At 39.8% G+C, this 288358-nt stretch overlaps 6 protein-coding genes, 1 long non-coding RNA gene and 1 pseudogene across 19 annotated transcripts in view; 3 read left to right on the top strand and 5 right to left on the bottom strand.

Annotated features, from left to right (window-relative positions):
* Positions 1–329, bottom strand: part of LOC139822424 (uncharacterized) — a 733-nt gene extending 404 nt beyond the window's left edge. Inside the window, exon 1 of the long non-coding RNA XR_011734518.1 lies at positions 1–329. This exon is cut by the window's left edge and continues 171 nt beyond it. This is a non-coding gene — a long non-coding RNA (uncharacterized lncRNA).
* A 6401-nt stretch (positions 330–6730) lies between these two features.
* On the top strand, positions 6731–9216 carry Fs(2)ltopp43 (female sterile (2) ltoPP43). Its single transcript, XM_071792947.1, has 3 exons — positions 6731–7016; positions 7792–8076; positions 8644–9216. Exons 1-3 carry the CDS (start codon positions 6864–6866, stop codon positions 9076–9078), a joined length of 873 nt encoding a protein of 290 aa, XP_071649048.1. The 5' UTR covers positions 6731–6863; the 3' UTR covers positions 9079–9216.
* Positions 9217–11673: 2457 nt separating this feature from the next.
* Ush (Zinc finger protein ush) lies at positions 11674–184239 on the bottom strand. Of its 2 annotated transcripts, none has more exons than XM_071792946.1 (9): positions 183796–184239; positions 17925–18172; positions 17105–17465; positions 15881–16409; positions 15141–15400; positions 14655–15051; positions 14138–14396; positions 13618–13851; positions 11674–13379 (listed from the first exon to the last, which is right to left on the bottom strand). In XM_071792946.1, exons 1-9 carry the CDS (start codon positions 183833–183835, stop codon positions 12936–12938), a joined length of 2772 nt encoding a protein of 923 aa, XP_071649047.1. In that variant the 5' UTR covers positions 183836–184239; the 3' UTR covers positions 11674–12935. The 2 variants fall into 2 exon arrangements, with proteins under 2 accessions (XP_071649047.1, XP_071649046.1); XM_071792945.1 differs by lacking the exon at positions 183796–184239 and adding an exon at positions 75051–75368.
* A 5398-nt stretch (positions 184240–189637) lies between these two features.
* On the bottom strand, positions 189638–202405 carry LOC139821415 (uncharacterized; annotated as a pseudogene).
* A 3644-nt stretch (positions 202406–206049) lies between these two features.
* Positions 206050–208636, top strand: LOC139821800 (glucose dehydrogenase [FAD, quinone]-like). The gene is made up of 2 exons (XM_071793134.1): positions 206050–207921; positions 208072–208636. The coding sequence occupies exons 1-2, from the start codon at positions 206095–206097 to the stop codon at positions 208222–208224; spliced, it is 1980 nt and encodes a 659-aa protein (XP_071649235.1). The 5' UTR covers positions 206050–206094; the 3' UTR covers positions 208225–208636.
* A 6385-nt stretch (positions 208637–215021) lies between these two features.
* L(2)k09022 (HEAT repeat containing 1 homolog l(2)k09022) lies at positions 215022–223754 on the top strand. Its single transcript, XM_071792202.1, has 10 exons — positions 215022–215190; positions 215277–215425; positions 215657–215951; positions 216452–216815; positions 217009–220320; positions 220487–221158; positions 221315–221632; positions 221752–222200; positions 222607–223057; positions 223365–223754. Exons 2-10 carry the CDS (start codon positions 215284–215286, stop codon positions 223533–223535), a joined length of 6174 nt encoding a protein of 2057 aa, XP_071648303.1. The 5' UTR covers positions 215022–215190; positions 215277–215283; the 3' UTR covers positions 223536–223754.
* Positions 223755–224755: 1001 nt separating this feature from the next.
* On the bottom strand, positions 224756–264226 carry LOC139821282 (uncharacterized). Its single transcript, XM_071792203.1, has 10 exons — positions 262685–264226; positions 261241–261774; positions 260245–260466; positions 257761–257864; positions 254789–254962; positions 254062–254244; positions 253089–253271; positions 232673–232858; positions 230290–230374; positions 224756–225560 (listed from the first exon to the last, which is right to left on the bottom strand). Exons 2-10 carry the CDS (start codon positions 261441–261443, stop codon positions 225491–225493), a joined length of 1410 nt encoding a protein of 469 aa, XP_071648304.1. The 5' UTR covers positions 261444–261774; positions 262685–264226; the 3' UTR covers positions 224756–225490.
* A 6839-nt stretch (positions 264227–271065) lies between these two features.
* The window catches only part of Dysc (whirlin protein dyschronic), an 81746-nt gene continuing 64453 nt past the window's right edge, over positions 271066–288358 (bottom strand). For 7 of the 12 annotated variants that reach the window (XM_071794367.1, XM_071794373.1, XM_071794370.1 and 4 more), the window contains 4 exons: positions 286709–286936; positions 278440–278760; positions 277577–277655; positions 271066–277233 (listed from right to left, as the gene is read on the bottom strand). In XM_071794367.1, the coding sequence (XP_071650468.1) occupies positions 277091–277233; positions 277577–277655; positions 278440–278760; positions 286709–286936 (771 nt within the window). In that variant the 3' untranslated portion in view covers positions 271066–277090. Of the gene's footprint in view, positions 277234–277576; positions 277656–278439; positions 278761–285594; positions 285930–286708; positions 286937–288358 lie in introns of those variants that run through there. The other 5 variants (XM_071794368.1, XM_071794376.1, XM_071794375.1 and 2 more) reach the window with 3 other exon arrangements.

Below are 288358 nucleotides of genomic sequence, written 5' to 3' on the forward strand. Positions count from 1 at the left end.
CCATTAATGGCGGACGACCAATCTGCATCCTGCACCTTCGGTGTCTTATCCCTCATTAAAGGATCCCTATGCGTCCCCACGAAAAAGGCCAGGAAGCCTTTGGCCTCTCTCAGGTTTCTCTCTAGTGCGGCACTGACCACAGGGGTGAAAGTAGTAGAAAAAGGGGAGAAACGTCATGGCGGCAGGGCCAGGCAGGAATGGGAAGCCGAAGCAAGTCGAAGACTGTCGATCGGGCACGTCCAGTCAAAATACGATTAGACCTAGAAAAAATTGCAACACAAGGTTTTATTACGTCATTGTGTTCAGAAAAATATACTGAACAACATATTCAAATTCCGCCATTTTCCGTTATCCCTAAGTATGTTTTTTATTAACAACTTATAAACAAATTCATTTTTCTCCACAAATACGATGAATTTTGAAATTTTTGTAGAGATCAAAGTTGTAGAACAGACAAATATCTACAAAAAATGTGCTTATGAATTTTTTGAAATATCTCATATTATTTGAGATATTTGCAACAAGAACTACTAGGCTACGCGCGGAGCGGAGTGGAGAGTTCTAAGCACACGGCAGTCTCTACCGGTCGCTGCTAGTTCTCTAGGTTCTACAAGGAACTTGAGTTGGTTCTCGATACTAGTATATGTGTCTATGTACACCCACACACACACACACACACACACACACACACACACACACACACACACACACACACACACACACACACACACACACACACACACACATATACATATATGGGACAATCCACGTCACTTTTACCCCCCTCTGTCCAAAATTGGTATGGACGGATTTTAATGACTAAGGGCGGAAAATGTTCGTCTTGAAAAGAACTTTCGAAAGGCGTGTGGCATATATGCGCAATTCAACATGGCGTCATCTGGCTATAACTCGGAAACGGCTCATTTCCGGACCTATGTTTGTATGAACTTTTTTGCTTGTTTTTGGGTCCCGAATCACCTCCCGAAATGGAGTAGGCGATTTTTCGGACACCCTGTATACATATATATATGTGTGTGTGTGTGTGTGTGTGTGTGTGTGTGTGTGTGTGTGTGTGTGTGTGTGTGTGTGTGTGTGTGTGTGTGTGTGTGTGTGTGTGTGTGTGTGTGTGTGTGTGTGTGTGTGTACATAGACACATAGGCCGGTATTCATAGTTATTTAAGACCGTCTTAAGTTCAATCTTAAGATGTCATGAACCAATCACAGAGCCGTATTAGCGTCTTAAGACATTACTTAAGACGATCTTGAAGACTATGAATACCGGACATATACTAGTATCGAGAACCAACTTAAGTTCCTTGTAGAACCTAGAGAACTAGCAGCGACCGGTAGAGACTGCCGTGTGCTTGTTAGAACTCTCCGCTCCGCTCCGCGCGTAGCCTATAGTAGCTCTTGTTGCAAATATCTCAAATAATATGAGATATTTCAAAAAATTCATAAAAACATTTTTTGTAGATATTGGTCTGTTCTACAACTTTAATCTCTACAAAAATTTCAAAATTCATCGTATTTGTGGAAAAAAACGAATTTGTTTATAAATTGTTAATAAAAAACTTAGGGATAGCGGAAAATGACGGAATTTGAATATGTTGTTCAGTATATTTTTCTGCACACAATGACGTAATAAAACCTTGTGTTGCAATTTTTTCTAGGTACCCCCCCTTTTTTCCGTATTTTGACTGGACTAGAAGTCGAAAAGGAAAAGTGAAACTGAAGTGCCGTTGTTGTAATGTTCGGTGTGAATTGTGAAAAACACGGATCCCGAGTGACGACGTTCCTAATATTCCTCCGAGATAATCTCGCGTTCGCTGCTGTTGCACGTGTTCTGAGTTCGCCCTCGTACGAGAGATATCCTGTCGAAGGACAGATTTCTTGAGATATAATCGCTGCTGCACATATTCGGAGATTCGCTCTCGTAGAGAGATTCCCTGGCGAAGGACAGATTTTGTGAGACCGCTGCTGCACGTGTTCTGAGATTCGCCATCAAATCACCCTATATTTGTAAGCACAAATATATATATATATATATATATATATATATATATATATATATATATAATAATATATATATATATATATATATATATAACCATGTACTGATTTGTTTACTGTTCACATTTGTTTTATATACAATCTGAAACTGTATCAATTAATGAAATGCATATATTTCAGATGAACGAAAAGGTGAATGTACCAAACTGTTACAGGAAGGGAGGACACTTTTGCCTCATTCGTACAGTGGCACAACAGTGTGATGTCGAAGGTAAATTTCCTTTGTTAAATTTGCCTAATTTTTTACTTTTTTACTTCAATTTATAATTTTTTAAATTGGCAATATTTAACGTGTGAATGTAATTGTATCATTACAGACTGCTGCTGGTACTAAGGCGATACATTTTCCCGGAGAAATTTGAGGAACAAGAGAAAATATTTACTTTACACTTTCTTTTGGGGTTAATATCATTTGATAACTTGTTGTATACGATGCCTTCGCAAAAAAAATTTTCTTGCAAATTTCCCAATTGTGCCAACAGCTATTATTGGTCGAAAGGTAAAGCTAATACAGTCATAAATAAACGCTTTTATAGATTTCCACAAAATTCTGACATTTCTACGAAATGGAAATTGATTTGTGGCATCGATATCACTATTAATTGCCGGAATATGTACCTTTGCGAAGATCATTTTCAGAAAAAAGATTTTGTTAACTGTACAAAACATCTGTTGAACCCAAATGTCATACCGAAACACATTGATATGTCAAACAATTTAGTCATAGAAGTTGCTGCTTTTGACTGCCAGTCAATAATGACTGAAACATCTTCTGTCGCTTGTATCGATTTAAATAACGATTTGAATAACGATTTAAATCCCAATTTAAATAAAGATTTAAATAAAGATTTAAATATCGATTTAAATAAAGATTTGAATAACGATTTAAATCACAATGAGGTTAAATCACCACGAGAAAGAATCATGTACTCGATTTATCGGAAAACTTCGGTAGAACTGTGTAAAATAAAAAAGAAATTAAGTGACGAAAAGAATGCTTTAAAACAATTAAAAAATTTATACAATAACATAAATATGTGTGATACTTTTGTGAATAGTGATACTGTTTCTGATGAAACTCCTGCTAATTTTTATGACAATAGCAAATTTCAAAATGTTCATGATAGTAACGACAGTCAATTTGGAAATAATTTAGAATCAAATTTAGGTAATACAGACAATAGCGAAAACAGGCCTATTTGCATCTGTGACAAGAAAGATTGTACACATAGACAAAGCATTTCTTCAAATGAGTTGCAATCACCTAGTGTTTCTACAAAACCTACAAAAAAAAGAAGATGCGGATTTTTAACGCAAGCAGGAGTTACGTCAAAGACGATGACACCACGAGAAAGAATCATGTACTCGATTTATCGAAAAACTTTGGTAGAACTGTGTAAAATAAAAAAGAAATTAAGTGACGAAAGGAATGCTTTAAAACAATTAAAAAATCTGTACAATAAACGGCAGAGTTCACTCAACTTATAGATGATCTCTTTGATTCTTTAAATGGTTCAACAATAAATCCAGATAATGGCAAGAGGTATAGATGTTGTTTGCAAGACGGCTCGTTTTTAAGTAATACTTGTGACAGCGAGGGCGAAAGTGAACCATTAGAGAACACTAGTGACTGTACTTTTTCATGGGTCGATTTTGAAAATTTAAACACTGAGGCCTCTCAAGCTCTTTCTTACGTGTCAAGTTATCTTTTAAAAAGGTTACAACTTCCTGATGAAAATTGTTCAAAATGTAAAATTGATTTGTTTTGTACACAACAAGAACAACATCATCTGTACACGGTTTTTAAGGAATATTCAGAAAAAGATTCGTTAACGTATCCAAGTAATCAAGTGATTACGTTAATACAAAACGTACACAATAAATTATTTCACTTTTGCGATGAAAATGGACATAAGTCAAACTTAGAATCAGCTTTTAAAAAAATATTTTTCAATAACTACAGCAGTGATTTCTGTAGCAATCATCGATGTGATAATATAATCGTCGAAAATAGTTTAGCGTTTTTAATACATAAGTATGTTAAAGATAAGAAAAAACCGGTACAGGGGTAACTTCAGGCCATTACGAAAAAATTAAGCAATTTAAATCATTGTGATTTAGTTGCATTTTCTGTTTATTTGCATTTTTAGTTTCTCTTTGATGTATTTGGCTTTCGAACTCTTTAATTCTACAGTTTTTTATTTTTTCCACTTATTATAGAATTGTATATTCTGTTTTGTGTTCTATTATTACAGACTTTATTTCGAAATCAAAATGTATTTTATGTTACACACACTTTGAAATAAAAATGTATTTCATGTTCAACTTTGAAATTAAAATGTATTTGATGTTACACACTTTGAAATAAAAATGTATTTCATGTTAGAAATAAAATAAAAATGTATTTTATTTTATATACAATTAATTTGTTCTTTATTGCGCATTCCCTCATTTATTGACAAAAATAACATATTTATTAACATATATTATTCTATATTATTTACAGCTTATATTAGTAGGAGAGCCGGCTGCACAAAACCCTCCCTCATCGAACATCCGGCTGAATTTTATTCGAATAGATAGCTTTTTTAGTGGTTAACCCTGTGCCGGGTTTTATATGCCCTGAAACTTGACCGAAGTGTTAAAAAAAGGTCACTTCCGGTATGATTTTTTGAGATGAAACCCCCTTAAAGAACATCCGGCTGAAACTTGTGCCAATCGATTCAGGATGTCAAGCACTTTGATAAAAAAATATGCTGCCACCCCCCACCTTGACAGGAACCATGGCAGCAACCCTTAAACGTGACATATTTCCGTACCGTACCTCCCTCACAAAACATCCAATTTTTTCTTTTTGGAAATGTAGCTCAAACATTCCTGAACATAAAAAAACAATGCTGCCATCGCTGGCCTTGACCAAAAATTTTTGTGCCACCTGTAAGTCGCGCGACTTTTAGCTGCCAATTTGTAACGGGTCAATACTTCCTTCACAGAACATACGATTTTTTTTTTTTTTTTTTTTTTAGAAATGTAGCTCGAACATTTCTAAACATAAAAAAACAATGCTGCCATCGCTGGCCTTGACCAAAAATTTTTGTGCCACCCTCATTGGAGAATAGTATAATATGGCCAATCCTAACCGATAGGGTATAGATGCGCCAATATAAGATGAAGAAGAAGAAGAAGAAGACAGGTGTAACAGTTTCGAGGATGCGCAGTCGTCATTTTTTTTTACCAATCAGAACTTTATCCAAGATGCCAAAAGCAATATGGCTCCTCCCATATTATTGAAAAGTACAGTTAAAGGTTATATTGTATGATATTAGATTATATTGTGTGATATTAGATATTCTATTTTTGCGGAGAAACTATGCCAACGTGCTGTATAAAAAATTGTAAGAATCGTAAGAATCATAATGAGACGAAAGGAATTAAGTATTTTATTTTTCCTAAAGAAACATCTATTTGTCAGCAATGGCTTAATGCCTGCCAAAGAAAAGAAACGGAAATGAAAGTTGATTCGAGTAAGTTAATGTAAAGAAAATGATAATTAAGTTAATGTTTTAACTTCCAACTCGATACAATGTTATTATTACAAGTGTTATACTATGATATAATATGCTTGCAGCAAGGATATGCGCAATCCATTTTGATGAAAATTGTTTGGTGCTTGAGAAGACAAAACCACGATTACAAAATAAACCAGCTAAAGAAGTATTAGGGTTAAAAGAGGGGATCTGTTCCAACATTAAATCTAGAAACAAAGCGAAAAGATATAATGTCGCAGAGCAAAGAAGACAACAAAAAAATTAAAGTACCGTGAGTATTTTAACATGTGTGTATCTATATATATAAATGTAGAAATAAATTAAGCAATAAGGAAAATGTACAAAATGTAAAATAAAAACATGTTCTGGAAGAATTGCATTCCTTTATTTATAATTGTTTTAATATAATATTACTCCTACACTTTCTTTTATATTACAATCAATTACACGTCTCTACAACTTAGAATGGTGCTCATAGTTCAATCTTAGATTTCAGATTACAGAAAAGCTTATCTTAAGATGCTGCAAAGACTATTTTATTATAGCATTTTATAATAAACTTAAGACGATTTTAAATATAACATTGTGTCAGGAATATTGTTCTTACAGTTTGCAATACGAGTAATCATTTCTATATACTTCCTTATTAATAACGTTTTCTAATTCCTTATTTGCAATATTTATTCTTCATTTACTTATTAATGTAGAAATTGTTTTTTTATCATTAGTATATTATGTATTATATTCTTTTTATTAATTTGTGAGGTTTCGTATTATATTTACAAATGTTTTATTTTTCTTTGCATTTTTGTCACAAACTGTGACTAAGGCTGCATTTAAATGTGGCGCCACATTTTGGATAAACATTGATTGGCTGTCGTATTCTCCGGCCGCCATTATGCGCAATGTTGGTTACACCTGTCTTCTGATGAAAAGATGGGCGCGTTCAGTAGAACAAACCGATCAGTAGCGATCGAACGTGATTGGCTTTTACTTTTAGACCGAGCAAATCAGCGTAGCGTGTTGATAAGACGATACTCAACAGTTTTGTCTACTGAACGCGGCCGATCAGGCCGATGATCTTCTCTTATATGTTCTGTGCACTGACCTCGCGTCCTCGCCAGACTGCCAGACTTTGTCGCAGTTTGTCGTGGTTTGTCGCTTGGTATTAATACATTAAACTGCGTCGCACCTTGATTAACGTATCTGGATTACTGTGGCTTGATATTATATTTTGCGTTGAAAATGGCCGCAATTTTACGTGTAAAACGTAAAAATACCGACGTTCCATTGGACACGCTGGTCATCGCGTGCAAACGTCCGAAAACTGAGGTCTCGCGTTCGGATACCCCAACTTTGGAGACTGTCGCTCAGTTTGCCGGCACACTCACAGATCCGGTGAGAATCTAATGATTTTTATCCTCATTAACACAATTAACCGCGACCCAACGATCGCAAATTTTCTCCTGTAGACGTATGTACTCCACTGGGAAAGAATAGGTTATCTTTTAGGTTAGGATAGTTGTAAGTTAATTGTGAGCAGGTAAAAAAAAAATAGAAATAAGGTCTATATTCAAGGTTTAATAGGTTTAATAAATTAAAAATTGAAGGAAATAAAATGGACTAATGAACTGAGCTAGTTATTGGTGTCAGTTATGTATTTTAATTTAAATAAAAATGAACAAAGGGTCTGTTTTCTATTGCTAAACTGGCTGCACTAGTTCAGAGTTTATCTCTTTTACTCCACATTGTAGGGAATTCAGCAGCAAAAAACAGACCCTAGGTTATCTTCAGTGATTCGACAATCAAGAACAATAGTTATCATAACAATAAGACGTTAGAATCATAAAGTCATAAAGTATGAGCGCAAGTTGGCATTTGTTGCAAAGGTTACAAATTCCAAGTTACAAATTATTGAAATAGTACAGCAGTTTGTGTACTTAACCATTGCAGCAAGTTCCAACTTGTGTTCATACTTTATAATTCTAACAACTTATTGTTATAATATATAGTTAAATTGTGAAGTAAAGAATTAGTAAAATAAGGATAAATTCTTAATCATATTATATGTTATATATGTTTAATCATATTTAATATGTTATATATGTTAATATTATTATAAACCGTATGAATAAGAAACTAATAAAAATTGAATGTTGAATATATTTTTCAGACTGAGGACGTCACGAAGCATGTGGCCAAAATTCTACCTAAAATAAAAGCAGAAAATTACCAAGCCGGTGTCAAAAGGCCATTCGACTATGACTATCCTGCAAATGTTTCTGGAAAGATACCCAAATGGACAGACGAGGACTCAACGACAGAAAGATACAAAGTTATCGATTGCCAGCATTCTCTGGATACGTCAAACGAGGAAGAGCTTAAGGATAAGTGGGTGACGCTCGTAGAAGTGGAGGATTGCTGGAGTATTTCCCGTCTAACAAGTCACACTGAAGCAGTAAGTTATGTAACAATCAATTTTTTGCATAAAAGAAACTCGCTCTCTGACGTGTAGGGGGAGTCCGGAAGACTTGACCATAGAGGAGAGTTGAACCACTTCAAATATCTCGTTCAAATTTTGAACAAAGAGCTCAATCCGAGCACGTTAAAACACGTTTGTCTCAATCACAGTCGAAACGCACTACCAAGCGTCATGTTGTCACGTGCTCGGATTGAGCTCTTTGTTCAAAATTTGAACGAGATATTTGGTTCAACTCTCCTCTATGGTCAAGTCTCCCAGACTCCCCCTACAATATATATGCTGTAGTAAAAAATTAGTTTCATATATTAAAAATAAATCGAGTATGGCGGACATAAATAAGGAATTATGCAAAAATGAAGTAGCCTTTCAAACAGAGAGGTAGAAAATAAAAGTAGACAATTTTTTACAATGTATGCACATGTACGAAATAAATTAAAAGTAGGAATACATGAAGTAAAATGTGAAATATTTGAAATATTTGAAGTGAAATGTGTGTATGTAGGTATATAAAACATATAAACAAATCTAAACGGTATGTTTCAGGATATTGCAGATTATGTGTATGATATATATTATGCGCAAACCTCTGACAACGTATTTGACATGTTTGACAGCAATAATATACTTGTGAAGCGGCCAGAATACGACTCAGATGTGGGTGTTGAAGACGAAGATGATTCCTCAGATTCCAATGCAGAATCACATTGGAAAAATGATTATCCTGATACAGATCCAGATCGTTCATCTCGCGATGATGATTCTGACGATAATTTCGACATATATAACGACGCTCACAAGTTATACTATTCTACACAGCATGAATTCAGCTATGGAAGAAGACAGGAATTGGAGAGTAACTCCGACAGTGATTTGTCAAATACTGAAAGTAACTCTTCAGATAAGGAAGAAAGATCGTCGAATGAAAAAATATCAGATATTGAAGAAATATCAGACAATGAAGGGGTGAAAGATATATAAATACATTGTCAATAAATTATAAAAACGCGTGATTATAAAACACTTATATGTTGAATAGCATATTTTAGTTTCTTTAATCTTCGCGTTTCTCTTTGTAAAAAAAAAGTGAATTATAAATGGCATAAAGTTTTATTTGTATATATTTGTCTATATATATTTATTACAGACTTCTCGCATGTAAAATCCGTCTATCAAAATAAAAATGGCAAAAGAAGTAAGCCTAGAGACGAGAGGATCGATCACGTAAAATCAAATGAAAAAAATCCAATCTCCGATGGTTTTACGGACCGAAAAGTTGAGTAGAGAAATGATTGTGAATGCAACTATAAAAGTTAAAAAAAAAGACCACGAGAACGATTTCGACTAGTTTCGCGAAAAGATCCGCGTGCGTTTGCTTCCATGAGAAGATTAAGCGATCGATCCCCCGGAAGGATGGTGCGGGATGTGCCTGTGTTGTTGAAGAAAGAATTTACTTGTCGTCGTGGATATGGCATGTAATGATATACACCAGATTTATAGCGTATTATAACAAGTTGTTGGAAGTACCAGTTGCGTGGATTTATAAATTTTCTTCGTCGTACATACAAGCACGCACACACGTACATACACACGCACACACAAGTTCGGTCCGCGATTAACAACGTAACGTTTAACAAAAGGTGTTTTCGCGGATCGAAGAAAATTACCTCGAAATCGTCTATAATTATCGGGAACGAGGGGGGGGGGGAAGAGGGCGGAGGGAATAAATCCGGTCGATGTGACGAGATTACTTGTCTCTTGCAGGAGATTCTTCTCGCGATTTCACGCCTCGAAGTCTCTCTCACGCCGTGGAATTCGCCGCGCGGACAACGGGGGGTCGGCATGTTTCTTATGTTTTTTATTCTTTTTAATTAATTAACGAGCTCGTCGTATGATATGAGTAGTACATTGCGTATACACGTAACACTGGCCTTAATTCTAATTTATATTACATTCACACGCGCCCTGCGACGAGGGGGGGATGCTCGCTCCGCTTCGCGAGCACGTACGATGATTTTGATTTAGAGTGCACGGAGTGCCGAGTGCGCCGATAAAAATCCAAATATTAACGCCGATAAGCGAAGGCGTTTGGAGATCGTCGGCCTTTCTGTCGCAAAATTGTATTTGTTGCAACATATATATACGAGACATCCCAATAGGAGTTTCCTAAATATTTCTACGAAATTTTAAGTCTTCGATGAATTTAAGGAGTCGAGCTTTCCTTAATCATTTATTTAAATAAAAACATTACATTTATGAATATTAAATTATCTTTGTCATTAAAAATATATTTTTTCCGACTGAGCAGCTTAAAAAATTAACAAAATCTTGCACGACTCCTGATTCGATCTATAAAGTTTAATTTGTGTTATCGAAGTATTTAATATTAAAAGTATAAAGAATATTAAATTTAATATATTAAATTTTTCCGTCTTTTTCTCTTAGCTCTTTTCTTTTTTTTAAACGCTGTGATAAATAAATACAATAGCTAGCAAGGAAATTTTTTTGCCATTAATTCTTTCGTTTTTATGATATGACTCTGATAAATGCACTTTAAATTCTCTCAATGGATATTTATCGACGCATTCACGTTATTATTCGCAAACGCGGGCGCAATTTTCGCGGACATGCGTAACCATTTTTTATTTATATATATAATATATATATTAAATGTCATACATTGCGCAACGTAACTTAGCAGATTCACAAGCTGAGATTGGTATCATTCATCAGGATCGTTTACTACCGCTCCGTAATACTCTACTCGCCTACTGTACAACATTTTACACTCATCGTATTCGTTCGTTAAGGTAATGTCGATTATTAACGCTACGAGATTATTGGAGAGTCATGAGATTGCACAGCAACGCCCGAATCGATCGATCGTGTTGGCGTCGAGCCCAGTCGTTTTTTTTCTTTCTCCACTTTATTCTTCGCCAATTATTATATGTACAGGACGACGGCGGCGTCTCGCCGATTCTTTCCGGCACTCTCAAAAATTGTCCCTCAAGAATATCGAAACGACGCGACGATCGCCAAAAAAGATCGCTTGCAATCAGAGCCATGTATATGTATAAAATATGCTGGGTATAATTTAGATATAACTTAATTTATGTCGAAAGGCCTTTTTATTTGTGAAACATTCTCGAACTGATTCTTGAATTTTCAATTAAGAGACAAAATGAAGAATAAACGATAAAGAAAAAAGAAGTAGTACGTAATATAGAAAACAGATATGTAAATATATTATACTACAAATTAATTTAGGTAATGAGAAATAAACAATACTAACTTATCGCGAAAGAATTAAGCTTCTTTCTTAAAATAATTTAGATTTTATTTTGTTATCATGTTATATGTAGATTTAATAATATGTCTAACTGTGTGTCATGACTCTGTTTGCAACCCTTTCCTGCAAGCTCGTCCATTCACACACGCGTAAAATGATTCCTAATTATACAATGTTTTATATATACATATTTTATATATTACAATTATATATTATATTTCGGAAAACACTTGGAAATATTTGAAAATATTTTATAGTGCAATTCGAAATATAATACAATTATAATAAATATATATGTATGTATATATGAGTGTGTCATATATTTACACATAGATACCTTCGGCTTATAAGTACAAACGATTCCCTGGGTCAACAAAAATCACACAACGTAATTAAAATATTCAACTAAGAAGTCCGATAATCGCTTATTATATTATGTATAAACTGGCAACAATAAACAGTCCCCGCTTTTAGAGTCGGTCATCGCGTCTCCAACACGTCTCGTCCTTTTCTTTCTCTTCCAAAGGAACCTCCCTAACAAAATGTGACGTTCACGGAAGTGGGGTGCTAAATAGTTAGTCAATGTTAGAGCACTTGTCGAGCAAAAGATCCAGGTTCGATTCCTGCTTACCATCTTGTATTATGCGATACTAAAGATTTGGGCAGGAAAATATTCCACAAATATTCGGTGCAGCGATATTTCGACTATTTTCATCTATATTTGTTAATGGTGCTCGACCATTAGCAAATATGTAATTCATGTGAGGAATTCTTTTTGGAATTGCGTACATAATCTGGGGCTAGCTTTACTAACATCGCAGCTCGCATACGGATCGATTTTGTAATTCGCTTAATTGCTAATTATCCCGTAATAAAATGAACGAGTATTGTATTGTAAGATAAATCATCGATCACAAAATTCTAATATAATAAATTATTTCTCGGAAATGAGCAAAGATTGTAGTTTGTTCTCAATTTCACTTAGTCAGCTGATTTAATGCAAATTAAAAAATTTACTGACAAAACATTTTAAAATATTGGATATAACTCGATATAACTTATAAAATTTAAAATAGAGTACAACCCTCTCTCTATCTATGCCTTCCTTCGATCGGTCTGTAATTGTACATTTGTATATTTTCTCTCATCAAACTTAACAAATTTGTTGGAACTTTACGCAGCAACGGACCTCAGGTCTAATTAAAAAAAAAGGACTATAAATATTTCCAGGATATTAAATTAATTTGATCAAATAATAAGAATGTAATGTATTCTACATCACTAGCAAAACTGCTTCTTTCGAAAAAATATTATTCGTATTTTTTGAAAAAAATTTGCGATAATTATTCAAAATGCAGGGGGGGGGGTCTCTCCTTCTTCATTTAGTCAAATTAATTCTCGAAGCACGAATATATAGACAAATCTCAGAAATTATTGCCGAATTATCACTCCCGCTTATTTCGAAGTAAATCCTAAAAAAGAAACTAGAAGGTCCTCCGAGAAGGGGGACGAACAGCGGAGAAGTCATTGTCCGCAGAACTTCGGAGATTTAAAGCACCGACGCCTCGGTCCTGCCGGTCGGCGGCGTCGTCGGATGGCCGCTGGCGTTGTTGTTGTTATTGTTGTTATTATTGTTATTGTTATTGCTCGCCTCGCCGGCGTGACTCGAGCAATAGAACTTCTTGTGGGCGATGAAGGTGCTTAGGTAATTGAAACTGATGTCACAGGAACGGCAGTAGCGCGGCCCGCTCTTGCTGGGGTCCAGGCTCTCGTCCGGCGGCGGCGTGTCCTCGCGTTCTTGCTTTACCTTGCCAGCGACCACCGGCGTCAACGGCGGTGGCGGCGGTGGTGGCGGCTGCGGGCTCTTCCTTATCTCCGTCTTGCCGTTCACCTGGATCTCAACAGGGATCTCTTCTGGCGTCGTGGTAGCCACGGGTTCTGGTGTCGACAGCGTCGCCTCGTCGTCCAGCACGCACGTTATATAATTCTCCTCCTGTGACAAAGAACGTTTCATAAGATTCTCTCAGTTAAAGGTGCGTCCTAAATATTTCCTAAAAGAAAGAAAGATTTAATTCTGATTTACTTTTTTCGAAGACATATATTTAGTATATTTATCCAATATTTTACAAAAAAGCAATATTAAAATTTAGTTTGTATTTAGACTTAGAAAGAGTTAAGCAGTTAACAAAGAATGCGATATAAGGCTGAAACACAGGAAGAGAGAGACCAACCTGTAGATCAGTGCCGCGCTTGTCGAAGTGCATCCTAATGTGGGTCCTCATGCCGCGCAGAGTGTTGCCCTTGTAACGACAGATCGTGCAACGGAAGGCCTTGACGCCCTGATGGGAGTCCATGTGACGCTGAGCGGCGCCGGCCGTGGGACTGACGGCACCGCAGACCGGGCATCGCCAGCCACCAGTCGTACCGCTGGTGCAGGTATGACTGCTTCCAGGTTCTATCATCGCCTGCGACAAGCCATTATATCTCATTAAATCCTTCTCGTCATTGCCTTCGGGCAATCGGGATCATCGATCTTAACAAAGATGAAACGGGGTTTGTTTAAAAAAAGTCGAGACCTCTAAAGAGATATTTTAGGCTTCAACGTTGCGCTTGTGTCTAATGATATTTCTAAATTTCGACATTCTTCTTTCATAGCGCCTTTTAAACATCCTAAAAAAATTTCAGATATTCTTCAAGCATCTTGTAATATTTAGTTTCTTTCTTCTCACTGTTTTATTTATTAGACTTTACCTTGCACTTAGAACACCGCGTGTGATGCTCCTGGGGTTCGGGCCTCTTGGGACAGTAGAACGCCTGATGGGCGACCAGATTGTCTATGGAAGCGAACTTGATGCCGCACGCGGCGCAGATGAGCTGGACCAGGGGCGGCGAGGGCGTGCCGGGAGGCGGCGGACTGTTGCTCACCGTTGTCTCCCTCGCCTGGCAGTAGTGCTTCTTATGAGCGACGAAGTTCTCATGTCGGCAGAATACGATGTTGCATTCCTTGCACCTTGAAAGGACAAACGATATATATTCTATAATTCCAAGAAAAGCTAATCTCATAAGATCTCAAAAATCAAGGAAAATTCTTTAAAGTTCGTGATTGACGAACAAATAAAAAGGGTTCTGAAGATCCAAAGTGAAGAGTTTAAAGACTCACAAGTTTCAAGGATCAAAAATTTATACATGTAGAAAGCATATAGAGATTTAAAAGATTCAGACTTCCAGAGACTCAATCTGATTCTTCGGAAGAAAACCGGTTGCTTACCTGGAGACGCCCTGCTTGACGAGCACCCCGGGGACGGGGGGCGGCGGCAGTTCAGCGAGTCTCAGGGCGAGTTCCGTGGGCGGGGGTGGCGCGACGGCGGCGGTCTGGGCCGGACCGATGGACCTCGTTCTGGGGCTACCGCTGCCTCTGGACCTGGGACTGCCCGGAGGCGGCGGCAGGGACGACGGTGTCGGCGACATTCGGTTCTCCTTTTCGTCCTGGTGCACTGGCGACCTGCGTACGCTGAGATCGAGGGGCGCCGAGGCGGACGGCGACGTGGACGCCGCCGCGACCACCGGCGTCGAGGGCTTGTTCGCCGCCCTCAGGACGGCCGGCGGCTCCACCACGGCGTTTTGGGCCGTGGAGGCGAGGCCCCTCGTCATTGGCTGAAGGGAACCTGAAAACGCAACAATCGTGTTCCAGAGAGAATGTCATTTATTAACATCTAACATCTATTCTGAAGAAAGGGTTGAAAAATACTGATACCGTTTGGCAAAAGGAAGCATGCTGTGTCAGGGGCCGGAAGTGCCGGCGCGGCGAGGACGCTCGCACCGCGAAACAACGAATACGGCACGATGAGAATGGGGTTAGTAGGCAGCGCCAGGCACGGCTGCGGCGGTGGCGAGTCACCAGGACTCGAGCTGGTCGGCGGTGACGCCTTCACCGAGGATGCCGGCGTCGGCGTCGGCGTCGGCAACGTATCCTTCACCACGTGCCTCGTGCTGCAATAATGCGTTTTGTGTGCCCTGAAATAGATTAAATTGCAATTGAGGAAACGTCTGTAATCTTTATACATACGAACGTAAATTATTAATAATTAATAATATTATAAATTGCTATAGTTTTTACAACAGTTAAAAAAGTTTACACAACTTATTTTGCATTAAATTAGATTGACTTTTTCAGATTAATATTTGTTTTTAAGAGAATCTACAGCTTCGAAGATTTTTAGGATCCAAAAATTCTGAATTATTACGCGAATCTAAGTTTCGATAATTCGAGAATCTCAAAAATTCATAAATTCCTAAAATTTCAAAGATCAGAAAAAGTCTCCACTTTATTTTAAAAATTATTCTCGCAATTTTTAATCTATAGTTGTAGTAAATTTTTTAAATAATGGCAGACTATTCTTTTAAATTTATACATTATTTTATTTTTGCGTCTATGATTTCAAATAGAATTCTTCTCATTATAGTTTTCTTCATTCTATTCTTCCGTCCACCCACCGATACGTCTTCAAGGAGCTGAATCGAATGTCGCAGTTCCTGCAGTATCTCTCGGCCTCCTCGTTCAAGGAACCGTTGGATGCGGTGGTCTGACCGGCCGCGGCCGGGTTGCTCGTCGAGGAGTTCGGGTTCGCCACGTTCGCCACCATCGCCACCGCCGCCGCCACCGACGACGACGACGGTATCGTCGGCGGCGCCGGCGAGGCCGCGTGCATCCGCATGTGACGATTCAGGGACACCTTCTTGTCGGCGCTGTAGGAGCAGTGCGGGCACGCGTATGCCTTCCGCACTTCGAACTTGCCGCCGGGCTTGCTGCCGCCGTCGTCGTCCTCGTCGTTCGCCGCGTCCTCGTCCGCGCGAGGCCGATGGGCGCAGTAGAAGGTGCGATGGGCCTCGAGGGTGCTCGCCGAGCTGAACCGAATGCCGCACGGCGGGCAGATCAGGGCGGTCGGCGGCGGCCTGGCCGGCTCCACCGTGATTGTCTCCTTGCCGTCGGTCGGCAGGACGAACAGGCGACCTGATGCGATCGCTGAAGAAATCAATTCAATCAGGACCCTGGTGATAAGTTCATGTGAGCTTGTACTTATTTATTATTTCTTATTCCATATAATTAATTCTCTCGTAAATCTTTAAAGGTTCCGGTTTCTCCAGATCCCGATGGAGGAGTCTATCCATCTACTATTACATCAGTTTCAAAAGTTCTAATTCAAATTCCCCAAAAAATTCCCTTTTAATAAAATTTTTAAAATACATTTGTCAATATTTATATTTAGTAATTTGTAATTATCCCGTAAATCACATTATCGTTGCAGTTACCACAAGTTCACTATTATTTTTCGTTATTTTCGGTGTGAATTATATAGCTCTCACTATTATTATAGCTCTAACATGCATTCATAAACCACATACATGTTTTATCACTATAATCTGTGATTTGTGTACATATAGAAAAAAATATAGTAAGATATCGTACTATAAATATGATGAAAATGACTATAATTGAAAGATCTTGGTATAAAGTTATTTTTACTAATGTTATAGCAGTAATAATTATAAAAACAAGAACCCCAAGCATAATTATTTTACTATGCAATTATAGTCGCAAATACCAAACACTTTACTTTCAGTGTGCGGGACTCGAGCTGAAAATTCCTTTCGTCTACAGCTTTCTAACTGTTTCACGCGTTTCTGAATGAAAGCGTCGTCGTACTAGGTCCTACTTACCGTTCTGTAGTCCAGCCGGAAGCGGTGGCGTTGGATTCGGCGGCGACGTGTTCTCCGGCTTCACGGTAAGGGCGGCGACGGCGGCGGGTCGCAGGGCGGGATCCGTCGCCAGACTAGTATTGAGTCTCAGTCTTGGTGCTACCTCGTCGTCGAGTCGTATCCTCTTGGTCTCTCCCGAGTCCTCCGAGTCCCTGCGGCAGACGGAGTCCCGTCTCTTGACGACGGTGGACGACAACGAGGACGACGACCTCGGCTGGCAGTCGTCCTCCTTGGCCTGTGGCTCCTCATCGACATCCTTGGGACTCGACTCCCGCGTCCGCACGCTCCTGGACGGCGCATGGCGGTCTCTTATGCCTCTAGCCTGCATGTATTTTTTAAATAAAAAATTGAATTCTAAATGTAAAATCTCGAAGTTGCGTTTAAAAAATATTATTGGAAAAATTCCAGAATGAGTTTAAAAAGATTGGTAATTGGAAAATCGACGGGTTAATCGGAGAATTACGTATTTGAAATTATTAATGCTATATACCAGCCCGGCCCTTAAATGGCAATTTCTCTAATTATAATTAATTGTACATTGCAGCGTGTCTTGTTTCACTTAATTATTAAAATATAACTAGTTTTACATTAAAGAAATCTTCAATTAATCAAATGACTTGAGCTTTTCTTAGCATTGATATCAATTTTCTTTCGAATACTTCTTCCTAACGGTGTTGTATAATTAATTTAATACAATTTTCCTCAATGTTGACGTTAACTGTTTAAATACTATTTTAAAAGCGTAATTTCTAATTAATTCTCAAATACAAAGTCAACGCACCTCGATGTCCTCGGCGAAGCTGGCCAGACGCTTTCTCGCGTCCTCTGAGAGCACGCTGAGGCGCAGCTTGATGTCCTCACTGGCGGAGGAGCTGGTCGAAGATAACGCGGGGTTGAGTCTTGGAGGGGGTGGTAAACTCGAGTCCTCCTCGACGACTGCGACCGGACTCGATACCGCCGATCCGCCACCGTCCACACCGCTGCTCACCGACGGGGTCTTCTCCGAGTCGCTCCACTCCTCATCCTCCCCTGGAACCGAAACAGAAGCACTCATCAATCGGTATTCTCAATCCGCAATGAAATAATAGAGAAATAACAGACGCTATAAAAATGTTCACCCTTATCAGTTAAATTACCTCGCTATTTTATTTTAACACGCACGCTTTAAAGTGATAACAACAAATTATTATAATTCTGAAAATATAAAAATGTTTTTCTATATTCTTTTGTGAGAATATAGACAAACACGGAGAATGTTAAAAGAAATATTATAGAAAAATCTGAAAGATTGTGATAAAATAATAATTTCGAATTGTTTTGAATCGAACTTTAATCGTTCGAAGATTTGAGATTTCTTGAGAAGTTACAACGTTGCAAATTCAAGATCTGAAGACAAGTCGAAGACAGAGACAAACTACGTCCATAATTTATAAAGTCCATCTTGCAAGACTGCCTGGTCGTTCAAAAAGCGAATCCTACAAATTATGAATTTATCTCACTGTCATCCCAAGTCTTTCATTCGACTTCCGCTCGAATTCGGCTCTACCAGGATTAAGAGATATAAGTGATATAACACAGACGAGCGTACATTTCTTCAGAAATCGCCAGTGCCGGTCGGAGGTAGCCCGTGAGACGACCATAACGACGTCGCTGGAGCGGAGGGAAGCTGGGCGAGGTGTCGCGATGAGAGAAACCGTTCTCCGGATCTGTCCGGGTGCCTAATGGGCTCTCGGTACAGCGGCCCTTCGCGTACCCTACGTTCCCTACTCTCTCGCCGGCTCGGTCTACCCCCGTCCGGCACAACCACCAATTGCACCCTTCGCACGCCACCTCTCATCCCCCACCTCGGGGTCGCGCGCTCGGCTTGCTCGACAAGCGCAGCCTGTCGAATAGTTTAGTGTCTAAGGGCTGGTCCCGGCGAGCGTGTGTGATGGATGCATTGATAGGAGATTTAACTCTGAGGATTGCGCCAGGAAGCTAGGGGTATCACTGACGATCGAAGGAATCTCTGAGAAAATTCATTCTCGTCGCGGAATTTGGGAATTAATTAGAAATTACGCTTTCAATATAGTATTTGAATAGTTAACTGTTAGGAAGAAATATTCAAAAGAAAATTGATATCAATGCTGAAAAACTTTAAAGATTGCGTTCCTTTAATGTAAATATTTTAATTATTAAATAATTACGACCAGAACATTGATCATTCGGCCCTTCTGATCATAACGATAAGATATTTTTCGATCAAGGTTTTAATATAAGAAATCATATTTAAATATACACGATTCTCAAGACATTTTTTCCATTGATCATCAAGAACTTCGAGGAGAGCTCGAACGATCCACCAGGTGGTTCGTCGTCGCGAGAGATCGAGACTCGAGAATTACGCGGATGCTTTAATTGCCTCCTCAGGCGAGGAGAAGAAGGAGCGGACACGGGGAGAGTGACAGAGGGGGCCGCGACGCGAGGGAGTACTTGGAGAGAGAGAGAGATGCATGGGGAGATTGGACAAAGGGTTGCGGAGCGCGCCTCGTGGGCTATCCCGCGCTAGTATCTACACTCGGGTCGTGTTCCTTCCTCTCTGCTTCTCTGTAAATAAGCGGTCATCGATGGATCGGCCGTGGCGTGGCGTGGCGTGGCATGGGCAGGGCACGGCGCGGCAGAGCCTCCCTTTTTCTCTCCTACGGATCTATTTCCGTCCCTCTCGGGAACGAGCACGATCGCGGGCCTTAATTGCACAGCCATGCATATGTTCGCCAGCGACGACGTCTCTGCGAGTTCATACGCGACCCTTGTCCGCTTCTTCTTCTTATTCCTCTTCTTCCTCCTGCTCCATCTCGTGATCTGAGATGTACGATTGGAGAGAGGAGAGGTGTACGGTGAAGAGAAGGCCGCGAATAGATCTCTCTATCGTATGATTGAAGCGAGAGGTGTGAATGATAGAAGTTGCAGATAAGCTCTCTTATCTCGCACGGTTGGTTTCCTTCCCCCCCCCCCTCCGAGGTTCTATTATCGAGCCGGGAGATTTCAAGATGATCTCTTCGAGCGTGGATTGGACTCGCGATCGGATCGGAGATCTGAGGATCCGGGCATTCGAATAATCCTACCACGTCCGAAAATTCAAGAATACAATGGTCGTACCGTGGATTTAAAAGGCTTTGAAACAGCCCGAATTTCAGGATCCGAAGAATCTCCTCCAACCTTCCGAAATTCACGGCTCCAAATATGCTAAATTTCAAAGAACCTGACAAAAATTTTGAGACTTAAGCTTCAAGTTCCAAAAAAAAATTTTTAGTCATAAAATTACAAACTAGAAACGCAACATTTTGAATATCTTAAAATAAAATTTAAATGTAAAAAAACAAAAAAAAATTTCTTTCTCGTTTATTAATTATTGGCGAAACAAATACATATAATTTTCTGTAAAAAAAAATTATTAAGATCTATCCCGCAACTCGGGTATTCTCAAGTTTAGAAATGAAATTTCTGAGCTTCTGAAGGTTCTGACGAAGGGATGGAAGAAAACGTCTTCAAAGAATACGAGGTGAATCCTAAGAAAATACGAAATAATCTGCAATACCTATATAGTCCTGTTCTAATATTTTGACGATCAATTGAAAACTTAATCTTCAAGACTCCCTTGAAACTCGGAACAGTCTTAATTGCGTGTGCATGCACATTGCATACATCGCCGATCGTGAAAGGGGGCTGCGCACCTACGACCACCACTTTTACGAGCGTCCAACCACCTCCGTCGTGCAACGACGGTTGGGGTGCAATATATCTCGAAGAGGCGGCGGGGTAGGAGGGGTCCGCGGGGAGGCAACACGGCCGCCATTAACATATCCGCGGCCTGATAAGCCTTTCTCGGAACCGATACCGCCGCGCCCGTGTACACCTTCGGCCCCCGCTTTATGCAAGAAGCGAGCAATCGCGGCGACTCCGGGCGTCGCGCTGAAGAACGGAGCCGGAAGCTCGTACTTTCGATCCCGCCACTCCACCACGTCCTTCCGATATACTCCGTCCCCGCTAATGAGCCTCAAATTCCGGCCGATTTACCGGTGCCTCCGACCGGCGCGATTGATGCGTCACGCAACGATAAGTTCGTTCGATATCTTATTACCTCAGACCCTTAGTTTGTAGTTTTGTAGTTTCGAACTGTGGAAGTTACTTGAAATCTTGCAGTTCTGATGAATCGGAGGAATTCTGGGATCTTTGGAATCTCGGGAGCTCTGAATTTTTCAAGTTATGAATCTTTGAAGGACGTTAATTTTGAGGAAGCTTTGCGCGTCTTGTTGGAAAAAACAAAGAATTAATTAAGTAGACTTTGGGTAAGTTTGCCTCAGAAATTTTCACCTTTTTACTCGCAGGAAAAGTTGCACCTATTGTTCTCTGGCAAGCAAATTCAACATATAATAGAATTATATTCGATTTATTAATTCCCCAAAGAACAAGTGCGATTAAGGATAGGACCCTCGCGACGCCGCGTACATCTTCGAGACGCGCTCGCGTCCAGGGGCCCTATTCTCTAACGAGAAACGTATACGCAAACTCTGCTCTAACAGAAAGGCTGCAAATTGATTGGCTATCGCACAGTACGAATTTTAGCCAATAAGCTTGCAGCTTTTCTGTTAGAGCAGAGTTTGCGCATACGTTTGTCGTTAGAGAATCGGGCCCCAGTCGCAAAGAGACGGCGAGATTAAATTGCATCTACGGACCGGGGCGAGAGCCCCGGTTCCCGTTGATTTAACGAAGCGAAGATCGATAAAACAATCAGAGACGCGTAGACCAGACGTACTCTTGAGGAGTCGCGCGAGCGCACGTGATGTGCCGGTAAATCATCGCGCGTTCCGTGACCGAGGGCACACGCGTGCCGCGAGAGCCGCGCGATGCAAAAGCGTCCGCTCGTTAAAGTAATAAGTAGGTATTCGGGGCATTTATTATCCCGAGCTCCAAACCCTTCCTTCCTTCCTCGCCGCTTCAGTCACGGTCGACGTTGCTCGGTTCAAACGTTAATAAACGGAAATTTCGAGATACGCCACGCGCCGCTCTTCCGATTGATCGTCGAATGCATCCGGATGACGAATTTCATCCCTTAACCCTTAAAGGCTACATGGTCCATATATGGACCTCGCTTATGGACCTTTGATCGTGTATAATGCTGGGTCTAATCAATCAAACTTTTGAGAGTTATATATGAAATTGGGGTAGAAAAGACTGAAGAATATAATAAAATTAGTAAAATTGCCAATAATTAATATTAAATTATCCAAAAACATCAATTTTTGAAGAGTCTTAAGTGGTTCAGACTCGAAGTGTAGCCTTGAAGGCTCTCGGGCAAGTTAACGATTCGCAGAAAGATTCCATTCGCAATCGCTCCCTTCGTCCCACGTAAAGATATATTCGGAGACGCACATTCTTATTGTAATCATCGTGGCTCCTAAAAATTCGTACATTTGGTCATGGAAGAGAGAGCCCACGACTTGCACGACACCCTGTGCACACCCACGTACACCGCCGACGCGCGTCCTCCGAGAGGACTCGCAGACGGCGCAGAACGGTAGCAGCTTCATCGGCGCTATGCAAATAGGATCCTGATCGTGACGCGGGTAGGCAAACACGCGACGTACAGGTAACAGGCATTACAGGCAGCGGGACGGGGCCTCGGCCTGAGTGAGTCTTCTGTCCCCTCCGCCCTTTCCTCGTCTCCTCCTCCTTCTCTACGTTCTGCCCCCGAGAACCCCCTCCCCTCCCCACCTATTCGCATTGCGGATCGTGCGCCTTTTCACGACCCACGAGGTCGATCGCTCTCGCCACTCGTATAACGCCGTTCCGCGACCATTCGCTTTGTCTCTCTTCCTCCTCCGCCCGCCGTCCTCCCGCACCCCCCGCCATTCGCACCCCTTACACGTTGCATCGTGGAGATATGCTAATGCGGCCGGTCCCGATCGTGACACCGCGGCCGCTAAGTGAGAGCTCAACTCGCGAGCCTTCGGAAAGACGGCGAACAGAGGGGAGAGAGGGGTGCTCCCCGTGTCGGACTTCCGGACGAGGGGCACCGAGGAGGGAGGCCTCCGCTCCTCGGCCGATCGAGCGATCGACGTGTCCGTCCTTCGTGGAATATCGGATCAAACGCGCGGTGCAAGTCGCGGACTTTAATTACGAATGGAATGGCAATCGATCGTGTATCGTTGTGCGAGGTATTTTTAACCGAACGGCGTAAATGAGAAACGCCGAGGACTTGAGAAACAGAACAGAGTTTGATTATCTCGGTGTCGTACTATTCCTTCCCGCGGCTTCAAGTACACGCGTAAAGGAACGACTCGAGCAACAAAAAAATTGCGATATGAAAACGATATGAAAACTGGGCAAACATTTTTCTACTCAGTATTTCAGGATTTACTCCACTCTGAATTTTACCACACAGTACGGATATTCCGTAAGATTTGCATAATTCAATACTTACAAAATCGGAATAATTTTTGGATGATATTTCACAGCTCTATCGTATACTTTGAAAATTCTAGTTCAAAACTCTGATAAACTAGAATTCTGATAATTCCAAGCTTTGAGAATCGCGGCTTTCGCAATTCCAGCGTCAGAAATTGGGAATTCAAGGATTATATCACTTCAGAATCCTGATAGTTTAGAACTGTCTTATTTTGTTCTTTTCGTACAAATATTGCGCAATGTGTCAGAAATCTCGTCAGATACGAATTAAAATTCTAATATTTCGCAGTTCTCTGCCGGAATGTGTCTATAAATAGTTTGTGAAGGCGGACGCTGTAAACTCTCAAGCACAACCAACGGTCGCCGAGTCGCAGTCTCCCGCGAGTCAGATACGTAACAGCTTTATTGTGTCGATCGATACTTCGGATCGGTACTCGAGGTACCCGAGGTGTATCCGTCCACCGACGGTCGCCAGCCGTCTCTTCTGGGAAGCTCGGATCACGTCGTGGAGCGCATTATTCATGCGGGACGAGCCTGCTTCGTCGCCACCTCCGCCTTCGTATGCTTGGCGTTTACGCCTCCTCCTCTTCCTCCCCCTCCCCCACGTCTACTCGGCCGTAGGGACAACGATCATAGTAATTATCCTAAAGGACGACGATAAGTCCGATATCCCGCGCTGATAACGTCGCCGTTTCGACTTTCCACATTTATCACTTAATCACGATCAGCCTGTTGCGATACACGAGGTAAATCGCGTATTGGTGGTATTTGTTATTAACCTTTAATAAATAAAGGTATTTGGGAGAGCGACGACTTTTCTCCTGATGCCAGGTACGCGATTAGAAAATCGAGATAATTGCTTCTAAGAGAGCTTGAATAATTAAACCGCAATTATGTATACTTAAATTAAAATTGTTCACCTATAAAAGCCAAAGTTTATTTAAATTCCAATATTTTTAATTTCAAGAAACGGAGAATATATTTTAATAAGAGTATATTTTAATGTAAAGGATATCAATATAAACATTGATATATCAATATTAATTCGGAATTTTCTAATACACAGAGTATATCCATTTTCTATCTTATTTCCTATCCAGATAACAAATTTAAGATAACAGATTTCATGATAATGGATTGACCCTGTTGATCATAATGTACATATATATTTATATCCTCTTTATCTTCTTCGATTAGTTTTATCTTAAAACAAACATTAGTAGTTTCTAAAAGAGTTTGAATAATTAAACTAAAATTCGACTGTTGAATCTAAAATTCATTCAAATGCCGATATTTTAAATTTCATAAAAAGAACGAAATGTTTTTTTTTAAGTATATATATATATATGTATATATATATATATTTTAACATTAGAAGAATATTAATATAAACATTAATACATCATTATCAATTTGAAATTCTCTATCTTATCCAATTTACTTTCCCGTTAAAGATAACAGTTCCCATGATTTGATTTATATATAATCACAATGTATATTTAGATCTTCTTTGTCTTCCTCGATAAAGTTCTACTTTAAGACAAACAATTATCTCCTGCTCTCCTAGTCATCAATTCCGAAGACTTCCGTTTGACGAAGACAACTTTGAAGCATCGTCGATATGCTAATCATACGACTACATCGACACAACGCGGACATTGTCTTTATCCGAAATTACCAGCACTACAATATCTCCAGTCCGTTGATCGAACACTCCTCCCTCTCTTCTCCCCCGCCGCCCTCTCTATCTCTCTAATTTGTTTGCCCATCATGAACATCATCCATCGGACGATCTCCCTTTCTCTTCCTGCGCTCCTCTTTCTCTCTCGTCGGATTTTTTTGTTATTTTCTCTTACCCTGTATACGACCGGTCTTATAATATCGGGATTGCTCGGGCTAATCTCCTGGCACCCGATCGCAGAGCGGTGATTAGACTCTGTATATTAGGATTAGAGCCGGTGGAGATCCTCTCCCTCCACCGATTCCAAGGTGCCTTCCATCACTCAGACCACGGCCAAGAATGCGATTTCACTCAGAACCGAGTCGTCTGTCGATACTCTCGATATAAATTCCCTTCGGTTGTCTACTCACCGCACGTGATCGTTTCATCCACGTCCGTGAATCCTAGAACGTTTGAATTCGCAGATTTTCTTGACTTCTTGATTTCTGAATACCGAACTTGACGTCGTATTCCTTAGTTTCTCGAACTCAAATATTGAATCTAAAGTTTAGAGGATTTGTTGAGATTCGAAGCTTCACAAAAAGTGAAAAAATCGGAGAGAAAGTCCAAAAATACATTCAGAAACTATCAGTTCGATCCGAAAGACCGACGGTTGCTGGATGAACGAAGCCGCGCTTTCTGAACACCCCGGCACGTGTTATAATTCCGAATTGATATTCCGTGCTGATGTTCCTCGATGTTCAAATACCCAGAAACTCTTCTTGAAATTGTATTCAGATTCAAACGAATCTCGGATTTTAATTGAACGATTTGAAATGAATAGAGTTATATCCCCTCGTGACTCTCGCTATCCGAATGAGATCATTGGGAGTCGGAGCGCAGAAGGCCGTGTTCGCGTTCACGTGTCGTTATCACGCACGTTGTGCATTTCCCCTCATTTATTTCCGCGCGCGCGATCGCGCGCCCGGACGTCGAAAGCGCCCTGAGGGCAGAGCCCGGTGAGAAAGAGGAGGAGGAGGAGGAGGAGAGATCTTTGATCGGCGCCGAGACGCAGCTGTTTCGTTTATCTCGCGACAGGAACAGGATCCGCGCAGGTCGTTTCGCCCGCGAACAGGACCTTCGAGAGACGTTATCGTCGCGCTCCATCTGTCACCGTCTCGGTTTCCTCCGCCGCGCTGCCGGGCCGGCGATTTTTTTCCGTTCCACGTTAAAACCCGGTAACGAAGGAGGAGGAGAAGATGGGAAAGAGAGGGAGAAGAGAGAAAGCATGGGGGAACGGCTGATTGTCGATAGGGGTGGCGAAGAGTAACGTCGCCGCGCCACCTCGCAAATTGGTAGCGGAGAAAGCTTCGGCGATTTACAAGCCGCCGCTTTTATTTCGCTCGTATAATCTTGGACTTGGACGAATAAAAAGATTCTTCTTCAAGGGATACGTCTGGAAAAGGCGTATCTTAGCAGCCTAATAGATAAATAGTCACGGTGAATTAAAGAAGCAATTTCTCGAAGAATTAAGAGAATTTCATTTCTCTATGTCGCCTAAAATAATAAAATTATTTAAAAAATTAACTAATTCGCGAATATATATGTAAATAATTAGCACATTTGATAGAGTAAAATTTAGGGCAACTATATGAAAATAATCAAACTACGTCGAAAACGATCGGATCTGTAATAAATATTGTACTTTGCTACTTAAATGAGTAAATAAGTGAAGTAGCGATAAACGTTATTAATCAGAAAAAAACGTTGTGCAAAAAAGGGGAAAACATTGAAATAATTAGACCTGTCACTTTCAGGATGTAAATAGTACGTCGCTGGTCAGACTCGCGGAGCGCGAGAACCGCCCAACGATCTTTCTCCTTCCGGTTTTCCGGAAAATCGATCGGGGCTCGTCGCTTTCGCGCGTGCCAGATATGACGGTTCTCCCGTACGGCGCATCCCCGTGTCCGTTTGTCATCCCTCGAAATGTCGAAAGTGTCGATCCGGTGACCATCGGCCGGTCGCGCGGGAACGAGGTGGAACGAGGAGCGTAGAGCCGAAAGGTAACGAGACCGGGTAGATCGACCGGATCAGATAAGGTCGGGCAGGACCGGCCGGTCCCGATCTCACGAGATAGGAGAATTTAATAACCTGCTACGCGGTGCGCGCGGGGGGAATGGCGGAGGAGGAGGCGAAGCGGGAGGGGGAAACGTGTGGGAAGGGGGTGGCAATAATATCGGGGAGATATCGATCTTTAATTAGGCACGCAGCGCGCGGGAACGCGAGATTAGATCTAAGCTAGACGAGAAGCGAGTTCTGGTCATCTCCCTCTCTCTCCCTCCCCCTCGTCCACTTCCTGTCGTCCTTCCCCTCGGTCCGTCCGTGGATTTGGCGGCGGATCGAGCGGCCTGATCCAGATCCGCTCTCTCGGTCGCCATTCAAATTGCCCACGAAAGAATAAAGGGACACACGATGCTATCGGGGGACCGTCGGGAGGAGGGGAGGAAGAGAAAGAGACGGAGGTTACCTCGCACGAATATTCCGTAAGACTAATTGAAATTTTGAAGGATGCTGATCTCTGCGCAGATATTACCTACATTTTAATGGTTCGCGTGGGTGGCTGATAGAATTGTCTCGTCGGAACGTGTCTATCCGGGGGATCGAGATTGGCGTCGAGGTCTAGAGCGAGAGGAGGGGGTCTCGAGGTTGCACGAAGATTGCTGCGATCTGGCGAGCTCGGAGATGACGAAGCGATATCGCTCACGAGGACGAGTATTGTAATTTTCATTATTACACAGAAATAAAACGGAATACATTTAAAAGGAAACAAAGACTACTGTTAAAAACAAGCGCGATTTATCGTAGTTTAAAACGACGCTCCCCTCAGACACGCCATGTTGAGCGTAAACCAGAAACGGAAATAAATTGAACCACAGCGATCAAACAGCGTAAGATGTAGAAAATAAAGAAATTTAAAAGAATTGAAAAGAATTTCTAGAAAAAATTAGAATGTTATCGCTTCCATTGAAACGTTATCAGAGATCGCTTTTGATAAATTTCCACGGCAAAAATTATATATTCTCGTACAAATAAAACTGGAAAAGTCTTTCGATACAAAAACGTTGTCTTAAATTAATATTAAGTAATTAATATTAAAAAGCGGGACTTTTAATGTGGTAGAATAAGAGAACAATCTCCAAGAATAATTTGTATTTTCTTTTTTTTAAGATTGCTTACTTGGATCGCTCTTGACTTCGTTGTTACTTTTACTCAAAACTCCCCGTATTATCGAAACGACTTGATTCCCGATACTTGTACATCGTCGTGGCAGAAATCGTGAGGTCGCGCAAAAAGGAGCGAGTCGACCGGATCTGAATTTCGATGCTCGCAGCACGAGCGCGTGTTCACGCTCCACGCACGTTGAATATGCAGACGCGGGATATGGTTTATACGTGTCGACGATTAAGCCCGAAGACATTCGGACCTTCATTAAGAGGTAAGCGGCACATCGACATCGCGAGGCAGACACGTCTGTCGATAAGCCGCCACATTTTTCGTTTCTCCAAACTTTGTCGCGTACTACTTCAAAAAATCACGTTATATGATATTATCATTTAATTATCCTCGAATTATTCTTAAATAGATTGAGCCATTTCAATTTAAGTATAGTGCGTCCAATTATTTTCGTACAAGCTATTCCGATAAGCATCTTTCGCGGATAAAATAATAAGAATTCGATTGAAATTGAAACGGCATCGACGAGAGCGGATTATTGACACGATAACAGTCGAACGGCGAACAACCTCGCGAGGACCGATAGGACGGAGAAAAAGCCGATGGCGAACGGTGTGTCCAGCGGGAGCGGGGGAGGGGTCGGGGGGAAGGACGAGGCACCGCGGCCCCGCCGTCCATTGATAATTATTCATTCAGGCGAGTCGCGCGGCGCGGTCAGATACCGATCTTAAAACGTCGGGCCGGAGAGAGGAGGCCAGGCGAGAAGTGTCCCGTCCCGAAGAGATACGAAATCTCGGGTGTCGTTTCGCCGTTCGTTGTCGTCCCTCGGCCACTCCGTCCGTCGGCGCGCTCAGGAAGGGCGGAGGGCGGTAGGAGGGGGGGGGGCAGAGCAGGGGCCTTAATGTATGCGCGTCGGGAGCTCCCGCCGAGCGATAATTGCCCGATGTGGCATTGCCTCCTCCTCGTGGCAACGAGCACTGGTCACGTCTCAATGTTTTTAAACCACGTTCACAGAACGCGAAACGCCGAACGGAAACGCTTGTCGATCTTCGCGCGATGGCTCCTTGTATCTCGCATTCACGTTTCAACGAATTGTAGGATTATCCGTTGGTGTACGGGGTGTTTTAGGTAAAAGAGGAAAAGAAAGACTTTTCCAGTCCTGATCAAGATCCCCTTGGTGTCGTTAATTAAAGTCAAATTGAAGAAAAAAGGGAAATTATGATGTGTCAAAATCGAATTGAACAAACTAATGATGATTAAAACTGAACTGAAAAGCTGACGGTTAAAATGAATCGAAGAAACGCGATTATGATCGGGGAAATTTACTCGAGCAGTAAACATCATGGAATCTCAATGTAGCATTAATGGAACTGACATATTGTGAAAGATTAAAAGAATAATAATAATACTTTTAAAAAAATTGTATAACAATTATATGCATTATTATGTTATTTTAAACAATTGTATTCCAATTAAATTTTTAATAGTAAACCTTCAATAAAAATTATTTAAAAATAATTAAAGAATAATATTACGAAATAACAGGTAAAGTTAATTGAAGAATATCTTAAAAGTAAATTGTTGATATAAAAAAGAAAAGGTGTTTTTAATATATTTAAAGGATAAGCTTTTAGCACCTGTTTATCCTTCTAAAACAATACGTCGGCATGTTTTACCCTTCCATCCCCCCCCCCCCCGTGGCTCAAGACCTATCGATGCTTCGGGAGAACACCGGTTCCCCCTCTTCGGAGTGTCGTCTCTCAGCCACAAATGGCGTAATGGGGTGTTAAAGGCCCATAGAGGGCCGGCGGGGTGCCGGAGGGCGGTTATTTACGAGCGTGTCCAGCGCGGCAATCTTGCGCGCGTCGCAACGATGCACGTCGTCGCCGTTGTTGGCCCGACGTTAGGATCGCGGTTAAGCGCCGCTGTTATATCTCAGTGTAACCAGGCGCCCCGCGAGAGCGCATTTACGCGCGTGACCCTTCCGTCCCCTTGTCCCTCGCGGAGAGATCACAATGTCGTAAGTACATGAAGCACGGACCCGGCCGGGGCATAAACCAGCTGGACACGTGGAACGAACGGGCTGGAGGGATTCGGAGCGGGGAGAAAGATGGGATGAGGCTCCTCTCGACGGAGTACAAAAGAGGATATAAAAAAAATATCAATTTATTGTCATGGAGACTTAAAGATATAATACGATGCGTAGTAGATCTATTGTTAAAAGGATTATAGAATTCTTCAGGAATAATAGATAAAGACACAGAGGGAAACCTCCTGTTGGTAAAGGAGGAAGAAAACTTTGATTAAAAATTATTTGTTGGATATAAATATAATAGAAATATATATTAATATTATATTGTTAGAAAATTATAAAGTTTCACAGCAAAGTAGCGCAATGAATAGGAAACTCAGGGCTCGAACAATGTAAGAGATTTGTAGACAATAACAAAATTAGAAAAGTATTTATAGAAAAAATGGGAATAATGTTGATTATTATCATGGATCAGTTTCGTGATCAAGCATTTGTCTCGTTGATAAACTTCCGCGGTAAAAATGACACTTTCGTACAGATCGAGGGAACGACGGGGAAGAAGAGGATGTTATATCGAGTGGACGTGGCTGGACGCGTGTACACGGGCTTCCCAGGGTTAGAACCGCTTCTCAGCAGGATCCTCGTTCTTGCGCGTCCACGAACGTGGACACGGACGACCCTGTCCGCCATTTCGCCAATTCCTTCGTTATGTTCGCGCCTGCCGCGATTATGCGAGCGGGCGTATTATATATAAAAGTCATTCTGTTTATGAAGCGCGGCTTCACCACACGTGGCATTATTAATTTTATATCCGAATTATAATACAAAGTGTCCTGAAATTTCATTTCAGCAAAGATATCTGCATCACGTGGTACTCTTATTTTTCGAATTAATTAAATCAACCTTCTGGTACTCATCTCTTCTCGGCGTTAAACGCTGTATTCTATATTATAAAAAAAAATTGGAAAATTATAGGATCGATTATATTTAACATAAAATTGCAAAGTAAATTAAGCGATGGCGCGGATAACAATCAGAATTAAGAGTCAGAAATCGCGCTTCCGTCATCCTCAAACGTTTCTTCTCACAATCAGATTACCCCAAAGTTTAAAGAGAGGTTGATAAAGGGTTAACAAAGAAGGATTCCATCCCGTCCCGCCATTACAAGACTTCTTTTTTATGATCGAGACCCTCGGGCAGGAAGCGTACCGAGATCGCGGACGCGAAAGGCCGAGTGTTAACAAGGGTGCTCGCCAAGAGGGTGGTCCCGCACCTTTCCGATCCACGAGGTCGCCGTCCTATCCGCGTGAAAGCCACCACCGACGGCTCCAGCGGCCGTTACATAAATCCTGTCGGGACGTTATTCAATTTACAGTCGCTTATAGGGCGCATTGCACGGTCTCGGGGATATGAAAGGGGGAGGGAAGGGTGGCTGCTATCGCTGTGTCGTAAAAATTATATCTCCGGAGCACCTTGCATTATGTATGCGGATGCGGCGACCGGCACGTACGTTCGTTTGCATCCGCGACCGTAACTGCAAGGAAATAGGGACGGGGGAGGGGGGGTAAGTCGACAGTTACCCTTCGGTGTCGCTCGATGCAAACGAAAGCAGAATCGCTCAATTCTGAAGAGATACGAGAGAAAATTTTATTCGCCATGGTTCTTAATAAATTCCATGCTCTTCAAGGAAACGAAAAATTTTGTACTCCATCCCTTTTGGCTCTTGGATTAAAGATTTTATTATCGTAAGTTCACGTATTTTGTAATATATTTATGACATTTTTTTTCTCATGTGTATATTCCGTAAAATTTTATTTATATCAAACAGTAAAATAATAATTTTATTTTCTTCATACCTCGGTCGAAAGTACGTACTTTCGTCCCTAATAGCAGGGACGAAAGTTTAACATTTACTCCCTGTGAGAAGTACACGCGCGCTCTCTATAACTTTAAACCTTAACGCCCTTTAACCTTAAAAATAGTCATCAATATTGTTCTGTCAATATGTCATCTGATGAATCCGTAGACGAGGAAGAAGTTATACGAAATTTCGATGCTTCCCGACGATCCGCGTCTCGTTCCCCGGCCGGAAGACGCGATCCCGACGACGGACGGCTTATCGATCGTCCTGGCGTGCGAATCCGCGCGACACACGTGCACACACATACCAACGGTCACCCCGTTGGCACGCACGTGAATTTATTTTTACAAAATATGACAAGACTTGACTCTTCGAATGTATTTGATGCCTGCCCCCCCGACCAGCAGCACTCGCTTCGCTCGTGCCGCAAATGTCGGGGGCAGGCATCAAAAACATGCTTATTAACATTTAAAGTTAAAAAAAGTAAAATTAATAACGTACTTTCGACCGGCTATGAAGAAAAATCGTATACACTACGCGGGCCAAAAGTTGAAATCTCGGTCCTGCTCGTCATGATGCCCTCGGCTTCGCCTCGGGGCATCATGACGCGCAGGACCGAAAATTCAACTTTCGGCCCTTGTAGTGTAATATACTATTTTTCTATTAAGATAAATTTTCAAAGAGTGTAGATTAGTTTATCTCTTACAAAACGCTCCAAAACAAAATGCGCTCTGTGAAACAATATCTAATATTTGCCCATCTTTCACGCGTATTATAACGTTCCAGATTGTAGAATTAATTTAATATAAATCACAAATTAAATTATATATTTCTCAAATTGCGTGTTCTTGACACTCCTAATTGTTTTGACAAACTCATCGTCTTGTTAAGTGCATGCAAGAAGCACAATTGCAAAAAGGAGCATTATTTAATTTAATAAAACGATTCCGTCGATGATTCCGCATAGTCATATCGCGGTTACAGCGACGGTCGGGCTCGAAGGGCCTTATTAAGAAAAATGGCGCGCTTCGTGACACAAGAGCGAGCGACGGGCGGAGATGAAGGGAGATGGTGGGCGACTCACCTTTATCTCGCGCAACCCATTCGTGCGGGCTTATCTACCGTAAAAACTTCGACTTTAACCACCGGGGATCATAATCGAGCTTATCTGCGCCTCTCTCAAGCTCGCGCGCTCTCTTCTTCTCTCCTTCCATTCGTTGCTGCACCAAAGGCTATCTCCCCTTTTGCTCATCTATCGCCCCCTGACGCGCTATCGCGGATTTTATCGCGAAACTTTGAACCGACCCGGAGGAACGAAGATCGCACGAAAGAAAGAGCTTCGTGCGCAGAAAGAGAGAGAAAAAGAGAGAGTGAGAGAGAGGGGGAAGGATGGGAGATGCAGTTTATTTAACAAAGAGATGGAGCGAGAGGATATGTGGCAAGAATAGAAAGCAAAAAAAGATACAGGAATGAGCAAAAAAGGAAAGATTTATCCAACCTTCCGGAATTGAATTTTCTGTGGATAACGAATAATATGTACAGTCCCCATACTCTCAGGAATTAATAGAGAACAGAATGAAAATGAAAAATTAATTCAACATAGAAAATAAGCATGCAAAGATGAAGGAAGCTGATGAAGATAATATCACATTGCGATCGAGCAGAAAATTATCAACGGAACTTAGTCTTAAAAATTATAGAGACACGCAGAGTATCACGATTAGTTCAAATCTAAAAAGTAATACAAGAGGAAACACAGGTAAACACACGAAAAATATTAGATTCTTACAGAAGAAACAAAAAAAAATACATAAAGGCATATTTTTCCTCTTTCATGTCTATTTCAATCAGTCTTAAAAATTATGTGAGCCTAACAAGAATAATAATGTACTGAAGATAGACAGCTTCGTGTCGCCTTCAGATTCGTCCGCAGACAATTCAGAGATTGCAGCGAAGTGTTACAGTTTACAGCTTAATAGCACGGCGGCAAGCAGTGCAGTTTTGATAGATTTAAAAGGGAGAGCAGGAGGAGGAAGAGAGATCGTCGTCGGCTATGTAAGCACGAAATATCGCGACGCGGAAGAGAGAGCGCGCGCTGTAAAAATATTTTAAGCGGCTCTCGAAGGTGCCAGGTGGAGTTTAGTGGCGGCGCCTGAAAAAGCACGATTACGTTTACGACTTCCCCCCGCTGCGTGTTCGACGTCGTTGCTCTTCCGACCGCGCCATTACCGTCGGGAAATTCGACAAATACTCGATCGATCTACCCCCGTTTACCCTATAGATCCCTTATTTTCTTCTTCCTCCTCGGGACAACTTAAATGTTCCAATTAAATGTAATAGGCATTTAAATTTCTGAACACTTGTTACTTCTCGGATCTGTTGATAATAACTTTTATAATTGCAATTAGTATTTAGACTTTATGTAAATCTATGAAAAAAAGAGATAAGGGATAACTTATCGAATCCATTTTTATTTTTATATGATATATTAATATTAAAAAATTGAGATTTTCAGTAGTTTCTAACAATAAGTAAAACTTTTAAAGGAATCGTATCTTTTATATATTCTTTCAGTGTCTACTAAATTTCTAAATACTTGTTACTTCTCGGATCTGTTGAAATAATTTTGCGTAATGTGCAATTAGTATTAAGAAAAGCAGATAAATTACCGAATCAATTCTGATTTTTATGATAGTTAGATATTAAAAAATTAAAATTTTTTGTAGTTTCTAAGTAAAACTCTTAAGAGACTCGTACATTTTATGTATTCTTTCAGTGTCTCTACTACAAACAGAGATATTTGAGAGGACTCGTCGATTTTTCACTCGGCGTTATTTTAAATCGCGGCTGACTTTCAGACTGCGAAAAATCACGGAGAGCCTTTTAAGAGACTTTACGATCTCCAGGACCGAGGTGTCCGCGCGAGATGTATCTCTCTCTCTCGGGAGAGAGACCGAGGAGCAGAGAGACGGAGGGGGGATGGGGGTGTGCGAGGAGTTCGCCGGGAGATACGGAACTGTCGTCATATTGAAAACCATAATTCGTGTGCGAGTGGAGGGCAGGCCCCAGGTATCCCAGGGGCGTACCGTGACCGCTATCTCGATCGCGTCACAATAAATACTGATCCCTGGAAGGTGGCCCTGGGCATTATCAGGGGACCGCGTGGCGAAGTCACTTATACTTACTTATACCCCCCCGGTCCCCTCCCACCTCCACCCGGTCTTTCGTCTTCTTCCCGTCGAAGCGATACAGCGAAAGTAATTATTTCCGATATCCGAAAGATACCCCGGCGCTCGTTATTGCTTATGCGTTATAATCGCGAAGCGGTCCTTCGTCCTCCTGCATCCTCCGAGAAAATCTTTGTTCTCACCGCTACCGATTGCAAATTGTAAGGACGAATACGTGAGGGAATGTAAAAGAAGAAAATGTTAAATGTGTTGAAAGAGAAATGTAAAAAGAATCAAAATATTCTCAAAAAAGTATATGTATTTGTTTCGTCAATATAATTAATAAACGAGAAAGACTCTATTTTTATATTCGACAACGTTTGGCTAATGCCGTGACAATTCGACCATTGGTTTTGGTTAGATTAATCGTCAAGACTTTTTCGACCATGGGTTTTGGTCGTTTCTAAATTGATAATCTTTGATACTTACATATAAGCATCTCATTTTTATTAAATTAAATTATTAAATTTATTGCGAAAAATATTACCTCAGCCAGAGTTCGAACCTGAAACCTCCCTCATTCCGTGTAGGGCGTCGTACCAATTCGACATATTCGTAATATTTTTCGCAATAAATTTAATAATTTAATTTAATAAAAATGAGATGCTTATATGTAAGTATCAAAGATCAAATCAATTTAGAAACGACCAAAACCCATGGTCGAAAAAGTCTTGACGATTAATCTGACCAAAACCAATGGTCGAATTGTCACGACATTAGCCAAACGTCGTCGAATATAAAGATAGAGTCTTTCTCAAAATATTCTCGTTTATTAATACTTCAACTATTAATGGCGTTGAATATTAATATACTCTCGACGAATCAGCGATAAATCATATCGCGATTTCCTAGTCGCACGGAAGTTTCGTAAGATTTCGTTCAAATTGCACGAGTATCAAGAGGAACATGCGACGTGGCGCGATTTACGATTCGCGGGACTATAATAAACATTTCCTCTCGATGGGTCTTTATACCCGCTGCTCTATCGCCCCTCCTTTTTCTCCGCCCGAGCTCCGTGGCGCTTTTTTAGCTTTTCGTGGCCGGTGCTCGTTCGTTATCCGTGAAAGCCTAATCGGGGACCATCCGTCAGTCTAATGGAGAACCGAAGGCGGCGGGCTGAGGGCTGACCCCTTGGACGGAGGTGTCATTCAACTTTTCATGCACAAGGAAAGATCCTCGTCCATGTAAGAAGCGCACCGACGCCGACGCGACGCGCGTCAAATACTCTTTGTTGACGTCAATCGAGGATTACAATTGTTAGCAAACAACTTCAAAGTTTCAAGAATCAAGGAAATTCACTAGACTGTCGAATCGACAAATTGATAAACCTAATGAACCTAATGTAGATTAAAAGACGGAAAGATTAATTACAGACGCATGTATACAAATCATAATGCGTGTAGCGCATAACGATGCGCAATGACGTCGGTAGATTTAGGACAGACTTTGGACTTACCCCCAAAACAGAAGAAGAGTGACCTAAGACGACAAGGAATAACTCGACAAAAAATCGGCGCGCTAGTTTAGTACATTGGAAATTTGTGTACTTGGAAAATTTATTATTTTATATCTCTCGCTTTAATAACGGCGTGTTGCTTTTCTTTGCCTTATATAAAAATATTGATTATAGTAGTAACATTTTTTCGGTTTCTAAGACTGACATTTCCGAAGGTAAAATCCGAGAAAGCTTCTCGAAACTGCGACATACCAAGCAACTATAAATTTAAAGAATACTTCGGAATTATACGTAGACTTAAATTACCGAACTGTCGTGCAAGGGTTTAAATATGAAAAAAAAACTCTCGCGACTTGTCGGCGCTCGAAGCTCCGATTACTCCCGGCATCCGAAGGCTTCGCGGGATCGGGAGTAACTTAACGAAGTCCATTCAGAATGTATCCCGCGTCTGTTTTAACGACACGCAATCGGAATCTCCGGAACGTGGACGTGGCGTGTCGGATCTCGGCGTTTATGCATCTCGGTCGCGCCTTCACCAAGGCTGTCCGGCGCTTTTCTTTTTCTTTTCCGTCTCTTCCCCACGTGCGCGCACTCGCGCAATCACATTTATTCTCGCGCTGAAACGAGGTTGCGAGGCAGATACGCGCGACTCGATTACGACGCATCGGCGCGACGCGACGCGACGGGCGGAGCGCAACGCGGAAAAGCGATGATGGTCCAAGGCTGCCGCGCGCAAAAATAGATCGATAAATCGGCCGATATCCTCGGCCGAAGTGCCGGGGTTAAAAGAAGGATTCTAATTAGTCTCGACCGAGAGCGAGAGATCTCAAATGTATAGCGCGCGAGCGGCTGAGAAATAGCCGAGCGATGATTCATCGCGCGGAGCTCCTTCATCGGTTCTCAACGATAATACGAGAACGCATCTGCAAAGGAAAAGTCTTGTTTCCCCGGGATCATATATTGCATCGAAAAAGTCTAAATTACGAGAAGAGAGAGAGAAGTAACGTTCAACTTCAAATGCAACGAAACGTTGAAGTGTAAACGTTTATTATCAAATCACCGCGTTCATATTGCAGCTGATGATGATTGGCAGATTTGCTTGCCTCGGGAAGAGAGATAAGTAGTATCAATAAAATGTTGTCCACTCTTAAATTTTTGCAACACATTGAAACACAATCGAATTGCTTAAATTATTTTAAAAGGAATAAAATATTCAAGCAATGACTAACGATAAGACGAGTAATCAATGTTTTTTTTATTAATGGAGGCACGTTGAGATTTTATTTTTATTTATTTTAAAGCTTCACAATGAAATCACACTGTCGTCTGTCCACTGAAAACAGCTGTCGAATTAGTGAATCAATAGTCCATTGAGTCAATAGTCAGCAAAATTGGATTAAATTTGCGCGAGTTTTGCGCGCTAAAATTACTTCAGAATCGTTGCGACACTTATCAGTAGATTTAATCAATCTTTTATTGAACATCTGAATTTTATATTACAGATTTATCTTAATCACGCATCTATATGCTGACAGTAATAATCGTCGCGCTTTCAAGAAACGCACGTGATCTTCTCTTAAGACGTCGACGATTGAGTTTTCTCTTTAATAAATTAATTCCTTTTTTCGATTTTCAATCATCAAAATTCGCTTTCACTTCGTTTGTGCTCCTGGTGCGGTGCGGACATACGCTTTTATATCAAACGCTTTTGTATCTTTCGAACTTGTCATTTCTCTCTCTCTTTCTCTCCCTCTGTGTCATTATAATATTATATCGAGAGTCTCGGAGCTGAACCGCGAGGGCCGCCGAAGAATCCCGGTCGGAGAACCTCCGTTCCCCGGCCAGACCGGCGCGTTCGCGGAAAGCATTTCCGTATCGGCCGCATCTCGCGACTCGCTCATTCGAAATCTCTCTCGCTCACGAGGTGGACGCACAACGGACGCATTGTAACGCATCGCCGGGATCCAGATATCTTTCGTGGCGCGTCTCTTATCGACGACGGCGACCGGCGTCGACGGCGGCGGCGGCGGCGGCGACGGCCAACTCGCAGGCGTCCAGACACTCTCGAGAGCGATCCCCCTTTCTCCCGCTCTTCCGAGGGAGAGGATGGAATCTCTGCCGCAACGATAAGCTTGACGGCCGATTAGGCGCGCGGGAAAAAAGCTTTTCGGAGGATCGAGCGGAATGCGTTCTCGAGAAAGAAGCATCTGCGACGAAACGATAAATCGATAAATTCTAACCCTTCGTAATTCCAGAGTTTTCAAAACTTAAACAAATAAATTAATATTAAGTATTTCTATTCCTATTTTTCATTCAATTCTATATCGATATGATCCAATAGTCAAATTTTTATTATAGGTATCTAATGCGGAAATATATTTGAGTTCTTTTGTTATCAGGAAAGTTTTGTGAAAATTTCAAGAATATAATTTATCAATTATAATTAAATGCGCTTAAATTTGACTACTTGGAGGATTAGGTGAATTTGCAAACATCTGCGAAGAGTTAAAACAATCTCTGAGATACATTTTATCATTCGTAACAATATTTGTAGTAAAACAGTCGAAACGTGCTGAGAGATTCAAATTTCACGTCAGCCTTCATAGATTAAAAATTCCAAGATTCTCTAAAAAAGGGTAATAAATCGTATACATTAGAATACTCAATTTCACACGCATGCTTAATATAAAATAAAATAGTAACAATGTGAAGAGATAGAGATAGAGAGAAAAGATAATAAGAGAGGAAAAAAATAAATTCTGGCAGAGTAAGACCTTCCTCAGGACTGCTATTGCAATTATTATCACGAATTCGTCACGCTAATTTCCGCCGGAAACTCTCGCAGGGGATTCCAAGGTATAAGAGCAACCGCCGCGCGGCGAGGTCGCGGGGGAGCGGCGCGCGGGACGGGGGTGGGTTGTACGGTAGGACGAGAGCCTGGCCGGCTCGTTATCAGTCCAGGAGGTGTTATCAGCTGGATGCAGCTCCCTTCCAGCGCCCCAACCCCTTCTTCGGCAACTCGCTGGAACGAGAGAGCGAACGTTGAAGGGGGTGGGTGGGCAGGCGGGGGAAAGGACAGGGTTCGAAGGTGCGCGCTATCTTCCACCCCTGGAGAGATGGCTATAGAGTGCATCTCGCGATAACGAGGCAAGTTAAACAATATCGAGCTACATGAGCACCACCACCGCCGCCGCCCGCCGCCGTCGCCGTCGCTGAAGATTAACCGCGTCTCTCCCGCCAAGAAGATACTTCATTATCGCGCGAGCATCGACTCGCTCGGGACGGCGAAACCGATGATAATTCCAGACGCGATAATTTCCGTGCAACATTATCGTCGAGAGTGCGCGAGGTGCCTTTTTGCGCCTCCGAAACCGCTCGTTGGAATTTCACGAACATTATCGCGGCGAGGGAGCCTCTTTATTGAAAACGTTACGTCGATATTTATTTTGTATTTTTATGATTATCTTCACTCACGTGTCTTCATTTGTACATCTTCGTTCATGTGTATCTTCATTTATAAAAATCTATATATATAAATTAATTATTTTCTTTTCGTATCTCATTCACATTAACCTTGTTATTATACTTTGTTATATTTATAGTAATTTATAGTAATTATTTTTCTGCAATGGAGAGCTGGTTCCCCTTTCTTCAACTTTTACCTTTACCTTTACCGTTCTTATTGTTAGGTGAAAATAAAGTCGCAGCTTCGAATTCGCGAAGTACGTTACTGGTGCTTACGAAACACCTCGTATGCGCGAGTCCTTTCACGAGAGGATATCTCGATCGATCTTCCGATGGAGCGAGCAGAGACCCTGGCCCAAGAGGCCCGAGTATGAGTCCCGGTTGTCGGTCGGATCTCAGAGTAGGGACAGGTTGCCGCGATCGGCGGTCCAAATATTGGGACATTGGAACTCTTTCACCGCACTCCTCCTTCGATGCCTCCGAAGAAGAAGAAGGAAAAAAAAGAGCGAGAATCAAGATGGAGAAAGGAGAGAACTCCAGCTTGCCGCGCGACACACATACATAAAATTCTCCCTCTCCTTCTCTGATCTACAAAACAGTGCCCTTCTGATTATCCTCCGGTTTTATTTCGAATACTAGTAGCTCGAACAAATGCAAATGATACAAAAGCGATTTTATTTCATCGGCACGCGGCTCGCGCGAAATTAGCATCACGTCAAATCCCCGTTCCTTTCCCCGACGCCTCTTCTGTCTTCATCAACTTTACTCCTGGAGGATTGCTCGAATCCTAAAGCATAAATAAACGCGTTCGCTCACCCCCTTCGTCTCTCCTCGCTTCGTGGACCATCGGCGGTCTCGAGATAGCCCTCGAGGGTACCCCTGCGGGCCAGGTTGCGGCTGTGATATGGGGTCCGAGAGCGAGAGAGCGAGAGAGCGAGAGAGAGAGAGAGAGAGAGAGAGAGAGAGAGAGAGAGAAGGAGAGACTTTGCGAGACGGTGGGTCGTGGACGAGTGATTGATGAGCGGTCGAGCTAATGAGGAGCTGAGCTGCAGAACGGGGATCACGATAAAGAGGTCCCACCATCGTACAGTCCCTCTCTCGCGAGAGGTGCACACAGAACCCCTCTCCTCTCCCTCCTCCCCCAACACCTCCCTCGCTCCTCTCCGCGGTTCCATCCCCCACCCCGGAGCTCCTACTCTCTCCGGGAGTGATTCTTTCTATCTGATCACCTTCCCCGTTCCGCGGTTTCCTCCTCATCTGCCTCTTCACGAACTTCTCGCGACGTGATGATTTTTGATTGAATCCGTTGAATTTAATGACTGATCTAATTGCAGCGAGGATGATGCGTTGCGAGAACCACAAAAGTGATAATAGAATTCATTGATTTTATCATGGTAGGTTTTTTTACTTATGTTTTAAAATTATTATGTAAATCTCGGAATTTTCGGATTTCATAATCAATGAAATTATATTCTTGGAAATATTTTAAGCGTCTCTTTAAATTATTTCACTCTTTTAAAAAATAAACATAATTATCTAGTTTTTCTGTTAAATAAGAAAATTAATGTTTCTTTAATATTTCAAATAAATTGTTACAATTTATAGAAACTTAGATTTCAACAAAATTCTGAACTTGCAACTAAAGAAATTGCATCTCTGAAATTCCCTCAAGCTTCTCTGGAACAATCGACGATTCTCATGGATTTTAGGATTGTCAACAATTTAAATATTTGCAAATAATAAATCTGTACTAGAAGTTCCAATTTTTTCAAAATGCATATAATTTCTAAATTTTCGTTTGCGTTATCTTTGGCGCTTCGAATCTACTCATCGTTAAAATCCTGACCTACGCGACAGCGTCCTTAACATTCATGAGCGCGCGAGATATTCTTCGGAAGCGGCCATAACTCTCGCGGTATATTTCTATCAACGGGATTAAGCCGGTATTTCGTGTTGGCACGATTCATAGGAAAAAGCAGCAGCGGCGTCAGTAGTCTCGCTGCCGCGGAGCGAAGAAGGCGGAAAGGCGGAAGGGGATGCGGGTGGGATGGCATCGGAGGGTCGGGGGTTTATAATAAAGCCTGCAGGCTCCAAGATACGCGGCCGGCCGGCCGTTATCAAGCGGGTCCAGCAGCGTTCGGTTGCCTCGCCGCAAAACCCTCGCTCCGGAAAGCCGGAGCGCCACTCTCTGCGGCGACGGCCCGGGTTAAACATTCCGTCGCGTCGCGTCTCGCCCCCGTTGAAACGCCCGCGACATCCCGGGGGCCGTCCGCAGTCGACGACCGCCGTTTTCGTGGCGAGATCTGCGACGGACGAAAGCCGCCATTTCGTCTCGGCCCACGATGCATAGGCGGGTGCAACGACACGTCCGTCGCCGGAAAGCGAGGGATAATTGCGAGCTCGCGCGAGCCGAAAGTCCACGAAGGATGTTCCGTATAAATCATGCACTTAATCCTATGCGAAAACCGAGGCTGGACAAAGTTGTTGCCGAGACGCATCGCGAAATTCTGCTCTAATATTTCGAAGATTCAAGGAAAAATTTTTGAAGCCTAGAAATTCCAAAATATTTGCAAGTTTTCATCCAAGTTTTGCAAAATTCGCAAGTTTTCAAGCTCATAGATCTACAAAAATTACAGAATTTGCGAGTGTCCAAGTCGTCAAACATTCGATCAGCAACCCTTTAGAAAGAAAGCTCTAAAGTTGCTAATAAAAGTGGAAGTGCAGCACCAAGAAAATATTTATCGATGAGATAAGTCGACCTGGATACTTTTTAATCGCCCTGTACCCAACGCAAACACAAACAGGGCCCCGTCCACGTTTCTCTCTCTCTCTCTCTCTCTCTCTCTCTCTCTCTCTCTCTCTCTCTCTCTTTCTCTGCCATCGCTACCATCGCCATCAGTAACAACAGCAACGTCGGGTACGTTCGTTCGAGGCGCTGTGTATTATAATGTAGAGTGTGAGTTATCACGACATCGGGCCATTATCACGGTCTGGGATCGGCCTGGGCTCGCTGCTGAGCCCCCCTGCCCCGCCCGCGTTCCCTCCTCCCGGCCGGTTCGCTCTATTCAACCTCCCGCCGCCCCCCGCAACAGGACCCGATAACGAAAGGGTTATCACGCCACGCTGGTCGACTGCCGTTTTACTCGGGCGAGAGCCGCCTTTCCAAGAGGAGATTATTATTCTTTTTACTCGCTCGCTCGCGCGCGCGAGCGCGGCCGCTTTTTCGCGCCGGCCCTGATTACGATCCCTTTGACTCGGCCACTTTACTGCCCTCCACCCTCACCCCCGTGTGAGCTCGGCGCTGCGGCGCGATGTGCGTTGCATATACAAAGACCGCATTGTTTCCTTCCGCCCTCCTACTCCTTCCTCCTCCCTTCGAACCTTCCTTCCACGCCGTTTCACTTTCTCCGCTTTTCTATGGGGTCTAAGTATTTATGAACTTTCTTCTACATGGGTATATTTATGAATTAGGCGAAAGATATTAGTTTCAATGCGTTGATTGTGAGTCCAATATTGTAACACGCGGTGCCTTTCATTCGCGGTCATTATACAACTTGTTTCTCTTTGTCGTACAACGATACAATTGATGTTATTTTTAATTTGTTTTATGTTTATGTATAATTTATGTGGTTATTCAAGCTCTCGACAATAACTCATTATTTTTATTATTACTTAGTTACTTATTATTTTTCATTTACCTATATATTTATCCTTATTTCTCCTAAAAGTTGCAAATTTGTTGTAATATGAAAAAAAAAAGGATTATTATGATCGACAAATTTAATTTGAAAATTAATAAACTTCTGATAAAATTCAATTCCAGAAAAAGAAACACGCAATCACTTCTTTCCGATGTCTAATTTTCATTTAATACTTTTCGTGACTCGAGCGAGTGAATGTGTCGATCGAACGATTTCTCGTCGCGGCGGATTTCGCGGTGCGGGACGAGGGATCGCGTTCGATCGGGCAGGCAGGACGAAATGTCAAGGACCGTGCGATCGCGAAGGACCGCGTGACAGAACCGTGTCAACGAGAGACTCGGAGGGATCCGAGCCGCGAGCGCGCGCGGATCGCGGGATCGGTGTCGAGACGAGCGAACGATTAGCGCGGAAACGGGTTCGCGAATCCGAACGCTGCTCGTATGCGGACTCGATAAATCCACCGAAGGGAAAACGTCTCGTTAGTCGCCGATGCGCGCCGAGGTCGACGCGGGAGAGAGAGAAATCTTTCGGCGATCGCGAGCGCGATCCGAGGCCAGCCGCGGCGGCGCGGACCCGCCGCTCTCGCGTATCCTTCGTCCTGCGACGCGCGTCCGTCAGCTCACCGATCACCGGTGAGCTAGTGTTGCCGTATGGGCTATCTACCTAGGCAGTCCGGTGCCAGTTTTTTTTATCGAAATAAATAAAAGAACTATCGTGTATTTTAAATTCGAAAGATTTGAAAATCTGATCTTTCGTATTATAGATGCAAAATACTCTGAATGCGAATTTTAAAAATTCTGAAAACTCAAGTTTCTGTTTCAGAATTCTGAAATTCTCTTCAAAATTTAGAATCTTTCAAGTTATATTTTTTCGCGAAATAACGCCAACAGCTGTTGCAAAAATTTGAAGAATCCTCTACCTTAATTAGATCTTTAAACTGATGAACGTAAAAATCGTTCCAGGATCCCCAGCCTCGACATGAAATTGACTATATTAATTAAGCGGGGTGGAAGGGCTGGAAGGAGCGAAGTAAAATTTTGCTACACGTTGCCGAAGGCGGTCCTGACAGCGCAGGACGAGGAAGAAGCCGACGGCGGCGATTCGCCGCTAATTTAATATCTCCCTCGTCCTTTATTTTCGCGCGGCTAATGGCAGCAAATTTACTCACAACCTCGTTATCGTTGGCTCTCGCTTTCTTCGACCGGGCGAGGGAAAGAGAGAAGAATCTCCACTCGACAGGCACTCATGACTTCATCGGAAAGAAAGAACAGAGAGAGAGAGAGAGAGAGAGAGAGAGAGAGAAACAGAGAGAGACAGAGAAAATGATGCGGGCCTTGCACGCGAGAAAGTCTCAGCTTCGCGAAGAAACCTTCCCGATTTAAAAAATGCAGAAAAAAATTCGAATCGCGGTACATTTTAAAGAAAGTTAAATTTGAATCCATTAACTTTCTCTTATAACTTCTTCTCACATTAATTCTTGTTTAACATTTTCAAAATGTGATACTACAAAAATCGAAGAACTTACAAATAAAAAGTTCTGAAATTGCAAAGTCCTAAAGATTAAAATTCACAAACTTTACAGCTTGAAACAATGAAAATTGACAAAAACAAAAATCTCGAGGATTCAAAATCATCCCGAGTTCTTTAATTCGAAAGAGACTAATAATATGCCTTGAAAACACAACAAATTTTCAAACGTATAAAGTTACAAGAAAGCTCAGAATTTCAAAGTTCTGAATTCTTTAACTTCTAAATTCTAAAAAAATTTCAAAATTTCCAGAAATTTTTTTCACGAGGTCGAAGTTGCTAATCAATCCTCTTTGACGACGGCTGAAGAAACACGCGCAAAATTGGCGAGAGCACGAGCGATATCGAGATGGAATTCTCGCCGCGTTCCAGCTCGAAGAGAACAAATTGCGTACAAGGGAAGAACGAGAAGGTGCGTAGTGCGTACGCGCGAGCAGGCACGCAGAAGAAAAGGCGGAGGATCGGTATAGAGGCAAGAAAGGCTCGCGGAACGAACAAAAATGATCGGAGCGAGGAGGAAGGAAGAAGGGATCGGGGAGGGTTGAAGCGTATATCGGCAACGATCGCGACCGCCGCGGATTTCCAAACAATACGGCAAGCGAGCGGAGCGATCGCGTTTCATGAGGAGAACTCGTCCAGGAAGCTCGACATATCGAGGCAAGAGAAAGAAGATGAGAAAATACGTTGAGAGAATAAAACAGAGAAGAATAAAACGATTAAGAGTGCGGAATTTCGAATTTTTTTACTAATTTAATTTTAACTCGATTCTAGTATTTTTACGTAATTCCAATATATAATTTTAATTTCTATGTACGATTCTAATTTCAAAATCTTATATAATTTTAAATTTATGTAAATTTTGAATAGTCTTTTCATTCACCTGAATAGCCAATTTGAATTTAATTTTGCTCTTACTTATAGAGAGTACTGGTTAATCCATTTGTTAAGCATTAATTATAGAGATTTTATAATAAAGATAGCGTTAATCTCAGAAGAGAAGAAGAAATCACGACGACAACAACACCTGCCCAATTTGCCTGCAATAATCACGAGACAATCGTCGACGCATAATTGACGAGAGGTAGATTCCGAGTAGAACACAAGCAACGAGGGTCAGAGCGTCTTCAGCAACAAGGACAAGTGAACGAAAAAAAAAAGAAGAAATTGAAGAAAGAGGAGGAGGAAGAAAAGGAGGAGGAGGAGAAGAAGGGAAGGTGGTGCGGTATCGAGATAGGAAGCTGTGCGAGGAGAAGAAAGGGGAAAGAGAAAGAAAGGGCGAACAGTAGAACGAGACGGGATGAGAGAGGAGAAACCGACCAACAACGATTGGTCGAACCGGGTACCAGAGTGGTACCGGGCTCGGCCAATCGGCACCGTTGACCACCTCTGGGGTCTGGTCCCATTCATAGATCAGGTCCCGGGCCTTCGCGGGCCCGCTCACGAGAGGATCGGGAGATCCTTGTCGATACACCCTTTCTCTGCTCTCCCCTCCTGCCGCCCCCCTTCTTGCGAAACGTCGTATGCAAACGGTCCACGGTCCATGGCGGACGCGCAACGATCGGCCAATTATCCACGCGCCACCTGGAATCGGGAACCAGCACGCTCTTCTCACGCAGGAAGGGAGAGAGAAAGAGAGAGAGATCGTTGGTCCCGCGGAACACTCGCTGGGGGACCGTGTTTCTGGAAGGAGATGGTCGACGGACGGAAGAATTGATCAGATCGGGATTTTCTTATACAACGAATAAGAATAAATTGAAATTGAATACGCAAGGATATATAGAAAAAGATTTTTACAAGTACATGTATAAAATATTTTCTCCATCCCTCACACATTTAATAAAAATAATTAGGAATTAAATAATATTGAAATACAATAGACGAAAATAATGATGATAATATAATAGAGAATAATGAATAATAATTTCATTATTTCAATAAAGCTATTATTATTATTAAGGAAGTCCGTACTTTCATTATTTTATTAAAAATAATTAAGGTGTGCGTGAGGACTGGAGATAATGTTTTATATGGATTTTTTAATATGGATTTTCTATCACTTTATGCGAATTCTCAAACTCCTGCAGCAATTTGAGATTAGAAAACAAGGAGACAAGTTAGGAGCTAATTAAATCGAATAAAATTAAATTAACTGACATACGACTCTCTGAATTTAATCGCCATTGAATACCAGCCGGATCTCCTTATAAATCGAAATTGCAACCTGTAGAGAATCTCTAAATCTTATACCTATTTCATTTTAGACCGTCAAGTCAACAAGATCCTCAATATACCTCGCCGATATCGGAAGAATTAAATAAATAACTCCTTAGGGAACTTCTCGACGCACGTTGCGCGCATAAAGTGGACGATCGGCGAGCGATTCGATCGGCAATTCAACTCGATCGACGAATCGGACAACGTCTCGTTCTCAGAAATCAGTCCGTCGTCGTCGATCGGCGCGCGCGATCGACTCGATCGACTATTTATGAGGGGGGCGACCCCCCTCCTGGTATGTAACGCGGCCTGATGTGTACGCGTCGATGCGCACGTACCCACGCACGCATGCACGCACGCACGCATCGTATACGTGGCGCGCGTTTATCAAGAAGAATGAGAAGAAGAAGGAGGAGAGCGAGTCTCTCGCCATGTTTGGAAGTGGAAGATCGCCCCGTCCGCGTTTCGTTTTCCCTCGATCTCGCGCGCGAGGCAGAGGCAAGGATACTCCACCGGCATTTCTCTCCTTCCTCGGCAGGATCTCACCCCGCTCGCTCGGCCACGCCGGCCATTACTTATCGACGAGTTATTACAGCACGCGCACACCGCCCTTACCTCTCTCCTTCCCTCCCTCGCTCCTTCGGATCTGTCGACACGATCGAAATGACCGTGCGCGCGGCTCGGGAAATTGAATATCTTCCTCGGCAGGATGCACAGAGCAAGGATACATAGCGCGATCGCCGCGAGGCCGTCGTGCCGTCGCGATTTTTCAGAGTAATCCCGTTACGCGGCGCGAGCTACCGTGCGAGAATTATTGCACCGCTCTTTTTCTTTCGCGCGCCCTTTTATTAATCGACGAAGATGGGGTGTATTAGTAGTGTGAGCCGATGATGGTCAGACCGAGTCGGGCAAAGTACACAAAGTGCGATGTATATAGTGATTTAGTGATATATATCGCGCGATAAAAATAAAATGCCAATTTTTTTCACCTTCAAACACGTGATTGTCTCGTTTCTCTTTACATACATAATCGCGCTTTCATCTATAATTTTTCTTTATATTTTTATAATTGTAAGTTTCCTTTAGGCTTTCGTAACGTAGTTTCTATTTTTGATCCATCAAATAATTTTTATGTCTTCCTCATCTCTCTTATTTCTCTCCTACGTGTGGTCTTTCCTGTCTAAATCGTTACATTTCTCACCGATAAATCCGAGTGATTGATCGTGATAACAAGCTAATCGTCGCTATTAAGAGCTTCCCGTCTCGAGGCGGCGGCCTCGAGCGAATCGGCGCGGCGCGGCAGGTGCGGATCGATCGTCGCCTTTCGTCTTTCATAAATCTCAATGAGGCCCACTACCGTATTACACGACCAGACGGCGTGTCGGTCCCGCGGTTATATACCCGATGGTCTTCTAATAACACAGCGCTACGCGCCCCGAGGGAGTTGTCGGTGGTGGCAGGAGCCATTGCTACTGCCGCCGCCGCCGCCGCCGCCGCTCGATTACAGGATATGCCACAGATGACGTGATATTAGCGTAATAAATACCGATCGCGCCGGCCGTGTGCGATAATACCAGAGCGACCGGCAATAAGACGAGAGTCGCATTCAGAGATTGCCAACTAGTTCAGTGTCACCCGATCTGACGGCGATCGACGATAGATCTGATGATAATTGGTTTAAAATAATTAAATAATATCAAGTAACCCGTTAATCTTTATTGGGCGAGTAGATTTACCTGTAATATTATTGAAATTATTATCTAGCTAAAAAGAAACGTAATAAATATTAAATTCCAAATTAAATTCTATTACTAATTATGTTTCTTAAATAAATGAGCGAAAAATATGCAACAAAATATACTTATAAATTAAAAATATATTTTTTATATACAGTATAATAATTATAATTAATCGCCCAATTTTATGAGAGTATATATGCTCTTTTGAATTGTTTAAGTTAATTTTGTAGAAGTATTCATCAGGTTTTATTTTGGCTATTCTTCGCACGATTGATAATGCGATCAATCGACGTTTCATGTATATTAATCGTAATTAATAATCGTCGTATAGAATTTGTTCTTAATCGCGCGAGTCAACGTTTACAAGGACGACTTTGGCGGGAGAGCGCAATTTAATTATCAATTTCGGAAGGCCGACGATGTAAATGCAAAACCACGTCATGCATGCATGCATGAGCAAATTATAGGAGATAGCAATTAAATTCGATCTCGTTCGATAATCGCGCGTTCCGCCGTTTGATTCGCCACGAAAGCACGTTACATCGATTTATTAACATGTTTGTGAAATTAAAACGTATCAATTAGCCTGATAGTTATACAAGAGAAATTCCACAATTTCATGCCTATTTATTCCTTGAATGTGACTAACTTATGCTTTATTTTAGCTTAATTCTTTCGAGGTGGCCGTGACAGTTTTTTTCTTATAAGCAAGAATTTCATGGAAAGATTCAACAGATTATATTAATATTAATAATGCTTCGCGCGCAAAAATAAAAATTTTAAATTACACGATGCCTCATTCATCTTACTTCGAAATCTGCAGCATGCCTATAAAATTTCGCGCGTCCATCCCGTTTAACTCTTAATATCCCTTATTCGCGTTCGTCAAATGTGTTTCCAGGAATTTTTCTCTCAGAAAGAAATTTCGCGTTTATTACAGCTCCGGCGGTAATTACAATGTCGCTGAATTCCGGACGAAGATGGGCGCGAGATATCGCCGGCAGCTACGACGGCCGAGTGGCCCCCAACCGTACGTCTCCCGGGAACGGGCGTTGATTGTGGGACCACTGAAATTGACATGGAGACGCGTAGGATCGTCTAGGCCTTGTTGATGGAGGTCTCGGAGTTCCCGCCGCAGCAGGTGGAAGTCGTCGCGACGTCATCACGTAGAATATAATGACTCGGCGATCGCTATCGCGTCATCGTCACGCATCGATGAAGAGTCACGGGAATTTCTTCCGCCTCTTTTCCACGGAACACGACGGAGGAGATTCTAGCGAATCTAGCTTCGAAAACGCACGTTGAGGCTCGATCTAGGGTACGTGTATCGAATTCCTGCAATACAAATTTTTGCGATGGCAAAGAAAGTATTTGATATAGAAATCGTTAGCTATAAAAATTAACTTTGCAATCGTTATTCTGCTAGATTTTTACTATTAGATACTGGAGTATACTTAAATTTTCGATTTTTTTCTTCCAAATGTCATTAAAGGCGACTGCTTAAAATGGCGAATACACCGGCGTGGGCATTGATGTCTCCGAATAATGTCGGTCACTTTCGCATACTCCAAGTACTCGATCTCGAATGCCGTTAAACGGTGTCGTTCGACAAATCGGGATCAATTAAAATTCTCGCCTTGACGGATGAGCAAGCACGGGTATCAAAATCCTAGAATCCTGCTTCCGATCGTAATCTTGTAATATCCCTCCAGGGTCCCGAAAGACCAGTTTGGTCCAATTAAGTAGCCTGCTCGCGAAGTAACCCGCGTGATCCCATTCGAATTTCAAATGAATGTGTTATAATTGTCGGTTTTAACGCTTTCACGAATAATAAGTAAATAAATCACATGGGTAAGAAATAATTTAGAGAAAAGCAGCTTCTTTAAAAAAAGTTGAGGTATTGCTCTGAACGTAACGTTACAGACACATAATATTAATTGTGCATATAGGCGTGTAGTAATTTAATATTACAATACAAAATTTTATAAGTAATTTGATTTTTTACAATCAATATTTTACAATCAATATTCTTAAAAAAAAATCTTACTTTTATATGCAATAATATTAAAAAAGAGTTGAATAAAATAAAGGATATATAGGTAGAACACCTAACTTAACTATTCATAGAGAATTTTTAAAAATAATATTAAAGCTTTAGAAGCAATCTTCCAAAAACCGTAAAATATATTCTGTTTAATGTAAAAGATATAACAATATTCCGTCAAGAATACCATCCCTTAATAATACATCGACAATTTATTAAATGCAATTGTATTAGTTTAATTATTCCTTCTCGAATCGCTCAATACGCCCACGAAGAAATCCGAGCGAGTTTATCAAGCGTTCGTTTACGGATGCATCGAATTCTCATATCAGCGTGGGCCCGAAGGACTCGCGGAGGAGCGAGATGCAGGACTTGCAGGACAATCAACGACGTGGGGGAAGGAAGGAAGGAAGGAAGGAAGGAAGGCGAGGCGATATCGGCGAGGCGGCGGTAATCCGGCGGGTTTTAATCATCGGTCGACTCGTCGCCGTGGTTCCCCTTCGGCACTCTCTACCCCCTTCGCGCCCCCTCCCCCTCGTTCGGAAGAGGTTTCGAAGCTTCTCTCCTCCACGGGGTTGCCGCGGGACGCGCGAAGGGGCGGGAGGGGCCTCGGGGGTCGGCGAGGGGTGCGAGCGACAGGCGGCGCTATGCGGATCGGGCTTATCTCGAACTCGCAGACGCGTCGCAATCGATATATCTCGCGAAGACTCCTCTCGATAGGTGCCCCCAGCCCAACTCCCCCGCGATATCTATCCCCGGCAACGGGGGAGCGGAAAGGGATGAGATCGTATGTAGACGAGCGAGCGCGCGCGCGCACACGAGGACACCTCGTCCTCGAACCGCTGCAGAAAAGATCAATTTTAGATTCGCAGCGATTTATAACTTCCTCTAATATGGCACCGATACCATCGCCCTCTTCCTGTCCTCCCGGCGCTCCCGAGACCCCTTTCTCTCGCCCACCTCACTCGCCTGCCCCCCTCCCCCCCTATCGCCGAACCACCCTTCCGCGCTTCCTGACGCGATCTCGCAGATACGCGAGCCCTTAAAAGACTGGTCGACTCGTGGATCCTCGATTTATGAAAGAAATTGGCTGCTGAGCGAGATAAAACTCGCTAATCTCGCGCTTTCGGCGGAAGATCGTAAACGTGTTATCTCTCAAACGCGAGATATCTTGCCCGTCAATCAATTTCAAAAGGAAACTTCAAATCCTGCCAAAATCCTGCTATTCCTGCTTAAGAAAAATACTTGTACCCCTCTATTCTGTAACTCTTAACGACAGTTTCGTTATCGTTATATTGTCGTTGAACAGATATAATATATAGCAAAAAAGCTGCGCAACGACAATATAACGATAACGAAACTGTCGTGAAAAGTTACAGAATCAGCCCCCTGATCTGAATGTTATTTTTCAAAGGCGGGATGTCTCGTATTTCAATCAATTTCAAACAACCGACAATTTCCACTAAAATCCTGATTAAGGCCAAATCATTAAAATACCTCAAGAAGTCTTGAGAAGAAAAAATATATACCAAAGTTTCATTAAGATCGTTTTCCTCTTTATTAGGCAATACGTTGTACAGTCCGGGATTTTACGAAACGTCTCTCTTCGTTCGGTCCGTGATTCAGAAATCAACACGTACGCGCACACACATATGCATCCTGGGGACGGTGATACATCGAAGGGAGGGTTCAGGTCTTATCCGATTACCGATGACGCGATCGCGGCGGCGCAGCCGCATTCTTGCGACAGTCCCGAGTGGATAACCGGACACGCGGAGTCGACGGAGTGCCCCTATGGGGGACGCACACCCACACGCGGGGCCCCGAACACGACCGGGGCACGCGTTTAACGAGGAGAGCGAGACCGCGGGTCCCGCTCGGCCAGATATGTTAATCGGCGCGCGGAGGAGAGCGATCCTCTCAAAGCGGGCGGATCGACACACGGATGGTCGTTGCGTGTCCGGAATCCGACGCGTATCCACCACAATTATAAATCAGCGTTCCCCGGCTAATAATATGCTAATGCCCACCGTTCAAGATCCCTTCGGCACGTGCAGCGCGGTCCTCAATTAACCCTTAATAGCGCACGCGAACGGTGAAAAAGGAATCGGCTCACCGTCCGGATCCCCGACGAGTTCCCGTGGAATTATATGATAATATACGTATAATCGTGCACACCGCGTACACACGCTTATCCGACTCGCGTCGTCGCTTTTAAGATTAACACCTCACGCGGGATTATCGATTCGCGCGAGGGCGACGAGAGAAACCGATCATCTCGTCACGCGAGGATTATATCTTCTCCGAAAGAAGAAAATTGAAATTCGCAGAAATTAAAGTATCGACGAGTTCAACGGATATAATTAATCCCCCGGATAAAAAAAAAGAAACCCGAGGAATGTCTCTTTAATTGTTTTATTTGCGTAATATAGGGGGAATTAGTATTAATTTTAAAATTTTTTTTTTTTGCAATTCGAGGGATTGGATTTCTTTCCGTTTTGAATCGCGGATGCGCTTCCGGGGTTTCGCGTGCGTCACGCTGCGTCGCCAGCTCGTATCCTCGCGTAAGTAAATGGGGCGTAGCGAAAATTTACTTGCGCCTAGGGTAGATAAGTACACAGTCGTATATACGGCGACACTTAACAACCGTTTGAACTCTAAACGGACCATTAAAATGGCTATCAGGGCGAGAGCCATTACCCGGGCACGGGTGTGGCCTTTCTTCTCTCGTGTCCTTCCTAATCTACCTCCATTTTCTCTTTTTCATCAAATGCCACGCGAGCGGGTGGTATGTGTGTAACTTTCGGCCTTACTTTCCGCATTCCGTCGAGTTATCGCCTCGCAGCTTAATCCCTCGTCGTCATTCTGTATCGCTCCTCGCGGAATCTCTTCCTAACAAGCGGACTTTCCGGGACTTGTAAAAAAATTAAAAAAAAAATTAATTCATCTATCTAGAAGTTGACTACAAAGTTACAAACGTCTGTTTTTTATAAGTTATGTTGTTGTGGAAATAATTACAGCATTCGCATGACTATATATATTACTTACAAATAAATAAATTAAATAAATCTTTAACTAACGTCGTTAGTTTATAAATGATAAATTAACAATGTTAATTAAGGTATATTAGTTGAAAGTAAGTTGACATTGCTAATAATGTTACAATAGTTAAAGATATATTTAACTAATATATATAATACGTAGGTATTTATAATTTATAACATATAGATACTTCGCAGTTTAAAAATAATTGCATCATCAAGGAGCTTCTTAACGCGAAAGATTTTCGATTTCTCTGGATCATTAGATCCCTCTGTTAACGACTTTCCCGCGGAAGCTATCAGTGGGGCGCAAATCGCGCGTATATCGAAATTTTATTTCAGCTCAGTGAGAAATTCGCGAAAATATAGCGGGCGTCAATGTAACAGAGAATACCGGAATATCGCGCCGCCGGGAATCGTATCGCTATCGATGGCCAATAATCGCACACATACACGCGCGCACACACACACACACACACACACACACACACACATACACACACCGACACACACAACGGCATGTAAGACGGTGCACCTTACAGCAGACTCCGGCTCCGGAGAAGGGGTGTACGTAAACAACGAGTGAGAGCGAGTTCCGTTATCAGCGACGCGCAGCGTCGCGCTCCCGACGTCGGGGGCATCGTCGTCTTTATCGCGGCCGCCGCGCGCGCGCCTCGCGTCGCGCGTCCCGTTATCAGCGCGGCCATTAGAATATCTAAATACCACCCCCGCGTCCGAGTTACAAGCCCTCTTCTTCTTACACGACGAAGTTATCAAGGGTTTCGCCGCAGTGGAAATACGTGCGTAAACGTCAATTCGGCGATCGATACACTTAACAATAAAGAAAGATGCTCTCACATCCTGATATATAGAATCCTGCTCGCGCTTTTTTTAATCGCAACAATATATATTATTACTGCAATATAAAATACAAAGCTCTCTAAAAAAAGTATCGCAATCAGTATGATTGAAAAAACATACTCTTCATACTTTTTTCTATTGTGATCATACACAGTAATAGTAACATAATTTTATAAGAGAGAAATGTACAATGTGTAATATTAAATAAAAGATTATCTGAAAAGTTAAGATCCTTAAATATTTTTTCTTTAATTTAAATATTTGTTGATTGTATCATTATTTGGTGAGACGCTATCGTCTTTAGCATTTCTAGATTTCAAGATCGTCTATCTTAGCAATTAAGTTATCTACATAATTAAGTTATCAGCACAAAGATTCATTATGATTAGAATTATTATCAACATTATCAAACCTTGTGTGTATTATTCACAATCGCACAAAAAAATCATCACATTATTATAATTATCTTACGCGCATGTGCGTAAGTATTATTATATTACATTATTACGTCTATCAAAATATAAAGCTTCATCTTTTGACAATGATTTTACCGCAGATAAGCGTCGGGCGAGCACGTTTTCACGACGTTTCGCAGGGCTGGCGCGCGCGTACGCTAAAATCCACAGGAAGGAGGGGTCCGTCGAGATGCTGAAGGGTAGCGGTGGGAGGGAGAGGGGGGGGCAGAAGTGGTGCAAAGGTAATCTCTGTACCGAGCGTGCTGCCTTGGAAGGGTTAAGTTGTAGAACGTCGGGGCTGGCCGCCAAAGATAAGGACCGCTCTCCTCTCGTCGAGCCGCAGAATCCGCAGGACCCTTCAGCCGCGAAGGATCCCCCGGGGGAGGATCCGCGGAGGAGATTTCGGAAAGCGCGGGCGTGCACGCGCGCGCGCAAGGACACGATTTCTCTCTCCCGTCGCGAGACAGACTGATAAAATTACGACGAGACAGGGACGAGAGATTACGAAGGATCCGGCCGATCCAAGCGAACGAGCGAACGAACGGCTGATCCTCGAACGATTAATTCTGTGAAGGCGACGTCGCTACTGTGCAACGTCATTTTTTCGAGTATCGATTGCGCGAAGCGAATATAGGAAAGATAGTATACGTATTGCGTTGTAGAAGCGCGATTTTTGTAATTGTAATTCAATCTGAAATCTTAAAATTAATCTTTGTTCAGCAGAGATGAAAATATAAGAGGAGTTTTTGGAAACTAAGCTTGGTGGTTGTTCAGAAAATTTTTAATTGCCATAAAGATTTTTTATGTTAAATATTAATCCCAATCCTTACCAAAGAGTTTGTTATTAAAATAAAACTTGAGGTTTTTTGGATACCGCGCCTGATTTTAATATTCAATTTATATAACTTTCTCAAAAAAGTTTACATGGCGCAAGACACTACCGTTTTTTTTTATTAATAATACAAATAAATAAAGAACTGGAAACTACAGAATTTGAATCTAGAAAATTAAAAATTGCAAACGACTATATTAATTATAACAAAATTCACTGAATATTCAATAAGCACAAGTTGGTTAAACATTATTTAACCATCTATCTAAAATGTAAGTTTGACTTTCATTCTTATCTTGAGATTCTACGATCCTGTATTTAATCTCTAATCATCGCAAACCGCAGCTTTCGTTTTCACATCCGAGATTTCGCAACAATGCGCACGCTATTATGACCGTTTCGTGGCCGCCAATTCATCTGTTTGAGACGGAATTTATACCGGGTGTGCCTTAACTTACGATAATCTACGAGCGCGCGCGAGTCGATATTAGACTCGCTTGGATTCGCATTCAGCGCCTCTCTTCTCCTCCTCCCCCGCCCTTCCCTCGCTCTATCAGGCGGCATAAATCAGCCCCGCGATCTTAATAAATGCGAGAGAGAAACGACGACGACGACGACGACGACGGCGACGAGGAGAAGAGAGGGCTCGAGGTGAGGGCGCGAGAGAGCGGAACGGGGATGCGAGAGAAAGAAAGAGAGAGAGAGAGAGAGAGAGAGAGAGAGAGAGAAAAAGAGAGAGCGGACGGTATGAAACGTCGGGGCGGTTGGTAGGCAGCTAATATCCTCCTGGCCGCTATCCCTAGGCTCATCTCAATAAATTCAATATACTTGTGTAAATCGGAACCCCTTCCACCCCTTCCCGGCGACCGTCCCCGCGTCCGCCGTCCCCGCCGCTTCTTCCTCTACCCTCTTTCCGCGGGACGGAGATGAGCTGCGGCCCTCTCGCATCCCCATCGGGCGCATCCCTTTCCAATCCCGCCGCCGCCCTCCCACCCCCTTCCTCGCGCCACCGCCACCGATAATGTATCGGTTATTGATTACCCGTAATGAGCTGCTCACTTCAATTTTTCCACCCGGTATACTCGACCCGGTGCCGCGAATGTGTGTATACGTGTACGGGCGCGAATGTAAGGACGCTTAATGGCGCGGCGGCGTTTCCTCGCGATTTATGTGGGAATATCGTCATGGGGGGTGGCGGGAGAGTTATCGGGGGTTGTCGTCATATAGAAATTTCGGCAAGGCGCGTTGAACCGGTGCAGCGCGCGTTCGTATAATTATATAGCAAATAAATAAAAGGTCGAAAGAGAGCGCAAAATGCCAAAAGATGAAAATATAACATGATTATTATATTAACCCTTATTTGCCACACTGGGATCAAATCAACCCCACGACTATATTCTCTTAATTTTAAGTACCGAAACCTATGGAAAGCGGGTCTATAGCGACATCTGTCAATAGTTTGAGCATGCAATGAATTTTTTTGTAAAAACAGCCATTTTTTAAATTTTTCTTTTGCTATTTTAATTTTTGTATCATACATAACTTTAATTTTTGGCTATATAACCTACATAACTTTTAAAAGTAAGCTTTTAAGAAGTTCTAAAAAAATTGGCAAGTTAAAATATTGAATAGCTTATTTGTTATAACAATTTTTGTCGCTGGGGTAGATTCCACCACAATGTGGCAAGTACGTGACGTCTACAGAAGTGTGGCAAGTATAATTATAATTAATTAATCTTGTCAGAGTTTTTTCGCGTTAATCATATTTTTGTATCACTTTACTGTCGACCTTCCATCTTTCAAGTTTGATCTAAAAAAAAACAAAGATTATTGTACGCTCCGTTATATGTGTACTACTCATGCTCACATCACTCTCTATAAAAAATAGACAAATAAAACAAATAAAATTACAGGAATATATTCTAATTTTTTTAATTTTAGAGATATGTTTCTCTAAAAGTTCTATTATTTTTATTATTAAATATATTATTAATTACATAATTAATTATTATTATAATTAAATACATTATGAATAATACTCAATATATACAAAGACACTACAAAGAGTGTATATACATTAATGCGATTTATATCATAAATATCATAATTATAATATAAGAGACATCTCCGAATGTTTATGGCTCAAGAATCAAGCCGCTGAAAATCCTAATAAAATGAGCTCGTTGCACCGTTCGCGACCGTCCGTAGTGCATACGTAACGAGTTAGCGTTATCGATCTAACTAACGGGGGAGCGGCGTGTCGTCGTCCATCGTTTTCCGGCCCGGCTCGGCCTAGCAAAGTTACCGCCGTCGTTTCGCCTCCTTCGGCACTATTTCGCGCCCTCCCCCTTCTCCCCCCCCCCCGCGCTAATGGGCCACCGCCGGGTCGGAGGTTCTACTTCCTAACTGCCGAGTAACAGGCGTTACTGTCGATGGATGCACCGCGGGGTAGGTAGTTATTTAGTCTGTTTCTTTCGCGCGCGCGGCTGCGTCTTTTTACGGTTACTTATACTCCATTTAGGACAAAACAAGTTTATGGACACGCTAAGTGTAGAAACTATAATTAAGAGGTACGCGAACTTGGAACGAGATATGCACATGATGCTAATTATTGCCAAATTAGTGGATTCTTCTTATTGCATAGATTATGTTAATTAACCAATTACCAATTTTATTATCTGTCTCTTTTTATATTTCCTATTTTTTATAATAAAAATACATGATTATAAAATAAATAAAAATAATTATTGCCACATTATTTTCTATTTGCTATTTTGAGAAATAATGGAGAAAAATAAATTTTTCAATTTTATAGACTTTTATAAACTCACACTTGCTTGCTTATTTTTAAACATTATAAAAAAAAAGAAAGTGGAACTACTTAGATGAAATACAAAAGAGAACGTAATAATAAAGAAATGCTAAAAGAGAGAATTTAAAAAACTGTGATATTATGATAAAAAATAGAAATATTACCCTATCACATTCATTTATAATACATCAATTTATCCTTTCTTTATTTAATTAATTTTCTCTCGTTTTTCTGCATAAATTATGTAACGTTCTATTTCGCGAAAATCGCGATCGCAGGAGCTCGTTAATCGCGTAGGAGGGAAAAAGACGAAATATTTCCGAATTCTATCTATGTTGGCAAGCCCGATAATAGTAGTCAGGGGATGATAATAGCGAGAAGAACGCCTTGCTCCTCTCGCAGCTCGTATATTTCCAAGTAATTTCTTAGCGATCAGGCGGAGAATTTAGCGGCGGGCCCTACACGTAGGGGTGAGCTCTCCCCGTCCCTAATATCTGTCCCTATCTCGGGCACGACGAGCTTTTCATCGAGTCGTTAGTTAACGGCTGCGCGCGAGGCTGCTTCCTTTTAAAAGCCGCCCTTCCGAGGAGAGTGAGAGAGTTATCAATGAGTTATCGTCTCGAGTTGTCCTCCTAACGTCGGCCTAATGTCGACGTACGATTGTGCTTAAGCGTTATCCACGATTTTAATCGATTTAGACAATCCCGCGACTCGTAAGTCGGCTTAGGATTTTCGCGATTCGTTTTGCGTTTTTCTCCGACGATCGGATGTTTTACGCAAGTGAAAAACGAATCAATCTGCGTATTTTGTTATCAAAGTAAATAGAAAGAGATTTAGTGAGAGAAGTTGTTAAATTCAATGCTAAATGGAAATACAAATATGAATTTGGATACAATTCTATCTCCATGATAAATAAAACTAAAAAGAAAATTAATATTGTATAAAATATCATAGAAAATCTATGGCTACTGAATTGAAAGTTATATTGTATAACTTCGATAAAAAAAAATTAAATTCTATTTAGCAATACGCGATCAAGTTTGATTTAACGACGATAGTTGGAATAAATACGTCATTCAACATTACTTAAATTTATAATTTAATTTTCTTTTAAGCATATAAGAATTAATTACATATACTTTGCTTTTTGGACAATCGATGATAGATATATTTATTTAAACACACAGTTTTAAGATAAATTTTTAATATCAAACTTTATCATTTGCATATGGCAAATAAATTTTAATATCCGCAAAAAAATCAGCATTCTGTTATTTGGCCGAAAATCGGTCAGGTCGGACGACATATACTTTCTGCGACGGTTACAAATGCAGGTACGAGCGCAGTTTTACAATTTTCCTGCAATTTGGCATAAATTGTGCCGGCAGGACTCTCTCTCCTCCCGCCTCGCCATTCCGGCAACGAGCTTTTCATCGAGTCATAAGTTAACGAGCAAGACTCTCTTTTCGCGCAGACAACCGTGCGGGCCATTCCTTTCCCGAGTTATCGACAACTTATCGCCTCCACTTCGTGTTCTAATGCGAAGATCGTATTTAACGGCCGTCGCCGCTACCGCGCCGCTTATTACAGTCGAAAACTTCTCTCTGTCTCTCCTTCTTATTGCGATTGTAAGGAAACCTCTTCTCGGCGATCGTCGAGAAGAATTTGCCGGGACACTTTATGTATACCCACGTTCACGGCATGTTATCCCTTTTACTTTGATACTCAAATTGTGAATGTATTTTTTTCCTTATTAAAGCGTTAATGCGAATATCCACACGGAAAGAGACATTCAGTAAGAAAATTATATAACTGTGCTTTATAGTGCTTTATGGTGTTAATAAAATCACGAAAAATATCTTATCGATTATTATAAACATTTTTTATTAAATATAAAAAATACAACATTCTTTCATTATTGTAGTTTTTTCGCCAATGGTGGTATATACCGATTTCAATCACTTATTGAATTATATAGTCTACTACTTTCATTCTTTATATATTTTTTGGTTCTATTCTATTCTCATTTCCTTGTGTGTCTATATTTTCGTTTTATTTTATCAAAGGCTCTTTCTTTGCTCATTTTATTTCGATTTGTTTATTATTATTAGTGTTTTGATTATCAGTTGTCGTTCGTGGTTCCTGGAACGAGTTCCGGGAACAGATCGATGGTAACAGTTTCACGAAAACGCGGGTTCCTCGTTGACGACGACGACGAATGTCGATGACACGACGACAACACGGCGACACAGCATTGAGGAAAAGCGCAATCAGGGTGGCAACACGGAGTCTATCTGCTGCCGGTTGATCTACAGCCACGAAGAGGGATGCTCACTCGGGGGAAGATTTTCACTCCGTGCCGGTTGATAAGCCAGCCCCTACCTCCAGCTGGAGGGCTGGAAAATATCAAGCCGCGCGAGAAACTCGACGCGACGCTAAATGCATTTCCAACAATTTTCGTTACGAAAGTGTCCGGCAGCCGTCAAATTACTGGTGGGATGATCGACGGCCGCGAGCGATCTCGTCCCGCGATTATTAAAAACGAGAGCTGCCTCATCAGAGACGCGAGCGCTACTCCGGATTCTTTTTTTTTTCATACGTATATCTATTCTTTTTTTCTATCAAATTTTGACGGGGAGTTCAAGGAGAAATACACTGGCGTGTTGCGTCGGAAATCACTTTATATCTGACTTGAAAAACTCGCGGTTTTTTCTTCGTGTTAATGAATTAAGCGACGGAGTTTTATTCGATCGAAAATCTGGTTATTAATATAAAAGCCGCTGTCTCGCGCGCATAAAGAGCGTCTAGTTTAAGCGATAGCAAGGGAAAAACGCTTTGTTATTGACACCATCGGAAATTATGTTTAAAATTATGTCCAAATAACGTGCAAAAACGTTACATCCAAATCACACGCTATAAATCCTACTTTAATTAATCTCTTGGTTCCTTCAGTCTCTTCTTTGTGTTAATAAATTATGCGATAGATTTTAATTCTATTAAAAATCTGGTAATTAATATATAAAAGTGAGAATTATACCTTGTGCATTATATAAGTAAAGTGTGTCGATTATTGCTTAAGCAAAGGAACCATCGGAAATTATTATTAAAATTAGGTTTAAATAATGCATAAAACAATTGCGCTCAAGCATACGCATCTTTTTTTAATTAAAAATCGTATAATTGCTGATTAAGAACCACTATTTGATTCTAGTTTAGTTCCTTTCTCTTATTTTTTTCCTTTCTTTAACGTTCAAAGATGAAAAATACGGTTATCGACATCATCAAAAATTATCTCCCACGTAGAGAGGACACAATTGTCTTCTCCTTAGACAAAAGCAAATCCGCGCCGAAATTATGCATCGGAGCGGCGGGGGAGAACTTTATCCGAATCTATGCTCGATTTGCGCTTCCACGTGCAATTTCCACGGCGCGGGCGAGACACGAGATTTATCGGGCCGCGGGCGGGCGCGGGCGTACGATATTAAGGCCGCGCATCCTGTACCTGGTGTCAAAAAATGAGGAGGCGACGCGACGTGAGAGAGGAGCGCGCCGATGCGCGGCGGCGTTTATCTGCGAACTCCGGCTCATCGCTTTCTCCGCCTTCATGCATCGATGTCCCTTATCATCCCGTGTCCCGCATCGTGCATTACGCGAGCACTCTCTCCCCTACCTCTCCCCTTCTCCTTTCTCTCTTTCTCTTTCTCTCTCTCTCGCTTGATTGATACGCAAAGTTGACAAAGTACGAGAGGCGGAGGCGCGGCGCGCTTGCCTAACGTCACGCGGCGTGCCGCGTAGTAAAGGGGTAATGGCCCGGCAACGGCGGTATCTCCGCGCCGTTGTGTACCTTCGACACGTCGCGTCGGCGTCGGCATCGCCGCTTCCGTATCTTTTTCCGAAGCACCGGCGAATAGATGAATAGATAGCCCGGTATATTTCACATCCTTGAGCCCCCCTCCCCCCTCTCTTCCTCCAGGAGTCTGGGTTTCTCCTTGCGAGTCCGCGATATCTATTCGTGCTCCACGTTCAGCGCCCCGGATGTGAACCGCTTGGTTCGTCAATCCTGCTTAGACACACGACACGTACATATCGCTGCGACGAGTCAGTTATTACGTCAATCCACCGTGAGGATAACTTCGCGACACCCTGTAGCGACAGCCCCGGAATCTCGATTATTCAAGTATCCGCGGACGTTGTACTCGTTCATCTAGATAGACGAGTACAACCTCGACGATCCTGCACCGCGCGAAGGGAACGAAGGGGAGTTGCCACCGTACTTGATACACTTGATATACCCTTCCCTTCTCTCTCTCTCTCCCCCTCCTTCCCGCCCGTATCCGAAAGTTTCTGGGCCTCCACGATGACGAGGTATATTCGTGGGGAGGTTGGTTGTCTGGTTGTCGGCTGGTGCACGGGGGGCGGTGTGTTGGTAGGGCTTATCGCGAAGCGCACGCGGTCGCCACCGCCAGTCACCAGCCGCGGAATTCCGAGGAATTCCGTGGGGGAGGGACGGAGAGAGGAGGATATGCCGCGGCGGGAGGGGGATGTATATCGTCGTTCGGTGGTGCCAGTTTTCTGATCGCGATGGATTTCTTTCCCGGTGGGAACCGAGCATCGCACCGGCCTCGATAGCGCCGAGGGGGGATGAAATGAATTTTGCTCCACCCCCTCTCCCTGACGTAACCCCGCGACGACCGCGACTGTCCCGTTCGTTGCTGCAACGCGTCGGGTAATTCGAGCTTCCGGCAAACGTCGGTCTTGCGATAGAATTTTCGCGCAATATTTCCCCTCCTTATTAAATTCCCGTTTTAATTAACATCCAATTCCTGCATTTAATTAAATAAACATGGAGAAAAATATGTGAATTTTGTATAACGATTGAAGCAAAATTAGATAAAATTGCGCGCAAAAAATTTTGCTGAAATCCTTATATACAAGTTTATGTAACTATCAAAATTTAAAAAAATATATGGATATATTAAATTATATTTCTATATACCTACTATACATATAACATAAAAAATATAGAGCTAAAAATAATCATACTGGATTAATATTATCCTCGCAGAAAAGATTTCTGATAACGAGACAAAAAAATTCTTGATATACTTAATCTCATCACAACCTGAAGCAGTATAAAAATAAAATACAACAATAGGTATTAAGATTAAATCAATAATTCCTATTCTCCTCTGTCGAATGAAATAAGATTCACTAAATATCTTGAGACAAGAGTAACATATATTTTAAGCTTATATATATATTCTTGCGTTTAGATTAAATTTTCACGCGATGTTAGCGCCACAATATTTGGCGCGATGTGAGCTACCGTCTTTTGTCGACGCCAATAATGATGTGATATAGGTACTATTAACGAGAACAAAGCGTAAGTGTTTACATCGTAGTCGTGGACATAAAGTAAAGCAGAGTAAGGGCCTTGGCACATAGAAAAACTTAAGCAGTAAAACTTAAGCAGTAAGAAATCAACGGTTTGGATTCGCTGCCGCTTAGGGCCGTGCCTTAAGTTCTTGACTGTGATTGGCTGATTTGCTTACTGCTTGAGTTTTACTGCTTAAGTTTTTCTATGTGCCACGGCATTAAAACAAAAGTCATGAAAGGCTACTGTACAATAACCTTTCACGCCTTACATTTTTTTTGCCTTGATTAATATCTATACGCTACGACAGACGTCTCGTTCTGTCATCAGCCATACGCGATGACAGAGATTTCCTTCAAATCCGTCTATTGTTGAATCAAAAATGTTATGAGATTGTCATAAATCGCTATCTAAAGCTTCCTGATAAAATTAGGAGGAAAGCATAGATTATTTTATTCTAGATTTAAAAATTCAAAATTAAAATATTCTTTTTTCAATACTAAATATGATTATCGCTATATCGACCCTATTTTATGATAGATTGAAGAATAATAGTATTGTACCCAGAAATCGTTTCTGTGGGTACGATGTTACGATATCTAGAAATAATCTACATCGCTTCGCCTGATTATAAGTCGTTATCGATGGAGACAAAGATGTCAAGAAGCTAATCATCACGGGTGTATTTGTAATCGGGACACGTAATTGAATGATTTTCTCGACTCGACGATTCTTTCGAAAAACACAACGCCGATTTCGCGGTTCACAGGAATGTTGGCTGTAAATGGGCCGGCATTTGCCAATAATCAGTATATATCGCGATGTTACGATGACTAAAGCTTCATGGCATATGGACCAGCAAGGACCTCGTGCACAGGGTGTCCCGGAATTCGCTCCAAGACCGTGGTGAAATTCGCGTTCCGATAAAAATGTAGAGATAAAGAATGTCCATGAAACATAAATAATATAATCGAAGATGCATTCGATTCGATCGAGGCTTCCGGGATTCGGATAGATAAGATAAATTTGTTTTTCAGGCACACGTTTGAACGAAAAACAATCTAATCCTCGGCGATTCTTAATTTAAACGTCGAGTATCGAGACTTTTCATTTTTATGTTGACTGTACAAATACTCTGTATAACAAAATAATTCGATGTAATTTCATCTAATTATACAATAATTTAATTAAGATCATCTAAATTGTTCGCCTGATATTATCGCCAAAAGCTCGAAGATATGATTCCCCAAAAACCAATCGAAATCGATCTTCGAACAAAGAAACCAACAATAATTCTGGCATATCTCGTACGCACACACATACACACGTGGTCCCGCGATCGCGCGTCCCGGATCGATCTCGTGCGGTGGTTTGCAGTGAATTTTCAGGGCGTTTCAACTCGTCCCGCCCGACGCAGAGGTCGAGGGACGGCGGGGAGGAAAAGAGGAGAAGGCGGCCTGGGGCTGCATCGAGATCGGGACGCGATGTACACCAGGTGTATCGGGAGGGCCCGGACCGCGAAGAAGAGTGCTCGGCAGTGCTCGGTGCGGTTCGCCGCGATGCAATGCAGATACGAGGCTGCATCCACAGTTCGCCCCCCTCCCCCATCTCTACCCATCACCCCTGGTGTCACCCTCGCTCTCCTCTCGCAATACGATGAGACATGCGTCTGTCGTGTTCAAAGTTATTGTCTTAGTAAATATAAGTGCCACAGCGCGCAAGAGGCTAATTTTCTGATCGATCGATCGTTGATTTTTGCGTTTGCAAAAATGTAAGCGTAACACAAGTAAAAACGTAACAATTATAAAAGATATTATGAATAAAATGTCTGTGTTTTTAACAAATAATATTTCTTTCTATATTCTCTGTTATTTAACTAAAAATGAAAATCTCTGTAAATTTAATGAAAGAATAAAATCACTTTTCGTCATTCCTAAGCAAAAACTTGAACTTTAGTTCAGAAACTTGAAATCTTACAAAGAAATAGTTATTTTTATTTATAAATTTTCATAAATAAAATATGGTTACAATTCCATAAACTATCAGTTCTAAATTCGTCAAAAATATGTTTCAAAATTTTACACAATTATACATCAAACAAAAGAAATAAAGAAACATTGCAGAATATTATCACTTATTGGTTACTTAAAATATCTTTTACTTTATATTTTATGCATTTTTCCTAAATAATGACGTCTTTCTCGTTCGCATTGGCATACGTTACATTATCTACCCGAGTAAATCCCCTCTCTGTATCTTCTGGTCCCCTTTCAAGCACAGTCCGTTCCCTCATCGCTCTCTCTCTCCTTTATCTCTCTCGATCCTTTCGCCTTTCTCATACGATTCACTCCGTCTTGCCCCGGCCATTTTACCTTCTCCTGCCCTTCTTGCTGCCGCGGCCCTAACCCCCTCCCGGGCCTCCATCGCCGGTACGCGGCGGATGGGAACCCGAGATGCCCTCTTACAGATACAAATGGGTACCTATGCCAACGGCGTAACCTGTTATTATACATTCCCCTATACAAACAACGTGTTAATCGGGCCCCACACCCTACGTGCGCCGCGTACGGGGGGCCGGGCCCCCCCGTTTCTCCCTCCAGCTCTGCGCGGCAAGTGCGGAGAGGATATCCGATACGCGCGCCCCGTGGAAACCCGATTTATCGATCGTTTATTTGCCGCGAGCCTTCCTCCGGATCGTAGCGCTAAATTGGAATGCGCCCACCCCCGGATGGGGCCCCATTTTCGTGCAAATCGACCTTTTCAAGCGTCATTTTTTTATAAGGGATCGTGTGAGAGATATCGCTCGGCGAATCGACAAGTCAATTTGTTTCGACCCTCGCAGTTTTCATTTTATTTTATTATTTTTGGCATATTTTTTATTTCATCTCATTGTATTATTATTGTTATTTTGAATTTAGTTTATGTAAAATTGTAAAAGATTGTGTTTCTATCTTTCTCACTTTTTTCCAATAAAGATGAGAATAAATTAGGTATAGATTTCATATTTCATTTATTTCCTAAATTTTATAAAAAAGTATGTAAATTTTTAATGTATATTCATATCAAGTGTAAAATATTTATATTCCTGAGTGGAGAGATCACAAGACCCAACTTTGGCGATGAAATATGCATGCATATGTTATATGTAATATGTTATATTATGCATATATAATATGAGTGCAATACACTCCACAATAAAATTTATATAATGACGCATAATAATATTACATAATAAGAATAGATAATATAATTTTACGTAATACAAACAATAATATAATAAATAATGTAACGATCTATTATTACAGCCTCAAAAATGAACGATGGGACCAATTCGATAGCGCGGCCTCAAAAAATCCATCGGATGGTTTCTCTCCTGCTCCCTCCTTATCGGTGCTGTCCGGGGGACGCGGCCGATCGGAAGGATCGTAACCGGCGGGACCTCGCGAGAAGAGGAGATCGCGCGCGTTCCGTTCCGTTCCCGAGGAGGCCTGCGATGATTTGTTTAACTCGGATCGCCCTCGATGCGATGCGCGCGCGAACCCGCCCATGCGATGCGATACAGCGTACCCGGGGTCAGCAACGAACCCTGACCCCCTGGCTAATTGTTGTTGGCTCTAGATCACTGATACGCGGGCCCGCGAGAGATCCTCTAGTTCTCTCTCTCTCTCTCTCTCTCTCTCTCTCTCTCTCTCTCTCTCTCTCTCTCTCTCTCTCTCTCTCTCTCTCTCTCGCGGGTATCGGTGGGACAGGGTTGTTGCCTCGCAGGAATTTAATGTGAAATATCAATTACGTCATAGCGAGTCTTCGACCGTTCCCTTCAGTTCGATTATATTTCTATATTTCTAATACTCTTTCCTCCTCTTTATGTGTCTGATTATAGACTCGTTATATTATTGCGCATTTATTACGTATTATTATTACTAGAAATAATTTATTAATTAAATGCGATTCGCGATTGTGGCGCTGCTCAAGAATTGTTTTTATTACGAATCTTCTCGAACAGATTTTTATGTCACTTAAGCTCGCTCTTAATTGATTATTTATGCTACATTTAATCGACCATTTTCTTTCATCTCTTGTCGTCCGCAGTTGAGGGAGTTCAATTTCCCGATAAGATTCTTAATTGAAGATAATTCTTCCCTTTAATTATTGAATTAAATTGATTAATACTAGATAAAGGAAACTCTTTAATGAAAATTGAATATTCTCAGTTTCAGATGTTACTACTCACAAAGAGACTTTTTATAGGTAGAAAAAGTGGTTGTTTCACACACACAATACCGGCAGCAAAACATTTAACATCAAAAGTTTTTAATTGTTATTTGTGAAAATAATTCTTCATTCAATGTACTGCGTTTATTGTAAAAATTATAGATATAATCCGATATAATTATGCCTATTAAAATCAGCAGCCTCTTATCTTGCAAAAAATTATAAAATTCAACAAGAGATTAAATTATTTTTCGAGCCCTTAACCACAATAATTAATAATAATTAATAAAGTAATTAAATTAATTGATAAAGAAATCATAAATAATTTATTTTTCCATATTAAAGTGTAAATGTCTAATCACTTAACATTAAAATATAAATATTTAACCATTAATTAATCAATATTCTATTTTTGGCAAATTACAAATTCCAATTTATGACCAGAAATAAACATCTTTTTCTCTCTTTCTCTCGACAATACCATATTACAATGTTATTTCATTTTAGCGGATGATTGTGCTCTCTCGAAATCCCTTTCTCCCTCTTTTTGATCCAATGCGATTTCTCGATCTATATATCATTACCAACGAAGCACTCTCTGTACTGACATACGAGATCGAGGCGCGAACCACGAATCGCGAGTAGATCACGATCGCGCGATCCGACAAGGGGGACCCGCGAAAGGAAGCCTTAGGAGAGAGAAAGAGAGCGCGAGACGGAGAGGGAGAGGAGGAAACACGCGGACGGATAAAAATGGATGGAAAGGAGACAACCATGGCGGCAGCCATGGATCCGCCGGGGTATCTCGCGCGAACGGAGAGGGACTTATCTGCGGCGGGCCCCCACCGGGCCCCCCCGGGCCCGCTGCCGCGCGGTCATTTCTGATATTAAAAATCCACCACCGGTAGATAGTCGCGCGCTCTCGGCTATCGGATAGCCGCGCGCACAGCGTTCTCGAAGGAATTCTCATTAAAAATAGCTATCTCTATCTGCGAGAGGGGCCCGTGCGCTCGCAACGGCGCAGCGCGCGGGGCCCGGACTCCGTCTTCGTCGGGTCCGCGCGCGCAGGCAATAAGTCCATCTCGCTTGTCCGACCAACGACGACAAGGAGAACGAACGAGAGAACGAACGAGAGAACGAGAGAGAAAAAGAGAAAGAGAGAGAAAGAGAGAAAGAGAGAGAGAGAGAGAGAGAGAGAGAGAGAGAGCTGGTCGAGAGCATAAAAAGCACGGTTTCTCAGGCAGATACGGGATCTTATCTGCAGCGGAGCCGCGGCGAATGTTTGGCTCCATTCGTTCTATCGACTGGCCTTATCGGTCCCTTCCCTCCCTTCCCCGTCGTTTTTTTCTCGTTTTTTCCCCGGACCCGACCTTTTTTTCTCTTGTCCTTCTTTTACCTCGTAGTCGGCCGAGCGAACGAGACGCAGTTTCTTCTTCCTGCCGGATTAACGCGCGTAACAAGATACCCAATGCGATTTGCCTTTACGAAACATCGCAATGATTTTCGTAACGGGAGTTCCAATAACACTCGTCGCAGTCCAAGATGTCAGGGAAAAACGGGATTCCCCGAATCCATGTTTCGGATTGATCAGTTAACGATTATATCTCATACGTGATTTTCTCCTTACAGATTTAATATTTATTTTAATATCATAATTAACATTTTAATTAATATTTTAATATAAGTCGTCTTCGTTTTAGTATTACTTTATACTGATTATGTGCGAGATAAAATAGCTCTACACATGCTGATAGCGAATATTAATGAGAATAATTTTTTTGGCTATGTATAATATGTAAATATATTATTTTGTATTAACATAATAATATATTTTTTGTATTAATAATGTAATAATGTATCACACATACATACATACAATTTACATATGTCAATATTGGCGAGTATTGGCTCATACATGTGCGAAAAGATGTCCGAAAGATTTAATTGGATTGTAAAAGACCCAAATATGGTCGGCAAGTGTTCGACTTGATGAAAACGGACATGCACACACACACACACGCACGCGTGTTTCTTCTACCCAGCGTGCGAAAGATAATTGGTCTGTTTTTATATCGATCGACATTCGCGCTCGTCGATCAGTGACGGTCGAATTCATTTTGGAGCGATCGGCGGCGCGATTCCGTCCGAGCGGAACGGAAGGAAAGAGAGCGGAAGAGAAGAGGAAGCAAACTTTCCGAGAGAGAGAGAGAGAGAGAAAAAGAATAAAAAGAAAAGAGCAGGGAGGAGGAAGAAGCACAGGGGGTTCCACGAAAGTCGAGAGAGCGAAATAACCGATAAGGGATGAAGGGTGGGAGGAAACGGGCGGGTTAACCAACAAGCAAATTAACACGTGGGAGGGTCCGATCGGCAAATGAGATAATTGTGCAACGAGGGGCTCCTCGGGGGCTCTTCTTCCTCTCTTCCTCCCTCCCTCCCTCCTTCTCTCTCTGCTTCCTTCGTCCTTCGAGCCCTTATACGAGGCTCACGAGAAGGTGAGATCGGCAGAGGCGTGTTACCGATGGATACGTATGTATCCATCGATGGATCGATCGGACGAGAGATCTTCACCTCACCGTATCCCATACCTCCTCGCGCGCCACCCCGCGCTGTGCACACGGCCCTTCCTCCTCGTTCTCTGTGCCTCGCCATCGAGATTACACGGGGGACAGGGGTACCAAGAGATCGCCGAGAGCTCTCGCTCCCCCCTCTCTCTCTCTCTCTCTCTTTCTTTCTTTCTCTCGCGATAGGCTTACTCGTATAGCCTCTCGTTTGTATCTTTATTTATGAAATCGCGGGAGGGAGCGATGCGGAGAGAACGGGACGGACGGAGATTGAGAGCCCCCGCGATCCCTGTCGAGCCTGTGGAATTAATTAAGACGTCCGGGATCATGCGAGAGTGAGCTCCTCGCTCGCGCGATTTCGCAGGCAGGATAGTCTCCCGCGATACCTGCTTCGCGATAATGGAAGGGTCATTGGTAGCAATCTGACAATAAGAAGATAAACATTGAGAATAAGCAGCTAGTACGAATAACTGGTACCAAAAATTTCCCATTAGATCTTTCAATACTTAAAAAGATATCGGAAAAGGCAATTTTCAAACATAATCTTAGAGATTTAATATGTGAAGCATATAATTGGAAAGTCTCTGCTGTTGTAACTTTCATAAAATGAGATTACTCAAAGACTTAATCGTTCGTATCTTGTCTCTAAGTTTTTTCAAAAGATAATTAAAATTAACAAGCAGATATACGGAAAAAAGTGATAATAACAGCATTAGATATAATTGGAAATAATCTTGTTAATTCCATAACAATATATAAATCAAATAAATACATTTTATTAAAAAAAAAACGTGGTGTATTGAATTAACAAGTTTACTTTTAGATTAATGCTGTTAATATTTCATTATTTAGATTAATGCTGTTAATGATTAATGCTGTTAATGAATGCGTAAAGAACGGACAACGAAAAATCGAGAAATCAGGAATATCTTCGACAATAAGACATCGTAATAATAAGACCAACCGTTGCTGTCAAGAATGCCTTCATTGTTAGAGGTTCTAGACGTTTCTCTCCGCCTTATTAATCCGTTTGCATCGAGTTTGCCTTGCAGGCGATCGATAATCGCGAGCGAAAGCAAAGTCCATCCAGAAAGAAAAAGAGAGAGAGAGAGAGAGAGAGAGAGAGAGAGAGAGAGAGAGAGAGAGAGAAAGAAAGAGAGAGAGAGAGAGAGAGAGAGAGAGAGAGAGAGAGAGAGAGAGAAAGAGAGAGAGAGAGAGAGAGAGAGAGAGAGAGAGAGAGAGAGAGAAAAGGGAAGGGTGAAGAAGGGAAAGAAAGAACAGGGTATCGATCATTGCGATCGGCGATCTTTCGATCGATGATCGATCGATGTGCGATCGCGATCTACGACCGTATCTACTCTTCCCGCTAATCATCGTCTGGACAATTTATCGCCGCTCTATCGGCCGGCCAAACCGACAACGGAAACGTTCTGGCGATGCTATCGCTGTACCCGATAAGGTCGCTAATCGCATCGCGTTCGATTACGATCTGTAGATCTGTGTTATAGATTGCGTCGCACTTTTTCACGAACGAATACAACTCGAGAGAGACGCGTGTTTTTGCCTCTTAATCGACTAATCGCATTAAGACCGATGACTCATGCAAAGTTTCAATATCAAGGTAAGATGCTGAGTTCAAGTAAGATGATCTTTAATAAGATATCTTAATAGAAGCGATTTAATTAAAGAAAGGAATGTAATACCTATTAACAGAAATTAAAACAAATTAACAGGGTTAATAGGACTCAATTAATAGGATTCGAAGATGTAACAAGAAAAAAATACGCCGCTTAGCAAATGATCATATCAAAAGAAATAATTACAAAAAGAGATCATGCTAAAAATTTTCATAATATCCAACCTTCGCCGATTCAATATAAAAGTTTTTAACACGAGATTTTAGCAGATTATTTTAGCTCATAATTTATCAAAAAATAATTGTAATATAAAATTATTGCTAATTTAAATTATCTCATACAGAATTTAATTTTAGTCCGTAATTTATTTATATAATACGAAACATTCATTAATATTTAATACAGAATTACAAATTTTTAATCTATGATTAATTAATTATAAAATTCTCACCAAGAAAAAATTGTGTGCCCATAAAATCGAATTTATCCTTCATTAAGATTTCGCGCGTCGACCACGAGACATCCTGTACGAGATAGCCCGTCTAAGAATTTATTCCCCTATATCCTAATACGATACGAAAATTTCCTCGCCCGCGGTCGACTCATCGGGGAAAGGATCGTCGGGCGAAATTCGGAGAACAAAGCACGCGGTAAAAAAAAGCTGAAGAGAGGCGACAGAGGTGGTGAGGGGCGGTCCGGAGGGACGGGAGAGAGAGAGGAAGTGACGTCACGCGAAAGTAACGAGCCTCGGTTAGCCGCGATAAGGCGTTCTAATCGCGCGATCTTAATGAACTCCTCCCATTAGCGCTCTGCGAGACCGCGACGAGCCGCGACTCGCACTCATCAAAACTCTTTCTCTTCTATATACTTCTCTCCTAGGAGACAAAGAGAGAGAAAGAGAGAGGGGAGGGGGGAGAAGAAAAAAGGAGAAGGAAATTTCAACAAAATTTTGAAAATATAAAAATATTATGTATTCCACATATACCTATCTTTCACATAATTTATTTCGACGAGCCAATTTTTTTTGTTATGTGGTATGATTCGAGATACACCTTTCTATTTAACAGAATTAATACTGATATTTTCAGAGCCTGATATTTAACAGTGAGATTTTCTATAGTACCATCCTCACTCGGAGATATAGAAAAAGTATAATGTATAATTAATCTCTGATTATATCATTGCATTTGGTAATATTATTATTATTACTTATTAATAATTGAAGATTATTATGTCGACACATACACACATAATTTATGATATGTAAATTACATACAATATTAATTATATGTAATATGTATAATTTACATTATATTTTACGAATATTATAATAAAATAGTCCTTCCTTCAAAAGAAAATTACGCTACAATAATATAATTAGCGCTGTAGTTTATACAATAATCACGTCAGAGCTTGATCATACGTCAGTATAATTTCAAGGCACAATAACTTTCATCCGGAATTATATATAAGGGCCAAAGAATTATATAAGAATATTTCAAGAAAGCTACTTACTCGACAAGGAGAGAGCAGTTTCGGCCCGCAGCTGACTCGCCCTACGTTGACGCCACAACTGTATAATGCTCATGATCTGCGCGGCAGGGAACGAATTCTCAAACTGGGAAGACACTTAGCGTTCCCGCACTCGTCACGTTTCTCAACATAATCCGTAAATCATTCCTCATCAAGGCACAAATAGTAAAGCGAGTTCTTTCACAGAGATTCAATCACGGTGCAAAAGCAGCATGTGTGTAAACACGAGTATACGCGCATCAAAGTATCTCGAGCAAAAGTTTCGGGCACCCACACATAATTCTCACCGCAAATGTTTCGAGGAGTTCTCGCTCTTTTAAACGTAATATATATACAGTTATTAGTTCCTCTATTACCAAAGTTTTCCATAATTTTAATAATAAAATACAATCTTTCTTGAAAAACATAATTCACAAATAAGCTCATAAAATAATCCGCATCGAAATAAACTTCTGTAGATTTTCAAATAAACTTGCTGCAAAAAAACTTAAATTAGAAATTTTGTTTCTGTCCGAAAGTTCCCGATCTACGGTCCCTTAATTTTAATTCGTAGACGCGGGAATCGCTCGCGCGAGTCGCAAACTCGCAAATCGATCGCGAATCTCTACATAAAACGTTTTTGCAGGCTGGTCGAATCACAGACGAGATCCACCAAATTGCCGGTCGCGGAAATCGATCGTGGAACGAGCGACGGAATGTTCGCGCTCTCGGGACACGACACGCACGTCACGAATCTCACCGATCGATATATCGTTAAACGTTTGACGCGTATCACGACTCGTGAACAATCAGCTCGAAGAAGAAAACCTCCGAGTCCCGCGCGCGCGCCTCACGTTCCATTAAAATATATTCCGTATATCGCGGGGTCACGAGCGCAGCGCGAGGATACCAGGCGGATTATCCGCTCCTCCCCCTCGCTCTTCATACACGAGAGAGCAGAGATTTTATCGCACGCACGTTGCCCGATAAGGCGCGCCGGCGTACCCTTATCGATCGTCATCTTATCGATCGCACACACGCACGTTTACGCGCCGCATCTACGAGACGTGAAACTGCATCGATTCTACGCGACTACAATTAAGAAATTTATCCCGCGCGCGCGTATAATCTCGAGATTGAAAAATCTGACACGTTAAAAAAAAATCTTCAAGTGCGAACAAAAGTATGAATATAAAATTATTATAAAAGAGAGAAGTATAAAGAACAGAATTTCTTCCAAAAAAATAACGAATTTTAAGAGGCAAACAGAAGTATAAATATAAAAATACAGAACAAACGTAAAGGTATGGAAACATAAGAAATATAATAGAGAGAGACAGACAGAGAAATAAAATAAGAAAAATATATAATAGCAATATACAAAAGTGTATAAATCTAAACACGTGAAAATGTAACTGTTTTAAAAACCGGCTCTGCGTCAGAATGAAACTGGAAGTTGAAAGTAACGAATGTAAGAAACTTTCCGATTAATATATCTCGTAAATGTTTCTTTTTCACGAGGAATGGCAAATAGTTTTGTTGTTTCCGCTTCGCCGTGCGTTTTTTGACGGATTAATTATAACTTGCTTACAAGTGCAAGAGAACCCTCCTACATGCGCAAGTTTTAATTGACACGTGCGGTTCAAGCGGTTTCGCCGCTCTTAATTATGCGATTTTACGTATACGGGCATGAGTTGTTAATATACTTTATTTCATTTCAGAATTCCCTCCTCTATCTCACGAGTCCCTCATTCCGCGACGCAATTCGAATATGTGTGTGTATATACTCCTCGTAAAAATTATCTTACAGGCATCACGAATAATATAATAACAAAAACATTGTCAAGTTATAAAATAAAATGTAATGTCATCTGTTAACATTATATCAGCGTCAACCCTTGCAACACGTTATTTACATTAAAGTAACATTATCTATGTTAGATTTTCAACTTATTAAAAGTCTTTCATTAAATAAAGATATTTGATATATTTAATATGATAGATTAATATCTTTATAGATTATAGATTAATATCTTAGATTAAAGTTCAAGTTATTGGAGATTGTGATATTTGACGCACTTAACGTATTGAAAATCTTTAAAGATTTTAAAATCAGCACATTTAAATGTTCTGCAATATTTTGAATCTATTACTTTTATAATTGAAAATGCATTCGTCACTCAAACAAGATCATGCTTATTAAAATACCTGAAAGTTTTGTGTAAATTTTATTTTTCAAGCTGTAGAACGATAAAAATACTTTCTTCTCCAATCGTCACCTTTATCGCACAAACAAAATTATATCTTTCCTCATCCACAATGCAATTTCACAAAATTTTACGGCTTTTAACTCTCGGATATCATCATTCCGGAGTTTATCGTACTGACAGCTTTTCACTATCGGAACGATCACATGTGAAATAATAAACACATATAAAATACAGAAACAAAATATTTAGCACTCAAAAAATCCACACAGATTTCACGTCGTCATTTCGCTCTTCGTTCAACTCTTGTTTCCATATCGCGCACTTTCATCTTTGTTAATTTTTCTGCTTTACTTTTCACATCGTAATTTCGTGGCTTTTCTACCGGTTTTCTACCGAAACATTTAGAGACCACGACGAGATGCTCGCTCTTGCGGTGCAAGCACTATCACTGGTTTCCCCGCGGCCTAGGGACCCATGGCTACCTGTTATCATTCTCCTCCTCCTCTTCGCACTCTCGCTCACTCTCTGTCCCTGTCTCTCTTTCTCTCGCTTCACCTTTCCCTCCATCTTTCCCTTCTGCCATCGCTTTTCTCGCTCCGTGTCACTGCCGATCCTTCTTTCCGTCTTTTGCATTCTGTTACCGCACGATAAGTACCAAGTAAACATTCGACAGTCGTTCTTGTCTCTTTCTCTCGCTCTCTCGCGCCCTCGCTCTATTTTCTTCTCCTCGCTTCACTTCGTCTTCTTCTTCATTGTTGACCCACCGGGTACACACACCGGAAGACGGCAATTCCGGGGCTCGCGCTCTCATGAAGGAGGAGAAACTCGGTGATTCATCAATTATTCCCGAGAATAATCGCTGACATCAGTATCAAGTCATTTCACGACTCGCGCGAATCGCACGCGATCGCTTTCTTCGAAAGATTAAAAATGGAATAATGAGAATTTTATCAATTTGTTTCCTCGCAATGTTATTTTTTTCTTTCCGAGCTAAAATCCTGATAACACGCTTTAACTATACAAAATATCAATACACTCTCTTAGATGCAATAAAAACAATTAAAGAATGTAAGGCTTTGGTTACTGACCGAGTAAAATAACTTTCGCCTTTTTTATCATCTCGAGTTAGACGCAGCAAAAACTAAGAATAATTCTTGTAATATAAGTCAATTCTGTTCTTCATGAATATTCTGAAAGATTGACTCGGCTGAATTCGGCTCCTCGGACCTTGGCGAGACCGCGATATCACGTTAGTTTTCCGGCGGTGGAAGCGGCACCCCTGTCGCCGCGCGCTCCCCTCTCGGTGCCAGGCTCGAACTTCGCTGATAACGCGCGACGATAACGGATAACGATAACCGCCGCGCAGCTCGCGATACTCCCGTAGCAATGCGCGCGCGCGCACTCCGGCTCTCCATGAGTAACGGAGCGATAACGATAAGGCCAGGGCGTGAGACACGTAGGGAACCGTTTATATCTAGTAAGCGTGCTCTTTGTCTCCGCACGTCGATGCGGTATCGCGCGCCGCGAACGTTTTCTGTTCTTTTTTTTCCTTTCTTTCTTTCGTTTCTCCTTGTCTCTCTCTTTCCTGCCTCCGTTCATGTCGAGACGATACCGTTTCCGCGCTTAACTCAGGCTTTGATCTGCGATCTCGGAACTTGGAAGAACCAATATACGCGTTCGAGAGATATAAAATAAGTATATACACATAGAGCACATAAGGATTTCTGCAACAATAATGTATTTATCACGCGCACGTCCTATTTCGATTTTTCTTTCGTCAGCTGGTGTTTGTGCTAATTCTCAACTACCTCACGTAACGCGATCTCAATCCTGATAGTCTACGCGGTAAGATTATATTGTTCTACGTACAGAGCGCGGAGAGTTTCTTTGGATGCTGATTAATTGTACCGCGCGTATTTTATCGCGTTTACCGCTTCGCGCGTCGCGCGCTCGTTATTTTAAGTCCGCCTATTATTCCGTAACGCATTATTGTTTATGTTCCTGCCGGCGGAAAATGCGCGAGGTGCAACGGCCGACGCCGCGCCGGCACACAACGGGACGCAGCAGCGTACAACGCAACGTACAACAACGCGGCTTGACTTTATTCGCACCGGGTAGAGACGAGAGAGCGAGTTCAGTTGGTTCGATAAAAGCAGCGACGCGGCGCGTCGGCGGCGCGCTCGAATCGAGGTACGATGACGGAAACGAGTGCTGACAGTGCCATAAATATTCACACGTCGTTAACTACTGAACTCCGGCGACGTTGCGTGCGTTACGAATGCAAAAGTAACACGTGCATTTGTATAATCCACTCGAACATTAATGCATCCATTCTTGCGGACGGCTTTTCTTTCCGAGGGAAAGGCACAACCGCGGACAGCTTGCAGGACACCTGTGTAGTCTTAAGAAATGTGGCGTGGAAATAGCCATTTACGAGTTTCCGAGATCGACAAGAAAAATTTGACTTTTATATGCATCAACTGAGGTGTGAAAATGAATAATAATTGTATACTAATAATATTTCCAAAATAATATAAATCTGTCAAATCGCATGAGCGTATCTGTATTAACGAAATTTATTAATATTATTTATATCCATATTACACATTTATTTATAATTATATTATATTACGTTGAATATGTATATTCAACGTAATACTATAATATAATTATGAAAATTAATATTAACGGTATAAATTAATAAATTAAATTACATTAACTGTAATAACAACGATAATGACGCTGGTTGATTAATAATAATTGTTAACGTATATTTCTTTCCTTTCGAGATTCGCTCTGATACCCAAACATATAAATTAAAGTAAAAACTGAAGTTATGCATCTACGCGCAGTAGTTTATTCTACATTAATTCAATATGCAATCTTAAGTATGACCTTGATGATAATCGACGATGGTAATTTGCGATAAAAATAAATTTTTTTTCTAGGTTCAGCGTGCAGTAGCCCGGGCAGTCTTAATTAAGCTTCGACTAATATACCTGTACGCTTTTACGCGCACATCCTAATTCCATAATTACATATCTAGAAGGACGTTTACTCTTCCTCTTCTACAATTCGTCGTCATAAACTTGCACCAAACTGTATATTACGTAAAAGCTCTCCGCAAAAATATATTTCTGATTTTTCCGCGAGGAACTTCGTTACTTGCATTTTCACGGATGGTTCTCTCAGGGCAGATATTAGTTATACGGCTTATTGCACGCGCGCGTTTATCAGTCCGCGGTGCGCGGATTTTTCGCGAGGTTTCGCAAGCCGCGGCTACCGCCGCCGATTCACGCACGTTTCAGTATACGTACAACGTTATTCGGCTGCGTGATGTCGGTTGCGTCACGCGTCTCTAAGGAACCGTTGCGAAACAACGTGCCCCGCCGTTATCGACGTCGAAATCGGTAATTACCTGCTAATAAATTATTCGCGTCAGCTTTACGCGATATTCGACGAGAGGGAGAAAGAGAGAACCAGTCGAACTTGTATTTTCTGCGTCGCCTATCAGATCCATCTATCCGTTATTCGATATCGATGTTGGGCGCGTATTAATACGCGCAGATTAACATCGGGATTCGCGCAAACGAGTTTTCGCGCGACAAGTCGCAAAGCGACCAGAAAGTCCGGTCCACCGACGTCCCGCCTCGAAGACGGGGAGCGAGGAGAAAGAAAGGACGGCGGGACACATGTCGTGACTCGAAGAAGAGCCGCGTTCAAATTAAAAAAAAAATAAAGAAAGATTTGAATTAAGCAGTGCAATTACGTCGCATAACTATTGGTAATTAATTCGTCGAGTGTCGCTGAAACGAGCGGCTGTTCGAATTAAGTCGTCCGTGAGACTACACAAAAAATATCGTAGCTGCGCCATTTAAATCATTGATGGCATTCTATTAAAGCAGATACAGGCTCACTCGATCGGAGGCGTTCGCGAGGAGAAAAACTCGATTTGACTGGGACTCGGAAGGCAAGGAAATTTCTTCCGCCGAATTTCTTCGCCCTCTCGCTCTCCCTTTCGCCCTCTCGCGCGGACTGTCAGCGGGTTGTTCTCGTTCGCGGGGTATATCGGAGTCGTTTATCCGGTCGAGGAGCGACCGACGCCGGGACGCCGATTACGTGGAATCCCCCGGAGACGCCGGGCGAGGAGAACGATCCCGTTGATACGCGCAGAAGATCAATAACCCTAAGTATGAACGGTTTCAATTAGGCTACACGCTACGAAATCATTGCGAGAAATCATCTCAATTGAAGCTGTTCCTTTGCAACTTAACTCTCTGTCAATTTAATTTAAGGATGCCTCCCGCAATTACGAAACAAGGAAATTCCATTTTAATTCTATATATATTTAATTCAGTTTTTTAATCACATTAAAGATCAAGGGATCTCCTTCCCACTTACGTAAATTAATAAGAAGAGAGAATTCTTTTCCTCCATTTGAAATATTCAATTCTTTCGATCGAGGAACCTTTTTCGCGACTGCAGATCGTTCCGCTTGTTTTCCGCGAATAACGTCAGACGACTAATTTAAATATCCCACTTTTCTTTACTTCGCGCAGCGATCAATTTCCTCGTAAAACGGAGTCGGTCGATCGGAGAGAGGACGCGTGCGATCTCTCGACGGGGCGACAGACAGGGCATGAAAAAGCGCGCGGGCGGAAACGACGACGGCGAGATTCCACGTAATCGCGAGGAGAGAACGTCGAGAGGACAGCCAGGATAGATCATCGCTGTAGTGTCGGTGACCGTTGGCCTCTTCGAGTACCTAATAGAGGGAAAGGAGAAGAGAGGCGAGTACGAGGTACGGCGAGGGGAGAGACAGAGACGGAGAGAAGAAGAAGAGAGGAACTCCCTGGCGCCGTGTTATCTTATTCGTTAAGATCCTCCGGCAACGGCGGGGGAGGGGAAACGGATTCAACACACAGTGGTCTCACTGTCTCGTCCATTCTCTCCCTTTCTCTCTCTCTCTCGGGCGGCCTCTCTCCCTTTCGCTCCCTCGCTCGGGAACGCGAAGGTCCCGAGGGAGAAAATCCAGGAACGGCTCTTCGAGTCTAGACGACGCGAGAGATAGCTCGGTCCCTTCTCCCTCTCTTCCTCCCCCCCCCACTCCCCGTTCTTTATCGGCCTCGTTCTCTCATCTGCCCGGGAAGATGGACGGATACCCGATTGATGCTCGGAAGCCCTACGCAGTGACCAGCACTGATTTTTTTAGAAACTGGAGGGAGGGCACGCACTGGTCGGTCCACAGCGGATGCTGCGGTATCCCACGTGAAGGCGATTGCAGATACAGTAACTATACTATACTCGATATATTTAGCGCTAAACGCTAAACGCAGTCATCCGACCTTGAATTTCATACGTTCTCAATAAAGTCTATTATCGCAGCTACGTTACACGATTTCAGCGAGTCTCTTGTCGCCGCGGGTTATAGATACCGACAAAATTAAATTAACCGAGATACGAAAATGTTTATATTTACACATGTCAGATATCAAATGGATTGAGAACCGAGTGGCGTAACGCACGGAGACCGGAGACCTTCGGCTCCCCAGGCCGCGCAGGAAAGTCGTGATGCGCGCCGTCTCGGGGAGGTTCGACGCGGACCTTACGACGAGACGCTGCTCAACCCCGGCGTATACGTTATCGGGAAAATAAATTATACGCACCGCGGCGGCAGTGGCGGCGATGGCGGCGCTACCGCGAGCAAGATACCGCCGCAATCGGCGGCGTATCTAAAAAGCTCGCGCCGCCGGAAGCTCTACTCTTCCTCCTGTCCTCTTTTTCTCTCGCTCTCTCCCACAACTCTCCGTGCCGCTCTCCGACGCCGACGTCCGACGTCGGTGTGGGTGCTGCGTGTATATCTGTGTGTACGTGTGTGTGCGCGCACGTGTATATATCCACGTCGCGCGCAGATGCCGCAAAACCCCGAGCAGGAGTAGCGACGGCACCGAAGTCCTCCACCGATAGCCTGATGGTCATTTCTCATTTGTGTAATCTGCGCCACCCCTCGAGCCGAGCTTTCTCTATCTCCAACCTCCCCCCTCCCGCCTCCCGCCTTCCTCCCCCCTTTCAAGCCTTCTCTCGTCCGCGAGAGCCGCCGCTCTTGAGGGGGATATGCACCAGCCGGAGGTGGGAGGATAAGCGACCATTTGTTCCGCGGGGCGGTTTTTGACGAGGCGCCCTAATCGCGCCAACCCCCCCCCCTCGTCCCCCTTCGTCGTTTCCTCCCTCCCCCGGCATCACCGGCTACCACCCCTGGCGAGCTAATCGTAATTGCGAGCGACGATAAAAAGTGTCCGCCGCTTTTTCACCGCCCGGGGAACGGGGCGAGTTGCCCCCCTCCCCGTCCTCCCCCTCGCGAAAGGACAACGACGAAGTGTAACGCGAGTGCATCGCGCGAGAGCCACCCGTCGCTCGGAAACAGTCGCGTAATTGTGGGCCGTGGGAAGGACGCGGAGGGGGAGTGATATTGCCGCGGGACCTTCAGGCTCTTCAACGTCAGAATGACCTGTTTTCGGGGGGTGTTTGCCCGGGAACAAATCTCGCTCGCGTTTATTAATGAGGATTTATGAGCGTTGGAGATTTTTATTAAAGGATTTAATCATTCTCACTAAAGAAATTTCACAATGTTGTTGTAGAATATGAATGAAGATTTCTTAGATGCGATATACCATCATCGAAAAATTCTCGCGTCAATTTTTAATACTTAAAATGTGTAGAAATTTATTATTTAGTAAAATAGTAAAATAATTATTAAATTTATTATTTTTAAATAGAATTATTAAGATCAATCGTCAAGATTTATTGGAATGTGCAAAATTGTCAACAATTAAAATAAAACACGTCGATATTACGTTCTGTTTTCGTGGTAAAAACTATTACCCTATCCAAATCATATAGACAGTTGTTATCAATCGTCGTTTTATCTCACGTTATGTCAACCGAGAGCGCGGTTTACGCGAATTTAAAAGGCGGAGGACCTGGACGAGTTCACTGTAGAATCGGGCAAAAAGCGGCACGCTAGATAATTCGTAAGAACATTTCCGGAAGTATTTATTACCCGTGGCGGAGGACGTGTCGGTTTTTGCGGGTCTGCGAGGGTCCTTGGACACGAAGACGGTGTAGCGTCACTTTAGAGGAGGACTTTGACAAATCGTCGATCACCCCTTGAGGGTTGCCGCTTCCTATCTCCGGGGCTTTTCATCCCTGACGGGCCGGACAATGGTCTCCGACAAAACTCAGCCCTCCTTCCTCCCGCCCACGAACTGCAGTTTTTTTTTCACTGCCCTTCGCCGATCTAACGATTTCGCCGTCATGTCGTCAAACCGGCGCCGCGGCGCTGCAAATTCGACTCGAGCAATCAATCCGCACGAAGATCGAACGCGTATCTTCAGATAAATCACTTTTCATCTTGAATCGCGCTTTTCTTAAATTTATTTTAATAACCTTTAATTCTGGCATTTTTGTCTCACGTCTCTATACGTATATCCATCTTTTATAAATCTTTCAGCCTCGAAAAAAAATAATGAGGTGCCGAGTTTGACGCGATTTCCGCCAATCGTTTAATAGATTCGGCCTTGGCATTCGCGAGTAAACAGACGCACTGTTCATCCGTTTGCAGACAGATCCTGTGGACGAAGACGAAGAAGGAAAAGAAACGAAGAAGAAGAAGAAGACAATGTACGAGAGAGAGGAAGAGAGCAAAGGGAACGTTTTCGCGTGATAAGATAAGGCTCCCTTATCGGCGCCATTTCGCGATACTAGTCTGGGGGCTAGTCGAGGGACTGTGTAATCGGCGTATTTGCGACGCACAACACGACCGGTATTTGACCCGAACATCGATTCGCCATTAAGCCATTAACGTGGACAAGCGCGTCGCTCGGTCGTTTCCTCGTTACAGCTTCCTTCAAAAGTCGCGCGTAGGACCAGAAGATAAAAATCCGAGAAATACTTAGGAAGTGACATCACTACGGAGGATGAATGACCGCGGTTTATCTTGTCAATTTAAATAAAAATATTGATATGTGAATATAATATTAGATGTTATGATTAATACTATATATGTATATTACGTATGAGCCATTATGTTTGATATTATAATTTATATTTTAATATTAATATTGCTGCTATAATATTGCCAATAATAAAATAATTATGCATCATAACAATCATTACAATATCAAAATAGTATGAATTATTAAACCGTTATAATTATTCTGTGAAGTATTTGTGTATTCCATGAAGTAATTGTTCTATTAATCGTAAAAAGAATAGAATAGAAAAGAATTGGTTTCTAATCTTTCTCCAAGAAAATTAATTAATCAATCTTAAAACAAACTTAAATAGTATAAATTATGTAATAAATTCATTGTTCCATTAATAATAACTGCATATATATATGTATGTTCTAATTCTAATAATATTGTGGTTATTTCTGCCATAATTCTGAAAGTACAATTATGCTTTTAATAATTTAATTCTTGAGAAACCGTGGCTACAAAATTGCTTCGTAAAATTGTAGAGTTAAGGGCTCAGTTCTGAAATCGAGACAATAGCCGGAAGTGCAAGGGCGAGCGACGGAAGATGCCGGTCGATCGATCGCGCATCCCGCGCGTTAAATGCGGGCTGCACCCTCCCGCGGACACGTGTCCGGCGGTGATGACGACAGGTGCGAAGCCTGTCTGTCGAGGTAACGCGCGAACGCGTTTCCCATTTACCCGGGTTTCGGGCCACACGTGTGCCGCCGTGTGTTCCGGTCGTTTATCCATCCCCGAAAGGATATAGCGAAGGCGGGCTCGAACACGTGGCAGGACGTCTTGAGAACGTGAACGAGAAGTGGGCCTTGAAAGAGGGAGACCCGCAAGACCCCGAGCGCTGCTGGCCGCCTTGACACCAAGGATATATCGATATACCGCTGCTCGAGATGACACGGGGCACGCACGTGGATCTGATTACGCGCTGGCGAACGCTATCGCGGGCATATTCTCGAGGACTCTTTTAGCACACGTTGCGTCGCTGTTGCGATGATTAGCGATTTGAAGAGCGAATATATATTCGAAATTATTTTTCTCGTTTTGTCAAAGAATTAAACCTTAATGGAGAACAGAATAATTAGATTGTTGTTATTAGAGAGAATTATTATTATTATTATTATTATGTTATTGTAATCCAATATTAAACTTCCGTCATTTTATTATATGCGTCATACATAATGCCATATGTTTACCAAATAAATTATTATCAAGCTACTACTGAATAATTTGCTCAGCCCTCGTAATTATCACGGTGAAATATACTTAACGTAATTAACGTTGCGCTTTATGAATAATTCGTGGCGCTTGCGTTTCACACACGTGCAACTTTCATTCTTCTCAATTGCAGTCTTTAATCGACGCTAACGCGATTTAAAAAAGTGCTATTGTGCAAAGTTACTCCCTTGCGCTGCATTCATTATTATATCAGCCGTCATAAATCGGGACGAGGATTTTTATTTTTATCCCAAGTGCGCGCCACGTGCGGCGCTTGTGCGTCAAAATCGAACGATTGACTTTCGAACGGAGAGAGAGAAATAAAGAGAAAGACAGAGACATCTCTCTTTTGAGTTAGACGCTGATAAATTCGTGATCAATTACGGGGCCGGTAAGCTCGATCTCTCGCAGCGAGCCTCGCCTCGTCGAGTCGACTCAATCCGCGAGATATCGATCGGCCAATTGGCGGAAGGAGTCGCCGGTGCGTGGAAATAAAATCCCATTTCCATTCCTGACTGACAGTAGACTAATTTTTTTTCAAACTTATTGAAGGACCGTCTCGCGCGACGTAGACACCGAGCCATCGACAGACGCCGTCGAGATTTCTCCCGTTAGGACATTTCGCGTTTAAAGCCAATTCATACGCCGTCAGCGATCGGCGATCCCGAATGAGTCGGTTGAAAGAATACGGCCGAGACAGGCCGAGCGCTGCATGGCGACAAAAAATCAGATTAAAATGAGATCGTCACGAATTTCCTTCGTCGTTTAACTGCTTATTAATTAAAATAAATATTGGGCTTTCAATTGTATCGTATATTTCAAGTCCAATTTAACAGAACGCAAAATAAAAGGAATATGTATTTCATATCTTTTTCAGAGGTATTACTAACGATTTTGAGCGGTTAATAATTAATAATTGTTCTCAAATTTTTAATTTCTTGACAGCAAACGTAATAATGTAATCATAGTTCTTTCTTTTACAGTTTTCTTACTTAAATTAAATTGTTTATATAAAATGACATACTATAAAATAAAATTTAACTTAATTCGCTTATAGAAGATTTATCGTAGAGATCAACAGAATAGATTTGCGCACTAAATGCGCATTCGATGCGCTCGATTTCACTTCGAGAGGATCATCGTCATCTCGGACAATTTATCAAGGAGACAATCGTCGAAACCGCGATCGCGCAAATTCGCCGCCTTCAGCCCGGTCGGAAGTGACGCGATCGTGAGTCTTCTCGCGAGAAAACTCTTGTCTGGGGGACTCGGCACCGGAAGCGTTTCAGGAAAGCGGGAGTTTGACGACGACGGCGCATCAGTGAGAGAGAATCGCTTTTAAATGAACTGTCGAACTGCCGATCAGGGAAGAAGCGAGAACGGGCGCGAGGCTGCGATCGCACAAATTGACTCGTCGGTCGCCAATAAAAATTCAATAACCCTCCGGTTATTGTCGAAAAGTTCGGGCGCGGACCTTTTAGCGGCCGGCCTCCTCGCCCTCTCTCGATTGTCGTTTTCTATTTTTTTCTTTTTTATTTGTCCGCCAACGTTCACTGGAAAAAATGCTCGACGATGTTATCACGGCACCGCGAATTGGCTGCTGACGTTGGTTGCCCGATTTCCCTCTCTTTCCCACCCTCTCTCTCTCTCTCTCTCTCTCTGTTTCACCCTCTAGGGGCAACCGGTCCACCAACACCTCTCTGCCCCCCCCAACCCCCGTCCTACGTTTGCGGTCGAACACCGCGTGCTGCACATTTATATTCCCGCCCGTCCGTTCACACATCTGTGTTTTTGTGTACAAATTAATCTCCGCCGCGTGAAAAATGGGAAGGGACAGTCGTTTGGGAGTTGATAGCGATTGTTTCATCGCGTTTCAGGTGGATACGTCATCGAGTTTTGATAAGGGATCGAATTGGGCTCTCGATCTTTTCTTACGATATCAACCCGTAATGACATTATTTGTTTTATTGTTCTCTTATTTAAAAAATTAATAGAAGTAGAGCTCATTTTGATAAATACTTATCAATCAAAGCAATTCGCAAGTTACTTATATACTTACAGATAATAATAGTACCTTCTGTCTCTTACTTGCATTATTATTATCCTCATTGCTTCACTAACTTTAATATTATTGCGAAAGAAAGTGATTCGAATTTCATCATCTATATATTTTATGATTACTACGACCGCCAACCAAATGTATGGTGTAACGGAATAATCTCGAATTATATCGCCACGTTGGCGAGATATGACAGACAAAAACCAGATCCGCTTGTTTCCATTTCCTTTTTAATCGGAACGAAAGCATCTGGTGGCCCCGGCCAGATAAGGGTTAATCCGTCTTAGACCGGCGAGCTTCACGATCCCTAATGAGATACTGGGTGTCAAAACTCCGACACGGGGCACAAAAACATACGGGCGCGTACACACACGTATACACACCGTGGCCACCGAATAACGGATCGGCCCGATTAGATCGCGCCGATAAGGTCGTCCAAGAGGCCCAGGTATACTTTGCTCCTCCGTGCCCCCGCAGCTCCTTCTCGCTCGTTCCAAGTATCCTCCGGAACGAGGATCGGGGGAGGGCGGGAGAGAGAGCAAGAGGATATTCTTCGAGAAAGACAGGGCGGGAGAAAAGATGAGTGAGGGGAGGGAAGGGAGACGGGAAGACAAGAGGAGACGCGGGCAGAAAAGATAAAGGGAGGACTAAAGAGCGGAGATTAGCGCTAATGCACCATCGGGGAACGAGATGACGGTGGGGAACGGCGGAGGGGGAAAGGGAGACGAGGTTCATCGTATCTCTCATATTTCAGAGCCCCGTGACGTCGTGGAGATACCGAATCATTCCCACCTAGAAGTCGATGTTATTTTTAGTCCACCCGGTCGCCCGCCCCCCGCCCGCCCGCCTCGTCCTGTTGCCCTGCGATCAGCTTGGGGGGGGGGGGAAGGTTACGTCTCTCGGATGTCTTTTCCGCGCGCGGAAAATTGCCGGAAGTGTCTAAACTTTTTATTTCTCGGGGAAACTGCGGATATTTGTCACTCGTAACAAGATGTACCTCTCGGGATTTGCGCGATCAATGTTATACTTGTTAAATATTCTTACTTGACTGAATATTTAAATGCTCGATTTTCGCGTGAGACTGCTTCGCGCAAAAAGTACGGATATTTATATAACTGTTTATTAATACGTTGTACGAGTATGCGAACGAAGGCTAATGCTATCAGCTCGAAGTACGATAAGAGCTCGTAAATAACGTTCAAGTAGGAGAAATAAGACGATAAAAGTAGAAGAAACAAAAATCTGATCGATGCTCGCACACATTTCGACATCCCCGAAGGTTAATCGATAATATCAGATGTTTTCACAATAAAGCCAGATATCGTGTAGAAAGTGGTATAAAAATCGTCTCCATAATGTAAAAGACGATACTCGAATCTCTTTCGTAACATTTGTAAATCACATTAAATAATATGAGAAGACGGAAAATTTAACTTGATTAAGGATTAATCTTCAATATTAAACTTTATGATTAAATTAGATATGATAAGTAAACTAGATAACTATCTTCTCCTAAAATCTCACTAAACGGCATTTTCTTTACGGGTCGAAGAGAAAGGGAAAATAAAAGAACACCTTTTTACACGAGTTAAGGGTGAGTTTTTGATACTAAATAGCTGCTCAATTAAGCTGGATACGTATCTCCCCTTGAAATCTCCCTGAAAAAGATCGTCTTCAGATCAAAGAGAAATACTCGCGTCCTACGAGAGGTGGTGGCCCTTTTCTCTCGAACGTATCCGAGAAACGCCGCGGGAGAAGAGAGAGAGACGGAGGAACAGAATCACGGAGGAGTGCGGGAGGGTGAGGGATAGAAAATACAGCAGGAGCACCGTACTACCAAGCCGGGGACCACCGACACCGCCGCCCACTCGTGTGGAAAAATGATAGCAGCGCACTGACTGAGTGCCCGGGTTCCATCCCCTCTCCCCACAGAACAGGGGGACGGAGGAGGGTCGAGGGTGGACGACGGGGTGTACTACGAGCGGGCTGCTGGAGAGACAGGGGGCGAGAGGAGGGGCGGCGGCGGGGCGGGAAGGGAGGGGAGGGGGTGGATGGCGAGATGCCTGCTCCCGATTCCCTTATCGCCGCGGCACAGTTGTGTGTGCCTTTATGAAGATCTGTCAAACTCACCCTCGACCCCCTTCCCACCCCCTTCTACCTCACGGATCCTTCGTCGTCCGCCTGTCCCTCCCCCCGCCCGCCCTGTCACTCTCCCTCCTATCCGCCCCTCCGTTCCGTCGCCGTGGACCTCGTGTAATGATCGTATTCGTGCATCTGAAGGAACGAAGTCTCGCAATTGTTGTCTTTCCTCGTTTCTATTCCCGATGCGACCGATGCATCATCGCAAAACGCGCTATCTCGACTTGCAGTGCAGTGAGAGAAGAGGAAAGGGGGGAGGAAGAGAAAGATAGAAAAAGAGCTGGACAGATAGAGAGACACACGTCTTCGCGTCTTGGATCTTCGCTGTATGTCTCTGCGTTCAATCCCGAGCGGACTTTAATTTGGTGTTCTACCTCGAAGATCGACCGCAAAAATTTTTAGAGGAATGTTGAAAAGCTCTAAAGGCAAGTTCTAAATAAAAATATAAAAAATCTATTATCTTTATAATCTTTTTATTATTCTTGCAATATTACTTGTATATTTATTTCATTGTAACATTTAAGATTATTATTATCGTTATGATTGTTATTATTCCGTGAAAATATAATTATAAATTCTCATAGACTCTATTAGCGAGAAACAGAACTCGTAATTCACTCCTAAACATCCCCAAATCGCAAGAATCAATGGGTAGCCCGGGACGTATCGTATATCCACCCTTCCACTGTCGAGGAGCCGATTAGTCGTCGACGACCCCGGCTGCTCTCGCCGGCAGAAGTTCGCATTATCATGTTCGAATTCATTGATTCCGGAGCACCCCGAAGAAGGTGTGGGAAGAGGCGAGGGAAAGAGAGCGGGTACACGCGAGGGGCCGCCGGAGGCGTAGAACTTGGCATTATCAGGGCGTTTTGTATGAAAGTGTCTACGAGGTGTGATATCGGCGAGCACCGCTCGCCTTTTCGTCCGCCGGAAGTCGTCGCGCGATGCGAGAGACCAACCCCGCCGCGATTGTGGAACGGGCGGGGTGACGATCGCGGCACCGGGCCCGTCGAGAAATAAAAGCCGCAAACGCCTCGTTCTTATCGTCGCTCTTCGAATTTCTGCGCGGAGAAATTTTTAGGACTTTCAAATACATAGAATTTCTCGTAATTTTGGTATCTGCTTCTCAAGTGTCTCCAATTATTTCTCTGTCAAGCATTTTGGTCAAAAATCATCAATTCTCTCTGTGTGTATTTTTTTTCTTTCTTTTATAAACTCTCTTTAATTTTTAATATTTTTAATTTAGTTAATTTAATAACTGATATATATAAGATATGTTTTTGCGTGAATGTATCTTCATAAGTATTTATCTACTCTTTGATATCTGTACGTTCGTAACGTGTCTTAATATATTCGGGCGAATCCGAGAAGCGATTAAGTATCTTCGCGCGACTTCGGTTGCAGCTGCACGAATACGGGATCGCAGCGATGAGAAATGCATCACGAGTACGCGATGGATTCGTCGAGATATACCCAGCGCTTTATATAGATAATGCGCTTTCGCGAGAGAACGATCCTCCGGATCGAAACTCGGCCGCGCGTCTCGTCGCGAAGCGGCGCGGCGCGCGAGTTCTGCCTTTCCGCTTGAAAAGCCGCGATACGGACATACGTGAGCACGAGCGCGAGCGCGAATAACCTACTTATTAAAATAGATCAGCCTGGAATCCGAAGTCTGATCGCATCGATATAGTCGTGGAACGAGACAACAATGCTAGCGAAAAAGATGCGAATAGCCGTTTAAGACAATAGGACGAAATAATTCAATTTTTTTGAATAAAGAAATTCCTTTGTGCCGCAGATACATAAATTTTTGAAATAAATTAAAACTTTAATTTTTTCGAATATTACTAATCTATGGAAAAAATGTGATTGATGCAGCGAAAGAAACATCAACACGCTCTGTACTCCATTATGTATGACAAGAGGTGACAAGTAAATTATCGAGCGTTTCAAAATATTATATTAATGTTGTCTGTACTCCATTATGTATGACGATATACTCGAAACTTTACACTCGGAATCAAGAAATTTTTTTTAGTTTAATACATCGAGTTACTTTCGGTCTGATCATTGATGGCTTTTCCCACTGGAGACCGGGTCTCGTTGGCACAAGAGGCAAGTTGGTAATGCATTCCGTTTATGTATTTATAGCAAAAAAACAATGGAAAAGTTATCACAAAAGTTATCACAAAATATCTCTTTTATGACATAAGTACTTTTCCTAAAGTTTTATTTAAATCAAACAAGTATTACAATAGAAAAAGAGAAAACTCTGATTCAAGAGGTGACAAGTAAATTATCGAGCGTTTCAAAATATTATATTAATGTTCTTCAGCTTGAGAACTAAATCAAAGTGACGTATCATTAGTTAAAAGAAACGTTTCTGTTACTATACGACATGTTATTTTGAGGAACAACAGTAATTTATTGTAATAAAATGACTGAAATCAAACGTATATAGGGATGGGGTATGTTGGCTCATATCAAGGCACGCTTAGCTTGACTTGTTGCCGCGCGCGTGAGACTTGTGTGAGTATGTGATTTGCTACCTACAACGCTGATAGAAGCTAGATATATATTTATATTAATATTTTTATGTTGAAGAGAGCTACATCTAAAATAGTTTACAATTGTTTTTCTGCAACAGCATTTTGCTATTCAATCATTACAAAATAACTTTAAAAGATACAATCTTCATCAAAAAGTACATATCTGTTACCCGTTTTATGTTTCTATTACGTTTTCATTAATTTAACATGAACTTTTGTCGTATAGCCAACTTACCCTACTATCGGGGCAAGTTGGCTACAATGCAACATGTTCGTATTTCACTTATTACTATAGTAGTATTTCACTTATTACTATACAGTATACAGGAGCATTCCTGGCATGAAAATGTAGAGAAAGGTTCTCTCTATCATATTAATACTGTTTAAACATGATAATTAGTTGTTTAAAAATTCAAATGCCGAAATTGTGAAAACAGTGCCAACGAGCCCCGGTCTCCCCTACTTCCATTCCACGCCGTGTTTGCGCGACTGTTCATTCAAACCACGTGTATTACCGATAATAGCATACAACTATTCTAAATAACTAATTTCTATTTAAAATATTAGACACAGTCTGAATGGAAAATTCCAGCGTGTATATACCATTGGTGGCTCGCGCTGAACTTTCCATTCAGACTAATATTACAACACATGGCCTAATATTATTACATGGTGTACTATCGGCTATACACGCGGCTTAAAAGTACATTGCAAGCACAAAAACGGCACGGAACGTATTAAAAGCGGTGTCATCGATTCGCAGTGGAAAAAACTATCAAAGATCAGACCGAAGATAACTCAATGTACCGGAGTAAAAAATTTTTCAAGTAAAAAAAGTGTCAAAAGTGTCAAGATCTGTATATTGTTACGTGTGTCGTTATTCCGACTTTTCGCGATTAAGATTATTAATATTTAAAAATTAATGAAAAGAGCAATCTTTGTACAATAAAAATCAAAATGTATTAAAACTGACAATATCCCAAGTGCTTGAGCGATCTCTATCTATCTCTCATAAAGAGCTCCGTTATTTCCGGGAAATCAGATATCGCGTTTCAATCTCTCTCCAGCACACGTGCCGGAATCTGCGATATCGTCGATCATAGAGACGAGAGGGTGAGAGAAGGGGAAAGGAGGTAGTTTCGCAGCGCGGGAGAATCCGTCTTAAGGAATCGCTCGGTTCTTATCAACGTGGAACAGGGAATCTCGGCGGTGCAGACGCGTTCGATCATCGGTGGTGAGAACAGGCGGCGGACAGCTCGGGCGATCTGTTACGAGAGCGAGGGAAGAAGCGCGAAACCGCATGAATGGCGGCGAACCGACGCCATAAATTCATCCGTCAGTCTCTATCACGAGCCCCGCCTCGTCTTGATAAAAAAAAGAACAGGGCGAGAGAGAGAGAGAGAGAGAGAGGCATCGATGAGTCGTCGCAAGAGAGAACAACAAGAGATCTTGGATATATGTATATCGCTCATATCGCTATATAATATAATAATATAGACAGCCTTCAATTGCTATAGATTTCATCTACATGTGAAAAATTTAACTCTTTTACACATAACTATTAATTAATTATATATAAGTAACTATGTACGTATATTAATAAGTAATAATTTATACATTATATACTTACTATATTCACATAGATGAATTTAATATAACTATTTTATGTAATAATATTAATTAATTATTACGTAATGTAAGTTGTTGTATATACAATGAAATAATAGTTTATGCATTATATTATATTCATAAGTAACATTTATTTTAATATTTTACAAACTTTTCAAATATTATAGTCTCTCTCTCTCTCTCTCTCTCTCTCTCTCTCTCTCTCTCTCTCGAATAATTATAAATTCCAGCGCAATTAACTTTTTACTTTGAAAAGTAAAAATAATTAATAACAAAATTAAAAAAATATAATCACTAATATAATTAAGCAGTGTATGAAAATAGGAGAATGTAATAATATTAATAAAGAGATATTATTACTAAATACAAAATTACTAAACACAACTCTTCTCCTACTATCGCAAAAATACTCACGAGAACAACATAATAACATAATTGCGTAATGAGACCGTCTTCGACTTACCTGCAACAAAAAAGAATTATCATCATTAGTATAAATACAAAACAATTAAAATCAATTATGTACAATATATTCACTGAAGTACAAATAAACTGTATAGTACATTCGAGAGATTCTCATAATTTGTAAATTAAATAACGATTCTTTTGTAACAAAAATATTATAATGTTAATTAAACTCTGTGTATATTATATATATACAATTTAATTTACAAACTGTTATACTTCAATTAATGTATAATTAATGTAAAATATAATAACCAATATTAAATAATATAATTAATTAACAGCTACATAAAAATATTACATTTTCTACACATCTCTACGGACAAAATACATGATAATTAAAAACTATAAACGTATTAGCTGTATATCATTTCACTTCACTTCTCTCGTCGCTCTTCTTCTTTTAATCACTTTAAGTTCAGATGTGTATAGCTGATTGGCCCACCAATACGTAGCTCTAAATATGAGATATATTTTATATAGCGCGTCATTCGTAATCTAATATTTTACAACTAGATATTACTGAAGTAATATCTGTAGAGTCGATAGGTCGTTTTCGAGAGGAAGGATCGACGAGACAGCGAAACAGATCGTATAACAGCGCGAAGGAAAGGAGCCATACTCGACGAGGATAGGAACACTCATTCGCCACCCCGTAACTTTAGAACCGCGCGTGCAAGGGGTGTAGCCGGTAGAGCTCTAATTTCCGATAGAGCGCGTGACTCGAATTCGCATCGCTTTAAGGACGTCGTCTTGCCTTTCCTCTACCTTTCCCCTCCTCATTCCGCCCTCCCTTGTAGAGTCTAACTCGAATGACATCGAGGATTCGATAGGGTTCTTCAAAGAGGCACTCTTTTAACTAGAAGACAATAGCCTCGACAATAGCCAGCACGTGCATTTAGCCCCGCATGATTTTGAAAGCCTCAAGTCTTTCTATTTTTATTTGAGAATGTTCTCATTCTTTTGTAAGTATTTAAAATTTATTTGCGAGGAAAAAAAAGAGAAAGAGAAAATGTATAAAAAAGATATTATCTACTATTTAATAATGTTATAACCCTTTAGAAAATATTTGAATATAAATAATCTAACAGTCTTTATACAGAAAAAATATTTTTGTATTTATCTTTAAATTTTGGAATGTTGCTACAAATAATTTGTTTCTAATGACCAATAATTTAATATCATCTAAAAGGCTATTAAAAAAATTAATTTACAATCAAATAATTTTACGAATCACATTTATATCGCACTAAGCTTTATTTCATTTTTTTAATTTAATTTAATTTTTATTTTTACGTTATTTGATATTTATTCTCTCTCTTTTACTCTTTTCTTTCTTTCCGTTGTGCGTGCTCTAATATAAAAAATTTTTCTACTTTAAAATAAACCGCGAGTCAAACGACGCGACGCGTCCAAGGATCAATTATACCTCACGTAAAAAGACGCCCCTTAGCCTCCACCCCTCTCAGTTTATTCTCTGGATACAGCGACGGCACGATCGAGTCCGGCACTATCGAGCCTCTCCGACTCTAAAAATGGCGGGACGACGACGAGGAGGGCCCGACGACGATAGGGCGGCGCGAGAAAGACACGACCGGCCGGGGGTGTTCTCATGGAGAACTAAGAGCGGGAGGGGTGGGTGGGTGAAAAGAGAGAAATCGAGTCGTCGGCTCGACTGCACAGGCTCAACAGAAAAAGCTGCTGGCGTCGGCTGGATGGATTTCCCAGCCGCGAATCGACAATAATTGTCTGAATCAGGCGCTTGTCGAGGCCGCCCTCCCGCCTCGCCGTCGCGCCCGGACGCGGACGCGAGGAAGGTAGAGAGAGAGGGTGGGCTTGAAAACGAAGCGAAAGACAAAGGAGCATCCCGTTCGTCGAATCGCGCCGAGCATGGCGTATCTACATCCCCTCGGTGGCGTTGCGCGACCACCTCTATTCAGGGACGACTCCCTTAATACGGCGCGCCGCACTCACCCCCCTCCTCCCCCTTTGCTCTTTCTCTCTCTCGCTCTCTCGACGTTGCGCGGCTCGATTATTACCGATACATCCACTCGGCATGCCTCCTTTTCATCCCGTTACTTCAGGAACGGCGCCCGAGATTAGCCGCGCCAGCCTTTGCTCGTGTGCGCGCGCTACGCGATTGTGCGATCGCGTTATGTATACACAAGGGAGAACCGGCGTGTGTGAAGACGAGCCACACGCTCCGAAACGGATCGCCGCTTTCCCCGGTGCGATTTCTCACGCTTTGTCTCGAGGCGCGAAGGCGGCGCTCGAACAAATATGACGGGGGAGAATGCGACGGCCGCCGAATGCGCGCGGTTTTCCGCATCGGTCGGTTTGCACTGCTCATATTCATCGGTCTTCTTTCCTATGCCGACGGTGCGGCGGATGAAAAAGCGAGTGAAGAAACCAATAAATTTTTAAAACAGCCCCTGATGTCGAGGACTAATCGTATTTTTGAGTTGATATCCTTCTTTTTTTATTAATCTTAACTTTTTCAAGATCATCAATTTATTCATTTATAATCTCGTTTTAAGGAGTCTCTATACTTTTTGCTATTTCTTTATATTATAATTTTAAAAACAAAAATCACAAATTTCACGCAACAATTTCAACTTGTAATATGTAAGATGTATATGTATGTAATATGTAATATGAAAAATTTATTTTCGAAGTGATAACAATGCGGATATCGGAAAAAGAAATTTATAAATTAAATTATCTTTGATTTAATTAAATAAATAAAATAAATAATATTATGTTATTAAATTACATAAATTAAATTATCACGAAGAAAGAAATGTGTAAATTAAATTCTTCTATTTCGCACTCATTCTTTCTTTTCATCTACAATAAAATTTATTATGCTTCTTATCTTTTCCTACGCTTATTCAAGTAATTTAGTCTTTAACACAAATTGTTAGACAGATTTACACAATACTGTGTTAATCGGCATCAACATTAACGCTACGAAGCCGCGGATTCCGAAAGTTGTGCGGATATTCACGCCTAATAGGGCACAATGCCAAGAAAGAACGGCTCGAAATGGATCTGCCTCGGTTCCCTACCTCTTTGCAGCGGGCGTGTAAAAAGAATGCATATCCCCCGTGAAAATCTCTCGGCTACGCCCAATGGACACGTAAGAAATACGGGAAACGCGCGCGCGTATGTGTATATGCATGCGTGCGGGCGCGCGCGAGCGTACGCATCTCGCGTTGCACGCACGTAAGTATCCGCGTTATGGCCGTAATAATGACCGCGATGCAACGCCGGATAAGCGCGCGCAGCGTACACACGCGAGAATGCTTTTTTCCGCGTCGGCCGCGACGTTTATGGAGACAGGTGGGATCTCTGACGAGCGCACGGCGCGCGGCGGTGCAGTGCCGCGGTGTGTCGTTTCTTACGCCGCGAATCAGCCTTAATGCAAACATTCGCGTCGGATCGATCCGGTTGAGGATGCGTTACAAGTCTCGATGACGTCGGTGCACCGGTAAATAACTCATTAAAAACACTATCAAACGTTTAGATATGCAGACAGATGCGTATATAAAAATGCGCGGATGTACTTAATCAGATATCTAAACTTGTGGTTGTACGATGCAAGAGAAGCTTGAGATTACGTGAATAACGAGTGTAAAGATCGCGCGATTTATGACGGAAATGTATAAATTAATTCCTCCCCCTCCGCTTCCCTCTCTCCGACGCGTAAATTTACATGTCTTTTTCGCAGTGTGGGAGGACATCCCAAAGTTGTTGATAACCGGTCGCGAGAATGTATGGCGAGTCATCGCGATTGTTCTATTATAAAGCCTCTATTATAAAAATTTTGCAGCTTGCGACGCGACGTCGATCGAGGATACACTCGCATTCGCCAATTATCCGCGTGCAACCGCTCGAACACTCGCGATGGCTCTCGCCGTCCGCCGATCGCCAGCTTTCTCCCGCTCGCCAATATCGCGGGCCCGGCACCTTCCTCATCCGTTATCACCACGAAACAGCTACGATGAATCATAATCGCGCATCCCTTTCTTCCTTCGAGTCGTCTCCTCCTCCTCCTCCTCCTCCCACGCGAACCAAAGCGAGTTCTAATCGCGAGATCTTGCGCATGACTCGCGCGAGAGCGCTCTCTCCATCATCGGTCGCTAGCTAATTTTATTATCAACACCGATAAAGCCGAAGAATGTACAGGACGTTTCAGAATCGCGACGTCAACAAAAAAGAAGTGTGTAAATGACCTTGGATATCAAAATATAAATAAAATTAATAATATTGTATAATTAAATTATAATATTAAATTATCTATTACTTACATCAAAAAAGAAATGTAGAAATAAAAATTATCTTCTTATATTGCACTTATGCTTTCTCTTTTATTTATACACAATTTATTTTGCTTCTTATCTTTTCCACGTTTCTTCAATTAATTTTTTTAATAAAAATCTGAAATTTAATGCAATTGTCGTTCGCCAGTACGAAATAATAAAATTAAGACGTATGAATCGGCCTAACTGGCATATAATCATCGTGACGATTCGACCATTGGTTTTGGTCCGATTAATCGTCAAAAATCTGAAACTTTACAGAAATAAAGTACATACAATCATATAGCAATTTTTATTTTACTTTAAATAATTAATCTGATCAATACAAATGAAGTAAAACAAACTTGCATTTGTTTTAGTTAACGATGATTTATTTCAAACGAGTTGTTGGTCTATCAAATTTTATTTCACCACACCGTTTCTACTGGAGATCTACAACTTCGTAACTGTTATCGATTATCATATTACTTACGTGACAACTCTCTACGTCGACAAAAGAGGACACAGGGTCGACCGATGAAACTAAGAATACGATTCGCTTCGTTTCATCCTTATCAGCGGGGGCGAATCGAGGGGCAAAAAAAATAGGGAGTCCATGGTAGCTAATGCGGACAAGAGGGCGACTCGAATTAATCGGTATAAAAGAAGAGAGGCGCGGTGTGTGGGAGGGGGAGAGATACCTTACCAAAGTTCCGTCCAATTTGTCATCCCGCCGAGGGACTTCGAAAGTATTTAAAAAGTTCGCCGGTCCCCCCGGGCCACGCTCTCCACTTAATCGTCCCTTCTTCCCTCGTCACCGTAACGCTTCTTAACGCCAGCAACATTGTCTTCTTCAACGTGAGAGGAGGAGACAGAGAGAGAGAAAGACGGACAAGAGAACGCGGCAAGAAGAAAAGAGAAAGTGAGAGGCAGATATCGTCCTACGAACGAGCAACGCGATTTATAATTGGAAGGGATTAAGCTCCGGCGATAACATCGTACAAATGTCTCAACCGACGTGATTCATACGGGGTGGTATTTCATGCCACATCGGGACCACAGACAGTCGTGAGAATAATTCACGAAAAACCGCGCGAATCTCATCTGTGACAATGAGTATTGACGCTCGATCGAGGTCTTCGCTTATTGCACTTCGATCAGCAAGAGAAACATTCGAATTTCATTAAAACCGGTTTCCAAAGGGTGCTCCAAAATGATCGTCGCTATCAGGAATCATAGATGGATCATGGGTATTGAAAGGAACTGAGAAAATGTCAATTTTAGCATTACAAACATACAAATATATTTTACTAAGAAAATGCAAAAGATTTGGAAAATTTAGCTGTACTTTTGCCTAGTATTTTATCATTATATTTTCAATTATTATGCAATATTTTATAATACAAATAAAATCAGAGCATTAAAGAATGTTAGAAAATAAAAATGGAATTGTAAGTCAATTTTGCCGCAACTAGAAAATTTACGTTTTCTATTTATAATGCCGACCGCCTTGCAAATCGTTGCTGTACTCCCTACGAGACTCTTCCTTTCCCCCTCGCTTCTGTTCAGCCGTTCGGCTTTCTAGCCCAAGTACCTACAGATGTCTCGGTGGGATATCAGATGCAAGAGTAACCGGCGGAGGGACGGTATTCCATTTCCACGAGAACTGGCACAATGCGCTCGCGGAAGGCGGCTGAGGCCGCGAAGAAGGGGCGGCGAGGGAGCAATGAGAGGGAGAGGGGGAGGGAAAGGATGTTCGGAACTTGGCACAGAAATCCATTACGAGCGACGAGAAGCGGGAAAGTGAGATTCATTAGGCGCGATAATAACGAAATGAACGTCGCCGACGCGCCGCCTCGAGCTCTCGATTAAGGTTTCGGCGAATCCCAGGCGAATCCTGGCCGGAAGTCGCGGCACAAAAGCCGCCGTTCTTCTTTCGCCATTGGCGCGGTTCCGCGACGGGAAGTCCCGCGGCCGGAAGTCGCCCGCGTCGGCCGCGGAAATTGAGTCGAGTGTCGCCCCGAATAGAGATGGATCATTTGCATTCTTTTTTTTGCATTCCGCGGACCCACGTCGCCGTTCCGCGTGCTTTATTTCCAAGGTGGGTAACGCACCGCGAGATATTGGGAAAAAAAGTGCGGTCGAATTTTCCGCGGCGTTTCGAGGCGGCCGAGAACGAGAGAACATTTCCGCCCCCTTCCCAATTCATCCCCATATTTTCGTGAACGAAATCTTTTTGTACAAATTAACAAATGCACGAATTAGTTTGTGCATGAATTATGGTAAACCTGATCTGAAAAAAAAAATAGAAAACATGATAATCTAATAAACTTTCATCTGCAAATCCAAGTGGGTTATTTTAGCATGAAGCTGTTCTTGCACATTTCTTACACTTTTAATCACGTCATTTAACGATTAAATGTATTAACTTCTAATTTAATACAATTTAACGTGTTAATTGACGTAATTTACATAAAGAAACAAAAAAGAGCTTTAGTCTAATGTGTCATTTTTACACGTTTACGCGTGTAAAAATAACACATTTTGATTTGCAGTGTGGTTTTCTCAAATTTTTCCGGTTTTAAATGTAATAACATATCGTTTTCCGTGTAAAACGCAAGAATAAAATCTGTAGATTTTTTAAATAAATGCAATACTTTGTAATTTATTTTTTGTCACGAAGCAACCCTTAATCTCGTTCTTTCATATTTTCCCGACTTCTGCAGCTGATTCATTAAAGTAATAAAACTGTCTAACGTTTTTATATTCTTCCTGTAACGTACATTTTGTACTCTATCGCATTCTCTATACAATGCAGAAACCGCAATAAAAATAGTTAATTGAATATGGCAACTCCCCTTATCTCATTTTTTCACATATTTTACTGATATTTTCAGCTGCCTCATTATAAACAGTAGCGCGTATTATCTTTCGCGTGAAATACGCTATGCAGGATTATGCATCTCCTTTTATTTTCTCGTATAAACGTAACGCTTTGTACTTGATATTACGTCTCGTATACTGGTGGAAGCTGCGATAAATATGGTCAATCGAACAAAGCGACCGCTTATCTCCAGTCCTCCGCGTTTTTCTGATTTTTTTTTATGCAGCTTCGTATCGATCCTGACCTCCGCGTTTACGCGTCAATCTTTCGCGATCTCGGCGGCGCGGCGGCGAGTCGTTCGCGAAGGAAGGTGTCGGCGCGGAAGGAGGATTGTTCGCGCGCGGCGTGACGCGTCCCCATCCCTCTTTTTTCCGCCCCTAGACAAGCCGGCAGACAATATAAATGTCGGGCGGGAGGGTGTTGGAGCGGACGCTTGGAAACGAAGGCCGGTACCGGAGGTGGATATCTGTGCTAGCGAGTTAATTCCGCCCCCGTGTGCGTGTATGGTTGCACACACGAAAGCACAATATACGTACGCGCGCGAGAGACGAAGGAACGGGGACGGCGAAGGGATGAGGGCGAAAGTGGATGGAGAAGGGAGGGGGGCGGGGGCGGGGATGACCGGAGTCTCGAGCCGCGCGGGCGAGATAACACATTTTGACGGTATAAAAATGAGTGTTTTTCCCACCCCTATCTGCGGGGAGATAGCGCGAAACCGCGCGCTGCGAAGGCGAGAAAGCAGGAGGAAGAGAGAGGGGAAAGAGAGAAGGAAGGAGAGAGGGAGAATTCCCTCTTTTCTCGCGGGCCACCCTTACAACGAGGAGGGGGGGAGGGGTGGCTTTTCTACGCCGAGAGGAAAAAGAGGAGAGAAAGTGTCTCGCTCTCGATCGAGTGCTTTTTTGGACCTCGTCCAGAACGTGATTCTTTTATGTATTTCTGAAAGAAGTTGAGAGAAGTGGGGAGGAGAGTGTCTTTCGACGAGAAGTGTTATTTCGCGTCGATCCTTCGTGAGCTATTGCGTTAGGAATTTACGGCGCGGACACAAGTGACGAATGGCGTGGCGCTCCTTCATTTCAACACCCGTTGTATTCATTTCATTACGTATTTTATAGAACGCGCTAATTAATTAATTGATAAATAAAATAATTAATTGAAGGTTATTATATAAGCTTACATTGCGTTAAATTTGGTTATTATGTTCCTGCGAAAAACAGTATTATTAATTAATCGTACATTACTAATTTGTAAAAAAAAGTATTAATTATAAATTGATTCGTGCAGAGAAATATTTGTTAATTAATTTTGCAAAGCCTACAAGTTATTGTATTGTAAAATGTCCTGCAACTGATATTATAGTAAGCGTATCAAATATTTAAAAGCGCATTATTCATGCATAATTTTTAAAGAACCCGTAATTACGGAAAGTAAGCTAGTCACGGTAATTAAATAATCGCACAACGAAAAGCTGATATCAATGTAATTTAAATTGGCATTGTTTTTTGCGGCAAGTTTGTTTCCAAATACTATTATTCACATTTTTGTATTGCCGATTTATATTTTAAAATATCGCTTACTTCAATATTCGATGCATGGCATTTTAATGTCAACATCCATCGCTTATTTTATATAAACTATATGTGAAATATAGCTCTACGTAAAGATTCGGGCACATAAATCATCTCGGAAAGCACTTTCGGAGAACTTACACACGCCAACAAAACGTATCGATCGGACAGAGAGAAATTCGCAGGTACGAAGGAAACGGAGGGCAGGCGCGGCAACCTGCCTCCACGATCGACGCTCTCTCGCACGATGTAGATGTCCGGATATCGATTGCCACCGCGTATACGCGCGAGATATCTCGATCCTCGCCTCCTCCACCTCGTCCTCCTCCTCCTCCTCCTCTTCTGGTGTACACTCGGACGAACGCTGTAACTCGCACTCACACGTGCGTCTCCTCCACGTGTGCATTACTCGCGAACGCTCATATTTACGATGCACTTTCTCTCTCTCTCGTCCCCTCTCAACCCTTCTTTCTCTCGCTCCATCTCTCCCTCTCCCTCTCTCGCGAATGCATACACGTGTGACCCTCCGTGTGCATTGGTGCAGCCAGAGCTGCAACGGTGAGTATTATTATTGCGATAGCAGAAACAATGCACCCAGCTCAGGCGCGGAGAGGGGGAGGTGGAGGGGGAGATGCAGCATCCGCTATCGCGCACCGCATCTCGATATCTCGCCCGGCTCGCCTTCGCGATGCACGCTCTTATCTCGCGAACCAATTTCGGATGGCATCCGTGTGCGATCCGAAAACCGATCTCCGCTTCTCTCTCTCCCTTTCTCTGTCTCTCTCGCTTACACGCTTTTAGCAGACTCTCCTTCCCTCGAGAAGAGAATTATCGGCCAGAGGGATCGATAGATCGACATGCATCCAGCGTGCGCACGATAAGGACGCGATCGATGACTTAACGGTGTATACGTATAAACAAGGAACGACGCCGCGTAAACACGCCCGAGATGTTACCGATGCACATAACCGATGTTTGGGGAAGTGTAATTACGTTCGCGGTGTGATTACGCTGTTACGGAGATAGAGCCACGTCTCGTACAAATGTATTGAGAAATTGTACAATATGCAACGTACCCGCAATTATTTTAATATACTTATATGGACATAATTACGCGCGAGGATAAAGTCACATACATTCGCGGAAATATAATTACCGCCACATAAATACATAATTACGTCCGCGATGTAATTACGCGCGTATCAAGATGTATCTTCGCGAAGGTGTGAACGTAATCACATTTACCGTTCATCGATTTAGATATTTGCGAGATCGCACGCGCGCGCGTGCATGTCGCATTCTTAAGGGCTAAGGCGGACCGACCTGACCGGCATTTTCAATCCGACGACCGATGTAAAAAAAAAAAAAAAAAGAAACGACGCCGAGTTCTCGTAGTAATTACGAAAGAACGTCCGGCGAGTCGCGCGTGGGTAGACGCGTCCACGCATAAATGCTAATGCGTGAAACGGGCGGAGGCGGGCAGGAGGAACGGGACGATGAGGAATGCGCATCTCCTTCGACGAGTCGACGAGTCGTCCGCGCCTGTCGCGAGTGCGTTGATCAACGAACGCGTTGATCGCGATGCGTTAACGGCTTAATTGATCGCGAGGTAGGTTCGTGATTTATCTAGCGACTCCTCTGCCAACTTCGGAACAAGTTGTGAGGTATGCACGAGTGTGTGCTTCTAATACGTTCCGCAAATTCCTCGATAAACTCGGGAAAATCTTTTCTTAAGTGCGTAAAAATTTTCTTGAATTAGTGAGCATTTTGTGAGGATAGAAAAAGATTTCTTCCTTTGAGTGGATTTTCATTTCGTTGAAATATTGATTGAAGAGTGGAATGCTGAATTTTGATTGATATTAAATTTTTGATCAGAAAAAAGTGCACAAAATTGTATAGTTATTTAAAATAAAAATTATATGGACATTAATAGGAAAATTATATGGACATATTTAAAATAGAATTTTTAAAAATACTGTCTTCCTTATAACGAAGTCTTTAGCTAGAAATATTCAATATTCCTAAAAAATGCCTAATATTTCCATTTGTGAATAAAAATGTAATGTAGCGCCATATCTCATCCCGGTAAATTTAAGAATAATTTCCTAAATATCTTTTAAATATAATTTAATATCCTCATACTGGAATAAACAAAAATCATATCGTAACGACAAGAGTAGGCACGGAACTCTTCGTAAGAAGTGACATAGGTCAAATGAAAAAAAAGAGAGATAAAAACGAGGTGCATATCGACTGCGATATCGGCGGTACGTCCAATCTATTTACGAAATTTCTGAAACAAGCGCACGTTTCATAGCGCAACATGAATCATCGATCTGCTCTAATCGTCGAATGAAGCGGTAAACCTACGGGGCGCCTCGGGGCATCCTCGAGCCTCCTCGGCGATCGCGTTTCCGCTCCGAGGAAGGATGAAGACGTTGTCCCGGTTGGGGCACCGGGGATTTCGCACGACGTCCCTGGGTCTGGCTGGCTGGCGCGGCCCCGCTGGGTGGGTACGCGAGAGATAGAATCAGTAGCTGGAGCTAGTTAGACGATAGCATCGGCGAGCCGCGAAGCGAGGATATACGAACGATGGGCGGAGGGTGCGATGGGGGCCAGAAAGAGAGAGAGAAGGGTGAGGGAGGGGGAGGGGGAAGGACGCGGGACGTGAGGGGCGACGCGCGAGAGCGCGATCGCTGATAAGAGCCGCCGCGGCGCGCGGCCGATAACGCTCCCTTATCTCTATCCAGTGGCGCCGCAACTCCCAAGGCTCTCCGCAAGACTCGCACATATTCCGCGGTCTCGTCTCTCCTCGAGATCTCTCGCGATTTCCCATCTTCTCCCCCCCCCCCCCCCGGTCCCATCCTTTTTCTCCTAATATTGCGTCTTTTTCATGTATACAGTTTCGATTTTTAACTCCGTGCCCCCCCCCCCCCGCCTCGAAAAAGATCATTCGAAAAATATGAAAATCACGCAAGGTCCGGGATTTATAACGTTCGCCTTGAATGCAACTCCGCGTTTTCTTCGCGACGAATCTTCGACTTCGATCGAAGATGAGAATGATTTTAACGAAGCCTCGCGCGCGTTAAAATAGCTCGATGCCTTTTGTCGAAGAATTCTATGAAAGATGTATCAGAAATTTATTGTTGTGAATTATGTTGTTAAATATGTTACTCCTGATAAAATCAATTCATTGTCAAAATCATTAAGAAATATATCTTTTTGATACTCATTGGAGAGAGATTAGATCAATATATATATAGATAAAATGAGATTTCACTCGGTGGCTCCGTCATTTTCGCGCTCAAGTGGTAGATACCCCATTTTGGTCAAACAGACGAATTTAAACACGAAATAAATGTTATACTAAAATTTTTATAAAATTATATAAAAATGATCTGAACATATCTACCTAAAAATTGTCCCAAAAAAGTCTAACTCTTCGGAACGACAGAATTCCGACGAATCGAGACCGGGTGCGATTGCCCGATAAATTCCTTATCAGACCGACTGATATTTTCGATCGATACGCCTCCGCGTGTTTATCTCCTCCTCCGGTGGACGCATCACAGCGGGTCCACCAGTTTCGAGAAGCTATCGAATCGCTCGTGAGATCGTGGACGTTAACACTATGGCGAACCATAAAGAAGGAAATAAAGAAGAACATGATGGAAAGAAGGTAAGAGTGGAAGGAGGGGCGGGATGGGGGAAGAAAGGCCGCTACTTCACGTGTTATCGCGAGGATATCGAAGTGTGTGTATAAACTAGGACACCGTCGCGTCTGCTCGCTGATACGGCACAGCGACGCGGAGAAACGGGAGGAGGAGAGGCAGGAGGAAAATATGGTGGTGGTACGGGTGAGGCAGGAGGGAGGCAGAGATTCACTGGGCGATAAGGGGATAGGATGCTAGATTCCCGCGGGAGATTAGATCGCAGCCGTTAGATAGAGAGGCTACCTCGACTGCGTACAACTCATCCGGTTTGCTTTTTCCTTCTCCCCCCTCGCTCCCGCCCTCCCCTCCGCGCGCCCCTTTTGTTCACCTCTCTCTCTCTCTCTCTCTCTCTCTCTCTCTCTCTCTCTCTCTGTCTCGTCGTTTCTCTTCCTTCCCCGTCGCGCAAACAAATTGCCGAACGTCTCGCGAGCGAACGTTACTGTCTCCTCTCTTTCCCTCTTTTTCTCTCTCTGTCCGTCGGAGAGCGAAAAGAAGGGGGAGGGGAAAGGGAGGACACAGAGATAGATGAAGGGATAAAATTATCGCGGACGACGGGAGCGAAACGGAAATGGAGAACGCTGCGTGATAAGCCCAGCAGCGAGATAAATCTCTTATCGATATCGCCTGATTAGGAGACGGCGATCCTGCAGCGATAACGCCCGGTTAATCTCGGGGCAATGCGGAGGGATGATTTCCGGGGTAGCTGGTTATCGCCCCTGACTTCCCAGCGGGATATTTGCAGGCTCCGGGGTATTTACGTACAGTTGCGCTTCGTATGTCGGCTCGCATTACAATACACGGAAGAAACAATCGTTTAAATACCTAATCAATATCTGAAAACGGCGTCGCAAAAGTCGGCGTCACGCAAAATGTCCGAGACATGTTTTTATAGTTATTATAATTTTCTTGTATACGTTTATTATTCGAAATAAAAAATAATTATTGCGTTATTAAATTATTATTTTAAATAATTGTTATTTTAAATGCATTACGTACATTTGAAAATATACTGCATCTGTCAAAACCCGAGTATTACCTTCACCATACCTTATGATGTCTTCAGTATAGTTTTAATTTCTCATTAGTTTTGGTGAGTTGACTTCACTTCTTTTTGTCGGTTAAGCCCAACTCCCTTTCTGTTCCGATCATTTTGCAAATTATGAACATTAGCAAAATTTTACTAGTATTTCCTCGTAAAAATTACACTGTTTTTATTCACGAACATTCAATTTTGAAGTGTTCGTCTAATGCTCGGAGAGCGTATAATTATTTATAATTCACTTGTTAACGCTTCGCTGAAGATGACTAAAAGTAGAGCCAAACGTGCGCCATGATTTATAACTTTGTGCTGAATTATTAATTAAATGTTACATAACGTTAACACACGCACAGCTAATCGTGTTTGACTCTCGAAGTCCACATTTTCCTTGTTACTCGTTTATCACATTAATATTTCAATAGTTATTGCTATTGTTATCTTCTATTCGCGTAGAAATAAGTCTGTGAAGAGATGATTCGCGAAGTATGACGTAAAGAACGTCTCAATGATTATCGTAAACCAAACGCGCAATTAGTAACCGGTTGTGGATCTGCATCTTTGAATTCAAATTATGTTTAAAATTAAACCGACCGATCTCGCTTGTAACAATTTCCACTATAGATACTCATTCCTAGAGGGACATACGAATTTATAGACCGAGCATACAATCAGCGGCCGAGAGCTATCTATTACAGATCCATATCGTGGAAATTCTAATCCGCGCTAATTTCCATCAAGAGATATATCCCTGCGACCATATGAGTTCACGGGGACCGAGAGTGCATATGCGTCTCGGTGTTTAGTTATACATTACAGATCTCTATCTCCGAATTCTCGTCGTCTCTAGAATTGGGCCAGCTGGTCCCATCTGGTCCTGGTCCCGCGCTGCTTAATTTCCACCACAACGCGTATATAAGGGAAAGGTACCAATACCCGAACATGTACCTATATCCGAACACCTTTATTATTTATAAGTAAACGCGAATTGAAATCAAAGATAAAAGTATTTTTTCTTGTAGTTTGAAACTTCAGTTATAATATCCAAACGTTTATTTTCATAAATTTATATATTTTTTAAAGGTATCCAGACGGCAGACACAGATAGATGTTCAGGTATTATTGGTACATTTCCTATACTTAAGTGTTCGGGTATTGGTACCTTTCCCTTACTTACGCGTCGCTTTTTTTTAAATCGACTTAATCATTTGATGCAAATTTTCTTTATGAATATACATATTCAGAGTCAGACTGACATTATACAAATTTCCGGACAGAGTAAATCTGCAGTGTTAAATGATGTTCTACGGATTTACATCTCGAAATATTGAATTGGATGTAATTATACCGTTATAGTCGGATGCGACTGATTACACATTATGCGTAATAATTTATTATTTCCTCCGTATAAAAACACGGTTCTGCACCTCTCTTTCCATGCCTGTTTTCCGTAAATCAACACCTTGAAAATTCTAATCGCTCCCAAAACTGCGCCCGCTGTAGCGCAACCTTGCCCGGCGCGAGTTTTAATCGGCCTAAAATTGGTCCGACCTGGTTCCCGGCGCGAATTTCCGGTTAGGGGCGGGTGGATGCTTTCGATTTTCGAGAGCGGCAGAAAGCAAAGAGAGAGAGAGAGAGAGAGAGAGAGAGAGAGAGAGAGAAAAGTGGCGGGAAGGGATGAGGGGGCGGCGGCGGAAGTGGGACACGGCGCGGCGCTCTGGTGTCACCGTTGGCGGGCGCGGGCTAGTGACACAATGAGGATGACGAGGATACGAGAGCAGCGAGCGAGACGGAGAGGGAGCGAGGTGACTTTATCTGGCGCACTGACGCATCATGACGAGCCATGACGTTCAGCGACGGCGGCAGCGCGAGATAGTATGTGACTCACACGCCGAACGAGAGTACGCGAGCAACGACGATAGAGCAAACGCGGAGAAGAGAGAGAGAGAGAACGAGCGAGAGAGAGGGGTTGGTAGAGCGCGGGGGTGGAGGCGAAGGAGAAGGAGGAGACGAGAAGATCGTTATCAACACTTTCCTGTGTCCTGCCACGTTCTGAGAAGAGCCACGTTCGAGCTGTATGAGGAAACGCCGGCCATGAATTATTCATGGCCGTCGCCGAACCTCGCCGAAGCCGCCGCGTCTCGTCTTGCAGTCGGCCATTTTGCGCTATCCAGCGGCGCGCTAAGTTCCGGACGGAGTTACTGTTCTAAACAGGAAAGAAAAGGAGAAAAACGCGTGGAGGGAAGAGGAGGACTGAGGAGACGTAATCACGACACAGACAATTGTATCAGTTCGTCGCGGCAGTGAGGTCAAGTACACGCGAGATTATCGGCGCGTTTTTTTCGATTCGCAGCCGTAAATTTCGAAAGTGAACTCGCAGACGCTACAGAGGCTTGTTTGGTACCGCAACGTCCTCATATCGCGATTACAGAGAGTGATATCAGAGTGTAACTTTAGGAATATACACTTGTACGTTTAAAAAAAATTACCTGAGCTTGTTGGATTGAAGAGTTGATATCCTTATGAAATTAAAAAAATATTTTTTTGCTAAAGAACAAACGCGATATGCTAATAAATGGAATGCTACTAAAAATAGTTAGTATAACTGCTAATAAACCACACACATATATAGGATATATTAAACCAAAACTATTTTTAAACCTGCACCAAGTTTTTTTTTTAATCTGACCTGCGTTGCCCGGAAGAACCTAAAACCCCCTCAATTAAAATCTCTCCTCGAGATATCTAAGGAGCAAGACGCATATAGCAGTGTCGCCTTACACCCTGCAAGGCAATTTTGGTTCACGCTACAGAAAAGGTGGGAGGGAGAGGAGCGAGTAAGAGATAGGGAAGGACGAGTACGTTAGTTATCTTCCGGCCGTCAAAACGGCGCAAAGTTGTGCTGGTCGACAGAAAGACGGAGAGAGAGAGAGAGAGAGAGAGAGAGGGGGGGGATGGCGGGCGGGGGGAGGCGGGGGCGGACAGAGACGTATCTCGGTCGCAGCAGCAGGTTGCTGAGGAGACTCGCTGGCACAGATACCGCGACTCCTCAATGTCACAAGATAGCGGAGCACCAGCTCCGCATCCGTCGCAATGCTAGAAGAACGCTCGTGCGCGCGCGCGATGCACCTTGCACGACCGCGTGACAATGTTACCGGGGGTCGTCACCCACGTGACGTCTTTCGGGGGCGTCCTACCATTAAGACCTTTAACTTAAGTGCGCGCTCCCCCGACGCTACTCCTCCGACGATGGACGAAGATCGAGGCTTTAATCGCGTTCGCGTCAGATGGGATTAGAAATGCAAATTAAATTTGAATAATTTATAAACGATATGCAAATAAAACTCGATACATAACTTAACAAGAAGAGGTTTATGAGAGCGGCCAACTTTGACATTCTAAGGCCAACATCTTAACTCAATTTCATTTCGAGAAACGTACTCTCCCCGGGAGTGCTTAGCTTCAATCATGTCACGTGATTGGGTTAGAAATTAGAAATGTAAATTAAACTCTCGAGAAACTTATAGATAGCAAAATGATGAGTAAAAATGACAAGATAAAGGGATCTACACACTTACTGCAACATTTTAACGCCACCAATTTCAAATTTAATCTTAGATTGCGTATCTTTTTCCTTAAAGTGGATTTTCGCGTTTCATGTTTCGAGAGGAATGTCCCGAATCTGCCACATTCTCCTGATACGCTCGTCTCCCCATTTCCGACAACGCGAAGGCTGAATACGTCGAAGAATTAATGGTGCATCCCGACAACGGCAATGGCGCGCGGACGAACGGAGCGGAGGAGTGAACTGCCAGTTTCGGCGAATTTCGGCGCGCCGCCGTTGCAAAGCGCGCGAGATTACGAGCTGCGTGCGTGACGCATGTCGGCGGGTACGAAGGTCGATTTGGAAATAATTTTATCACGCGGCGTAATCTGCGCGAGAGAGGCGATTGAGCAAGAGAGCACGAGCGGCACGAATTGCACGACCGATTAAAAATGACAGGTCGACACTTGTTGTGTAAACAGTCGCGCGCGTCAATTTTTCACGATATTTTGCGGCATCGTTTATAGACGCGCGGATAACGTTCGAAAAATGATGAATAACGATTGTCCAAGAAAACGAGATGTTTGCGAGTCCTTCCGCGAAAGATCGAAAACGGACAAATATACATACAATTACGGGAATAATTATTATTGACCGTAATGACCGCGTTGCGTAAAACATCATTTTTATTTATCAATTATCAATTTTTCAAATAAAATTAAAAAAAAAAAGTTGATGAGGGAAAAACAGACAATTCTGTGCCATATCTTGTATAAGTTTTTTATTAATTAATTTATGGATTAATAGCGAATTAATATATTTCAAAAGGTCATAGGAATATTTGATCAAATCATCTGTAAATGTTTCTTTATGATTTTCTGACGTCACATTATAATTTCGATTTTCTGATTAATTATAACCGACTATGTTGATTTTTTTAACTCTTTCACAATAACAATTAATTACGCTGAAAGGATAAAAATGAGGACGGCGATTAATTCATTTGTACGGGCCAATCGATGCGGCATCCGATAAAATCTGATTGCGAATTCGGATCTTTTGAGGGACGGGATCGATTATACATTTCCGTTCCTCTCGCAGTCGTTGCCAGAGATTTCGAGCCTCGTCGTCTCCTCCCCTTTTCCCTCTCGTGTCCTCCTCCTCTCACCGGCGGGAGGAGAAGGCATAAATATTGACGATCGATAAGCGATTAGCATAATGTCTGGCGATGCGCTGGCGATAAGCGCGTGAATGCGCTTAACCAGAAACAGCGGTGACGTTTCGATCGCGCCGCTGATATCGCAGCCGTCGCTATACCGTCGAAGCTAAAAACCTTCAACCCTTTCGTACCCCATTCTTTCTCTTTCTTTCTCGCAGACCTGATACATATATATATATATATATATATATATATATATATATATATATATATTCCGCCTCTACCACTGAATTAACCCTTTGCCGAATACAAAGGATGGGCGAGAAATATACACTGAAATATAAAAGCGCCGATCACTTCGATATCATTCGATATAATCAGCCTTTCATATACATGTAACAACATTGATCACTGCGTATATTAATTCCTGTTATTGATAATTTACAGATACAAATAAAACAATTGAAACAAGACTTAAGAAATTTTATAGGAAATAGGTTTTCTTCAATAAAAATTTTAATTAATATCATAAGTGAAAAAAAGTTGAAACAATAAAAAATAAAATAATTTTGTTAACAATGAGAAAACCGAGTGTCTGGAGGTCGACGCACGCGACTCGCGAGACACCCAGTACAATCCGACCTAGGCGTCGAGACGAGTAAAATCATGAATGAAAAGTGGTCACGAAAAATTTCGACCCATGTGAAACGAGAGGCACATTTCTCGCTCGACGATCGCACAATCGAGCCCCGGAGATTCGACACATCCGTATCTCGCGGGACACCCGGTACAATCCGGAGGGCGGGCTCAATGTAACATTAAAAACGAGCGGCGGCCGCGCCGCTCTTTATCAGTCATTTCCATTTCTTGATAACTGTTTCTGTTTATCGGGGAGACCCGCTCGCCCGCCGCGTTCCTCACCGCTTCCTCCCGCCACCCTTTTCCCCCTGGCGACGACGAGCTCTCGGAAGCTCGTTCTCTTTTCGTATCGCGCCCTCGCGCTCTCTCTCTCTCTCTCTCTCTCTCTCCTTCTTTCTCTCTCCCTCTATCCGGTAATAACTTCACCTATCGCCTTCATTGATCTCCCTATCACTGTTTTATCTCGCTACAATGGCGTCGCGGCAAGTGGGCCGGACTGCCACGTCCGTCTCCGTCCGGCGACTTACATGAGCGAGCAGGAAAGATCGCCGCGTGGAACCGCTGCCGTTGCTGGTGCTGGTGCTGGTGCTGCTGCTGTCCTGTCGATCGAAAGGACGACTTTCCGAGCAGCAACAACAACGGTCCCGTCCCTCACGGCTTTGTCAGCTCTATCTAGATTTGATTATCGAACGAGACGGCAGGAATATCTGATAGAGAGCGGAAATTCGAAACATCGTTGGCGTACGTCGCAACATGTACGGTGATCCATATTATTTCTGCTCCGCGTATCGTTGGCACAAGACTAAAATTCAAAACGTTCATCCGGTGCTTCATGCAATCGCTAGTATGCTCCAATCTAATTGTCCTGTATTGTATACAAAATACATGGAATTCATTATCGTGCAAACGTACGCGCGAATGTGGAATAAAATGTCGAAATAAAACATTTAATATTCATTATAATAACATCAAATGTCACAACTATAATTATTATAATTATATATTATATATATAATTGCATAATATTAAAGTTGCATTATTATCCTAGCTGTGACAATTATAAAATTTAATCATATCTGAGCTTTTAATTACCATAACGATGACTATAAATATGAGTAATAATTCAGCTCGGATCGAGTTCAGCGATTACACCCGATCGCCAGAAAATAGACGAGCGCACACCTATACACGACGAGGGGGCGAATCGAGACGGACGAGAGAGTCTGCGGCGAGCGGAGCGGCGATCCGATAAACTCGAACGGGGACGAGGATATCCCTAATCTTTCGGCGATCTATCGCGAATGAGCCAAGTATCTGGGAGCGAGCACACGGCCCAGTCTGCTCTCGACGAGGCTACGCTGATAGAGGCCCCGGCTACATTATTCAACGTGTACACGTATGCATGCGCAACACGCGCGCGAGCGCGCGACACGAAATTTAGCGAGAAGGAAGAAAGAAAAAGGATAAATTTTTTCGTGCTTTGAGCATTGAGTACGCGCCTCTCTCGTTGTTTAATCCCCGGTAATTATTTCACGTTATAAAAAGAAAGTCGACATCGACACGGAAATTCAATTATAATACGATCTCCATCTTTTTCAGCTTCAACTTCAGTTCCAACTAAATTTAGATTAATTGTTATTTGTTCTAAATTTGTTATTTATTCTAATCTTACTTCAAATCAGTCTTAATTCGATCTGCTGCTTCGATTTTACTTCAATTAAAACGGTAGAACATATCTGTATGATCAGAAACTGTCAATCCGATGCTTCATGTTTCTCGAATTTACGAGCGTGATATCGGGAACGTATACGGGAGCATCGAATCGCGATCGATACCGATGACGATGAGAGCGAGAACTGTATACCCGTATCGGCGTCATATCGCATATCGTATCGGCGCGAATCGCTCCCGAGGACCCGACGAATTTACATAACGATATTATTAGCGAGCGATCAAGGAGTAAATAAGCACGCGATAGCGCCGAGCGATCGTTAAAGCCTATTCGTATAGTATAGCTCGCTTCTAACAATCGTCGCTGTTGTCCAGCGCAAAAGCGTTTCTCGTTTCTCTCGATACGATTAAATACAGTTTCATAGGGTTAAAAGCGAGAAGTCGATGGGGAAAATGATAAATTTATTTAACTACCAAGATTGATTGAATTGAATATCAAAATACTTGAACTGCAAAAATAATTTCGTAAAGATTCTGACAGAAAATAGTGACGATTAATACTGTTAACTTAATTAAGTTTATAGCGCGCGATACATTACAGCAACAATAATTAAAAGTTTATTTAGATTGTAAAAATGCATTAACAAAAGATTGCAGAATCGTATTAAGAATGCAGATACAGATCTACCGTTGAGGTACAAAGAGTTTCTGATAGAACAACATAATAAAGAGATAGTAATGACAGAAAAAGCGCCGAGTTTATTTAGATTTTGCGAGTTCTCAAGGAAAGTGGCTAGAAAACGCGCTAACAGGATTGCAGTCGATATAAATCTCAGCTCGGACAGATCATCAATAATCTCTAATTAATAAGATAGCCTCGACAATGATAATAACAACGATAACAGCGGAAGACACGATACTTTACAATCAATGAGGTATGAGCAGAAGAAGAAGAAGAAGAGGAGGCGGATAGAACAGGATGAAGAAACGAGGGGGGAGATAAATAGAGTAGGATGGGGGGACGGGGGGGACTCGGGGCAGGGCTCGGGGAGATCCTCGTTAACGATACCGCGTTATCGGCGGAGAAATCGGCCGATCGTTACGGCAGATTCAGCACGGCCGGCGCGTCTAAGACGTAGAAATTAGAATGTATTCATCAAGCGGCGGAATTTTAACAGGCCTGTATATTAATTAGCGACGAGAGACCGATCGTAAAGGAAACGAAGCGAGACCCGCGCTCCCTCCGGGGCCTCATTAACCCCGTCGTATACACGGACGGCTCCGCTCGAATCCGTCAGTCCGCGAGTGGCTGATTGGTAATTAGCGTATACGCGGGCGATAACTGATCGACCGATTCGGAAGCGACGGTGATCGATCGATCGCGCGTCACAACTTTCATTTTCCAAATTCAACAGTAATTAAATATTGCGTTATATGTCTATTAACGCGTAAGAAATTAACTTCCTTATGCGTGCAAATTTATTCCTGATTGTATTTTCATAATGGAAAAAGTTGAGAGAAATAAAACATTTATTGAAAAACATAAGAAACTATATTTCAATAAAGATATATTCCGAATATCTCCATTCCACAAAACTCCATTACAAAGTACGTGTATTTCAAAAATACTATAAAAATAAAAAGCACAAATATATTTTTCTTTCTCTCTTCCCCAGCTTCTCGATAGTTTGTGGTCTTCGACCTAGAGAAAGAAAGAGAAGAGAGATCGATCAACGGACGCAAAAATGGCGACCGGTACAAGCTTATCCTCTCTTCAACGAGCAGGTAGAGCACCGTGTTTGGCATCGATAGGAGGGATACATCGAGGACGACGTCGCGGTCACGTCAATCGATAGCGGCCGTTCGATAGCCGTGGGCGAGGGCCCATCTCCTCCTCCTCCTCATCCTCCTGCAGCCGCGTACTTCCATCCGCGCATAATCATCGGCAATAAATCTCGGGTTGCATAAGTGTAACGAGAGATACGGGATCGCAACGCACACAGCCCGAAGCGAGGCGCATCGTCGACCGGCCGCGGCCGGCCGCAGCAACGATGCAGCGAGAGCCCCGAGTACGCGATCATGCACCGGGAATCGTGAGAGAGCGCGGGGAAAGTTCGAACCGTGAAATTCGCCCGACGGGGGGACAACAGCGTTCCGCCAGCGCGCGATCCTCTCTGATCTTGAGATTATTCAGTTTCAGCACCGATCCCGACATTCAAATCCAAAACAAAACGCAGAGGAAAAAATATATATTACGGAATTCACACAATCAAGTATGTGATATTCTAGGAGCGTGTTCTGGAGATTGATTAAAGTTGAAGATTTTTTTAGCACAAAAAATATGAATGTTTAATTAATAACCGTATTAAAAAAAAAATGATTAAATCTAAATTTAGAGTTGCAATAATCCGAGCTATGAGAGATCGAAGTTGTCAACGGCATCATAGAGCTCACGATTTATAGTACACCGATCTGTTATTGATTGTTATTGCTCAGCTAATTTCGTGGTTTGATTTCTTATATGCAAGTTTATATTTATTTATGTACCTTGGTATACTACAGCAATCAATTATTGATAAATACAGATGAACAAGCTATAAAAGTTTAAGATAAAATCAACACATTATAATAACAAATACAGTTGATATTATTCGCGCGGTTTTTCGTTAAATAAACTAATTAATCATGTAACAAGCAAAAAGTGGATTTTCCGAGTGCATCGTACGATATAGTATAATTATGTATCTTATTAGTAATTAAAGATTGATACATAAACGTTAATTTACGCACTATTAACCGCGTTGCCACTTTCAACTTGCCTACCTTTATTTGCCACTTTATTATACTTGTTCATTTCATTATCGAAAATCTTTTAATTATCCGTTTATTTTAATTAACTATTTATTTTAATCATTTATTATCCATTTATTTTAATTAACCATGCTTTATGAAATAAATTAGTCAATATATGACTGTAAAATATCTTTCATTTATGTTAGTGATATATATGAATACATACAAAAGACTCTCTGAATATTGCTTTCTCTCTTCATCTGAGTCATATAATATTAATTCTGGAAGAAAATACAGGGAAATCAGACGTCGACTTTAAATTCTATTGAAGAGATGTTTGAAAAAGAGATAGAAGGAAAATAAATTCTATTTAGTTTATCTGATAAATATATAAAGATTTTGAATTATAATATCTCATAGTAAAAAATATTGTCGAAACAACCAATAGTAATAAATCTTATGTATCTTCCTGATGTTCTCAGTTGTATTCTCTAAAAACCCTGTGTGCATCGGAGCGTTTGGTAAAAAGTGTAGAGAATTTCATATCTTTATCAGATTTGGGGATAATCTCTCTTTTGTGAGGCGAAAATTATCATTATTCATTATCACGGTCGGTCTCGCTCCGCGTGTACTTGACGCGAGACACTGCCGTGTCTCTTGATCTTTTACCGAGCTTACTCTACCTGCGAATTATTTTCCATCACTTTTATTATTCATGCTCGCGTGCGAGATTGCCTTTATAAATTTCAATGTATACGGCGTTTCTCGCAATTAAAATTATGTCGTGTAAGACACCGAAACGCGCGAATAAGTGACATGTAGCGAGTTTCATTTTGTGTTTGCGCAAATTCGTCCTTCTATGTACAATAAATCCACATATAATAATAAATAAACTAATTAAATAATATACGTAATACATTCAAGAAATCAAAGAACAAAAATCAACATCATTTAAGTTGCAAAAATCAATAACAGATCTGACGTTTGTATAAATAGGTACAATTGCAAAATTAATTTCGCAAATTTTACACAATATCAGTGACTATATATTGCTTACAATTATATTAAAAATTAATACAATCTCGACGTTTTTGCATTAGAAAAACTCATTTCGCATCTTATTCGAATTAATGTCCAGAATATGCTGTTATAATAGAGTATTCTAAATCTCCATATATTGGCATAGAAAGTTTTGAGTACAAAATAACGCGTAAAGATATAATCTAAATAATTATCTCGTAAAATAGAAAAATGTGAATTTGCTGTTCAAAATAAATAATAAAACGCAACATTGATCATATAAAATTCCACTCTTGGAGAACTTATTAATCTTTTCTAAAACTTTCATTTCTCGAGAGCAAGTAAAACTATCTGATTATAATCGTTATTCCTCATCGTTAACTCCGCGTAAGGAATTTCGGAGGTCTCGCGGGGTCCTCCTTCAATCTCGAGGACGGGGGAGAGAAGACGAGGACGTCTCTCCGAAGGGCACTTCTCGGGGTCGTGCGATTATGCACGCGCGGGGTGCAATTAGCAGCCAGCGTCAGGATGCGCGCCGTTAACGGGTGTCTGAATAGAAACAATCGGGTGTGTGCACAATGGAGAGAGCCACAACGGACCCGCCACTTAACCGAGCAACTACACCGCGCTTGAGAACGCGCGCGCGCGGTATATCTGTGATATTGTGCGTACCGTAAAGTGTGCGCGACAACGAGCTCGGATCGCTTTTCTGATTCCACATTGTTTAATTAAGACTACAATCTTTTTAATCTCGACAAACGATTGGATATCAGAGGCAACAAAGCAGAGACGTAGATCCATATCGCTGATTAGAACAAAGTACTAATAGCTACCTTAGAATCTCAGAATTAAAAGACCAGGTATTTTCTTTCACAGCTCTCACAATTTCATGTGAAATCTTACCATTTTAAGTATTCGCGATTTTTTTTTGCTCAGAATAATTATCATATATTTTTTACATTTATAAAAGAATATATATTTATCAAGAATAAATTAAATTAATTAATAATAGTGAATTATATAATATTGCAATTCTCGTTGCATTCGTCATCTTTCTAAATAATTTACGGTCGAGACGACCGAATTGTTATCCGAGAGCACCGCGAGCAGAGCGAGAGCATTAGCATGTCTATCAATGACACGGATGCTATCGCTATGAAAATCGCAACGGCGAGCGAGTCTGGAAAAGTCGCGACGCGCTATCGGCGCGCGCCCGCGCGCGGATGTTTTAATGCGTTGCAAATCGACAGATATCACCATCGGCGACATAAAGTTTATCGCAAGGCTAACGACAAATCGTAATCTGCACCGCATACCGACTTGGTATCGCCGATAGAGAGACGAAAGACGAGAGAAGAGGGAAGAAAAGAGAAAGAGAGAGAGAGAGAGAGAGAGAGAGAGAGAGAGAGAGAGAGAGAGAGAGAGAGAGAAAGGGAGAGAGCAAGATCGGTTTATTGTTCAGGGGCAAGCCCCGTTGGAACACATTACAGAGATAAAAGCAAAATGCAAGCGATATACAAGGCATTGCACGATAAACAAATATGACCGAGAGAGGTTCAAAAGAATAGAGAAAAAAAATCGGAAGATATGAAAATACCAAGAAGCGTGGAGAAGTGTTAAGTGCAATTAATAGCCTCTTGTCTGAAATGGTCCAATTCCAAAAATTTCTCAGGATTATGTAATTTGAAAAAAAAAAAATATATATATATTTATCTTTAAAAATAATTTAAGCGTGTCATGCTTTGAATAACAACTGCGTTTAGAGAAACTAGGAAACATCTTTGTGTTTCAAATTATGTAAACCTTAAATCTGTTGGATTAAAAGTATAAGATAACTGTACTTGAAATAATTATGCTATACTTAAAATAATTTCAGATTTTTCAGAGATGAATTATAGAAGCTTGCATCTTAGTAATTTAAATTTATCGAAACTTTCGATGATTATCTATTCTTTAATTTATTTGCCCTGATTTTTTTAAGTTTCAGATAAGACCACGATTCTCCTTAAAAGTTCGCTTTTCAGCGATAACTTTAATCCTTTCCGACGCGTTTACGGATGGTTCGTTAGAGTCATCGTCACCATCGTGCGATTGTTTAGCACTTTTATCTATGCCACTCGCATAATGAATAGCAATTACTTTCCGGTGATCGGACATCGAAAGCGGATGTCGACTAGCCGTGAAATAATGAAGTTTGGCGTCATTGATAATCGACGACGTTTTGAAAAAAAATATATATATATATACTCACTAGTTTAAATTGCAGGAGCCATATCCTTATCGACAAAATCTACGCTCCTACGTCGTATTTGATTTCAGACTTACCTGCAACATAAAAAATGCAAATTTAATTAGCACCAGTCGTTAGCAAAATGACTTCGTAATTATACTTTAAATGATACGAGTATAAATTTCTCGAACGAAATAACGGTCGTATATCGAAATAAAATCGCATCTTTATGTGTTTAATTTTAAGTTTTTTATCTGGTATCATGAATAACATTTCTCTGATCTCGCAAACAACGCGTGAAATCCTAAAAGCACTTCGCAGAATCGCGAGAGGAAAGAGAGAGAAATCGAAAGTTCAATATCATCCGTATCATCTCGGATGCATGACTTTATACACTTTTATCATTATTTTGGAGTCGATTATCAAGTGTACCAGCGCGCGCTATACGCGGAACGAGGCGAAGTCTGAAGCGATAAAGCACCACCACGGATGATATATATGCTGACCCAGAGGATCGTTAATTATCACTCGGCGAGCATCGATAAGCATCGACGGTGGCGACGCATTTACCGTATCGCGGGTATATTTTTAACCGCGTTACGCCTGTTTATTCCGCCGATCGGAAGTCGCGGCCGTGCATGCGGGCACCCGCGCTCTCGTTATCGTTATCGATTCCGCCGTCGACGACGATGTTCCCGAAGAGTCAGAAACCGTTCCCGGGAATCTCGTTGACGCTCGTAAGTGCACGACGTGCGCGATCGCGGCTCGAAATCAAGTCGGCAGGTCGCTTAATAAAAATCTGCGCAAAATTTTCCGCATTAACGTAGCCCTTTAAAAAAATTCCAACGTGCAGGGAAAATCTGATTTTATTTTATTAACAAAGTAATATCAATCCGCGGGGGAAAACTCGACTTTAAAAAGACCTAAAAGGTCTCTCCACTTCACCACTCTCGTGGTACTTATTTTTTCCGTCCACTCTGTGTGACAGTTTTTATTATATATGGTGTCGCGGGGTTCTCGAACCCGACTGGGCGCGCAGATACGCGTCTTTAGCGGAGAAAGGGTTAATAAATCCCGCGAGCGACCGACTCGTAACTCACTCGCCGGGCTATAACTCGAAATAGTTGGCGTGGCTTATCCGACGCCGATCGGCCGTCGTTACACGTTGCGCCGCGACACGCTAAGAACGATCGCGCGATCACTTAAATGCAAATTAATATTAATTTTAACAAAAGGGCAATGTAAAATTTAAATCAACGAAACTCTATTCATTTTACAAGCTCGAAAAGTATTCTACCAACATTATAAAGTGCATTAAATAATATCGCCACCAAGATCGTGTGACAAACTTTGTAATAAAACTGTAAATGTGTACTAACTAAAATATAGTAAACAAACAGTACGATGAAAGAATCTAACGATATTTTTAGCAAAAGTAATTTAAAAAACACGAAAAGGAGAATAATATTTTTTTCAGCTCAAAAAATTAAGTTTCCCATATTTTCTGTTTACAAATTTACGGAAAACGTGCTGAAAATAGCACGTTTGAGGAGGGCTTCCGCAACGTGTAACTAAACCGCGACTGGACGAGTCGCACCTGTTGCAGAGAGCGAGGCGGTCGGGGAGTTCGGCGATCGATTATTTAGCAACAAGCCGCAGAAATTGGAAGGTTAATTTCGCCCGCTTGTTTACGCTCGTCCGCGATAATTCGTGCCCCTTCCCTCAGTCGTTCCCACCCTCGCGAGGGACACGCACCTTCGCGCCCTTTGCATCGCGCCGCGCGGCGAGACGCAAGACGTTGTACTTCCCGACGTGCCGAGAGAAAGAAGAAGATATAATAGACAAAATTTTGCAAATGTAGGAAATTTTGAATAATAAGAAAACATTACAAATTATAAATTAAATTAATATTACAAATTAAAGACAATTTGCATAATGACAACTTTGTGAAATATATCAACAATAAAAAAAATTTCCCTAAATTTGACATATAAATATATTTCCTGTCCCAATTTTGCCATATTAATCTTGATACATATCCTCACTTTTTCCAAATTACGGCGGCTAAATGACCGCCGATCGACTATCCTCAAATTCTCTCGAAAGTCGATGAATCTTTTTTCCTGAGAACGAGCAGGCGCGACTCCGTGCGGCCCTGAATCTCGCGCTGGCGGTGCGGCCACGGGGTGTATCGGAAACCCATGGGAAAGAAAGAATCCGCAGGAAAGTCATCCGGCGGTATCCGATGGGACCATCCGATACCATCCGCGCCGGGCCCGGGCATATAAAACTACACGGCTATCTTCGCAATCTGATGCCGCACGAACCAGTTTTCGGTGCGCGGGACCGGATCTTCCTGCCAAGGAGGATCCGGCCAAGAAAACCAACTCTCTGTGCGCCTTCCTCTTCCCCCCCCTTCTCGTTCTTCCCTCGTCTTGTATTACTTTTGGCACGTTAACTTGAAGTACATTTAATTTATTTTTTTCCTCGATCTCGCCATCTTCTTTTCATATATACTTTACGTATATCCTCGTGTCCACCTTATCCTTTTCTTTTTATTTCAAAGATTAAAAAAGGAAATATTACAGAAGTTGAACATTCCGCGAACAGAGTAAATTAGTTTCTCCTAATTATATATAGCTATCTAATTATCTATCTCTGTCTGCGTCCACCGCTTCTTCCTTCCTTGTTTGCTCTTGAGAGCGCAGAAATACTCGGCATCGTCGATCGATCGATCGGTCACCAGGAGAAAGCGAATCGTGCACGTTCCTCGATCGAAAGTCGAGGAATTGCTGGATATATATTTTTAATTCAAAAAGATCGCGCCGAGATACAGGTAATCCTGTTCTCCTTTAATCCAGTTCTAACGACGGATTTCAAATTTTATTTCGATTAATTATATATTTACTATCAATTATTTATCTCTAATAATCAACTTTCGCGTCTAAATTTTTGTGATTTCGTTTAACTTTACCGGCTTCGTTGTTTCAACTAATTTATCTTCCGTAATCTTTTTCATCATCTCGGCTCGGAGACGGACTTTATTTGGAATTTGGCGAAAAATGCGAGGTACGAGGAACGGGTCGACCGAGGGAGAAGACCTGAATCCGGTCTTTTTCCATTAGGCTACGCGACTGTGATGACCGATGGACGAGGCCGATGTCGATAACGTGGTTATCGAGTGATCTGGGGGCGTCCAAGTGTTATCGCAACGGCGATAAGCTGCGGCCGCCGAGTGATACGCCAGTAATCTCATCTGACCCAGGGCCCTCTTCCACATCTCGAGTGTTTATCTGTTCTGCGACCAGCATTCTCCAGAGAACCGCGCTATTCATTATTTATTCTTCTTACGAACCGCTGGGCTGTCGCTCGTTTAAAAATAAAATCACCGCGATCGAAAATCGTGTGATCTCGAATCACCGCGGCGTTCGTAAAAAAAAAATGAAATTTCCAGTCCATAAAAGCCTTTCCCTCTTAAGGGGATGCTGTAGTGGCAGTAATTACCAACATTTTTTTGAACACACTAAACTTTGAATTGGCTTTACGGAATTGAAAAAACTTTTTTGCAGAATTAAAGTACGCACAAAAACGGAGTGCGCTGCAGTCGATTTTACATCAAAAACGAAAAAAAAATAGAAAAATTATAGTTTTGTTATCGATTTCTGCGGTCGACTCGTGACAACATTTGCTGCACATAAAAATTTAGACTTTGTACGTATAAAATAAACATACAGCGCACTCGGGATTACAAAAAAGAACAATGTTGTGCTTTCAGAAATGAGGTTAGAACAAGGCTTAGAAGCTTTAGTATAAGAGAAAAATTTGTCTGAAAATCTCATATGTATGTCATGCGGAGTAGTATTGTGTGTAGCGAGAGATGGCGCAGCAATCGAACAAGAACAGATGTCATTTCGTTAGACAAAGACAGATATAGAGAAAACAAAAGGTCCATTTTCTGTTATGCCCGTTCTGGACTGGAGGATGAGCCGACTCTCGGCACACATCCGAGTGAGTGGTGTAGACGGGTAAAAATCTATAGTTTATGTATAGTTTATGTCACGTACACTATAGAAGGCGGATGAGCCGAGAGTCGGCTCATCCTCCAGTCTAGAACGGGCAATACTGAACTGGCTGTACTAGTTCAGAGTTTATCTTTTTCCTTCCAATGTGGAGTAAGAAAGACAAACTCTGAACTATTGCAGCTAGTTCAGTAACAGAAAACAAACCCAAAATTAGAAATGTTGACATTATCGACATCGAGGAAGTCAGGCCGTCACTCCAGCATCCCCTTAATCAGCCTTTGAATCTTACTTTCCGATCGCTGAAAAATTCATTTCTCGTATCTTTTATTTTATTAATCAGAATTTCTTAATTTGTTTATGTCTTGGGCTCTTTGATATTGTCTATCTTCTTAAATTATAAGATACATATTTTTTTTATTTTATATAGTAAAGTTTCAATTTGTCCTCTGAATTAATTGCTTTATTATGGCGGACTTTGCAATTAATAATTGATCATTTCTACCGATTAGCTGCATCTTCGTCGATGCGAGTGCACCTCGGTGCAGCGCTTATCGTCTCGTTTCCGCGTTTAATCGCGGCGACGTGTTTTCGAGACTCTGGACCGACCGACTGGAGTTGCATTCACCGAGATAAGGAACCGAGTAAGAGGAAAAAAAATCATTCGATATCCCGCTATCGATCGAGGCATCGCGCTCTACGTGAACTTCGGTTTTTCGAGGTGATAAACTCCCTGCGTCACGGGAAAAAAAACAGAAAAAAAAGAAAGAAAAAGGAAAAAGATAGATTTAAGAGAAGAAGAGAAAAGAAATTGGATTTAAATTCTAACAGATCTCCTAAAATCTATGACTCGCTTCTCAAATGGCTATAACATTCATTTCTGATAAATTGGTCTTATCGAACATATCCTTCACAAGAATTATGGATGGAAAAACCTATACTTCACATGCAATTATATTATAAATATAATAACATAATATAACTTGATTTATCTTCTTTTCTCGATCTCATCATCTTTCGTTTATTTAATGTATACTTTACATATGTTATGTATATTTTATTTTTTCTCTTTAAGATTAAAAAAGAAAATATTACATTTGAATATTAAACATTCTGAAAATAGAGCAAATTATGTTATAATAAATTATATTATAAATACAATAATATAATAATATTAGACATAAAAATTGAGTCCCTATATACAAAAAATCCTGCAATTCGTAATCTTAATTTTAATGATAGACATGATTTCTATGACCAATTTGCGGTCAATTATTTCTTGGCAAATGGCGAATTGCATAAGACGCCCTGTATCACATGAAATATTTTTATTGTATATCCAATTGAGGTCGCAAAATCTCGTCAGGGCGAGTACATCGAACCGGCGAGATTTTCGTTGAAGCGAGATCGCGATAGATGAAACCCGATCGCGACCGGCGCCAAGGACGAGGATCAAGTTCCCGGTTGAGCGGAGGCGCTCTCCTCATCGTCGACCACCCTTGATCGTCGGTTTCTCGACGATTTTACGTCCCGCGACGCAATCTCTCGATCGCGACGCGCGTGCACGACCGATATCGCAGCGATCGCTATCGCGCGTCGGTCCCGCGAGTGCGAACACGCCCGCATACCTTGTAATTTACACCCGATGGGACGATGGCAGCCGGTAGACAGACATATTTCTTTCCTCCGTGCAAAACATAGGACGTCAGTAAAAAATAAGACTATAGATCGATGCTAAACGCAATATCGTATGTGATTAAATGGAGATGCTAAAAGTGATTAAACAGAGATATATATTGTTTCCTAACAGATACTCTGACTACATTACATACGCGGATTATAGTACATTGCCGGAAATTCGACTGCACTCCGTTTATGCCGCTATTTTGCGGTAAACACGCTCGAATTACATTTTAGACGACAAAGCATGCCGCGATCGTTCTCAATTAATCGATCTGCTTCGATGACCAAGCGCGCTGCAAGATCGTATCGTCACGTAGAGCTTCCTTACTTCGATCGAATGACAGAGAAAGAGAATAAAGACAGAAAAAAATGTATTGTGTTCTTAAGAAAATTCCCTACAAAGTATGCAATGAACTGTAAATAATAATTTACAAACATAACAATAAACCATAAGCTCTAGTTTAAGTAATATATTAAACAGCAATCATAAAATACAATACGATAAATAAGGTAAAGGTACCAATACCCGGACATGTACCTATATCCGGACACCTTTATTATTTATAAGTATAACGCGAATTGAAATTAAAGATAAAAGTATTTTTTCTTGTAGTTTGAAACTTCAGTTATAATCCAAACGTTTATTTTCATAAATCCAGGTATTAGTACATTTCCTACCCTTAAGTGTCCGGGTATTGGTACCTTTACCTTAAAGTACAAAACTAAAAAATCCCGAGTGATATGTAGTATTAAATTTAAAATAATTAAATTCACATTAAATAAAATCAATTAAAACAAATAAAAACAGCAACATAATAATATGATATAATAAAATTGCCGATAATGGCAAGAGAAAAAAAAAGAGAAAGAGGAAATGAGGAGATAGAAAGAAAATGCAAACAAGCACGTGTAAAATGGGAAAAATGATTAAATGAAATAAAATAAATAAAAGCAAAAAAACACGAGTGCGGAGAAAAATAATGAAGAAAAAGATACAAAAGGGATGAAAGAACAAAGAGAATGGCGAGGGAGGGCAGGCAGAAAGAAAAATGACAGAGGGGTAACGGTAACGCGATGCTCGCGTTTATTATCGCAACATATTCCGCGCGATTATCCCGCGAGCAAAGCGTTATCGCGCGCGATCGATCGAAGATCGGTATCTCGTACGGCCTGGGCCCGGTTATCGCGTCGTTGTTATCGTCGCGATCGATGAACGGCAATGCATGCAACGCATAACGTGACACGCTGCACCCAGTCTCTCTCTCTCTCTCTCTCTCTCTCTCTCTCTCCCTCTCTCTTCTTTTTCTCTCGCTCTCTCTCTTTCTCTCCCTTCTTCTCTCGTTATCGATCCTCGCAAACATCTCAATAAGGAAATTACGCAATCGCGCTCAATTAAAAAATTCTACTGCATAATTAAATCGACAACGACATTTACATTGGTTATATTCAATAGTACGTATTATACTATACGCTGCGCGAATCATAAAAATATTTTGTTGCGCAGATAATTTCCTGATACCAAAGTTAAAACTCACGATTAAACTTTTATGTAACGGGATGTATTTATCAAAAGATTTTATTTTATATAAAATATATGTAATTGTGTTGAGAAAAAACAAAAACAATTAATATATTTATATATTATTAATATCATGTCAAATCATTACGCAGCTGAGAATGTTACTGACACATTCGAGGAAGGTATTTAATATTTATTCTTGCATCATGCAAGGATTATATAATCGAATCTAATAGATCTGATGAAAAGGGAGGATTCTGTTTCACATAAAATAAAATAAATAATATTTATTTTTTAAAGAAACTGTCAAATTATTAGGGTTGCATTCCAATATTTACTGATGTCAACAACTGTCAGTACTGAAAATCTATGGTATAAGTACGTGACATAAAATATAGAAAAATATAGATTCTCAGTACTGACAGTGAATATCGGAATGCGGCCTAGATAAAAAACTCATTTCAGGGAAAAGAAAAGTAAAATGTAGATTCACATCAAACTCGGACTCTTCGTAATACAGTCGCATATTCACGCTGCCGAGGGCGCGAAGGGTTAATTTCGGCGAATGAAGTTGCCAGCCGCCCTCTGCGGCAGGGTGTCAGGTGAAGGATAGCGTGTTACGTGCCAAGACACACAAGGGGGGAAGTGGCATATAAAAGCGATCCCGGTGGCTCCTCGTACCCGGTGGCGAACAGCCAACTGAGGGGTCGACTCGTCAGGATAAAGGGGGAGGGGGTTTAGAGAGGCATGCCGAAACGAGCGACGGAAGTAGGGGTTGGAAAACTAACGCGGGTCAATGAAGCGACAGTCGCGTGCCCCGCATCCTTTAGTGGACGCGGTTTATGGGATTTTGCCACCCCATTACGCCAGTGGGCCTCCATCGATCAACCTCAACCTCTCCTCCTCCCTGCCCCCCCCCCGATGTGCATCTTCGCTATTTACAATAAACGGCGCCGATTAGCTGCCTTCCGAAATATAAACTGGATCGATTGCTTATTTATGTAATTTAATCATGTCAGTATTATAAACAATGTTATATTTATCAATGCTTTAATTACACATTTAATATTATATCCTGTACGATTGAATAAATTATTTTTAACTCTATTCCATCCAACCAGCCCTTTCGTGTCCCAACGGGTTTCTAATCCTCGCATCATAACTCACGAACGAATTGACGAAATTTAATGTTCCAAAGCGCAAATTAAAGCTAAAAGTAATAGCTTTAATTTGCGCTTTGGAACATTAAATTTCATCAATTCGTTCGTGAGTTATGATGCGAGGATTAAAAAGGGCGGAAAACACGTTGGATGAAATATAGGGTTAATATAATGTGTGATATTTATTTTGCATGTTTTTACTATTCTAACGTTATTCTCTCACGTTATTCCTGTTACATTATCAATCAACATTATATAATGTTACATAGCTATATTATCATACAACACTCTGACTCCTAAATATTGTGTTTAATTAGAGAAGTTAACAAGAGAAGGTTAAACTTATATAGGTACACACTGAGGCTGAAACTTCATTCCTCAATTGACTGCGAAATCGACACTTTTAATTCAAATATTCGTCCGAAGAATGCTTAGGATTGAAAAAGTAATTATTTTCCCTTGAAAATTTTCGTCGAAGAAAAATATACCGCACTCCGACCACACTCAATAGATTGCCGTACATTTACATTTATCATTATCACTGTTACGTTATTATTAGCCCGTTGCGCCGTTATCGCGACGATCTGTCATTTACGCACCGTTATCTCCTTCCGCGTACGGTTTTTCGATTTCGCGAAGGCGGCGTGTCGCGAAGTGCCCGCAAAAATATACGAGCCGGTCGCGGTCGGGCGAAGTGGAGCGTGCCGGAATGAACGGACGCGGCGGCGGCGTCGTCGTCGGTGGTGTCGGTGTCGGCGAATACGAACGTGGGTTACGTAGGTAGGTAGGTAGGTAGGTAGGTACCGGGGTCGAAGCAAGCAAACCGGCGCGCCGATAAGAGCGGCGGCGAGGCGTTATCGCGATCGCCGCGCGGCCACGTCGCGCGATAACGATAACAAACTCCCCCACCCCCCCCTCCCGCCGCCGCGGCTCACCCCCCCGTTCCACGGAGCGTGTTCCCCGTGTGTATTTGAGCGTGCGCGTGTACGGGTTTGTGTTTGTACGTACCGAGGGCGAGAGGTGACTCGTTGTTTGCCGGCTTCATCGCCGTTTTCGCCGACTCCGAAGGCGGCGGCGGCGAATTCGAAGCCGAAGTCGCCGAATTCGCGATAGTTTTCACGATTGGCACCGAGATGAATGAAATGAGAGAGGAGGAGAGTGAAGGGGACGAGGAGACAATTCGCCTGTACATAACTTTCTAACCACTTTCAATATCTTGCGGTTTATTGAGCAAAATTTTCTTTATTTTCATCAACCTCTATTTAATCTCTCTTCAAAGAAAGATTGCTGAATATTGAAATTAAAATTTAGCTTATATGTATCATCTTGTTACGCAGAAAAATGATGATTGCGTGTTCATAAGTAATTCACGCGGCGCGAATGATTCATTTTGATGAATCATTTAAAGTGAGACGCGGATATATATATCAGGCGAGTATTATAACTGTCAGACATCAATTGATAGCAAAACATCGAAAAATAAAAGATAGCACTGCCATGTGAGACAAGAAAGAAAGTTGCTCTTATTTCCTATTGGGATTTCCCGCTCGAGTAGAAAGTAACCAAACAATCACCTAAAAACCTAAAAAAAAATTATTTTTCGAGTTATATCGTGCAGTACTTCATAATCCTAATAATCGGCAGAATTCACGGTACCACCAGTAAGCGGACGAGTGAAATTCTAGGGAATGCTGTTCGCCGGGTCCGAGCGATGCATTCATCCCTCCCGATCCCTCCGCCATCTTGATAACCCCCTCGGCAGCAGCAGCATTCGTCGAAAGAGCGAGCGCGCAATCTTCAGGACGACGACGTGCCACACCTCGTACACACATACACACACACGCCCACACATACACACACGCGCGCGCGCACACCTGCTTGCGTATCCGCGGGGGTTGGTCGGAGGTTGTCCGCCACCGTGGTCGGCCGGCGGTGTTATCGCGTCGGCCCAGATTGAATATATTTCATATGTTTTCATAACTACCGCACGCTACGTCGTCCCGCTATCTGCCGCCTACCCCCCGGTCGGCCGCTCGCACCTCTCGCCGACCGACCGACCGCCCGAAGAAGGGTGGCCGCCCGCGAGGAGGGGCGGAAGGTCGGAAGAAGGAAAGCGGAGGACGCGCGGAGCTACGGCGAGAGCAAAATGCGAGAGAAAGAGACGCGGCGGGAGGGAAAGAAGGGCTGCCGTAGGGATTGCGGCTGTGAGGGAAGGGGGAGGCGGGAAAGAAGGAGGGGAAACAGGCGAGTACGAGGGGGTGGCCACGGGAAATCAAGCGTGAGGAGATACCGGTTGACTGATGTGCGCCTTTCTGTTGTAAAACGATAAAGGCGCCGTGGCATTGGTCGTGGGGCCGTGGGGTTTCCGATAGCCACCGCCTGTACCCCCTCACCCCTCGCCTCCTCTCTTTCCTCGTCGGCCCTCGCGGGTTTGCTTTACCTCTTTCTTCGCCGTCGCCGCCATGCGAGCAGGAGGAAGAGAGAATGCGGCGCGACGCGCGTGGAAAAATGGACGGCGGGATATTCAGTTTGGCGCGCGGATGCTGCGCGCCCCGATCTTTCTAGACCGCCTCGTCCCTTATCTGCTGGATATCGAGTGCTGCGACGTAGCGTTGGTGCGAGCCACACGAAATAAATGTGTAGATTGAACGTTGAACGTTAAGAACGGCTCTCTCGCTCCGATCTGATCGCGAGATAAAAATCCTCGGACATTTTCTTTAAAAAAAAAAAAAAAAAAAAAAAAAAATTCCTTTAACTTCCAATCTTTTAGTTTTTGAAACTTTTTGTCACTTTTCTCGGAATCAAACATCTTGCCGGTTGACTCTTAAACGTTTAACCATACCCACTTTAACGAAATTCGATTGAATGAAAAATAATATATTCGCTAGTCTGTTTGTAATAGCGCTAGTTTTGATTCGCGTGAAGATCTTCAAGTTGAACTGGGAATATTAATTTCTCGCGTCGCGGGGTGCTGCGCGCTGACGTGGACCAGCTCGCCCCTTATCTAACATCTATCGACTTCTAGGACGTTGCGCGTTATCCTAACTGACGCGGAAGAGATACACGGATGATTTCCCAAGGAAAGCGGAGCGGAGTAAAGCCGAAACGAGCTGAGCAGAATCGAGTCGAGAGCGATAAATGGGAAGTAGCAACGAAAGAAATTGTTGAAGAGTGAAGATATATATGCTCAAATCAGAGTTATCTCTTTTCATAAAATCGCAAAACTCTCACTTTGTATGTGTGTAACAGAATTAAAATTGCCTGCGTAAATTAAAAGGTATAGTTAAAAGTTAAAGTTGGTAAAAAATTCAACTAAAGCCATAAATTACAAAAAATCGTTAATGGTATCAATTACGTTAATTTAGTTTATATTACAATAAGATAAATTTATTATCATTAAGTGTCTCGTTGAATCAAGGAACAATCTAATGCTAATTAAATTAATACTTAGAATAGTAAAATAGCGTCGCATAAAGCACTCATTAAGGATTATTGGAGGCGTCAGAGTTATCTAAAAAAAATCGTGGATCTGACGATAAGCGCGTCGCAATGTATGCGAGAAGCTAAAAGTGGCGGGAACTCAGGCTCATAATTTGCAATCAGCCGGCGAGTTGTTAACGCGCGAGTCACTTCGTTACCAGGCGCGAGGATAATTTTATCAGGAACAAAGTCACGCACGGCGCGAGCGTCCTTCGCGATAATTCGTCGATACAGCCCGCGGCCGGGCCTTGAGGCCCGCTTCACTACGGTCCCCTTCCTTTCCACACTTTTTTGCATCACAAGCGACAAGATTTGCGCGTCACTGAAGCAAAATTGTATTTGTGCGCTTTATGAAAGATTCCTCTTTATAACCTATCCTCTAAGAAATGTGAGAAATATTAATAAACAAAAAAAATAATAGTACGACTAAAATAATAGAGTTAAAAGTTAAAAGCACACATATAACAGTGTTGTAACATATTTCAATAATAAATGTTAATATTTTTTCTTGCGTATGAAGAAATATTTCTCAAAGTATTCCCTCACATTTTTAAAACTTCTTGAAAACCTCTTTCTCTCTGTGCTCTTTTATTTTTATCAAATTAACATTTTGGTGTCAATCTCGATTTTATTTTTAATTTTAATTCTTTAACGATGATCCTGATTTTCAGATTTGAGTACATTTAAAGATTTTCGTCGTTTAAGGAATAGAGTGAGATTTCGATTATCCGACAATGGAACGTATACCGGTAACGCTTTTAGATCCGTTCCGCGATGCGCATGCACCGCGAGTGCATAATCAACGGGTGTGCATACGTGGTCCGTTATCGATTGTGCGATCGGATCATAAAGCCAGGCATTCATTCGATATCGGGCCAATACCAGCCACGAGATGATAAGCAGAACAGGCGAGCGAGCGAGCAACCGAGAAAGAGATAGCCAGAGAGAGAGGGGAGGGGAGGGGAGAGAGAGAGAGAGAGAGAGAGAGAGAGAGAGAGAGAGAGAAGCATAGGTAGATCGTTCTTGGCATAGCTTCTTGTCCGGCAAAAATACAACGCGAAGACACTCTGACAATTCTTTGCAAGAACATCTATAAGGGCTGGACCTCGAATTTTCGGTTACACTGTACGGCAATAAATTCCATCGTAAAAAATGTTTCTCCTCGTCATCGAGAGGGAGCCGATTTCACTTTCCCGAAAAGGTCTCTTCGTGGAAGGATTATTTGGACGTGACGACATTTCGGCCTGCATTGGCTTTGTGCATCGAGCCTGGTGTAAGCCTGGAAACTTGCGCGAGCCACTTAAAAATCGAGTCGAAGGCGACCCGGGTTCTTCCTTGGATGCTTCGGTAGATTCTGCACGAATGCCGCAAGGACGATTGACAGGAATCTCTTCCTGTACTCTGTGTGTGACTCCAGAAATATTTTTGAACATTCATTTTGCTATTTTGTTATAATCGTTTCAGTTACATTACAATCTAATATGTGTACGTGTATATTGGACTTTTAAAATTTATCTAAAATAATATCATCCAATTTTTAATATTTCCTCCGATTTCGATTTCAAACTTATGATCATAATTATACCGATATTACGCGTCGTGTAATTTGACCGAGTTAATAAATTGCGTGTCGCGCATGCAGCCGGCGAAGCTTCCTCGAGGTTTCGCGTGTGAAACGGACGTAATGGCCAGTCTTTTGTGCAATTAATTATAGCGTCATTAGTGCCATTGGCTGAGCGTCCGCTCGTTAAATTTCCTTTCTTCTTACCTAAGTTCCTTCCTTCCTCGCGATTTTCTTCGCCGAAATATCAAAGCGTCGATAAATAAATCGACAAAATAATAAAAATAATAAAACAAATAGAAAAGATGTTTTCAAAAAACAATAATCTTTCCCAATTAATATACAAAATAATCAAAAATTCATCTACTATATGTATAATATATTTAAACAAAAAATTTTTTTATAACACTCATAATATTAGAGTATGTATAATATAATTTTTCCATAACTTCCCATAAAATAATATTGCAATGCATTACAAAGATATTACAAAAGTATTATTACAATAGTCTGATTCTTTTCGCAAGAAAGATAAACGTTCACATTTTTCTCTTTCAATCTTAGCGACGCATAAACGTGACTTAGAGAACCTTTTCTCCCTCCTTCCCTCCCTGGCAGAGGGCATTCCAGAAAGGAAGATTTGATTGGGCCGATAATTATTTGGGCCGAAGTGGTCAGAGGGAACGTTATAAAATTCGTTCGATCTCCTTATCAGTGTTAAATACGACTGAGACGAATCTCGACACGAGTTTATTTGGAGTAATCCGCCCCCTCCCTCTCCCCCCGGGTCCGCCGGTCCCCGGGTATCGTTCGGCCTTTTTCTCTGCGCGCGGGGCCCGCAGCAGATAAAGCACCTGCATTCTCGGCCAGAAGACGGCACTTCGAAACCCACGCTTCGTCGATAAAGCAACGGTTGCATTCCTCCCCTATCGTCCTCTCCCCTAACCACCTCCGCGCGTCGCAAAGATAACTAATGCAACTCTTACACTGGGTGTCCGTTTCAGCCGCCAGGTACCGGGAATCAAAGAAGCGCTGCAATCAACTCAATGATTAGAGAGAACATCAATGGTTATTACTATTGTTCAGAAAACACGAGTTTTGTTATACTATAGAAGTTTACCACTTAAATTTATTGCTTGTAAATTGTCTTTATAATTTATATTTTTATTATTACTAGAACAGTACTAGCAACTACTGAATAATTTATGAAGATTTTATAGATGTTTTAACATTACATTCTTTTCTTACTATTGTTACGCTTATCACCTGGATCTTGCATTACAAGTGATTCGAAATTAAAAGCTTTATACGAGGTTACAATTCTACGATGAGATCTTGTCTTCATGTTAATTTGAAGTAGATCTCCTTGAATTAAATCCTTAATACAACCTTAAGATTCGATTATCAGATATTTAACATCAAATAATGGGGGGAAAAAACTAAAATAAAATCATAAAGACATTCATAATCACCCCTGTCAATTTTGTGGTGGGTCTATTCGGGACACCCCGTACGTCGGAGATTTTAAACAGTCCGCAACACGGAGGTTTTTCGTGAATTAAGACCCAGAAGGGCCCTATCGCGGCATCGGCGACAGTCTGCAGATAAAAGTCCCGACAACGAAAGCATTATTTCTCGACGATAGCAGCCGCGATGACGATATTAGAGCTGTTATTGTTACAGAAATTGTACAGGATGTTCCGTTTCCCCTTCTCAATTCTTTAATCTCTATTTATAATCGAGGAAAGACACACGCGATGCTCTAAAAACCTCGACCCGTAATAATTAATCCTTAACAAATTTAAATCCGCTCTTAAATCCATTCTTCATTTATTTTTTTTGCTGAAACTTTCTTTTCCTCTTTTCTTTAATAAATATAACATTTACTTCACAGTTTCTTCGTTTCCTTAAATAAATTTACATAAAATCAATTTTTATTCGAAAATTTCCAGATTTTTTCCAGAGGATCCGTCGTTTCCTATACGTTTCTTCTTTGTGTTATTCATACTAGAAATTTTCATTCTCGAACTTTTCCTTCAATTAGTCTAAACTACATTTTAATTTGTTACTTAATTCACGCAAGCTTATTTATTACTTCATACAAGACCTATTAATTTATACAAACTTGTTTAATTTTAACGATTTACTCGTATCTCTTTTTGTACAGAAAAAGTTATTCTCCTTTTCTCTTTTCATACAAATATATTAATATTTATATATACAAGCGATCGAGAGAGAACCGGGAACGCCTCCGAATTGAGACGTCGTCGTCGTGTTATCTGCACCTTCCTCCTTTTAACCGGCCATTTAATTGATTAAACGGTCAATAATTATTAAATCTCGCAGGCCAAGCAAGGCGAGGCGAAAACGCAAGTCGCGAACAACGAGCGTTTCGCGACGACGAGCTTTAAACCGTGTCCGACCTAATTTTAATTGGAAACAGAGCCGTACAGGTATATGATAGTGTGTATGCGTGTGTTGCGCGTACGATATAACGTTCCGATAGCGAGACCCGCGAGAGTATAGGGGCAAGGGGGGCATGAATCGTGAAACGGGGTACTACCTTCGGCGGGGGCCCAGGCGTACTTATCTTTACGAGGGAGCACCACCGTGCGCGATTTATTCTAAGCTTTTAACCTTCGCGTTTCTGACTAGCCACATAATTGAAGTTACCAAGAGAAAAACAAAGAGAAAAAATCGAGACAAATGGGGACAGATAAATATGGTAGAAATGTCATGTACGTAATTATTTTTATATAATATTTAAATTTACGATTTTTCGAACACAATATTTTAATAATTTCTTAAATACAACATTAAGAAGAGAGAGCGATAACGAGACATTGAAGTTATTCAAACTGGTGAAATTATATTAAAAATATTAATGTAATTTTTCTCGTAAACATTTTCTCTCTTGTAAATGTTCGGTTCATTCAGATTATTTTCAAGTAATAGAAAAAAGAAACAGAGGGTTAATGATAATCTAAATTAATTCAAAATTTTTTTGACAACAAAGAAAACAGAAACGAAGAGTGAAAAATAATACATAGATGTTTTAAAATTTATCTTTATATAAAACTTTTGGGTATATAATTCTTGTAAAGTTACACGATTTTAACGTGTCATATTTGAAGTACGTGTCGAAAACTGATAATTACGTATAATTTGGACGTAAAAGAAACGTCGACACGTGCAAATGAACGTCATAGAAGAGCTGTCGTGGATTTCAAACGCGCGCTGCAATTCGTGAAAAGCATGTACTGCCGGTATGTAATGGCGGAGACTATTGCTGTAATTATTAGCACGGTCTTTCTAGCCGGAGCTAGAAGGCATCGCATCGCATCGCGCCGATCGCCTCGGCAACGCCGCGGTCGAATCTAATTAAATATAATTAGCCGCGATTTGCATAGATGGCCGATAGAGACCGGACGCGGTGATAAGCGCGATAACGGCTGTGCACGGCCGATACGAGGGACGATTATGGTCGCCCAGGTCTCGCTGCCCGAGCAGACATCGGCACGATCATCGCGAAATTCCGCCTCTACCTCTCCCTATTTATCTCCGTCTCGCCCATTTTTTCTCGTTAAATCCCCCCGTCCCTCCTCCCTCACCGCGTCCGCCGACCTTCTCCCCCACCTCCACCTCTATCTCTTATCGCTACCGCCCGGCTTTGTCTTCGCTGGACCCAGTTCTCCGGGGCCCGAAGATGCCCCCGCAGGTCGCTCAAGAGTAATTCTTAATTAATAGGGGGAGGGGGAAAAATTTAATTTGATAGCAGATGTTTCCCGAGATGCCGAGGAATAAACAGAAGGGATCGAATCGATTCTTTAATTAAAGGCGAGATCAAGCGTGGACATTTTATGCAGCGAACATCAAAGTAATAACCAAAATATATGATTCTCTTTTTCGAAACATGTTACATTACCTAAGACCTAGGGCAGCCTCTGAATCTTACAGCTTTTAAACTAAACTCTTAAATTATCCTGATGTTTAAATTCAAACGCAAGATTAGGGCAACAAACTTGGCTGCAGAGATTAGCATGCTCGAGCATAATAACTTTAACCTACTAATCTTAATTCGATTCAAAAACTTGTACTTCTTAACTCACGTACTTCAACGTAACGCTTCGTATATTCTAATTAAAACGCCTTAATACTTCGTATATGTACTTTAGCTTGATAACTCGGCTAGATACTTCGCGGACTTTAAACTCGATGCACCCCCGCCGCTTTCTCCGTCGTTGATCGAGCGCGAGCTTGACGAAAATTGAAAAGGGATCTTGTCGGAGGACGAGACAACGTTCCAGTTTACTCACTGTCTCTCGCACTCCGCGACGAACCTCTCCCCGCGCGACCGTCGCGCACGTGTGCGTGAAACCATGCGTGCGAAGCGCGTTAAGCAGGAGAGATAGGTGTGAGCCCTTCCCCCCCCCCGCCTCCGCCCCCTCCGACGTCCCTTCCCCGAGGACACGATGGCGCGAGGAGAGGCAAGGGATCCGATATCTGTTCGCACGTCATTACCCCAGACACTGCAGCAGCAGCAGGATCTGGCCAGGATCGTTCCGGTCGCGGGAGCCCGTCTCGCCGGCCCCTCCCCCTCCCCCCGTCTCCACTCCCGCCACCGCCTTGCTCGTTCGCCGGAACCCCACTATCCTATCCGTGATCTATGGATCATAGCCCGTTTAATTCCGCCCGCCCGCTCGAAACGAGAATCTATCGTGGAAGACGAAGATTCGATTCGATTCGATGATGTATCGGCGACGTCGGACCGGCGCGGCGGCGGCGCGGCGTCTCGAACCGATTTGCCGATCCCGCCCGTCCGGCGATGCGTGCCTTCCTCGTTCTCGCGCTCACCGAGTGCGAAATCAGAACGGAAGCGATGATAATTGATCGAAGAAAACGCGGCTTATCGAAGAGCGGAAGATTCGTATCTTCGAATTTCTGGAGCGTGAGGTGAGCTGAGCTCTCGCAGTGAGTGTAATAATTAAAAAAAAAAAAAAAAACGCATGAAATACTGAAGCTAATACCGTTATCACATACAGAGAGTACATTAAGATATAGATATAATTAATTCTAATCTCGACGATTAATAAATAGGAGTCGCTTCGACAAATCCTTATTTCGCCGCGGTTCCGCTCGAAGGGGTCTGGACAAGTGCGAAGGGGGGTGAGGGGAAGGAGAGCGCCGAGAGTGTCAAAGGGCGACTCTGTGAAAAAAAGTTGAATAATCACGGCCACGGCGTGGGAGGGTAGGGGGGAAAGAAGGGTGTTTCGTGCGAGTCCACTCGCATTCCTCCCCATCGCGTACGAATGTTGGCGGCCACGTACGAAAAAAAGGGTTGTAGATACGGTTGGGACGCGGGGCGATCTGATTAGCGCAATCTAATTAACGCTGCTTTTAATGGCGTTCATTAGCACACACATCGTCGCCCTCCCCGCTGAGCCTCGCCCTCCTCCCCACATTGACACTCCGTTAACCCCGCGCCGTTCCGCGTGTGTGAGACGAATGTGTAACGAAAAGAAAAATTCGCTTTTTCCCTCGCTTTTCCCCAGCAAAAAATTAAGAGCTTATAAGTTAATATTTTTAATTCAATTATTGATTACGAAGTATCAATCTTAATCAAATCAGAGTTGAAATTAAATTTAAAAAATATATTAATATATTTCTCTATTACTTATTTCTTAAAATTCAAATTCCTTCGCTATAATCTAGAATTAAAGAACATATAAGTTAATCTTTAATTCACTTATATTAATCGTGCAATACTACACTGTTGGAAATTTGTGTTAAATATAACATAAATCACATGTCCAAAACGGTCCACTCAAATTTTTGTGTTAATTTAACATAATATGGATGTGTTAAGTGGTAACACTGATATTATGTTAAAATATTTCAACAGAAAGGAAATGTAATTCTGATCGTAATTTGAAGTTAATTATGTGTACAATTAACATAACTTTTATGTTGAAGTTGAGATTGTAAGATAAAATCAACACTATTTCTATAAATTTTTATTCCTACTTCTTTTATAGAGTAAAATCAACATTCTTTTTCTGTAAATTTTAACATATTTAATAAATACGTTCAAATTGTGTTACTTTAACATATTTTTTAAGTTATTTTAATTATTTTACATTTTAAATTTGTAAAATTCAATTAACATAGCAGGCATATGTTAAATCTACACACGTTATGTGTTGATTATTTTACACAAAAATTTTAACAAAGACTTTTTTTAACACACAGGACCTCTGTTTTCAACAGTGCAATCTTGAACATAAGAGTTAAAGTTAACTTCAAAAAATATATTTATATAACAATATTTATAAAACATATTTCCTTATTTATTTTTTAGTATTCAAATGTCGTTTATTATATTTATCATCTCCAAAATATCCTGTCGTTTTATTATTGTAAATATTGTGACCATCTTTGCTTCTTACGATTAGCTATTTTGTCAGAATATATACGCTCCCATTCGCTCTCGCGCGAAAAAACGTGTTTAAAGTCGATTTAATACGGTCGGTCGCCATATTCCGTATGATCGATCGGATCACTTGGAGAAACGCTCGCGTTTATAAAATCGCCTCTATACCAGCGGCGCAATATCGTAAATGTATGTAGGAATGCGCGGATCTTAGATCGCGGCGCGGTTTCAGCGGAATCGGCGCGGCATGGCACTTCGGCGTCGAGCGAAACGACGCTAACGGCGCGCGGCGTGTCGTGTGTGCGAGAAGTGCGTGACATTGTATGGATATTAAGCTGATTTCCCGGCAGATAACCCTCAACCGAGTACACACACACCGCTCGCCGCGCCGGGTACATTACCCGGGTTTCCCCTCCGCGCAAAAATCTTAATTCAGGCCGATGCCATTTTACACGGAGCACTCCAATCGGCCGAGACATCACCCGTGAGACTTACTTCGTCAATGCTTTTTTACTCATGAGTGTCTAAAAACTCGGGACGGATGTCATCTCGACGCGGTTCCTCGAACGCTTTTTCCCAAGGTTGCTCTTCTTGCGTCGTCGCTTCATCGTATCTGTTGCGCTGATTGACGTCACGATTATCTTCTTACGTGGCTATCGTCACGATCGAGTCCCGGATGGCGTGACCGGAAATCGGCCGGCAGTTTGTTTTAATCGAGCCCGGCGCGGTGCGGCGCGGCGCATCGACATCTTTCTGGCGTGCGATATCAACGTCAATGATGCCGGCGCGGCAGCGGCGGCGGCTATTCGAAATATTCCGGAATAATCGTTTCCCAATAACGAGAGTACGTGCCGTCCGCTTATTAATTAAATGATCGGCAAACGAACGTAAGGACAATGGAAATAATTATCACTCCTCAATAAAAAGAGCCAATAAAAAGTTCCTTTCTTTTCCCGCAAAGTCGATAAAATTGGCCGTTATCCGCGCGGTTTAAAAAATGATAATTAAAATATAAGATACGGCTAATTTTTTTTTGTTAAAGACCGTTTTAAGAGGAGCACGACAATTCCATAGTAAATTTAATGAAATATTTGCGCGTACTGAAGATTGCATGTGAAATACATGAAAAATGTAACTCCTGAGAACATTTATTGCGTCAAAACATAATTAAGCTACAGCAAACTGAATAACAATAAACAAAATAAATAATTATTAAATGAAAATTCTAAAAAAGTTATAAATCAAGAATTCTCTATACGTAAAAGACGTCACTGTTTAAGATCAAAATTTTTATTATACGTTATCTTGATACTGGACGCGATGACATCTCTCGAATATAAAATCCTAAATTTATAACTTTTACAATTTTAATTTAAGCAACAAAGGAAGTATTTCACATCTCATTCATATAGAAACAAAATTAACCCAGTCAATAGAGACATTTAAGTCCCCCTTTCGAGTCTAAAACCCAAAATATCTCGATACTAGGTGAAAAATGATAAGGACCAAAAATTGTAGAGTATTAAATTTTCTACAAGTTTGGTTATTACCACTTTCACTCTAAAGTTGAAAATAAGCAAGATATTTACAAATTACCCTTCTAATCAAAATGGTGGCTAACGCTCCAAGGTTAGAATCCCAAAAATCCGATTTTAGATTACCCATGACCCTCCGAAATAATCAAAAAAAAAATCGGAATTAATTCCATTTCAGCGGCTTTTTCGGGCTCTATCGACTGGGCTAAATATGTATAGCGTCACGGACTTGGCGTGCGATCATTAATCAAAATCACACTCTCGGAATCCACACAACAACGAGGACCAATTGTAATTGCAACCGCGGAAGAATGTACTCAGCGGGATCAAATTATATTCCATAAAGACAAGTGCTTTACATAGTATCGCGCTGTTATCGCGTCTATTGGACAGCGACGCGGAATTCCGCGGGTCGCCCCGCTCACGTGGACGATGTCTCGATCGCTTGTAGCACTCCCTGTAGCTACACACGTGTAGCGGCAGCCCCACCGCTCGGTAGATAGGTAGGTAGGCAGGCAGATAGGTAGGTAGGTGGTTAGGCAGGTAGTAACCGACTTTACTTGTACGTCGCCCGTGCACACTCGGTATAGCGAGCCCCGGGTCCGTCGCTTGATATCTGCTACATATCTAGCAACGTGTGCCATGCCTTATCTCCGCTGCCGCGCTCAGCCCGTGCGTCGTGCCCGTGTGTGCATGTGTGCGTGCGTGCGCCGCGTGCATGTATGCGCGTGTGCGGCGACGCACACGCGAAGGCCTTATCGTCGCGAATCGGCTTCGCGAGAGCGTTAGTGTTCGGCGCGTTTAGCATTGTATGGATATCAAACGATTCTGCGCCGCTCGTAGGACGTTATTTGTACGTACACAAACACACACACGTGTGTAATAGATATACATGCGTTGTGCGTAGCACGTCGGCGGATTCAGGATTTGTCTCCCGCTGCTCCCCTCCCCCGTCGAGCGATCTCGACATTTTCGAGGATTTTGCTCCTGGAAGCACCTCAGAATTGATACCTCGAGATATTTATTTCTATACTTTTACCAAATCTCTTTCGTTTAATATTTTCAAATTATTTAACATTTATTAAAATTTTTTATGTTAGTTACTTAATATTTTTTTACGTTATTTAAAGGCTCGCAAACTCCGAGATATCGTATCGTTTCGACGAAATACCTGTCGGCAATAGAATACCTCGATGCCGAATCCGATTTCTGACGATACCGATCTCCCACCTTTATCCGTTCTCTCCGCGTGCATTTTTCCGCGATTCTCGGGTGAACGGCTCGGTCGATCGGCGAGACGAAGCGCCCGCATAAATCGACGACGACCCGGCGGCGAGGTGAAACGGCAACGAATCCATATTCATCGGGCCCGAAGTGCATAAAATTACGATATAGTGTGAGCGAGCGAGAGCGACTCGCACTCGCGTGTCGACATGCAGGCACCGCATAGCCACCGGATAGATCCGATAAGCGTTAATACCCACGAAAAGTAACCTGACAGCTACTAAAAGGTACCTCCCCCCCTCGTGCCCCAATGCGCTACGCGCTTCCGTCCCATCTCTACATTCAAATGAAACATCAAGCCACTCCTAACTGAAGTAGAAAATAGAAAGCTGCGTTATTCAAAAATAGTAAAAAAAAAAACGCAGACGTACAACCAACAAAAATCGTAATTAAAATAATATCAAATTGAGATCGAAATCTTAGAGATTAAAATCTCTATTAAATCGTACGGAAGCTGCATATTAAAACAGATAATAATTAAAAATAGAAGTAGACAAAATATTAAAAATAGAAATAGAATAAACTTAACTAACGAAATTAGGATCCGTATTAAAATCTAGATCTCTAACAAACGCAAAGTCGAATGAAGCCGAGGATGTAACGTGCGAAAACCGGGTAAAGGGTCTGCTTGCGTTTGCGCGAGGGTGCCCCCGTATTGTAGTCGCGTTCGCGAAATTGTAGCGTCTTCTCCCCTCGTCGAGGAGAGTAGTCCGGCGTCGAGTTTCGGCGCGATCGACGGAATGCCAGGAGGGCGATAAGCGGCCCGCGGCGGCGATTGCAACGTTATCGCCGTGTACATTACGAAATTATTTACGATCAATAATCCTTTATCTCGCGTAGCGCGGCCCATTAACGTGCCGGGGCCCACTTACAGCTCCGCCACGTATTTACGCGTGACGCGTACATCGTGCGAATATACGTATGCGTATCATGCCGCGGCATGCGTAATGTTATATGTACAGGGTGTCCCTCAGTCCATCGGAAAATATGCCAATTGTGAGAAGGTCTCGACGTGAACTCTATCGAAAGATACGGTGGGAAAGCCAGCGAGGTTTTTCGCGATGAAGGTATACTCGACATTGAGGTTTGTTTCGCGCAATTAAAGCTTGATGAACGAACAAAAATCCAGAGGAGCAGAAAGAAATGTCATTCTTAATTAGCTTACTTAAAATTATTCTAGGCGAAATTTATAGTGACTCTTTTACGTTGCCTCTACATTTTTGTATGTATATCGTCAAAAATTCACTGAATTAATAAATAAATAAATCCCCAGTTAAAATTGATTGAGATATAAATTTTTAAGTGACATATAAACTCTCCAATGTCCAGTTCTAATTACTTACATAATTAAAAGTTCCATAATTTTTATTGATCGACATAACTTTTCTTTTTCAAAGATATTGAAAATTTATGATTAAAATATAAAGCGGTGAAAGATGGATATTTTACATAATAAAGTTAAATGTAATTTCTGATTTATACGTCAGAAATTTTCCTTGAAAAAACCGCAGCGTCTCGTCAAATCTTTCCCGAGCGAGAGTCGTCTTCGAATTCATTAAAGTCCGCCGTTAAAATTTTTCTTAAAGCAAAAAGTGCTCAAAATTGCCAGGATATAGAAGAGATAAATATTTAAGTTGCTTATACGTACGATCGTAAACTCGCTACACCTGCAAGTGGCGATTGCCGCAATATTGCCGCTTGGCGCCGACGATTTGTTATAATTAGATACTCGAGCGAAACATTCTCTTTTTTTTTCGTTTGTGTGCCCTCTTCGTCAGAGCGCCGCCTCGATCGCGAGTATCCTCACGTGGACGACGGCTCGTTCGCGACGACGACCTCGCGAGAATAGTTCAGGGGGTCGTTTGACGGAGGCCGCCTTGAGAAGACCCGACGTCCGTAAGAACCGCGCACGCTGCCAATCAAGAGAGGCGCCAGGAATGCCGCGATCGGCTCGCGGTCGGCATGGCAAGTGTGTGCTAATTGCCTTGCCAACCCCCCACCCCTCCTTCCTCCCGACTTAATCTGCCTGCGTGCTGTCCCCTCCCCATCCCCCTTTTCCTCCTCGCGGTTATTCATTACACCTCTCGCCGCCGCGCCGAGTGCGAGATTTCTCCTTCTGCCGCTCGTTTCGCCGCGGGAGCCTCGCGATTAAGCCGCGAATCGAATTAAATTTGCGTCTCTCTCTTCGCACCTATTTACGAGCGTAAATAGAAGGCATGAAAATTGACATTACGGAAAAAAGAGGAAGAGAGAACATGTCTCCCATGAGAACCGTTACGAATTTTTTCAGTTTCTTCAAACGACTTGTCATAACGTTCACGGGAATACGGATGTGGAATAGGGATTTACGAATATTGACGATGATTAAAATTATAGATTAGAATTATTTAATTTGCTTAATAGTGTCTCCAATTTTTTTTTCCAAAGATTTGACTCATTCCGCTTACTCCATTACATTTAACATAAATTGAGGAGTAGTGGATTAAGATATAAAAGAATCTTGCGTATACCTGTAAGATTTCTTATACGTGATAGTCGCCCCTCGAAAATGACGACATCTGCACTTCGGGGCGTCATCAGGTAAACGCGCGCGCGATTTCTCGAAGAGTCCCTTCGAACCTTTCACCTCTTCGCCGATCGGTTCCGGGTGCTCGAAAAACGGGATACGCAGGCATACGGAGCACGGCAGGCACAGGCATGCAGGCAGGTAGGCAGGCAGGCAGGCGAGAAGAGAGGGTAAGTAGGCAAGGGGAAAATGTTGCACGGGGGCGGCAAAAAGGGGTGGCCAGTGTTGTCGGGCCGGGGGATCTGCGCGCCGGTATCCGCCTGCATCTGGGAGACGGCTATGCATTTATGCATGTTTCGCGACTATCGCATGCTTCTTGCCAATAACGGGCTCGCCGTCCGTTCCATGGGGAGGAAACCCGGGGCACACACAGCCGCCATTTTCGCGGCGCGGCGGTCTCCTCGCACGTCGCTTTCTCCTACGCGCGAACCTTTTTCCTTTGCCACCCGGACGGGTGGCGGTATGTTCGAGAAACTCTTACGTGTAAACAAAGGTAGGTGATTAGATAGCATTAAAGTTCTTATCAATGCTTGCTGTATAATGGAAGAATATATTCGTACGAATTTTTAATTTAAAAAATCTCGGTTTTTTACGATTCTCGTCAATTTGTTTGATTTTAATAAATCCTTAGAGCCTTAGATCATTTAAAAATTCACTCATAATTCAAAAATATTAAACTACTCTGTCATTTGTTAATTTTACAATAATTTATAGTTGATATATATTTGAGATCCGACCAATTTATTTATTTGTCTGACTCAATAAAATCTCTTTGAGAATTCCTCTCCCGAGTATCGATTGTTAGCGTTGACACCGCCATCACTACGGCGAGACGATCATCGTCGATTTCGCCGGCGCGCCATAGCCGAAGACGCGAAGGCGTGCCGAAGAGGGTATATCGACAGCCGCGATCGACGGCAATTGCCGAGGACAGAGGAAAAGGGCAGACACGGCTCGTCCATTACCGAGGTCGGGAAAGTCGCTGGTAGCCGCGTGAACGATTTGCACGGCACTTTCGCGCGGACGGATAGACGAACGAACGAACGAACGAACGCACGCACGAGTCTTCGTGACGAGATTCTCAACAGGAGACGCGAAATACGGCGTTGCTGCAAATTGAAATTATGCGTCAATTGTTCGCGCCCTATTTGCTTGATGTCTAATATATAAAAAAATTAAAATAATCTTTTACCTCCTGAGCGGAAAAACCACTTGCAAATTTGTTTTGAATCACGTACGAAATTATTTATTATTAACTTATTATTAATTTAATTATTTTTATTTGGAGATTTTTATTTCCGAATCAGCGATCGATGTTGTGTAAATATTGTAAGATAAAGCTATGTAATTATACTCTTTCTTTTTTTCTCAGAAAAGGAGAATGTTTTAATAAACTTTTTTTATAAAGAAATAAGAGATTGAATATCATTATCAACTCTCCATTCCAGATTTTTTTATATCTGTATATCTGATGGTTGTTATTATTTAACATTTTATTATTATTATTCATTGTTATGTAATCGTGTATCCTGTTCCGTGCAATATTCTGCACATTCCATACATATATAATTAGTTGGAATTATCACGTATTGAATACACGATCTTCCAATTAAAACGAATTAAAATTATAATTATTCCGATTCCTTGATTTCTTCGCCACGCAATTATCGCATCCCAAGATCAAATAAACACGCGCGCATGTATCGCGCCGAAGGATCACGGATTCTCTCGATCCATGCCGCGAGTACAAGTGGTAATAAGCCCCGAAAGGCGGTGGAAAAAACCGGATGCCCGCGATCGGGGTACGTGTTTCGCACCGCGGGGTGTCCGCGCGATCGACCGCGATTCAATTATCGAGATCGATATCTCGACCGCGGCGCGGCCTCCCCCGACGTCCGTTCTCTCCCTCTTCGTCTTCTTCACGCACACGCACACGTATACGCATATACGCATGCACCCACAAAAGACGCGCGCAACACACCTGTCCGCTCTCTCGCTCGTCGAGACGACGACGAGCACGAGATGATTAATGACGTCATTCACGGTCGAGCCTAACCGGGATCAGGTACAAATGACGCTACAAATGCCTCGAACATAAGTCGTACACATGCGGAGAGTAAAAATCGGAATACGGGAACAATGCGAGATATACGGAGTATCTTAAGCAGAGTATCTTCAATAGAAATGTGATATCGATATACCGAATAGCACATCAATATAACACAGCGATATAAGTAACATTTATAAAAGTAATACTTGCTATAGGAAATATCGCAAATGTCAAAAAGATTTTATCGAAACTTATATTAATCAACATTTTTGACTTGCAATAAAACATTTTTGAAAATCACAACCTGTTAAATATTTTTTAATAATTCTTTTAATTCTTTTCGCAGGGAAATTCGTGTCACGTGCAATTAGATACTAATTGCAAAATGTCTTCAAAATCGAGTTTTGATTTTTTCGATTCACGCGAAGGTCACTTAATAAATAAATTTATAATGTTTTTTTGTTATAAATTACGCATAATTTATGCCTTCAAAAAGATCTGTTTCCAATATAAATAAGTCTCCTAATATTGTTATTTGATAATGACACAGAACCAAGGGATGTTGGCGAACAAGATTAATTATTTCCGCCGCCGTTTTCTCCTTCCTCTCACGCTTCTGCTCACTGTCAGGGTATTGGTCGGATAAATAAACAAGGGAAAAGAGAAAAATGCAGTCGAAAGCGAGAAGGAGAGAGAGAGAGAGAAAGAGAGCGTGCGAATGTGGGCATCGGCGATCCGATAAATTCGCCCTTTCTCCGCGCCGGCCACCCTCACGGTGGTCGTTATCGCCGCCGGCAATGCTTTTCCAGGCACCGGAGAAATAGTTCTCCAGATAGCGGCGGGAAAGTGTGCGCTTTTCCGACTGCACGTCCCTCCCCCTCTTTCCACTCGTTCGATATCGCGGACGATTTCGTATCGCCGGATGATTTCTACCGCGGCGAAACAAACGACGAGAAACAAGTGTCAGTTAATTACCGAAATGTATCATATTTGTACGTTGTAGAAATTCATTCTTCAAGAGCGCGCTTTACCTGTTACTGTATATTGTCTCTATAATTGAATAAACAATAAAATATGATAAAATTGTACAAACAAACGATATTATATGAAAAATTGTATAATTGTATGAATACGAATTGTGTATAAATCAGATGTCGATTATGATAATATATTACTTAATTTACATTCATATTTTGTAATTATGTCATATTGTAACATGCAGGATACCCCAGAAAAATTTAAATTTCCGAATCAAATTAAGTGGAAATATCGGCTAGACACTCAATTTTTAATAACATATAAAAATAAGAAACAGAACAAGATATATTCTCAATTTTCAAGAAAATTACTTCTTTTGCATCTTGACGCTAAGGTAAAAGTATCGATATCCTAAATACGGGCGTCCCCTCCTTTCGACTGAAAAGGGGTGGCATTCGGGGGTGCAGGCGAGTTGCGCGCGCGATGCACCTATAGCCCGCACCTATTCTAACAGCAGCTCCCGATAAGGGTTGCTGCAGCCCGTAAATATCGGCGAGCAAGGGCGCCCCATCCCCCTTTCACCGCCGTCTACAGGGTGCTTTATCGTCGTCGGTATCGGAAGTATCGCGAGACCGTAGTCGCGCCAATTGTTTTACAGTTCTGCGCGAGGAGCGTATCCTTCTCAGCGACAGGATAACCCGCCCTTATTCCATGGATAAGCAGGATAACAGAGATCGCGACCAATATCTCTGGTGTTTCAGTCATTTCTAGATATTCGATCTGCATAAAACGCTCTCCTTATCTCACTTATTTTATCGTTATTAATCATCCCTTCACTCATATCTCCTCTAATTTTTAGTCATAAACATTTTAATACAGATATCAATTCAATAATAAAATTAACATAAATAAGATGTAAAAATACTCAGATAAATTAATCCGTGAACTAACGTATGTAATTAATTACTAAAAATAAGAATATGTAATTCATACAAATTAAGAAAATTAATATTAAAAGGTCTAATTTAAAATTTCGAGCTAATTTTGTAGAATTGGCGATTCTCTGCTAGAACAACGTTAATCTGAGAATTAACGGAATCGTTCCGATGGACGTCGGTGAAGAGTACAGATAAAGGGCCGTTGGCACCGCGACGTCGGCGGGCGTCGCGACGCGGCGTGCCCGTTGGAAGTAGCGGCGTTCTCGCGCGAAGAGAAACAATGGAGCGTCGCGACGCGTCGCGACGCAAGCTTGTGCCTTCGCGCCGGAATAAAAGCGACAAAGCCGCTGATTGAAAAAGCACGGTTTCCGTCAGCAAACCGACGGAAACGGAGCAGATATTTACCGCGGATCTCACGAGCGCGTGAATTTTTTTCCCTTTCGTGGTACTTTGTTAACCCTGCCACGGTGTGAAATTGTCTCACTAGAAGAGAAAAAATACCTTGCCTGTAACCGTATTGATTGCAATATAATGTTTATTGTAATGTTAAACGCAATGTTTAATTGTACATATTAATTTCATGATTATCATGTTGTGTTATTATGAAATTCCAAAAGTTTTAAAAATCTAAAAAAATATATAAATTGAAAATACTCATTTCTATTTAAATATTCTTAAATAAATATCTCTAAAGATACCTATTTTTATAAATTTTGATTTATTATATAAAATGATCATATCTTTATTCCTTTTTTATATACAAATTATTTTCTTTCAAACTAGCATAAAATTAAAACTTTATTTTTTAGAAATCTCTTCTCTGAATTATACGATAATATCGTTATTAATTATTCAATTAGAACTGACTTTTCAGAGTCGTATTGAACCTGATCATTTTTTTTTTAATTTCTCCAGTCTTTCTTTTGTCTCTCCATTTTAACTTTTGCTCTATGTTCTTTGTTTATTTTAATCGAGAGCGTCGAGGAGCCAGAAAAATATACGGATAGAACTAAAGGAGCATTCAGAACGTAAGATTCAATAGCGAGTGGTAAAATAATGGCGTAATATCTGCGCCCCTGGCTCGGCTGGCGCATATAATCACGTGTCTCCTTCTTTTTTCCCCCCTCTCCCCCGTGAAACGACGCTGCTTTTGAGGCTTTTATCTGATCGACTCTTTCCCTCTCCGCGCCGCCATGCCAACCCCTATCGTACAAATAACAGGAAAGCACCCTCTCCGATAACGTTCCGCAACTCGCACCCCTCCCGGCATCCCTTTCACCCCCTTGCCCCATCGTTCGACATCCCGTCTTGGCATCGAACCAGTTAGCGCTCGCAATTAGATGCCGTAATTACGAGGTAAAAGTGCCGCCGCGTGATTTACCTGTCGATTTTACGACGTCCGAAAGCGGCGATGGAAAACTATTTTGCGCGATATCCCTCGCTCGATCGCGCGAAACGTTTCGCCACTTGGAACAATCGATAGAAACCTCGCGCCAATTCTTCTCCTAAAATAACACGTAGATATTTAGGCGGGTAGATAAGCAGATAGAAAGAGAGGGAAAGAGAAAGAGAGAGAGAGAGAGAGAGAGATATTAGGTAATTTTTAGAAATAAATGCGGTCACAGATGATGTTCGTTTGATATTCAGCATTATCGATAAAAAAAGCAAATCTCGCTTGAAGAAAGCTTGCTTGAACTTTTCAGAAGACCGATTCTTATTCAATATTCAATTATTACAATCACACCATATATTCATAGATATAATTAAGTATAAAATTTAAATTTTAATATATTTAATAAAACTAAATTGATGAGTGATAAATAATTTATAAAAAAATTTTTATTATTTTCTAATTCTTCTTTCTTATATATTCTTATTCTTATATATATTCTTATATATATGTGTATATATATATATATATAAAATTTTTATCTAATAAATATTTTTAATAATTAGCAAAAGGATTGTGTTCGACCCAACTGGCAAATTTTATTGTTCACAATACGCTACGTTTCGACCGCAGATTTCGGTCCTTTTCAAGCGTGTAGAAACTCACAAATATTATTAGTTAGACATAATGCCCAAACTACGCCGAATCTAAAAACTGAACATAAAAAATTATGGCACGCGACAATAAGTACAAGTCAAAAAATAATTATATCAATCAAAAACTTACATATTTGTGCGTTAAATTCACCGAAGTAAGATACAATTTAATGGCATTTTCGTTACTCGAATTATAAATATATTTAGGAAATTCCATACTTATATATAATAATCTCGTTGAGAGATGGGTAAAATGAACTTTTATCATAATTTTATTTATCATAATTAAATGTGAAGAAATGTTCTCATTTGAATTTTGTCAATTTCAAAATGTCGATATCACAACAGAAAATCTTAAAGAGTTATAGCAAACGATCTCGAGAAAAATCATGAAAACAAAGGAGACCCTACTTTTTCCGATTCCGAAGTTGCAAATTTCTTCAAGTTATTCTCTCGAAGAACGATCTCCTGATTGCGTTCGGAGTGTCTTGCGAAGATATTCAGCATTGTCCAGGAATAATATTTCGGGGAATGGTATTTATCAGTGTTAAAAATGATAGAAGACAATTGAGAGGAGGTCTCGGCGAGAGCAGTGAGAGATGTCATTATCGTCGTGGCGCGATACATCATCCGGACTTTTGCCAATCTCCTCGCTCGAGGACACCCGGGGCCGGACGGCAGGACGAAGGTGATCCTGCATACTGGGGGAAGGGGGGCGGGAGGGCGGCGAGGGAGACCGAGAGTACGTGCCCTGTGTCTCTGATTTCATAATTTCCGTGCGGCGGAACGTGCGCCATCCGACGAAAGCGCGCCCGCGCGCGGAAGAGGGATTTAATGCGGGAGAGAGAGGGATGAAGGGAAGGCGGCATTCGACGAGGATACCGCGCATCCCGGCGCGGGATAAACGAGAGCGCGCGGGGAATCATCCCCCTTTCCCCTCATCCTCATCCTCTTGCGTAAGAAGACGGACCAAGTTCGCCAGGAGGTGCCTGCAGGATCCACGACGGAGAGGAAACTCGATCGTCCTTCTTCGTGACTTCGCTTCCTATGTGATTCCATACTTCTCGCAGATAAAATGCAAAACAGAGCTCCGAGGGGGAGGGAAAGGGCGGAATCATCTTCTGAGAGTTGTCACCTCGAGGCCTGAGGAGAAGGCTAATGAATTAAGCGGGGTCATATCCGTCGCGTGAGGATCTTAACTAAAGGACGTCACGATGGAGTTTTCGACTCGCCAATGTGTAAACCAGTGAATAATTTTTTCGAAAGTTTGCGGAAAACTATTGTTTTAATAAAGATTTTATACCTTATGACGAATTTCTCTCTTTTATTTTGAAAGAAGATCTTCAATTTTATCACACAACTTTATAATTAATAAATTCTTGTTTTCTACAAAATTTTAAATGTGCGGAACTACTAAAGGATGCCAGCAATTATAGTTCCATGAACTTATGGAACTACGACACGGAAAAAAATGATGTATTAACAACATTAGATATAATTAGAAATTATCTTGTCAATTCAATAACAATATTAATGAAACAAATACTTGTTTTATTAAAACTATACGTGCATGACATATTGAATTAAGGAGGTTCGATCATTACTTGTGAGTAAAAAATGCGATAGAAATAAATGTCATTACAGCGATTCCGAATTATATGCAATATTAGTATAATGAATTGTGGATGCTACTTACGTGCTATATTCTTCGTCAATTATTAGTGTATAGAATATCAACAAACATATACTGGGGTATGAGAGCGTCAACGACTCGGGAATTGCTTATTTGGCCAACATTATAGGTTAGAACTGGTCACTTTGTGACAATAAGCTTTCTATACTCAAAATCCATCTCGAAGAGCCTTAATTGAAAAACTAGCATTTGATAGATGAAACATCAAGGATTATGTAAAGACTTTAAAAATCGGACTTTTCCACGTGGATTGAAGGCTTTACCGTCACAAAGTTCAGGTCCCAGCGTAGAATAAGCGATTTTAGCGATTCCCGAGTCGTTGACGCTCTCATACCCCAGTATATGTTTGTTAATATTCTATACACTAATAATTGACGAAGAATATAGCACATAAGTAGCATCCACAATTCATTATACTAATATTGCATATAATTCGGAATCGCTGTAATGACATTTATTTCAATCGAATTTTTGACTCACAAGTAATGATCGAACCTCCTTAACAAGATTATTTCCATTTAGACTAATGCTGTTAACATAAATATTTTTTTTCCATGTTCAATTGTTGATATTTCTTCATTCTGGACATTTAAAATTCTATTATATTTTCATGATAAATAATGGATAGAGTAAATAATTTCGATAATAAAAATTTCTTAATTTTTGAAGGTAAAAAATTTTGCGGTAAAATATTCCGCGCTCAAGAAATCCTCATTAAGAGAGAACCACCACCTGCATTGTCTCTTTACGCATTCCTTCTGTACCGGAAGAGACGCCGCTTCTTTATATGCACCCGGTGATACACGCGCGGGGACGCGGGGCGATACCACGCGAGGGATGAAGGAGGGAGAGGAGGGGAAGGGAGAGTAGCTTGCTCGCACGAGTAGGCGAGCGTTCGCTCGAGCGCTTTTAGAGGCGCTTAAGTAATACAAATGCGAGTTAAGAGACGCGACGAGCATACGGTAACGGATGACCGCTGTATCTCATTGTTTTCATTTCCTTCGCCACGCCGGCCGGCTGTAAGACGCGGAAATGAAGTGCGCCCGCCGGCTTGCCATCTGGGTAGCTGGGAAAAGGGATGGGGAGGGGTGGGGTGGTGGCGGTCGGATGGCTCCGACGAAGGGGGCGGGCACACAGCCTTCATCCCCCTTCGCGCATCCTGCCTGCATGACAACGAGGGCTGCCACTTTCTGCCTCTCTCGTCTCCTCATCTTCTTCGTGTGTATGGGTGCGTGTCTGTGTGTTGTGTGTGGGTCCACGCACGCGTGCCCACCGAGAGGGATAAATGGCTTCCACGCTTTCTCGCGACGTTTTCTCTTCGCAGAAAAGAATACCACCACCTCGTAAAGAGACGGGGATTTTTCCTGTGATGACGTGCGGTTTTTTGAAGCTGGGAAAATTAGTTCGACGCGGTGTAAACGCGTGCTGCACGGTCGCTTTGTTACAATGTGTTACAAGAGTAATAGATATCTTCTTGTTGATTCATGAGTATTAATGCATAATTCTTTATGACTTGAAAATTATATCTAATAAATTTAATTAATAAATATTAGGCAAATCTGCATCATTTGCACGTATAATATAATGTTTCTATATAATATTTGAAAATTATAAAAATAGATGCTTTGCTCTTAATTAGAGTCAAGATTTGTTATTAAAATATATTATAATATTCTCTATTACGGCGTGAAGTATAAAATAGTATAACATATATTGTGATTTATAAAAATAATTGTGTGTATATATATACGAGGTGTGATCAAAGAGTTCGTGCAATTTTTTAATTTTCCGCGCTAGAAGTGTCCGGATAGAAAACTATATTTTTTTATATGTTGGTGCACTTGTGCTTAAAATATGTTCACAGTGATAGCCATGTTGAGCGCGTATTTCACATTTGATAGCCAAGTGAATAAATTGTGTTTTGTTGTGTTCGGCGATTTTGTAATACTTTATAATGGAGGATCAAGAGTTTTTGTTTTGAAAAAGTATGTCTTTATTCATATATATTTATGTTGTCCCCTTCAAAATAAGCCCCATCAGATAAAACACATTTATGCCAACGTTTTTTCCAGTCTTCAAAACATTTCTGAAATTCAGTTTTCGGTATAGCCTTCAGTTCATCCAGCGATTTTTGTTTAATGTCTTCAACGGTTGCAAATCGTTGTCCTTTCATGGTTCATCATGGAGGATCAATACTTGGATCCTCCATTATAAAGTATTACAAAATCGCCGAACACAACAAAACATATCAATTTATTCACTTGGCTATCGATTGTGAAATACGCGCTCAATATGGCTATCACTGTGAACATATTTCAAGCACATCAAGTGTACCAACATATAAAAAAATACAGTTTTTTATCCGGACACTTCTAGCGCGGAAAATTAAAAAATTGCACGAACTTTTTGATCACACCTCGTATATATAAGAATGTCTGAATTATAATGTGTTCAATTTATAATAAATATTGGGAAAATGAAGATGTTCTATATGACTTAAAAAGTAAAAATAAATGCCAACTTTTCACACTTTGTACAAGATTGTTTGATATAATAATATAATATCCTTTAATATAAAATAAATAAAATTTTTTTTTCTTTTAGACTATTTTTATTATAGACTAGTTTTATAATTTATTCGTTTACATATTAAGTTAAAAATAATATTTAAAAAATATATACATATATACAAACATATCACGTATACTTTCTATCATAATGTAGATAGAGATACAAAGAATAATTTGTTAAATAATGCATGACGACAAATGATAAATACATTCTTTAAATTTACACCGAACGTGGTTGTCGCTACCATTGCGTGCCACGTGCGTGTGCGTGTCATGCGGGAGGAAGAAGGGCGACGTGATGTAGCATAGAGGGGGAGAGATGAGAATGCAAGGTATATGCAGGAGAGAACGAGAGGGAGGAGAACGCGTGGAGGGGATGCAACTGCAAGCAAGGCGGAAGAGGAGCGTGGGGGAGTAGAGCGTGAATTAACACCTCCACCGCGGCATCAGATAGCGCCCCAACCCCGTTAGAAGGTACCGGGAAGGTGTTGCTTCTCCGCCACCCCGCCAAAAGACCGATCGCTCGCGCAGAAATACCGGAAAAGGACAAGGATTAAACTCAAGGACAGAAAAAAAAAGAATCGATAATGAGATACAGTTGTCAACAACGTCTCCATAGTTGTAATAATTTTTTAAAGATCTTGCGGAAGACATGTAAGAGTTGCGACATTTTTGAGGAATATTATAAAAATTTGGTTGAACAAGAATTGACCAGTTCAACATAGATTGGAAAAGTAGAAAATCAGGAAAAGAGTTTGAACATCTTCAAATGCAACCAGTGATTTAATTGCATTGATTATTATGAAGCAATTAAAACAATTTGAAGATTGAATTTGAAAGGATTGTGCAGAGTGTCACAAATTGACGCTAAATCAAAGCAATTTTAACACAATCTTTGATGTATATCAAACTAATGGCAGGGGAAGGATTCATAAAGTAAAGAATCTACTCGAGTCTAACTGAAGTCACTCGAGTGCTCGAGTCACGACTTCATTAATTTACAAGTACTCACTCGATCCGCGACGCGATAACGACACAATTATCGCGGCGAGTTATCGCATGCTGCATTCCCGCGACATCGATTTATTCCCGAGGCACAAATATAGCGCGAACGTGATATCAACGATATCGCGCCACCGATAAGAAACTTGCGGGCTCTCAATTCGCCGGAGATCGCACGACAAAGCGGCCAATCGCGGCCCGCTCGCGCGAAATAGGCGTACGTTACGTTGATTAAACGTGTTATCAGCTGGCACTTCGGCCCAACAGGCTCCGATTTGCCGTTGCGCTACGATAAGACCTGATAATGGCACGATAAGGTAACCGCTTATCAACTATCGTAACGATAGAAATTTACGCCATCGCGAGCGAATCGCAAATGTCGGGTTTCTCGAAAATTCATCAGCAAAATTAATCTCCTGCGAACGAAGGCTATGACTTGTTTTTGCATTTACGTTATCTTCGCTTCATCTTCCAATCAAAAGCAAACTGCTTTTAGTGGTATCTTATTATTATGTAATTCTTCGTTATATAACTGCTAAAGTAAGTTCTAAAGTAAGTGTTAAAATTAATTTAAGTTTAAGACTTGATATAGATTGCAAATCTATTTCGAAACACTAATATAAAATTATATTCTGTTAAGTACACTTTTGATTTAATATTTAATAAAAAGTGTTGTTTGTAATAATAAAACACCAGTTATAAAAAGAGAAAAGGCAAAAGATCAGTCTTTATAAATTTTTTTTAAATTGTCTATAATATTAATAAAAAAACGATAATTGACAAATTCCAAGTTCTGACATCCAATTTTCAGAATTACATGCGAAACAAGGATCTGTTGTTGTTCGAACTATCACTTTATGTCAAAAATTATACACTACCTATTATAGATAAAAACAAATCCATGTCAGATATTCCGGTAAATTACTAATAATTATTCGTTTACGCAAATAATTCGCATTTATTCGACACGCTCCCAGATGCGGGAAGCGGTTAATCGCGGTGCGACGTTCCGCGCAACGGAAGCGATATCACTGGCCGAGCGACTAAAGCGTTGATAACGCGACGCAGCAATAGAGCAAAGAAAGGGCAGGTGCTGTGCGCGTAGCACCGTCGCTTTTAACTATCGCTTTGAGGGCCGCGCGCGCGCGCGCTATCAGGAGACGCGCGGAAACAGAAACGAGGAACTGGAAAGTCCTCATCGTCCCACGACGACGGCAGCGACGGCGACGACGACGACGACGACGACACGGAGACGACGATAGTACAGGGTCCGCGTGACACGTAGAGTTAGGTCAAGCGGGTTAGTATAGGTAAAAGAGAGAGGGAAGGACAAAGAAAGAGAGGGGGTGGGCAGGAGGAAGAGAAGCAGTTAGAGCGTGCTGGTGACTCTCTGGAAATCCGGCCCGCTCGTGTGGGCAGAGAAAGAGCGCGCCGGCGAATAGGTAGGTACCACCTCTCTGATAAGGAGACATTAGCGCGACCCGTATGCGATAGCGCGCGCCGCTGATAAGCGAGTACGCCGCGTTGCGCGTCGCTCGCCTCCGTCGTTTTTGACGGCGTCGGAGAAAGTCATCGCAACGCAATGCGATGCGATGCGATGCGACGCGACGCGACGCGACGCGACGCGACGACCCACGCACGCGGATCGGGATGCGACTGAAGAGTTACGGGCGCGATTAACCGGTTTATCCGGGCCCGAAACGTGTTACGAAGAGGTACTTCAGGATACATAAAAAGAAAACTAGCGAGTTTTTGTCTTAATTTTCTCGGATCATCTCGCGCGTTGTATGTGTTTTATTTATATATCACTGACAAGTTATGTTTTATTATTGAAAGTTAATTATATGTTTTTATATTTAATTCTGAGAATTTTAGGAGATTTTTTTGAAGCCGTTATGTAGTTCTTAGCTCTTGACTTTTTATAAATTATTATGTTTTATACAAATGTAGCTGTTATTTGTGTTCATGCAAAATATCCAGTTTTATATTTGGATATAGAGATTATATACAAGAATTATTGCATATAAAATTATATAACTTGTATATATAGTAAGGTCCAAAGTTTCCAGCCCAAGAATATTACAAAAATGATAAAATAAACAATTATTTTTAACGTAATCATTTTCTATTTTAATATATTTTTAGAACGATGAGTTATTTTTATTTGTTGAATTAATTTTTGGGCTGGAAACCTTTGGATCTTATTATATACGTAACGTAATTGTGCAAAATCTCAACTTTGCTAAATTACGACAGAAAGAAGATCTTCATACTATCCCTCCTTTGGAAATATATGTAACGTACGTTATCAATCCTTTATCAATATTTATAATTATAAAACATTAAAATAATAGAAAATCAAAATAAACTACACAACAACTCAATTACTGTCCAGTGCACTTTTTACACACTTCTCGGTATTTTGAGATTATATAAAGGGAATACTCGTTTACGCGGTAAGAGCACAGTTCCAATTCCAGCAACCCCGATTCTCTACCCCGGGGAGCGCGACGCGTTTTTCGCGGAATCGATCCCTCGATAACGCAAATGACTGACGCGGCAGGTAGTTACCTCCCCGTTTCTCATTTCTACCAGTCCTAATACATCTCCTAAGGTATGTTTTACGCAAACCGCAAAACGCACATGACCCCAACAAGCGTGGATGTATGACTAGCACGTCTTATCGGGCACTCAATCGAGGCGATGTTTAACAACTAGTTGTCCATTACATCCGGTTGGTTCATCTGCTCGGTAAAGTAACAAAAACCCGGCCAATCACTTACAAATACCTCATTTCGGTTGCCCGAAAAGTCGTAACCCAATTATACCCTAAAATTATAAATCCTCGGAGTTGCTAAAATGAAGACGTATGAAAATAAATTATAACTAGAAATTTTTCAAGATTGTTTCTGAATTAAAATTTAACTAAACATTTTCTAAATAATTATACCTCGATTTGATGAATTTACTGTTCGATATGTATTTTAACATGATATTTCTTTGGACCACGCATTTCGTATTAAATATGTGCATACAAGGCAACAGCTCTACTTCCTCCTCCTCCTTCTCTCCTCAAGGGAGAAGAAGAAAGATTCGCTCGGAAGCTGCTACGACAAGAGACGCAAACGCGCGCGCGCACGAGCGCGTTATCAGTTCGATAACGCTCATCCTTTGAACGGCCGTCGAGACGGACGCGGGAGATCGTCGGTTTCGAACGACGTTTCATCATCTGTTTCCTTCTCCTCCTTCATCTCCTTCACCGTTCGCGCGCCATTGACGTGCCATAGCGAGAGAGAGAAAAAGAGAGACGACAGACGACATCGACGGACGCACGAGCTTATGAGGCTCACAAGAGATGCATTTTCAGAAAAGAAGAGCAAATAAATTAAAAAAGCATCTTTATTGTATCTAAATTGTACAGACTATTAATTGAAGTTCTGCAAAATATTAAATACATTAGACACGGATGGAATATTAATTACGAATAATACGCCTAAATTTATTATCGGATTTCAAAATTACCTAACTTTATTTATTTCGCAAAATTTATGTACAATTTATAACAAGAAATTTCTTTAATAAGAAAAGAATGATTTATACGTAGATGTTGGTGATAAAGTTGAACGTGCGAAATGTACAAGCGGTTTTCGTATAAAAGCAGGAATAACGAAGAAAAGAGAAACTACTGATTTCTCGTTGCGGCAGATAAGGATTCTGGCGAGGAATGCGAAGACGAAGCGATAACGGATCGTCAACAAATTTATTCCGCGATGGACATTCACCGCCTTTATTCCGCAATTTAGGCACGTCCGTGTGTCGGGCGATGATGAAAATTACGCCACAATCGAATTCGCGTGTATTTAAACCGCGGCGGCAGCGTCACGATAAGACGTGCACGTTCGGCAGAAATGACGCGCCCGTATCGCCTCGGGGTAATTACGTTTGGTGATAAACCGCGTTATTTATAAGACTTAATACACTGCCGAGAAAGAATTCAATAAACCACGTATCTTTAAACTCATCCGTAAATCCGTGGATCCGAGCACAGTTAAGCTCTCGCAAAATAATATACAAGGCGCTAAAAAAAATTCTAAAAAAGATCCAGCTTGTTCCGGAAAAAATTACGCAAGAGGATTCATATAGATAAAGTCTGTCGAATTTCTTGGACACCATGTATGTTTCTGACAAAACTGACAAAGCAAACTATATCATTAGTGTAACATTGTAATGCCCAAGAATATTTTTAATCGCGATAATAATAATTAGCTATAATTTGTACGATCATATTATTTAGAAATATATTACATTTTGTTGTATATTATAATGCAATTATTACAAAATTACCTATATTTTCTATTTTTTCATTGTTATCACATCATATATTATTAAGCTGCGTATTTGCAACGACAATTATTGTCGAGTCTCGGTTAATGCGCGAGGAGGCCGGAGAAGGGCGGCGCGAAATTTATCGACATCGCGATATACTTGCTCGCGATGGAGCTTTTAATGTCGCCGTTATCAGCAGCCAGTGCGAGACCCGGGCGATATCTCACCGTCGGGTTTCTTCGGGGATACGGTATAACGTAAGCGTTCGCGTCGTGAAAACGCGCCTCGGTCACGTTCGCGGCCGCTATCGCGATTTCGGATCTTTACAGCGAGCTGTCAATAGAGCGACGCCATTATGCGGCCGCGTCCACGGGCGCGAAAGCTGCAAAACCTCCGTCGATACGCGATGCATCGCGACGCGACGCCGATAAGCCCGGCTCGGATTCAAGAAACCAGATTTACGCGGAAACCAGATTGCGATGAGTAAGCGAATAATGACATGTAACGGTATAAAAATGTGGTAGTATAGTAGTATAGTATAAAAACAATATGCACAAGTTAAATAAAAGGACAATGGTAAATTGACACAAAGAATAATGAATATCATAATATAATAGAGTGGCATTTTTTCTGACAATGTAGAATGAGTAAAACAAAAAGAAAAATGCGCTGAAACATTTTCAGAGATATATCAACTTCACTTTCCCTTGCTCCAAAATATATAAAAAATAAAATGGAGAGATATATAATAAATAATTTCTGACATTGTAAAATAAATAAAAGAAGAAAAAAAGATATAAAATATTCGTACAAAAAGTAATGCTTTAAATTTAAGGAATTGAATTATTTTAGAGCAATGCGATTTCAAAATTCATTTATGGATAACTAATTTTCACACACAAAGACTAATTACAAAATCAGTTAAATTTAGCAACGGATAATTATCATAGATTGATAAATATTCGAAATATAAATTATTACAAATTATAGATAATAAAATAATTTACTGCTGAAAAGAAAAATTTTTGTAAATTATATAATAATCTCTCGTCAATAATTTACAAAAAAATGACGATGATTTTTATAATTCTGCGGGGTGTGCTAATTATCCGTGAAAGGAAAGCGTGCAAAAACGACGTTGCTTTTTCGCAGCGCGCGCGACGGAATATGGCGGTTCGGGCTTTTCAGCCGTTGGCTTTCAGAGCGGCAGATAATGAACGAGCACCCTTGCGCCCGGGCACCACCACAACCGTTACACTTCCTACCTGCCCCGTGCCGCCCGCGCCGCGCGTTCTCACGACCGCTTGCCACCCCCCGTATTCCACCCCCGATGTCAACAGGTGGGCGCTTGCGGATGCCACCGACACAACCTGGCACGTCCTGGGACACGTCGATCGTCCTCGTCATCCTCGTGATCCTCGACATTACTCGTTATGCCTACCCTATCGAATCGATATCGCGTCGTTTCGAGAAAACAACCTCGAATGCTTATAATAGTCCTTCCGAGATTTTAAAAATTCGGAAAATAACATTTCTCCACCCTGTATTTTAATTTTATTCGAAATAAAAAAAGCTATAAAAGATTATCTTAGTCTCTTTTTTAATCTATCAATAATTGTGTGACTTAATTGTTTTAATTCTTTGAAAAAGTTGAAACTGAAAAATATTTTTATTATTTCTTGGGTTTCAAATAATTTATATAATAATACTTATCAAAATAAATACTTAATAACGACACATAACTATTTTTAATGATAGACAATTCTCACAATAAATTTCATCAATGTTTTAAAAAAAAAGGACATTTTTAGAGATGATTAGTATAAGTGAAAAAATATCTGCAGATAATAATATCATATAATAATACCATTTCTAAAGTTTTCACATAAGATATGCTTCGATGATTATTAAAAATGCATTTTGTCTGGGTACTATTGTTTGCAAATTTTTTATCAGTTTTGTGTAAAGGGAGAAAAGAGAGAGAGAGAGAGAGAGAGAGAGAGAAGGGAGAGGGAAAGAAACGTTGCATCGCGAATACCGCGATAACGTATTTTTCAGAAGGAATCAACGCTCGTGGATGTTTTCACGCGGCTCCTCTCGCTGCATCGCTGCAGATAACTTGCGTGCATCGTATAGCGCTCGTTCAATTCGATATCCTCAAATCGTTACAGTTCTTCCGATCGTCCCCCGTTGCAGAACCGCGAAGGCGTCGCATTTTGAATCGCGGCACGATTTTTCGCCGAGGACGTCGAAACGTTACGACAAGCGTCACGACGCCCTCGGCAAAACGTTGTCGGAAACATTCTGTCGTTGAGATGCCAACGACAGAATGCATCTCGCGTAGGTGCATCGTGACGCCCGTTTTCGTCGATCGCTTGTTGCTCGCCACGCCGCCGCCGCCGATTTTCGTTCGTTCTCACATCGGCGGGGCCGGTGATAAGCGGCCGCTGTTTTCCAACAATCGCGGCTCCCGCGCTGTATGCACTTGCAGATTGCATTGTTGTCTTGTCCCAGAGATCACCGCGAGGGTATCGGCCTTAGCCCGCCCGCGATATCAGACTCAGAACCGATACGGAGCGAGAGGAGAGATGACTTTCCCGCGGGATAAAGAGCGGGCCGAGATCAAAGCAGAACAATAAGCGTTGTTGACACTGGCTACCTCGCCCAGGAACATGTTCCGAATCTCGCGGTAATATTGCAAGTGTGTGCCTCTTTTTCTCCCTTTTTTATCTTTATTTCACGTGGACGCCCTAAAAATCTCTCTTTTCCACCAGATTATTTTTCTTTCTTTATCCCAAACATCTTATCTAATTCACCGAACGTATTGTACGTTCATCAAGTATTTTATTGCAGGGCGTAAATTATTTTAAGATATATCCCTCGTATTTATTTACTACGCCGTCATTTTTATAAAGTTGACGTATCGCGCATTTAATCTACAATGTACGTTACAGATACGCCTTTGTTACAGCACGCGAGCTGTGCATACCGTTTCCGAGAGCGGTGTAAGCCCAGTTTTGCAACATTATGAATTTCAATGAGGCGCGCGTATATGAACAGTGTGTGTATCGATTTTAGCCCGGCGCGCGGCGGCGAACCGCCGCGAAATTTTGGCTTACAGGACCGACGCATTAATGGGAATTAATAGGTTTCGCTTGGATGACGTATTACTTAATTAGCGCACTATTATTGTTACACTGTTTGGACGGTGTGTTACTAGCGTAAATATTACCACTGATAGTTCCCAGCAATTATTTCGTGCATGAACGACAATGTAATTTCAATGTCTTTTCATTAATTAACAAGATATAAAAGTATGATGAGAAATATAAATCGTAAAAAGTGTTAAAATATAAAAACATATATACAATCAAAGGGAGAAAACGCCGTAATCGCGTAATCGGTCAGGACTGGATCTTGCTTGTCCGATTAATATATAAATTCTTGAGTGACTTTTTTACGTACAATTCTTATGCCCTGGCAGAACACGATTACGGCGTTTTCTCCCTTTGATTGTATATCTTACACGGTCGTATAATCTCATATTTATTGTTTATAAAAATATATTTTTTTAGGCAGCACGACTAGCGTATTATCATTAATATGCTTCCACGAATATTTCCTATAGCAATTATGCAGCGAATGAATGATATAATTCCGATATACCCTTTCGTTAATTAGCAAAATATAAATATAATGCAAAATATAAAGAAAGAAGTATTAAAATATAAAAATATCTCTCTTTTCGAGCGACTTGCAGACAAGGAAAAATCTCTACTCCGAATAAATGCAAATTAACGGCGAGACCATAAATTGTACGGGTGATTCCTCGACTTGTGCTCAATAAGAAGTGATCACACGGCGATTCGAGAGCGATAAGGCATCTTTAACGGTGCATTGCGTCCGAGACTTGCGTGAAGCGACGCTGAGCTCGAAGTAAATAGGTAATTTCCATAATTCATAATCGTTATCTGCACGATAATGTTTTTTCCAAGCAGCTCGCACTTATTCGCCGTCAATACTCGAACCCACCGACGTAATGGAGAAGCGACGAAATATTCTTAATATTATTCATCGACAGGATCTAATCTGCTATCTGATTGAAGGATCTCTCCTCGCTTAGCAATCCTAGAAATCTTGTGAAGTGTCCCGCGTACTCAACAAACTTCGCCTTCTTGCATTTGACTCAAAGTCGACTTTTTCTCGGCAAAAATACCGAAATATAGTTTTTAGAGATAAAAATAGCGGACGATAAAAAAATGAATCACTCTGTCGCGAACGAGGCTTCAAGGACTGCACGATCGTTATCGTGAACTGTAGAACATGATTAATTTGTCATGTGTGCATCGTTTAAGTTGCAGCCGTATTATCTCAGGTGTGCAACACGTTTCTTATTGCAAACGTTTAGTCATTCACTCTTACGCTTTTCAAGGCCAACGTTAAATGCGGCCGTCTTATTTCGCGTTAATATTAAGCACGCGATTCAAATTATCTACTACCATTTACGTGTTCTCCCGCATGTGTGCACGGCTTTTTAAATCAAATTCAAGTAAATTAATCAAATTAAATTAAATATTAAATTAAATCTCTCGCGTCGGATAAGAATGCACGACCGAACGTTTATCGCGCGTTTATCGTTAACACGTCCAAAGTCTCCATTATTTCTCGCGATTGTCTCAACTGAGTTCAATGATTATTCATCGTCGCGGTCGATACAATTAAGAGTCTCGCAGCGAAAGCAGCCAAGAGACGAATGACGTTGTTGCTTTTTAAGGAGGAAAAAAAAGAAAGAACGGCCGCGCGCCGCCGAGGACCGTCGTCGATAGGATATCAGCTGATGATGATGGTCAGCCGGACGGAGATAGCGGTAATGAGTGCAACGGGAGGAAAGTTTCCATCGGGCGAATAACCAGTAAAAGGGGCTTCTCGAGTCAGGGAGAAATGGGAGAGAGAACGAGGGAGAGGGGGAGGGAGAAGAGGAACAAGAAAGCAACCGGATGATGGACTGATTACGCTCTCTTGTACCGAGATAGTCGCCTAATACTCGGCGGACTTCTAGAAATTCCAAATGCCCGCGTCATGATGTACCTACGTCAGACAAACTCTTTCGCGAGCTCTTTCTCTTCGACCAGCCTATGCAATTGCATTTTTCGTTTTTGTTTCAGTAATTCCTAAAGTTATCTAGATATAGATGTCCAAGCATTTACATTTAATATAGATATTTAAGTATTTATTACGATTTAGAATTAAATCTAAGTTTGACGCGTCTTCAAGTCTCTAATATGTTAAAACAAATGACAGGTGTACAAGCATACAGATTGATCGATAAAATATGGTTTTAAGTTTTCTAAGCTGTGCTATTTTACTTAAAAATAAAAGAAGAAAAAATTCTCTGCTATAGGAGTATCTTAATTTAGCATTTTACTTTATGTGCAATATTTTATCTGCATTCTAAAAATAGGTGATACTTCGCGATTAGCTGTACTAGCGCGCTGGTAGCCGTTAGAAAAGCATCACGCAGATAAAATGGCAGATAAACTAGCCCCTGTTTTCCTTCATGCCTTTTTAAACGGTTAAACATCCCGTAAAGCACACGCTTAAACCGCCCCCGCCGCCGCGGTGCGTAAGGACACTTCGGCAGTAGGGAGGACGGTAAGGACGACGGGCGAGCCGAACGAGAGAGATACCCTGCCGAAAGTTAAAAGAGAATCCATCCATAAATAAGCGCGGCTCGCGAGATTCGCCTCGGCTCGACTCTCGGCGAGTGGAGGAATCGGCGCGCGATCTTCCAACGGAATAATAATGCGGGTGAAATAAAACCGGCCTCCCCTCACCCACACGCGAGCACATATGTGCGCGCGCGCGCGCACGTCGAAGGAGAAAGAGAGAGTACCCACATAATATCCCTATAAAGAGATAGGAAGATCAAACACTGAAATTACAGCATTGTGAGCATTCCTCTCGCCGGGCCACTCTTCTTCTTCTTCTCCTTTTTCTTCTTCTTCTTCTTCTTCAGCGTTGCGCATACCGATAACGTTCTCCCCCCTTTCTTCTCTTTCTCTTTATCTTTCTCTCTCTCGCTCTCGCTCTCGCTCAACCTTTCGCGCGCCCCGCATAAACACACACTCGCCTGCATAAGGCTCCCTTTATTATCAAGCCTCGGATCGCGTGCATATTGCATCGTGCCAGTACCGGACGCGACGTACCGGCATAAGGACGACGTACCGCGCCGTCGGATCTGTCTACGGACTTCTACGTACACTGGATACATCGCAACGTGGGATAATATGGACACCTCAGGGATGGAACCTTCGATCAATCTGGAGTAAATCTTATCGTATCGAACACATCACATGGCGATATGACTTAAATTAAAAATTGCACAACAAAGTTTTCGCGTATCGTGTTTCTTTCGAAACATTAATAACAAAAACTTCATTGTTATTCATCACTCTCTCTCTCTCACGCGAATTTTATTTTAATCTTCAAAGTTTTAATTCTGATTCAAAAGACAGACACACGTCAATTGCCATATTATTTAGCATTTCTAGTTACCGAAATATCAGAAATTGAAATATCATCAAAAGAGATAGCGTTCAATTACTTTTCTGCTGGGAAATAATCGATCCCGAATTGACCGAAAAACGTTTTACTGTGCATTTGTTCATTTGCAGAATTTTTTCTATTAAAATAAATAAATGATGTCACCATAAAGTTTTTAAAAATCATCTCTCTTGGTGGCGAATAATTTAATCGACGACTCTCGAGTTCTTTATATATATTCTCGCGAATTGCTCCATTTTACATTACAAAAATTGATGCGAAATCTTGCGACAGAGAGAGAGAGAGAGAGCGCCGCGTTCAGCAGCGGGCTTATCATGCGGCGCACTTGCGCGCTTTTGTACCCCGCATTCGGCGATAAGGATCAGGTCGAACCGTGTGAGAATCGACGAGGACGAGGACGGACGGTAACATTCGTCAAATCGATCGATCGCTCTCTTCGTCCTCTTCGTCGTCGTCGTCGCCTGTCGTCGTCGTTTCCATCTCGCGCGGAATGCATTAAGCCGGACGTCGTCGTCCTCTCCTCGCGAATGGAACCAAGTGAGCGGCACGCAGACGATTTTTAAGCAGATAGGATTCCACCGCACACCACGCCACACGCGCTCCTTCAGACACTCCCACAACCACACGCACACGCATGTACCGCGGCGGTTCGCGAGCCGCATAAAACCGCGGACGCGGAGAGGAAGGCGGAGCGAAAGCGGATTCGGTGCGCAAGTTGAGTTTTTTCTCTCTCTTTCTCTCTCTTCTTTTTTTCTTAGTCACCTGTTATCCACCTTAGACTTTAAGACGTTAAGTTTTTTGCCAAGAGCCATCTCCTCTCTTTGATAAATAGAAAAAGTTTGTTTGACAAAAATCTGCAATCGATGAGGAAGGTGTGACATGTATTTTCAATTTATTAAATGTAGGAAAGGTAGAGAAAAAAGTCAATTTAATGATTGCTTTATTTATGCAAATATCAACGTCCTGTGCAGGTATAGAAACGAGAAAGATGAAGACAAATGAAAAGAGAGATTTCGTTCAACGATGTTTAAATGATCTTAATTTTCAAATAATGGCACGTGCTATAGTCGTTAAAAACCTATAGAATGCGAAAATATCGCAGTATTATTAATCTTACAGTGCAACAGTTACATTCTAACCAATATTTTATTAATCAATTTCTCGTTTATTTGTTGAGTTCCTGTTTGTTTGCTTTGATTAAAAACCCAGGTTTTAACAAAAATAAAGAATAAAAGGTACAATTTTATTCCTCTCAATAAAAAGAGTAAGGTCTCTCCTTTTTCTTGGCAAGAATCACAGAAAATAATAAAAAGCAGAGAAACACAGATAAAACAGAATAGAGACAAACAGGATAAAGATCACTCTTGTAGAGAGATAAAGGTGGAAACCTTGTTGTGCATAGTTATTCTTTTTAATTCAGGAGCCATAAATTTTTCAAACCGACGCCATGACGGGGTCAAAGATCACGTCCGTCCCTGATAAAATGCACGTGCGTATGTACACACGCTACACAGCGCGCGCGCTTCTCTCTCCATGTGGAGAACTCGGGTTGCCCTCGGGGGGGGTTACGGCAGTCAGTCTGTAACGGGGGTGCGCGGTCTCCTCCCGAGGGAGGGTAGAGAGAGTGCAGCGGGAGACGTGGCGAGAGAAGGAGAAACTAACCCCAGACGATGCAGGGGCTGATAAAACTACGAATGATAACGTCTGCAGAGCGCTCGCTCGACTGTTTCTGACTTTTCGCGATAATCTTGTGCCTCGCCTACTGCCCCCTCCCCCCTCCCTGCTCCCCGCGCTCCCCGGCGATTTTATCCGCCGTATTTCCTCGCGCTGTGTATGTAGAGAGAGGGAGAGAGAGAAAGAGAGAATCGTCTCAAGGTCTTATCCGCGAAACCGGTCCTCCCACGCTTATCAGCGTGTCCTCAGAAAAGTGCTCCGCGATGTCGCCGCGGCGATTACAATGAGATAAACTGTCGATCGATCGTTGCCCGACACACATTTTGCAAAACTTGCAATAATGGATTCCCGGTCGCCTACGTCACGCGAGTCCCCGAAAATGTTTTTTTCTTTTGGTCCGTAGAAATTGACATTTCTCAAGATAAGACGCACATTTCTAGATTCAAAGAGAAATTTCACATTTTTATATAAATGTAATTAAATATATACATATAGTATGTGTCTATATTTGAACAAACTTTCTTTTATCGTCGCTTAAAATATTGCAACTTTAGTAGAAATTCATCGAAAGATTTCGCAATAAATCATGGCACATATTGTTTAATTTAACAAAACATAGTTTTTACTCTAAAACAATATCTAAAACTTTAGATAATTACGGGACGCAGAAGGCGGCGATTCTCGTCGTTAGATATAATTAGCGCTAGCATTAATTATATATATGAAAGAAATGTCATGGACTTTTTTCTAATTTTCGCCAGAGTCGCTCGAATTTGCTTTGCAAATGATTCTTATCGGCGACTTACGCGCGTTTTTCGCGCACGACATTGGGACAATTTGTCCACTTCCATTGTGTTTTTCTTCACGCGAGATATACAGAGCGTCTGCGAACGATTGGATCTCAGGAGGCTTTTAGAAACGGTACCAGATGATTTCGGTAAACCTTATAGAAAGATAAGCGAAAATCTCCGGTTCCTCTCCTTTCCTCCCTCCTCCGTTCGTTCCCTCTTTTTCGTGAATACACGGTTTGCTCGTACAATAATATCTTATTTAGCCGAACAAACAACGGCACGCGCGCGTCGCCGAAGAAACCTAATTGCTCGCTCGTATTTGCTCGATAAACACCTTCTGCAGTGTATAAATCCCCCCCTTTTCTCCCTCGGCAGCGGCCCGATAACGAAAACAGGCGTCTTTGAGTCTTGTACAGCCTCTCTTATTCCTCGCGATATCATTGATGCTGCCCATAGAGTAACGAGTACTGATAATTTTGTACAATTATATGAAACATTCCAAACGTTCTAACAGTTGACAAATTAATAACAGTAATTAAAATATGGAAGTTTTATTGATTACTTCCATAAATAATGTCTAATCTAAACGATAAAAAATAACAAAAAAAATTTTGTTTTAAGTTTCTAAGAAATATAATGACAGGTTTCGTCGTAATAAATGTAATAAAAACGTAATTAAAAAATATACCGCAATAATTTAATTAAGCAGTCAATTGATCCTGCACAAAAATCCTGCTATATTTGAGACTGTTATTATTATATTCGTTGTTAACTACATGAAACACTTTATCAATAAGCGTGGAAGTAAATAGTCTAGAGATTACCGTTACGATCGCTCCAGAATCATTCCCATTGCCCGGTCACGATCGTGAACCGATTTCCGAATCGATCGTCACGCGGTTATGGCAGCCGATTAAAAAAATCGGTCGAGCGAGCGATGCACTTTTCTCGAGATGCATTTCGACGTGGGAAGCTTTAATTGCCACCGAGAGGTCGTGCTTAATTTCGACGCTATCGCGATCGGCAGTTGGTGGGTACTCTGACTCGAAATGACCGAGGCGCCACTCTTATCTGAAGAGGCTCGGATAAGCCCGATGATTGAGGAGAAAAGGGACACTCGAGATACATACTGGTGCTGCTTCGCGGGAGAGGAGACGAGAGAAGAGACGGCGAGGGGGAGGGATGGGGCAGACGCAGTATCCCGAACGGGGTACACGCACGACGATCTCCACGCCGATATCGTGAAATGGCAGGCACCTGAAAACCGTCATCCTGGACGAGGATGTTACTACGAGCGTCTTAAATTTCGTGGCGAGTTGCCGTAAAATTATGCCGTAAAATGCCGCTTCGCTTCTTCAACGATCAGTCTTGATGGATCGCTCCAAGAAAAGAGGATTGTCGGATTAATCCCGAAAAGTATGTACAAGGGATACACTTCAGTCTTATAAGTGACGAAATTCAACGGTCTCCGGATATTTCGTTATATATTTTATTTTTAATAGTACCTATTTTTTATACACGGAAAAAAATGGTATAGGTATATTAACAGCATTAATCTAATTGAAAATAATTTTGTTATTTTAATAACATATATATATATATATATATATATATATATGTTATTAAAATAACAAAATTATTTTCAATTAGATTAATGCTGTTAATAACATCATTTTTTCGTGTATATATCTTTAGTATAACTAAGATTTGATTAGTATGATAGACATAAATAGGACATTCTGTCGTCTTTTATGACAGAAGACCCCATATATTGGTAGAATAAGTAACTTGCATTCTTTGCCGTTTTAGTCTAAAGCATTTGTAATTACTTAAATCCATTTACTTATCAGTGCGACAATCTAGCGTGAATAACTTTACATAACTCGCTGTGACTGTGTAACAGAGGTTAAATTTTTGCATTAACACCCGCACTTTGTAAAACTGATGCGTTCGTGATAAATATCTATTCATCGGGCCTTTGCTTGTCATTTTTTAAATCTTCTGTTAGAATACTTTGATCCTGTCCTAAATTTACAATCAATCGAAAATAAATCATGTGAAATTAACATGTTTAATATAAATTGCCTTATAGTAATGATTAATAAATACATTGATTTGATTTAATTATATTTATTTAATAAAGATTTAATAATATGTAAAATAGCAATTTTACTTTCGCATTTCTTTCTTTGCTGCCTTTTGTGATTAAAACTAACTATACGCAAGATTTATACCACGAGCAAACGTATTATGAAACGTATACTACGAATAAGAGTTTTCTATGTATTTGTTTCAGATATCTTAAAAATTATCTTAGATTATACGTTTTCCTAGAATGACAAGTGCATTGAATCAATTAATGTATCATTACAGTTGAGATAAGATTAAATAAAAAACTCGTTTGATGCATTTATGTTAGTTGATTCATATATGAAATGATTCATGTTGCTTAAGGAAAAAAAGAAGGATATCGATTGTTCGCGATAGTTCACAATAGTTACAGCACCGATTCAGGATATAAACAATAAAATTTTCCGAACAATAATACAGATAATAAGTAAATAATAAATACTCCAGATAATATAAATAAATAAATGCGATCGCAAAATTCTCGAAGGACGCAACGAGATGCGAGATGTTTCCATTTCTAGAATATCAATTTTATTAAATTGTGATCGCGTTATCAAGCGCGTTATTAACCTCAAATCGTTTACGATCGATCGAAGAAAAAGATCGTGCGGGTGTGGGCGCGCATATCGCGCGCGAGGTCGAGATCGAAAGAGTGGCGAGAAAATCGAGCAACCACCCTGCCTCGTTGCCTTATCTCGAGACTTGAGAAAACGCAGACGCTTTCGTGGTAATCTACATGGTATCGAATCCCTAAAATCAACGTTAATAGGACCGAGAACGGAAAAAGAAGGAGAAAAAGAGCGTGTGGCGCAAGAGACATTTATTCTATTTTCAGAAATTATATATAGTGGATAAAGTATATAGATAGTTAAAGCTTTCTAAATAAAATGACAAAAAGATATAAATCTAAAATGATATTATAATCTCACGTTGATAAAAATTTCGTGACTGAAAAAAGATCTTCTATCTGTTCTCTATTTATTAATCGAAAAAGAGAAAGAGAAGAATTAAGAGAAAGAGCATGTGACCCAAGAGACACGTATTGTCAAAAATTAATGTAACTGATAAAGGAGATAGTAAAAGACACCTAAATAGGAAGAGAAAAAGATATAAATCTAAAGTGATAGTATATCTCACGTTGATAAAAATTTTGTGGCTAAAAAAAGATCTTCTATCTATTCTCTATTTATTGCTTAAATCCCATTCTAAGTTTACCATTTCTTATCTATAGATCAAGAAGTTTCATAATAAATCTTGATTTTAATCTCGTTTTTCTGTCTGCATCCTATATTTTTAAAAAAGATAATGAATCACATACTTCAAACGGCCCATATCTTTCTCATTAAAACAAAAAAAGTTAACAAGTTTAAGAAAGCAATTAGAAACCGAAACTTTCCCGTCGAATTGAATCCCACGAATGAAACCCCGGATCCCGCCGCGAGTTCGTATAACTCGAAACGGGAATTTCTCCTGCGATTCTCCATGCGAAGATCGGCGAAGATCGGCGATCGATCGTCGTCGGCGGTGGCGACGAGAGAAGAGGCGGACGAACCAAAAACGGCGTTGCGCGACCTCGCGCACGTGCATGTGCGCACGAGGACACACACAGAGACGGCCGCGCAAAAAGGCACGATCGCGATACCACGGTATCGCGGTACCGCGACATGCCGTGAGCCGAATATTAGCGTAATGAGCTGATATCTGACGATACCGTAGATTTTAGACTGCCGCGAGCGTCACGTACACCGCGACATCGAACGCCGATCGAACGATCTCTGACGCGCGCGAGCGACTACGGCGCGTGGATAATCTCGGCTCGCGGAGAGCGATAGATTCGTTAATCGGAATTAGGGTAAACAGTATCGCGTCGATTAACGGAAACGAGCGATATTCGCGACTGCGAATTTTTCTATTACTGTTGCCAGTATCAATCGGAGCGTATCGACGTTTCATTGTTCAAGCTCGATGACGATGGAATTAAAAGCTATTTATAGGACTATAAAGCAATCAAATTCTAAGATATCCGTTTATCTATCTTTTCAAAATCTTAAAAAGAATATTTATTGAAGAAAAAATTATAACAGTTGTAAAAAATGATAATTGGAAATTTAAGTAGACTATAAATCTTCGCACAGATTTAAAAAATCGATCGAAAAATTCAGATAATTGACTGAAATATATCAGAGATGTAAAAGAGAATGGTTGTCACGCAAAATCTTTGTTAATTGTAAGAAAAAAACGTTTTTAGTGCAAAGTAATTAAAGCGTAATCACGATTTACTTTAACACGCTTTTGATCGTTAAAAACTTCGATGGTCCACAAAATCTTTCAAATAATAAGTTTTCGCGACAATCTGATTGTCAATCAGAATCCACGGTTTTGGAACATACATAAAGTGATTCAGAATACATGCAGCGTGTAACGTCAAGGGAAAAAAAAAGAAACGAGGGAAGGTCAATCAGCGGTCCTTATCTTCTCCTCTCCGGGTCCCTTATTTCGCCGCCGCTGCCACGAATGTCTCTCGCGATCCCTCTCCCCCCCCCTCTCTCTCTCTTTCTCTCTCTCTCTCTCGGGAAGGCCCTTCCTGTCTTCGCGAAGAAACGCGCCGGAGACAACTATCGCGCCGCTGATCTCGCCTAGTTAGCCTTTCTTCCTTCGGTCCTCTCCCGCGCGTCGCCCTCTCGGTCGCCCCTTTCCTCCGCCCTTGGACTGCCCTCACCTGTAGTACCTCTTGTTGGTGCACCTCGTCCTTCCTTCAGAGAGCGCGGAACCGATACCGGGACTGGCCCCATAAATACAGCGAGGAGCTGAAGCGAAGGGGGCGACGAGGAACGGGGAAACGAGGGAGGGTGGTAAGAGAGGGAGAGAGAAGGGCGAGCCTACAAATTGCTACACCGCATTGTGGTGTCACTCCGGCCTGTTACGACACGGCCCCGGCATCTCGCCGGAATGGTGTCCGCGCGCGCGATTCTCCTCTCCTTCCTTGTATCGCCCTCCGTTCGTACCCACTTGCCTCCTCCTCTCCCCCTGCGTTTCCTTCGCGGTGTTGGCCGACTAAGGGCCGAGACGGGAGGGGCTCCCTACACGCGTGTAAACGCACCTTTGCACCGATAACCCGCCTGTTCCGCCGCAAGTGATGCAGACAGGATCTCTTTTGGTCCTTTCGGAGCATTATAGAAAACGGGGGACGTTGCGATTCTCTTGTACGCAAAGAGTGAATTCGAGCGGATTGTGGACACTAAAAATTTTCGAGACTTTTAAACTTTAAAATAAAATTGTTGAATTGTCAATATACGGAAATTGAATTTTAATATATCGAGTATTTCGAGACTTTTTATAATCTTCAACAATTAATATTTATGGGGATTCGAGTGTTTAACTGTTCGGGATTCCCCTGAATTCTAAAAATTATCCCTTTATGAAAAATTAAATCTTTAAATCCGTGTTTGAAACTCGGGATTTTGTGCTGCTTGGATATTTAGAATTTTTTTATACAAAATCTCGACTTCAAAAATTACAAAAGATTCAAACTGGAAAGAAGACCTAAAGTTTAAAATTTTGGATCTTCTTAGATATTTAAATTTAAAACATTAAATTTTTTAAAATCAAGCAAATTTACTACTCAAAACGTGCCATCAAAATCAATTATCAGGGTCAGTTGTTGCTTTTGCCGACAAATTTACAAGATAAAACAATCAGCTGCAATGCACCTTTGCCCAACAGACACGAAATACATCTCGTACGGACCTAATGCCGTCACAATACAACCAGCTAACCATACAAGACCAGCATCCGACACGACGGGTATATGCATCAATGTGTTCGGCATCGTGTCTATCAGCGACACGAGGCTTGCGTTACATCTCGTTCTCGAGGAGAGAGAAGGAGACAGAGAAATCATTCGATCATTGGATCGAAGAGAGCGTTCGATTAAGCGGACGAAAAGACTCCGGAGGTGTCGCTATCGAGTGATCTCTCCGCGCGATGATACGCGAGAACTTACTAGAGGAATCACATCTCGGGGGAGGCGCGGCCGACTCGTCGTATTAGCAACGATATACCGGCAACAACAACGGCGCGGAAGAAAAGGGAGACGCGCCTCCTTCGGACCAGTGTCTCTCAGTTCCTTCTTGGGTTCCCTAGAGTACCATTTTACCCCCCCTTCTCCCCTTTTAATTTCTTAATTCGTTATTAATTGAAAGGACGTAATTAATGTATAATCATGTACAGCTGAAAGTCAATAAATCTCATGGAAAGAATCGAGATCTGTTTTAATTTTTCACTTTTCACAAATGGATCCGCGAGAAGAGAAGCTCGTCGATGAGAACCGTCGTTTTGCGCGATCGATGGCGAGCGAGGCGATGGGAGATATTCTTTACGGCGAACACGATTCAATAAAGCATTCTATAAAATCATCGCTTATTAATTTGACGCTCGCGCTCGGCGGGGGTCGCCGGCGAGACCCCCGCGGGGCGCCTCCTCCACCTTTATCCCACTCCGCATCGTCGATCCGCCGGCGCGATACTCGGTCGGGCTCGAGGGAGAGAGAGAGACCCTCCCACGGGCCCTACGTAACACTGGGCACCCTCAGGTGGCGCGATGGGCCCGGGGCGCCTCGTTTCGAAATTGCGACGACGTTAGCGCGAGGGAATTTACCATATTATTTATGGGCGCGGTGAAACGCCGAGGGGGAAGGCCGATGATCCTCGTGATATAACGAGGAATGAGAACGGGGCCTTTGTAACGTAACAGAGAATAGATATTAATAGATTCCTATCGTATCATCCGTGTACCTGGCATATGAAATTTTTGTACGTTTATCGGGCACTTGAAAGATCAAATTACATTGTAAACTGTAAATTGAATCGCGTCGCGTGAATCGTGCGCAATTTAATTCATCTTCTAATAATTTCCGCGAAAAGGTATGTCGCCGCGGTGACATCACGCTTCTCGTCTCTCAGGCGCTAATTTAATTCAGATTACTTGAGACTAAATTAAATTAATATTTACAGACCGACAGAGATAATTTTACATATCACGCGAAAAACACTCTTGAGAAAAATTCTGTCCCAGATGTAAAATCTTCGAAGAAACGGGCAGTTTCCCTATTTTATTATCGGTCTACAATACAAATATAAAAGATACGAAATAATTAAACGCGTACAAAATAAAAAGAAAAATAATTTCTCTTTGAGAAAGGTTATAAAAAACGATCGCAGTCTTGTCATTCTATGACGAATCGCGCGCGCGCGATTAATGCGCATAAATTTTAATCGAACGAGGATGACCAAATTTACGACTAATCGCCACCGCTGTATGACTGTATTTATAAACTTGACGGAGAGATACGTGGTCGCGAGAGGAGGCACGGTTGTCGCAACTGGTCGTCGAGCGATACGAGATAAGGGAGCACCGGGTGACCACAAAATATTGACAACGTCAGAGAGGGCCTTATCGGTTAGCGGGCCCCGCGCGCGGCCGAAACTCGCATTTTTCGCCGTTTCGACTTCCGAGTCGTATGAATGCACCATCGGAATTCCGCCGTAAAAGGCAGAAACATCGGAAAGGGTGGGAGAAAGGGAGACGGAGGGAAACAGCGGCGGTCGTGCCGCTCCGAGAGTCACGGATCGCGATCGTTATCGCCGTCACATGTGCAATGCACGACGAAAAGTATCGGCGCGTTATAAAAATGCCGCCGATTCCTGCGGTATCGTTTCTACGTGGCAGAGGTTAGTCAAAGAAGTAATCGACGAAACGGGAGGGTCAATAACACGAAGAGAAAAGGATGTTCCACGAATTTTCAGGGAAGCAAATAAAGATTCAATATATGTAAATAAACAATAAAATTTAAATTAATTAATTTTTGACTAGTCTCGAGGTAACTTTTTCTTAGGAGTATTTTAGCTTGACGATTAAATTGCGAATTTTGAAAAAAAAGTTTCAAAAATTGCTAGCTCCATTTAGATTTCCTCTTAAAAAATTTAAGACTTGTACAGAAGGTGCAATTATAAGACAGATGCAGTTTTGTGAAAAAATAGATTGAAAAATAAAAGAAAAATGATTTTAGTGATGCTAGTTTGATATGAAATACATAATAAATATATATGAATTCCTCGCATATATTCAGACGAAAGTATATAAAAAGGATAGAGATAAGAAGATCAAATTAATAAAAAAAATGCAAATTATAATAAAATTGATTAAGTAGGATGAGATTATTTGAAGCGCAATAACATCTCGGATTTATTTTAATCGCGAATAAAGGCGCCGGAGATACGCGAAAAGTAAAGCGACGGCGATGAAGTGAAAGGGGGGAAGACGTATTAGCGGGTGGAAGAGGGGACGGGCCCGCTATTTTAACACGGCGTTATTAACTCAATTACGGTCGCTCCCAATTAGCAGTCACGCGCACGAGCCGGCTTCGCAATAATTACTCGGCCATTAACGTCGGTGTCCCACGAGAGGGCCCCAATGCACGTTGCAAACGCATGATTTTCCTGTGTCCCACTATATAGGGGACCTCCGGAAAGAATTCTAAAAATTTTAGGAATGTTAGAAATCCGCGCTAATTTTCTTGTCAAACGCTAATATAGCAATATTTAATATTATATAATATATATTTGTTAACGAGTTTTTCTATTATAGACTATAGAACATGATCGAGTCAAAACAAGATTAGCAGAGCTTTTTCATAGAATTACAATGTTGAATTTTTTCTAAATATTAAGAATTCTAGGTAAAAGTATCATTTTTCTCAAATTTTCTCGAAATTGATTTTTTTCAGACAAAATCGACCAGAATTTTTCAATGTAAAATCTTTCCTGAAGAAAATTTCAGTGAGCTCAAGGAAAAAAATAAAGAATATTGCGAGAGCGATTTCTTCGAAACGAAATCAATAGGTTCGCGAAGCGAGAACATCGTGAAACGGGGTACCGGGGAGAGGAAGGTACAGAAGGAGAAAAAGAGGTACCCGGTCCGACGAGTCGCAGCTACGTGAAAGTGGGTTCCAACTTTCGAGCCACGTGATCGCAAGATCGCATGCCCGGCCGCGACAAGGGCGAAGGGGGCGACGAAAAGGATCCAGACACACTGGATCTGAGCCCGGGATCTCGTCTGGCCTCGATCGTTTCGCGATTCGCGGCGCGAGAAAAGAAACGAGCATCGACGGGAAATGATTCGCGGAAAACCGAGGAGAAACTGTACCGCGAGCCGAGAACATCGATTACTTTTCGCGTATTTTTTCTCGTACTTCGAAGAGTGATCGAAAAATATGGAGATATTTACGTATATAGAAAAAAAATTTGCTTTTGGGAGTCTCCTTTATTCGATATGTAATATCGCGCGACGTCGTTTCTTCAAATGGCGATTTAAATGGGACTTGAATATCGCCGATGATTATCGCAGCAAAATTATCAAATTAAAGCGCTAATGTATTTTAATTAGAATTTTACGTGATAGAATTATTATATAAATGAAATAAACTTATACATTATTTATTAAATAAATTAATAAATTTAGTTAATTTAATAAATTAATGCTTAAAAATTAATTAGTTATAACATTTTTAAGAAATTCCAGACTCCTGACAGATAAATATACGTACGATCCGCGGAAGCTGCGATGGCTAACGGGATCGAGGATTGGGCACTTCGTCAAAGGGTGAGGGCCGACTGTGGAGGGCTAATTATACAAACGCGCGAAATCCGCGTAATCGCGATAGTCAGATGTGTCATGTCAGCCGTCGAGTGCGTGCGTGCTCATACTGTGAGACCCGTTAGAATCGAAAGGTCAGCTGACAGGCTGCGGCAACTAAACGCGACGCGTTATCAGGGATAAGCAAAAAATTCGCACTGCTTTTGACGGCAAAAGATACAAACAGAATTTAAAATACGCCAAATTTCTCGGTTATGTGTAGGTACTTCATTCTCGTAATTCTTGTTATAGATAGATATAAAACCACATGGACCTTTTGGTACTGTCACGTTCATAAACTAGCAAATATTACGAAGATATTCTGGTAGAATTAATTTATAAAACTTTAATGCCAAAATTTCTACCAAAACCTACAAAATTTTGACCAAAAAAATCACCTCTGAAAGCAACAAAGATGATGACATTAATAGTATAATGACCATTATAATGATATTATTAGTATTAATCTATTAATGCTATTCATTGTGTATTTTGATATTTTATTATCAATATTCATTTATCGATTGCTCATCTAGTGTACTGAAATCATATAATAGTTGAATAACGTACTATTGATATCTTGTTATTTATTGCTATCTATTTACTTACTATCAGCATCAAAAAATAATACGTACTTAAAAAACAATATTAAAACATTATAAACAATCTAAAACTCTATAAAAGAAATTTTCAATTAATTTAGAATTGCAACAGACTTTCTTACGAATATATGAAATAACAACATTTTCTTATATTTTCTTACTATAACATTTTTTCTTCTTTTTTTATATACATATATGTATATATTAACATAATTTTATTGAATTCTCCCAGAATAAAATAAGAAAAACGTTGTTTCAAGTACGGTAAAATTACGAGATATATAAATTCAATTCAGGTGCAAGATACTGCGAAAAAATTGACTAACGAATAATAATAAGCTAAACCTGCTGACCATTTCGTAATAAAAAAATTTACTGAACATCCCGCCGCACTTTCAGTCCATCCCCGAAACAATTCTATCCTTTACCTAATCATTTGCCTCTTCGACTCCGAAAGATAGACGTTGAATGAACCGTTTTGTCGCGAGAAACTTGTTCTCCTTCGCCGGCATCGTGAATTAATTTATTCGGTCGTTGATTTATCCTCGAAGGAATTTATTGCTTCCATCGATAGAAAGGGAGAGGAAAAGAGAAAAGAGTGAGAAAAAGAAAAATAGCGGTTTTTTAGATCGACAACAAATTTCTAAACGTGTTTCCTCGATATCGAGTTAGTATTTCAAATTTCGCAAATCTTCCAGCAAGTTTGAGAATATTTAATTCTGCTTTCGCTAAAATTACAAACTTTGCAAACAGTTTTTTTATTCACTCTATCTCTATATCGAAAGTTTTAGTAATTAAACTATCCTTAACGTTTATTTTGAACCAAGAATAATAGAGAGTTAACAATTCTATTAACAGTTTTCTTTCGAAATCTAATTTGCAAATCGTCAAAAATAATTTTGTTGGATCGTTCAACCTTATAATTTATACGTGCTGGTTGCAGTCATAATTTGTCCCTTCGCGACTGCCGGTCTAAATTAGAGTCTAAATTAAAGTTTAAATAATCGCGCGACCGGCGCGAGTTTTTGAAATCGGGATATTTGGAAGTGAGAATCGATACGGTGCGTAAATTATTCGGGTGATTATAATAAATTGTAATTAGACCGTCTAATTACAATTTATTATAATCACCCGAATAATTTATGCACCGTATCGATTCTCACTTCCAAATATCCCGATTTCAAAAACTCGCGCCGGTCGCGCGATTATTTAAACTTTAAACCATCGATACTCCTAACCAAATCCTTCGTCCTCTCCCAGAATTCAAATTCGAGCAAACAAAATCTGAATCAATGCATTACTATATAATTTAGTGAAGGCTGCTACAACAGGTCGAGATATCCGTTAGACGAGCCTCGCAAAATCCCGCGCGATAAACGGATTCAAATCCGCGACGACAAGCATGGCGGCGACAGAATCTTTCGCGCGAAAGAAATTTAAGCGCGCTGTCAAAAGCACATATTATACGCACGCACGCAGGCAGGCAGGCCACACGGACGGGATGCAACGGACACCGCGCCCAGGCACGTGTCAACTAAAGAAGCACGCGAGATAACAGAGGAAGAAGCCGGCAGGATAAAAAGCACATAATCGGGACTCACGTTTCAGCGGTTTGGGGTTGCTCTGCTTGCGACGTGACATCCTCTGCGCTCTGCCATCACCCGCTCAGCGTGGACATGTCGCGTTGCGTGGGTGCAGCGTGGTGACGATGATCACAGGTGAGAGACGGACGGTCAACAAATCGCGGACACAGCACACGTGCGACAGCGTGTGGGCGAGGAGGAGGACAAGGGTGAAGGGGATGGCGACAAAGAGCAGCGAGAAGCCGACGGACGATATCAGAGCAATGGGACGGGACAGCACGATGGAGCAAATAACGCACTTCTCGGGCGGCGCGCGTGGGATCTCCGCTCCGCCCGTAGCGCAGATACGATTTCGCGATGTTAACGAAATCGTGGACGTACGACGACGACGATCGACGGACGCCGGCAGCGCGGCGCTTCCGGAAAACGCGGACGCACACGCCGATTACGTTCGAACGCGGCCGCTGTCAGCGCGCAACTAAACAAACGGCGCCGCCAAACACTCCCCCCCACTACTTGGCCGCGCGCCGCTACGGCGCGGCGTGACCGCGTGAGCGCGCTGGTAGGCTAGGGGGCAACGGGCGGCCGGCGCGGCAAAGTTTGAATGCCGCGCGCGCTGCGCGTTCACGAACGGCGTGGATCTCTCGTGGGCCTGCGTGAGTTCCAACGCGGTGAGGAAAATTCGAAAGCTACTGCCATCTCCGGGAGCGTCGCGGAGAGAGAAGATCAATCGTGAGAAAACGAACGATAACTTACCCACTCGCGCGCAACGGTACGATCGCACGGAACTTTCTTGACGAAAACTTGACTGTCGCACATTAGCATATTTCTATAATTCTGTATTACGCGTAATACGCAATATGGCCCGTTTTTCTCGACATTTCTGGTACTGGCACGTATTAAGAACTTTTCGGAATGGATATCAATCAAAATTGTTTAGTTATTTTCTAAATTTCTATTATGTTTTTTTAGAGAAAACGAAATAATTCCGATCGAAATTCATTCCAAAAGTTCCGTAATACATGTACCCCTGGACATCTATTTTCAGGGGTACGTGCGATACGTGCCACGTAATAATTAAAATCGTAATTCAAATGCGACTGAATAAAAGTGATTTTTACGGCCGGAATACTGTAACGCAATTATAATCGCGTTAACCATACTAATTGCAGTGAACAATTATTTTCTTCAACACTCACGATTCTTGATCGCGATTAAACTTGCATTACTTTTTGTCACTTTTCCGCACTTTTTAGCACGGACATGAATTGACTGACAGTATCGAAAAGTGGATGTGACTCAATAGTTCCAATTCCTAAAAGTGGATGTATGGCGCTACTGTATGGCCTAGCAGAAGCGTCCCACGAAAATCGCCGGCATTGCACGCATTAGGAGCATCCAAGAGCGCAAGTGTGATTGGTTGGATCCAAAGGTAAGAACCAATCACATTCAATTGCTACTTAGCGGCTCAGTGAACGGTTCTTAGAACCCTATTCTTGAAAAATATCGCATACAGTATGTCATGATGAATGTCACACTCTGCAACCAATAACACACTTGCAAAGTGTAATTTTCTAGTGACATTCCTAAAATATCGTATGCGATATTTGTCGAGAATAGAGTCCTGGATGCCCCTATTCTTCTCTCTGACGCGGGCGTTCGGTCAGTTCAGTGGTTCAGTCGCCGTTCACAAGCCGCTCAGATCACAAGAGATAGGGTTGGGTAAGTTCATTTCTTTTTAAGGGATTATTAGGGCACCTTGAGACTTTAAAAATCGCGTAATTTTTTTTTTTTTTTTTTTTATATAAATAACTGCAAAATCCAATTTACACACTTTATTATAGATATTTCGCAGTATATCAAAAATTTTTTTAAGTTAAAATTTTTTTTAAAATGACGGCTTTGCAGAACAGCAACATGGTAGAAGTGTTCACCATTTGATCGTAGGGCAAAACAAAAAATTTTTTATTACATAAAATTTGCTAGAGAAGTACATATTTTTCAAATAAGCATTTAAACAAAAAAATTTTTTAAGTTACATTTTTAGATAAAATTTTGTATAATTCAGAAAATTATTAATGAATCGTAAAATCTGTATATTCTTCTTTAGATAATTTAGTTTTAAAGATGTCAAAATTTCAAGTAAATCGGTCGAAAATTGTTCAAGTTCTACTGCTCGCCAATTTCAAAAATGCAGTTTTGAGAAAAACGCGTTTAAATTTTTAAGTAACAATATTTTTTGAAAGTCTCAAGATATATATGATCTAACCACTTACTAACAAGGAAACCTCGCAAATCCAAAAATTTTGATTTTAATAAAACTTTTTACACTTGTAGGGGAGGATGTAAAAAAGATAAAAGAAATTTTTTGTTGCTGCCCAAAAACTGTTCTAAGGGGTAAAACCACTCCTCAATGAGAGCTTTTTACTTTTTCTCAATATATCTCGAAAAGTATTCGAGATATCAAAAAATGTTTCATATAAAAGTTTTATGGTAAAATCTCCTCTATTCGACAACATTAATAATATTTTTCAAAAATAATTTTTTAAACATTTTTATTAAACTTCAAAACTTTTTTTTAATATTTTAATAATGTAGTTAAATAAAAAGTGTTTTTGCCATAAAATTTTTACATGAAACATTTTTTGATATCTCGAATACTTTTCGTGATATATCGAGAAAAGTAAAAAGCCACTCTATTATACATATGAGGGGTGGTTTTACCTCTTAGGGCCGGTCTATAATCCAGTCGTATGTCGGAGTCGGATGTCGGAACGTAGCCAATGACAGAATTTCTTTTTCGGAAACGATTTTTTCTTTACAATACACGAAAAGATATGTAACGAAAGATTTTTTGGGTTAGAACAATTATATCGTCAGAAATACAAATAGTCATACTAATTATTTTGTCATGTTGGCAACCCTTTAATCAACGACTGAGTTGGTCGAAGTGGCCCTTACAATCATTTTTGGATAGCAACAAAAATTTCTAAATTCATTTTTGTACCCCCTACATATGTAGAAAGTTTCATTAAAATCAGAATTTTTGGATTCGCGAGGTTCCCTTGTAAGTTAAGTTAAAGTTAAGGGGATCCTAAAGCCGTCTGTAATACCGGCTTTTTTTCTTAGCACTAATCTTTTAATTGACTTTATAGAAATGCAAAATTCTTGTCTAGAATTAAAGTACGCATCAAAATCTAGGTCATGGTGGTCAAATTTATATCGAAAACGAAAAAAAATTAATATTTTTGTTAATTTTTGGTATACGTGACGACAATATTTGCTTTGTACAAAAATTCCACGATAAATATCCACAAAATTAGACCGGCATGACCTAGGGACAACATTTAAGAACAATATCGTGCAATTAGATCTAAGATTGAAAACCTAGAAAAAAAGATTACTTTATATAACTTTTATATGTGCAAAAGCACATTCAGGTTGACAGGATAAGCAATATTGCGTGTGGCAAAAGATGGCGCAGTAATCGAACAAAGACAGATGCCTCTCGTTAGACAAGGACAGATATAGATATATGACAAGAAAACAGAATTAGAAATGTTGACATTATCGACGTCGAGGAAGTTCAGCCTTCACTTTAGGATCCCCTTAATGACTAATAAAATTAATTTAGTTACGTAAAAAGTTGCATAAAAAAACTAATTCAGTTAAAAGTTTCATATTAAGATTAAATTAACTTAAGTTAAATTAAGTTAAATTAAAAGTTTACTTAAGTTAAATTAAAAGTTAATTTTTAAAAGCATTATACTTTAGATTGCATTAAAATGTCGTAACTTTTTAATAAATTTGATTACTCTAACGATAAAATTACAATATATGGATTATCAAATATATTTAATATTTTAATTGTAAATTTGTAAAGTTTTTTATTTTATTTGTTATTTTTGTTTACACTTGCAATAAGTCACGTGGAGACTATAAGATATAATTGTATAGTTTGTGACAATTTCGATTTATGTGTAAGTTGTAAAGATAATAAGGTCACCCGCAACCGATGGAGAAACTTGGCTTTGATTTGGATGATGGCTCTTCACCTGCGGATGCGAAATAAACAAATCCGCAGAAGACCAACATGAGGCTACAATTGCAGCAACGATCATTTCAACAGGTGCAATTGCTCTGCAGGTTAGTAGAATCATCGACTTTTTGTGCACTACTACGTTAATACAAATTAAAATATGTTCTGATCTATATATTGCCTTTTTTCAAGCATTGCCTATTAATGTTTATTAAATAGCGAGATTCAGAATACTATTACTCAAACCAAGACGAGTGAATATATTCGATTCTTTCGCATATGTCTCTACGTTTTAATTTGCTCCTATATAAGTCTTATTTTTTAACTTTTAATCGTTTCTTCTCTGAATAATATATTGTTATAAATTTGACAGTGATATAAAAACGATATCAAGAGACACGGCACTGTCTCACGTCAAGCAATGCCAAGTTATAATAGGGGAGACCGGGGCTATAAACCGACACTATTTTTTCAAAGGCAATTTTTAATATTTAATTAAAATTTTTAGGCAAATTCAATGATATATATTTAAAGAGTGTTTCTTCAGGTACAAAATTAATTCAGGAAGTTTTGCTGTACGTCGCTTTGTTTTGCCGCCAGGAAAGGAAAAGTGACGCGAAGACAAATTTTCGAATTGAAAAATGACGGGGCGAACTCGACACCCCGCCGGGGCAAACTCAACACTTTGTTTGATCGACACAATTTGATCTGGAACTTATTTTTTTATTGTTTAAAAATAAAAATACATTGTTTATCAAATGAAAAGACATTGTATATTAGAAACAAAAAGTCGGAATAAAGTAGACAATTATTTAAAATAATGAGAAAAAAAAGATTAAACTTTTAATTATCTTTTTCTGAACTGTCTGAAAAACAATTTATACACGTAAACTCGCGATCAGATGTGCGCACACATTCGTCATGAGCCATACGGTTGCATAAGATGCATTGTTTGTTATTAGAAGCTAATGAAATGTTTTCCGAACACACGCAACAGATATTCCTTAAATCGTCATCGGAATCGGACGAAACAGTGACCTTTTTTGCGATAATGTCACTTTAGGTTAGTGTCGTCTTTGCCCCGGTGGCGTCGTGTCGACTTAGCCCCGAACGTCGTTTTTTACTTTTGTTACTCCAAAAATATATAAATTTTGAAAATATGCAAAAATTATTATCGGATTCGTATAAAGCATCGAATTTCCCATCAAAATCACTTACCGGTAGATTCGCAAGAGTAAAGCTCGATGAAAGAGTAGACATTTTCGAGAGATCAGAAAAATTACTTTTCACTATCAAAAACACTTATGTCGCGTTAAAAATTACACTATAACTCAGAATGTTACCAAATTCCGTTGATAATACTGGCACATGAAGACGCATTTACAGTAGCAAAGGCAAGTTTCTACGATAGATTTAAATTGGCAAAAAGCCTAGTGTCAAGTTCGCCCCGCTGTCGGCTTAGCCCCGGTCTCCCCTATATGAAATAAATTATTTCACTTTTTATTTATTCATTATATATTATTATATAAAATTATATATAATTTTATTTATTTTATTTAATATATAATCCTTTGAAAGTAAACCTTAATATAAAGTTATATATAATTATATAAAATTATATAAAAATTTGTAGAATTATATATTTTTATATATAATCAGATAAAATTATATCGTGCCAATTTTCATATATAATTATATATGATTATATATAATTTTTTTTTCCCGGGTAAGTAAATCCTAAAATATATAATTATATATAATTATATATAATTTTATCTGTCAAAGATATAGAAATAATATCGATTTAACAAAGGACGGAAATGGAAAAATATCAATTGGAATATACGTATGTTAACGGAAATCAGATTTTTTTAGAGAAGAGGGGTCGGGTTTGATTAGTTACAAAGTTACAGATATAAAATGGCTTTATACAGAAGACACATGTGTTCTTTTCGAATTACCTGCAACATAACCCGCATAAATCATAATTATATTAATATATCTGTATCCGTTAGGAAATTTTATTCCCTTTCTCCTCTCCCCCTGCCACATCAGTATTTCATATTTGTTCGAATACTGGGTTGCCCTAATTCATTATAAAATAAAACGACACGTATATTATCACTCGTTTCTAATATTTTCCATTTTAAAAGAAAAAAAGAATAATGAGAAAAAATATAATTCCACAACTACTCTAAAAGAAAGTAGAAAAAGATTGTGCATTATCACTAATATCACTATAGATGCAATACCACAGCTGCGTTCAGAAATTTGCTGGAACGTTCAATGTTTCCATGCAAAAATAAGTAAATTTCCTCTTTCAATAAAAAAAAATCAAAGCAAAGTATAAATTACGCAAAAATAATTTCGGATATGCGTTAATCTACACAATATGAAACAGAATATCATCGATTTCAAGCGACGTAATATATATGTTATTTGTTCTTTTTTTGGAATAAAAGATTCTGTTCTTCCTCGCAACAAAGATATAGATTTATATATCGGTAAATATTTCCGTCTTTAAGAATCTTAGAATTTGAGATCCTCGAGTCTCAACGCGATTCGTACCAGTTTATCCCGTCGTGAATTGCAATTCACTTGTGTCTAATTGTGTACGTTGCACTAATCAAGTTTATTTATTTCATGTATCAAAGTTTGCAATCCTATGGCAACTTTAGTTGAATAGAAAAGTGCAAACGAAGGCAGTGACAATTATGAGTTCAGGCCCTGGCGTTTCTCTTCTTCGAGCATTGCGTCGAGCTCATCTGCAAGATTGGCAAGCATTTTCCAATGTCGTTCAAAACATCCGCAGGTTCACTACTATTGGAATAATGATTGATTAAGTGACCACTGATACCACTGTTAGGGCCACCCGCCATGTATTCTGTGCTCGACTGGCCCTTTGTTTTATCGTGCCGGCATTCTCGTTGGCAAACGGTAATGAATCTGATTCTGTACTCGGACTTGACTGTGAATATAAAAATAAAACACATATATCATAGAATCCAATGCAATTAATAACGTATGTTACATCATTATTGCATCATAAAAAACGGATACATTAAAAACTCTTGAAACGTACTTTAAAACTAGCGTCTGATCCGTTGCGATGGTGCAGGGCGAGAGATATGCAATTAGTTCGTGCTCTTCGTTAATATTAACGCTGACGCTACCCCACGAACGTGACATGGAAGAAGACGGTTGATTTAGTTGCGGAGGCGTGGAAGGTGCCGGCGTAGGCGCCGGCTGCGGTGGCGGTGGGTGATGAAGCAAATGGTGATGATGATGATGTTGATGAATGTGATGATCGTCGCATGATGCGATTGGCACTACTGGCCCGCTACAGTCTATCACGACGTCACCAACCGCCGAGCCACCGACACCGATTACGGAAGAACTAGTCGTGTCTCTAGAACTTTGTCGTCTTGGGGGTGATGGAGGACATCGTTTTGGAAGATGCGGACTACTCTCGAGCCCGTACGTTAATTGATACTTGTTATCCAAGTCTCTCGGCAAGGACTTATATTGTCCCGGTGTCACAGTGACCTGAAATCACAAAACAATTGAATCATCAGCACAAAAATTTCTCTCGCTCGTTTTCGTTTCAATCATACATCCATACTTACATTCGAAACAATCAAATATACCTTGGCTACGGGCCGCGGGCGAACGAGGCAATGTCTTGGTCGTGGAAGAGTGCCACCACCAGCATCTACAACGGCGAAGCATCATTCGTGGGTGTAAGATCGCCGTCCTCGAAACTGCGGGGACGCCAATCGAGGGGTTGTGGATGCGGTGTTGGCGCCGGTGAAGGAGGATAGCCAAGAGGCGCATTTTTTAGACTTTCCAAAGATTTTCCCCGGGAGCTAGTACGGCCAACTGTATTATAGTCCGTTGGAAACGCGGCGCACATATTTTTCCAAGCAACACCAGAAGTTTTATCGTTTCCACCCCTTTGAAAAGATCTAAGTACAGGCGAGGAACAATCCTCATCAGGCGATGGTAAATCAGTTGAATAACAACGTCCTAAAGTCATAAATTATGCGATATTATCTTTTATTCCGTAACATTTTTCGCGATATATTGATCAAGGTAATTAAGAGATTACACTCTCTTAATGAATTCGATATTGATGAAGATCATAGGGAACATAATTTACCTGCGTATGTCCAGGATATGGGGGCAGACGCGCAAGATCGAGTGGCTGTATACACTTGCCAGCGCGAATATCCTTAACTCTCTTAATTGCTAACAATAATTTTTTCTGATGCCCTAATCGTATGATACCGATGTCTTCAAGGTCTTCCCAAGTGAGAGTTGTCACGTCCTCGACGAATCGCATACCCTATTGATGGTGCGCCAAGATATTCCTCGAGCCTGAGAAGCCTGAGCCATTCTTCCAATGATCCGGGTACATGCTCCGGCAATCCATCTCCTATATTCAAATTGTCTATTTCCGCTTTTAGTCGTTTCCTATGATTAGGTTTCTTGATACCTGTAAAATAATGTGTAAAACTATGTACTTGTTTAAATATTTCATAGCGTATTTCTACGAGTAATATCTCTATGAATTAAATGAATGCATTTAAGAATGCTCTTAGATAAGACTTGCTACTGCGATATGTGCCTCACCTATAGCCGTGAGATCCTCCGGTGTCATGCGCGTTATAGTAGCAAGATCGTAACCCGCGGAAGCAAACAAGGGGAAGTATTCTTCTAATTGGAGCTCGTTTAACCAAGCGCGAACGACGTCAAGGTCTGCCGGTGGGTCAGGATGACTTCCGAAGGAACTAATAGAACATCTAGGAGATGAGGCGAGAGCGCCAGGTCTTCTAGGTCCCAAGTGATATCCAGACGCTCTTCCAGAATCTAATGACGCTGTAGAGTGCCTAGAACCGGAACCTGATCCGAAACTACCGGGACTGTCTCTGCCAGGACTCTAGGTCATATCGATACCTAAGAAATATCAAAACATCCATATTTTTCAACCATAGCGGTAAAAATCTTTTAATAGCAACGTATACTTTCACAGTAAAAAATAAAATGTTAATCGTAACATTTTTCAAATGTCCCAGAAAGTCCACTCTAAATTTTGAGTTAAAATAACATTCATCGTGTGTTACTTGTTGACAAATTAGAAATGTTAATTTATTGACACTATATTTTACATTTATATTTGTTCTTTTAACTTTAAGTATAATGTAAAAATAACTTGTAAAAAATGTCGATATAACATATTTGAATAAACGATAGTTATTTCAACTTAAGAGAAATGTTGTTTTGAACATTTGATTGTAGTAAATTTGATTATTTTGTATGTCAAAGTTTACGATTATTTGAAGATTTACTTTAACTTTTGTTTATGTTAAAATAACTTTAAGGCGTGTTAATTTTTTGAAATAATTATGTTAAAAGAACTCAAAATAATATTCAGTTTCTAAATGCCATACATAAATAAGTGTTAAGTTATCACGTTGACATTAATATAACACATGAAAATGTTACGAAAATAATAACATAGCTGTTGTATGTTAATTTTACATTGAAATAATAGTCAAATCTTGGTAACACAAGAAAATTTTAACATTTGGACGCACAATTTTTTACTGTGTTGTTATTTAAAAACAATGTTTTTTTACGCTTTTCGCATTAAGAAAGAATTAACCTAATATAATAATAATCATCAATAATAATAATTATATGACGTTGTATAATTCGCACCTTCGGCGTGGGCATACTTGCCGATCACCGGCGGAAAGGCGAAACCCGAATGGGTAAAAATAGGTCTCGGACTTTTTCCAAATGGCATCCCGTAGGAACCATCGTCCGCCGTGCCCCCGGGGCCGCTTCCGGAGAGGAAGCAGCTATCCTCGCTGCTAGCATATCCAGCCAAGCCAAATGAGAAACCGGATTGTCGAAACACGTCTGGTACAGCTGGTGGTGCTACTTTCTTCGCTTGAGTCACGGCTTTGGACGGCCGGCTCATACCGCCAACTGTAACATATGTAACAGAAGGAAAATTTAAAATCAACCAAATATCAAAACGTACATCCGTTTACTCTCTAGTTAAAGTATGATCATACATAACGGTGTTCCGATTTTTTTTTCCAAAATTCTGCGAGAGAGAAAGGAAGATATGTGCAATCTCACTCTTTATACTGATGCCGTAATGTAAGTATCAAAATTCAGCAAGTTTTATTCGGTTCTGATAAAAATAATTAAAAATTATGAAAACTGCATGTAAAAAATATTCCTGAGATTTTCTGAATTATCAATGTGTTATTTAAAAAAACACTGGTAAAGTAAACTTGAAAGAAATAATTTCCGATTTAGAAGAGTACCATTCAGCTTTCATCCTCAATGATATACATTAGGATTGAATGTGCATCAGAGTTTTCATCGTTTTTATGAACATCGCACGCAGCTCACAATATGCATTCTATGTAGAAGCTGGCAACCAGAGCAAGACTCGAATTAAACGAGAAAAAAATTTTGTTTAACGCTTGATAAGATTAAGAGTACATTAATACTTCGATTCACCAATTCAGTCAATTTTGATTTTGAAGTTTTTGTTCCCTTATCACATTTGTCTCTTTAGTTATTATTTAAGTTTTGTCGCATACATCGGAAATTATTTACTTATGTTAACTTGATATTAAAAAATTAGCAGTGGAGATACGATTAACGGAATACAATTTTACGAAAAATACGTATTAGAATATTTATGCGGGATATCATAATAAGCAGTGTGCTTTATAAATTCATATGTAATAGTCCAGTCATTTTAGACGAAAATATGGCTTCTGTGCAAAAAAATTAGATCCTGCTTTTTTTTTTAATCGCTTTATTTCGTTGTTTTAAATAACATATTAAAAATAGAGAACGATATTGGCAGGGCTAAAAAAGTTATTCAAGATCAAAGGTCACGAAACTCAGTTTTTTGCGAAAATCTCGTTTTGTATGGCTCGGAGGTCAATTAAGATGGTTACAAAAAAGAAAGATCATGATATTCTCTGGTTCTATTCATTGATGGACGGTTCTATTCATTTTTCAACAACTTATATTTGAGAATGGAGTACGGATAATTTTGGCGATGTATGGAGAAAAAATAAAAAAAATTAAAAAATAAAAATTAATAATTAATTTTTTTAAATGATAAAGATAACGAAGATGATAAAACGTAATTTTTTTACATTTGACATGGATTAGGCTTACTGGGGACACCATGTAAAAAAAAACACGCCTTGTATCTTATCTCAAAGGTGGTGCGGAAATGGATACAACGCTCGACGTTCACATTCGTCACTTTGTATTTCGCAAACGGTTCATCGTACGTGAAAAATGAATAGAACCATTTTTGTAGAGAATTTCATGATCTTTTTTTTTTGTAACTACCTTAATTGACCTCCGAGCCATACAAAACGAGATTTTCGCAAAAAACTGATTTCCGTGACCTTTAATCTTGAATAACTTTTTTAGCCCTGCCAATATCGTTCTCTATTTTTAATATGTTATTTAAAACAACGAAAGCAATTAAAAAAAAGTAGGATCTAATTTTTTTGCACAGAAAACCTAAAATGACTAGACTATAATATTTTGCAGGTTATTGGTATTGAAGGATTACGAGTAGTAGATGCGTCCATTATACCCAAAATTATATTGGCACACCTAAACATTCCTGTTTATATGATCGCCGAAAAACGGCAGATATGATAAAAAAAAAGACTGGGATTACTTGAAAAAGTCATAATTATAATAAACTTTTATGAAGTAATTGCATTATTTTACTATTTTTTACTCACATACATGTATACTTTATAATAACGACGATAATATAAATGCTCATATTTGATACATTATTTGTGAGGTATCATTTAAAAAGAAATTGCATTTAAAAAGATATTCAAGTATTAGTTTATTTCATAAATTCAAAAAGTATCTGTAAGTGTAAATGTGAGAGACAAAGAATATTTAAGAAAATAAAAAAAATAATAATTCTGATTTTATAAACTTTTATTTTTAAAGAGGAATAAAAATTTTTTTAATATATTGCAAAGCAAATATATATAATTTGCAAATATGTATCTATAATTTGCCAAAAAACCACTTTTGATTTAAATTGAAGTATACAAAGTATATTAAAGGAAAACCACACATAAAAACATAAAAACTCAACTATTTAAATATAGAAACTACATAAAAGTTTAATTAAAAGAAATTAACACATTCTCGAGAAACCTTGATCTGCCACCCGACTGAAAGTCTGATACAGAAATCATTTTGATATAGGCCAAGGTAAAAAAAGATACTTTCCCTAGCGTTTCACAATATCCCGGTTCTTTGAGAATTCCCTATAGAGATTGTGCGAAAAAAACGAATTACACGATATCTCTGTGACATATCTATACTATTATCTAAAATTCTTACGGGTGGTGTATGGTCTCCCGCCAAGTACACACGGAGCGAGACCGACCGTGACTCTTTTATACGCGACGCGACGTGTTGCGAGAATTCTTGGTTATCCTTGACTGCATCTAAAATTTTTGGTTATAGCCAAGGTAAGCAAGATTCCTCGCAACAATCGCGTATTTCTTTATCGACCCAAGCTATCGATCAAGCCTACTTAAAACTTGATCCGTTCACTCGTTATATGAGATCTCAACATCTTGAGTATTCGCAAATCGTCGCGTCGCGTAAAGGTGCGATTTCATTGACGCTAGAAACCAGCGGCAGCGTTAAGAAAATGTAGTGGGGGAAGAAGTTCAGACCGTCTCAACTTTTTAGCGTAAAGCAAAATTCAACGGAACTTCTACCCCCACTACATTTTCTTGACGCTGCCGCTGGTTTCTAGCGTCAATGAAATCGCACCTTAAAAGAGTCACGGTCGGTCTCGCTCCGCGTGTACTTGGCGCGAGACACTGCCGTGTTTTTTGATTTTATAGTCCTATATTTATTTACAGCACGACGGCGTCGTGCGTGCAACACACAGCTTAAATCCCTCTCTAACTAGTGTCTATTAAAAAAAGGGTGGTTACTCAAATCAAAATTATATAAGAATTAGTTCAAATTTATGGAGGATATTCGTCTATGGGAATCTGTCGTCCATGCCAAAGTTGAAGACAATTGTTTGCATGGTTGTCGAGTAATTAATTATTGAATTTATACTCTTATCTTTCTCATACAGAAATTTTACATAGCAAAAATTGTACGACACCTTTAATGTAGACAATGTAGTGTATATAATCATATTCAATCAGATGTATATATAATTTTGTCTCAGGAATGATAAGAATTTAATGAAAATAGATGCAAATAATTCTTTACATATTCAGGAAAGACTTTTACGACGACTGAAATGTCTACATAGTTACCAAGAAATTGTAAAAATAGAATAATATATTGCTACATTTCAACGTGCATAATGACATCCCAAATAGCATGCATGTTGCATAAGACGTCGTAAAGATAGAAGATCTGGGATATTTGGCTTACAATGGATACAAACAATTTATACATACGATTTAAACCCTTAAGAAACATCTAATTAAAAATGTCCTTTACATTTTTATTTGCTTTCATTTGCTCGTTTATGTTATGGGACGAAAACACGCCCACAAGTTTCCCCTGCCCCGCCGTCCACCCGCAACCAACCTCCTTAAAAATTTCTGGACATGGGTATTACTAGTATATAAAGAAGAGACGAAGCTGCGGTGGAACATATCGGGCCCGACTCAGTATTTCGCATTAACCAAGCTTGTCTGTGACTCTGCGAGTTCGAGTCTTGTGTGAGCTGTGCCGACGAGGGCTATCCCTGGTGCTGTTGGGATAACGGACAGCTGGACGGCGGCTTTACAAGGTAAATTTAATACTTTTAATCGCTTCCAATGCTTAGCCGAGACGGTAGAATTACTAGAGCGAGATGACGAGGATTTTATAAAACAAATAATGTGCATGTGGTAACGCTAGTAGATTAACTGATCGTGACGCGGCATCGGTAACAAATTCAGACAAACATAAGACAAATAGAAAACCACCCCCAATCTATTTTCCGTCTAGAATTAATGATTATGCAGAATTTGCGAATCAATTAAAACAAAGTGTCGGTGAAAACTTTCATATCAAGTTTCTCGGTAACCAAATAAAGATTCAGTTTTTTAATCCAAATGACTATATATTGGCTTTAAGAAATTTGCAATCGACAAACAGTTTGCTTTCCATACTTATTCTCTTCCAGAGGATAAGACTCTAACAGTTACATTGAAAGGCCTTCCAAACATACCATTTCTCTCACTCAATTAAGAAAGATCCGATATTTAATATTTGTTTCATTCGAGAATCTATTGGGATAAATACATTAACCGTATAATTATATTACAATGTTACCGATGCCGAGCGTTTGGCCACACGTCTGCCAATTGTTTTAAAAAATCCAGATGCGTCAAATGTGCAGAGAATCATCTCACTTCGGACTGTAAAAAAAATTTTAATTCTCCGGCAAAATGTTGTAATTGCTTGGGGGGACACCCCGCGAGTTATTCGAAGTGTCAATCTTACTTAAAATTTCTAGAAAAGCGGACGACCGCTAATCGCCCGTCTGGCATGGCTTTGCGTGAGCTAAATAAAAATTTGCATACTAATTCTAATGAAATTCTTAACACACGGTATATATAAATCTTATCAAATTCAAATTTTGCTAATCATGACTTTCCTTTGTCGGATAGATCAACCGCCTCAATGAACAAACATGTTTATTATTCACCTCCAAAAACATATGCTGAGCCCTTGAAAAACTCTAACGAACAAAACAACAATATAAATGACTTTGCACACTCTGGTGACATAGCTGATTTTAACGGCTTAATCTTTGAAATCAAAAAATTGAGTCAACTTGTAAATATAAAATCAATGTTCAATATTATACGAGAGCTCAATAAAAAACTAGCTACTTGTACAGATAGACTCAGTAAACTTCAGATGTTCGTTGAGGCAGCTGATCTTATAAACTAAAAATGATTCCTCCTCCCTCTCCTCTAAAGATTTGCTTGTGGAATGCCACCAGCATAAATAATAAAGAATTAGAATTAAATCATTTTATTTGCTCCAACAACATCGATATCGCTCTAATTACGGAAACGTGGCTGCATCCTAGTACTAAATTAAATTTTTCTGGATTTGATATTATTCGTTCGGATGCTGCTCGTGTCAAGGCAGGCGGAGTGGCAATTTTTTTTATCATTAACAAATCTTTACGCTACCATACCCTTCCTATCCCTGATGTCGATGGATGCGAAATTTTGCTGATAAAGCTGCTGTCCGGCTTGAATATAATTCTGAGGGTTGCGTATATTTCTCCTACCGTTAAATTCGATATCGATTTGAATAAATTTGATGTAATTTTTAAGAATAATTCGCGTATGATAAAATATTAATTTGTGACTTTAATGCCAAGCACCGTAGTTGGAATAATTTCTATAATGATAATAGAGGCATCAATCTGCTAAACTATTAAAAAAAAAATAACTTAAATATTATGCATAGCTCAACTTATTCGCATAAGGCGCCCCGTAAACGCACTTCCAACATAGATTTGTTTCTAGCTAAGAATCTAAATTACGATTTTACGTGCGTAACTGCAAACGAGCTTTCTTCCAATCACCTTCCCATTCTCTTAAATCAGGAAAAATCGCAAATTAAGAGAAAAACTAATCAGTCACATAAGGTCAATTGGGAAGATTTTAAGCTTGCTACGAGTAGGTGGAGGATAAGACATAGTCTGCAAAATCAGGAAATGATTGATTCCTGTATTCACGAATTACAGCTGTGTGGGGCCTTAAGAAAGTCCACCGAGGTGCAAAATTATAACTTCAATCATGTAACGTCAGATCCTGCTGTAGCTTCAGAAATTGATAAGCTTATTAAACTTCGTTATTACTATCGAAGAAAATACCAACATTCTGGCTCATCAGATAAATATAAGCTCTATCGTAATATACTCAATAATATCATTCAAAATAAATTAAATAAAGCTAAAAATAAAAAATGGTCTGAACGTTTGAAAAAAGCAAAAATTAGCGATAATAGCATCTGGGGGCTGTGGAGGTCACTACAGAGAAACAAAACTCCTGCGCCACCATTTGATCTTGGTAATAACACTTTTGCATACAATACAAAAGAAAAAGTTGAATTATTGGCGCAAAACTTTCAAAAAATATATCAAGAAGCAGACAGTCTTATATCTCCACATGAAAATGTAGTAAATGAGTACGTTGAACTCTTAGATGAAAAGACACCTCAATGTGATTTAAAATTTATTACTCCTCGCTTAATTTTCGATATCATCAAATGTTTTCCTAATAATAAAGCCCCCGGTTCTGATAAGGTCACCACTGCTATGCTCAAAAAATCATCATATAAAATCGTAATTCAGATCTATTACATTATCTTAAACTCTTTTATTATATTATTTTCTTTCGTGTTGGAAGACGGCAAAAATACTCGCTTTTCCTAAGCCGGGCAAACCACAAACTTCTCCGACTAATTATAGGCCTATAAGCCTTTTAAGCTCTCTAAGTAAAGTTTATGAGAGGGTCTTACTCACGCGGATTGATGCCTTTTTATCAGAGAATAATATCATAATCAACGAACAATTTGGCTTTAAAGCACGCCATTCTACCATTCAACAATTACTTAGAGTCACAGAATTTTTCGCATTGGAGATTAACAAAAAACGAAGCTCAGCTATGGTGCTATTCGATATACAAAAAGCTTTCGATTCTGTCTGGCACAAGGCCTTGCTATATAAGTTAAATGCTCTTAACATGCCAGAGTAGGTATATAATCAAAATAATTCGCTCATATCCCAAGTAGAACAAATCAGTCACGAAAATATCAAAATGACATAATTTTGTAATCATTTTTTACGCGTCATCATGACGTCAAAATGGCCCGTTAGGAGCATATAATCTTGACATCATCTTGACATCAAGATGACGTAAAAATGACCTTTTTTTACAAAGCAGGTATAATTGATGTTATACATTAGAAGTGTGGATTGGAGTAATATTAAATAAACATAATAGAGGACAACATGTAAGGAATATAATTACATGTGAGACTTCTTTATTATATAAAAATATGTCTTACAGAGACGAAGCAATTCTAAACCTTAAGAAAAATTAAATATACTAAGGCATGGTTGCACCAACGTCGCATAACTTTAACCTTAGCTTAATTCACTCTTCGTCTGTTTCTAAGGAAAACAGTTAGACTAACTGTTCCTCTTAGAAAGAGACGAAGATTGAGTTGAACTGAAGTTATGCGACATTGGTGCATTTCGGCTTAATACAATTTGATAAAAAAACATAAAACATAAAACAAAATAATCTTTGGTAATTATTGAAGATTTTAAGAACAATTAAATGTACTAAATACGTATACTAAAATGTACTATACATATAACACAAAATAACTTTTAGAACTTATCTAATACCTGAACAAAAATAAATGTATTTATACATTTTATTATTGCACGGTATTATTGCATGTTATTATTTCACAGTCAAAATAAAAGTTTTTTGTTATGGTTTTATAACATCAAAAATAAAAAAAATAAAATTCTTGTTGATTATAAGGCCTCTGGTCTTTTTCCGTCATTATTGAGATTGTGACGTCAGAGACGAGAAATCTGCACACGCTAAGAATTCTTGTGTACATTTTCAAATAAAAAGATATTTGCATAAAATAACACTTCAGATCACTTCAGCATACTTCAATAATACTTCGAAAATATTTCTTTTCTTTGACAATTAATAAATAGGAGTAAAAAGAATGTAATTTGAATGTAGGCTTATATAGACGCAGTCGCATGACTACCCTGCATAAAACATCTTATTCAAAAATATTGTTTCGCATTCACGAGATTTTGTCATGAATTCTGCTTTGCAACAATTTCGGATTGGATCACGGGTCAATACTTTTCAGTGCGATACTGGGAATAAAACGTAAAAATCTTGTATGCCTCTGAATCCAAAAACAATTAGCAGAAAAAGTGAATCCTTTTTAATGCGAGAATTCGCATTTTTTTGAAGGTTATTGATTGCGATTGAATGCGAGGAATATTTTAAGCTAAGTGAATTCTTTTTAATGCGTAAGCTCGTACTTATTTGTTAAAATTTTGCGTTTCAACACCGCAACCAGCCGCGTGGTGGGGATAGCGCATACAAGGAAAGAGCCGTGCACACTGTACATGCGCACACGTACACGGCTTTTTTCTTGTGTGCGCTACCCCCATCACACGCCTAGCAGCAGTAACAGCAGTGCTGAAACGCAAGATCGGCTGGATCGGCATGCTTCGTGCTCGTGCTATGTATTCATTGTCCCGTCCAATCCCGGATAAGGTCCCGACCATTATTTATTAGGGATGCCATAAGAAAGGTTTTCTTATTTTTGTCTAATGAGGCCCTTGTAAGGATTTGATAAGAATGTTTTAACTTTATATGTATGTATGTATGTATGTTTATTGTGTATCCCCGTAGGGTTTACAAGGCGTTTTTTTACGAGGAACGTTCCCAAACCTCTCACAAACACCATCTTACACATTCAGTTTTCACAGCAATTTTACAAAAAGTATCAAACACCCTCCTTCCTTTCCTGGCCTTATGCGACCTCACAATAATCTATTTCCCTTCCCTTAACCCTTCCCTCTTCTTTCACCACCCCGTTCGCCTCCTTCCGCCTCATCCTGTCTCTGTTCTTCCTTCCTGTCTACTTCAAGTCATGGGTCTGTTGCTCGTCGTCCGGGCCCATGAGGAGCTTGTCCTCCATCTCCTTCGAAATCTCCTCCTCCTCTGTCATCTTCACCCTCCTATTCTCCTCCGACACCCTCTCCCTCCTGCTCACCTCCACTCTCCCTTCTACTCTCCCTTCCCACTCCACTCTCTCTCTCTCTTTTATCCTCTCCTCCACCGACCTGTCCTCGTCTATCTTTACCCTTAACCTACTTCCCGCTTTCCTTCTTGCCTCTATCACCCTCAACTTCTCCTCCTCATTCCCCAGCCTAACCAACAACGTTACCCAATCCCCCCTCGCACCTACCACCCTCACCTCTCTTATCTCCGCCTTCACCCTCAGGCCCTCCTCAAAAAGCTCCCTCACCTTCTTCAAACTCCTCTGCTACCCACCTCTCCTTCTCAATCCTTATTATAACATTCCTCTTCCTCGTTTTCTCTTCGCTTCTTTCTTCCTCTCCTATCCACCATTTCCTCTTCCCCGTCTTACCTTTACTCTCCTCACACTCTTCCCTCTTCCTTTTTCCCCCTCCTAGCTCCATTCTTTCTATCCTTCCTTTCAGACTTTTTACCTCCTCTTTCAAATCCTCCATCTCCTTTAGCACCCTCTTCACTTTCTCCTCCACTACCTTCTCCACCACCTCCTTTTCCACTATGCATCTTCCTTCCATCCTGGGCTATCTCTTTCTTCCACCTTAACTTTCTCCCCTTTCACAACCAAATTTTTCCAATGTTCTCCGCTTGCTTCCCTCTGCTGTTTTACTCTCCTTACGATCTACCGATCCATCGACCCCCTCCTTCGATCTCTCGATCTCTCGATCTCTCTATCTGTCCGTCGATCCCGTTGCCAACCCGCCCTGTTGTAACTTTATAAATATATTTTTTTCATAAATATATTTACGAATACAAAATTTCATAATAAGCCGGCACTGGTTTCTGACACTCACCCGACATTAAGAAATATTATATCATATATCCAATTCAAAATTTTATTACTCTTTTTAAACTAAATTTGTTTCTTAAGATAATTTTTGAAAAATTATATATTTGTGCTGGTTATGACATATGTAGACTATATATAACACTTACATCAAATTAAGAAGTAGTCTATAATACCACGTAAGGCAGTTGGCTCACGATCCAGAGGTCCCGAGTTCGAATCCTACCAAGGTAAGTATTTTTTTCAAATACGAGAAAATATTTATAATCATAGACTTCATCTTAAGGTATTCCTTTCATGACACCAAAGTCTTAAGAATTAAAGCGGGGAGCACACACTTCTGCATAACGCATAATGCGTAAGCATAAGAAAAATGATTGGTCCATACACATGTGCATAAGGAAATAGACCAATTAGTTTTCTTATGCTTACGCATTATGCGTTATGCAGAAATGTGTTCTCCCCGCTTAACTGATTTTTTGGCACGAGAAAGTTAAAATGCATATCTTTACGCCAGAAAAAAATTAAACTACATTACCGAACATATAAAGAAAAATTATGACTTTGAAAATTCGATATTTTATATGTGACGTTATCAAAAAAGTTTATTTTTCACATTTCAATGTAATAATTTGTTTATCAAATATCTTGAGATATTAAATATTAACTGTGCTACATATTCGCTAAACTCTATACTTTCGATAGTGCCGATAAAAATACAGAGTCACCGAATATTTAAACAAAATATTTATGTTTAAAGTTGACTTGAAATGTGGTTTATAAATGAATATTTTTAATGGCGACTTTCAAGGAATGATTTGGCAACGCTGCATGCAAGCTGTGCGCTCATGTCACACTTCAGTTCATTACGTACGGTTTATTATCAACTATTTATTATGTTTTAAAAAAGAAAAATAATCCAAAAATATATATCAAAATCGGACAAAATCGGATTCTTTTACCAAAATATAAATTACAGTTACAATTTACAATGCCAATTATCTTGTTCTTTCAATTATTTAATTAATAATATTACCGTTTCTGTAACCTTACCTTATTGAATCTTTTCTTTGTAGAATTGATAATATTTTGAGTGCGCTGCTTCTCTTTTATTTTCACAAATTGTCCCTTATTTTTGCCCACATTACTCCTCACTTTATGTTTCTTATCACTCATTATTATTATAAAATCTCTCTTTGATAAAAAGAAAATGTACAATATTTTTTGATTAATGAAATTGACACTTACATTGACACTTTTGTTATCAACTTCACATTTTACAATCGGCGCCCTGAAAAGCGCAGCGTTGCCATATCGTTCTGACAGTAAAATTTACCGAAAAATGAAAAATTTCTAAATACACATAACATTTTCACTTTTTTCTTATAATTAAACATAATAATCAATTTTAACTTGATTTTATATAAGTTTAATGCAATATACAAGAGTTTGCTGAGGCCCTGCTTAAGCGCCTACAAAATACGCTCCTCCGTGAAAGGAATATCTTAAGAAACAAATTTAGTTATAAAATAGTAATAAAATTTCGAAAAAAAATAATTTTTTCATGCTGGGTGAATATAAATGACAGAATATTTTTTTTGGGTGAATTTAATGCGATCCAATACTTTTCAATGCGAAGCATCAACCACTGCTGTCTCACATTCAGCGTGGTAAAGTTTTATGCGAACCCAGCAAACCAATACTTTTCAATCCCTTTCTTCGCATCAGAAAGCAGAATTTAAATTAATTCTTTTCAATCCGACATTTTATGCAGGGATGCTAACATAGAGAGCAGACTAACTAAAAATACAAGCGCCATCTACTGAAGAACTAACTCGTATCTCCTTTCGCCCTGAGATCACTAACAGAACACATATACCTACAAATACAAACTATTACTATACAAGACTTGTGCTAGATCAATGTTATACTTTACGCGGCTCCGGTCTGGGCAGGAGCACAAATCATACATTAAACGCATCAAATTATGCAAAATAAGTTTCTTCGCATCATTCTAAATCTTCCCAAAGCACGCACAAAATAAAAATATTTAATTAAAATAAAATAAATAAATTTTTTTGTAAAAAAAAACTTGGCGTTGCTAGACTTCAAAATTTAAACATTAAAATTTAAACATTAGTACAAACATTTTTTAATTGAATAAAAAAAAACAATAAACATAATTTAAGGAAGAATGTGACGGGAGTAAAAAAGCAGAATTAAGAAGCTATTATTACTTGGGTTAGAATAGGAAGATCCTTTAATGAGAACACAAAGATATGTACCAGTTAGATTTTATATTTTAAAAGTAATTGCACAACAATTATTTTTCAAAGCAATATATATATTTTTTGCAATTGGCGCAATTTAAAGATTTTACCTCTTTTTTTGAAATACATGTCACTTGACCGACCGTGACTCATTTACGCGGCGCGACGAGTTGCGAGTACTCGAGATGTTGAGATCTCGATAACGAGTGAACGGATCAAGTTCTAAGTAAGCTTTATCGATAGCTTGGGGTCAATTTATATAATAAGTGTTTTTATTTTTTCATGCCAATAGCCAATTGCCACTTGGATATGCCGGGCAAGGTATCGAGACTCCTTTACCTTCTCAGTGCTGTCGCTGTAATCGTTTCGTTACAGTCGGGCGGACAACCGACGCCGAAACGGTACCGCAGTATTTATGGCGACAACGTGAGCGGACATTCGTTGACGAATATTTTTGAGCTGGGTGTCGGGGCCCTAAACTTCCTACAGCAGGGCCAACGTTACATGAACCAAGAGATACCAGACACGGTACCGCAATTCGGAGCCATGTACGATTTCGTGGTAATTGGCGCCGGCACGGCCGGCGCCACGATAGCAGCGAGATTAAGCGAGATTCGTCAGGTCGAGGTGTTGCTGATCGAAGCTGGATCTACCGAGAATTTGCTCATGGATATCCCGATTCTCGTTCACATGTTGCAGCTAAGCAACGATATAAATTGGAAGTACCGTACCCGATCGTCGAAAAGATACTGCCTCGGCATGGCCGACAACAGGTGCAACTGGCCTAGTGGGAAAGTGATGGGTGGCAGCAGCGTGCTGAACTACATGATCGCAACCAGAGGCGGCGCCGAGGATTACGACCGATGGGCTGAGATGGGGAACGAGGGCTGGGCTTACGAAAACGTTCTCGAATACTTTAGAAAGCTGGAGACAATCGAGATCCCAGAGCTGCAGTCGGACGCTATCTACCATGGAACCAAGGGACCGTTGCATATCTCTTATCCGTCATTCCACACGCTATTGGCAGAAGCCTTCCTAGAAGCTGGTAAGGAGCTCGGATACCCGCTGTTGGATTATAACGGGAGAAATATGATAGGATTCTCGTATGTACAGAGCACGATCATGAATGGCACCCGTATGAGCAGCAACAGAGCTTACCTACACCCCGCGAAAAATCGCCGAAATCTTCATGTGACACGCGAGAGCACGGTGAGAAAAGTGCTGATTGATCGTCGCGCAAATCGGGCGATCGGCGTTGAGTTTGTCAAACATGATCGACGTATCCGCGTGTTTGCCAACAAAGAGGTGATTTTGTGTGCGGGCTCCATCGGATCGCCTCAATTACTGATGCTATCTGGCATCGGACCGGCCAAGCATCTAAGCGAGCTCGGCATAAACGTCGTCCGGGACTCGCCGGTTGGCGAAAATCTAATGGATCACGTAGCTTTTGGCGGATTAACATGGACAGTGAACGATCCGATAGCTTTGAATCTATTCGACATTATTAATCCCACTTCTCCGTATATAAAGGACTTTCTGATAGAGCGCGCGGGACCACTCACGGTTCCAGGTGCGTGCGAAGCCCTCGCTTTCATCGACACCAAACATCCAAAGAGACGTGACGGTTTACCGGACATCGAACTGTTATTTATCGGTGGTGGATTTAAAGGAGATATTATTTTTCCGACTATAATGGGTTTCAATGATCGAATGCGTCAGATATGGCACAAATACGACAGTACGCACGGCTGGAGCATACTACCGATGCTGTTGAAGCCAAAGAGTCGTGGTCGGATAAGACTAGTGGCCAATGACATTAACGTTAAACCCGAAATCGTGCCGAATTATTTCGACCATCCGGAAGATGTCGAGACAATGATTGCCGGCATTAAAGCTGCGATAAGCGTCGGTCGGACGAAAGAGATGCAGAAGTTTGGTTCACGATTGTCGAACGATACTCTTCCCGGATGCGAAAACTACGAGTATGATTCTTATGCTTATTGGGAGTGCGCGGTAAGGACGGCGTCTATTACCATCTATCACTATTCTGGTACTTGTAAGATGGGACCGAGAGGCGACCCGACCGCTGTCGTCGATCCTAAATTAAAGGTATTTATTTCGTGCGAAAGATGTACTCTATAGAGTGCTCATTTCCAAATCTACAACGAATATTCCTGCGTGATGTAAGCACACACGTTCACGCACACGTAAACATCGATTTACTTACACATATAATTTACAAATTCATGTAAAACGCAGGTGATTGGCATTCAAGGACTACGAGTAGCAGATGGTTCCATCATGCCCGAGATTATATCGGCTCACACCAACGTACCTATTTATATGATTGCCGAGAAACTAGCCGATATGATAAAGGAAGAATGGGGATACTCGGACAAGTCACGAACGTGATGGTACTGTATTAACCCATACAGCACAAGTAGATACTGAGAATGTTCGAAGGTGGACTTGTTGGAAAGATTTAAAAATCTGAATCCTCACACGTAAGTTATCGTTTGCACAGAAAAATGTACTTACAAATTAAGCGTGATTTAAAATTCGAGACCACCGCAATCGTTATAAATATCTCGTGAATACATTTTCAATTGAATAATACATTAAGACAAACAATTTTTACAGTGCGAACATGCAATTATCTTGTAAGTTATGTCAGACAGTAATCTCGATATTTCGAATAGAAGATAATTAAAATAAACTTTATAAATTTTGTAACATAATTGCAGCGCATTTACAGTAAGCGGCAAGTTATAATTATACGAATGATACATATATATGGCAAGAGAAGGCATCATATGTTCGTGAATGTTTCAATACGTGTTGTGTATCATATATGTTACAAAATTATATAGTTGTCTTTCTATATACGGACCATTCTTCAGTATACATGATGTACACACACATATATACATAAGTATACATATATTATGTTACATACGTATGTGCACATGTCTGTACATAATATATATTTTTCAAGAAAAAAAACATATTATGGGATATTCTTTATTATGGAGAACTAATAGAGACGTAATATCGGTGAGCATAGCATTGAAACATCCTCCTCTATAGACAATATGACACTTATTCGCACGACAGCGCATATTATATATAATCCTTTCCGCCGTCACTATTGAAAACCTGACTACATGTCATCCTCTCGACGAAACATACCTATTACAAAACGAGAAGACGAAGCAAAATTCGTTGAGCTGTTGGTACGTATTGCACAAATACACAATTGGTATCACAAATTGACTCCAACGTATGCGAGCCAAACACTTCGTCGTCGCACGCAATCTGTTTTACGAGAACGAGAAACAGCACGCGAAACAGGAGTGATAAATGGAATGCATCTCGCGTTTAGAAAAGTAAACAAATAAGCTGCTCCTCCAGATACGTCACTGTTTTGACTCGTGTATGGAATTGGCTATTTGTCGCACAGATGACGCGCGCGCAATGGGCCACTTTCCACGCACGTGTGATATAATAGAAATATGTGAGTATGGTATTGACATCGATAATCGTAACATACAATGTAGAATTGAAGCACTGATGATCTGTGTGTGATGCACCAGCCAAAGCATTTGCTTTATGTAGTATAAAAGGACATTCGGGATATTTCAGTTGCACCAAGTGCATTACTGAAGGAGAATACATAAAAAATCGGATATGCTTTCCACAAACGGCGATGCGCGCGTCACTCGGAACAAATGAGGATTTTATGCAAAAAGTTGACGATAATTATCATAATCCAGATGTAACGTGTTGCTTATTGTTAAGAATGCTTCATTTTCGACCTTTCACAAATGTTTCTCTAGATCCCATGCACACTTACCGTTGATCTAAACGTTGATGATGATGATATGATTTAGGTATATTAGCATTTTGTTATTTATTTGAATTAGAATATACTTTATAATATATTTTTTGATATTTTTTTATATAGTTTCCGGTAAAAAAAAATTTTTATATGAAAACATAATTAAATATATACAATCATATATAAAATATGTTCATACATGTTTTCATTCTTTTGTTATTCACTTGTTATTTTTCTTGTACATACGAACAGAGATTGAATAAAAGAAAGAAAACATGTATGGACATATTTTATATATGATTATATATAATATGTTTAAATATGTTTTTATATAAAAAATTTTTAACTGGGAGTGTAAAGATAACTATATTCTTATTATATGCTTCAATTTTTTATATTTAAAATTTGCATTTTATTTATATGTTTTTATTAGCACAACTACGTTGTACAATATTTTTATTTATTTACAGTAACTGGAAATTTTTGCCGATTTGTTATTAAAAAAACTGATATCCTTGGAGATAAAAATGAATATAATCCAAAGACATCAACGGTTAATTTTAGAGAAACAGTCAGTCAGTTGGTACCTTGAATTTAGAAGAAACAGAAGTCGACATTTTCCAACATCTACCACTGACAAATAAAAATAAACTTGAAGCGTTAGAGAAAGCAAGTTAAACAATGACTCAACTTGTAGAAAACATATGGTAAGTTATACACTTGTTGTTCTACATGGAATATTTATGAAAATAAATGTAATTTAATAATATTATACAATTACTGGATAACATAGTAAATGTAAACGTTTACAACACTAAAAAATAATATAACATAGATATAGATATAAATATTAATGTGCAAGATAATTTTATTATTTATAAATATTCTAAAGTTGCATATCACCTTTTCAGGTGGTGGAGGCGGATTCGAGGTTCCGGTTCATTATCCGCGGGTTCATTATCCGCTGGACCACGACACATATACTCGCAAAGACAAATACAACAGAATATTAAAATGAACACTGCAATAACACCTATTATATAAAAAAAAGAAATATCTTGAATCATATTGAAGTGCGTCCTTTAACGTGCACTGCGAACCTTCGACTGTGATTCGATATGATATATTCGTTATGATTTCGAGCCGGCAGCCTCTTTTCCCCCTACAACCCCCTGTGGGTCGTGGGCCGTAGAAAATTGACCAATTACATTCGAATTTAAGGAGAATTAAGGAGAACAAGATTAAGAAGAATAATCGACTGGTTAATTTCTTGCGATTCGCGACTCGCATTGTAGACCCCGCATTACAATTTTCTCTTTTCACAAAAATTGACCCTTATTGATATTTTACGTACCAAAGTTTTAGAATATTATACGAAATTATGCAAACTATTGAAACTAATAAAATAAAGTTTTTTTAATTTCCCAAGAGCTTCTTATACCTGCGTCATTAATCACAACTTTCCATATCTCATTGCCGATATGTTTAAAATAATGAATATATAATTAAGTTTCCTATCAACGACAATCATTTCGCGTTTTACCTTTCTAGATGCACGACTTTACATCGCCCGCTTTTCTTTAGATCTTTATATGCATAATGCGTCATTTCGCTACATTCATAAATATCACATTTTCTTTTCAAAAACATTTTAACTTCACATGAAATATAATATAACGCATCGCACATTCGCACAGTTATTACGACGAATAATTTATTAATTTTATTTTTATTTTCCCCGTTACGCTTTGGATCATCTCAGGAATCAAAAGGTTAAGTATATTTAATAAAGGTAAGTATACCTATTTACGTTAATTAAGGTAAGTATACCTATTTACGTTAATTAAGGAGATGCTGGACTGACGGCCGAACTTCCTTGATGTCGATAATGTCAACATTTCTAATTTTGTTTTTCCTATATCTGTCTTCGTCTAACGAAATGACATCTGTCTTTGTTCGATTGCTGTGCCATCTCTACTTACTAGCCTTGCGTGTATATTTTTGTGGAAAATATACACGATTTCTTCGAAGCCCAAATTTTTTTATTTTTTTTTCAGGCTTTCAATCTCAATTTCAACGGTACGTTAAGGTGCGTCTTTTCACGTTGACGCTCGATCGGCTCAACGCTCATCTTCAGTGAGCAAAAATCTTCAAAAATAATATATTCGTAAAATATTTTACATCACACGTGCGTGGAAAGTGGCACATTACGCGCGTGACACGCACTTGTAATATAAAATAGGGTGTGTAACACGTGTGTTAAGTTGAAAATTGGACGTGCGGAGTGGACGCACGAGCCGGAGGCGAATTTCCATCTTACAGCACTTGTTACACAAATAGTCCAGGCAACGTAGGCGAAAAACATGCGTTATTTGGAAATTTGTTCTCGAAGAATGAATTCACTTGAAACCTTTTGGAAGTGTTTTTCTACCCTTAAATGGAAAAGTTTACTTATTTATTTCATGTGCTCTTACCTATTTTTGAAAAAAAACGAAAAAAACCGATTTTTTAAAGAAAAATGTGAAAAAGTGATTATAATTAAAAAAATGTTAAATGTATAATTATGAAATTCATAGGTAATGTGTTTTCAAGGTTGCTGAATACGAATCTGAAGTAAAATTTTCAATATTATAAGATGGCGACTCAAAAGGGCGGGTAAAAAGCACTTCCAACAATTACGGAGACTGTTCTGTGGCGAAGGCGCTTCGCAAACTGATTTCCTTTTGTTAAACCTCAAAAATATATGTGAACGATTCTTAAAACAAAAGAATGTTAGAAAAAGGATGGAGACAGCGTAGCATTTGTTTGCAGCGAGCACCCGCTTACTCGCACGCTGCGGTTCTCCGCGCACGAGCCAAGAAATCCTATACAGTTTATAGCACTCCCCGGGAAATTCTACCCGTTTTATATACAATTCTTTAAGATTTGGTCAATTATTTCCCGAAAAGTTGGAAAAATTTCGGATACCGGTTCCAAAAAAGATCGGTAACAAAAAATTATACAATTCATATCACTCCCCGGAAAATTCTATCCGTTTCATATATATAATTCTTTGAGATTCCGTCAATTATTTCCCAAAAAATTAAAAAAATTAGAAAAACCGGTTTCTTCAGAAGATCGGTAACGAAAAACTATACACCCTATAGCACTCCCCGAGAAATTCTACCCCACCCCTACTTCATATACAATACTTTCAAAATCGGTCTAATAGTTTCTAAGATTATCCCGAACAACAGTACAAATGACAGTAAATACGACTTTTTTTACTAAATTGCGTGTAGCCACTAAAATAAAAGTTCAAAAAAATATTTCCGATATACAGTCTTAAAGTTTAAGACCCAAGCTACAACATCCCATAAGTTATTTTCTCAAAAAAAATTTTTGTCTATTACTTTTTTGACTTTGAAAATAGAGAAATTTTCATATTTTCTAGTTCGACATTTATTTTTATGTACTTTTTTGAAAAATACACCTGCTTAATATTTTATTTTTTAAAATAAAACATGTATCATCTTAAAGTACATATTTTCAGCTTTAAAAAACCCTGTTATTAAATTTCAATATCTATTTCCTAAGCAATAATATCTGCAGTCAAACTTGTTGATCAATTTTGAAATAACGAAATTTCAAGAAAACTATCAACTTTGACGTCCCAACTTTAAAAAAATAAATTTTTGTAATTTTTTTCACTTATTGCATGTTATCAGCATATATTTTAAGAATATAATGCTTTAATTTAGAAGTAAAAATCTGCAAATTTAAATAAATGGCAATGATATTAGTAAAATAAATCAAAAATTTTATATCGCCTCTCTTCAAATTCGATTTAAATATACTCAAAATGCTTTCTCAATTTTTCTAAACCACTTGAAAATTAGTAAATTACGTCTACTTTTGAATGCTTTCTGTAAAATTTGATTCTATCGATCTAATCAAAAGTTACAACTCTTTTTAAAAAGTGCGCGCACGCCCGCGTACTCTGCAGGCGGCTTCACACGGGACGGCATCGACGCACTTTGAAGCGTTAATTAAAAAATTATTACTTTTACACATATTAATATTAAGAAAACTTTAGATAATATGTTTCTTTAGTAAAATTTTCTCCTCTTTCGATTGGCATGGTTTATTTTTTCATAAAATTAATGTTTTTTTAGTTATTATATTAAAAAAACCGATTTTTTCGGTCTTTTTTGTTAAATAAAACATTTAGCACAGGGTTTACGTTGGTAAACTTTTGGGACATGTTTTCTGAAACCCAAAAGAACACTTTCCAAAAAAGTTTACTCTTCGAGAAGAAATTTCCAAGTGTTTTCCTACATTGACTGGACTAAAATAACTATTATTACTTGAAGATATTACTTGAAAATAATTAATATTTTACGTATTTCGAAGCCTATTTTTGATTGTATACAAATACATACTGAGACGATCAACGACAATTCAGCGTCAACGCTGGATGTTGAATAAATTCAGCTTTTATTTCTTGACGCTATATTTTCATCGAAACCTACATGATGAACATTATTATAAGTGTCAGAACGTCGGCGGGCTTCAAAGGGCAGAAAATGATCTAGTTTCATCGCCGGCGACAAAACGTCAGGTTTCTCTCTGACGTTACAGTCAAATTGTCGTGGCGTACCGTGTTCTAATTTTCATTCTCCAAAGTTTAGTTTTGAATTATGAAAAGAAATAAGTTAACTATTATAGAATATGCTCGGTCCAGATATTCCTACGTCCATATTCGGTCTTAGATAAAGTTATTGCAACATCAGTTGAATGCCTCGCGGTTAAAAACGGGAACGAATAATTGCGATGCGAATTTGACTTACGCAGTCCTTGCAAATCGATGCTTTTCTTTTTCCGCCCCCGGAAAAACAAGTCGTCTTGAATTGTTTTCTTTTTCTGATGCTATTATTGAAAGAGATGACGCTATATATATAGGCCGGTATTAATATAGTTATTTAAGACCGTCTTAAGTTCAATCTGAACCAATCACAGAGCCGTATTAGCGTCTTAAGACATTACTTAAGACGATCTTGAAGACTATGAATACCGGCCATAAAGTTTACTCAATCAGCGCCGTCCTTTAAACGGGATTTTCAATTTTTTTTTATGAAGAGATGAGCCATATTAAAATTGTTTTAATGATTGGGGGGGATTGAATATTAATGACTTGTTCGGACGTGTTTTGTCCCGAAAAAATTTTTTGAGGGTTGCAGATGCAGTCAACCGTGTTTGTTAGTAAAGTTTTCGAACGTAGCCAATAAGAAGAAGTCTGCTAACGTCACGTCGCTGCGCACGCGCGGCATGTGTCCCTCCAATGGCTCCAATTCATACAGGCTACACAGTCTACACACGTGACACGTGCACATATTGCACATGCACATGGCAAACGTTTCGTATGGAAGTTTTCGCACGTGCCACTAAAGCCAATAAATAAGAAGAATATATTTTTTGCGTATACACAATTCTATCAATTATATTAAATCGAAATTAATTTCTTTTGAATTAATTTTTTGTGACAAAAGGAAAATAATTTGGTAAGTTCCTAATTTCTCCTCGTATTGAGTACAATTTCTTTTAGAGGATGTTTGAGGTTATCTCAATTTCTGTGGTTTGTTTATAGATTAACAATGGCGACATCATTAGCGGCACAACTGAAAAAATTGAGAACTCCGCAGACAAACTTACTGCTGCAGGATAAAAAGCGTCCTAGCTTGCTATTTGACCCAAAGGAGGCTGCGAATTTGGACAGGGACACCGTGCTGAGTATAGGTTAGTTTCTGTCTGTTTTATGTTTTAATAAGTTAAATTTTATACTTTTTTAGTAAATATTATAGTTAATAGTATTCATTTCTTGTTTACTAATCTATCTTTTTATTAGTTCTGTTCTATGTGGCTTTGATTATTTTAATAAACATAAGTTATGCTTCTTGATTACAAGGAGAGAAATACTTGTAAAGAAATGTTTCTTTATTGTTTCTGATCATACTTATCTGTTCTCAGGTCTGAGTGGTCTGGAAGAATTACAGAAGCTTTCAACTGTATTTAGTGAATTTCAAACCACGTTATTCGCTCAAAGCTCCGTAAACTTTGAAAGAGCTGTCCAGGATGCTACAGTAAATAAGAAACTGGATGCGGAGATTGGGAAATTTTTGTTATTTGCGACTCCGTACTTTTTACTGAATGCCTGCCACAAAGCTCTGGAATGGCTCGTATTCAGATATTACATTCATCAATACAATCGAGAGCAGTTTATTCTTATGATCTTGCCATATCATGAGACTCGCATGTTTGTTAGGTATGTATTATTGAAACTTTATATTTTTTTATTTAAATTTGCTGATTTAAACATCAATATTATGCATGTGGTGAAATATATATTGTTGATAAGTTATTTATAAATTTAAAAGTATGACTAAATCTTTATTATTACACGTCTCATATAGTCTCATATAGTCCTTTATTTACAATCTTCAACTCTCCGATTTCTTATAAAATTAAGGCATATATGGAATGAAGATTGAGATAGAACTGGGAACCTATTGACTATTAGTCGGTTGCTTTCGCACATAATTCTATTAATTCTTAATGCCTTGTTAAAAAAGGCGCAAAATTACATTAAAATTGAAGAACTATATTAGAAATTTTATTAGATGTTAGATTAAAAACTGAAAATATTTTAATCTTATTTTAAAAAAAATTATTTTTTTACTTATAATACTTTCTTATACATATAATTGTCATCACATATCTGTCTTTAATGCAATTAATTTAAAATTTACAATTTTGCCTTTTAAGAGCCCTGCAACTGGTAGACTTGTCAGACGAGAGCGATAAGTGGCACTGGTTGACATCTGTGCAAAAACGCGGTTTGATACTGCCTTCTGGAATTCTTATTAAACATTTGATCTCGGATAAAGGACTTCTGAAGACGCTATGTACTCATGTGATATTTGCCACAAAGACTTATTCTGATCAGGCATCTTGCCTGACCACCTTGTATGCCTTTTACACTACTGCAGTGTTGGGTGTGATTGAACTAGGATCCATCACCGAGGTTCACGTGAACTATCTATTACCGACTCTTCTTCATGGTTTGAAAAGTCCCATTCTTGATTTTGTTGCCAGCAGCTATATGATTATTGCGAAACTGATAACAAAGGTAAGTTTCCTCTGTCTTGACATTTACTTGTTTTTCAAATATTTCTATCTTGAATGAATATCGATTTCGCAATAATTATAAAAGTGTAACTTTTCTATTATACCATTTTTTATATACCCTATTATAAATCAATTTGTAAAAATATTAAAATTATATAAATTCAGCATTTTCTGATAATACGATAAATTTATAGGTGAAATTGAACGACGACACTATGGAGAAGTTATTGCTGATGACGTTCAAGAAGACGCACTTGAAGCAGGAAGCCGTCACCTTTCTGCTCTATCTTTATCAATCTCCGATTAATCGATTGACCGTTGTACCGTCAAATTTGGTCCTCCAATTATCTGAACTACCTTGGTTTATTGAGACAGTTGCCAAGGTTAATTCATCTGATATTAACGTGTCACGATTTATTGTGCCTTTTCTTCAAGCGGCTTGCCAGCTCATCGTCGAGAGACCTGAAAACACCAGCAGTGTGCAGAACATGATTGGCAACATGTTGGGACACATTAGGCTCGATAACGATGTGGTGGATGCCATTTTATCTGGCATACTAACATGTGAATTCTTCAAGGATGAAACTTCTAAGAGCGCAAAAGACTTTCTAGCGAGATTTTATCAGAATTTTGAGCGCAGCTATCCGGAGAATTTCGATCGGTATCTGAAGAAATTGATGAAGCAGGGCGAGAGTGATGAAAAGTCTAAACAGGCGTTACATTTTCTTACTTCGTGGCCTTTCGGTACCAAGAGCACGCAGGAATCCGTCGAGATCCTGGACAAACTAATGCACATGAGCGCCGCGCAACGAGTGGTCGCTCTCGAAATTCTCGCCAAGAATGACGTAAACGTGCCTGAGAGCTTTCGCGGTATAATGACAAGTAGTCTTCAAGCTAGATTCTATGACAACGACGTGAACGTTGTGAAGACCCTGTTGTCTTTCCCCATCAAGAGATTGACTAGCTTATTACCCACAGATACTCTAGTGGATGAATTATTAGTCCTATTATCAATGTGTCACACGGCATCAAGGAAAGTGTTAGCTAAGCCAGCTCTGAAGATACTCTTGGAGCTTTGCGAAGAAAGTGACGATACCAGCGTCTTCATCACGGCTTTGCCATACTTATTCCCGGCCACGGACGACGATGTAGAAGTTGCTATGGAAGTTCTTCGCTCAAACTTCGCTAAAAATAACATGTATATGCAGCGCGTGATAGAGGATATCAGCAAATCCAAATTGAATGCCGAAGCAGTGTCTTCTGCCGCTTTTCACAACATCTTAAACTATGAGCTGCTACCACCCACGGAGAGTATACTGAATTCTATGCGGCAACAAATCTCGCACAGTGACGCGGCGTCTCTGTTCTTCAACATGATCCTACTAGGCTCGGTCTGTAGGGTACCCGTGGGCTCGATGCCGGTGAAAACTGCACGGGATGTCATCGAGATGGCCACGGAGATGATCAAGACGTATCCACGCGTCAAGCTACTGCGCGACTGCAACAACATCACTGGCCACAATATTCAAATGGCTCTGAAGCTCACATCTGAAGGAATCTTGCCGCTTCAAGTGGGTACTTACGTCCTTGAAATGGTACATAGGCGGCTGAACATTAAGTTTGAGTCAAAACTCGACTTCGACAATAACGCGGAGCGAAGCAATCTGATCTTGCGACTCCTCGAGATGTTTATTGAGGGCATGGACAACCGACACTGGCGGAAGCACTACTCTAGATGTTTACAAATCTTCTTCCAGCTGCATTTTGCCACAGTGAAGGATCTCGTCTGCTTTCTCGCGCAGTTCTACATAAAACCCGTCAAGACGCAAACGTCCTATCACTGTTTACAGATTTCTTTACTGCTGCTAAATCAGTGTAAATCTGTCCAATGGGCATTCCAAGATCAGGACTTTGTAACCAACTTGCTGCTTTCGTTGACGAGACGGAACAACGAGTGCAGAAGAGTGGCGGTGGACATTCTAAAGAAATTAACGCAGACCTTTAGTCTCACCGCAGAACCGTTCTTTGTGTTACTACAAAAACTGGCGACAGAGAATGGGGAAATCTGCAATGATCCTGATCATCTTGCATTGAGCTTCTATTTTTTGCTCTCTCCAGATCCACATGTGTCTCATCAAATCAAGGAACACAAAAAGTTGCAACAAGCTCAGAAATTAATATTTAACGTAGTGACGCAGCAGAATGAAGCGCCAAAGATTCCTCTGGATCGAAGATCACAGCTCCTCGATATTTTGGTGAACGTCAACAGCACCGAAATCCTACGGCAACTGGCTCCAATGGGTCTTCAGCTTTTACCAAAGTTGACGGAAAATCCAAAAAACCGGTCAGCTGGTAACGCTTTACGAAATATACTGGAACGTTTTACCATAAACACAGTTGACGCCCTGAAGGATGAACAAGTGTGGTCGCTCTTCAAGACGTGCATCCTGGTACACGAACCCTGCGCGGTATTGGATTCCGGCGATCAAACGTCGCCAAGCATTATCGTACTGAAAAGGATCAGTGCAATCTTCGATATGCTATCTCACGATCTCCAGGTGAGCATCCTGTCTAAAGTGCTGGACGTGATGATTGATTGCGAGATGGTCGACGTGGTCTCCGTCGCGGGCAAGACAATCCGTGGTATGTGCATGGATGCAACAATCCTGATCTCAGAACTGGAGGCCATGAAGCTGAGCGGCCAAGTTCAGGAGGAGTCGGCAGACTCGGAGATGACAGCGAGCGCGAGAAAACGGAAAAAGAGGCAGAGTCAAATCCAACTGGCGCATCCGGCGATGGTTCACAGCCGAGCGTGGAAACGCGGCGTCGTCCTATTGGAGTTCGCGGAGCGCGCCGATACCATCAAACGGGAGGAACTACTTTATAGTATACTATTCGACTTGTTGAACGTTTGTCTGAGTCTAGAGGAACAGGGTCCAGTTGAGTACACGAATCAGTTGCTTCTTTCGACGATCTTTCGGATGATGAAGAAGAAATTGCCAGTGCGCGATGCTGGTTTGCAAATTACGCTTATCGTCAAGTGCATCAGGACGTCGCGCAATCCGCAGACGCATTACCATGCGTTGCAGGTGCTGGTCGAATTCCTGAAGAATCTGGACGTGCAACGCGCTCTCTTTAATCTCATGCCGATTTTCACGTTTATGGGCAGCACGATGGTACGCCAAGACGACGCTTACTCCATTCAGATTATCTCCAAGACTCTGGAGACAGTGGTACCGATTATAAACGCGGCCGACGACGCGACACAAGCCTGCGAGCTGCTGAGGACCTTTATTGTCTCGTTGCCTCATATTCCCGAGCACAGACGGATGCCGCTCTTCGTCAAGTTGCTGCAGCTTCTTGACAATCACCTGCACTTGTATTATCTGCTGACTTTTGAGAGCCACGTGATGAAGATCGCGAGCCAGAAGACCGATCATTCTACGCAGTGGTTGGATTTCGCTTTACAGGTGTCTCAAGAATTCCCACCACATCGGTTGCTCGAGGTCAGTTCTTGAGGATCATTTTAACCTGAGATTTAGCAAAATGACAATTTTCGATAAAATTTTGGTAACAGAATATTTTAATGATGTAATTTTTTTCTAAAAAATAATTATATTATTTTGATTATCTAGAGATATAATGAAAATAATTTACCGATTTTTGCTTTAGATTTGCACGAAGGTGATTAAGTTCATCAAGATCTTGCCGATCGATATCGAAGAAGAGCAGGGCAGAAAGGAGGCGATGAAATTCCAGTACAAGTACATTTACAATGTGACCAAGTCCACGCCGAAAAGCTTTCGGCACTACAAGATAACGGCTGTGCAATTTCTCAGCAACCTTCTGTTGTCGGAGGATTTTATCAATCGCGTGGCCGTGCTGAGCCAGGACGAGATAGACAATATGAATCAGTATTGCGATCATTTGGCGATTGAGCTGATTCTGCTAATTCAGACCACCTCGAAGACCGCCGATCAGCATCAGAATAAATCCAGTGCCAAGTACTGGAAGGTGTTACTACATCATTTGTACGACGTGCTGGATCTGGTGAACAATCTGTTGCCGAATGCCCTATTCCTGCAGAGCATCAAGAATCTACTAAAGCATGAATTACTACCGGTGAAGAAGAAAGCTCTAGAACTGTTGAACACAAGACTGCTTCAGAAGAAATTTGGTGAGGATGTTCACACAGATCTTTTGAGTTTGATTGAACCTTTGGCAGATTTCTTAGAAGGGAAGATTGAAAACCAGGAACAAGAGGTCGTACAACAGACAGTGTTAATATCTTTGAAACTGCTGGCGAAGTTGCTGGCCACTAGTCACCCTGCTGTCTTTAAACCGGTATGCATTAATATTAATATTTCTAACAAAATTTTGGCAACTTATTTAATAACCTTCTTTAGAAAAATCAATTTATTTTAATATCATTGTTAATTATAATATACTTACTAATATATAAATACTATTATTTAATATTATATTAATGATTATTCACAGATTTTGGATACAACGACGGAATTGTTGCAATCGAAAAATGGTCCAGTATTAGCCAGTGCGGCGTTGTGCGTAGCAGAATTATGCAGTTCAATGCGAACGCATGCTTTGTACTCTCTAAATAAATTCGTGCCGGCAATTTTGAACTTGCTAAAAACTCATTGCCATCAGAATGTGCCGGATGTAATAGTTATTAGCATCGTAAGTGCTTTGCAGAAGATAGTGGAATCTCTGGGAAATTTCCTATCGCTCTACTTAGATCAACTCCTGTCTGAATTGACGATGCTGAACTCGCAGTATACCAACACGGAGCATCCTAAGGTACTCGTGATATTACCTCAGCCAAGAATTATGATACGGGATCTCATTTCAAATTCTATTGCAGAAATTTTCGTTGGTTCCTTTTGAAGCTTAATCGCTCTTCGTTTATGTTTTTGCAGGCCAGTATAGTTCTTTCACGTCTAAAGGCAACGACGCAGAAATTATCCAGTTGTATACCCCTACGAGTGTTGCTGCCAGCTGTTAACGAAACTTACGACATGCTATTAAACAACAAATCTTACAAATGTATACCGTCGTTGATGAGCGTGCTGGCCGAGTCTTTTGACAGCGTGCAATCAACGGAACTGAAAGTAGAGGTTGACAACCTCACCAACTTCTTCCTCGAGGTCCTTCGATGCCGCGAAAGAATTGAGGATAATATGAAAACGGATGATGACGCGCAAGTTACCTCAAAAGACATCGTCGCGGTCGAGGAAAGCGCCAGTAAGGCATTGGTGTCATTGCTTTTGAAATTGAGCGAAGTAACATTTAGACCGTTGTATGATAAGCTTTATGGATGGGCAGCGAATGAAACGCAATACAAGCAGCGAAATATAACGTTCTACAGGTATGAACAAATACAATTAATTTCCATTATATTATCTATTAACTTATAGTTGTAGGTCTGTTTCAAAGCAGTTATGGTTCCTGCCAATCGTGCGATAATTAAATGTTTAATTATTAATCAGTAATTATATCAATGTCATGTCATGTATATCCAAGCAACAATAATAATAATAAGATTAAGTGTTTCTTGGTTTTAACTAATTGACATGAATATCAACTGAATTTTAATTTCGTAGGTCAGTTACAACTAATTTTAGAATCCTTAAAAATATTCTTTAACACAATATAAATCTGAAAAATTATTTTAACCTGTTAAAAGATAGCAAATTAATGAAAAATGATAAATCTTGTGTTCATCAGTTCTTGCAATGGCGCAATTTTTAATTAATTTTTTTTTTTTTTTTTAGAATATCGGCGAATATAGCAGAGTGCTTGAAGTCCCTATTCGTTTTGTTCGCTGGACTCTTTTTGAAGCATGCGGCGTCGCTGTTAAGCAGCAACAATATATTCGTAACTGACACTCCGCAAGAATTGACTCTACCCGACGAATCAAGCAGAATCGAGTTGACAGAGGCGATTCTGCTGACGCTTCACCGGGTATTCGGTTACGATGTACATAACTTCGTCAGTCAGGACCGGTTCGAGATTCTCATGCAACCGATAGTAGATCAAGTGGAAAATACAATGGGCACGAGGGAAGAATACGAGAGTCGAGCTAACCAGCTCATCGTACCTTGCATAGCTTCCTTCGCCAGCGCCATTTCCGATGATTCATTGCACAAACAACTGGTCTACCAGACGTTGCTGAAGACGAGACACGTAAAGCCTTACGTCAGGAGCACCGCTTTGAACGCATTGGTGAGACAAAAATATAATAATTAATCTAGTTTAATTTAGATAATGTAAAAAGTTACTGTGCAGTGGAGTTTCTATTTTTATTGCTTTAATATATGACAAAATATATATGTATATAATGAACTATTGTTATATACGTGCAACACAAGTAAATATAATGAAGAATTAATGTTCCACTAAAAACTGTTTATGCAGCTTATACTTGATCATAATTTACGGAGGAATTAAACGGTGCACTATTATTTTTTGTATTTTGAGAATTTAAAATTTTTTTTTGCTTATTTTTTGACAATTTGTTATCGTGATTTAGGTGGAAATCGCAAGGAAACTTGGCGAAGATTTTATGCCATTATTGCCGGAAACCGTGCCATTCCTAGCGGAGATGTTGGAAGATGAAGACGAAGCTACGGAGAAATGTGCGCAGAATGCTGTTCGCACTCTAGAAGAAATTTTAGGAGAACCTTTGCAGAAATATTTTTAAACTTTTTCAAATATGCATTAGTCTGTAAATATATAAATATACTCACTATTTGACGCACGACAATTCAAAAAATGAAATAATTTTCTCATACTGTGATTCCATGAAAAAAAAAGAGAAAAAAAACAAATTGTACGTGATTGAGTTGCATTTAATTACGAAAAAAGTTTTTAAAAAATGTTCAATATATAATCGTCATAAAAAGTTCTATAAAAAAATCAATGGTCTAGACATCATCATTCTGCTTAACTTTGCACAGTTTTCCCAATTTCTAACGCTTTCCGTGCCATGGCGACCGCGCCGTCCTTGGTTTTGTGACCCCCTCTGCACCGATCGGATAACACAAATAGAGCGCCTTCAATTCCACAGGCTTCCTCAAGAGCATCATTCTCCAAACCGCCCCACGCTTTTGGGAGTGACATTCTGGGCAACCAAGTTCTCATCCCTAACGGCACACACTCAATCCACAATAACAGTCTCTAGACTCTGTAGATTTACAAATGATGTACTTTATTGGTCGCGGCACGTATCATTTTCCAAATAAAATATGTACTCCTTACACAGTACACATTGCGATCGCGACAATATCATTATTTATTATCTCTCGAGAGCGTCCTCTGTTCTTATATGTCTGGAAGTACATTCCTCAATATCGTGTGACTGAAATCGTAGTAGATCACTCCCGCACTGTTTAGTATTATCGAATCTCGCCTTGGTTTTTTTATTATGCTAGTACTCGGCGATTCTAGGAATTCGCTAATCAAAAAGAATAAATAACGGTGTAGCAAAAACAGAGATTTTTCTTTATGATGGCGCATATAATTAAATAGTACATAAATTGGATATATTATAAAACTGTCATATGGGAAAATTAAATCAAATAACTGTCAATTCGATTTATTTATCCCTTATAGAAATTTAATACTGTAAGTGATTATTTGGCTAGTAATTAATTACTTATTTTGAGTATTAAAATCATTAAAAACTTTTAATACTCGAAATAAGTAATTAATCACTAGCCAAATAATCACTTATACAGTATTAAATTTCTGTAAGAGTTCGATGTTCACTGTCAATACTGAAAATCTATAGTTTACGTCACGTATACTATACGTGAATATCGAAACGCAGCCTTCGTGAGTATCTATCATCGCATATTTTGAGAGTTTGTGTATCAAGGAGTTAATATAGTGTAATAGTACATAAAGCTTTGACAACACTGCTACGAAAACGTTGATTTATTTTTAACTTATCTACAATCTTGGACGAAGTATAGAATATATTATTTCCTTACATTATAATACAGAATTACGTAAATATGCATATGTAAGACGTAATAGGCTCGCGAGTTACATGGCGCCGAACCAATACAGTCCGTTTATACTTAAAATGTTTTCATGAGACACTGGGCCTTATTTTGGCAGCGTACTTTGCTCTAAGCGCAACTACTTTTGAACATTATTTTTCGAAATAAGTCGCAAATGCGGTACATTTAAGGAAGGTTTTCTGTCAACGTGAAATGACAATCAATCAGATACGCTTAGCACTTAGCAGTAAACGTGCGAGAAATAAAATGCATGACTTCGACTGTAATATTCTCCGCGCGTTTTCAGTGTCAAGCGTAGCGTCGTCCGGCTTCAAATTTTGTATCTCCGATTTAATGCGAATGTAACGAGGGAAAGATCACGGAATTCAAACAGTCACGTTTCTGCGCCATGTGCACGGCAGGATGCACGCACACGACTTCGAATATTGCGAGAAGACACGTGTCTCTCTCTTAGCTTCTTCGAGCGCGACTCCTTCAGCTAATTGCACGGGATTATCGCGAGAACTTCGGTGTCCTTCATCAGAGATCGATCCTGCGGCGTCTTCGCGATGACCCCCGAATTCCACGTGGACATCAGTGACTTTTCGTCGACACCGGTGGCCATGTGCGCGATTAGTCCGGGCCTCTGACATCACACGTTGGGCACGTCAGGTGGGCCTCGAAGGGCCATTTCTTCGCCCTGCGTCTCGGCAGAGAGCTTTCTAAAACAGAAAAAGACTCGTTTATGTGTTGCCTTTCACGCCGCTGTAATTCGTTCGATTAAATTTCCGTTTCCAATTATCTCGTAATATTCCGACAGAAATTGAAGCGATAATATTGGAAATAATAAGGAAGATATTGGGATTTTTTCCATTACGTAATAATTTTACGTGTTACGTTTTATGAATGCTTCAAATCCTTGTGTAAAGCTTTTTAAGCAGTTTTTGCAGTTAATAATAAAAAAATTTAATTAATTTTATAAAGGGGCTAGCGAACAAAGCTCGTTCTTAGTGCTTATCATTATATATTACAAGCGAATATAACATTCCAATTTAAAACTGCGAGCCGATAAATGTCGGACTGTCGACCAGTCGAATTGGTACGACGCCCTACACGGAATGAGGGAGGTTCCAGGTTCGAATCCTGGCTGAGATAATATTTTTCGCAATAATTTCTTTACAGTTTTTAGATAATTAAATCGCGTCGATTTAATTCCGAGGAGGGAAGGGTTTTTAATGTTTCAACGATAGCAGAATGTTCCAATGTGTTTCAGTCCGACGTTTATCGGCTCGCAGTTTTAAATTGGAATGTATATGTATTTCGTCGCTTTTGTAATATATAATTATAAGCACTAAGAACGAGCTTTGTTCGCTAGCCCCTTTATGAAATTATTTATATTATGCGAACATGACAAACTAATTGTTTAATAAAAATTTAATACTTTATTTTCTTTACGTGAATTTATTTCTCTTATTTTATTTTATATAATTTCTTTTTACTTTATATATACACATGTATATAAGTTAGGTATGTATTATAAAGAAATAAAATGAAAAAAACCACGTAAAGATAAATAAAACTAAATTTTTATCACATATATGTATGTATATATATCGATGTATATGCCGCATATGTGTTTTAAGAAATTTTAATTTTGTTTTGTGTAATTTTTATTCTAACAAATTGAATTATTATCAATATTTATTTTTATTTATTGTTTAGAGAATTGGATAATATCCTCAATTTTAACTTAATGTCGCATTTTTCTATTCTTGTTTTCACATTCTTCTGCGCGGTATCCATTACTTTAAGTGTAAGTCATTGAATTAATTCAGCGACTATTAAGAATTATATGAATACGGTCCATTATTTATTAGATACATGAATATTAATTGCTACACTTTTCACAGCGCATATATAAACGTAAAAGTGCACAAGCGTAACATTGATAAAAGTCCATTATTGTCTCGATTATATCAGCATTTGAGAAGATTTTATCTCGGATTTCGTATATTATATTTAATAGGCAGAAAGAAAAAATTCAAAATCATAATTCATTCCGATTGTAACGTTACTCCTCCCTCGTGCCGACTATATTAGCGTTTTTCATTGGCAGAACTGGTGCGCACTCAGTGCACATTATAAAGCCGTCGTACACAGACCAACGTATATAAAGTGTTTAATATAAACGGGTTAAATCATGAAATCCTCAATATTCTTCATTGTACTATTTGGTAAAATATGTACTGGATATTTTATCAGTCGAAATATTTGCATTTTACTTTAAATATTAGAGATTAAATCGCAGTGTACAACGGCTTTAATGTGCACTGAGTGCGCGCACCAGTTCTGCCAATGAAAAACGCTATATTTTACTTTGCATGCATTACATTATTTCTCATGCTGCCGACAAAGCGCATAATATATCAATATGTACTCGAGGATCTGCACGTAATTTCGGATCGATCGGATTGCAACGAATTAGCAAATTCAGGCAACGTTCTTTGAACTCCCAAAACGTGTCACATTAACAAGAATTAATACGATACCCGTGAGAGAACGCGCGATATCATATCAGCTCGCTCGTTGAAATCAATTCGAAATATACGTTTATATTATACGATGCAGAGACATGTTCGGTTTATGTACGTTTTGATTTTGCGGCGCGCCGAGTGTTTACATAGTACGGCGCGTGTTTATTTTTTGCGGCGTACAATGTGCCGTTGTCAACGAGCATTCATTCACATAGCGAGGCTCGAGCAAGTCAGCAGAGGCGTTGCCTAATTTATTCAGAAAATTTAGGACAGACTTCTATTTATAATTTTACATTTTGATATACGTTACTGTATATTTTAATCAATTTATTAGGTATATGTAATAAAAACGAGGGCAATAATATTTCGAATTATATGTGTAAAGATCACTGTAGACGATTTATAATTTATGTCAAAATTTGGGACAGAATTCTATTTATAATTTTACATTTTAACATACACATTATGTATGTATATTTTAATATGTAGGTATATATTTTACACATATATATATATATATATATATATATATATATATATATATGTATTGTACTGATTTCTCAAATGTTTTTCGTGTTACACGTTACGTACAATTATAATTAGAATTGCATTTAAAATCCCGACACGAATTATATAGATCGTCTAAAATAAAGGAATCTTTAGCCCATCTATTTGTCCAAATTAATCTGAAACGAAAACAATTTGAAAGAAGCGAAATATTCGGTAGACTTTGTAAACGCGTCGAATGTTTCCGTTAGGCGACACACGTTGTCTGGCACGGCTGGCACGTGGCGAGTGTTTACTTTTCGCAGCGTACGGCGAGCCGTTGGCGTTGTCCAGCGCACGTTCTGACCTTATCAATCGCGTCGCGAGGTTCAAGCAGGTATTATATAGGAAGCGGCGCGAGTCGCTCCGCATCCATCCGCATATCATCGCGTCATTACATTTCAAGGCGATTAGCTCTCGCGATTATTCCGCACAGACCGACGACTCGCAAGCGTGCGGGGATCGAAGTAATTGAAATATCTATCAATCTATCTCGTCATTACAAAACGGGCAGCGAAATAATAGAGAGAGGGAACGGGAGTAAATTATCCGATTGCAATTTATTCTACAATTATTTCCTTAATTTATTTTTGAACGCATGTCGCAGCGCGCTTGGAATTTTTCAGCGGATTTGGACGCGTTCGTCTGCCAATTTGCTCATCTGCTCGTTTTGCGTTAAAAGCGCGGAATAGTATTGCCAATCAAACAGCGAACAGCCGCGATACGTATATACGTCGATATCGTTTATTAATGATAAGAGCGCGTTTTATGGGACATGTTCGCGCGTTTCAAATGCATTTACGCGCGCGATATCGAATTTGGGTTGTATATTTTCAGTCGATCTCATGTATTATCGATCAATTCTTAACCTCCTTAAGGTAAATCACGAATCAGTCGCGTCGCGTCGCGCGACATCGGATCGAAGTGAAGTTGCACCGGATTTGAATTTTTCGGTCGTTAACGGGACGCCTCGGGTGAGAAGCGGATCGCGCTCCGGAGCCGAGCGGGCGTCACGACGCATAATTAGTAACTGTAGAGCCGTAATTAGCCGCGTGACTTGATACTCGTCATTCGCGTGTCGCGTATGCGGCGTCGGTGATCAGTCGGGAATCGGGAGGATGCGTATTTCGCGAGATTTATTCGGTCAAGGTCCGTCACCCGGCGCCGGTCGATTACGAGAATGTAGCCATATTGGCAGTATTCCGTGGATGTGTATCCTCGCGATCTTGCTCCGTATACTTATATATCCGAGGTATCATTTTCTTTCCAAATACGGAAAGTGCATGTATAAAGGCTGTAGCATTATTCGGAACGTTGTTGAAATATTGCGAAAAAGAAAACCAAATAACGAAATATCATCGTTAAATAATGCGGTGGCGATCAGTGCGCGCGTGATCAAAATAATCATCTTATATTTTTGCGAGTTTCTAGTGTATGCGTGTACGTACCTAATATGTGTGTGTGTGTGTGTGTGTATCATAAAGGTTCGCAATGGTTCGCAGTAGCAACGGGCGAAAAAGAGAAGAGGAGGTGGCCCGGGGAGGCATCGGGCAACAGCGGAGCAACCGTGGAGTAAGCATTTTATATGACCCGTTTAATTTATTATTTTATACTTGCTTATTTGTTTATTTCGGTGATAAAGATATTGTATTACATATAACATAATGCATATAAAATATTTTAGATTATTTTCAAATATTACAAATGTATTTAAGAGATTTATAAGTAAAACTCGATGAATATCTGTATTTTCAACATTTTTAGATTTATGATTGTATAGATTGTTACGCAGGGAATCAAAAATGAAAAAAATTCGAGGCGCGCGATAATTATTTTTTAAATATTAATTATTCTGATGCACTGTTATAATTTAAATGCATTCTCTTTTACAGATTACTACTCCGCTGCTGCTCATCGTACCCGTGAGTTTGAAATTATTTTTTACTTGCCGAAGTATAAAAAATGGAAATTAACAAAAATTATATTAAACGTATATGAAATGCTATATTAAATATATATATAAAAAATATCACATGCTGAACGAAAGATTGAAAACAAAGAATCGAAATAATCTTTAGTTAAAAACTTTGGACAACAATTGCAACAGCAAAATTTTCTCTATTATTTATTCTTATATAAATTACTTAATATCTAAATTCATCATTGAATCTTATGGTTTTTATCATATTTAAATGTTAAACATTCAGATTAAGTGAAAGTTGGATAAAAATTTCGCCACACTAATTACACCGCTTAAATGTTTCTTACAAAATCGTCAGATTTATAGTCGCGCAAAGAATTCATCGGTCAATTGCCATTTTCTATATTTAGCAAATACTTCAATGAAATACAAGTGAATGAGTTCACTTACCTCTTTCTAAACTGAAAGATGATATAAACGATGATCGCATTGCCGACGAACAGCAAAGCAATTAGGACCGTTGGCAGCACAACATCTGTAACACAATGCAGATTTGATTAATATCGATTGGTTAACGTGCTGTGTCATCGATGTTGATTCGATTTAGTGATACACTTTGGTCGCACGCGTTCAGAACCTCTCACATCACGAATTGCTGTCAGTATTCTGCGCACTAATAAAATTATTGACTATCCGACGATCGTACGAGCAAATGACTAAAAATGAATATTTATAATTTATCCATATTTATGACGCTGACAATAAAATGAATCAATCATATTGATAGTAAATACGAATAATGTATAAATGTCATAATTAAAATGTGTGTGTGTGTGTGGTCAAAGACATTTGGATAATAAATTGCAAAATTTTTAATTGGGAAACGTGTAAGTGTTAACGAACATGTACATTTATAATCCGATATCTGACGGATTAATTATTTTAATTGTAATGTCAATAGAAATATTATTTCAGAAACTAAAAAGAAATACCAAGAAATATCCAAGAAAAGAATTGATTCATACAATAATATTTGAATTAATTTTTAATAGTAAAATAAAGTTTTTAATACACATATGTTAATCATACACACGCATACATGTATCGGTTGCGAAGTTAACATCAAAATATTTGATCATTTTGTAATAATATTCCTAATGTATTTCGTATTAAAAATAACTCTGCTCAACTCAACTCAAAAAATAACACAACAAAACATTTATGTTAATTGGCAATACAAAAACATTTATGCTAATATGATAATAAAACACGTATCGCGAGAGCATGAAAAATTCATAATGACAGCAATCCTGATCGTGCGGGCAGGTCCATCATCCGCCTCGGACCTCGCGTCATCATCTTTCGCCGAGCGTCATCAACCGTGGCATACTGAACTTTGGACGCTACGGCGAGTGATGACTGAGATTTCTTCCTCCAAGAGCCTTCCTGCTTGTTCGTGTATAATTTGATATTTTCAACACGTCGCCGTTTTTATCACGTTTACCGTTCGGCGCTTACGTCTTTAGCCAAACAATATATCAAGCGACTCGTAAATCAATACTTGTTGCAAAAAATTATAATTTAGCATATTTAATATCAAATATATTTCTGGCTTAAATTAAACATTCCGAAATAAATCTTGAAAAAAGAAATATATTCTTTTTCTTTTTTATAACTTTACGTATTACGTGTCATCTAGCTTTCTTAGAAATTAACTCGAAGCAATAATTGTTTTCATCTTCCTCTTCAATTTTTCTCTCTCGAAAACACGACATAAAGCCTCTAGTAAACAATGGCAACAGCTTCATATTGAACCGAGTGTAATCGCACTTCAATTTCGAGTCAAATATAGCTAGGGAACTTTTATTAATATAATCGCGCAAACAGCACTGAGAGTGACTATTATTGCGAACTATTATTTCGCAACCGTGTTTGAAAGCAAATCTCTTTTTATCGCATCATTGATATGCTATTGGATCTCTCAAAAATTAATTGCTTTAAATTAGCAGCCTATAATTTCGACATTTACATTTATGCACTTTGCACATCAAAGAAGCATTTATCACTCGCGATTAATATAATCTCCTCGCTTCGTTGTATCTTATTACCACTTGTGTATCAATTTTAATCGCTTCCTAGCAAGATAATGTTTCTGATGACATTGTCGATATAATTCGGGTCATTAGCTTGTTGCACGTGATATGTGACCGGCTAAAATCGGAATTGTAGATAAATTAAAAATATCAATCTAGAATTTTTAAAATTTAATATTGATTCAATAAAATCCAAAAGATCTTCAAAACTTTTTTTGTGATATATAAAATGATATATTAACATCTAATTAAAAACTTTTATTGTAAGATTTGTGAACGTTAATTTTGCCTCTAAAATATAATTTTCATGAAAATAAAAATTAATTATTACTGCGCGAAATTAACAAGTCAAAAAAGTATTTCTCGTAAATATCACATATCTTATTATGTTGTAAATTCTTTCAAATTCGTAGATTTTATCTCATCGCGGCTTTGTTCTTCAAACACGAGTAAACGATATTTAGAAAATATATTCTTTTGCATCAGTTTTTCACAAATCTCGGCATTACCAAAAATGATGTAAGACTGCTGAAGCCTCCATTTCACGTGCGAACAGCCTAAGCTCGTGCATATCACACGGGACACTCGCGTCACTTTGACAACACGAGATACAGATAGCACGACAACGACGTAATTATCGGATTATTCACTATCGGCTGAAATCAGACTATTACTTTCGAATCAAAGAAAATCGTCGTCGTATTCGCAGGAGAAAAAAATTGTGAATTCAGTTCACTGACCTACGACGTAGTCCGCTTGCTTCATGATGGACGATTGCGCCGAATCCATAATGGGGCTGATGCTACCGCTCGCGACTGCGTCCTCGCCGCGTCCTATTCTCACCCCCGACCCAAGAATATTGTCCCCGGAGAGACTCGACAGATGATGGTGCTCGTTCTCTGCTTTCACGATCACCGCTGACGTGGCTGTGAACAAAATTAAAGTTTCGGCGTTATAGCAATCGGTCGCAGAATCGACAAAATAAGACTCGCCGAAAGTTGCTTCGCTTAAAAAAATTTAATACTTTGAAGTTTCGTTGAATACATTTTCTACATTATAATTTTTAACATAAATTTTATCAGAAAGACGTTATAATTTCCTATTTTAAATCAAGATTGAATTAAAGTCTAGCAGCTAAAAATTTCCCTCTTATAATTAATGTAAACTCCAAAGTTGGAATGAGAACATTCTGTAACATAAATAATAATCTGTGTCGTTTCCACTATATTTCTAAAATTTCGTAGATTAAAAATCCTTTTCAGTTTCATAATCTGACATATTTTACGTGCAGCTTTTTCCTTGTTTCACGAAAATACTGTCCTTTAATATCTGCAATAGAGATAAAACGAATGCAAAAATGAGTAAAACAGTTTTACATTTTATCGAATAATCTTCTAATGCAACGCCACATAAATTCTACAGTCGCGATCGATGTTGTCGATAACTTCGGGGGTAATGCATGCGCGATGTAATCCGGATTTGCGCTGCAAGACTACAAACTCTGATAAGTCTGATATCGATACTTTGAAACAGTTGCCGATAAAAAACCAATCGGACAAGTCGTCCGAAAAGCCACGGTAACTTCGTGTATCGATCTCGACGATTCTCTCTGCGGTCAAAGGGAGGAATAAGCGATTGCGTAGGGGTGCTTTATTAACGGATCGATAGGGTCGCGGTTTCCGCGGGGGAAGTCGCATATTGTGCCTCGAATCGCATTTGAGCATCTTGATCTCCCGTATTCTGCTCTTTACAGCAACAATTACAGTGTCAGCGTTTGCTGCTCTATCCGATAGCCATTTAATTCCATTCTATTTTAATCTCATTAAACGTCTATTCATGTAACAATCGTGTATTTCAGAAAAAACAGACGTAAGAAAATTTCTTTTCAAAAATTGTATTTAACCATTTTTTCTTTTTTATTTAAATAAATTATATCTCTAATAATGCAATCTGCTGACACAATTATATATTTTTTAAACAGATATAATATTATTAAAAAATGTATTTATTTAAAATAACCCAAAACTTTTCAATTTTAACACATTATATGTACAATGCATTGTTATTATTATAAATTATTATTATACAAATGGATTGATACATCACGTATATCACGTGACACGTGATAACAAAAAGTGCTTCAGCATATTTGCATTCTACATTTATCTTATAAAATGATATCGATATGATATATATACATAGATTATCGAGATATATGTATAAATTCTTCGTGAACTAATTTTTTAAAATCTTTATTTTCTTATAATAAAAACGGAAAAATTGAATAAGAATGACATTTTAAATTATAATCTAATTCTGAAATTATATAAGAAAGACATATCCTGTGTCTGATATTTTCGTTCGTTTCAAATAGGTGAAAATATATTTCGGCTTATCAAATTAGAAGATATGCAAACGATATGTTATAGCAAATCATTGATTTACTATTTTTAATATTCGATCGCTCGAATAGCATCATATATTTATATGCATGTTAATATAATTATATTATTATTTAATGCAAAGGACTTATTCTCGACTCTAATTTTAAAAATCATATTAAATAAAATTATCAAGAAATGCAACTTTAAAGTAAAATTAGATTCCATTAAGAAAGTACACACTCACAATACGTGGTCTAAATCGTTTGTATCTCTTCTCGGAATACACACTATGTCCCGTACATACATGTACTTCGTCTGACACATGCTTGCCGAAGCTTAAAGCAATCTGCCAAATCTAATATTATTAAACGGAAAACGGTTTTCCTGACTTCTTCGGCGAATTAAATAGGATCGCAAATTCAAGATAATTCCGGAGGAATCCGCGGATTGGCGTGTCGATAACTTGTACTCACGAGTACACGTACATACCGTTATATACGTCTCCCGATTCCGGAGCGCGGGTTTTTCCGTCGATCTCTCGAGGGAGACGCGCTCTCGCGAGAGAAGCCGACCCACATCCAGAGCAACCGCCCATAAAACACCGTTTACGACACAACACGCGTCCGTCGTTATCCCGGGTAGCCGCAAGAAACACCCCCGGGCAGAACGCTTTTTTTCCTAACGTTAACACGATATGATACCGTTACCGTTACCGCGAAACATATCCCGTGAATTATCCTCTTTCCCCGTCCCCCGGTAAATTGCGAAATTTCAACCTTCTCACCACAACCGCTCTGCCTTCGCTGAACGCTGTCACGCGAAGAAACGAAAAGCGTCGCGTTCTTTTGGCAAGTAGCGGAATCGCGAACAAAGCGCTCGCACAAGTGCACGTTCCGATAAGAGTAATCTTAAAGCGTTACGCACATATGGGTGATAAGGCAACGAAGCTATAAACTGCTATAAAAGGAACGTTTATCTTTTGTTGCAGCTTATCATGGCTTGTTATGCCCAAAAAATATCAATTTTTGACACCAATGGCAATAATTTCATTAGGTACAATAACAACTTGTTTTATCGAGGATTGTTTACAGTTTACAGCTTAAGAATTACGAATTTTACGATCTTAATTTTTGGTAATTCACGGCTGTGAATTAATGGATGTAGCATATGACTTTGAACTGACATGAGAATAACTTGCGAAGGAAAGAATTAAAATAGAAGAATATTTAATTCCGTTTGTTAGAATTGAATATTTAATTTTCTGTCGAGATTGATCTTATGATGTATTCGTTTTTTTTTTTTTTCATGTGTCCCACAAATTCGCATGAAAAACAGTTTGGAATTTTATCCCATTTTATTCTATTTTCTCAATGCAAAATTTATGAAGCGTATCATTCTCCTCTCACCCAAACTTCAACTCTCGTCTCCCGACTTTTCCGGCGCAGTTGGTCCAAGCTGCTAATGCAGAACTGACGATTCTACCGAATCATGCTAATATTTGCCGAAGCACGGCTGCGTTCACTGGAAGACGCGGTCTCGGGAAACCTTGCTCTTACTTCTCCCTTGAAACTAATTTTCACTCGACGAAGAAACGACGTTTTCTTCGGCTATGCTGCCACGCTACTCGCGAGCAAACGCTCCGTGATAACTATAAATACCACCATTTACACCGAGTGTTCCACAATTACCGGAGAGAATAAAACCGCATTGTGATTAATTCGAAGATAATTCTTCAGTAACGACCATGTCGAGAGAGAAATCCATTATTTATCGCGCTTTCCATACTTCAAATACTGTATGTTATAATTAAATTTCGAACTGCGATTCTCTATTAAAATAAAATCTACGTATTTCGCATTAATAAATAAAAATTTCGTCATCCATCTTCTATATCACGAACCTCGGGCTTTGCGCAACAATAACGTCGCCTATTATCAACCTTAATTGCAACGAAAATTAGTTTGACTGGGTATATTTTTTTCAATTTATTCAACCGGTCTACAAATGAGAAGGCTATAACAGGTCGTTTGAAGACACCCTGTGTATTCACACGTAGTGTGTTTATCCAAGCGCAAACGAACGTTGAATTATGAAGTAATTATCGCGCGACCGATGCACCTCGATAAGAGAAGATAATTAACGAAACGCGAAACATTCGTAAAAACTAATATTAGCGTTGCAAAAATTTCATAGCATTCTTACAATTTTTTGCAAAATACCGAATCTAGAAATCTAAGATATTTCTTTAAATAATGTCTTACTTTTAAATTTCTACATCTTGAATAACTTCTTATTTTTTTTTTTTTTATTAGTATATAATTACTGGTAGAAAAAAGAACATCAAGAACCTTTATCCCTACGATACCCGATAACGTTGTGTTAATTCATTCGCACGGTCGAGCATGATAAGAAAGACAAGATCGTACAACATATGGAAATCTTTATGGGGATATCTTACAGGTACATTAGTATAGAGTGAATATATCAGCCCTCCATGGTGTTCTTTTTTCCATGTCCACAAGTGTATTTCTCATTAGAATTACAAATAAATATTACGAAATATTTAATAACTCATGTCGAAATCTTAAGACCTACTTTACCCGCAAAGATAATTACAATAAAGTTAAAAAATTACTTATGTAAAATTACTCATGTAAAATTTGTACAAATTAACCTTCTGCAATTTTCGTATATTATACAAATTGTTCGTGTTTTACTTATCTATTTTAATTATCTAATGTTATCTGGACTTTTTCTAGAATAAATTCAGTTACTCGTAGAACAAATAAATTAATTGCTCTTTACATGATTAAAAAACTGCTTGGCACGAAACCCGTTACACAAGCATGTAAGCAAAGTCTAAAATTTCAAAAAAAAAAACGCATTTTAAAATTGCATAATATAGATATCATCGTATTTATATTATCTTGTTATCTTGTTCAATTTTATCTTGTTCAATTTTTAACATAAGCTCCAAGTTAAAAATGATTGTTATTCAAATTTATATTCCTTCGCAATCACCATCCTTCAATTTAAAGGACGTAATATACTTTGTCGCCTCCTGTAACTGTGGTTTTAATTAATTTGTGGCAATTCCAAACTCGTCCAATGTGACAGGACAAAAAGATCGGAGAGTTAAACTTCTAATGAAATTAAATTATTCAGACATCACTTATCGATTTATCCTGCGATAAAGGTTATAAATAAACTTTCCATTAAAAGTTAAAACGTTTGTTTTAGGTCCTCCGTTTCAAATATACTTAAAATCGAATTTACGCGATTATTTGAAACTTGTCTTCGAAATATAGAGTGTGCCATGAATTGGGAAATATGTACCTGGTTTAAACTTTTATTTTAATCATTAAGTAAGTTAATATTTCAAATAAAATTAGAAATTATATATATATATATATATATATATATATATATATATACACATATAACCTTCTAGTGCCGTTTAACGATCATTGATGATCATGTTGACTACTATCAGTCATTATCATGATTTTCCTGGGAAAGAACTGCGCTACCTTCAGTGGGATCGCCATTATACCTCGGCCATTACCTTGCTAGAGGTGACGATCGAATAAAAACCAATATTTACAATTAGTCCGATTTAGAACTCGGATCAAAACAGCCTACGTCTCTCTGCGCCACGATCGCTACAATGCAGCACATATTTAAATATATTTTAACATATATTAGACTACATACGAAAATATCCATTTGCAACATATATGTATATAATGAAATATCGCGATAAATCTCGTGTTTTCCTTCCACTTTTCCAAATGAAAGTCGCTTAGGTCAAGTAGATTATTTTCAGAGAGTAATTAATATAATCATGTAGTTGCCCCTCGAGTCGGGATGTTTATTTTTTTTTTTTTCATTCTTCAAGCTTAGCATGCGAACATGCAAGCGCGCACGCGACAGTCGTATGATCTCCACGAGTAACTTCCGTCGTATGATCACGGGTGAAAAAGAAGAGAAGAAAAATTAAAGGGGCCACGTATGTCAATAATAACCGAGAGGCGCTCGCTCAGCGAAAGCTCACTCGAGGGAGGGAGTCATCGTACGATGCGTTATCGCGACTCAATGTGGGAAGATTTCGATGAAACTCGCTGATTCCCCCATAGGTCATCGGATATCGGTGACTCCGATGCGTTCGTTATATTTTTTTCCCCCATTCCATGTGTGGAGCACGCGTCAGTCACGACGCTAATACACACGATTTCTTGAGAGAACAGATCGTCCGATAAACACGTGAGAGATAACAGAGCTTGTCCTACCGAATGATTAAATGGACTGAAGTAAATACAACGGACAGTTCGTTACGATAATAGCCAAAACGGATTGTTGTGTTTCGGAGTCGTGCCTTTCGCGAGATTGCCCGGCTGAGTAACAGTGGCGGATTCTGAATGAGAACTAACTGCGGTAAATTAAGATGATTACTGACGAAATGGACACTGTGTACTCTTCAAATGAATTGACCGCGTGCAAAAATTTTCTCCTCTGAAATAAACCGTGACAGACGTATAAATATTTTGAATAAAGATATAAATGCACAGTATTATTCTGTGACTTCTGTTTTTCAAATAAATTCTGTTTCGTATACATATTTATAAATACAGACAGTATAAATATATCATATACTTTCAGATTTATATATTTTTTAAAATAAATTTTGGTCTTCTAAATTTTTTGTGAATTTAGAAATGGAGATACTAGTAATCTATTTTTCAACAAGTCAATCACAGCTAAAAAGGATAAATTTCAAAATAATAGTTCCTTTTTTCGTTATCAAAAGTATCACTGTCTTCTCAAACACGTAAAGGATGGAATAAATATCACGTGTCGTATATCGTAACAGAAACGCACTAAAACGCATTTTTATGCCGCGAGAGTATCCTTGGCTGTTGCCTAATCGCCGCCAATTGTCGGCTGCCCCATAATATAGTTAATCCCCGAATAGCCGACAAAATGGAGGGAGAGACCAGCCAGCCTTGCCTTTAATGCAATCCAGAATTGTTTCGTGGAACGATTACGGATGGAATCTACGCGTCTGAAACTTTCGGTGCGGATTTACTACGCGTGGTTTAAACTCCATGTATAACTTTAACCGCCGTGATACACGTCTCGCGGCTTCGGTACTCTCGAATATATTTCGTTCATTAATAGATATAACCTAGATATTTAATAAATGTATCTAACGTATGTCTACCTATAAATAACATTTATTAGCGTATAATATACATCATCAGATGTTATTAATTATATATAAATTATCTGGAGATAAAGAGACGTGTTGGACTTTTGCAAAGATTAGAGAAAAAGTATTACAAATATTATTCAACGAAATGCAGGAGGAATTCTACAATTGTTTCTAAATGTTAGCACAATCGGTGAATATAAACACTGATAAACACTTATTTTAAAGTCATTGGTCAGTAAAGTTATTAAAGACGTACAAACGTATTTTAACACATACAAATTTATTGTTTATTTAAAGCACGTTAAAATTCTAAGAACGTAATCAAAAACGGAAGTTTCAAAATAATGATACATGATACTGAAAAGGTTAATTTATACGAAGTTTTGAAGCCGTAAATATCGAATTCCGTAAATATGCGAATGAACTTGAAACTAACTAGAATGTCTGTTATTTGCGTTTTTCAGCAAAAATTCGTAGGTTATTGTACCCGCGTTTGTGGCAATAATTTCTTGGCAGTCCAAAGTCCAAGTGCTTTGGTATAGTTGGATAATAAGCTGAGTAATTTCAATGCGAGCGCTGTTCGGAGTTACGTCAGCCTTTCGCGGAAAAAATTAATTTTAGAGCGGGCGCAGCAAACTTTTGAAAAAAACGGAAGTCTGTTTCGCTGATACGGATAGAATTATAATATAGATTTCTTCGAACAGCACATTTGAAGGAGTAAATTATGCGTAATTAAATATGCAACAAGATATGAAACTATAAATAAAATGCGTTTATTGTTAGAAACCTTTCAAGAAGTCGATATTGTTACATAAAAATAATGATTATTTATCACTGTCGATGAAACAAAAAAGAATAGAAATAATTTCATAAGATAACTGACGCATTACAAGCGGCGATTATGTCTTTCCTTACGGAAAAGTAGCAATTTGGATTACATGGTAAATCAAATGCGAGAGGACAATTTGTAGTTCTCATGTAATTATACAGTGTGACGAAATTATAGCGTAGTCATAACATCATGGGCTGCGTTATTGGATTACACGAGAGTGGCGGCCTAATGAAAAGGAAGGGAGAGGAATTCGGAACGTACACGAGATGCAGCCGTTTCGTACGTTACGTCAGTCACGTATACTGCGTGTAAAAAGAGTGAACCGATTTGTAACACAAGGTCGGCTACACGGCGAGGCTGTCGAGAAATTGTCCAGTTAGAAGAAACAATTATTTATGACAGTCTTAACGCATCATTTTCGATAACTGCAGCAACATTGTAATATATTAAGGTCATAAAACTTGTTTTGCCACACGAAACTTAACACTGCGCGGACACCATGTTTTTGGAGCATTCGCCCGGACATCCTGGGCCACATTTAAGTCCGAAGGGTTTTTGAAAGCGTTTCGTGTTACAAAAAATCTATAAAAATTCATGTATCATCTTAAGGTTTCAAAAAGTGATTTTTATACTTACATAGCCCGGAACTGTTGCATTTTTTTTAAGTGTTGAAACGTCAGAAGAAAACTATAGAATACGAAAAATTGACTGTGCCTTAAAAGGCCCACGGTGTCCGCGCAGTGTTAATATTCTTTGACGAAAAGAAAGCTGGAATTATGTTATTCTTATATAAATTTAATCTGTTAACCTTTGGAGGACGGGCAAGTTTTTTCACGACTTTTTATGATTTTTATTTATATATATGTGTTAAAGTGTTATACCACGAAAAGTAAACGACCCCTCCGTGGAGCCTAAAAATAGGCTTCCCGTCCTCTACAGGTTAAACTTACTATATTAGGTCTTCCCTCTTATCCAGTTTGGACACGAAGAAAGTTTCCAGACGAAACTGTGCTCAAATGTAATTTATTAGCTAATATTAAAGTTGATCTAAACTAACTCAAGTCAGTTCTAATCTTGGAAATATAATCATGAATTCTGGACTTTTTACGGAAAGCCGTTCTTCGTACGCGGTTGGACCTGGTTCGCGGTAGACTGTAGAGTGTACCTCTCTTGCTGAATCAACATATAATTGAATGTCAGCCACGCAAACAAACGGACAAACGTCATCGTCTTCGCGTCTTCGGTGAAATTTAATTCCGCCACTGTCGCGCAAACGGATTTTTTTCCGAATGGGAAACGGTGCTCTAATCGATTTCATCCCAATCAACGAGATTTTGCATCCCGTTGTGGGTTCGATTTGAATCGGGACGAACGATTTGATATTGAGAACAATTATTATTATCCTTTGATACAAAGGGTTTATGTTGGATACATAGGGAACAATGACGAAAAGAGTGAAGTACAATATATAAACTTCGTGACAGAAAAAAGTTCGAAATATCGCAATATAAACAAAATTAAAAATTTGATAGTATTAAAATAAAATGTCACGTTAAAAATACAACGATAATTAAATAAAATTTTATGCGAAAAACGAATAACAAATATTTTACATGACATACGAATATCAATTTTCATTTAGCTCCATTAAAATATTTCAATATACTCTTCTTATTGAAAATCGATGTCCATTAATTATCTAAAAATTTTTATTATTTGAAAATAAATTGTTGCTGAGTACTTATTATAACTCGCTCGAACAATTCAATTGTAATTATTTTCCATTGATTTGCGAAAGCAATTGATAAGCATATGCAGTTCGATAGACAGTCGAGCAAATAAATCAGAGAAATTTGACAGAGCTGGGTGTACACTTAAAAATTAGAAAGTTACAATTCCATGATTAAAGAGGCATTAATTTCGGTGAGTTAGAATAGCAAAGTTTCGCGAGATTCGGTACAATTTCCCCAAATTACCCCGATACAATGTTTACATGGAGAAGAAAACGATCTCTAAGTTTAGACATTGATGCGAGGCACGTTTCACGGCTGTATTGTCTCCGGTCACACCCGCGGAATCCCGTCCCGCGATTATGCTAAATAATATCTCGGTCGTTATACGAAATAAAACGCGTAAAAAGTGTGACACTCACTGATCAGGTTCCTGAAGGTATCGGTGAATATTCGAATCATCGTGGAAGAGTCTGTCTACCTTGAGATCCGACTAAATATCTATTATCTCGTGTCCCCGGCCGCGTCTGTCAGCTGCTGCTGCGCACCACTACCATCACACGATCTCTGCCGCACGTTGCAACAGTACGATTCTCCCGCACTTGTGCCGCTTCCACTAGATCCTACCAAAGGTCCGAGGGATTCGCGTTAAATCTCTTGAGAACTCTCCCACTTTCTCCCTCTCCTCTCTACTCCTCCCTCCCTCCCTCCTTCTATCTCTCTTTCTCTCTCCCTTTCTGTCTCTCTTTATTTGCACGCGGCTGCCGCGTGGTCCATTCACAAAAGAAAAAGGAGAAATGATCGAGATTCCTCTTGCGAGAGAAAAGTTCGCAAACAGATCGTCTCCGGAAAAAATTGCAACGAGATGGAAAAATGCAACCGAAGCCACTGGTAATTTGCAATTCGTGATTCGCTGACCAAAGATTGTCCAGAAGGTTTTGTCCTCCCCTCTCGCAATCGCGAGATGATGAAATTCCAAGTTACACTGCGCGTCGCGGACAATCTAATATCTGAAATGTGTAATTTTCTTGATGTAGCAGGAAATTGGGGAGTTCAAGATTTCTCTCTCTCCCGCGTCTTCAATGTTTCAGTCTTCAAATGCTGCTCGCGCTGAACACAATGAAATCCAGGATGTCTCTCATAAGGATCTCTCTCATAAGGAATGATATCGCAGGAAGCTTGAATTTCAAAGTTCCTCTTCAAAATGAAGAAAAAAATCAATTCGGAATAACTTTCCTACGTAGAAAGTTTCGAATTATATTTTTCGCTTATCCTCGTCTAAAAGAAATTCTATAATTTCCTTCGGGTTCTCTTCAACGTGGGAAGCTTCTTCTTCGAAACGGTCCTCGGTTATCTTCAAAGAAAAGTCCAAGATCTCTTCTCGTAGCCTCGATGCACCGAACATCCGAAAGTTTTTTCTCTCTTGTCGTTCTCGACAAACAAAAAGTCTCAAGTTCCACGCTACTCGCTTTAAAGGAAAATTGGTCTGCTCTCGCTTATCCCGACCGCAAACCGCACGGGGATGCGTGCCTTCCTTCGACTTCCGATCGTGGAATTGGTTCACGTCGCGAGGGAAACACCGCGCGCACACCGTCACCGCTGGGAACGCTCTGCCGTGGCTCGCGCCGCTCGCGTCATCGTCATCGCCGTCGCGCGTCGCGCACTCGCCTCCTCCACCTCCCTCGCTTCGGCCGAACTGTACTTTGATACCGCGACGTCGCGACGTCGGGTCGTTTCGTTGTGGCATCGACTGAGCGAATCCGGCGCTATTTCGTCGGCTTTATTGTCCGCCGGCACAGCGCGTAACGAAAAACGCCGACGACGACGCCTTCGTCGCTCTTTGACCTCCGCGAGGAGGGGCGAAACGGAAGGTGCTGCGGTTATCTTTATCAGCTTTCTCGGATGCTCATCGCTTCTCCCCCTCCGGCCGCCTCGCGAGAAATTTCGCTGTTCTACCCTGCGATTAATGATTCCTTCCTTGTAATTTGCACGGCGGGGATTTAAAACACGTTAATGAGACTACTTGCCGCAGGTTAGAAAGCTGGATAATTGACTCTAGAATGCACGTAGACTGGATCAGATTGATTGATATTTCAGAAAAAGAGATTTTTATCTGAGATACATGTGTATATAATCACTGCTGATATGGCATAATGCACGTGATCGAATTATGCAACTTTGTTCGCCAGTGAACTTCTTCGAGCCGTAGAAAGATAATCTTTACATTAAAAAATCTAATAAAATCAAATACTTTACTTTAAAAAATTTTCACTAATATAAAAGTTAAAATAAGGTAAAATAAAATATGATCACCTCTAAATATTATATCCAGATAACAAGCTAACGTAATTCTGATGTTTAAAATAAGTAAATAACGTCAGCTCGGTTTTAATTATTTTTAAAATAATATAAATTCTTAAATCAAATGCGAAAAATCTACATGAGAAAAATACATCAATCTATACATTTAAAAAAATCCAAAAGTAAGTTTCAAGGAATTGTATTATATTCTGTTGCATATATGTATATATTTTTTCGTTATTTTCGTCTCTTTTCGTCTGCAATTCCGAACTATTTTTAACACAAAAGATTCAATGATGTTGTTTGTCTTCCTTGTCGAGCACGATGCGATCTGAAGATGATTTGTGTCCTTAGCTTGCGTCCGCTGGACCAAAACATCTCGCTTAAGTCCATTCGAAGTTTGTCGCAATGAAACTTGGCTGAATGATGATTTGTCATGATGGCCTTGTTGCGCGACAAACATATTATGCTTCGAGTGGGGTTTACCAGCAATAGTCTTTACCAGAAGACAGCAAAAAGAGAAAAACAAGAAGAAAGAGAGAAAAATTAATCTCTCTAAAAAAACAAGAAAGAGAGAAAAAGAGAGGGGGAAAGAGAGAGAGAGAGATATATATATACATATCACAGTTTGTTCCATTTCGCAGAACCGAGGAACGCAGAGCGGGAACTAGCGTAACTCCATTTTTTTTTTTTGCATAATTGTGGCTTCCCGTAAAATGCGTAGGTTGAAAAGAGCTTGTAAAACTTTTCCGTCAGCTCAATCCTGCATTAATGATGTAAAGCTGGAGACAAGACACTTATATTTAAAAATATTTAAATCTTTTACCGGCAAGGTATCAAAGCACCTTTATCACAGAAAGAAATCCTGTGCTGACAACTTTTTTGAGGATAAATATATCTCCATTAAAATCTCGTTTTGTAAGTAAAACAAGGTCAAAAACAATAAAAAATCGATTAAAATATTTTGTGCAATGTTATCGCAAATTTTTAAAAATAATAAAATTTATAATTGAAAATGATTTATTATGTTTGTAACTTGAATAATTGTACATCGTACGTTGTACATACGATATTTTTAAAACTCGCTACATTGTATTTCAAAAAGCAATGAAATTTTAATAAAATCCATATACGTCCAATATAAACTGGATCCTCGACTGGATCGATATCTGATTCACATTTGGTAAATTAAAAAAAATATTGTGTTTATATAAACGTTTGTTCCGATATTTAAAACAATACGTATCTCGAGCTGACGGCGCGTGGTATAAATTTAAATTCATTTCATGTTGCGCAATTACACATTTTTCATTTCTCCGTCTAAGATGCCATCCGGCGCAAATTCGCTCGGATGGAGATACCTGGTCGCCGCCTGCGTCTCCTTCGCGAAACATATTCCCTCGCGCCTCATCTTCGTCACACGTACCCTTTTCTCTCTCGATGCACGTTTCTCCTTCCTCAACCGCACCGATGAGTCATTACAGTTGGGTACAAAGTCCGTCGACGGCCGGTTCCGTTCCCCGCCCCTCTCTGCCCCCCCCCCCGAGCTATTCTTCTCGCACCGCTCGCGACTCACCAATTCGGTTACCTAAGAGATTCCTCCTTCGCGAGTTAATCGCCTTTGCGACACCGCCGCTACATTTCCCTTTATCCCGTACTTATCCGTTTCTTCCCCCTCCCTTCCGCGGTAAGTTTCGTGCGACTTTGCACCGTGTAGTTACAGCTCGTTAAGGCATAATTAACGGCTCAATTGCCGCTCTCCGGGTTGGCTGAACTTTGCCCGCCACGCAACGCGCGCGTGTTCACCAGGAATCGCGATTTCGCCGCCGACCTTGATTGGGCCGCCCGTCCAGTTTCGTTCCTTCTAGATATCCTCCTGGAATCGATGCATTCTCTTTAACGCATTCCTGATTCTGTCCAATCGAGGTCTAATATCGAATTTGACACGTTTATTGCCACTGCAATTTTTATCGTCGCTAGATTACTTATTTTATAGGAATTTTCGAGCTCCAATATTGCACTTTCTATTCTAAAAGCTTTTTTCAATATATCTTTTTGAAGTATTTCCTCTGGAGAGATTTCTCGCTTCAAAATTAAATTCTCAGATCTCTCTTTGGGAAGTACGTCTAATTTTACATCTGTTTTAGAATTCTGTGAGAATTTTGGTGAGAAACTGTCGATTCTTTAGTGTTAATACATTTTTTAAAGAGTTTCTTTTTTAGAGGCCGATTTCTCGGAAAGGACAGTCCTCAGAATAAATCTTTTAGAACATGGAAGTGGAAATCTTGCAGATCTCTTTGTTCAATACTCAACTTTTATCATATGGTTGCCGACTTTTTCAGTATTATCCTTTTTTAAAAGGACATTACTAAAAGAGAACATTCTCTTCAAGAAAATCTTCGACTCTTCGGCATGTATCAATTCGCTGCCTTTTCCAAGCGTCTCTCCTTATTTTAATCAAGAAATCCTCTTTTAAAGGATTCTCTCCGGAGTAACTTTTTGCAGGATCAAACTCTTAAGAGCATTCTCCTCGAAGTAACATGACACGCTCTTGAGAACAGTTTCTCTCCTCGAGAGAGCTCTATTTTACCGAGAGACCGCCGTCGATCCTTCGGCGTCTCTCCACGGAGATCGACGATTCTCTTCCACCGCGAAGTGGATCGACTTTCCCCGCGAATCTATTCGGTGGCGATCTTTCGACTCGATCCCGCGATGACCTTGACGATGCGCTGCTGACGGGGCGACCCGAGGTGCGGCGGGCAGGGCTCTTCTCCGCGATGGTCGCGCGTTTCAGGCTCGCGATACCCCCGCGCGTGCGTGGCGGTGATGCGTGATCGCGGGTAAGCGTGCGTACGTAAACGTGAACGCGAGCTCTCCATTGATAAACAAAGGGCGGTCGGTGTTGAGGAAGACGCGATGGAGCCACTCGGTATATATCAGGGGAACGCCGATGGCGACTGGAGGAGGTTCCCGCTGGCATCGGCAGTTCACGTTGTTCCTCCACCGCGGGTGAGGGAGACCTCAGTGCCGCGGTGGTGAGGGCAATGACGAGAGCGAGAAGGGAGGGAAAACGTATGCCAGCCTGGGGAGAGGGAGCAAACAGGGCCAAGCGTTGTATCCCTCTCTACCGTCGGTGATCCATCCCCGCTCTCTCTCTTTCTCTCTCTCTCTCTCTCTTTCTCTCTTCCTTGCCACGTCGATGCGCCTCGTCGACAGTCGTCGAAAACAAGTTGGCCGCTCTCTTGGCGCGATAGGTCGAACTAGACACGGACTGTGTCGGTTTCGCGGAGAACGTAGGGACTAGAATCGATTTTGGTGGTGGGCAAACAGCTGAACAGCCGCGTACAGCTGTGCGGAGCACGAGGCTTCGTTAATTCTGCATAACACAGAGAATTCTGCAAAATTCCGATGTTGAAACTTAACGAGTTTCCAACGTCAGAAATTAATAATGACCCCTGCACGTCATCAGAATTTCTTGTAGCGTAGGGGAGCAAATGAATTTTGTAATTCTGCGCGAAAATTTAATAACTCTGCATCAAGATTTTGCTGCAGCGGGTTATATAATTCTTTGTTAAAATTTAATAATAAATTTGCGCTATAAATTTTATAACAAAGAACACGTAGTCATGAGAATTTAATAAGACTAATAAATAATCTACAAAGGATGAGTTTCCTTTTTTTTTAATACCTATACTCTTTATTACTCTTGAAGACTATAAAAGAAAATTATTTTTTTTTTATTTTAAGTCATATAATAAATATAACAATTTTGCGATATATTGGAAGCTAATAACGAACTAGTTATAAAATCTCGATATACCCTCCTTTCTCCAGCATTATGAATTGGATGTTTATACGTCAGAAATATAGAGTGTGAGAGTGTGTGTATCTTGTAATTTTACCTCTTTTTTTTATTCTACTGAAACTTTAATCAATATATCTTTCCAGTATATGTATCATATTATCCCAATATAGCCTTCGATATTTACTGGGAGAAATTAAAATATTTCGCACAAGTAATTGCAAGTAATCCCCAAGCTCGATTAACTTCGCTAGAACATTTAAACAAAGTTCTCGTTTTCAGCAACAGATCGAGGCTACACTTTCACGGAGTCAGCTCACCGAGCGGTGCAGCTGCGCTCTGTTGTTTTATTCTACTAACTCTAAATTTATCACCGAGAAGAGAAGCTAGAGAGAAAGGAAGAGGGAGCAGGGGAGAGAGTGAGAAAGACAGACAGGATAACTTCAAGGAGGGGACGGAAATATCCCCCACCATTCCTGTCGCCTTTTACTCCCCTCAGGACCAAATCCGTTCGTCTCTCTTCCTTCTCTTTCCTGCTCGCTCGCGCTCCTTATAACGATGCACGGTACAGGGACGATGCGACGCGACGTTGCAGCTGAGCGACTACCGAATTACGTATGCATCTGCCGTGACTGTACACGCGGATGCATCATTTCGCGCGAGACTGAAATGTCCGAAATGCTCTTTTCTCGGAATGATGAATGAAAAATCCGATTTTGTTTATCCGGAAATTGGGAGCCGTCCGCCATTTCGCATCGAAATGGATTTTCTCGGGAGCGTGCAAAATTGGTTTTGTTTCGAGAACGATTGAAATGGAAAAGCGCGCTATATTGAAGATTATTCCGCTTTATTTATTTTTCTGTTATGGGAGGATGTAGCTACATTTTTTAATTCCACGTAGCCTGATGTTATAAAAGGAAAAAAAAATGTAATAACATAGCTTTCGCGTAGAGCAAGAATACGTGTATTGGAAAGAAAGAAGCTGTAGCTTGTTTCGTTAGCTACTTATTGTCAAATCGTTAATATTTGATGGAAACATTTATAAGAGTAATCGCAAATATTTTTAACATTAGAAAATGAAGTTTAAATTATTTGCTATTAACAGAAATGCATTCATCTTATCACTATAAAATAGTTTAATAATATGTGTTTTGAGTCATTTTAACGGATGTGGATATGTTATCTTATCAATATAATTTGTTGCAAGTATTTTACTAAACCTAATTACTTTGTATTGCTCTGTTTCTCTCCCTCTCTCTCTCTCTCTCTCTCTCTTCTTCTTTTTTAATGTAAAGTATTTCATTTGTATTAAATTTAAACAGTAGACATGATATACATTTTTGTAAGATAATTTTCAATTTTTATTTTTTTCTATTAAATTACCGGAAATATATTTTATTTCTGTACAAGAAGATTAATTGGTGCTTTGAGAAGTTTAAGTTTAACCTCCACTTTAAAGGGCACGAAGAAGAAGCGCCTGTTCTTAATCTCTTTTGCGGAGGATCTGTAGCTATCGCATCCGAATGATTGTTTCTCGGAAACGAGGCAATCCGCTGGCGGGAAAACGGAAAAAAAAGAATAGATAGCTTTGTACAAAGCAACTTCTCTCTCTCTCTAGCTCTCTCTTTCTCTCTCTCTCTCTCTCGTTCGTTGCTGCCAGTTTCAGGCGCCGCGGGATGATATTTTACAAACTTTAATTTGGGCCACAGCTGCCAGCAATATCTCTTTCCACTGTCGATGTGCACTCCAGTGTGCTTGAAAATATAATATACAGTGCGAAAATTGTGCGCGTAGTTGCAACGCGTTTAGAAACGGCGACAGAATAGATAGGCGAGGGCACAGGTGATGTAAACAGATGTAAGGTAAACAAGAAGTAATGTAAATAAATATTCTCCTGCAGATATGGAAAAATACAATAACTTCTCTATAGTATGAAGTCTATGAAGTATAGATAGGAGTAAGTTTTCCACGAGAATCTCTTTCAAAAATAAAAGATATGAAAATAATATTTTTATATCAAGAACATCAATGAGAAAAAAATATGTTTTCTAGAATAAATAGATGGTATATAATTGAATTAAATTAAACTAAAAGTCTTCGTAGTTCAGTTAGGTTAATTAAGTTACGGTTTTAATAATTACTGAATTTTTTAAGAATTTTGAAAGAAACACAATTACTTTCCCCAGGTAGTAGTCTTATATCATTTAATTATGTATGTTTTACCATATTTTTACCAATACTAAAGTTTCTTTAATTTGGGAATATTGGCAACATAAAGTACTTAGAACGAACATGTTCAATTCAAGAATTAAGGCTATATTAACAATTTAATCACGTTTCACTCGTTGATGACTAATGACTCGTTAATAATTAATTCCCATCGGGGCATCTCGAGCAATTTTGTATGAACTGGCTAGAGAGAGAGAGAAACAGAACACGAGATTAATTAGCTCAGAGATCGCGAGCGGGTGCGAAGGTTCAATAAGAAGATCATTACGTTGACCTCGTGTTCGATATCAACTGCTTCAATCCAGTTAGAAGAAATACTTTGTATATAAATCGCAATTTATACCGAATCGCCGCGTACTTTTGTCCCTAAAAGTCATCGGTTTTAAGAAACAATTCACCAATATTTAACAGATAATGAGATAATGAGATAATGAGATCTATCTCAAAAATTCAGCTTAAACTTATTTAATAATTAAACGGCAATTCAATCTTCAAGTTTTAGTTATTTTTCACATTTTCGAAATAATAAGAATATTTATAAAAATTTATAATCGTAATGCAACGGTTCGCATCTCTCTTAAATGAGATTTAGATACTCCAAATGAATTATTTTATGAATTTTATATTTGACGAAAAGGCCTATCCACAAGCGCGCGCGTATATGTATGTATATGTATCTATATATAGAACTTTTAATTCCTTAACTTCTAAATTCGACGGAATGTTCTGTCTTATTAACCAACATTATTATTATGAATCTTATATTAAAAATCAAATAACTTTGGGAGATCGCATTAAGTTCTTATAGTTTTATACTATTATAAATATATTATAAGTATTATTTTAATAGGCAAAAAGTATAAGGTTATGAATGACTTTATACATGATAAACCAATTACCTGTTGGATGTTGTTGCAAATTTCTTTAAGTTCTTAAATTATTCGAGTAGCGTTTTTCCGAAATACGTTCTATGGAATGATGTACTTTCGCGAATTTCTTTATAGACTTTATAACACGCTTTTTTCTCGCGTCCAAAGAGGCACGTGACGTCGAGACGACTGACTTCGCGCGACAACGACGAAGCGGGACGAAGACGATGTATGGTTGCTTTGGGGGACCCCCTCTGCCCTAAGATTCTCTTTCAGTACGTCCTCGTCTGTCGTTCCCCTACCGAGAGAGCGGTATCTCGCTTCCTCTCTTCCCCGAGAAAGGGTCCCCCCACCATTTTCTCTGAAGGGGAATAAAGCCCCCTCGATGAGCAACCATGTAGTGATGGCACTTCAGACACTCTGGCGAACAACAAGTCGAAGTACGCCTTTTATTTTCAAAATTTAATCAAACTTCTAATTTGGACCGATGTAATTTAGTCTGCACGTTATCGTTTTATTTCTTTTTTTTTTATTCGTAATTTATGTTATAACTTTTTACTTTTTTAAGACATGAAATAAACGTGTGTGTGTGTGTGTGTGTGTGTGTGTGCGTTTATTTTCCTTTTTTCCAAACATATATAATTAATACAATTAAATTGAACAGAAATATCTATTTACATATTTATACTTTTAATTCTTGTATTCTTAGATTTTCAACATTAGGTAATAACATAAACTTAGATATTAAGCTCGTAATTATTTCATTAAATAAAAAATAAATTTCGCAGAAAATTTAAAGCAATATTGCTGTCGCCCTAATTGATCGAGCGACAGCAAACACTGAAGTAATGTAGATTTTTATAGGGTTTCGATGTCATCACTAGCCATTGGGGGATTTCCGTCACGGAAGGGCCGTATCGATTATCTCGCGTGCCTCGTTATATAACCCGCACTGAATATTGCGTGAATTTACACGTGCAGGCGTGCGAATTAATCACAGGAAAGGACGCACTTTGCCTCTTAACTGGCGGTTGTAGAATGCAGATAATATCATGGGGAAGAAGGAGAAAGACGTTCGTAAAAAAAGAGGAGAGAAAAAACCATAAATTTACGTTTAACATTTCACCGCTAAGCTTGCACGAACTTCAGACTTCCGTTATCAACCATATCGAAATTAACAATATCCATTATCTGCGGATTTAGCATTGTTAAATATCGCGAAAACGAGTATCACATGAAAATAGAAAATATTATGATTATTATATGTTATAAATATAATGCATTTGTAATAATCGCATTTATATTAATATATAGCGATAATATTAATGGCATTTCTCGTATTTTCCTGGGTACAGCGCTTTTTAATTTCTACGATAAAATTTAACGATTCATATATGAAGCACCTGAATAATTAATGGTATTAATAAATAATTTTCCATGCGGAATAAACAAATAGAGAACATAAATTTAAATATCACGACAGACTTATCGGGCATATTATTATATCGTATGTTATACATATACGTAATAAAATGCATTATTTCCGTATTGCAATCATTACTTTTACATATACGAGTTTAAATTAAATCTCTAATAAAGAGAATAAAATATATCCATCGCGCGTAATGGATGTGTAACTCTATAATCTAACGTAAATAAATATAATAAATAAGACATGGATTAGCGCAAGCGGATGTAACAGAATGAACGATAAATGAATTGTATGAAATATGACGCGGAGAAATAGGTGGAACAAAACGTAATGTAATGTAATGTATTTACCAGGCAAGTTCTTACCTACGCAATCGGGTAACTTGGCGGTGGTCTCGTTCCATTTACCATTTCTGCACTCGAGTGTCCTTTTTCTCTCCCTGCTGTCGGAAAATACGCTGCCCGACTTGCATAGGAATGTCCGCGAAGTCAATGTACCGTTCGACACGTAACTTCCGTTCGGCGCCGAGACCTTCGGACAGCCCAACACTGCAAACGCGTTAGTTCATTCCCACCTTGCCTTCCTAATTAACACCTTGTTCCAGTTTAAAGTTACAAGGCGATATCGCTCCCGCCCTTAAAAAATTCTATTATTTCCATAGAAACTCCACGCAATATATATTATATGTATATTTCTGAACATTTAAATGACAAACACTAACGAGTTATTAAAAGTTTTAATCACTAAAATAGTTGATGAAGTAGCTAATGGCATTTCAAGGAACTTTTAAATTGGCAAAAACTTGAACAGTGGTGTCGTTTGCGAAAATTCTGCGTTTAAAATTAAACTTTATATTTTTTTCATAATATCTCTGATTTCCCAAAATGTCGCGCTCGAACAAGAAAAGAGAAATTTATTAATGCTCAGAAATAATGTTAGAGTGTGAAAATTATAAATTCTGCCGTCTAAATATTTTATGACAATCCGTTATCATGTAAATAAGCTTCTTGAAACACAAATTTAATATTGCCGAGGATTCCCAAACATTGATTACGACACGTTATTAAAATAATACCCAATTTACTTTCAGAGAGAAAGATTGAAAAACACCGATGGTGGGGATATAATTTGTTTCAAACCCCAGAATTTATCGGATAATTGTTGGAGCTCCATTAATTGATCAGAATGCTAATTTCACCCGAATAACACGGTCGACTTAATTTCACGTAGACCTTTGTCGATTGGCGAAGTACATATGTATCTTTGCTGAGTTAACCGCGTGTTTGCAACAACGCGCGTGTTCGCGACACTTTTCTCACATATGTTTTCTGTTTTTACCTTGGTACTGCAGCAAAAAGCCTCGGGCGTTGTAAAACCTCTTTGAAGCGACAAAGTCGAGGGTCAACACGTTCGAGTTGGAGACAACTCGTACGCCCGCGGCGGTGCCGCAGAACTCGAAGAGAGTGCTGCCGCGTTCCCGCACTCTCACGATATCCACGCAGTTCCCATCCGCGTTCGGACCTGCAAGCATTTATTCGCGGTTTCCGCCTGGAGTTTGTTTGCGGAAGGCGTGTAAAATCAGAGACCGCGGCGCTCAGGGATGTTTATTTTTTCGACGATCGACGCGGTCTCTTAATCCGATCCGGTGTCATGTGTAGCGCATGTGCGCTGGCTCTATTTGTGTAGTAAACTGTAGTTATGTGTTAGCGAATCGTTACTCATTCTGCAGCTTGGTAAGAGTTAAAGTGGATCGTTGAAACCTGCGGTTTAAATAAAGGTCGTAAATTTCGAAAAAAAATATACAGTGTTGTATCTAATGGTATCCAAGCAACGTACATATATCTGTTTTAAGACTTTATTTAAGTTCCCGAAAACTTTTCTTTATTTAAACAGTAAGTTATCTTCATCGCGGCGAGAAAGAACTGATGCGCCAGATTCGTTTGCCACAAACGATAAATCTGCAGCTTTTGGTTTCAACTGCGAGCAACTCAATTTTTATCAATTTAAATTGTCGCACTCTATAGCGAAGGGGTTTCGGGATGGAGGGGTTAAAACGCGAGCTCACCACGGATATTCAAGTCGTGAAAGGTCAGAACTATCCTCTGACCCGGAAACGTCCTGAAGGTCCACCCACACGTTTCTCCGACGTAGTACAGTGGGTAACCCGGGGTGTTGATGTAACCACCTTCTCCGCCGATTACCTTCACCTCCTGATTGCAGTATCGTCTAACCGCAACTTCTGCAATCAATAAAATATTATCCTCTATGCGGTATGGCGATGTAACAGTCCACTTATACAGTATAGTACAATTTTTTTTACGAAATGCAGTTTTGTGAAAATAGAGGTTTATGTATCTCCCGTAAAAAAAATAGTTTTTTATACGTATTGAGTAATATAAAACTAATTAAATATTAAACTAAAGTCAGGTTGGTATTTGCAAAGCAAAAAATAGAAAATTTAAGAGGCAATAACCAAGCAAACCAGGATATTAATAACGTAAAATATGATTTATTATTAACTAAACTTTGACGGAACGTTTCGAATATTTAATCTTACTAAATATTATAAATTACAGTTTAATTTTAGTTAAATTTTTCGACTAAATTTCGGTGTTACATGTGTTTGATAAGTCGTGCTAATACAACGCTATACCCTCCAGATGTCTAATTAAATCTTTCTCTTAGTACCCTTAGTACTACTTAGTAACAAATCATTACTAATGGAGGCACAATTCTATCGTTGTGAAAAGAATTATTTTCGAGGGGATAGCAGGATTGGGCCGCGCGTTTCTGCTGCCATAAGGCTACTGTTAACATCTGCATCCGTCGTGGTCTATTTGTCGCCGGGCGATACGATTGCACGGATCCCTTTATAGCGCGTATTGCGGGCCAGGAGGCGAGGGTGTCCTTGCCCCAGTTTCGTGGATAGGGGTGCCATTTCTGGGGGTGGGGGCTAGATACGCCGGTGACGGTAATAAGGGCGACGAAGGGGAAATTTGGTCCTCCGTCTTCCCTCTTTTCCCCTCCGCCATCCCTCAATGTGCAACATTCTATGCGCACCGTTTCCAATATTCCGCCAAGTGTGACGGCCTTCACAAGGAATGTTTTGTCCTGCTGAATAGCGAACGGTTTTTATCCGATCTATCGATTCAATCGAGCGCCTGTTTAATGAAACGCTTTGCATTCAATTGGGACATCGGGTGTCTCGAATTATTCCAATGTTTTATTAACGTACAATTTGGTCTGGTGAACTTTAGCTTGCGAAAACTGCTCGGTATAAATCAGAGAGAAATTTGCAAAAATTTTTTAAAATTCCTGATTAATTTGATGATTAATACATCCAAAATTTGAATTATGTTTAATGATTTTAATACAATTATTAAATAATTAAGTAAATTACTATATTTTATGTATGCAAGTATAAATAATAATTTTATTATATGTTATTCTACACGAAAAAAACGTAGCTCAATTTAGTCGTAAAATATGGATAACTAACATTTTTTTGAAGCGAGAGCTATAATTTAGCAATATATATATAGTAGCGAAACCTTCTGTTCTCGCTACAAAAAATGTTAGTTATCCATATTTTATGACTAGATTTAGCAATAGTAGCTAATCTTTTTTTCCCGTGTAGTAAAATATTATATAGTTCAATACGTATTACATAAAAAAATTACTATGTTAAAGAAATATTCTCGACAGAATCGTGATAGATACAGCGAAATCTATCAATCTAAAGGATTGAAATATCTAAACGTATAAACATTTGTTACGCAATAAGCTATAACTTGTAACATTTTGTAATATATTCTAATGTAATTTCTTATTTTTCACGACGCATAAGTTTTCCTTCATTTCGAAAAATGGAACCATATCGAACAATAAAAACCCGAAAACGTCACGCTTCCCTCGCAAAGGAGCTTCCGCGGTACGTGCGTTTCCATAGAATGGCGGGATTACATGCCCTTTCCGTGGCATCCCCCGATGCGTTCGAGCGTGGTGTATTGTGTGCGATCGGATACACTGTTTCTTGCTGTCGGTAGAATTTCAGCGCATATGCCGGCGATCCCACGGTCAATAAAGATCATTGCATCGTCGACAGCTGGCGGACAACGGCCGACGGTCGAGATAGAAATCTGAGGCCGATTTCATCGGACGTGCGGCACGTGACGTGCCGTGCATTTCTCCGCCCCCGCGTGACCTGTATGTCCGGGGCGCTAGCTTTATCGAGCTCGTCGATCATCGATTGCACACGCCCGAATATTGCACACGCGGAGAAATAACCCTTTGGGTTTTTCGCCGATAAATAAACCCAGATTCGTAATACTGTAAATGTCTTGTACCGGAAATATTGTCAGTTCCTCGATTTTATGAGAGGGTCGTCGTTCAGAATCGACAACAATTAAGACGAAATATAATTTGAAGCATTTTAAAAAATGTGAAACAATTTAGAGGAAATTTAAGACAATTAACACTATAGAACTACCGGAGATTATATTTATCCATATTTATTTTTACGGAGACATCTTAGAAAAAAAAAGAGAAAACAAATTAATAAAATTAATCATTTATGTAGTTTCAATAAAAATCAGGGAAATTTTCAAAAATTAAGATGTTTTAGAAATGAGTAATAAATTATTTAAAAATGTCAATCGAGAGTCCTTTTGACCCGTTTAACATTTTTAAATAATTTATTTTGACCCCTTTGGTAGTTCTAGTTAAAAGAAAATTAGAAATATACTCTTGAGAACGTTAATAGAAATAACTGGCTATCCGTTAATATTTCAGTTTATACTTATACTGAGGCTGTTTATATACTAAGTTTATATATTGAGGCTACTTATATATTGAGTTTGTATACTGAGGCTGTTTGTACATATGTGTTATTGAAGCTTTTCTCGATAACGCAGACTTCTCGATAAATATAGAATATCAGTTTTAATTTTTCCGCGAAACTTGAGAAAATAATTAATTAAGTTTTAACATTATAAAATATTTGACATATAATATTTTAATTATTGAGAATGTACTCACCTGGTATGCAAGCGTATTTTAATGAAATTCCACCTGGAATCCAAGAATGTGCTCCTGGATGATCGATAGTCACATTGTAGCGACAGTGTTTCTGACCGGAACATCTGAATCATACAGTCGTATATTAAATAAATATAACAGAGTAGAATGATTTTTTTTTAATGCGATTAGACGGACATTAAATTTTTTTACAGTAAATCTTATTATTTTTTGTACTAAATTACTTAAAATGCATCTCATATACAAATTCCCATTATCCCCGCGTGAATAAATTGCAGTTTATGCGTGAACTCGGCTCTTGGATACTATCGATTGTCCGACAGTCGCCAATTAAATATAAGCGGCGTCGGTCATTAGGGGTTGTGAACGCGCTGACAAAAGCAGCCCCCGGGCTTCTTCTGGGGGGAGAGATGGAATTTAGGCAAAGGGCCGGGATTGTTGCTGTGCGATCTTTGTTGCTCGCGTTTGAAAGCAGGAGTGAATAATGGACGAGGGTGGATTTTCACCCCTTTTAAGAGGCCTCACTGCCGCACCCTGCTGCCGTCAACCTCTTCTTGTCGATTTTATCGGTCTCCGGACGGAAATAAAAGGGAAATAACGTTTCACCCACGTTCGCCCTTGCGAGGAATCCCTTTGAATTTTTTAAAACCCGCCGGCCACGCCGACCGGCGGATTCTGAAATTGAAATTTGTGGTTCTGTATCCGATCGTATTTTTTAGGTAACGACAAGTCGTCCATTTAACGATAAAATCGATAAAATTGTAAAATTTAGATACTGTCTCTGGAAAATTGCAACGAAGAAAATAACCACTTCTAAAATTTAATAAAGAAAATGCAGACGAGTAAATAAATAATGATCTTAATTATGCTCTGAAAATAATTGTAAAAAAAATATAAATATATGAGATTATTATAACTATAATTACGAAGGAAATGCGCTGTTTCTATTAACGTAATTACATATGGAGGGGTAAAAACCACAGTGGTGTAAGTCAAATTTTTAAAAATATTTTCTCGTGTGCATAAATGCAATTTATATATTGTACAGATTGCATTTATGCACACGAGAAAATATTTTTAAAAATTTGAGTTACACCACTGTGGTTTTTATTCCTCCATATACTTTCTTCAGTATTATTAGTAAATTACTTACTACCTTTTCGTTTTTAATTCGTTTTTAAAATAGTAGTAATTTAAACAACTTGATATATTTTATTCTTTTGCGCGAGAAAGAAAAAAAGAGAGGTAAAATTCTGGAGTTTTTTAATATATAAATGAGATGTTCCGTTTCTCCGCGAAGAGCTCGGTGCAATTTCAGAGATTCAAAATTTGCATCCCTCGCATTGCCATCCCCTATTTGCAGAATTCCTGGAGCGTGATGCTGTGTAAACGTAAGGGGAACCATTTAGCGGAGATCATTTCTCCTTTCGTGCTCATTTGACGCACGTTCCAAGGGAAAAGAGAGGAGGGTGGGCAATTATTGCTTCAGGAATGCTTTTACCCTACACATCAAACGTCGAGATTTCACTTTCGACCCTCGGCGATTCTCGAGTGCGCGACGAGCGGCGGATAAAAACGGCGGGTATATGTGTATATCGAAGGCGGTGGGGATGGCGATCGAGTGGCTTAACTGCATTTCGCAATAATGACTTTTCAGAGATCATATTTCTGACACATTGCAGTTTCGATATTTTTTTGACCACCTTTTATATCTCCCGTTTATGTGTTCAAATAATTATTTTAATCATTATTATTAATTATACTTTTATATCGATTTCGATCAACTTATGCCTATGAAAGTATTTAATTTAGTAACATTTAATATAACATGTTACACGTAGATATTATATTACTTCTTTTACAATTTTATTAAAATTATATTATTTACAGTTAGATACCTATACATTCTAGCTATTACAGTCATATTCTATATATTAAAAAATATTGTTTTTACGTAAGAAAACATTCTAAAGCAGCAAAGAGTGCAGGAGAATTTTTGTTCTGTTATTTTGCTGAACCCTATCATAGTTGCAGCTTTAATAAGAGTCTGTTACAATGTTTGTAGTCGGTAGTAAACGCTCGGAATATAAGCATCGTTCTCTGAAGCTGCGGTTTACCTCAGACTTCGGCCGTAACCGAACACTATCTTGTGTCATCGAATACTTGTGTCAGGAACAGAAGTTCGATATCGCCGGCCAGGGCCATGAAAGTTCTATCTCGCCGACGAATCGTAAATAAAATTATTTTTAAATCAGAGCTGCAATTGGAGAATCTAATGCTGACATAAATAATTTTTTAATGATTCGAGAAAACGAATCTAAACATGATTTTCTTATAGAATTAAATTAAATAAGTTTATGTGATAAATTGTATAGATTTTTTCATACTTTTTAAGACTAATTGTCTAAAATTAAAAAATGCTAATCACTGTTGCACCGAACATTTCAATCTACCGTTATATTTGGATGAGCAAAATAAATCTACCTTTTATTCAAGGATGATCTAATATCGACGATGTCTGCCTGGTCGTCTTCGCCGTCGAGAATGTAGTTTCCTTTGAGCTCTTTGACGTTCGTCCATCGACGTGTGCTACCTTTGTTCCTCCACATTTTGAGCTCTTCCAAGCCTTTTGACTCTTTCTGACAGAGTTCTGTATGATTCGCGTGGTATTCCGCCTCCAGAATATAAATAAACGCTCTCAACGATCTGCGGACGCGATATTATATTAATGTAACTCCGCATATAATTATAGGTATAAAGCTAATCTTAATGAAAAAAACTTATTGTTAGTTAATGAGAAATAGTGTAATCAATTTTAGATATTCTTGCATGATTATCGTTCTCAAAGCTTTCCATCAGTGTCAGGTTAATATAATGCAACATGCACGAATATTTTATGAGATGTTACTAAAATTGGAAGAGAAAACAATTGGAAGTTGAAATTAAATAACTAGGTTTAATTTTTTAGTAGTTTGTTGCGAGAATTTTTATGCGCGTTAATATTATAAATTGTATTTAATTACAAGTTTACAGTAAAAAGTAAATATATTTGGTTTTTTCTCTTATGGTGCTTTTTGGTTAAGCATTAATTTTTAACCTGCCATTTTTTTAACAATAGGCTAAAAATGCTGTTTATCTTTTAATATATATTTTGCACGTAAAATGTAAAATACTATTTTTGTTTATTAATTTTTTAAAGAAATTTACATATTTTAATTTCACACATAATAGATTCATAGTAAAAAAATTAATGCAATAAGTAAATTACAAAGGGACTATATTTTTGAAATAAATAAAAATAGAATTTATAATATTCTCGTACATGAGTGAATGGTATATGATGATCTACAGGCGATGTAGACTTATGCTTAATCTTTTCACGATAAGGTATTTTTATAACGATTGATTTAGAAATCCGAGTACTTTCTCAGAAATTGTTATCGAAGAGCGCGTACTGCGCGATAAAAGTTGCTGACCAACCTGCACGTCAATCTGAGCAGGCCGTGGGAGCATCTCTGTTCCTGGATCACCTCCATGTATCCTCCGTGCACTTTCACAGCCTTCAGAATCCTGCCGAAAGGCGCTTGCGTGGTAGCGATGATCCTGGGCGAGAAACTGGCCGCGATCGTCATAAGCAGCAGCACCAGGAGACTCGTCAGGGTCGTCGCTGCCGGCCACGCCATGATGGCTGATCATCACAGTGACCTGAAAAATATCCTCGCAAGCCTCGTCTTCGGGAAGGGCCTAAAATTAGCCCTCGAGTACCACCGCGTTCTGATAAGCGAAATCTCTCTTCAGAAGGTAGACCGCGCACTTTCCTTTCGCCTCTTCAAGTTCTCCCACGGCCACTCGAATCGCAGCTCTGCCATCCGGAGGTCGACGACCTCTTGCCCTTCCCAGAATTCGGTCCGATATTACCCTCTCACGGGTCCCAAATATATAACCGCAAGTAAGGTTTAAGGGGAAATATGTATGCCTTTTATATGGCTGCTAATGTTTTTGAATAATTTATACCTGGAAACAAATACCATTTATATATCACTTTTACTCTAAAATTAAATTTTCTTGTACAGCCTTGACCAAAATTATTAGGCATTCTATTAAAATAAATTTTTTCAAAATAACATTTATTTTTGAAAGAAATAAAACATCGCTTAGCTTCAACGACTTTCTTTAATCTAATTTATTAAACAAATTTTAAATAATAGAAGTCTTTTTTGCTATTAGATTCAACACAGTACGATTATAAGGATGTTTAATAATTTTGGCCAAGGCTGTAATTGCGCTTTATCAAAATAATTGAACTTCACTTGTTTAATTAAGAGCGAAAATAATTCAATCGCGATTGTATTCTTGAAATACTCCGAATGTGACAACTTGTCTAAATGCAAAATGGTTCTGATTGTTTGAAAGTTAAAATATGTACTGAAAGAGGGAAAGCCTCTCCTTGATTGCGTTGAATTTTTAAGATAGAGGTCAAAAACTTGAGCTGGATGAATAGATGCGGAAGAACGGTGGAATGAGGAAAGATGAACCAAGAATTGTGCAAAATTGCGACAGTAAAAAGTAAAAGTATACAAGTAAAAAATATTTAAAAAAAAGAAAACTTCTGTAAATAAGCTTCTTAATGTAAACTATTTTTATAAATATCGCGGTTATTTGTCAAAAATTCTATAGATAGAATTACATTTTAGACTGTTAATGATTAAAATTAAATTAACATTACTAACGTATGACAATATTAAGCTGTTCAAGTCAGATCTTTAATACAAAGATAAATATGAAGACATTTTTCAAATAAAAAAAAATTTAATTACATTATAAATTTTATTATATAATTATATTGGAATTTTATTAATGTTATAATATTAACATAATTTTATTAGTTTTAAAATTTTTACAGCTGACGTAAATCGAAGCTTACCTTCGATTCTTGAGAATTGTCAAAGATCGGCGTCGTTCGTCGTGCGTCTCGAAGTCGCTCTGTAAACGATATTCTTCGATCGTTTTCTTCCTTATTTTTGGCCGCCGATCTCTTAACTCTTCCTCCGCAATAACATGTTTGTTATAGAAGTAAGTGGTCCCCCGTCGCGATCAATCGGCCACGGCCAAGTTCCACTAAGAAGACAACGGCAGCAACACGTTTCCCCGTGGCGCCTCAAGGACGAGGATTAGAATAGTACGGATAAACGATTTTGTATTTAGGCACTCGCGCGCGGATGACGAAACGCGCTCTCAATTCGCTATGAAGGAGTTGCTTAACGTGCCGGATGATCGATGATTAATTGCACTTCTACTTCTTTGTACATCTACTCCTTTACCACTGTCCACTTATCCACTGATTAATGGATGCTTACAATCAATTTTTTATGCATTCGTTGAGTGTAATTGATGAACATTAAATGCCGATAAATTAATTTTCTTCAATATTAAGTGCGTCGAGCGATTAATTCATATTAATATTTATTATATGCACAGCCACGTTCGATTGATTCTGGTCAATAGGTATCGGGTCAGTTTGCTATTTAATCGACTGTGGTTAAATTTATTACGTGCTGGTTAATTAACTCGAATTTGCATGGATTCTAATTAGTTAGATGTATCGGTATTGATTATTCAATATTATTCACCATAAATCAAACATCATCAGCCGTTAGTATCAAGATCTTTCAAGAAGTTTCTCCTGATATATCTTTTTATTAAGAATTATGTTTTTATTAGTTCGAGAGATTCTTCAATTCATTCCACTTGAAACTCAACGCAAGGAAACACGCAAGGAACACATTCAAAAAATATATTCGACACAATATGTCAACAAATCTTCTTCTTTTTTTAATGTATATAGTATCAAAAAATGTTCGCTCTGATTTTCAGAAATTTTGTTACTACAAAAGGCAATACAGTTTTAAAAAGCTTTACGTTACTCCGCTCGAGACGCGAGAAATTATTTCTCGATTAAATTTTAAGTATTTAAAAGATCTTTAAGACGATTCTCTTCAAGAACACTATATCGATATATTCTTGAATGTTAAAATAAATAACATTTTTTGAACACAATATTGGTACTGAACACGACACTACACTTAGCCTCGCCAACACAAGAACCTCGCAACACGCGGTTCTAACACTCTTCGAAGTGTATGATGATTGTTTCACTTATAAATAAAACTATTTTAATATTGCTTGATTGACACCGTTCGAATTATTTAGCTTAATAGATAAAAAATATATTAATACTGTTTAATACAGTTGTTATTCGAAAAGTATCTTCAACGCTGTCCAAACGTTACACTTGTTTGATTAGCTTGGCTTATCCTGGCACTGCTCGGCATATTAGGTTTCGTAACTAGAATAGTATTCCTTTCATCGCTGCACTAGATGGCACGTTTGCTGGTCCCCGCTTTAATATCCACCGGCGCGAGTTTGTAAATCGCGGCGGAACGCCCGCTCGCGTCGACGATTCGTTGGTGTGTGGTGCCGGCGAGCCTGATGATGTCTGCTGCTGCTGCTGCTACTCTTTAGGCATTGATAGACAGTCTAAAACCGTGAATTCCGCGCTAGCGACGACCAGCCAGCCAGCCAGCTAGCGAGCGAGCGGTCCGGAAGCGGTCGGTGGTAGTTTCGAGGGGGGAAGCTACCCTACTACACACGCGTGCGGGGTCCCGCGTACCCTCGTGCCGTAGATTCGTACCCCCGTGCCACGGGCGCCGGTTTTCGCGCTCTGCCCCCTTCGTTCGATCCGCTCTTCCCTCCGCTTCCGACGCCACGCCGCGCCGGTTCTCTTTCTTCTTCATCGACGTTGATCCCGGCAGCTGAAGCCGGCAGCTGAAGATTTTCGGGTTTTCGTGAGGATCGCGCGGAATAAGGTGTCACGCAGGATTAGTAACAAATAGAAAAATCAAGAAATAAGTCTCTGCACAACATGTGATATTTAATTGCTGTAAATCTTTGTTGATTGTTATTTTAAGATCCTTTAATTGTTCTGTATCAATACTTGAAGTTTGAAGGAAAGTCGGTAATGTTTAATAACAATCTGATTAAGATACAAGTTCATCTTTGAGTTCCTACATTTGAAGAATGAAAAATTGTAATACATATATATAAAGACATTTTTAAATAATAAGTTAATTTGTTTAAAATTAAAATAATTGAAACTGATTTAAAATTGATCTAAAGCACTGAAAGTTAAATTTAATTTATTATAATTTAATTCAGGAAGTTTCTAACTTGATTACTTAAAGTCCCCGAAAAGTTTGTTATCTTTTAAATCTGTTACGTTGTCAGCGGCAATTTCATGGGGGAATCTCTTTCAGACTCCTAAATATCCACAATCATCGAAAGAAATGGTCCATTTGTTGGGGGGCTTAGTCACTCTTTCTTTTCTATTGATTAATGTCTCTTTCTCAGTCCCGCAAGCCGAGCTCTATTGTTCGATCCAGAGATTTGACCGTCGTGATCGATTCATTGTGATCGGCACGCGCATACTAGTATACGCGCATCTGCATCTTCGCGCGACGGAAACCATCGAGCCCCGTCTCGTTTCGGATGTACACCGGTTGTCATCGATCCCCATTGTCCCTGAATCGAGAAAGGTGCTCTGGAGTACCTTGAGATCGTTTTCCTCAGCGAGGAACAGAATCGAGAATTGTGACACGCGAGATATTGCATCTGCCGCTATAGCGAACACGTGCTACGGTCGTTCGTCATCCTTTTTATATAAGAGGGAAAAAGAAACCTATAAGTCTAATCGATGGATCGTAAAGATATAAAAAATGTCTAATGTTAAATAAATCAAAAACTCGTTTACATAGACAATTTTAGTCTATGTTTAACAAAAATATAATAAATAAAATAATGTATTACTAAATATGAACATATAAAGTAATTATATATGTATTAAATCTTAATTTACACAGATATACATATTAATATATATAGTGTTATAAAATTTAATTTTGAAATAGAGAAGAAGTTTTCTTTCAAAATCTTTCGAACAAAAAAGCTTATTTCAAACTATATTTCTCAAGGAAAATTCGTTTCAGAATTAAATATAGAATTTTATTTATAATTTTATCTCCTGATCCCAGCGGTGGCGATCATGGCGCAGAAAGATGTGCGCTGCTCTAATGTGTCCAAGATCCAAGGTCAAATCCGACCAAAAATCGTCGGTTTTTATTCGATCGCCCCGTTAAACTTCCGGCTAAACTTCAGGAGGCCATGGCTCGATCTTGAGTTGTAGTGCCACGTGCCACTGAAGAAGAAAAAAATTCGATGAATTAAAAAAAAAGGTAACTTCTTTCATGATGACGTATTATAAATAGGAACCGGAATTCTGAGTAATTTACTTGTAAACTTACCAATTGATGAAAGATTATGGCACGTAAATTCGCAAACTGAAAAGAAGAGTCATATGTACTATTTTTCTACAAAAAAGGCCAATTGACGCTGATGTTATGAGTCGATGTTTAGAGCAAAAAGTAAAAGTGTGTGTTTTTTAATACGAAAAACACATTTGAAGAAATTACATTGTTACATTATTTTTATTTTCAAATACTTCAATATATAAAAATAATGTAACAATGTAATTTCTTCAAATGTGTTTTTCGTACAAAATAGAATTCTATTTATAATTTTATAATTATATAACATTTTATTTATAAATATATATATATATATATAATATTTATAAATAGAATGATATATATATATATAATTATAAAATTATAAATATAATTCTATTTTGTAAAATCTGAATTTGGAATCGTTTGAAATGGCTTTTGTAGTGGTGGCAAAGTATAATAAATTTTTATGGGAAATTATATGGCTATATTTTTTGTAGCTATTTCAAATAGAGGCCAAACCGCGAAATAACGTGCGAATCGATCCACCCTCGGAGAAACCCTTGCACGTGTTGTCGAAAATTAGATCGACATGTGCAACCGGTTACGGCTCGTTTAATCCAGAAACTCAATGGAAGCTTAGTCAAATTGCATTTCTAATTCCCTTGTTTCATTTCTCACTGCACGCTTCAGGAATCGCGCTGACACTTCCATCCGTTTCGCCCCTAAAGGATTTTATCGATCAAACGCGATCATGTTCTATTCTTTGCACAAATTAATAATAATGATCCTTGCAAGAGAGTTCAGAAGAGAGAATCAGAATTCAAAAATTATCTACAGAATTCTAAAACTATCGTGTGAACGTTGAAATGCTAAAATTAATTTAATTTAATTTACAATTTTATGTGATTTTAATTTAGTCTACAATTTTATTTGTCTTTAATTTAATCTTAATTTTAGTCAAATTACATAGCAGTTTGCAGTCTTAATTTGTAATTAAGCAAACTTTTTTTCAAAATCTTTACACATATGAATCGTGCGAATTTGTGACAATCTGTGACCCTCGCGCGATCCTTAACAGGATTAAGCATTACGTGCATATTCGTTTTATAAGGGGACTGTCCCTCTTGTGATCGATCAGCTGAGAATTTAAACTGCGAAGAGAGAACTTCATTTGTATATAAACTTCTATTTTTGGTACTTCCGTGATCCAACTCATGCGCATTCTGTTTTTGTCATTTCAAATGAGAAATCGATTTCTATTATTAATAAATATTTTTATCTTTCAAACAATATATTTTGAAGTCGAGAAATATATTGCTGATAAATATAAATATATTATTTTAATATAAGATTTTAATATAAGATATATATCAGACACACGCAGACTTAAGAGCCATTAATTATTATATAATATATCTGTATATATCTTTAAATATTTAGAATATTAATTTAGAAAGACCAAAATCAATGGTCGTATTGTCATGAAGATGATAGCCAGACGAGACGATTGGAAGACGAGACGAAATGTCTCTTATTCGGTTTGAATATATCTTTAGTTGAATATTATATAATATTATATCCATTATTAAATAATGAAATAATTATAAGACATATATATATATGTATATAGTTCCACACATTTTAGCTTTATTTCTTTCTTCTTTCTTGTAATTTTTATCATCTTGAATGACATCTGATAAAAGCGCAAACCAAAAATAAATGTTCTATTTTATCTTACTTTTGCAAGACATCACCACTTGTTGAAGAAGTCGATTGGGTAATTCGGACAGAATGACTCTTGATACAATTTTAGTGCGATTGATGTGGTTGCTGGTCGATGTTTTATGGCGTGCAAAATATAGCAGAGCGCCGGAGTGTTTCAGCTCTTTCGTGCATTTCTTCTTTCTTACGTCAAACCCTACGTCTAAATCCCACGCTGGCCGAATGACGCAAACGAAAACAAGCTTAGCTCTTGTCTGCGTGGCAAAGCAAACGCTTGGCATTCATGAAACTTACGAAGCGAAGTAAAAAATTTCAATGTAAACCAGAACTCTGTTTTATTTGCTTTTTTTTTTTAGAAAATGAGAAACTGGCACCAAAGATTTATAGCTAATAAACCAATAAACTTGTTTGAAAATATCTGTCGCAAAAATGATAGATATTTCGAAAAAAGAAACAACTTTAATTATAAAAGTAAATTAATTACGATCAAAGTGGTTATTTAAAAATTAAAATAATTTAGGAAATAGATATGTATGCAGTAATATTTAAAATTATATCATTTACAAACAGTGCCGGGAGAATAATTTGTTGGTGGCTTCTATAACATTTACAAATTATTTGAGATATTGTTATTTTTGTTAACATTATTTTTGTTATAATTATTACCTTTTTATATTATTTGCATAGATATTAATATTTAAATTTAAAAAAAGTAGGAAGAAAAATATTTAAGAGAAATAGAAATAGAAGAAGAGATTGATCTATGTGATGAATATTTTACTTTATTATAAATAACAAAAACGGAAGTAATATTATTCCGAATTCTATTTGCAAAGATTATTTTAGACGATTTATAATTCAGATCAGAATTTAGGACAGAATTTTATTTATAATTTTACATTTTGATATACCTACGTTATGGTATATTTTATTCAATTTATTATCTATAAATAATAAAAACAAGAGCAATATTATTATTTCGAATTATATATGTAAAGATCACTTAGACGATTTATAATTTGTGTCAAAATTTAGGGCAGAATTCTATTTATAATTTTATACGCAGAATTATTTACAATTTTATATTCTAATATACGTATGTATGTACATATTTTAATATATATTTTACATATGTATTGTACTCTGATTTCTCGAATGTTTTTCACATTACACGCTATGTACATGTGTATATGTATAATTATAATAAGAATTGCATTTTAAATTCTGTTTGGAAGGAGCAAAATATTCGACATACATACATACATACATATAGATCTTGAATATTTACGTTAGGCGACACGTTGTTTGAGGCACGTGGCGAATTTATATATATTTTACAATATACGATGAGTCATCCGCGCGCGCTCTGATCTTATCATTCGTGTGGCGAATCTCAAGCAGGTAGATAACAGCGCGAATCGCTCCGCATATTATTATATATATATCATCGTGTCATTACATTTCGAGGCGAGAATCGTGACAGACATTGGTATTCGCCGAACATTGAGATTTCTACGATTATCTTTCGCGATTATTCGACCACCAAGCGAGCAATCGATCTGCGCAGATCAACGACTCGCAAGTGTGCGCAAATCGAAATGACGGCCATCTATTGAAATATCTATCTATCTCATTTTATTCATCACAAAGTAGGCAGTGAAGCGATAAATTATCCCATCGATTTATTCGTCTATACGGGCGACGACTATTTCCTTGATCTATCTTTGAATAACGCCCGTTGCGATATGCGCTTGGAATTTTTTTGTCGGATTTGAACGCGCTCGTTTGCCAGTCTCGGGAATAAAAGAGCGGAATAGTATCACGAATCAAGCAGCGAACAGCCGCGATGCATTGAGCCGATGTATTTGTATACGCATCGTTTATTAATACGGCGCGTTTTATGAGATATGCGTGTTCAAAATGCATTTGCATGTCCGATATTGAACCATATACATATTTTTGATCGGTTTGTGCACTGAGAGAAAAATCCAGGTCTAAATGATCAGACAATTCGTTCGAAAATTAACGGACAATCCGACACTTTCAGTCGGAATAATTAAAAAGCCGATCAATTATATCAATGATATCCGGCTATCATTGATTGGACATTATTCTAATTTTGATCGGCTTTTCATAATTCCGATTAAAAGTATCGGATTATCCATTTGTTAATTTTTGAACGAATTGTTCGATTATTTATTTCTCTGAGTGTGGTATTAATCGGGTCTTAATTTCGTTTTTCATGACTTCACAGTTGTGTTATACATATATCACGCGACATCGAAATAAAGCTGCTTTCAAATTTGTCGGTCGGTAAAGAATATAACGGGTACGGCACGCGGATCGAAGCTTGAGCAGAGCGCCATCATGACGCATTTAGTTGGTAAAAACAGTCATAAAAGCTGTGCAAATTAATATTTATGATTACGTAGCGTAAACTCGATGTTTACGTGTTGACTATTCATCGAGACACGTATTTCACGAGATTTATTCGGTCGGATATACATATCGCGCGAGCAGTCGGTCAGGAAGCTGTGTCAAGCGTGATTTCCGGTATTTCGATTCGCGAATATTTATCCCCGATTTTGCTTCATACATTTATTCATTTTTGTATAGCGCGAGATCGTAGTCGTCATAAAATGCAAGGTAGCTATTTCCCTTCCAAAAAAGTACACGAGAAGACGATATAGGTATAGCATCCGATGCGGATGAAATTCCGATGCGAGGTATTTCGCGCGCTTTATGATTTTTGCGGTGCAAGATAATAAAGCGCGCGTTAAATTCAATTATCATCGGAATTTTGCCGTGCAAAATGACGCGCGAATAACGCGCGATATATTTTCGCGGGTGCATGTTACGTGCAAGTGCCGTAAATGAAAAAAGGATAAGAGGAGTAATTTCAAGAAGGTATCGAACGAGCAACCGTGGGATAGAATTCAGGATGTTCAGTTTATTTATATTATTAATATTTTAAAATTAAGCATATAGTATTAAAATAACTAATAAAAATTAATAGAAATTATATATTTAGTTTTATTGATGTTTTTAATTAAGAAATATGAGTGAAAATTAATTTATATAATTATTCACTCTTGACTCTATTATGTCTTACACTTTTGTGTTTAAATACCGAATATTCAACGATTATTGTAATAATACTATCTGCATGTAAATAATAATGTCTAAATTAAAAGGGAACTTTTTTTAAGAGGAATGGGTTATAGAGCGAAAGAGAGACGAGTCTGTTTCCCGTGGTGAACGTTTTATTCAATTATATGTAATAATAATCGTCATCATCGTAGTAATAATAATCACCATAATGATAAGAACAATAATGATAATGGCAGCGCGCGCTCGCACGTGCCATGCCGTGCCGTGGAGCTACGTCTCCGCAATCGCCTTCTTACGTGGCTCTACGTGGGTCATGTACGTGTGAGTCGATTTTACCTTATATTCCCTCCTTTTCGCAATAACGTTGTTTCCTCGGGGCGATGTAATAAACTGACTTGAGTTTACTCAATTAACGCAATCTAGCGCGCTGATTTCAATTTTTTGTTTTGATCCATGCGCCTTGTGGATTGTCCGTGTGCCTGTATGTGGATGTTGGGTGTACCGTGTGTGTGTGTCTGTGTGTGTGTGAGTGTATGTGTGTGTACGTGTGTCAGAAATATACAAGTTTCGATTGCAAAAGAGATGATCTACGAGACGCACATGAACGAGCTCTTGCGTATGTACAAATAGTAAATTACAATTACAATTACACTTTTTTGAGTGTCGTTTTTTAACGGTGGACGCGCCATTATCACGTCACGTTGCGTTGTACAGGTAGTAGTATTTATGAAGTCACAGCATGTACCTTTCGATGTGTAAACTTTCGATTTATTAATTCCATTGTTTTATTTACCGATAAATTCTCAATTGTTCTGTCTTTTCGTCAATTATTATCCAAGTAAAAATTATTTATCTAATTACAATTTCGAGAAAATGTACCATTTAAATTTCCATCATACAATCAATTCAAAATTACAGATATATATTTCATCAATTGCCTTTCTTTTGTATATTAATTGCAAAAGACCCAGACGGTGTAACGGATATGCGTCTGTCCAATAATAAAATTCAATGAAAGGAAAAAGCTCGCGTGACGTGATAATAGCGCATTTCTATTTTTAGTTTTTCTTCCCCACTTACTTTTCTCCCTCTCACTCTCTTCCAATTGATAAGTAAATAGGAGTTAGGAGTTACGCGAGACTTTGCGTTAGTTGTTGCTCTTTGTTGTTACTTAATTAAATTTCGATTTTTTACTAAATTTTTCGAGCGACGCAACGTCATCGTGCCACGTGAGATACCTTGGAGATTTTTATATTCTTTGTACGAAGGGATATGAGATTACGCGTTAAAACCGGGATCAGGATTTGTTCCAGTCAAAAAAAGATTATTCCATAAAAGAGACGGGAACTAATAAAATTATAAAATATGTTATATAACTGGATCTTCTCTTTTCTCTTGGAACTAGCTTTTACGATTTTTTAAATCTAAATATAATTGTACTTTTTCGCTCAAAACGAGATCGTCGAAGAAAAATTCGGAAAATTAGGTCACTCACTCTTGTCAGAGAAAATTGTCGGTTAGGGAAGATTAAGAGCTCACTCGGGACACGATTTGGAACGCAGCTTAATCAGTGCGCGATCGAAATCGTACATTTTCGCGGGCGTTGAAAATATCGTGCGTGTGAAAATAAATGACTAGTGAAGTAAAAAATTATGGCGCTCATTAATTAATCAATATTCAATTCGATGCTAATGTCTTTTCGATCTTTTCCTTCTACGTCACGCTGCTTTAATTATCCGTCGACATATCTTAAAAAATCTTCTATTAACTTTATTCTTTCGCGTTTTCGAATAAAAGAAAAGTAGAATAGATCTGTATGATTATTAAGACTGCGCTATTACGATTCTTTTTAAGCGCTACCGAGTGTCTCGCGATTTGTTTCTCTCGGAAGGCGGGAAATGGATTGGGGTTGTGTGTCAGGTGTCTCACGCTTCCGGTTCTTCGTCCCTCTCGCATAACGTTTCCCCGATAGTTTTCGATTTTTTTAAAAGCGATAAGGCATTGTTGGATATGTCAGCTGAGATCTTCGAAACGTTTCTGGGATTGCGGTAAACATCGAAAGCTTTACAAAAATATCTCATCTTATTTTTATCTGTTCAAGTCCCCTTGTAATATTTTCCCCCGTCGCTTTTCGAAATCCTTCGAGCTACCCCTTCGTCCTTTCTCGTCTTTCGAGTCTGACGATCCTTCGTCGAATCCGACGCGACGAATTTTCTCATTTCCGTTCGAGAGGAAACGAGAAGCGCAAACTCGCCTTCCTCGTTTGTCCCGTCAGCTCATCTCGCTCTTAGTTCCTTTCTTAATACTATTCCGATCTTTCTCTCACCGCGACATAGTGATTAAAGCAAGTTGCCATGCTCCCGTGCATGCTACAAAAGAATAGCGAAGAAAAGATTCAAATGTGCTCCGGGAAATCTTTCACAGTTTGTTGTTGTCTCCCTCCTTCTTGTCCCTCTTCTCCGACATGACGATGTCGATTGAAGCCGCCGTTGTCGTTGATGGATATGATTAAGCGCAAACTTTTTGGCACATTTGCTGAAATCTCAGGCAATTAAACCCTCGCGATACGATAGTCGTTTAAATAGACTTCTCCTTAACGATATCTACAAGAAAAAGTTAGTTGTACTTTTCGGTAGCAAGATTAAAAAACTTTTATTTTCAAAATAATGTCAAGCGATTAACTTAATTTAAACTTAAATTTTATTTTAAGCTTTATTATTAGAATTATTTCATGAGATGCGGAATATTAAATAGTTGAAATGATTTGTTTAGAACGCCAATCTATCGAAGCAACAATTCAAAAATGTTAAAATGTCAGTCGTTAACATTTGACGAGATAAAAATAGAATATTTTATACATTTATAAACAACATTCATGTATCGTATCGGCGTGGGATTAATCGCTTGGATAATGTGATTAAGTGTCTTTCTTCGCTCGCTTGTGGCTCGATTTGGCATTCATACAACAATTGCTCGCACGCGTATATTCTATCTATAGTTTTAACAGTTTTTCTTTTTTGTTTTAGTCGGCAAAATCGCGGACGATCGAGTCGTTTCTCCTCTCTCGGCAGATGCGTGATTAGCGTATTAAAATACTCGCGGTATGCTTGTCATTACGCACTACTCGATTCCTGCTCTATTTATCGCTTGCTATATGAAGATAATATTTAATAATTTCTATATCTTCATTTTTATTCGCATCTATTTGTCGGAATCATGCATATACGCAAGAATGGAATGCGACTAATCTGGAGTCTTATATTATTCGCAGAATGAATTTCCAGTAAACTTTCCCGACTCGAGGAAAAAAAACATATCACGGTTTTCTTCGTATTATAATTCGCAATAAAAATAGTTCGCAATGTTGCAAACGAGAATCAGCCTTCGTAGCAGCTAATTTTCTTCGACTTTACAGGTACAGTTAAATTAAATTTGTGTAAAAATCTGTGTGAAAATGTGGAAGGTACGTATCAAGATAAAGCACGATAATTCGAATAAGAAAGAGAAAATGTAAAAATTTATTTAATCAACAAGGCCGCCTTTTTCCTAGAGTCAGAGATTTTGTCGAAGGATCTTCCCGAGATCCTCCCGTTTGCGCAGGATCCTCCGCGATTTTTTCCGTTGCTCGAACACGAACTCGACTCAGGCCCTTACTATGCGTACGCACTCTCTAAGCTTACAATTTCTCTTCGAAAATACCGCCCTCTTATTATTCTTTTATTTTATATATATTTCCTTCTTTTTATCTTTAAATTATTCCCCTTTCGGCGAGGCGCTTGACGCCCAGTTAGTTAGGTACAATTTGCAATTCCACTACGGTAATTTTTCATACCATAATACTTATATGTACATGTATAAATATGTGTACCATAGTGTGTACGTGAGTAATATACTTCTTTAAGCCTCAACAACGGTTCGCAACGTAACACGTCCCCATCGTCCCGATCTCGGTCAAGATCGTCGTTAATTCTGCCTCGATGACAATCTCATCGACGCACTTCGGCCATATTCGACAGTCAAAAAAATATTATCATTAATCCTACCTCGGGTCACGATACTTTTGTTACGCGCATGAGGGATTTCTCAAAAATTATATCTCTTTCTGTTTGATATTTATTAAATATCAATTCGATTTCTATGTATTCTAGGTCTTAACTTAATTTTTATCACAGACGTTATAGAGAATAAATCAAGAAAAATACTGACAATTTCTAGATTATATTAGTGCGAAAATCGATTCACTCTTGGCAGATTGGTATCTCTGTAGAGAGACAACGAAATGTTATTTTTTACTTGATTTTAAATTTCAGCGTGAAATGTAGTTACGTTAAAGTTAATTGGATTAAATTGGAAAAGTTACATGCGAGTGTTTGTTTTATGAGTATATCGCGCGCCCGAGGGGTTAAAATCTTCTAACACACAACTGACAACGCAATAAACGAACAACGCGTAACGTCCTAGCGACGTTCTAATCAACGGCTATCAACTACGTCAACGTTAATCTATACAGTATAACATTTAACAGACTATTAAGCGGTATTAGGCGCGATTTCGAGGACCAGCCGAACGACACCTAATCACTCGAATTAACGAGAATCTTGATCAACAGAACTGTACTCGAAAAGTAGAAGGAAGTTGTCTAGAATTAATTATATTAGTTATTCATAAAAATTCTCAAATTAAATGAGTATAATAACGAAAAAATCAGGACTGCGTTAAAAAATTCTAGAATATTTGAATACGTTTTTTTTTCTAGGAAAAAAAATTTTTTTACAACACAAATTTCATATCTATTTTATTTTATATGCGAATTTTATATTCATTTAATTTACATTATTTAATTTAATTTGTTCTGCATACCTCCCCGTATTATTTAATTTATTTTTCACTAAAAGTTGCGCGTTTACAATTTTCAGAAGCTCGCCAAGCTTTGCCTGAAAATAATGAGCTTTCGAACTCGCGTCCTTCTACCTTTCGGATACAAATACCATAACTCTCATAATTAATCAACGGCGCGATTAATCTTGGACTCGAGCCGACGCGACTTTACACCGTCGAGATACAGATTTCGCGCGAATATAGGTAATATCTGTGTCGAACGCGTGGGTGTAATGTCTGTGAGGTAATCGTTCACGCAACTACACCGTGTGAGTATGTTAAGTTCGCCCTCCCCTCGTTGCACTGCCTCGCGCATTCCGCCGAATTTATGCCCTCCCCCCGTCCCGAATATCGATTCCTTATCGATTAATAGCTTTATTAAGTATACGTAAACGGCTTGCGTTAGTTAGTTTGGCACATTGCGCGATCCTGCCGTCCGTTTTCTCTCAAACAACCTTGAAGTAACCACCGATGTTAAAAAATAAAATATACGATCTCTCTCTTTCTCTTTGCGCTTTATCTTCGGGGTCCTCCGAGGGATGATAGCTCTCGCATCTCGTTATCGAGCTCCACTTGGTTACGACGATCGCGCAATTAATTGGTAAACAGTTCTGCGTTTCGAGATTGGACGCGGCGTTGCCAGAAGCTATCATCCGAATGTACTGTCCCGGTGCTCTCGAAATATCGGCTATTTGCTTCCTATCGAACTGCGATCTGTTACAAGAGTATGTACAGCGGTATGTAATATATACAGTAAGGTAACTTCTTTACGGCAAGTCTCGTGCCGATTTCGCGGATTTCGCGCGCGAGGGGAGGAAAGTTTCGAGCGGATTTGCAACTCCAGCTACTTCAGCACGAGAGTCCAGGAACTTTCAAGGATTCCTAGTCCCATGGTAACGTGGCCTTCCGAGGGGCCTAAATCTGGGTCTGGCAACGCCGGCCCGGAATCTCTTCGGCGTCCTCGCTTCTTCATTTGAAGAGTGTAATCTTCGAGGTGTTGTTTCATCAGCGGTTGAAGTGAAGATCCCACCACCAGGGCCAGGTTAATCAATTAGCAGCTGACCGACAGCTCGGCCGTCCGAATCGAGAACTCGAAGGAGATCGTTAGATCCCTTCGAGGGTACTTCTAAAGCTGAATCTTCGGGAAATTTGACGATCCGTTTGCAGCTTAATCTCGATCGGATTCAACGGCGGGGACGTTCGAGTTGGATTGCCGTTGACCGAGCTTTGGTCAGGTTGGGCTATGGTGGTTCCGGCTCGGAGGTGGGAGATTCCTGCTACGCCTCCAGGAAAATGAGCGCCGTCGGCTTCGGCTCCAGGTTGCTCTTCTTCGCTTCCACCACCAGGAACTCGATCTCGTTTCGGTCGCGGCGCGCGAATGACTCCGCGATCAGTCGCGCGACCTCTTGATGATGAAGTCCTGCAAGTAACGCAGAAATATAATCACTGCTCAGAGAATTGAATTTAGCGTTATTTCTAGGTTTATACGATTATTAATTGCTTAAAGCCAATTTTGTAAAACTTGCATAGTTTTTATTATTGCTTAATAGAATCGAATTTATCATTGTTTAACTTCTTTTATTACAAAATTGAATTTGTTTAATTCTGAAATATCTTGTTGCTGTTGCTCAAAATAAACTATTTTCTTAAATTTTAACTTCACAGTTCATAGAATCCGGTAAGAATAATAATAAAAACACTGCAATAAGATATTGTGTAAAATACCTTGAGAGATCTATTACATTTGACCTTGCTGGCATTACCTTCAACTTTTTGACCATCGACCTCGAGGATGAGCTGTCCGACTTCGAGGCCGCCAGCTTCGTAAGCTGCTCCGTTGTCCTGCAACGAATTACCGCATGTGTTAGTCACGTTTATAGCGTAATATTGTTTATGCCACCGTAAATGGTGCCGGCGATAAATTCGCCCGACGCATATTAATCGAGCGTTTCGGTGAAGGCGAGCTTCATTTAAGTTAAGTGCCCCCGGCGTCACAGTAATATAAAACATATATTTCGTCATAATTTCATTAAGAAGATGAAGAAAATATTAATTGGCGCTTATTAGTGCCCCCATTCTGCGCATAATTATTTATATAAGTTGCCAGAGAAAGAGAAAGAGATTTGTATATTCAATTTCAAGAAAATATATATTTTTTAAATAAAATATAATATTTCTGGATAATATTACGTCTCAAATTAATGAGCTTGAAATAAACTAAACAATAAGAACATATTATTAATTTGCACAGACAATTATGCTCAAAATATTATTCAATACTTTATTTGTTGCTCAATAATTTTTTTTAACTATAACTTTTGTCTAACTTTCTTCTAATTTGTCTTTAGTCTTACTTTAATTTTCTTCTATCCCAACAATCTGTGACTTTACTCTAATCTCCGTTTGATACACACTCTCTATTTGTATTCTTTCTCTAAATCAACGTTCTCCAACTTTTCTAGTTTTCCCTCTAATCCAATCTTCTTTCTTAATTCTATTTTGACTTTTAATCCAACATCTCTCGGATTTGCTTCAATTTCCTCTCTAATCCAACATTTGCCAGCCTTGATCTAATTTAACCTCCCGCGTTAGCCAGGTAGTATTTGCTCTTCGGCGAAGTACTCACGTGTATGTTGATGATCCGGGGCAGTGGATGCTTGGTGTTGGCGCCGCCCTCGATGGCGATGCCCAGAATCGACTTGGTCTTTTTCACGGTGATTCGCAGATTACCCTGATGATCGGGCACCACCAAGGCGCCGTCCTCCTCCCGTCGCTCCGACATCTCGCTGCGGGTCAGCCGCTGCACGCTGTGATGCCTTCGCGGCGGACCCCCCGCGGGCCCACCCACGGCGGATCCGCTGCTGGAACCACCCTCCTCCAGCAGCTGCGCTTCCTGCATGTCGAAGCTCCGCGAAAGTTTGTGCGCGAGCTCCTGGAATGGGCACAACTTGCATTCGAACGACGGTAGTTGAGCGTCAGGCCCTTTCTCCGGCCATTTCGCCGGATACGCGCCAGCAACCAGAAATCACTCGATTGCGCTTTTATCATATTTGCATCATCACGTTTCAAAGTAAAACTATATGATAAATATATTAAGTAGATATAAAATCTTTCATCATGTATGTACGTATTATAAAATCTCTAAAAAAGTTCTCGATTTTCTTTCTTTTACACGATAATTTTAAATAAATATGATAAATAACATTATAAAAGTTTATTGTATCTGGATTCCCGAATTGTAGAAGTTATTAAATTATTTTAAGTTCAATATTTAAATAAAAGTAAACTGTGACTATAATAAGTTGCAATAAATTTCTAAGTTTTGTCCAAATAAAATTATAAGTTTTTTAATTGTTTCAAATTACAATAATAATATATTATAATATTAGAAAATTATATTAAGTTTATTTAACTATTTTTATAATAAATATTTTAATAATCAAATTTTAATTCTATATGTGAAGGAAAGGGCGCAATGATATTCGCGTCTTTTCACCGTTTGATAAATTAATTTAGTTGCTGTCGCGTATCCGAAATATCATCTCGATGCACACACACACACACACACACACACACACACACACACACACACACACACATATAACGACAGTACATAAGAGCTAAAAAGGCTTGTGCTAGCATATCCGCGTGCACGCTGCAGTGGAAGAGCGTTCTGGTAATCTTCACGCAGCTTCCGATACGAAATCGATAAATGTCACAAGATATCTGCAATCGCAGTAATTTTCGAGCTCTCGTAATATTGAGACGCATTTCTACGCGGGACATTAATTCCGACGTAAAATGCGAAAGTACTGATTGGAAGCTGATAGAGAAAAGTATATTTGAAATGGATGCATATATAATATTAATATATATCTCTTTTTTTTAAATACATTATATCTATCCTTTCGATGCTTTCTCATCTCGCATGCCTTATCTAGCGTGCTAAAAATTAAATAGGATTAATAGCGAAGAAATGGAATAATATATAATATCTTAATTACGATAACAAAAGTATCTGTTTTTTGTCATTTTAACTTTAATAGTAAATCTTTAGTGACAAAGAAAGTATTTAGAAGTTATTTCAATGTAGGGAGATATTTCATCAATAATAATTAGGCAACTTGTACCCTCCTGATTTTAATTTCATTAGAAAAGACTTAATTATTGAAAAGTGGAGAGATATTTCGGTAATGAAGTAACAATAAAACTCTTCAGCTTTCGCGTTTTTCTTGCATTCGATTCGACTTCGTTGTTCCATTCCGCTTTTCCTTGCGTGCAATATTACATCACCTGTGTGCATGTACGTGAATTATATGTGCTGAGAGAGACGCGAGCATATATAATGTACACATACGTGGAAGTACACCTATAGATGTCAATATGTATACAATATATACGTATAGATCACAAGAATATATATATCAAAAAATTGAGTCAACATGCTTGCTGATGGCAGGCTGGTAGCAATCGAGTGTTGGTGGTGCTCGGAGAGAGAAAGAGAGAAAGAGAGAGTGGTTGTGGTGTGGTGGCGGTGGTGGCGGTGGTGTTGTCGTTATCACAACTAATTGCCGCTATATTTGTTGCCGTCGGCGCCGATTTCGGTGCCAACCGGCTTGCCGTCGTTCGAGTGCGCAGCAAGAAAGCGGCACATCGATAGCAAAGACGTTTCCAATCGTCATAACGACGATATTGACCAACTAAAAAATTGTGCAATTTATTTGTACAGCTAATTCTGACAATACTAACGACGCCGCTAAACACAGTTATCGGGTCTTTCCTATCGCGTCACCGGTTTAAATATTGTTCCGCAAAAAATATACGTAATAATAGAAAATATATTGTCATCAAAATGTAAAGGATATATAGAAAATATGTAAAATAAACTATAGGTATATTATTAGATTGATAGAAAAGTATTTGGAGCATGCTAGGAAGTAATGGAAAAGACCCCGATTATCTTCTTTGAGCTATTCACTTGTTTCAACTAACATTTGACATTCATGCAGTTGGGGAGACAATGGTCGAGATACTCGTTTCGAAAATTACTATGCTATATCGCTCATATAAATTTGTTTATTAACTTCGATGTAACGTTTAGATAAGATCCTCAAATTACATACAGAAGGTATGTACTAGTATAGGTATACTAATCTTCTACTCAATTAAACTTAAATTAGTGCTATAGGAAAATTATTTATTGAACTGTAATTAATTAAATCAATTACGTTAAATTACGCATACGCTAATTTATCACGGTTTTATTGGTGATCAAAATAGATACACTAAATTCTAGTCTAACTGAAATTATTCTAATCGCTTAATCGATCTACTAAAAGTAATTATTTTTTGGCACTTCTTATCGGTCACTTTTAAATTGTCGAGTTCACGGCCGGAAGGCGCGAAGATCGAGTTAATTAAATCGCGGTTTGTTTTCTCAAGAGAAACGTAAAGCGAGAATAGTGAAAGTGTGTCCTCGCGATGCGTAGCGAGATACGCGGATACACGCACGTGACCACGCATATGCACGCACGCACGCACGCATGTCGGGACAATGAGTCTTGCTCTTCCCACGCGTTCGATTTTTCGTTTGAACGAAAGTTTCTCTTTCTGCTTGGCGCATCCACTCACGATTTTCGAGTTTATACAAGAATTTATTATTTTACGTCAAGTTTGCGCACATAAAAATAAATCTTCAATCAGATAAGATTTCTCACCGGACGGATTTGGATAAAACCAACTTTCTACCGAATTTTGAGACAATATTTTTTTCTTCTCGAATTTAATCGATTTTTTTCGCGAATATATTTCGTAAAAACCGCATTTATTAACCGCTGGAGGATTTAATATCGTCATTTATTATTAAGCTCAATCATTTAAGTAATTAAAACGGTTAAACTGAAAGATCGTATCTCGTGGGGCTTCTGTTTTGCTAAATTAATTCTGGTTCTTATGTAGTTAGTAAAGTAATGGTGCATGCCAAGACATCTATGTGAATATATTTAACGGCATATACATCCCCGTGCCCGTATATACGTGTATATATAGAATGTCTCACCCAATCAAGTTTCAATTAGAAATTAACTCCGCGACGAAGTTAAAGACAACTGTTCGTTCAACGAAGATTTCGCAATAAGGAGAGATTATTCCGCATCGCAGCTCATTCTCGCCAGTAATTAATTGTTTCGTAAAATTTTCATTAAAAAGAAACAAGAATTAAAGAAGCACAGAAGATGTGAATCTCTACTTTATAAAAGAAATATTATATTGTTTTTTCATTTTCCTGAAATGCCAATTGGCGCTTACCTTGTTTTACAATTTATTTCTTTTTTAACATTTAATTCTATCATCTGCGTTTGAATTTTTCATTGAAATTCTCAACGAGCGAAAAGCTGACCAGATTCCTTTAAACCTCCAATTCAACATGAGAAAGATGAGACGCTCTGTGTATATACGTATAATTATAAAATAGTGATCGTGCTAGAATGTAAGGATAAATCGTAAAAAAGTAGCATGTGCAAGACATCTAAGATAAAAAACATGTATACAACACCTAACGCTATGTCGACTAAACTCGCTAGCTCTAGGAGCACAAGGATACTTGATCGTATGGTTGTGAGACAGAGAGAGAGTGAGAAATCTAATTAGGAAGAGAACTCATGCCGAAGGGAGCAGACGTTTCCGGTGGCTCTCGAATCGCACCGTCGCGTAATTTCCGCCGCGCCGCGTTTACCTTTGCTGTGTTTATCGTTTTTACCGTGCCGTTTATCCTATCGCGAACCATTTTCGCCGTGACCTTTCGCATTTCAACATGAAAATTGTTCATAAGGGAAATTAAATAAATTATTCCGAAAATCTCTTTCGTTTATCGTACGCGCAACTGGAGCGATTAATTGCCAGTTAATCGTTATTTTATCCGTTAAACTCTTGCTAGTTTATCACGAATTTTTTTTACGATGCTATTTTTTTTGTGTAAACGTGACCCGGATATTTCAAACGCCATCGACGTAACCTCGCCGGAAGTATACGATGTCTCGTTGTTTCAGTATAATACGATTTTTATTACGAGAGACTTTATTGCCGCAGTGCAGTCTTCTTTTCTCAATTATTTTCTCTTTTGCCTTGCCAATTATATTTTGCTATAACTTACAATTTGATTGTAGTACGACTGTTCGTGCGGAAAGAGAAGCTCGTAATTTTGCTGAGAGTTGTAAGTAGCTTGATTATTTTACACGAAGTAAATTTCGTTCCATTTATACATATAACAGTAAGTAGGGGAGACCGGGGCTCGTTGGCACCGTTTTCACAATTTCGGCATTTGAGATTTTATACAACTAATTATCATAATTAAACAGTACTAATACGATAGAGAGAATCTTTCTCTACATTTTCATACCAGAAACGCTCCTGTATACTGTATAGTTTCTTTGTAATAAGTGAAATACGAACATGCTGAATTGTAGGCAACTTGCCCCGATAGCAGGGGCAAAAGTCCATGTTATATTAATGAAAACGTAATAGAAACACAAAACGGGAAACAGATGTGTACTTCTTGATAAAGATTGTATCTTTTAAAGTTACTTTGTAATGATCGAGTACCAAAATGCTGTTGCAGAAAAACAATTGTAAACTATTTTAGATGTAGCTTTCTTCAACATAAAAATATAATATTAATATAAATATATATCTAGCTTCTATCAGCATTGTAGGTAGCAAATCACATGCTCAATCAGGTATCACGCGCGCGACAACAAGTCAAGCTAAGCGTGTCTTAATATGAGCCAACATACCCCATTCCTACATACGTTTTATTTTAGTCATTTTATTACAATAAATTACTGTTGTTAGTCAAAATAACATGTCGTATAGCAACAGAAACTTTTCTTTTAACTAATGATACGTCACTTTGATTTACTTCTCAAGCTGAAGAACATTAATTGACGCGTTTAATACGTTTAGTGTTTCGCTTATATAATTAATTGAAGTGTACTTATTATCAAAAGTCGGTAATGCATCACAGACTGGTAATCTTGACAGCGCGTCGCAGTTTCCGTTCTTCTTTGATTTTACATAATAACCTTTAATAATCCCCTCGTGTTCTAGTTTTACTTTACTGTAGGCGTTGAATGACTTATTTAGTTTTTCAATTTTTAAATTCGGAAAAAGTCTTTCTTTCGTTACTTTCGATATTGCAGCAACGTACGCGCCGGTATCTACCTCCATTATTACGTCTACATCGTTTATCTTTACGTTTACCGTCATTGGTCCTGCCGCAATATTATCCCCTGTAATGTCTACGTTGGCAGCTTCTGCGGTGCTGCCGCTACTCTCGATTACTAGGAAGTCACTTGTGTAGCCGTCTTCCTCCGGATCGAGTGGCTCGTCCTTCGTTTCCATCTGCTGTACGCTGCCTTGCCCCTCCCGGCAATCCATCTCGATATGCCCCCGTTTTTTGCATCGGGTACACGTTTTGTATCGATACCGCGCGAAATAATTCGGCCATCCGCAACAATAGCATGTCCCCATCGGTACCGTCGGCTGCTGCTTGTTTGGTGATCTCCATCTCTGCCATTCCTTGATTAAGTGCACCTCCGAGTTTAACGTTGCCGATGGCTGTAGTTTGTCGGTTGACGTCGCAATTTTCTTCGCCGCTTCCGCCGCTACAGCCAGTTTATAGGCGCTGTCATATGTCAAGTTCTCCTCTCGGAAAAGTATGGCCTTTATTGCATGATCTCGCAATCCGCAGACCAATTGATCGCGCATTGCTAGGTTGATGTCCGCAAAGTTGCAATGCGTTGCCAAGCTTTTCAGCCTTGCGATGAACTCCGCAATTGTCTCTGTTGTCGTCTGCTGCGCTTGGTGGAATTTACATCTCTCCATCACTTCGGAGGGTTTTTGGCACAAGTGATCTTTTACTAATTTCACCAACTCGTCAAACGCTTTGTCTTTCGGTTTTTGAGGCGCGCACAAATCTCTCACTAATTTATACGTTTCCGGGCTTATCTTAGTGAGTAATACTGCTACTCGTTTTTCATCCTTTATGTCCTTGGCCACAAAATATAACTCCAGTCTTTCGGTGTATAATTCCCAATCGTCTTCTTCGATGTGGAACTTTAATTTTCCCTTTGTTTCCGTCATTTCGTGGATACTCTTCGGCACTGTGTTTACAATCGGCCGCTCAAATCCTGTGTCCTTGGTTTCCTCGCGTTTGCTGTCGCCTGGCTCACTATCCTTATAGCAACACACGCGTCACTGCTTCTTTGCGTGATCTTAGCTTTGATGTGATTTGATGCGACTTTTCGTAATGTATCGATACTATCTGTTTCGTGAATAACTAACAGTACACCTCTGCGGCTAATCGAGTTTACTCCGAATGTATCAATACAAGTGAACGCTACGCCGGTCTTCGCCTGAGTGAGTCCTCGCTCACGACGTTTCGCTCAGCACACGCATGTACGCAGACATGCCTTTGCCACGCGCTACGATTTTGACTCTACACCACATCATATAAGAGATTTTATGATAACTTTTCCATTTTTTCGTTATAAATACATAAACGGAACGCATTGCCAACTTGCTTCTTGTGCCAACGAGCCCCGGTCTCCCCTAACCGTAAAAGTAAGTTTTTTTGAGTTTATTTTTTTAGCATCAGAACTTATGAATTATCGTAAAGTTAAATTTATGAATTAACAATAAAGGTGAATTTTTAGAAATATTACAGAAAAAAAAAATTTATGTGAATTTTTGTATATATAAAAATAAAGTATAGATTAAGACTTGCAAGTAGCAAAATAGATATCGTGGTTAATGCGGTTAATTTATTAGATGCTGTCTTTTATTTAATAAAATATTTAATAAAATAAAATTTTTTTTACAAAGAAACAAATTATTTACAAATAATTTATAATGATAATTATCACCTTCCTTATCCGTTATGATGTCACACGGTGTGAATACGTTTAGCAACTGAGATGATGAACTCGATTACGATTTCGCGTTGCATTGTAACTTTTTACGGAGATGCTATCGAGATTTCCGGCGAGATCCGAATGGAGTTCTCCATGTTTTCTCGCTCCGACACGAAAATCGTTGCTCATTGCTGATTGCACCTACTCCCTTTCAATGGAGACATAGTCGATTATCAAATATCGCGCATTCACGTCCTAATCTTCCCACAAGGGCGCCCATAAAGGACAGATCGTATAAACTAATTCTCAAAAATTTTTTAAACACGAAATTGAACATTAAAATCGAGATTAAACATTTAAATTGAAGCCAGGAAATTAAATCAGAAGTTAAAAGTAAAAGAAATAAAAATTAAAAATTATAATAACATTAAAGAGACAGAGCATTAAAACGAGTAAAATCTTAATTTAAAGATTAAGAAATAATTATAGATAATTAAGGCTGCGTTTCGATTATTTACTGTCAGTGCTGAAAATAGAAGTATCCATATCCAAAAAAGCTAATTCGAATTTCTACCATTTTTTAAGTGTTATATTAAGGTAATTAAGCAATTAGACAATAACACCATATATTCATAAAAAATGAACAGTTAAAAATATTATATAAATATTGTAATATCTTATTACATATATATGTATATATATGAAATGTACATCTATACATAGAATGTATACAAAAGAGAAAGAAGTATCTTCCAAACTCGATTTTCGATCAAGACTTTACAGATGTCTTTCTACGGACGCCCTTGTGAAACCTCTCACCTTTTCGCGAGTCAGTGCAAGGTGTCGGATGAGAGGGAATAAAATCGAGAGAGGTAAAAATGAAAGAAGAGGAAAGGAAAAGAAAACATAAGAGATAAAAGAAATCGTGCATATTCAAGAGAAAAAGTGAAAATAGATTGCGTTTTTTCGCTGAATGGGAAAACTTACGAGGGGCCTGGCGCCCCAGTACCAGGATTTGACGCGTTGCGTTAGTCCACCGAGCAGGTGGGACCTCCAACCACCGAAACCTCCACCACCTCCTCCACTCTCCGAGCCCCTCTCCTCCTTGCTCTCGAGTTCGTCATCCTCCTCCAAATCGCGATTCCTCTCGCCGGCGCCCCGTCTCCCGTTACCGATCATCTCGGCGTCGCTACCCTCGCAACCCCCATCGCTCTCCTGCGTCGCGACGTCCGCGTATAACACAACCGGAAATACCTTATGTTAGCGCCCGTCCGCCCCTTATACTGCTAATTTATGCACGCGAATATTGCGGAGGACGGTGTGAATCAATATGATCGGTGCGATTACGTCGAATTAAGATAAGTGAGTGGGAGTGTGTGTGAGAAAGATTTATAGTACGTGTGTAGTTTAGAGATCGAAATTACCCTCATATAGAAGAAAAAAGTTGTCTTTGTCTTAATGTCTACAATGTCACTTATAGATTTTTAGGAGTAATCATTATTAATTAAATCTAATAAAATTACATTCTATCTTTTCATCTCTTTTTTTCTTCCCAAGTAGCAGAGTGACGTTAAAAGATATAGTGACGTCGTCTTTTAACGTCATTATGTCGAGTTTTCTTTGTTTATCAGCACAAAAATGTATTGATCGAAATAGATAGAAGGTTGGTCTGTTTCTCTTTCGAATCGCCCGTACGGTACCTTTGTAACTCTTTAATGAGATTAATTGTATCGTATACTCTTTGCCCGCCGAAATTACGTAGTTGAGTAATGAACTCAATCAAGCTCATCAAGGAAGTACAAAGGAACTACACTCTTGCCTCATATACGTATAGTTAGCTTTATTCACTTTACCCTTAGTTGTGCCTGACTGTTGAGCTAATTTCCTGTCTAAAAACCAATCTTTGCTGGTTTTCTCGTTTCCCTTATCTTCCTCGGGCAGCCACAGTAATTCTTCGCAAACGTAATAATTCTTCGCAATTTCTCACAACAATTTCCACAACGTTCTTTAATATCTCTATTATATTTGTGTATTTTATTCTTCTTATTGGTATGCCACACTGAAAGAAATTTAAATGACAACAAAATTTGATTTGCTGCGAGAGCAAACTTTTTGCTATTGTCAACAAAAGGTTTGCTACTATTGCTAAATTAATTAGCTCTCGCAGCAAACCAAGTGTTTGCTGTCACTATACTGACAAATAATTTACTAATACAGCAAAAAATTTCTCTCAGTGCATATAAGATGATATTTGCAATAAAGCACCTGCTCCTAGTTAACGAGATTTTCTTTGTCGCACTAAATAAAACAAGCTACTCACGTCGGCACACCGGTCTCTCGATAGAATCACGATCATGCGAGAAATACGATACTTAGAAAGTGCGATACAGCAACCGGACGGTCTCTTTGTAAAGCGATCGCGGGACCTACATGATCGACGCGCTCGCGTTTATGATCGTTTTGTGCGGGGACGCGTAACGGCGCGCAGGTGGGCCCGATTGTTGCCGTCTTAACTGGAGCACGTCCCCCTAGCTACGAAGGATCGCATGAAACCAGTTATATAAATTGTTCGAGGATCGTTTCATAGTGCGCCTTACACCCAGACTGTAATTTTCTCAAAAAGAACCACAGCTCTCT

The sequence above is a fragment of the Temnothorax longispinosus genome, chromosome 11, assembly GCF_030848805.1.
Source record: "Temnothorax longispinosus isolate EJ_2023e chromosome 11, Tlon_JGU_v1, whole genome shotgun sequence".
NCBI classification, from domain to species: Eukaryota; Metazoa; Arthropoda; class Insecta; order Hymenoptera; family Formicidae; genus Temnothorax; species Temnothorax longispinosus.

Excerpts from the sequence above, each read along its gene's own strand:
- LOC139821282 (XM_071792203.1), bottom strand. The coding sequence starts at position 261,443 with ATGGCGTGGCCGGCAGCGACGACCCTGACGAGTCTCCTGGTGCTGCTG. Across the intron at positions 260,467-261,240 it reads CTGCTCAGATTGACGTGCAG|ATCGTTGAGAGCGTTTATTT; the intron begins GTTGGTCAGCAA and ends TCGCGTCCGCAG. Across the intron at positions 254,245-254,788 it reads TCACGACTTGAATATCCGTG|GTCCGAACGCGGATGGGAAC; the intron begins GTGAGCTCGCGT and ends AAATGCTTGCAG.
- Ush (XM_071792945.1), bottom strand. The coding sequence starts at position 75,123 with ATGAGCATTATACAGTTGTGGCGTCAACGTAGGGCGAGTCAGCTGCGG. Across the intron at positions 15,401-15,880 it reads AGCTCCTTGAAGACGTATCG|GGCACACAAAACGCATTATT; the intron begins GTGGGTGGACGG and ends AATCTATTTCAG. Across the intron at positions 13,852-14,137 it reads CGCGGTGTTCTAAGTGCAAG|GCGATGATAGAACCTGGAAG; the intron begins GTAAAGTCTAAT and ends GGCTTGTCGCAG.
- LOC139821800 (XM_071793134.1), top strand. The coding sequence starts at position 206,095 with ATGCCAATAGCCAATTGCCACTTGGATATGCCGGGCAAGGTATCGAGA. Across the intron at positions 207,922-208,071 it reads TCGTCGATCCTAAATTAAAG|GTGATTGGCATTCAAGGACT; the intron begins GTATTTATTTCG and ends TGTAAAACGCAG.